The sequence below is a fragment of the Apteryx mantelli genome, chromosome 3 (assembly GCF_036417845.1).
Source record: "Apteryx mantelli isolate bAptMan1 chromosome 3, bAptMan1.hap1, whole genome shotgun sequence".
Lineage (NCBI taxonomy): Eukaryota > Metazoa > Chordata > Aves > Apterygiformes > Apterygidae > Apteryx > Apteryx mantelli.
The window spans coordinates 29,367,721-29,646,664 of NC_089980.1; the positions used below are offsets into that span (position 1 = coordinate 29,367,721).

The following is a 278,944-nucleotide window of genomic DNA, read 5'->3' on the forward strand; positions in this document are numbered from 1 at the left end:
AAAATTAATTAAAACAACCACTTTTCAGCTACATGGCTGCCACAGTTTTGAAGAAGAGAAATCATCATCTTCTAGTCAGGACAGTCTGTCCTCCTTTTTCCCTCTTGGTGGAAGCCTCAGATTGAATTCTAAACTGGGAATGTATTCAGAGAACTATACCTGAACCGCGCTTTCCATACCCTGATAAGTGGAATGAGAACAAGAAAGTCAAACACTCATTAACCATGGGAATTAAGCATATGTTGGGTGGGAGGAGTTTCTTTTAGATTGATAAAAATAATCTATTAATCCATCTGTTATGCATAGAAAATCTGTTCTATTTTAGGGATCTGTTCTGTATGAGGAAGATTAACGGTAAAGAAAGGAAGGTCTACAATTGATCTCTGTTCCTGTAAAATACTGTTTTAGTTGTTTTTTTCACTTCACTGTGTTTTCCTTATCATGTTTATGATTGATGACTATGCAAAGAATGGACTTTAAACATAGAAGGCCTTTAGGAATATACTCTTGTAATAAACAGTTTGCAAGTATGATAAAATGTTGCCATTTATTTGTGAATCTTTTGATTTTCTACCTTGACTAATCACAGGTGGCTAAGTAAATATAGAAACTTTAATCACAGAGAGTTGGAGCAAACTTTAGTTCCTTTCATTCCAAGAAAACTGGAGGTGCTCAGCATCTTAGGACATCAGGCTGTGCTAAATGATTTACATTGAGTATCGAATTTTTGGAAAAAACAGAAATCAGCTGTCCTGGCTCTACAGCTCTACCTGTGCACTGAACAACAGAGGCCACATCCTGACAAGGAGAGGCACTAGAGCTCTCAACACAGAAGCTTATGGGACCACTACTTTTGGATCAGCTTGCTTTCCAGTGTCCTTGTATCAAGAAGAAACTTTGGCTCATATGTTTTGAGGTCAAGCAGAATATAACTCAGGTAAGAAAGCGCAATATTCTCAGTGCAGCATATGGTAACATTAAGACTTGATTTGTGCCCCAGCTACATGCATGCAGTCCCTTTTTTCTCAGTGAGGCTGGAATTTGGCTTCTTGAGTCTCACTCCTTGTCTCATGATAAACTCCCCATGGGAAGACACCCAGACACCAATGTCGTAGTACAGCTCTCAGTTCCTCACACAACCAGCCAAAACAAGTTTATTTGCACACTAAGCTGATTTAGTCTTTGGGCTGAAGGAGAACACAGATATGTAAGGAACAGCAGTACAGCCCTTCCTATTTTAATAATTGATGTTAGGATTAAGGCTGGTGTATGTCTGGCTCCTGTCTGTCGGAGCCAGCCAGAAAGCTGCCTGAAGATATTTAGCATTTGTCAATTGTGTTTGGATTATCCTAGTTCTCACACCATCACAATGTATTGCCTGTGGTGCACTTCATTTTATTATTCATTTTACTTCTCCCTAAGTAGCTTGGGTTTGCAAGCTCATTAGTGACCTTGCCAGCAAGTTCCAACCTTGATTTCATTAATCTTGGTGGCTCAGTTGTCCTATGGAGCTCTGACAGAACTGAAGTCTGTTTTTTAGCACTTAATATATGTGAACTCTACTGCTGTAAATGCTTTTTTCTTTTCCTTTTTTCTTCTTCTTCTTCTTTTTTTTTTTTTTTTTTTTGAGTAGCTTGATAGCCATATATTCTCCCCTACTCCTCCCATTTACTTAACCGGAAGCTGAGCTGTTGCAAAGCAGAAGCTAGTGTGTAGCTGTAAGCACATCAGTAACTATTGAACCATAAGGGAAAATACAGCAGAGTAAGGATGCCATTTGGGCTGATTTGCCAGCCTTTCCCAACCCCAAGCAGCTCCTTTTTTGCAAAGGTAAGTTAGGGAAGAGAGCAGGGCAACAGAGATTTCTAATATAGGTAGTTATGTGCTACAGAGCTGCCACAAGTTAGAGCTGCCCCAAAAGTTTCCACAAAGGTAATTTAAATGGTACAGAAGTGCAGCCTGAAGCCTGTTCACTGTCCCTAGCAGAAGTTCACTCCCAAAAAGAGAGAAAGCAAACCAAATGTATTTCAGTAGGTAGTATGTGCTAGTTATCTAATCTTGTATTTACTTATTCTTTTTCTTAGAAATTAAGAAAAAAAATCTTAGCATCTGCCAAAAAAATGTAAAACAAAAAAAAAGCAAGACAAAAACAAAGTAAACAACTATTATTGTTACCTTGATGTTGTGGTAATAGATAAAGCTCACCTTCTTCCCAGCATCACTGCAGGGTTGTCCCAGTAGAGTCTCTTGCAGCGTCCCTTCAGAGACCATGCAAAAATTATAAGCTAGGAACATTGTTTCCACACCTGAAGAAATTTCTGAAGGTCTATAAATTCCAAGGTCTACAGAAAATATTAACACTCATCCAAACTTCAGTATTTCAAGCTTTTTTGCCTGATTTATGGAAAAGAAAGGTCTGAAGTGTTGATGCAGTTGTTCACTTACATTTAAATGACCGTCAACTCTGGTGGGGGGAGCAGGGAATGATAGGCCTTAAAGTCTAATTTTAAAAATCCCTTTCCTGGGATTTTTATTTTATTTTTTATTTTATTTTAATTGTTTTTTTTCTCCTCCATTTAAAATATACCATGGAAATGACTATATTAGCACATGTTCTTCACATTAGGTAGTAATCATTTTTCAGCACATAAGGATAGTGTAGCTTGCCAATTTTAATTCATTAGTTTGCAAGGCATATGAAACTAATGCTTCACAAAGAAATGCTGAAGTATTTTTCACCTTCCTTAAGGATCTCAGGTAACTTCATCAATGGGACATGACCATGCTTTCTGTGATAGAACTTGCTTTAGTAATAGCAATATCATTCTGATATGTCCCTTGTTCCACAGTCTGTCCCATGCAAATGGACACTTATACCAGCACAGCATCTCACTGAAGTCCAGATTAGCAAACAGATTTATAATGAATAACCCTCAGAATAAATAGGTAACATCTGCAAGTCCTTTATATACCATAAATAATGTGAATGATGCTTTGGAGCATTTGTCCAATCCTAGATGTCAAATGAAATTGACAACTTTTGTTGTATTTTACTACCCAGAACATAAACAATAGCCATAATGACATGGGTGACAGTTCTTTGAATTAACCGTAAGATTGAAAGCTGATGATGTGTAGTAAAAAAATCATGTTCCCCCTAATTTAATGTGTTCTAGATCAGTGTAGTTTTTGATTAAAGAAGATTTAGCATCTTTTTTTTTAGAGATAATCTTAGTGCTTTTATTTCTTCTGCACAGACTAATTCTTGGTTAAACACAAGTAGTTTGCATCTACCTCACTGAGCTTAATTCAATTTTCTGTAATTTAATACATGCATATCACAACATGCATGTATTTTCAAAACTTCATTTTCTTCCTTATCAAACTATAAACAAATATTTTTTCTTTAAATAAAGGATAGGAAAGCATAGTCTCTATATGCTGAAAAGTAAAACATTAGCCACAAGTTGACTTAACTCACTGAGCAAAATCCTGCAGAAGGGACAATGCTTTAATTCATTTTTGCACTTAATGCCTTTTATGAGGTCTAAATAACAGAACAATCCATTTTGTGGAATTATTCATTTTAACTTGTAATTGCTTGGGTTATTATATCTCTCACTGAAATACCAGAGGAAAAACCCTTCTCTCCTTCAAGTACTTTTTTTTTTGCTAGCATTATAATAATTTTTTAACAATTTTGTCTGATTCATTTGGTACGATATGAATGAACATAGTTAAGGCTGAGTTCAGTTTCTTCACCTTTCACTGAACTCCTTAACTTTGTACGAAGAACACAATGCATCTTCTCCAGCTACAACAGGTAACATGCAATGCAAAAAGCTGAGACTGTCTTCTCAGCTGTGGTGACTTGGCATAGCTGTGCCTGTATTTAGCAGCTCTCTCATGTGTGGTCAGGCCCTAGATGAGGAATCAGTTTTCAGTGCTTGAGGTTTTATAATGATGTTTGCTACCTTACTGCTGTGTGTAACTCAGCCCATGTTGTCTAGCATTTTTCTCTAGCCTTGTGATGGCAATATAATGAATATTCTGGTTCTAGTGGATTATTGCTTTTTGTTTCAAAGGACATTAAACAAGATTAAAGTACAAATAAGGTAAGTGAGGCATGAAACAAAATCACAGTGTAGTACAGTAAATGCTTTAGTGTAAGGGACAAAGAATGAGAATAAGAGAAATGTATTACAATGTATAGGAATTAAATGCAAAAAGTATAGAGTTCTTGCTCCTAATTCAGCTTGTGCCCTTTGCTGTTCTGCACTTGAACACCAGCCTCGTGGGGATGAGATGAATTATAGCATGCACTAATGCTCTAGGAGCAAATCTAGATTAGCTGTGCGCACCACTGCATGACGTGTGAGCTGCTCGCTCTAGCCAAGGCAGCCACGTAGCTGGGGGAAGCCCATGTGATCACATCTGCAGTGTGTCATAACGCAGCCTGCAGTGCGCACCCCGTCAGCAGCCGCCCACCGGGGGACAGGCTGTGCCACCCAGGCGCAGTGCCCCAGCGCATTCCCAGCACACACGGCCACAACACTTACAGTGGTCTACTTTGTGATAAAATATTGACCTATTCTGTAAATTTGAAATGAAAAACTTGGTGCGTAATGCATGGTTCATAATGAACCCTTCTTTGCTTTTTAAGCTCAGCATGCTGATTAGCCTGGTGACTGTGAACATCACATCTATTGTACAGTTTAATTGCATCCATTGTTCTATATTTGAATGTATCATTTAAATTATATATTAAAATCAGGAATTTCACATAATAATCTTTAACTGTTGCTTGATGTGCTGTGGTGGTCATTATATTATAAATGTAGAAATTATCTGGGTTTAATACGAATTTTGTTATTAGTTTCTTATTAATACTGCTTTTATTTTATTCCCACACCTAGCTGAGAAAAAATTTCCATTTTTCACAGAGTACCAGCATTATCCATCAGAGGTCACCCTATCCGGTGATAGTCTTAGCTACCACAGCTCCAGTATCACCTGAACAATCGAGTATTATTTGTGTGCTCACCTAATGGTCTTCAATGTAAATTGGCTATTCGTATCTAACAAGGTTAGATTCTGTACACTTGAGGCTTATGGAAATGGAGAAAAAAGATTGATGATGATTATTCACATGAATCCCTATTTTTTTAAATGGCCGTTCAATATAATACAGTACATATAATACAGGAGGAAAATGTATTTCAAGCATGGTCCAAAATAAACTTTTTTCATATTTTTACCTTTTCTTTATATTTTTACACTAGAAATAAATTGAAAGTTTGTACTAGTTTCAAAGAGGGCAGAGAAAGCATCTTGGAAAACTAGGCAAAAAACATTTAAAATTTCCTTGTTTTTTAATACAAAAAAAATTGAATTCCATCATAAATTGCAAGTCCATGCCTTGGAGACCACTGGCATGCTCAAATCACGGTGAAATAGAAATATGCTCAAAAATGGACTTTGAATCAGGCCATGTTTGTGAAATTCAAAAAGCTTTGAGGTAGTAAACAGCTTTGTTACAAGGATCTAGAATGACAGAAGTCTGTTGCATCATTTTTCACATTTGATAATTCTAGTTTATTCAATGCTTTACATAAAGCAGGTGAAATTATTCTCATGGAAGATATTTGCACCTATAATCATTGCAATTTAGAACACTTCAAGCAAGGTCAAACACTGGCAAATCACCTAGTCCAGGAAAGAGGAGGTATGCCCAATAGAATTTTATTTTTTAGATCTTAACATACAGCAAAACAGAAGCAAACTTTCTGTGATGTTGGTGAGTCAGAGGTGACAACCAGTGACACTAAGCAGAGAACCTAGATCCCCTAAGTAAAGTGTGTAATGCACGAAGTTCACGTTCCTTCCCTTTCAGCTGACACTCCTCCTGCTACCTCAATACTGCATGTAGAGCATTAAAGAAGAAAGTTGTGAGCAAAAACCCTGCTGTTCATTTCTGCTTGTTCATTTCCTTATTTTAAAGCATAGAAGTAATGGGGAAAGAGGGCCAAAATTGTACAATGCTTGTTGTGGGACAGATGGAAGAATCAAAGGAAATATATACTGTATTTTCTCTGGTTCTACAGACCAAATATGACCTGGAACCAGACCATATTATCTTTTCCACAGATACTGTTGTCTTTGAAGCCCAGTCATTCTTTCCATACCCTCATGGCCAACAAAAGGCAAGGTAAACTATCCTAGCAATTGTCTTCTGAATAAAACTGTGGGAAAAGCTTGCAAAAGATAATTCTCAAGAGAATGAAGAGCTGCATGAAAGTTCTCTTAACTTGGAAAAGAAAACTCAGATTTTTAAAACAATTATGTAAAATTGTGGCAAGATTTAGACATGTTTAGGGTGAAACATCATAGGAAGGAAGCTGAGTCAAGTATGGTAGCCAGGATACTTGACTGAAAGATGAGGGACACCATCATCCTTGCTGGGACAGGGAAAAATGAGAGGAGTAGTTTCTGAGAGAAGATCAAGATTTCTGTAATGGTGGGTGTTCACTGAATAGCCATGAAGAAACAGCCCTAAAGGTATGCCTGGATAAAGGCAGGCAGTAACCCTCTAGAGATCACCTGGAAATCACAGGCTCATTGGGAGAGCCTTGAGGTGCGAGGTGAAAGAGCGCGTGACAGTGTTTCAGCAATGCAGAGGCCCCGCAGCTGCGGTTTGCTCACCCGGGCGGCTCCAGCAGCTCCGTGGGGCTCCAAGGACCACCCTGGTCAGTCTAGTCCATGCTTCTGGGGCCCGAGGAGTGCCAAGCACAGCAGTCTGTAACAGATGACTTTTATTGATCAGGTCTATGTGGTGGACTATGTCCTGGCCTGCATTTACACATGTAGCAAAACAAATATATTATGGATGGTCAGAAGGACTATCTCTCCAGGTTAGGATTTGAAAGAATGTGGTATGTCTGATGTTTCAGAAATGAGCTTGCTTCACATTTGAGAGTGGAAAAGACTGCTTTTTTTTTTCTTTTTCTAGTGCTATCTCAGGCCAGATCCTAGGCTCAGCATTTAATCAATGCAAATCAGTATTTCCACCCATAAGGAATAAGAGCTTAGAGCCAATTCCCCCATTATTATTTTGTAGTTAAATTGTAAAATCATTGAGATGCATCAATCAGGTTTGGATTAATGTAATGCCAGGCAACAAAAAAACAAACTAGATCACAATTCTTGCCTTTGATCCCTCCCCAGCTCCCAATCCCCAAGTTCTCATGGGTTTTATATACTTTTAAAAATTATTTACAGCTCTAATAAATATTACTCATTTTGAAAGACCAATTAATAAGCATTCTCAGTGCTTCTGCTGTACATTCATCCATAAAAATATGAGTTATAAAATGGTGTTTTGTGTGGCAAAGATCTAGGACACAACACAGATGTTTCTGGGAGGGAAAACCTCAGTGTTCATTGTTAATCACAGCTCTTTTAGATATGTATAGAGTGGGCAGAATATATCACAGAGATGGGAGTTAATTTGAGAAGTGGTGCTTTTTAGTATCTCCTGTACAAGACATGCTTTAAAAAAAGAAACAAGCAACAGTGAATGGTCACTTTGGCAGATGATGAATATGATGTATGTCATTCAGGTAATATACAGGATGCTACATTAGTCATGTTTTATCTAATAATGACAACGAAACAGAGACAGGAATAAATAAAAAAAATCAGCTGGCTGAGCAAGATATAAGCACAATCTCTCATAGGAGTTAAAACTTGGAAAATATTCACATGCAAAAGTTGGTGGCTGGTTGTGTGTCTGTGTTTGTGCATGCTTGCTCTTAACTGTGGTCTTTAGACCTTGGAAAATATTAACAAAAGACAAACAGCAAAATCCCTCTTCTAATGTTGTGGCTTATGTAGCCTTTCTCATGAGCATCTAGCTCCTCCACATGTATGTGGGCAAAGCTTCTCTCAGACAGCTTATATTTTCTCGTTTTAATGCCAGCACAGAGGCATTTAAAAATTAGGAACAAAAGGATCTACAAATTAAATCCAATATTGTAAATATGTTTATGTTATTTGCACTTTCTAATTGTTGTTGCCTATGTCCGGTTGGAATAGATAATACTATATAGATTACAAAAAACAAAACAAAACACATTTTTCTTAAATGTGGATGCAGCGCCCAAGCCACAGGTCTAAAAAGGGGCCAAAGATTTTCTCATTACCATCATGGCTTATTCTTGTTTACTTCATGCAAGCAACATGCACAGTAGTAAAACTCCATGATATTCAGGATCACTGTAACTGGATTCTTACAGCTCCCTGTTTCTACATCCTACCACTAAAATCATTCATCTAATTTACACTGGAAATAAATCGTGCCGCCCAGTAAACAGGACCCCATTCTTGCATCTGTGTAGAAAACACAGACACCTTAGCTGAGCCCCTCCCTTTCTGCCAAGCACTCAGCCAGGCCTGTGTGCTGGAGTCCCTGGAGCTGCTCACGTTTCCAACTGACACCATTTTTCTGCAGCTAAACTGAAGGCTCAGCAGCCCCGCTGAATCCAGTTCTGGCAATACTTACTTGACCTATTGGGGTGTGCTGGCTAAGGGCTGTTGTCCCATCTGAATAAGGGACTTGGCCGCCTTCTCTCTCCTGTCCACTGCAGACATTGGCAACACAAGGAGCTGCTGAATCTGGGCATCCTTCACTTTGCCTTCCTGGAAATCCTGCAAGAAGAAAGTGAAAGGTTGGATTAAATGCTTAACTGGCTATTGGCTAGGCAAAGCCAATAAATAAAATATTGCTTTCTTAAGCATTTATTAAGATTGTAACACTTCGGAGTAGCAAAGGCATCTATTATTTGAAAAGTAATACCTGACCCCTGATGCCACACAAATAGTTTTTTACATTTGAAGGGAAAAGTACCTATCATGGGGTATATGCCCCAGGGTAGGCTAACAGGCTCCTTGCCCCAAATGAGGAGGAAAAATGGTGTTGCTATTACAAAATATTATATATCTTTTCATTATGTTCTTAAATATATTTCAAAGTATTACTTTGATGAGAGTTAAGTTGGAAATACATTCAGATCACTCTTTTTGAACATGAATGCCCCTTTTTACTGAGGTTCCTGCTCTGTCTTGGTTTGTATTTCTCCCTCCCAGCCTTCCTCATATTTGTGACACTGGAAATTCCAAAACTCCATGTGTGTTCATTATAGTTGCTAGCCTAAAATAAAGCTTTTTTTTATTAGGCCTCTATATCAAAAATTACATTGTTAGATTTTTACAGTATTAATAATAAAGAGAAAACATGAAAGCATCAGTGATATTTAATGTTGTACTGACAATGAACAGTAGGTTGCAGTATTGAGGAAGATTTTCAGCAACATGACATATCCTAATAGAAAGTGAATAATATTCTTTTTTTTAAACCAAAAATAATCGTCATCATGAAAAGATAATTTATTCACCACCAAAAATGTTTTCCACCAAGTCTTTGTAAACACAGATTCTAGAAAAATAGGTGAGACTGAACTTGTAGTTTCACATGTTTTGCTTTAAGGTTTTCTTACTGTTGTTTGGGATGTTGGTTTATGACTAGTGTACTTAGTTGCTACAGTAATAATACGATTTATAATGAGTCATCTTTTTTAAAGTGAGGGTACATTGTTTAGTAAAACAATGTGTATTGCTTAATGCCCCCACACTTTGCCAATATTAAATATCACAAGAAAAGAACATGCCAACATTTTACTGCAGGATGAAATACAAAGTTCAGCTTGGCCACTGTTACTCACAGGAAGGTGACAGCCATGCAACCAGAGACCTGAAATAATTATTTTATTTTTTGTTTGTCCTTGCTGAGTAGGTAGAGGGCCTACTTTTCATTGACAGAGCTCTATAGTTACATGTAGTACAGCTTTTGGGAGACCAATGAGTAGAAAGACTTAGGATTGGTAATTGTCAAGCACAAGTTAAGTGACTTAGAGAAAGAAAACCAGTACTAAAGCATACAAGGTAAGTTTCTCGAAGCAATGTTAGAAGAAAATGTGGGTAGATGTATCCCCACTGCCAATGAAAGCACCTCAAAAGCACCACATGAAGCAGTATAACTGTATTAATGTAGTATGACCAGTCTGTGTGGTGATTTTTGCTTTTAGATTCTGTTCTTTGTAAGAATAATTAAATAATTTTATTTTGGCATTACAAAAGTTATTTTGCAAATACAAAGATATTGATGATAACTATCATTTTAAAAGAAGCAAATGGATAAAATATGATTAAAGGAGAAGTTACAAATATTACTTCAAAGGCTAAAGACTGGTAATTTAAATGAATGGAAAGTGAAAATGAATCCATCATAGTTCTACACATAAGAACAATATGAAGATGTAAAATAGCTTCTGCTAAGTAATTTATCATAGAAAAACATCTTTGGGTATGAAACAGCAACTAAAATTAAGTGCTTCTTCAGACAGCCCTTTGCAGTAAGCAATTTCCTTTGCATTTAGATAGAACTGTGGCGAGCTTTTCAGAGACTCATAGACAAAAAAATAATGAATACATGGATATACTATGCATCTAAGACAGTGCAAGTAAATTGCTTACACATATGAGAATTTGGTTTAACATTTTTACATCAATGATATAATGCCACAGAACATTTCTTAAAGAGAAAGCTGAGATCACATGGAAGTTATTCCATTGGATAACTGAGATGAGAAATGATGAAGACACCAAATATTCCAGGTTAATGATTAGAACAGATATGAGATTAGAATGTGAACTCAACATGAAAAACACTTTCGTAATATATTTTTACTGGATTAAGAGAAGGCTGAATTGAAAACAAGTATAGGTTCAAATTTAAGTGTGATACAGATAATCAAGTCAGATGATTCTTTAACTGTGTTATTTATACATCACCAAAACAAAATAAACAAAACAAATCCAGAAAACTGTTCATTCATGATATATAGACAAGAATGGGCCACTTGAAACCTAGATGTCCAACTGTAATTATTCTGATTTATGTGACAGGCTAGGTGGTAGCAAACCATAGGTTGGGTATGTTCTATCTCACTCTCACGTGATGTCTCCAGTAGCCAATTATTTCTGTTACCTGAGATACTTTTTTAAATTTATAGTGTTATATATGATAAATTGGAAAGACAGAAAAATACATTGTGTATAAGTACTAGTTACAATCCCTTTAACTATGTGTGAATCCCCTAGAGGCTCCTTGTTTGTTTCATATTTGGGAACCATACAGAGAAGCACCAAGTCATGCTTTGAAAAGATAACCTGCAGCTAAACTAAAGCATGGCTTGAGGACTGCTAGGGAATTCACAATTCATTGGAAGTCTTACTAGAGACCCACAGCCACTAGTTAACAAAATTTTTCCACATTCTCACATTTCAGAGCAGACAAAAATAAAGTAATGAGATTAAAATTGTTTCTGCATAGCTGCATAAAGATCTTTCACCCAGGCTTCCAGTACAAGTGGATTTGCATGTCTGTGGGTAAAGTAACACATGGCTTCTTGAAAGCTATTCTTCCCTCTGCCCTCATGAAGCTGCATAAAGAGTATGAATGTGAGAGGTTATACCAAATTTCTCTTCTAGAAGGCAAAGGTCCTGCCTGCATGTGACTCACTGTGGCAGCATCATCAGTGGGATGACCTAAATCCAGTACGTGACCTGTTGGGGAAAGGAGAGCAGAGTAAAGGCAGACAAAATGCTAGTATATTTTATTAGCATTTTCTTGATGTTAGAAGTAAAATAACAATAAGAAAATAGTATAAATAACTACTCACATGCTGGGTAGATAAAACTACATATCTAATTATGTAAGATAAATGATGAAGTTCTGAATCATATCTTGATCACTTCTATCGCTAAGTGAGATTTGCAGGATATGTGTGAACCCAAACTTCATCATGTCTTCTATTTATTGTTATTCCATTTATGTTCTCTGCAACTGGACCAGTAACATATTCTTCTACATAACATCATTATATACATTAGAGAATGAGGAATTAGGATTATACAGCACATAACTGATGTGTTCATTTTTTGCAGATTTGTGTTTATCAAAGATGTAACAACACTCAGCACTTAAATACACAGTGTTTAAGAACAGAAGAATAATGGACAATGCCATAGGTAACAAAATATTACACTGAATTTAAAACTGTTTTCTTGAACTACTTATCTAAAGTGCAAATACTATTTCCTAATTACAATGCAGCTAAAACCTTTTGACATTCAGCGATAGTATATCACTTTATTATTAATGCTACTAATCCTAGAAATCTTTCAGGACAAGCATTATTGCACCAGAACTGGTGCTCAGTATTAAACTGTTTGCTCCTAAAACAAGAAGCATAGCTTGTCTATTCAGGGACAGCAAAAGGCACTTCTGAAAACAAATGCTGTAACAATAAAATATAAGAAAATGAAGTATCTTAAATCCTTAGGAGTTTCTTTGTGTTAAAAATTAAATAAAAATTTAATTATTTTATACACATTTTCTATACAGCTACCTTAGGGAGTGAGGGGGTGGAGAGTTGATTTAACAATTATATATTTCTTAAAAAGTACTAAGGGTCTACTGGAATTTTCAAAGTCCCTAAGTTGATTTAACTAAATGAGTGGGAGGCAGAAACAAAGGCACTCATGAAAATACTACACTCTATCTGTATTTGAAATACTTCAAATAGCTTTTAAAAGCATTCAAATTACATGCAGAATGGACGTGAACAAGGGTTAAAGTATAGCGTAAATAACTGTTAAAAGTCTTTGCAAGTACATTCCTCAAGGACCATTGAAACAGAGGATATTTTACACAGTTCTATCATACATGCAGTCCTGAAGATCTGGCATATTACCAAAGGGAAATTAATTCCAAAGACAAAGGACTTGTGCTATGCAAGCTCTGTTGCTTTTTCTGGAAAGTTCAGTCTTAGCAACCAGAAGCAAGAGTCCCAACAGATTTTAGACTGCAAAGATCAGTATACAGAGGTAACTGACTTTTTAGCCAGTCAGTGCGTTAGTTACATATCAGTTTATCCACAGTCTCAAAGCTCGTTGAAAAGTATGCTTCAGAAATCCCAAATGAGGTAGCTTTACAGCATTTCTCTTCAAGTGTCTTTTTTCCCACAAATTTTAGCTGCCAGCAAAAATATATTTGCTGTTGTCTATTTTCAGTTATCATTCCTTTTGAAATAGGCTTTTGCAGTAACTGATTGAGTGCTTGGCAACAACAAACAGTCATTTTAATGGCTGTATACATTTGGACAAAGCAAGATGTGTATTTTGGTGTGTGACTGCTGAAATGATTTGACAGGTAACTGCTGGAAACAAAACTGAATGCAGTACAAGGGGTGACTGTGAAGAAATGATCAGCTAACATAGCCCTATTTTCATTTTTCTGAATTATCAGGAAAATTTTGGATATGACAGTGAACTGGAGAAGCAGAAACATGATTTTTATTATGTGAATTTTTTTTGAAAGAAATGTTCCTCCTTCCTGAAATAAAGCAGCCGTTCTTGAATCCTGACCATCCCTGTTTTCCTCCCTGCAGCCCCTTCTCCGACCATCTTAGGTGATGGTATGCTGACAGTTACTCCGTGCTCCTGGCTCCTCAAAGATTTGGGGCTAACCCCGGGGCAAAGATCTGCACAGAGCTACAAAGCCCCTGAATTTCTGGTCTCTGTAAGAAGCAAGTATGGAAGCCCTCTTTCTGGGCTATTTAAATCACATAGCACTGGCGCAGCAAGCCACTATAACATCTGAGGGAAGGATGGTATGTTCCAGGGCTGGGTGAACTTGTATTAAATGTCTCTTTTTCAGATTGCTGAATATTTATCTTACATGAATAAGATAACCCACAATAGGATTATAAAAGTAAAAACAAGACAGCTCCATCCACAATACACAGCAAATTACTGGAGAAAATTGTGAATATTCTACATTTCATACAAACATAATATTAAACATGAATATTATGCAGTAATTTATATATTTCTGGATATGTAGTCTTTCTAATCTCTGTCATAACTCAGAAATTGTATCTAGACATATTCTTGCTCCTTCTCTCTGTTCACTTTAGTTTATGTCTGTACAAGACAAGGTTTCCATACGGACATACCACCTAACATGGCAAACACCTGAAGCTACCAGCGTAGAACTTCCTAGAAACTTGGATGTCTGTTTATTGTTGATTTTCAGACCTAATCCTGGCAGAGAGAGAAATGATTGCATTAATTTGTAAGAATAAAGACTGGAATTCACCGTCTCTTCTCCTTAAACTGTGGTTTTTGAAGAAAAAAGAAACTGACTTAAGCATGTAACTCAAAGGGAGGCTCAACGATTAAATCCTGAACGGATAAAAATGCCCATTTCCTGCAAGGCCTCTTTGCATTTTCTGCTGGTTTGCTAGCTGCATAGCTGCTAGTGGGTGGCCAGTTCTCCTCCGTTATTGTACCAGAGTCCACGTCCACCTCACAAGGCACCCACGCACCTCTCACGGGTCTAGAAAACACCCGGTGGAGCATCATGGCTGTTGCCAGCCACCAAGACTTTACCCACGCCGGCAGTAGTTTCGCCGTTCCCCTCTCCCCCCCGTTTGAACTCCTGCGGTCGGGGAGCGCCCGGCTCCCTCCCCTCCCCTCCCCTCCCTCCCCCCGGGCCGCGAGGCGCCTGAGGGCGAGCCACGGCCCCGCCGCCAACGGGCGGGAAGCGCCGCCGGCGGCCGTTGGGCCGCGCGCGCCCGCCTTCCCCGCTACGGCGCCGGCGGGGGTGGGGGGAGGGGGCACCGCGGGGCTGCCCGCGTGCCGGGCGCGCGCTCCCCGCCGCGGCCGTTGCACCACCGCCCCAGCCCCCGCCCGCGCCGCAGAGCCGTCCCCACGGCAACCGCCCGCCGCGGCGCCGCACGGCACCCTGGGAGTTGTAGTCGCCTCCTGCCCGCCTCCGGCAGGCTGCGCAGTGGGGCGCGGGCCCCGCCGGAACTCGCCTCCCCATGAGCCGCCGCGGGGGCGGGGGCGGGGGCGCTGAGGGATGGGCGACGCGGTTGCCAACCAAGCCCGGGCAAGTCTCCGAAGGCGGCGGCGCCGCCCCTCGCTCGCCCCCACGCCGAGCGGGGCCCGAGCGGCCTCGGGAGCGCGCCCGGCCGTGCGTGCGGGAGCCCCGGCGGCGGCGGCGGGGGGGAGCGCGCCATTCCCCCCGCGCTGCCGCTCGCCTCCGGTGCGCACGGGCGCGGCGGAGGGGGAGCCGCTGCTCCGGCCGAGCGGCCGCCGTCCCCGCCGTCCCCCGCAGGCAGGCGGCGCTGCGAGCGGGACGCCCGGCGCGTGTGCGCGGCCCCGGCGCCGCCGGGCGGCGGGTCAGCTCTGCCCCGGTGGGCTGGCCGGCGCCGCGGCCCCCCTGCCGCGGCGGGGCTGCTCCGCCCGTGCCGGGCGGCTCCCCTGGCTGCGAGAGGGACTGCTGGCCGGGGGGCGATGAGCGATGATATTCCCTCTGGAGACTGTTGCTCTGGGTGTGATGCCAGGCTTTCCTCTAAGGTTTGGTTTGCTTCAAGCGTGGAGCGTAATTCATTGCGAGCGGGTTGTATCGCTTGCGGGTTATATTGCCTGTGTTCCGGGTACCCCGGGGAGCAGTGCTGGCGCTGTGCAGTTTATGTAACCCGATATCAACACGCTGCTTTTCAGTTTGGGCAGGTAACGAATATAAGACATATTCTGTGGGGAAAGGTAAATCTCTTAGTCTGGTCGTGGGTAGTTTATTTCCTCCGTCTCTTCCATCTGGTACTCCACTGTGTTGTCTCTAAGAACGACTCTGACTTTCTCCTCGGATTCAGTAGTCTCTTCCCTGCGTCTGTGGCCGAGATCTTTGCAGGGTTGGATCTGGTCTCTTGTTGAGTGACACTATAAAGTGGTGGATGTCTTATCACAAACAACACACGGTAACCATTCTTGACTGATGATAATACAAATCACGCTTCAGAAAAAGGAGGAGAGAAATAAGGAAATATATTCCTTGGGGATGTCATTCCAAAGGATGACTGTGAATAAAAAATAAATAAATACAAGCTCCTCAACCTTATAGGAAATTGGAGTGTTTTGTGATCACAAAAAGGGAACAAAACATTGTTCGAATTAAATAGTTGCACTAGATTCCCCAAACAGGAAGTTTTGGGTTCTGGGGAATAAGGAAAGATGGGGTAATTTTACCAGATTTATATTGGATGTTGTATATGAATCCCCTCTCTCTCAATAGCATCTCATATGATGACTGACAATTGCACTGGATCTTGCTGGAAAGGCTTGGAAGACTTAGACCACTGAGAACTGTCACAGCACAGATTCAGACAGTGCTGGGACACCCTCCATGTTCCACTCCCCCCCCCCCCCCAGTCAAAGTAGTCACTTTGCATTTTAAATATGCATGCATTCGGCAATTCAAATACATGTTTGTTTGTTTTTCTTTCAGTTTTGACTCAATGACAAATATCTTGGAAAGCAGAACATTCCTTTTTGCAAGGAGACAAGAAGGTGCAGTGCAGGGCATACAGCAGGGAGTCTTTGGCAGGTGGTGGTGACGCACAGAAGTTACTTTGCCTTTGGAGAAAAAAAAGGCCTGTCTGCTATTTATGTAGGTGTGTTTTTGTTAACTCCCTTCAACCCCAAGAAGTTGTCTGGGCTGCACAGCAGCGGGGAAACAGCAGCTGTTCATCCTGGGCAGCAGAAGATTATGGTGGCAGCACAGCAGTAAGAGCGGCAGTGGCGGCAGCGGCAGCAATAGCAGACCTGATCTGCGAATGTGTTTTCCGTTTAAGACCATCACTGGAAAGTGCAACCTGAAGATTCGGCAGCTGGGCAGAGATTGCTAATGTTTTAAAGGGGAAAACCTTTAAGGGGGAAGGAGTTAAGGGAAGGAGGGGCAACACTGGATTTTGTGTGTGCTAGTGGGGAGAGGGGATTGGTTATCATGGCGGATCGGACAGCTCCTAGATGTCAGCTCCGTCTGGAGTGGGTTTACGGGTACAGGGGTCACCAGTGCCGCAACAACCTGTACTACACAGCAGGCAAAGAGGTGGTTTACTTCGTGGCTGGAGTCGGAGTGGTTTATAACACCAGAGAACACAGCCAGAAATTCTTCCTGGGACACAACGATGATATTATCAGGTAAGGGGGCAGACTTTTCTTGTGGTGGGGTGGGGTGGGATTTAAAGGGAAAGGAGGAGAATGTAGAGCTGCTAAAATATCCCCTCCTTGCTTCAAACAGCTCAGCTGGTAGCTGTCATTTTAAAGAAGCACAGATTTATTTTCAAGGGTCTGTGTTAAAGCTGGATATCTAGATCTTGTTGATTATTATTATTTTTGTAGCAAAGCTTCAGAATGTTTTAATGTTAAGATAGAAGACAGGTTTTTCTTTTGCAGCTGCACCAGTAGCAAAACAGTCAGCTACGCTACAGAAATGCATGGGGAAGATCTTAATGCAACAGTGCTGCAAAATTGTGGATCCAGCACCTTAATCTTGTCAGTGCTGGGACCCAAGTTCATTGATACTGATGCCTAAAAGAAGGCAATTGTAGCTCTCCTTACACCCAACAAATCCCAGCACAAGAGCACCATAAATCTGGCACATAGTTCAAGCCAATCTTTTCTATACAATCCTGAAAATTTCACTTAAAATCAAGTTTAGCTGTTTGTACTCCAACCAGAAATTACAAGCGTGCTGGTGCAAGATGGCTACAGAAGCACAGGTTTTGCTCCTGCTCTGTCCAGTTTTTTGGTCCCTGTCTTTTAAATTCTATCTAAGGAGTTCAATCACTGTTATTGTACTACAGAAATACTGATTCTACTATACCCAGTGTGATAACATTACAGAAATATGGTTACTGACTTTAGCTAGCCTTTTAAGAATTCTGTCCAAAATTCAGAAATTACATCAGTAAAACAGAAAATTAATGTTGGCTCTGCTATTTTATGGCAGAAATCTGAACCTAGAATATCCTGGTAAAGAAAGTTGCATGGTAATGACACTCGTCTCAGGCGAGCTAACTGCTGCCCTCCCTATTCACCTGAATTCAGAATGAATGAAGTGTTTTCATGGTGATGTGAAATCAGAATAGTCCCAGGTGAATCAGGTTGCTGCAGTACTGTGGAAACATCTGCTGAAGTCAGTAAGTATTTTGACAGTAACAAAATCGTATAGTTGTCATATAATCATTCTGGAGTCTTGTTTACAGAAAAACACCTACTTTTCCCAGAGAGAGCTTTTGGCTGCTATGTATACTAGTAGCTTTATTCTCCTCCCCTTTATAATCTGTGTTAAAGCAATAGCATTTCATGAATACAGTGGGGGCACATAGAAGTTTATTCTGGTTTCAGAGTTATTAGCAGTTGAAGAAGGATATTTAAATAGACACTTGGCTGCTCAGATCCCTAAAAGCAGATTGAGTGTATTAGATGCATCCACAATATCTCAGGAAATGTGATCTTCGTGTATTGCATGGATGGTAAGTTTTGATACTTTATGGGGTGGAAGATGTAGTATGTATATCAATTTGTATATTTGTCAGCTTATATGTGAATTCTCACTCAAAAATAGCAAGATAGTTTGTCAAGACACATTTACATATATCTACTGGTTTTTTTTTTTTTTGGTTGGACACTGATGCTTTGATTTATTTATTTATTTTTAATGTTCCATCTGCTGAGGAAAAAGTGTCCTGATTATTATACTTGACAATACCTCCCCCCAAAACCCATCCATATTGTATAACTTCTGTACCTTGTCCTTTAAGGAGTATCTCGTGTTAGGAGATTGCTTTTGGCAATGTCATATTTAAAATATAAATTGGGAATAGAAGGAATATGCATGTTTGATATATGTACCTTGACACCATCTATGCTTGTTTCTACTCTTTTAAGAAAACTAGCAGTCACCTGTTCAAATTAGCAGGTGTTTTGATGGCCGGCTATGTTCCACTCATGTTCAACTAATACTTCTGAAAGATGAATTCCATTTCTGATCTGTAACAAGCTCAGAGTTCTGTAGATTGAACATAGGTTCAACAGTGGATGAAACATTTTCGCCCAGAAAGCATTAACAGGGCCCAAGTAGGAGTTTCTTTCAGCTCTTAGTGGACAAGAAAAGTTGCTGTTATATGGTGATTAAGGAAGGAGAGATCTTGTGTTTAAGAGTTTCCAAAATGTTGCTAGAATATTCTATTGTTTGCATTTGTTAATGGTTGATGCTTTTATGCCTTTGGTGCATTTGGTAGCCCTTACTGATGGAATCACTTTAATGATTTTAAACTAGATGATTCCTTGTATGATTATCACTGATGTGGCTAACAGGTGTTTAAGTTGTTATATTTTAGGCATAACGGCTAGCACCTAACACCGGCTCCTTCTGTATAGAAGGCTTTCAGTGAGTACTACTTTGTGGAAAAAAACTGATGAACCCATGACTCAGAGGGTTGAGAGCCTGTAAATTACCCTGAAGTGTTTGTTAAAATCATGGATGTAGCGATTTTTCCTTGGATAAAAGGTCATGCGTTTAAAAATACTTTTCCTGTTTTCTCAAGTTTAATGGTCCTGCCTCTTGCTTTGTATCAAGATAATGCAATTAGACACAACCTAGTTTTGGCTATAGTAGACTGTATTGGATTAACGGTGAATGAAATTTTTTCAAGATTCATACCTGAAAAATAAGTGCCATTTGTACAAGGAACTTAACCTATTGCATTCAGCTAATAAGGTAGATGTTCAAAGTGTGAGCAAGTGTGTTAAGCGTGTTGTTTTCTGTGTGAGGAAACTAAAAGGTGCTGTATTTCCAAGCTCTGTCTCCTTTTAACTTGATAGTGAGATGAGACCCTGAACTGCCTCATCTAACTTTGAAGGTAGCCCTGCTTTGTTCAGGGGGCTGGACTATGTGACCTCCAGAGCTCCTCTTCCAACAGAAAGTATTCCAAGTTTGTTGGTTTTTTTTTTTTTTTGAGGGTCACTTCCAGTTACATAATACAGTTGTTTTTACATGTTATTTAATTGTAGAATAGTTAAAACTATATCCAATAGCTGATTATCAAATGTTAGTATTGATTATCAAGTGTTGTTATTGTAAAACAGAATCAACACATAGCTGAAATTAATAGAGTTGGTTCTGGTCTTTCAAGACTACTGATGCATTTTATCTGGAGATTAAGAAGACGTGTCATTTATAAAGTTTTCCTTACAGTAAAAGAGCATGAGATACACCCTATTTTTTTCCCTTTCTCTCCCCTCCCCCCCCCTTTTTAATGAAAGCTTTGATTATTGAGCACAATATAGCAGCTCAGGGGTGGTGAAGGTCAGAATATTCCTCTTTTCTCTCCCTAAACGCTAAACCCTAAAGTATGTCTATATTGCAGACCACAAAGCAACCACAAATTGGCTTGCCTGTTAGCTCTATGGTGTGCTTGATTGTTCTTGAAATGTGGTCTAGCTAAGGTAAAGTTAGCACAGCTATTATAACATTTTAGTGTAGAAAGCGTAGATATATCCTTATGCATGTGACTTATTCTCTTTGAATTCAGTCATCTGTGCTTTGCAGGATTAGGCCTCAGAAGCTGTAATAATAACATCTGGGGATGGTTTTCCTTCTTGACTAATTTAAAAGTGGGCATTTGCAGCAGCTCATTATATTGGCTGTAAGTTAATGTATTAATGAAAATCTTGCAATTCATGCAGTGCCAGTGATTTCAATGAAATTTGTGTAAATGTAGAATTTGTTTAGTATAACCACTTGCAGTACTGCATCATTAGTTTTGACAGTAATTGAACAATTTAAAAAGTACAGAAGTGGGGAAAAACCCGACAGGTTTCCTGACTCTTACACTGTATGTTACTTATGTAACAGCAAGCAATTGGATCACTTCCCTTTCTCTCTCAATGAAATGTTGAACGAGGGGCAGTTCTTTCCTGTAATTTTTCTGCAGTTTATGCACATGAAGGCCAAAAATAGCTTGCCACAGGAAATACAAATATAATCAGTGGACATATTTCTCATTATGATTTAAAATGCAATTGATTTCATTTTTTTTATTTTTTTTAAACAAATTTGTAAACACAGGTTCCTAATCTTGAGAAATGTTTGCAATAGTGGTAACAGTTATTGCTTTTCCCTGTTGTTCTATTTCCAAGAATTTCTGCAGTATTGATCGTTTTTCCTGACTATGTCAAAACTTACTCAGAGAATATCTTTGACATTTTATCAAACTTCATCTGCACATTTCATATTCTGCATAACATGTGATTTCTGAATTTACCTTGTCAGATACGTTTAAGTATCTGATGTATTGTAATATTATGCATTTACAAAAGCATGTTTTGTATTCCAGCTGGCTTAAAATAAATTGCCTGTGAGGCAGGGTACCACAAAAGATTGCCCAGTTTCTCTGCAGTCTTTGCTGCCTAGGGATGTTAACCAGAAAGAAAGGCTGTAATCTGTGTATACTAAAGCATGTTATTTATGTAAGTCTGGTTACAATGTAATAATAATGTAGGATTTATCAGAATATCACTTAAGTATGTTGGTGTGTGTGTGTTCTACTGTGCTGACAGACTGAGATTACAAAATGTGGATGTGCTGGTGGTGGTGGGATTTCCTGGGTTGAGTGAGTGACTAGCAGCCTGGTTTGTTCTTTAGACTGATCGTTTCAGGAGATAGGATGTATATTAGGACATGACTACATGTTTTCTTGTCTTCATGCAGTTCTGGAAAAAGAAGTGTGATGCTTGAAGCAATGTATAAATTGTGGAGTATAGAAAATGTAATTCTGGAATAAATAAATTGATGGCAGAGGGATACAAATCAGAAACCCAGTGTTTAAAATACCTAAATTTTACTTAATACATATCATATATTTACGTTGAAGGGATCTAAGATACTATAAACTTATGTATAGTTGCTACTTTTTAATGGTAAATGCAAGTACTTGTTTGCTATAGACTGATATACAAGATACTGTGGTTATTTTCCTCTGATGGGGAAAAAAAAAAATTGTACATGCAGAACTGCTGAAATTTAGCGACTTAAGAGATAGAAAAGTAGCAATCAAGCCATACAGGATTTTCAGCAACAGAAATCCCAGCCCTGTTCCCCGTGGGATGGCTGGCAAGGCCAAAGCCATTAACATTTGAAAGACATGACTTTGGAACAGCTAGGGTGAAGCAGAATGTTTTAAAGTGTATTTTCTGTCTCTCTTGTTTCTTTTTTTTAATGTGCTTCTCTTAACTTGATATTCAAGTTGACGTTTTTATTTCACACAACTTTTAATATCTCATTTTAATTTGATACTTCAAGCTCACTTCACAAACTATATTAACTTTTTAATAAATAAAGTATTTAGATAGAGTTCATTTGAGCAACTTCTGTCTAAATTCTTTTGAAGTATCAACTGAATAGATCAATCAATTTACTACTCTGATACTTGTGTAGGGTTGCTAAACATGGTTACACTTCTGCTGTATTTCATTCCATGTTTACAGGCTAAATTTTACTGGTGGATGAAGTATTTCCTCAGCATAAATTTTGTCAAAGCATATGTGAGCTTCCTTGGTTAAACATGGTACATCAGAATACAGTTTTATCTGTTACTGAAATGAGAATGGACTAAACATTGAAGAGATGAAATAAAAAATTAGATATATGCAGAAATGTGTTGGATAATCGAATACTTTTTCTATATAACTTTTAATGCAGTAACTGAGATCTGTATATACTTGCATGCTTTGGGAAGTTTTTTGAGACAGTAGTTAGTTAAGAGTTTCATATTAAAGAAATTATTTCCCATTAAAAATTTCCCTAATCAGCTTATTGCATCTCTTGCTTTCAATCTCAAGAAACAAGTGAAAATGGCATTTATTTCATGAATTTCTGATGGTCACTCTTATTTGCTCTGCTTGATTGTTGTGCTGAATTTAGGTTTGAAATCTTTACTGAGACATGAGTTGCCATAAATACTAGTTCTTAAATACCCAGATTAATGCCTCAGACATGCTGGAATATATAGTTACAGTATCCTATCAAACATATTTTTAAAATGCATAGATCAGTTAAAAATGCAGAAAACCTTAGGAGACATTTGTGGCAATACATCTGTGTCATTTGACTACATTATTTGAACAGACTAATGCTCATACATCCCAATGATATGTCAGATACAGTAGTAGTTGTAAGTAAGATTTATTGCTTGTACAATCACAGCTTGCTTATTTGTTAGGAAAAGTGAAAAGATGGTTATTAAAATCCCAAGTACATTTTTGAGCATTTAAATCATCAGTTTGACTTAATTCCATATCAAAACAAAAATCTTATCTAACAAAATGGAAGACATTTGTATTTCTCTATAGAAATTACTTGGATCTTTATCGTGTTTTTGTCTTGCCAGAATTCAAAAATGGCACGCATTTAAGCCTGTATCAGCTAGTATATTAAATTTTTATTAGATTCATGTGAAGCAGCTCATTATTGCCCAGAACTGGATATCTTGCTTATTAAATATCAAGGTTTTGATATTCTTGCATTAGAATCTTGCAGTTAGAGATCTCTGTCATATTATTTTATCTTTTTTTTACCATTGCTTACAATATCTTGAATTTTAAAATTTAAGCTTAATTTTTAAAATTAAATCTGCCCTGCATTAACTCTTTGCAGCTCATTAACTTGATTTGCATTTTTTAATTTCAATTTGACTTAAGATGACTAAATCAGTCAAAGTGAAGAATATTTTGCTACAGTAGGTTTAATGATAATCATATAGAAGACTGTAGTATATATTTTAAATACTATGTGTATATATAATACATTCATTACACACACACATACACACACACACACACACACACATTCCCCCCACATTATGTGAATAAACACCATAAAATTTTGTGCTTTTTGTAACATTCACTATAAAATATTTGTAAATACATATTGGCCCAGAATCCCTCCACTTTTACAGTAATTAGTAGTGTTTGTTATACCCAGGAAAGAGATGAAATTAGTTTTTGTCAGAAGAGAGTTAATTGTGTTGCAATGAGTCACAAAAATATTATATTATCACTTGATTCCAGAGAATGCTGTTGCTTAATAAATAAGAATTTATTTGTCTCCTAACCATATATAATAATAATATCATGGTTAGTTATGATATCAACATACATAGATATTTCTTCTTTTTAATAGGATAAATAATTTTATTTAGGTTGGCAACTGTTTCAGTTTAATTGGCTAATTCCCAGGAAATCCTCAAAGTTACATTGGTGTAAAACCAGGGTAAGAGGGGAATAACAATCTTGGGTATTATGGGAGACTCATTTACAGCTTCTGAAAAATCTGTGTAGCCATTTGAACCTGGAAAAAAGGTAGCATCCTGTGATTCTTTTAAAGACGGTTACTTTTTTCTAGAGAAACTAATTTGGTCAAAAAATAATAAAGTTACACATGTTAAGAAATATTCTTCATTGTATCTTCTGAGTATTCTCTTCCATGTGCCATTTATCATCTTGGATGTGTCCGCCATTGTGGTTTGAACGGTGACTCTTCTTGTACTACGTATTAAAACATTTATGCTCTCTCTGGGTTTTCTAAGTGTTCTCTGGGCAAGGCCAGAAAACGGTCGATGTTATCCACCGCCTGTGTTCCTTCAGCTCGAGCAGTAGGTGGATGTGAAATTCTATAGGTCCTCTGGATCCACACCTTATTTGCATTTTAATCTAGTGTAATTTTTTTTTTCTTTTCTTTCAGTAGCTTGTCTTAGATTATGTTGGTTAGTTTGCATGTATCTTTTTTATATAAGGCCATAAATTCTTTTGTATGCTTTCATAGTTCCATGATAGATTTGAAGATAAAATGATTTAAAAAGTGGGCATCATGTCCAGCAGTAGTCCCAGCATCTGATAATCACAGAAGATGCCTTACGTATCCTGGGGAAAAGATGCTTATTGCCTGTGTGGCCACTCTGTAACACTTTTACTTTACAGGCACTCAGACAGTAAAAGAAACTCCATCGAGCTTTGGTTACTTTTAAATGATGGGAGCTGAAAGAAGGGAGGCTAGCATGCACTTTTGAAGATGCCAAGTTTCAGCCCGCATGACAGAAAACAATGTCCATAATGAAAGTTTGAGCTCCAAATCACTTCTGCTCTACATGTCTAAGCTGTTGGATCTACTTAGGGAAATTTGTATCTTTGATAAAGCAGTCAAAGTTTGAGAAAGGTTAGGGGTCCTGGCTTTCTTGGTTCTGAGGAAGGACAGGCTGAAGCAAAAGAAGTCACTGAGTATCCGAGGCAAAGTTGCATACTAGAAAATCATACTAGAGCGCAGCTAACAGAGGCAGCGAACAGACGCAGCAGTTTGTGCAGCAGTTCACGCAGAAGGGTGCACGAAGGAACCTTTGTTTCTGTTCCCTGTGGTGTACGTTTCCTCAAGTACGGTTGTGACACGCCGCACAGCGCGTTCCCCAGTGGCTGTTGGAGTTGCTGTGTCAGAGGCTGGGACCCAGACTGACCCTCTGACAGTAGATGCAGCTCTACAGGTCTCAGGCTGCAGGGAGTGCTTGGGGCCTCTCCGGGAGGCCTGGGCTGGCAGCCAGCTCTCCTGCAGGAGGTGTGCCGCTGTTGGCGAGTTGTGTCGTCAGGTAAGGGAGTTACAGGAGGAAGTCAGTAGGCTGCGCAGCATCTGAGAAGCAGAGCAAGAGATAGACAGGGTATTCTCGGAGACTGTGCAGCTTCGGGAGTCCCAACCCCCCACAGCAGTGGAGTTGCCAGAGGGCTCTGTGCCGTGTGAAACGGTACCTCATAACATCGTAGAAGAAGGCTGGAAACTGGTCACTGCTCATGGGAGGAGAAAGGCTCCTACTCCTCCCGGAGACTTGCAGCTGAAGAACAGGTTTAGTGCCCTCCAGGATGAGGAGGAGATGGGCATGGCTGCAAGGGAAGTACCTGGGACAACAGACCCTGTGCCCTACCGGAACACCCGGAAAAAGCGGCGGGTGATTGTTGTGGGGGACTCCCTGCTGCAGGGGACGGAGGCATCTATCTGCCGACCTGACCTCTTGTCTAGAGAGGTTTGTGGCCTGCCGGGGGCTCGTGTGAGAGATGTCATGGAAAGACTGCCAAGGCTTGTCCACGCTTCGGACTATTACCCGCTGCTGCTCTTCCATGTGGGCGCCAATGACACCAAGGGCAAACTGGAGACCATCAAGCAGGATTTCAGAGCTGTGGGGATGGTGGTCAAGGGTCTGGGAGCCCAGGTCATCTTCTCCTCAATCCTGCCAGTGAGGGGGATGGATGAGAGGAGGAGGAGACAGACTTTCCAAGTTAACGACTGGCTGTGCTGCTGGTGTTGGCAACAGGGTTTTGGTTTCTACGACCATGGGACCCTGTTTGAAGATTGACAACTGATGGCGAGAGATGGGATCCACCTCACGAGGCGGGGCACGTGGGTCTTTGCCAACAGGTTGGCCAATCTAGTAAGGAGGGCTTTAAACTAGGAAAGATGGAGGAAGGGGAGAGTTATAGTGCCAGGGTAGCTGGCAAAAGACAGTTCAAGTCAGGATGCCTCCAGCAGGTGAATGCAGCCAGGGAAGTGCGCATGGGATGTGGCTATGGAGGATCCTCTTGTACCCCTCCTGGGAAACCTGCATGCTCGATCACCTCTCTGAAATGCCTGTACACCAATGCACGCAGCACGGGGAACAAACAGGAAGAACTAGAGATGTGTGTGCGGTTGCAGGGCCGTGATCTCATTGCCATTACAGAGACATGGTGGGATAGCTCGCATGACTGGAGTGCTGTCATGGATGGCTACGTGCTTTTTAGGAAAGACAGGCCAGGAAAGCGAGGTGGTGGAGTTGCTCTTTATGTGAGAGAGCAACTGGAATGTATCGAGCTGTGCCTAGGGGTGGATGAAGAGCGAGTCGAGAGCTTATGGGTAAGGATTAAAGGGCAGGCTAGCATGGGTGACACTGTGGGTGTTTACTACAGGCCACCTGATCAGGAAGAGGAAGTCGATGAGGCCTTCTACAGACAGCTGGAAGTAGCCTCACGATCACAGGCCCTGGTTCTCATGGGGGACTTCAACCACCCTGATATCTGCTGGAAAGACAACACAGCTAGGCACAAACAGTCCTGGAGGTTCCTGCAGAACACTGGTGACAACTTCTTGACCCAGGTGGTGGAGGAGCCAACAAGGAGAGGTGTGCTGCTGGACCTCGTACTAACAAACAAAGAAGGACTGGTTGAGGATGTGAAGGTCGGGGGCAGCCTTGGCTGCAGCGACCATGAGATGGTGGAGTTCAGGATCCTGCGAGGAGGCAGCAGGGCACTAAGTAGGATCGCAACCCTGGACTTCAGGAGAGCAAACTTTGTCCTCTTCAGGGACCTACTTGGAGGAATCCCATGGGTTAGGGCCCTAGAAGGAAGGGGCGTTCAAGAGAGCTGGTTAATATTCAAACATCACCTCCTCCAGGCTCAAGAGCGGTGCATCCCTATGAGTAGGAAGTCAAGCAAAGGAGGCAGGAGACCTGCATGGATGAGCAAGGAGCTCCTGGCAAAACTCAACCAGAAGAAGGAAGTCTACAGAAAGTGGAAAGGGGGACAGGCCACTTGGGAGGAATATAGGAACGTTGTCAGAGTATGCAGGGATGTGATGAGGAAGGCTAAGGCCTGTTTGGGATTCAATCTGGCGAGAGATGTCAAGGACAACAAGAAGGGCTTCTTCAGATACATGAGTAGCAAGAGGAAGACTAGGGAAAATGTGGGCCCTTTGCTGACTGGGGTGGGTGCCCTGGTGACGAAGGATGCAGAGAAGGCAGAGTTACTGAATGCCTTCTTTGCTTCAGTCTTTACTGCTCAGGCCAGCCCTCAGGACCCCCAGACCCTGGAGGCAAGAGAGAAAGTCTGGAGAAAGGAAGACTTTCCCTTGGTGGAGGAGGAGTGGGTTAGAGATCATTTAAGCAAACTTGACACCCACAAATCCATGGGCCCTGATGGGATGCACCCACGAGTGCTGAGGGAGCTGGTGGATGTCATTGCTAAGCCACTCTCCATCATCTTTGAAAGGTCATGGAGAACAGGAGAGGTGCCTGAAGACTGGAAGAAAGCCAATGTCACCCCAGTCTTCAAAAAGGGCAAGAAGGAGGACCCAGGGAACTACAGGCCAGTCAGCCTCACCTGCATCCCTGGAAAGGTGATGGAGCAGCTCATCCTGGAGGCCATCTCCAAGCATGTGGAGGAAAAGAAGGTGATCAGGAGTAGTCAGCATGGCTTCACCAAGGGGAAATCATGCCTAACCAATCTCATAGCCTTCTATGATGGAATGACTGGCAGGATAGACGAGGGGAGAGCAGTGGATGTTGTCTACCTAGACTTCAGCAAGGCTTTTGACACTGTCTCCCATAACATCCTCATAGACAAGCTCAGGAAGTGTGGGCTGGATGAGTGGACAGTGAGGTGGATTGAGAACTGGCTGAATGGCAGAGCTCCGAGGGTTGTGATCAGCAGTGCAGAGTCTAGTTGGAGGCCTGTAGCTAGCGGTGTCCCCCAGGGGTCAGTACTGGGTCCAGTCTTGTTCAACTTCTTCATCAATGACCTGGATGAAGGCACAGAGTGCACCCTCAGCAAGTTTGCTGACGATACAAAACTGGGAGGAGTGGCCGATACACCACAGGGCTGTGCTGCCATTCAGAGAGACCTGGACAGGCTGGAGAGCTGGGCGGAGAGGAACCTCATGAAGTTCAACAAAGGCAAGTGCAGGGTCCTGCACCTGGGGAGGAATAACCCCATGCACCAGGACAGGTTGGGGGCTGACCTGCTGGAAAGCAGCTCTGCCGAGAAGGACCTGGGAGTGCTGGTGGACACCAAGTTAAGCATGAGGCAGCAATGTGCCCTTGTGGCCAAGAAGGCCAATGGTATCCTGGGGTGCATCAGGAAGAGTGTTGCCAGCAGGTCGAGGGAGGTGATCCTCCCCCTCTACTCAGCCCTGGTGAGGCCACATCTGGAGTACTGCATCCAGTTCTGGGCTCCCCAGTACAAGAGGGATGTGGCACTACTGGAGCAAGTCCAGCGAAGGGCTACAAAGATGATTAGGGGACTGGAACATCTCTCTTATGAGGAAAGGCTGAGAGAGCTGGGCCTGTTTAGCTTGGAGAAAAGAAGGCTGAGAGGAGATCTTATCAATGTGTACAAGTATCTGAAGGGAGGGTGTCAAGAGGATGGGACCAGACTCTTTTCAGTGGTGCCGAGCGACAGGACGTGAGGCAACGGGCACAAACTGAAACACAGACAATTCCATCTGAACATGAGGAAAAACTTTTTCACTGTGAGGGTGACAGAGCACTGGAACAGGTTGCCCAGAGAGGTTGTGGAGTCTCCTTCTCTGGAGATAATCAAAACACACCTGGACGCAATCCTGTGCAATGTGCTCTAGGTGACCCTGCTTGAGCAGGGGGGTTGGACTAGATGATCTCCAGAGGTCCCTTCCAACCTCAGCGATTCTGTGATTTTGTGATCAGGTATTGGAGAGTAATTGGTGTTTAACAGGATGAAAATTCACAGAAAATGCTTTGAAATGAGTCATACTTTGTTTTAAAATTATCTTCTTAATTCAGAAGATGGGGGAGAAGTTGTGGAACAGTTTTGTGTTACCAATTTCTGTTGTAAAACTTCTTGCAAAAGTGTACAAATTCTAATTTTCATACAGATTTATAAACTGCATTTTGTAGGACGGAAGAGGTCAACTTCCATGAATAGTTCTTCCCATCTTTCTTCATTGACTAAATGGACGTCAGATTTATCTAGGCAATTTTCAGATATTTCTTATCTTCTAAGTCTTGATAAGGCTTTTCCAGGAAAAATCACATCATCTTTTAACACGCAATGGAAAATAGGAATGTGTATTTCAGCAATTAGTACAAACTAGTGGTGTAGTAAAAATTCATACTTTTGCCCATGATAAACTTGTTTATAACTCCATGTCTTAAGAAAAAGTTATATTTGACTGCAACTACAAATGTCCCTCCAACATTTTCATCACAAGAACTGGCAAGTGAGACTTTTCAGATGAGAAGATACAAATTGCTGCTGTCCATGCTTTAGTCTCTTTCTCAGGGACATGTCGATTGTATCTTTACACTTCCTTATGGAAGAAATATCTTATTTTTTGCACTGCCTTGCAGAAGAAAGCATCTCTGGTTTAGTAACTCCTTGACAGTAGGTTAAGGGTTTTCAGTTTGAGGGAGATTATTTAAAAAAAAAGGGGGGTGAAGGGGAAGACAAGGACTGTGGTCTGGAGCAATATTTGTAGCTCTATTATCTCTGTAGAAGAACAAACTGCTGCAACAGTTTTCTGGTACCGTAATTAGTTTTATGAAGTATACTTAATGGCTAATGTGTTTTGAAAATGTGGCGTATAATACTTGAGTCTTTTAAAGAATGCTCAGTTCTCTTGCATACTGCTCAGTTTCTTAAGAATCTTGGTAAAAAGCAAAAATGTCTACATTTTTTCTGCTTAAAGACTTTTCTTTGGAATAGCAGCTCAATTTTTTGTGAGATACCTGAATGTTTTTGGAGTAGAGTCTGAAGTTTCTGTCTTCCAAACATACTGAATTTAAATTCCTCTTCGGTGATGTAATGAGACCTCTGAAGCTTTAGGTAGCCTTGAACTTCATGCCAAATACAGACCATGTGTTCATGTCTGTCTTAGATGATGGACTAACCCAAGAGATCTCAAAAGTGAGTATCATTCAACCCTGCTGGACCTTCAGTGGCAATCAGTGGGATGCATCCAGGGAAGAACATCGCATGGTGCGTTTCTCTGGGGCCGTTGGTGTTGCGGAGAAAGGGTTATATACATTTTACAAATACACTGGAAATAAAAGCTACTGTTTTAGTTTTCACATCACTTCTACTTTACATTCTGAACAAAATGGTTCAAATACTTAAGAACAACCTAACAAAGCTGTATAATTCAAACCAAACAAGGATGTGCTGTTATTTGTCTGATTTTGCACAGTGATGATGTCCTGGGTTGTGTATTTGCTCTTGCAATAGCTTGAGGTTTTTGCATTTATCGGACAAGGCTAACATCATAGCATCAACTCAGCAGTCAGAGACCAACTTGGTGATTCAAGCTTTTGAGAAGCGTGTTGTGCTGTACACATTCAGTTTTTAGTATTGTTGAGACACTTTACATGTAGTAATATGATTTAATATGAAATACATTGAGCTTCTTTAATTATAAAACTGGTACTTTGGTACATCGTATCTTTTTGATAAGATTTCTCTTGACACTCGTATTGAAGTCTGTTCTTTCTTTTGTGATAGATTGTCTTCACCTGAGAATGGAATATACTGAAACAATGACAATAAAAACAGATTAGGAAATAAACTGTACTCTGAAAACTGAGAGTGCTATAGCAACCCTTTTATTTTGGTTGCCTAACACTTCTTGTTATAAAAGACTTTTCTGAATTTTTATTGGAAACTTTGAATGCCTTCATTATTTTTAGCATACTTTACTTTTTTAGCATACTCTAGTCCTGAACACTCATCAAGGGAACACTCTAACACAAAAATTGCTGATTAGTAATACACTATTTCCCTCTTTTTTAAAAAAGAAATGTGCTTTATTCTAGGAAAAAACATCTGGAACTCATAATTTTTCAAAAGAGGAGTGTTTTCCATCATTGATCTGGCTCTATAAGAAGGTAATTTCTTCAGAAAAAAATGATTTAGTGATTGAACTGACTTCCAAACATAAAAAATTGCCCTTTTCTTATTAGGATATCCAAATTTTCTTTTACAACTAAATTAGTCACCACAATAAAAAATATTACTGTGTTACTGTACCTACCTGTTTCTGTTACTTAGAAAGGAGTAGTCATGGGCTGTGATAATAATATGGTGTTGAGCCAGTAGTCAGAGATCCTTAAGTGCTCTACAGCTGCTCAGAGCTTTCCATGTGAAATTTTGTGAACTAGAGTGTAAGCTAACATTTTTGTTCACAAACTGTTCTGGTAGGAACATGAGTAGGCAACCGTAACTGTTTCACTGACTTTCCCCAGTCTCTGTGTGGGTAAATCCTTAAGACCATTAGCCAGTGGATATCTTGTGATTTCAGCTTTAAAAAGTACGTTCTGTTCACTACCTTGGACTTCACTGGGTAAAATTAGGACTTTTTGAAGCTGGGCTGTTTATGTTAATACTTGGCTTTAACTATCCATTAACAATGTGCCCCAGAAGATTTGGACCGTGTGGTCAGCACAAGAGAAGATTAGAAATGATTGCTCTGATATTGCTAATGTCCAGATGAGTAGATGTATTCAGTTTCTGGTGCCCTACTAAAATCAGAAATAGTAATACTGCTTTCTCAGATGCATGATAGCTTACCATAACACCATAGGTTTGGCAGCTAAATATCATCAATTAGGTGAAGAAGAAATAATTCATTAAATATTAACAAAAATGAAAAATATAAAACTTTCTTACAGGTAGTAGATGCACATAATCCATAAGTGCTATGTTTTCACAACAGATTTTTCCCACAGTGTGTTCAGGTGATGTTGTATAAGGGAATTTGGTAGATATATCTGCTTGAATAGAGAAGAAATAGAAGTGAATTACGCACTAAATTTTAACACAGACATGACATTTATAGTGGTTGAAAGCCGGCTTATCTAAAAGTTTATTTAGAGCCTTCCCTGGATATTTTTAGAAGATCAAGATTATTGGACAAAGGCTAATATCAGAATATTAAACATTTTTGCTTTTTGAGACTTGACAAGCTTTTTTACCTGCTTAATGTTGTTACATAATGTTAAAGAAATGCCATTATACTTTTCTTCTATTATGTGTGGCACTTTCCTCCCCATTTGCATTTTCCATGCTTCTCTATTTAAAAAATTGCCTTCTGTACCACATGGAATGCCATTCAGAATTTAATTAAACTTACTGGGGGGTTTTTTGGCTTCTTTAGAATCTGTGATTCTTCTGCATATAGACTTTTGGATATAAATTGCATCACAGATTTCAAGTGAAAGTATTTATTTAAAATAAATCTCAAATGAAAATGTCATATTTGATATTGTGACTGTAGTAAAGAAGAACAAAAGGTATTAACAAAGAATAAATTCAGCTTAGGAAGGTTAATTCTCTTCATTCCCTCTCTCTTCAGTAGAGAGAGAACAGCTTTTTCAAAATTTTGAGCATTTTTCTTCCTACTTCTTCAGAGGAGCCTCTTTCTCTGCCAAAGAGGAGCTTTGAGATGGTTAAGGCTCATTAGACCAAAGTAGGCCTTTGTGAATATTGCTGGAATCTGATGTTAGCTAAAAGAGCTTTTGGCTTCCTTCTTTCTTCTTTGTATATATACTAAAAATTTTGCAATGATAATTTAAGAAATGAGTCATGGTGAAGTCTGAGAAGGCTGATGATCCATGTGAGCAAATGGGGGGAAAAAAGCAGTTTGTATGACATACTGTTTGAGACATGACCACTACGTAAGTGATGTTGGGATAAATGGAAAATGGGCTAGGAGCACTGAAGTTTTGCCAGAGATTTGTTATGGGGCTAAGCAAGTAGCAAAGTGACTGTCGACCAGTTTGTATCCATTTTGTGTTCATCAACCTGTAATATTTTATTTCTGGATATTGTTAAATTGAACTAATAGCCAATAAACAGGCACTAATACCCTAGTGCATTTATAAAAACTTTTGATGATTGAGATGAAGATGACAAAAAGTGATTTGGGATTAAGGCTTATGTGTTAGCCTTAATTAGTTGCTACATTTTGTTATGTTCTGAACAGTACACAAGATCCCTTGACTTTTTCTGAGTTGAAGAATATTATACCACTGTTATTTTGCCCTAGATGAAAGGTACTTAATTTGTCCAATTCCTGGGGCATTGATAACAGTTCAGAAGAGTTACAGCTGCTCTTCTAAGAAGCAGCTGTGTTGGTGCTAGGTACTTTGTCTCAAATTGGAAACCTGTAAGCAAACTGCTTGCAGGTCATACGTACACTTCTCTTTTTGTCTTGGTGTGAAGTTGGTACAATCAAGACATTGACAGTGAAAGAAGATGTGTGAGAAAGAGGCAGCAGCTGCAAAGTGTGTTAAAGACCAGACTTCTGGCAAAAGAGCTTTGGAAAACCTGATTTAGCTGTAATTGCCACCTTTAAAAAATACATTATTTTGTAACCTGAAACTAGCAGAAGCGCATGTGTAAAGATGCATGAACTTGATATGTGTAGTTATCGACTGTTACTTTGAATTGAGCTAAATGTATGGAAGCTTTTACGTTTCTTCTATAAAATGTTTTAAGTAATAGATAAAAACAAAGGTAGTATAGTGTTATTCACAATATCTAACTGCTTTTGTACAGTACTGGTTCCATTAATTGTATTTTGGCTGCAGATGAACTGCTAATGAAAGCACCTTGAATACTAGAACATTTCTCTCATGACTAATGTCCCAGTCTGCATAGCAGCCTAAAATGACTTGTATCCTTTCTAAATTTTTTTTATAATCTTTTAAATTATCCTCCTATCCTTTCTTAAGTAATCTTTCATAAATTTATTTCCTCACTTTCCTCATTTTAAGCAAAAGAGCAATTCTATAAATAATTATGTTGAGAAAATAGGTACAAAGTATTTTCTTTTTGAGATAGGACTTGTCTAAGAACTTAGAGAGTTTTGAGGGGGTTGCATTTTGTGTTGTTTTCATATTTATTTTTCTCTTGGCTTATATCAAATTTACAGATTTACTGATTTCATCATTTTTTTCCTTGTAAATAAATGCATTTCTTGGTGAGAGAAGTAAGATACTGCATGAAAGTATATTATAGTAGTTTAATATAGTTTGCAGAGCGAGTGGAGTGTGGAGATACTAGCTTTGCAAATAGACGTCTAATACATATTGATTTTTGGCAGCTTGCCTCTAAGACATCACTGTTGCATTACAAAGCCAGGAAGGCAGCAATAAAGTGTTAAAAGAATTGTTATAAGTAATCAGCAGTATCATAGTAGATTCAAAGGAAAATAATTCCTCTTTTCATGCAGCAGCAAACACAAAAATTTCTAATGTTGGTGCTTTCTTAAGGCTCTTAGCAGTATATGACCTATTTTTTTAACATCTGCTCTGTAGATATAGAGAAGAATTCTTAAAATAATACCTCTTAAAAGAAAATATGGCAAAAGGCCACAGTTTTCAACTCTTGCACCAAACTAGTTACTTCAGTGTATATTTTAACAATTTTTATCATAGTGTAGTTTATTGCCAGAGAAATTATAAATAATATACGTTGTACAGAAAATGTATGGCTTGCATTAAAAGAAATGCCAAGAATGGGGTAAGTCTTGGAGAGGTCCTCTGTTGTTTTTTTAGGGTAGGTTTATACTGAAAAAATAGGTATGGTGCTTCTTTTTATAATATATGTCTAGCATAGATGCAGTTCCATTGTCATACTTTCATGGAAAGAGGATTTTTTTTTCAGAAAACTTATATTAACTATAGTCATAGGGAGAGAGAATAGGAGAGTGAATATGTATCTGAACTGCACTTTATACAAGGCAGATACCTCTGAGATGTTCCGGGTTCGGTTCCAGACCACCCCAATAAAGCAAATATTGCAATAAAGCAAGTCACATAAATTTTTTGGTTTCCCAGTGCATATAAAAGTTATGTTTACACTATACTGTAGTCTATTAAGTGTACAATAACATTATGTCTAAAAAAATAATGTACATACCTTAATTAAAAATTACTTAATTGCTAAAAAGTGCTAACCATCATCTGAGCCTTCAGAGAGTTGTAATCTTTTTGCTGATGGAGGGTCTTGCCTCGATGTTGATGGCTGCTGACTGATCAGGGTGGTGGTTGCTGAAGGTTTGGGTGGCTGTGGCAATTTCTTAAAATAAGACAGCAATGAAGTTTGCCGCATCGATTGACTCTTTCTTTCATGAAGGATTTCTCTGTAGCATGCAATGCTGTTTGACAGCATTTTACCCACAAGAGAACTTCTTTCAAAATTGGAGTCAGTCCTCTCCAACCCTGCCGCTGCTTTATCAACTAAGTTTATGTCGTATTCTAAATCCTTTGTTGTCATTTTAACAATGTTCACAGCATCTTCACCAGGAGTAGATTCCATCTCAAGAAACCACTTTCTTTGCTCATCCATGAAAAGCAACTCCTCATCCGTTCAAGTTTTATCATGAGATTGCAGCAATTCAGTCACAGCTTCAGGCTCCACTTCTAATTCTAGTTCTCTTGCTATCTCCACCACATCTGCAGTTACTTCCCCCACTGAAGTCTTGAAGCCCTCAAAGTCATCCATGAGGGTTGGAATCAACTTCTTCCAAACTCCTGTTAATGTTGATATTTTGACTTCCTCCCATGAATCACAAATGTTCTTAATGGCATCTAGATTGGTGAATCCTTTCCAGAAGGTTTTCAATTTACTTTGCCCAGATCCATCAGAGGAAGCACTATCTATGGCAGCTATAGCCTTACAAAATGTATTGCTTAAATAATAAGACTTGAAAGTCGAAATTACTCCTTGATGCTTGGGCTGCAGAATGGATGTTGTGTTAGCAGGCATGAAAACAACATTAATCTCGTTGTACATCTCCATCAGAGCTCTTGGGTGACCAGGTCAATGAGCGGTAATATTTTGAAAGGAATCTTTTTTCCTGAGCAGTAGGTCTCAACAGTGGGCTTAAAATATTCAGTAAACCATGTGGTAAACAGATGTGCTGTCATCCAGGCTTTGTTGTTCCATTTACAGAGCACAGGCAGAGTAGATTGAGCATAATTCTTAAGGGCCCTAGGATTTTCGGAGTGGTAGATGAGCATTGGCTTCAACTTAAAGTCACTAGCTGCATTAGCTGCTAACAGGAGAGTCAGCCTGTCCTTTGAAGCTTTGAAGCCAGGCACTGACTTCTCCTCTCTAGCTATGAAAGTCCTAGATGGCATCTTCTTCCAATATAAGGCTGTTTCATCTACATTGAAAATCTGTTGTTTAGTGTAGCCACCTTCATCAGTTATCTTAGCTAGATGTTCTGGATAACTTGCTGCAGCTTCTGCATCAGCACTTGCTGCTTCACCTTGCACTTTTATGTTATGGAGACGGCTTCTTTCCTGAAACCTCATGAACCAACCTCTGCTAGCTTCAAACTTTTCTTCTGCAGCTTCCTCACCCCTCTCAGCCTTCATAGAATTGAAGAGAGTTAGGGCCTTGCTCTGGATTAGGCTTTGGCTTACAACAATGTTGTGGCTGGTTTGATCTTCTATCCAGACCACTCAAACTTTCTCCATATCAGCAATAAGGCTATTTTGCTTTCTTATCATTCGTGTGTTCACTGGAGTAGCACTTTGAATTTCCTTCAAGAACTTTTCCTTTGCATTCACAACTTGGCTACCTGTTTGGCGCCAGAGGCCTTGCTTTCGGCCTCTCTCAGCTTTCGACATGCCTTCCTCACTAAGCTTCATCATTTCTAGCTTTTGATTTAAAGTGAGAGATGTGCGACTCTTCCTTTCACTTGAACACTTAGAGGCCATTGTAGGGTTATTAATTAATTGCCCTAATTTCAATATTGTTGTGTCTCAGGGAATAGGGAAGCCCGAGGAGAGGGAGAGAGACAGGGGAACGGCTGGTCAGTGGAGCAGTCACAACACACACATTTATCGATTCAGTTCGCCATCTTACATGGGTGCGGTTCGTGGCGCCCCAAAACAATTACCATAGTAACATCAAAGATCACAGATCACCATAACAGATATGATAATAATGAAAAAGTTTGAAATATTGCGAGAATTACCAAAATGTGACACAGAGACACGAAGTGAGCACATGCTGTTGGAAAATGGCACCGATAGACTTGCTCAACGCAGGGTTGCCACAAACCTTCAATTTGTAAAAAACGCAATATCTGCGAAGCGCAATAAAGTGAAGCGCAATAAAACAAGGTATGCCTGTACATGAATCTTCTTTAAAAGCCCTTTTTTTTTCATGCTCTGAAACTAATTAATATCTTAAATCAGTAAAGCAGAGGCCTGTATATTTAGGGCCCTTGCACACAATTAAATCCATTCCTACTTCGCACTCCAGGTATAACCTAGCTCTCTCATCATATTGTTAAATTTGGAAGCCTGCCAAACTGAATGCAGATGATTAGCTCAGTTTATTGAAATGGGAGCCCCATGCTTTTAAATTGCGTTTATGCTTAAATATCCTGTTCGATTGGAGCCCCCAACTATCATATGAACTATTAGCAAAAGCCACTCCTCCGTGTAAGGGGAGAGTATAAAACTTTGTCTATTGAAATAGAAGTAGATAGAAAAGATGGTATGAAGAGGAAAATATATAGTCTTCTTCATAGGAACCTGGCAGTTGTGGAATGAAGCCTAATTTTCTCTCCTGCTGTAATGCAGAAGGCAAAAAAACCTATACCATCCATAATACCATAAGCCAGAGAGAAAATAGAGTATCAGAAAATGCCATGCAGTGAAACACAATATAACTGGCTGAACCTACATGCTGCTATGCAGTAACATAAGTGTGTGAAACTCTTCAGCCCCACTATAATACAAAACCCTAAAATATAGCAAGAAGGTCTCAGCTGAGGTTATGACAACTGCTCTCTGAGATTTCATAAAAGGCAGAATTCCAGATTCAGAATCTTTGCTTTGAACAGTTTGCTAAGAAATCAAGAGAAAAACAAAGAAGAATCATAATAGGCAAAAGAATGAGTCATAGAGGTTACCTGAAACCATAAAAAGTCATAACTTCATGTTTGTTTATATAACTCCTGGTATTACAGTCTTGCAAAAATGTTTAAAAGGTGTTCTTTGGGTAACTAGCATTTCCTTCATTTTGTTAGGGTAGTAAGTTTACAAGTGTTGCTCTTTGATATTTATGCTTATGACTGGCTGCATATCCAATAAAACACAAGTAAAATTAATAACTATATGGATAATAGCTGTATGTTGCATATAAAAGAAATGTGTTTTGAATAATAGGGAGGTCTTATATTATGATGATGCACTCAGTGTAGCTAGTTCTATTGAAGAAGAAAATAAGCTGTGGCAGTTTGTGAATATCATTTCGAAATGTGTGCTCAGTCATTCACCAGAACATGAAGATTAATGATCATTAAAAACAGCTGCCTGAGACTTAAGTTCTTGAAGCTGGATTGGAAAAATGCATGAAATAAATACAATAATGCAAAATAGAACTTCCTATTTATGTCTATATTGTGGAGCTGTTTTTTTTATTATTGCAAATACAAAGGTACTTAAATAGATTCAGTTACAAAATATATTTCATTGAAAACATTACGTGTTTAGAAGCCTCGATTCTGTTGGATTCCAATTAAACTCTGGTTCCTCAGAAATTTAATAATGCAAATTTTATCTGCTGTTATTATGTATTTTCCACAAAAGCTCACTGATGTAAAGCACCTCATCTTTAATGCTGTCTTTGGGCTTGGGAAGAAGAATGCACTTCATAATATCAAGGACAAACTCCAGCAAAAGGCTATATAAATAACCAAAGAAGAGGAATATTTTTTGAAAAGTCCCTAAATGAGTTTGATTCACTTGAATCCTATTAATTTATTTGAATTCAATTCAAGTTAGAGCAGAGGTTAGTGAAGATTTAGAGGCAAAGATGAGCAGGACAAGGCCAATGTAAGATACATCCTGTCCTCTCTCGTGGACATAAAATAAGGGGAGGCTAAAGAGAGCAACAGAATTGATCCCTGAATGGATTGATACACCTGTGAAAAAATTTGCAGTACAGTATGTCAAGCTTCACTGGTCCTTGCTTGTCTTAAGCATTCCACAAGTCCAAGGCAATGGTATAGCAAGTAGCCTGGTCCTAGCACCTGGTACATAAACTACCCCTGAAATAGATGTGGGGAATTTATTTTCCAGTATGCACTGAGGTTTGCCAGGACCACAATTGCTTGAGTAGCCTGTAAGTCTTTTCTTCTCCATCAGGACTGTTCAGAAGAGTAAAAACAGAATTTTATTAACATGCTCAAGAGGCAATGCTTTGACTTTGGAAAGTAAATTTCAGAAGTGACTTTAGGCACCTAGAACCAGGTTTCTTAAGATGTTCTGATGCAAGAATAAACTTTTGGGAGATTTTCAAAAGAATGTGATTCCCACTGAAATCAGTGGGAGTTAATCACTTCCAAACTACCTCAAGCCCCAGCTGCCCAAGTTACTTTTGAAACTGGAGTTTGTTCTTCAAAGTCACTTAAAGTGTTTTTGAGAGTTAATTCTTTGTTAATATTTCATATAAAGAGCAAATCTGTGATAATTCAAAATTCAAAGGAAATGTATCAGAATGTATTTTATTCATAAGGGTAATTTTATTTGAAGTTATTTCAGCTGAAACAATTTGAATAGAACTAAGTACTTGAAGGTGTTCATTCAGTGACTTGAGGGAAGAAAAAGCTAAGTGATGAGTCTGCAAGGGAGAAGGTATATAGTAACATAAAACACTACTCCAGCACAGAGAAATACAAACAGATCTAGAGACTTGAAGGTAAAACTTGGCAAATCCAAACTGACCAAAGTATAATTTTTTAATAATGAGGGTAATTAGAATAACTTGTCCAGGGATGTGTTATCTTTTCTATCAATCACTTTAAATTCATATTTAAAGCTGAATATTTTATGGAAGATGGATACTTTTTCAACCACAAATTAATAGCTATGAACCATCAATCACTGAGTGAAGTTTGGTGTGCATTGTATTGGGCTAGCTGATCATAATGGTCATTTCAAACCTTAAAGAAGATGGGAAATGCTAATTCAGTTATATGGGATTGCTTTTTATTTGAAACTTACTGTATTTATATTGTATAACAATTTATTTTTAAGCAACTGGTTCACAGTCTTGTCGGCATTGCCTACCTCAAGATAGGTTATCATCAACTCAGATTGTGCACATAGCCTGTGGACTTTGAACAGCTTGTTAGTAATTACATAGTTTCTTTCAGATATCTAACTTAGGTGCTACTCAGGAAACCGAAGTCAGGAGCCTAAGTTCAGTAGCTGTCAAAGGAGAACTTTTCCAGGAAGGCAATTCATGCCTTTTCCAAGTTAATTGCCTAAAATAACCTTAAGTAGAGGTACTGAATTATTTCACTTTATATGTTTTTTCCAACTATCCATTTTGTAGCCAGCACAGAAGGAGGGTTATCTGATTCAAAGGGCTTGCTAAATTTACAAACTGTCTTCATTTTTTGCTATTTTTCTTATCTTTCTGAAGAGTTATCAGAGACGGTATTTGCTTTTCAGCCATCACTGTGGCTCTGTAGGCACTGCCTTATGTGCTAACAAATGAATTACTCTGTTAACACAGATGGATCATTTTAAAAGTTTAGAAGTAAGTTAACCTTCAACTTGTATAATTTCTAGAAATACTTTAATTTATAGAGCTTATCTGTATGTTGTGATTAGTCATGATGTTAAGGGAACTAAGACATAGATCTTTAAATGTAAAATGTAAAATATTTAACTGTGAAATCTGAAAACCCTTTACACTTTTTCAAAATCTTTACAGTTTATTAATGTAACTCTGCTGAAACTTTATTTAAATTTCTGTGATTCATTGGACATTGAACCTAACTCTGCATTGCATATGATTTTCATACTAACAATGGAGCTCATCTATTAGCATTAGATGTCATTCAAATTAGACTGTCAGTGCTGAAAATATGATTGTGAAAGATGCTGAAGAATCCTGGTGTGTGTAAAGATTTCTGTTTTAACTGTGTGTATGTTATATAGCTCTTCATGTGTGTGTGTGTTAGCAATGATAGCACTGACTGAATAATCTAAAGAATGTATCTGGCTGGAATTTATAGCATTGGCGGAATGAAAAAATCTCCCATATTGGGAAAAATACAGGACAAAGATTTATGCCTCCTCCACTGTTCCCAGAGTAGACTAGTTGGACTCAGTTCAAAACAAGTGAAAAAGACTTCAAACTGTATAAATCTAAATACTAGATTTTGGAGGAGAGGAAGAGATTGACCTTCCAAAAACTGGTGAACTCATGACTGTGGCTAATTATGTGACACAACCTGAGATCTACCCAGAAGTTGTATGACCACTATTTAATTTTGAAAAAAGCCTATTAAAACAGTATTTTAAATGTGAGTAAATAGTATTTTGTCTCTAAGAGAGCTGGCATAATGTGAGATACAATATGATTTTTCTCTGAGAGAGGAAGAGAGTAGCGTCCAATTATCTGAGCAAGGAATGTTTTGGCAAGCTTTATCAGAATATCTTTATAAGTGCTTGGGTCTACAATAGTATAATTTTAGAATTATATTTCAGTTAGCTATTAGATATGGGGATGGGTCATAGAATAATTTAAATTATGAATAACCACGGTATATTGTTTTTCAACAGCAGACATAGATTAAATCAAGTATGAATATACTGCTGCTAAAGAAGACAGCTCTTTAGAATACACAATTTCTTGCTTTATTAATTATTTGATGGAATTATTCTTAATGTGCTCTGTACAGTGGATTGCATTCACATTTTCCCTGTGGTATCCTTTATTTTCCCTTCTGAAACTGTGGGACTCCCCACTGTCTAGAGGTAAATGTTCTTTTACCTTATCAGTTAGTTTGGAGTGAATAACTTTATACATGATGACAGTTAAGTGGACTGCCCAAGTTCTTTTTGCCTTCGCTCTCCCTATTCGATATAACTATTTAATCAGCCTAACCCTCTGAAAACTAAGCATTTTCTGCAGCTGTCACAGTTTATTACCAGTTGAGCTATACTTATACTCAAGCTTATACTTATAACTCAGCTGGAACACTGATCGATCTTATTCTTTTGTCAGGATTCTGCTGTTCTACATACGTATGTACATATGTGCGTGTGTGTGTGTGTGTGTGTATACATGGTTTTTGAATGAAATGTTTTGACTAAACTTTTTACATAAATACTTAATATTAAATAGCTCTATTCCATGTTTCAGCAATCTACATGCTTTGGCTTTCTGGATAATTGACCTAATTACAGTCATGGTCTATGCAATTATGTATTATTTCTAGATAAGCAGGAATGTGACTCTCCTAGAAATATATCTGTTCATAAAGCAATGAATTTGACTGGGAACCTACTCTTATTTTCTGAGCCTCCCTTCAGCTTGTGATTTACTCACTTCCCAAAAGCCTATTTCACCATAATTTCAGATCACTAGTATCAGAATTCTTGACAACAAAATTCCATTCTCTGTCTTCTCTTCTCCCACTGTCTTGTTTCCATTCAGGGAAACTTTTCATGACAGAAACTTAGTCGTTAAACACAGTCCCTCCTTATCTTTAGCAAGCAGTTACTGTGTCAGTAAAAGGTAAGAAATACATCTTATTCTACATTTCTGAATCTTTATGGCAGTAAGACCAACTTCATTGCAGTATCTCTATTACTTCATTGCAGTACCTCTATCAAATATCATTACTAGATCTGAAAGACTGGTATGTTTTTCTTCTCGATTCATATCTCCTTTTACCTTGTCCATAGATCCTTTCTGAGATCAAAACAGTAACAGCAATCATCAGTGTCAGGCCCCTTGCATCTTTTAGATTCTGCAGCTCCAAGTATGTTCTCAAAGTGCCAGTTTGTAATAGCTGCCTATCTCAGTAGAAAGGGTATCTGCTTCTGTCCTTGAATGACTGGGTAATACAAGCCAATGAGGTCACTGGGAAAAGCAATTGTACAAAAATCTCAGTCATCACTATGTTTCTTAGGCCTAGTAGTAAAGGAGAAAAAGGCAATTTTAAACCTTGTGCATATTGTTGTGCAGAGGCTATTCTGAACCCTGCTGCTTGAAAGGATTATTCTGCTTCCTTATAAGTCCAGCCTTTCCCGAACGTATGTTCCTACCTACAAATTCACGAAATTATTACTGGAAAAGTATCCAATAGGCTTCATGGCATCATATGCTTTTGTCAGCTGGAAAGACTTTGTATTCACTGCTTGCCTGATTATCAAAGCAGTCCTCCTGCACAAATGTGCACCCTACCAAAAGACCATCACAGTGTATGCAAGGGTTTTCAGTTCAGTCTTGTTTCACCATCTAATATCACATCTGTAATATATACTTCTAAGGCTGGTAAAGAATTGAAAGATTAAACTGTCATTTTCTGTAAATAGAAGGACCTTTTTGCATTAATGTTCATAACTACAATAGATATGATTCTGGTTGAATTTTTTGCCTTCATTTACTATGACCTGAAAATGACCGAATGCAGTTTCTGCTCCACTAAGAAATTTCAGCCTCTTTCCACTGGCACTGTTATTCTAAGTATTTCTTCCAGATCACTATTAATGCCAAGCTTGCTTAAGTGAATATTTGGCCCCCTGCAGTCTCAAGATTTCTCGTCTATATGTCACAAAAAAGCCATTCCATCATCAATTGCTATGCTTCATAACAAATTAAGACGCTTCAATGTAGACTTTTTAATATATTTCTAAACCTAGCCTATGATATTTATCAAGCTGGTGCACTTTGTAATGGCAAATCTTGAACTGGAAGCGTTTCATGTGTATTCTTTCCTGGATATTTGACTTAAGAAGGTGAGTAAAATATTTTCCACAAAATCAGTGATAATAGATCTAGTATCTATAGAACACTTTGAAGATTATGATCTAACTATGAAGATTATATTCTAATAATTGGAAGTAAATATATGTTCTAAACCTGTCCACTCCCAGAATGCGTATCAAAGCATTTATGTTTTAATTTTAGTGAAGTGCGTGTGGAAAAAGTGGTCAACAAAAATATTGATGTCATTTTAGCTGTATTTTAAGGAAGGTTTCAGGAGAAACATTATGCTATGAGAAAGCTTTGTGTGGACTTATCAGAAGTTGTCCATAGTTTTACTATACTTTAGTAATGAAGATTTTATTTTTAGTTCAATCTGAGTTACAAACTGGATTTACAGTCAATTTATGTAATGTCTATCCTACTGTTAGGTGATAGAAGAGTATTTTACATGAAATAATACTGGATAAATACATAAACATTTCTTAGTACAGGGACAGGAACTCACATCCTGGGTGAGTATTCTGACTGACAGTCTAAAGAATTGTGCTCATGTTGATTATCATGTTCTCTTCTCTTTGGACCAGTGTATTTTAAAAGAAGGAACTGATCATGGCTGTGCCTGAATAACTCCTTTATCCTCTGGGCACTTTCTCTTCTATCCTGATGGTAGTAGTGATGGGTTATGCTGTCCCTTCATTCAGTTTATGAATGTACTAGGCTCAAAGCTTAAGTTGCTAAGCAGTTGGAACAAAATAGAGGTGTTCAGTACTGGAAAATCTGAGATTTTTCTGAATGGTGACAGAGTAGAATTTTAGGCTCCTAGGAATCATTACAAGTTAAAAAAAAAAGTCTCTTGGACTGTGACAGGAAGGATTTTTTCCCCTGTTATGTGACAGAAAAAAATTACCAGGTAGGGGGGGAGAAAGTGATAGTCACAGCCATGACTTGTTCTTTGTGATTTGGTTTATTGGCTTTATAACAACCTGTCCAAATCAAGTTTAATGGTAGTAGTATTCATCCTTTCTAAATCACAAATAGAACAGCTTCACAGCATAAAACATTACATTTTGCTCAGAAGATCATGGGCATTTCCTGCTCCTCAGTTTTTTCCAAAGAAAGACTATGGCATTTCACATGGCATTTCCAGTAATAGCTGCTGTAGTGATTATTCCTCTGGGAATGTTAGCATCCTCTTTCCGATATGTTACATTTCAGTTGTTCTTCTGGCTCCCTTGAATCAATTAGGCAGTAGTTTGCAGTTACTTTTTGGAATACACCAAACCAAACAGAATAGCTTAGATGGAACTAAAAGCAAAGCATGTATGTCTCTTTCCAATTTTGTCCTTGGAATGATCACTGATGTGGGACTTTCCAGCTCAATTGTTCATAAAATATGCCAATATAGGTTCACTTATCTTGTTTTGAAAATTTTAGCATATGCCTTTGTTCAGCTGATTCAGAATCCAGTAAGAAAACCCTGAGGTACTTTGTAGAAAAATCTGGCACCAGATCATAACAGGTTTTAAACATCATTCATTGTGAGATATTTAATCTTTATGTTTCTTAATTAGAATTATCACATTTTAAAGAATAATTCTTGTCTTGATTTCAACATTTTTCTTTTTTTTTTTCTCCAATTTATTGTGCTTACAGTTTAACTGCTTACATTGCTGTAAAAAGAAAGCTCAGCTGACACAGTGAATAAAAATGAGTGTTTTTGCCTAGCCTTTAGGGAGATGACTTCATAGTTATCAATCAAACTCCCACACAGTTGCAACAGTCTGCTCTGACTGATGACCCCATAGTCACCCCCCTAAAGGCTGGCTAGAGGTCTCTTCTCTCTATACTAACTCAAGAGACATTCTCTGCCTAATATATGGAAACTTTTCTTACTTCTTATTTTCTCTTAATTCTGTTCAACTTGCTGTTGTAGTTTCTTCCAATCAACATAAAATAATATCCCTTGGATAAAACAATCACTTGGTATGAATCCACATTGTTCCACCAAATCCGTAAAAGTCAGATGCTGATTTGCATAGCTAAATATGTATATTTCTTTAAAATGAAATGTGGTTGATTGTAGCCTTTCAATGTGAGGAAAGTACCATTGTGCCAAGAGATTACTGACTACTTCTTTACTACTAAATAAAACAATAAAGGCACTGTTCTCCAACCTTGAGACCAAGTGGCACAGCACAGGTTGCATCTACACACTGGCATGGTTTTCTTCCCCAAAAGAGGGTGACAGCATCCAAGCTACAGGAACTGTCCCTGCCACGTCTTGTCTTCCAAACCTTGTCCAGGCATTGTCTGGAAAAGTACTACATAGCATGGGTCCAAACTGCTACTGATTAAATAGAATGGATGATAGCGGGCCAGTGTTGAGTTTGTCTTGGCAGTCCATGCCCTATTAACATAGTGCTCTGTGGGGTTGGCAATTAAATATCCAAGTAGAAATAAACAAAGCCAGTCAGGGAAGCGCTAACAAACATATTTGAGAATTTAGAAGACCCTCCCTTGTTGGAATGCTAGGATGATAATGGATTAATATCAGGCTACAGTACCAGAAATCCTGGAGTTACTGCAAGCCACTCCCACAACAGGTTTAGTTGAAATAGTAGTTAAAATAAAGCCCACTGGAGGGAAAAACTTCACATTTTCTTCTTCTGTGTTCTCATATGAGATTTGAACTTAATCACAGAATGGTTGAGGTTGGAAGGGACCTCCGGAGATCATCTAGTCCAACCTCCCCGCTCAAGCGGGGTCACCTAGAACACGTTGCACAGGATCACGTGCAGGTGGGTTTTGAATATCTCCAGAGAAGGAGACTGCACAGCCTCTCTGCGCAACCTGTTCTTGACATCCTCCCTTCAGATATTTGTATACATTGATAATGTCCCCCCCTCAAGTCTTCTCTTCTCCAGGCTAAACAGGCCCAGCTCTCTCAGCCTTTCCTCATAGGGGAGATGCTCCAGTCCCCTAATCATCTTCATAGCCCTCCGCTGGACTCTCTCCAGTAGTGCCATGTCTCTCTTGTACTGGGGAGCCCAGAAATGGATGCAGTACTCCAGGTGTGGCCTCACCAGGGCTGAGTAGAGGGGGAGAATCACCTCCCTCGACCTGCTGGCAACACTCTTCCTGATGCACCCCAGGATACCATTGGCCTTCTTGGCCACAAGGGCACATTGCTGCCTCATGCTTAACTTGGTGTCCACCAGCACTCCCAGGTCCTTCTCGGCAGAGCTGCTTTCCAGCAGGTCAGCCCCCAACCTGTCCTGGTGCATGGGGTTATTCCTCCCCAGGTGCAGGACCCTGCACTTGCCTTTGTTGAACTTCATGAGGTTCCTCTCCGCCCAGCTCTCCAGCCTGTCCAGGTCTCTCTGAATGGCAGCACAGCCCTCTGGTGTATCAGCCACTCCTCCCAGTTTTGTATCGTCAGCAAACTTGCTGAGAGTGCGCTCTGTCCCTTCATCCAGGTCATTGATGAAGAAGTTGAACAGGGCTGGACCCACTACTGTATATATGACTCCCTATATGTAGCAAGCTGCTTCCTTCTGTCTGGGAGGAACTCAAATGTGTATATTATCTTAAAGCAATAATATCTTAAACAGATCGAATGAAAATATATAAAAAGGTTCCCTTCCTAACATCTTACCATATAGATCTAGGTAAATTTAAACTGAAGAATTGTTGGAAAGTATATGGCAAACTTTTTTTTTTTTTTTTGGGGGGGGGGGGGTTGGCCTAATACAGTTGAGCTGCCCCTGAAGGCATATCTAGGTTTGTTCATAATATGTATAAGGTAACTGAATATATAGATCTGTTCTGTTTTGATTGTGGAACCAAAGAGAGGAGATGCTCTGCATTCCTCATACAAACAAGGAAGAGCTGCTTGGGGATGTGAAGGTTGGGGCAGCCTTGGCTGCAGTAGACATGAGGTGGTGGAGTTCATGATCCTGAGAGACAGGAGCAAGGCATTAAACAGGATCACAACTCTGGACTTCAGGAGAGCAGCCTTTGACTTCTTCAGGGATCTGCTTGGAAGAATCCCATGGGATACTGTCTTGGGAAGAAGAGGAGTCTGGGAGAGCTGGCTGGTTTTCAAGGATCACCTCCTCCAAGCTCAAGAACAGTCCATCCCAGCGAACTGGAAATCAAGCAAAGGCAGCAGGAGGCCTGTACGGATGAACAAGGAGCTCTTGACAAACGTATAAAGGAAGCATGCAAGAAATGAAAGCAGGGTCAGGTGACCCAGGAGGAATATAGCGAAGCTGTACGAGCATGCAGGAGTGGGGTGTGAATCTGGCAAGGGACATGGAAAGCAACAGGAAGGGCTTCTGCAACAACAGCAGCAAAAGGAAGACTAGAGAAAATGTGAGCCTGCTGCTGAATGGGGTAGAGGCCCTGGAGACAAAAGAAAAAAGCAGGGGTATTTGATGCTTTCTTTGCTTTGGTCTTTACTGGTAGGGCTAGCCTTCAGGAATCCCAGGTTCCCGTCACCAGTGGGAAAGTCCAGAGCAAGGAAGACTTATCCTTGATGGAGAAGGATCAGGTTAGGGAACACTTAAACTGGACATACAGGAGTCCATGGGATCTGATGAGATGCAGCCACAAGTACTGAGGGAGCTGGCCAATGTCACTGCAAGGCCATTCTTTGAAAGGTCCTGGCAATTTGGGGAGTTTTCTGAGCACTGGAAGAAAGCAAATATCACCCTGGAAGAAAGAAAATATCACCCTGTCTTCAGGAAGGGCAAGAAAGAGGACCCAGGGAACTACAGACTGGTCAGTTTTGCCTTGATTGCTGGGAAGGTGATGGAGCAAATAATCCTGGGAACTGTTTCCAAATACATTAAGGGCAAGGAGGAGATTGGGAGTAGTCAGCATGGAGGTACATGGGGAAATCATGCCTGACCAAATCTGATTGCCTTCTACTATGAAATGACAAGGTCATTGGATGAGTGGAGAGTAGTGGATGTGGTTTAGTAATGCTTTCAGCACTGTCTCCCATAACATCCTCAAAGACAAAATGATGAAGTATGTGACTAGCTAAATGGACAGTGAGGTGAACTGAAAACTGGCTGAACTACCAAGCTTAAAGGGTTGTGATCAGTGGCATGAAGTCCAGCTGGAGGCCAGTCAGCAGTGGCATATCCCAGGGGTTACTACTGGGGCCAACAGTGTTTAACATCTTCACTATTGACCTGGATGATGGGACCCTCAGAGTTCACCCTCAGAAATTTTGCAGATGATACAAAATTGGGAGGAGTGGATGATACTCCAGATGGTTTGCTGCTGTTCAGAGGTACCTCATCAGGCTGAAGAAATGGGCAGAAAGGAACCCTCAAGAGGTTCAACAAAGAGCAATGTCAAGTCAAGCACCTGGGCAGGAACAACCATTTACCAGAACACACTGGGGACTGACCAGCTGGAGAGCAGTTTTGCAGAGAAGGACCTGGGGGTCCTGGTGGACAAGTTGACTATGAGTCAGCAATGCACCCTTGTGGCAAAGAAAGCCAACAGCATCCTGGGCTGTGTGAGGAAGAACATTGCCAGCAGGTCAAAGGAGGTGATCCTTCCCCTCTGCTCAGCCCTGGTGAGACCACACCTGGAGTGCTGTGCCCAGGTGTGGGCACAGACATGCAGTGTAGGGCCACAAAGATGATTAAGGGACTGGAGCATTTGTCATATAAGGAGAGCCTGAGAGAGCTGGGACTGTTTAACCTGGAGAAGAGAAGGCTTGGGGGGATCTGATCAATGTACATAAATACCTGATGGGGAGGCAGGAGGAAGGCAGAGCCAGACTCTTCTCAGTGGTGCCCAGTGACAGGATGAGAGGCAATGGGCACAAATTAGAATACAGGAAATTCCATTTAAACATAAGAAAAAAACTTTCACTGTGAGGGTGGTCAAACCTTGGAACAAGTTGCCCAGAAAGGTTGTGGAATCTCCATCCTTGGAGATGTGCAATACCTGACTGGACACAGTCCTGAGCAACCTGCTTTAGGTGACCCTGCTTTGAGCAGGTCAGGTGGGTTGGACTAGATGATCTCTGGAGGTCCCTTCCAACCTCAGCGATGCTCTGGTTCTATGAAAACTTTTGACTGACACTCAAAAAATAGGACTAAATCATTCATGTTCATGTATTAGCCTTTAATAGCTAATAATAGCTTTAATGGGTAGCTTTCATTAGTCTATCTATTAAAGATTAATGAAACTAAAAGCATATGCTTCAAACTTTTCTTAAATGTGGAGCACCTACTTGCTTTAATGTTGAGAGGCCATCATGTGCAGTTAAAAAAAAAATCAGGTTAGTCATATTTTCAGGCATGATTATTAAACTGAAATGCAATCATCTTAGTCATTTCCCAATTAAATAAAAAATATGATTATCTAATGTAATGTCAAATGTCAAATCAGTCTTAATTTTGGAAGGTGTATTCCAGACAGGCTATGAAGCTCATTACAAAGAAAAAATAAAAACATCTATAAATAGATTCATGAATTCATTAGGGCATCATAGGAACAGAAGTATATAATTTTACAATTTTAATATTTAAATCATGAATATGGAATAATTTTCAAAATTTTTTAATTCTGAGAGGATTAAAGATCTTTTTTACTTATTCAAGATGCCTGCATAATACCAAATAAAAGCAAGCTCTTGCAAAATACTTTGCACAAATTACCATCTATTAAAATTCTAGCTGTTTCTCAACACACTAAGTCTGATATTTTTGCAAGAGAGAGAAAAGAAGAGTGTGAGTAATATGGTACATCTATCAATTGGACATATTAATCTTTTCCTTTCAAAAATAAAGGTATAATCAGAATATATTGATTGCTGCATTTTTGGCCGAACTGCACGTATATTAGTAGTGCAGATTATGATGTTCCTGGAGATATTTTAAATTAGCTAGCTTAGGTACCACTACAGGTGCAGTCTAGCTGCGCTAGCACAGAGCTCAAAAAGGGGCAAACTTATCCTTATTTTTAACTTTCTTCCTTCTTGTTCACTTTCCATAGCAAATCTGGGAATTCCTCTAATGCACAGTTACTTAAAATATGTCTGCGTCCCAGTTTATCTGTTTGCTTCTACTGAGAGCATAGCAGGAGATGTGAATACCCAACCTTGCCAAGAAGCTGTTTTGCCACAAAAAATTAAAAAAGCTAAGGAGAAATCATCATTCAATACACCCTGTAAATACAGCAATCTGAATCGGGACAATTTATTGTTTTCAAAGCTCAAATTATATTTTAATACAGATTTTAAAACATTCTGATTGTGTAAACATTATTGTGAAAACAGCCTTTTGATATATTTAATTTTTAGTAGTTTTATTTGTTTTCATATACTTCTGTGTTGAAGACATAGCTAATTAAGAATGAAATCTATATATAGCTTTTTTCCTTTATGGAATCTCACATTTATGAATGCAGTTCCAAGTAATACATTAGGCTTAATTCTTTGACAGGATACACTGGGCAGCCTCATCCTGTTCCTTCACTGCTTTTGGTAAAACATAGCAGTCCACAGGACATAATTTCTAATGACTTAAAATTCACAACGTTCATGTTACAAAGTGGACAAGTTTAAAGCTCCTCAAACTACAGTTAATTAGCATTAAGAGGTTTCAGAATCTGTATTTTTAAGAATGTCTATCAATTTTATTTGCCTCAGTTTTTATATAGCCTGCTTGGTACGTCTTAAAGAAGGTTTTCTAAAGCAGATACTTAAAGCTAAGCTTCTATATCAGTAACTCTGAAGCTATGTAAAAGCAATTTTGAAAAGTTTTGTTCCTGCAGTAGCTTCTTGTCATCTTAGTATAAGGTTGTAGTCCCTAAGATTTAAAAAATCAGGCTTTTTAAGAATCTTATTTGAGATGTCTTTTTTTTTTTGGAAAATGCAATCTGAGCCTTATGTTGAGAGGTGTGTGACTGTTTTTCCCAAGTTGATTTGTATTAGTTTGGAGCCATTTAGTTTGGCTCAGAGTATGCTTTTGAAGCAAATCTCCCAATCATCCCCTCTTAATCATGCATTGGTTCACAGCACAGAGTATGTATCCCTTTGGATGAAATGCAGCTTCATACTCTCTGACTTTTATTGCTTGTCAGCCGCTAGTGGGTGGTGAGTCCATGGGAACAGACTAAAGTTAATGCAAAGTAAAACGCATCTAGTGTGGACATCAGGCTGCCAACACTAACAACTGTTTCATTTTACAGATCTGCTTCTGGTACACTGCTCTGTATAGCAGCTGATACCAGACCAGATCATTCACTGGTAGCATAATGGTTTGTTTAAAGGGATAATTCTTGGCCCTTAATTATGGCTGAAATTTTTAACACTTCTGTGCTGTGTGCTGTCAGGCTGTATTAAACCTAAACAGAAGATGACACTTATGTATTGTTCTGATTTTAGTAATAAAGTAAGTTTAACGCATAACTTCTGCTGAAATTAGTCTGTCACTTCTTGAAGTAATTTCAGAGTGACTAAACACAGATGAACCTTCTAAGTTTTAACTGCACTTTATTTCATTTCAACCTAATAGTATAATAATGTAATAGTATAATAAAATACTCATTGGGACAGAGTTTAATGGTACATAAACTGAATTTAATATTTAAGACAGGACCTTTCACAGTTCCTCAAGGGAGAAGTTCCCTGGTTTTATTTGTAAGCAAAACAAGGTGGGGTCATGTTTTACCTTTTGCAACTTATTTGAACACCCAAACTGCAAGTCCCACGAGGTTCTCTTTATAGTCAGTGGTGAGAAAGAATTTCTTCCAGAGGGAGATTTGGAGCAGGCATCATGTAGGTCTCCCTTTGACTCTTTTTGGCATGGTAGAAATTACTTCTCTAAAGATTTTTGTGAAGATAAGCTTGTAATAATATTGATGAGGTACTGTATTCACAGATCGGATGAGTTCATCATCAGGCTTCTGTTTCCTGCTGCTCCTCACAGCTTAAAATGCCCATTCTTCATTGACACTGTTAGCATCCACAAAATACCGTGCAATCTTCATCAATGCTACTCTGCTATTGGTTGTGCTAATCTTACAACAGGACTAAAATAAGAAATAGAATCATTTAAAAGAGATTGTTTAATTGTTTAATGTTTTGTGCCCATCTCTATATTTAGAGAATGGGAAAGAACCCTTTTTTGTAGTATTTGGTTCTTGGAAGCCATCAAAACTTTGCAGAATTTTAACTGTGATTAAGGTAGTCAGTTTGAGCTTCTTTGAACTTTCTTATCTATCCTTTCTATTACTTTAGCACTATTAATTTGAGATGCCTCCCTCTGTAGGAGAGAGAGATTTGGGAGAAGTAGCAGCAGAGGAGCTGGTGACTCTCAATATCAGAACAGAAACTGATGCACTTGCATCTTGCCTTTTATACAATCCCCAGCATACACACCATGGGTTTTCTTAGATATAGATGGAGCTCTAGCTTATATGTGTATACTCTTTACATTGTGTATATATGATAATGCACATATATATGTTCTTAATATGGTCTCAAACAATTCTCACATAGATTAAATCAAGTCCATGCATATTTCTTAAATAGCAAGAAAATAGTAAGTTGCTATTTACATCCTGATTTTTTGAATAATCTCAAGAGCAAGATTTTATATTACATAAGTCTAAAATGTTATTTGATTTTCTAGTCCTGATTAGCTACAGTGTTTCTAATTAGAAAGTGCTGCTGGTGCCCACATTAGCCTGAAAGATAAATTTTTAGAGTTTATACTGTGAATTTATACTGTGTTTGTTCTGTGAGATTCTAAGAGACAAAAACAAAAAAATATTTTACTTTGGCTTGTGTGATTAATATTAACAATTTTGAAACTGCTTCTTTCTTTTACTTTGTTAGACAGCGGGGTTGATGGAGTAACATAATTGACTTTCTGATGGAGAACTCCTCAGGCAATCTGCCATTGAATGGACCACTGCACTAGGGTCAACTTGATGTACTGAGGAGCTAACAAAGCCATTTACTACTTTTTTTATTTGTTTCATTCATTTTTTTAAGTGAAGCATAAAAACCACTTACATAACACTGCAGTAAATGACTTAGAGGAAACATTCACTAGTATCAGAGGAAAAGGTTAAGGGTTCAAAAGAAATTAAGAAATAGACTAATTAAAACACTTCTTTGAGTGACTAAAGTTTATTTGAATATTAATCATTATACTATTATTCTAATGCACAAAAATGATCAGTGAACAAAGAGATTAAAATCTTAAAAGAAACCTTTCCTCATTACAGTTTGTATGTATAGTTAAGTTTTAAAATGACCAATATGAATGTCTGTCTCACCAGATGTAGGTGAAAGAAATTTCTTCAATTCATACAGTTTTGTGGTTTTATATCTCTATGGCATAAGGAAGGATACATGAAACTAAATACTACATACTTCATCGGTGATTTCTGTGAAGATAAACTGGAGAATATTTGTATGTGTTGAGTGAAGGAAGATTTTTAAGTGCTGTCAACCTATGTAGTTCTTAGTATTTTTAGAAATTTTAGTAGGAAATGTAGGTCTCTGAGTGAATATTTAGGATTGCTTTTGTTATCCAGTATTCTAAAATACAGCAATTACAAAACCTTGGCAGAATTTGACTCGAATAATGTTGGAAGAATAACTGTTTATTGAAATACTTTGAGTAATTTTTTCAAATTGACAAAGGCCACAGGATATATTACATAGATATAGTCACAGTTTACTTACAGTTTGTGAAGGCGTAACTTTAGTTTTCCTTTCATGGGTATATCTGGTACCTGCCATTGTTTGTAGTGGAAATATTTATATAAACTGTCCTTTGGAAGAATATGTACTTCCTTTATTGTCATGATAAAGAGGGAGGCCCTAAGCCAACTGTACATATGTTATTATCTTTTAGTTAGTTTTTAATAGGCCTTTAAAATTTGTGGTACCTTAGTAAATAACAGCTGGAGGGAGGAGAGTAAAGTGCTTTGCTAATAAACTTCCAGCTATTTGATAGCAGTAATGTGAAGTTGGACAAATTTTGGGTTCATTTTCAAGTTTTGAGAATAAAAGAGCCTTGGCAGTCTCAAAGATTTCTGTTCCTGCTATAACCAAGAAATCTGTTGTCTTTAGACATTTTTACTTCCAGTCTCCATGTTATCAGTTCTGAGTTCCATGAAATAGTTGGAGATAGAAAAGCAATTGTAGCTGAAGTCCTGGTGCCTGCATATAGAACCTTCACAGCATCTCACAAGCAAGCAAATATGTAATGATGGTGGTTTTTCTCAGGCACATGAGTTGGCCAAATTTGGGCATATTTTGACAGGTGTAACAAAATGTATATCATCCTGAGGTAGCAATCTCAGAAAATTTCAGCTTGAACAACTGAGTTTTGGAAACATTTTAAACATCTACAAGCAGTGTCACAAACCAGATTTCCAGTAAAACTGTGTCTCTTGATTACTTTTGATTAATAAAGATTTTAATTAAGTGTAAGGCTTCAAAGTGAGCTCTCTCTTACTTGACATCTGAAAATTTCCACTACACAACAGCGAAGTGAATACCTTAGCTACATGAGAAGCTTATGGTAATGTCTGTGTCTTAGACACTAGAGATTCCACAGGGGAGAAGACCTTGACTATAGAATGAATTCTGTGATATTGAATTGAGGCCAACATCAATTTTAGCTTTTTATGATAAAAACAGCTCTGTCCTGTGGGGATTTTCTGACATCTAACAGCAATTGAGCGCGCATTTTTCCTCACAGGAGTCTTTTACCTCTACAAATCTGCCAAATTTGAAAAAATCTGAATGCAGAGAATCAGAAATTGTTTCTGAATGCAGAAATTCAGAAATCAGCAGCTGTAAATAGGAATGGGCAATTAAAATACCTGCACCTGGACCTGCAATGTTTGTCAATCTGTAACCAGTCTGTATCAGCTGGAAGAGGGAGTGGAAAGAAGTTCTGGGTGAGATACAGAGTTCCATTGCTAATTTGGAGTCAGAGAAGCAGCTCTAGAATGTTTCAGTCTTGACTCAAGAGACTCAGAAAACATTAATGCTTATTTATGCTTTTCCAAGCAAAAATAAAACCTAAAATATTTTCCAATTTTGTTTGGTGCAGAAATTGAAAAATCATTCCTCAAAACTTTCAGTTTTTTTTTTTATTAAAAGGTAGGTCTTTCCCTACTTAGTAGTTCTAATTTAGCATGATTAAATTGTAATTAAAGAAAACATTCTACTTTGTTTCAAATCAGAAGTAATTAAAATCAGCTGAGTTGCAATGACTAACAAAACCTGTGGTAGAAAGGAGAAAAGATTAAAGATAAGCAGTGGAAAATGCTGATCAGCACTAATTTCTAAATGTGTTTCTTTGGTATTTTACTGCTTACACTTCGGGATTTTATGTATATAGTATTAATGCATTTCTGGTGAACAAATCTGTTGGCTGCATAAATTCATCACCAGAAGTATAGCAGAGTATGGTGAAATCATGTTTTTCTGTTTAGTAATTAATTAATGTTCTATTTCGGTACAAATTTCTTTGTTTGTAATAATACTGAGGCAGCTGCTTTTTGTTCATTAATATGCTATATCTGGATGACATACCTTTCATATAAGGCAGCTAGAATAGGCTCTATGAAACTGGATGAATTCCGTTACATAAGAAGTTTAGCTTGTAAGTCTACTGCAAGATATGCTCTAGCAGCGTCTTGTCACAGTATAATCTCTCCTGTACGCAATAGACATCTGATACTTTTAATCTCCAGCTTGTGTCAGGCAACATAAAACAAGCTAGCAGCCGTGACACTTATATTAGTAACTGCATTTCAAAAATAAAATTGTTTTATGGTAGTATTGTATAGAAACTTTTTATATTTGCATTGGTAGAAAAATGGAAAATGGAATTATAATGTCTCTGTTAAGACAATCTCTGCCATTATTTGCTTCAGCATTCCTTCCAGGGAACCGGATTTCCATACAGTCATTCTGTTCTGTTCCTGCTACTTTTCAACCTCCAAAATACGATTAGGCACAAAGAAAGGTAATTACTTCAAGAACCAAAGAGAGCATGAGCTTTCAACTAACTACTTCTGCCACATTAATAATTTTGTCCTCTTTGCAGTTCTTATGGAGCAAGGTGCCTTAGCTTAGACCAGGCGGAAACAGAACCCAGAATTTTTATAGTGCATAGGCCATCTCAGACACTTAACTAGACTGGCTTAAAAGAGGTTGACAAAATTTTATTACTGCTTAGCTGGAGTCCTAAAACTGGGCTACATCCACAAATGTAACCAATGCTTCACTGCATTATGTGTCCTCCCCTACTGGATGACCAACAAAGATTAACTGCTTTTTGCAGCAATTGGCTAATGTAAAAATTTCAAATTGCCATGTACTGTGCAAATTTTGCCCTTAATTATATTCAGAAGTCTGTTAGTATCTGGAGATGTAACTGGCAGCGGAATATGGTCTGTGGGCATTCAGAAAGTACAAAATAAGCCTGAATCTAATCACTCTTCCATCACAGAAAATTTCTTTTATCTCCCTCAGTGAGATCTGAGGATCATTCCATGTACAATACCTTATTTTTTAGAAATAACAAGATTGCTGGTTTTGGCTTTGTATTTCTGTGAGATAATGAGAAATGCCAGCTGACAGCATTCAAAGGAGAATAAAAGCATTCTCAGTAGCACTGAAAACTCTACATAGTCTAGGGTGTCTAAAAATTAATGTTTTTTTCCAGCCACATTTAGAATTACCACATTTATCATTTCTGTAGACATCTATTTGAGACTCCTTTCTGCATAAAAAAAGTTATCACCTGCTTCTGACAGCTCAAATGCAGCTCAGGATCTGTTGATTTGATACATTATTGAATCAAGCTCTTATTCTTCCCTACTTCTTTCCATTAAAGTGCTTAAACACAAAATGTTTAATGATAGGCTAATCATGAGAGTAATATCTGAGGGGGATACAGCTATAACATCATGCTTTCATCACACTTACAATAAGAACTTTTCTTACGTGTAGAAGCTCTATCTCTGCTAATCAGTTGAAGGCAAAAATATGCAAAAAATATTATTAACCCAATGTGAATTTTTAAACAATAACCTTTGAGTTTTCTCAGATCATATGACTTGTCATAGATGTGAATATACCTAGGAATTTTCAACAGGATGAGGTGAAATCTCTTCAACTAATAATTAAAATAGGAATGATCCAGAAAAGTTATGATAAGGGTTGTTTTTTTTCCTTGTTCTGTACAGTATCTCTTGTTTCTCCTTGAGTCTTGTTCTCTGTTCTTTTTGATTCTTTTTATCATGTCTTCTCCTATGTTTTATTCATTTTTTTATCTCTCTCTTGATCCCATTTTTTGTTAGCTCTATCTATTGTCTTTCCTGTTTCCAAGATTTTATTCCTATTTCTTCTCTTTCTCAGATGTATCTGCAAATGTTTTGACTCACATTGTGTCTTGAATGATCTGCATAGTTATATTCGCTGCTGACTGTTAACTACAAAAAGAGTAGATCCAGGAAATCCCAAGGCAGTTAATTACCGAATCAGCCTGAGGAAGGAATGCCTTTGGCTGTGCTGTCAAGCGTAGAGCATCTGCAGCCATTGTAGTGCGGCTTGATTGACATCATCATGCTGTGGGCAATTAATTAGTGCACAGATATTCGTTGTTCCTTGTGACCACCAGCTTTAGATCTGATTGGCTTAATCTTTGCCTGAATTACACTCACGTTGAAACATTTGGGAGAAAAAGCACCGCTACATTTAGTCCATTTTTGTTTGTTTTAGCTCCAGAGTGTGATGAAATCAGAAAAATAGACAGTTTGATTACTAGCAGCAATACACAGTTGGTGTTATCTGTTTCAGCTGCACTTTGAATCCAGTATTTCGGCTAGTCGAGAGTCTAACTAAAATAAAATGAACACAGAAAAGAATGAAGCTACAATATGTGATAGTGGACATGATTTCTTAACTTAAGGATTGTATCTTATGTCTGCAGTCAATAGAAACATAGTTCTGATGTAGAAATTGCATTTGCAGCCAGAGTGTTCATACTGACCTTAAAATTATTTATGCCATCTGAATGTTGAAAGTTTAGTTTCCACTAGGCAACACTAAATTTACACCCTTGTATAATTTGTATTCCATGTATTGAAAAATCAGCAAATTAAGCCAATATCATTCCTCTGTCACTGTTTTTACCGCAGCATCATGTACCAAATATATCCTTGATATTTTATTATTAATTTTATTTTAAAACATTTTACATTGGCCATGTAACTATGATAAACATAAAATAGAGATGGATGGAGTGGTAAATGTAATGCTGAACTAAACTTATCTCTTTCCTGTCCCTCTGTTTTCAGTCTCCAACTCTTGTACGTTTTTCTTAACAACTGATTGATTCCAGTCTGTCTTACGGATTTTGCCAAATTGCAATGCTTATATCAAGATGTAATAGACACCATGTGTATCTGTCCTGGGTATCTATTTACATATGTTTTAGCCAAAGTCGTTACAGTCTTAGTCTGTTACCTCTCTTTTTTTTTAGTAGATGCTATCATTTTCAGATTTACATATCCATAATTTTCAAGCAGAGCAAAGAATGAGACAACACAGCAAGAGGTTATCCAGAAATCCTGCAGGTATCTGAAAAACCTCTTCCCTCTCATTTCTGATTTGTGATTTTGGTAGCTTGCTGCTCTGTTTCTACACAAAGAATAAACACATTTTAATTCAGACCAGAAAAGTACTATAGCTGTTTTGACTAAATCACACATATGTATGAAACCATATCCAACTCATGTTTGTCTAGCAACATCTCCCAACTTCTCTCAGCATGGACCAAGGCCCTCTCTTTCCAGTATATCTTTGGCTCTTTCCTGAAAATGTAGTATCACCATGTTGCATATGAAAAGCTGTGCTGCTTCCCTCTACATTTATCATTTTTCTCTTCTTACGTACCATACTTTTATATTTGTGTCATTACTGGGATTATTTCAAATATTTGCAGCATGCTGAAATCATCAGCATGAATGCAACTATAATTATACTCAGATGGAAACTCTGTACATGTCTGTGAAAGATGAAGGGGAAAACTAGTATATGGTAGTCTAATTTGAGAATTACACAGCAGTGTGTGTTTGGTCTGGTTCAGCTAATAGGAAAGACCACATGTTTTTCCCCAACCGCTTGGTGTTCAAAACAGTTCATTCATGAGGATATTGACAGCTGTTTATACTTAACTCTCTGTATCATTCAATGTTCTTTAGATACTTTAGTCCTTTTTCTTCTCCTTCTTCTTTTCTCTGGCAGAAGCTCAGGGTTGCAAAATATCTGAGATATGTGTAAGAGATAGATAGACGTGAGATAAAAATATTTTATCAGAAAACTGTGTGACCTTTGTGTTACTGAAGCCATGTGTGGCAAGGAACCAGGACTAGGACTATACTGCAGTGCCATTCTCTTGCATTAAATCTGCCAAAATTTTCTCTGTGTATGAATGCCTGTGAGTGTAAATCACAGCTGGCCACAATTAAAGTGCAGAACATTTTTACTCAAAATACCACATTTTAAGAATTTTTTGTCTTGTTTCTTTTCCCTTCTGTTATTGTGGGAATAATATTGTGGGAATTTTAATCACTTGATCAAAACCAATTTAGCCCTTAAATCTGGTCTGACTCTGTGTCCCCTCTGTAACTCAGCAATGCTACTGCAAATTCCCTGTTCTGCTAGGTTACTTATGCAGCCTTATGGGCCTGATCTGTCAGGACTTCTAAAAAAGATGAGCAGCTAGACAAACTTTACTGAAATGTGATGGGGTGACTCCATAGGCTTGAATAACAAATACTGGCACAGAGGGCATGGCAGCAGAAATTCTCAAAGGACAAAGAGGAGTGGCAGGAATGGCTGTAACTTTGCATGCTGCTGCCACCATTATACCCCACGTTAGTTCAGGAGAAGAGACAGAGATAAAATTGCTGTAAAAATGCCTCTTGCATTCCCAGGACACTTTCAGTATGCTTCAGTATAAAAAGAGCTATTAATGTGCGTGCTTCAAGGAACTTTACTATGTTCAATTTAGCTGCATATACATTTTAAAAATGATTAAACTTAGATTCAGTTCTTGGCCAAAATGAGTTATGAGTGCCAAGCCTAACACAGTGATTTTCAGTCACGGTCTGCATCGACTTCATTCAGAACTGTAGGTGTTTACTTCCTCTGACAACCAGATGGTAGCTGTCTGATGCAGGCCATCAAATTCAGAAATCGCTGTTGAGAAAGCTAGCCTGCAATAACTTGCTGTATGTAGGAAGCCAGTGCAGAGTTATGAATAAATCCTAGAACCTCTAACTGTATCACATCTCTTCCTACACATGGAATGTGTAGGGGGAAAGCAAGCAGTAAAATAGTAAGAACTTAGACCTAAAAAATGCCTTACTTCCCAAATGATTTTAAGTGTGTATCTCTCTCTATGCGTCTGCTGTTCTGTGTTCTGAATGAGCAAGATTCTGTAGGGTTTTTCAGGTTCGACGAGGCTTCTTAGGATTTTCTGTGAACTCCCATCCAGGGCATCATGTGATTTCCATTCCATTTCAGTAGGAGAAGTGTCTTGATTCTTTGTTTTTCTCTCATGGAGCTTTTCTGCAGAAGGAGGAAAAAGTCTTGGGATTCCTTCATATGTGATTTCTCATATTGCTGTAAGTCGCTTTTTTCAGGTTTTGGAGTTAAAACATTAATAGATAAAGATGTTCTGATTGGAGATAGTAACTTCTTAGTGTGTGTCTGTACTTCTTACATAGTCAGCTGCTGAGTTATGTGGACTCTCAGTTCTTTAAATACCTCTACCGACTGGTAATAGATTTTGAAATTAAAGGGAGGATTTATGCTATACCTGTTAAGTGAAGTCTTTATGTCTAAAACAAAAGGAGGATTAGTCCAGTTGTAGTGCTTTGTAGAGAAGGAGGTGAAGAAGAGAGCATGGTAAATAAATTTTAGATTTTACAAATATAGTACATAGATACATACACTATGAAGAGTAGTTGCTTTCTCCACCAGTGAAATACAGCTACATGTGAGATGAAATGAACCAGCTTTGGACAGTTCACAGCACTTTTTTTCCTTAAGAAAAACGTTCACAACTATAAAATTTATGTATGGCAGGGTGAAGTAAAATTGAGTAGTTTTGCTTACAGACCCACTCTGTACTTGTTTCTCTAAGATATTTTCCATGTATCCTATAAAAAGTACTGTTTGAAAATCTTTTGGGGAAGACATATATACATATACATACATACATACATACATACATATATACACACCATTGTAGTTGGAGGGGAAGATAACTTACAGCTGTAGATCAAGCCCATATTCAAATCAGAGAAATATAGAATTAAGAAATCATAATACATTTGTAACTAAACAAAGTTACATTCATAATTGGTGCAGAATTTAGCCCACTAGAACTGAAAGAATTTTAACTCTGTTCCAGTAAAGAGATTCTTGTATTTCTTATATGTGGTAGAAAATGACAGCTGGAGGATGACTTCTCCTTGAGTCAGTGCTGGATCTGCCATGTTCTGATAGTTAGGCCCACATTCAACCTTTCTTCAGTATTCTTTGGTTTTAGAAGACTGTTTCCCTTTTAATTCTACAGAAATTATATGAAAATTATTATGTTGCTGATATGCCTATCTTAGAAATATATTTGTTATATTTGATATTAATGCTATGCTTTTTATTATAGTGATTTGTGTAAAACATCTTAGAAAACGGTATTTTAATTAATTTCCACACTGCTTTATCTTTAGACTGAAGATACTGTGCTCACTTTGTTTATGGCTGACTTGTTTCAAAACACTACTATATAAAAATCAAGCCAATTAAAATTTTTTCATTGTTCTTACCCAGTGGTTCTTTCACAAACATTTATATTCTTATTTTTCAGGACAAATGTGTTCTGTACTCGAGCTGTTTGCAATAAGTGGGTGACATTATTTTGTATATTTAAAAGAATTAATTATACATTCACATGTGTAAAAAGTAATTAAATTGTATGAGTTTGTGCGTTAATTATATGACATATCTGTATAGTCTCATGTATCAGAGCTACCAGATCTCTGTTGTGTCTGTTCTCCCAGTGAGACTTGTTTCATGTGCTTGCACTCGCGTAGCCGTGCACTCACTTGCACTGTGGTACAAGCCAGAGAGAGTAGGCTGCTGTGGTGTGTGATCTGCCAGCCAGCTCTGCATGGCATGTGGGGGGCATGGGACTTGCCCTGGAAGAGAAGAAATTTGAGCTGCGCATGCACATGAGTAGCAATATCTTTCATTGTCAAGAGATTGATTTTCATCAAATGATAGTTGCGTTGTTCACGATTCAGAAGTAATTTGGGAGGAGAATAAACCCTTCAAATTCCTGATAAATTTTCTTCCTACTGTTCCTCTCCCTTTCTACAGTCTGATCTGGTAGGGTTTGTGCAGTTTGCCGTGTTCTTCCCTTGCTCCGCTTCTTTTTTCCCAGATGACATTCCTAGCTCCCCTTTCCTTCCTGTTGTGCCCTCACTCCTTCAGGTCCCCACATTTGTTTCCATTTAACTGCTTGTCATTTTGTTCTTCCATTTCTGTATTTCTTTGCTCCTCTTAATTAGGTAGGGCTATTTTTTATTTTTTGTTTTCTATTCAGAGATGGATGTCAGGCTGCCTCTTGCCTTTTTTTCTGATATTATTGATCTGTCTGTCCAGTGAGTTACAGTCTTTCCTTTTGATCCCCCAGCTGAGGAGAAAAAATCATTTTGCTCTGTGAAATGAGGAATTCCTAAAAGCATGTTCATTTTCTTTGCTGTCACATAAAGACAGCTCTGTCCTTAGTACTGTGTGAGCAGCAAAATGAAGCTGAAAGGATCCCCAGTCTTCAAACATGCCTGCTGGCCTGTCCAGATCTTGAAAGTGTCACTTCATTCTGCACTGAGAACTAATAGTGCACAGCAGCAGGAAGCAACCAACAAAAAAACACCTACTGGGATGTAGTGGCCTATTTCAGTACAGGCTTGGAGCTTCTTGAAGCATTTTGAAAATATATTTTTTTTTCGGAGATATTTTTGCTACAGAGCGAAAGTCTAAGAAAAAACATAGTAGTTTTATTTATCTGCCCATCTTTCAAGCTGATGATGAACTGCAATGTCAAGAGATGGATGACAATTCTAACCATCTTTCAAAAAGCAATTGTTTGTCAGGTGGGACGTTCTGTAAACTAGTTTTGGTTTGTATGAAAAGTGTATTTGCTTGATTCAAACATGTTCATCAAAATATTGTTAATAGAATTTTAATAGTTTCTATTGATATCTGTATAAATAATTTTCATTGTTTAAAACCCTTTTTAGATGAGCAGATAATTCATGGATCTTACAGATGTTACAGTAACCTACTCTTCTAGCAGCACTGATTCTGATATAGACATTATCTGACTGGTTTATATTGAATTCATGTTTGGAAAGTTTTGCCAGGATAAATTTATTCCTAACAGGAAATCAGATGCTTGTAAATGGACCATAAACAAAAATTAGTTTATTTGGAAAATAAGTGAAAATAAGTAATAATAATTAGTTTATTTGTGAGATATCTGAGTATTTAGGACTCTGTTTCATACCTACTTACCGATACTGTTGTGTAGACTAAATTTTTGTAAGAATACTATTTGATCTGTGTTTGAATTAAAGTCCCGATTAGATTTCTCCCACAGTACTGTAAAATGTCCCATGCTTCTTAGATAAGACAACAAGCTTGTGTGGGGTCATTAAACCATGAATAGGTGTGATGGAGCCTTATACAACTGACAGTGCTCTTTGGAGGGAAGGCAAGGTTTATTGCACAGCCCAAACATCATCTTTTCAGATCCATCTGTTGTCATCTTATGTGTAATTTCTGGCCTCTGTACAATACTGAGGATGAACTGAACTGCAAACTTTAGCTAGTAAGATATGCCTTTTTGTGCTGGTATAGCCCTATGGCTGGTTCATGCCTGGAAAATGTTTACCATGAATCTAGCCTGCTGAATGAGCCTGTGGTCATAGTAAATGCATAGTAAACAGTATAGGAGGAGCTGGAGGAGCTGCTACGTAAGCAAGTGCAGAGAGGAGCCCCTGCCTCATTCCCTCCCCTTCTTGCGTGTTCTGTGGCTCTGCTTTCTGACCTTCCCATTCATTTTTTCCCCCACTCTCCCCCACCCCACCCCAAAAACCTATTGTTGAGGAGCCCTCGTGTATGATTTATAAAAATGACAACAGACTTAATAACAATGCGACAACCCAGAAGTAGTTTGTGTAGCACAGATTCTTCCTGGATAATGCTTGGATGAGTACTTAGTGCTGTCTTTTACATTAGTTCCTTTACATCAGACAAGGAGGAGAGGCATGCGTCAAGTGAAGCTGTTCCCTAACCTGTAAACAAAACCGTGATTGTGAATTCACACTCAATCTACTCCTCTGTTGCAACAAGTCAGACAGTGTTAGATTTGCTTTTTCACAGACATGTGGAACTGGTAGGTAAGGACATTTCTGAATTAAGACTGGAGAGGGGAAGGAGTAAGATGCTAAGATCTGCTTTTGAGCCAGTAATGTAGAGTTTTCTTAGAAGATGTACCCAGGGAGAAATTTTGGTTCTCTGAAGTGGCATCCACTGACTGGAAATGGTTCATCCATAGCAGATGCAGTCTGTGTCCCTTTGTTAGCAGCAAGAGTGGAGAAAACAGGACGGGCAGACAACCTACAACTTTAAGGATACTAATACAGATGACAATAGGTTGTCTTTTACTCCACTTCTGTGTTAAGGTTAATGTCTTTTTCCCCTCCAGAAATATAGCACTTCACAGACATTTCTGTGGTTTCAGGTACTCTGGAGGGTTCAAGTAATTTTGATGAAATGGTCAATGAATCAGCTTGAAACCTGAAATGATCAGATAGTTGGTTACAGAAAGATTTAATTTATTATAACATTCATAAATAGAAAATATACCTTGAAAGATGATACATGCAGTTATAAAAGCAAATGTTCAGCCTTTGGTTGTTGCAATGAAAAAGTGTTTTGGTTACCTGATGAGGTAATAATATGATGTAATAATAAGTCAAAATACTCAGGACAGTGAGTCTCAGAGTTCTGTCTTTTGTCTAATACATCCACTTCAGCATCTCACTGAGCCATCAATTCCCTATCTACAATTAAAGATAACAGCAGTTGCTTTCTTTTTGTGGCATCAAGGATTAATTAGCTAATGCAAATAAATTGCTGTGAGCCAAAATGCATTTTTTACTTCGATTACTTTAGGCTTTCTTCAGTATTTAGAATCATAGAAAAGTCAAGGTTGGAAGGTGCCTCTGGAGATCATCTGGTCCAACTATCTGTTGAGAGCAGGGCCTTAGATTAGATTATCCAGGGACCTGTCAAGCCAAGCCTTGAATACTTCCAATGAGGGGAATTCCACCGCTTCTCTGGGAAGCCTATCCCAGTGTTTAATTCTTCTCACAGTGAAGAATGTCTTTCTTATATCCAGACAGAATTTCCCATAAAGCGACTTGTGCCTGTTGCCTTGTCCTCTCACCAGGATATTACTTCTTGTGAAAAGAGTACTGTCACCTTCTCTATAACTACCTTTCAATTTCTGGATGACTGTCATGAGATCCACCCTGAGCTTTCTCTTCTCGAGGTGAAGAAACCCAGTTCCTTCATATGCCAAATTCTCTCACCCTCTAATCATCTCAGTGGCCCTCTGTTGAACCCTCTGCAATTTTTCAGAGTGTCTCTTGAACAGGGCGGACCAAAACTGGACACAGTGCCAAGTAGAGTGGGATATCCCTTGATCCACAGGCTCTGCTCTTGCTGATGGAGCCCAGGACACAGTTTGCCTCCACTGCTGCCAGGGTGCACCGCTGGCTCATGTTCAGCTCACTGCCCATCAGGACCCCAGGGCCTGTGCTGCTGCTTGCAGTTATTTTGTGGCAGGTGCAGGTTTTTACATTTATCTTTTTTAACCCTCATGCGGTTCTTGTTGGCCCAGTCTTCTGGCTTGCGGAGGTCTTGCTGCATGGTGGCTCTTCCTTCCAGTGAATCTATCTCTCCTCCCAGTTTGGTGTCATCTACAAACCTGGTGAGGATACATTTAATCTCATTACCCAGATCATTTATAAAGGTATTTAATAGTATTGGAGTCAGCATAAAACCCTGTGGAACTCCACTCATTACTAGCTGCCAATTTGATTTTGAGCCGTTAACCACCCTCTGAGCTCAGCAGTTTAGTCAGTTTTCCACTCATCTTGTGTTCCATCTGTCCAGGCCATATCTTACCAGTTTGTCAACAAGGATGTTATGAATTTCTTACTATGATGTAGAAATCATGGACATATTCTATGAAGATGTAATAGTCAGAAAATATTTGGAAGAAGACATTTTAAATAGTAAAAGATACCTTTCCAATAAAAATAATTTAAAGGTAATTATTTTTATATATTGAAAATGTCTTCTATTGAATACATTTTCAGGGAGTTACACTAAGAACCACACGCAAAACAGAATATTTCCTTTATAGCTTCTCAGATGTCTCTGCAATCCACTGATACAGCTTCTGGAACAGCTGTTTTCTGACATGTCAACAGTAGGGAGATGCCATTCAGATTCTCCAAAGAAATAAGCTATGCACAAGAAAAGGAAAGATTCTTGCTAATCTCCTACTGTTCTAATAAATGTTCATAATTTCTTTTTGTTTCCGTAGGTTATTTAGTTGTTAGTAGAACTTTCAGACTACAATTGAACATATGTATTTAAAGAAGCTGATGAATCTTTCCTTACTCACATAAGTAGCCCTTGAAAATCTCCTGTTGAAATGAATGGAGACAATTCTAAAAGGATGTGGTTCTAAGCAGCTAAATATATTTGATAGGTTAGTATTTTCTTTACATTTATGGCCTTTTCAAACTAATAATATGGTTGTGATTTGTAATTACTCACTTGTAAATATCCAGTTTAACAAAGTTAATGATTTTAACCATTGTTTAAAAAAGCATCAGCAGAGGGTGGTAATGGTAAAGGGTAATGGGGTATGACCCAGTAAATGTAATAGAAAAGTGAAGTTCTGAGTGGGAGATTTCAGGGTAGAATCCTTCTTCCACTGCTTTTCAAGAATCTCGGATCCTGACTGGAAATAGGAAGGAATGGTGAGGAGGATAGACTTGGCCATACAAAAGAAAGAATGCAGGTGGATTTAACATTAGAAAAAGAGTATTTCACACACCAAGCTGAAACATGTAGTCAGGAGCAGGGAGCCTCTTCAGCCTGAATTACCAGGAATGCTGTCCTCTCATCATGGTTTTCAAGGTCCTAATCTTGAAAGAAAAGGGAGAATAAATTCTGGCCTCTGTCTACTCCTCCTTCATTCCCTTTTAAGGGGAGGGTATAGATGCTCAGTTTGTGAATATAACCAGGAGAGATTCTGTTTGATGCTGCTAGGGAGGAGTTGGGAATAAAAGAAAACCTCTAGGAAGAGAGCATATTAAGAAGTTGACCCTTCCGAAAGCAACAAGTTCTTTCTCCTCCTTGTTCTGTCAGTACTGTCCTTGCACTTGAAAAAGACAAAAATTCTCACAAGGGAACCAAGTTTCTGGGGAAAGGTGAATGTTAAATCCAGCAGTCTCAAACACTGATCCTCAGTCCTGATGCCTGTCATAGGCGGGGAAAAAACCAAACAAAAAACCCAAATTATACTAAATGCTTGATTAAACTGTGTATATACTATATGTTTATATGGCAGGAAATGACTTTAAAAATCTGGCCATTCTTCTTCAATGAAAGTTCATCTATACCTGTGTTCTTAGCAGCTTTTTTTATAGCCTATTGTTAAAGTCTTCTAACAATGACCCTGCAATCTCAAACAGGCAGTCTAGTTCAGTACCTTCAGAATTGTAGTTTATGTCTGTAATTCCTTATTGTATGCACCATCAACATGATTATTCCAATCCTTTGGCAACACTCTTTGGATTTCTGAAGATTGTTTTATACCTCCCCTTAGACTTCTGCAAGCTAAAAAAACTCCAGTTTGTGGAAACTTTCTTTGTAGGTTGCTTTTTCTAGACTAGGATCATTCTGAGTTGTTCTCTTCTGTACTCTCATCTCATTTGTTCTCGTCTTTCTCCAAGTGCAAGACCCCAAAGTAGATAAAATCTTCTGGACCAGTGCTTACTAAATCAGAGGCATTACTTCAATACATTCAAATGCATTGCAGGGTCTTACAGTGTAGGGCTTGGGGAAGTAGGAAGACATCTTTGTTGGAAGGAGGAGAAAGTAAGAGAGAGATTTCTGTATCACTCACTGAAAAACTTAAATCTTGCCCAGCCCTGTGAACCCCACCCTTGTGAACATCCTCCCTGCCCCTCACTTCCAGAGCTCCTGCTTGTATAGCCTGTGTGGCAAGAATTATTTAAATGCGAAAAAGTCAAAATAAAATTCATGGATATTCTTTTTGTCAGATTTGATCCAATCAAAGATAACTTTTAAATTTTTGATTTAGAATATAAAGACTGTGGCTGGTATGGATGGGAATCATCTGCTTTTTGTGCTGACAGTTCATAGAGTATGAAATTTGGGCATAAAGTGCAGCAAGAAAGATTTTAATTGTTGAGAAAGACTTTGCAACTATTTATTTATTTATTTATTTTGAAGTGCTTACAAAAATGAATGGATTATAATTCCATCTGTTTATTTTTTGCTTGATGTAGCCAATGAAGCTGTTCTTTTCTTGTTGTACTGATAATCGAGGTGAAATACATGCTATAGAGTTTCTTTCACTGTTGCCTGGGAGAAATCGATTAGTCGGTGGCTGGGAATCAGTTTTGCACTCAGAATTATGGTGGCCAACTTTCTCAAGTTTCTCTTCCTGAACCATGATAAATTCACTCATGCCTTTTTTGTTCTTATCAGTCATTCATTGTCTGTAATTCTCTGGTTCCTTGACTGTATGCTGTATGAAGAAAAAAATAGTTTATTTGCAGTTTGTGAATAATTTAAATATACAAATTGAACAATTTAATACTCAGTGTAAAGATGTTGTTGAGTAGCTTGCATTCCAAATCTAAACTATTTAATTTAGTTCTATCTCAGTTTTAAACTTGAGATTTGTATTTATACATATATAGATGTATATAAACTGTTACAGAAAACCAAAAAAAACAGTATAGACAAGAAATAAATACTTTCAGTCCCTTGAAATTCTAATGTAGTTATAAAAGAAAAGAGATTCTTGGAGCAGGATATTACTGCAACAGAAATTGCGGGGGTAGTAAGAATTTACCATCTGGCAAGGCCCCCAGACCAGATGGATTCACTAATGACTTTTATAAAGTGTTTCATCAGACTCTACCGGAACACATGACTGGCATGCTTAATTATCCTAAATTAACAGGGTTCCAGCCTTGGATGCTAGATCCATAACTGTTGATCAGGGAAGGAAAAGAAAATGTTCCCTGAAATGTCTTTTTCCAAACAGTTCCTTTTATTAGTAAAATGAAATGTTAAAATATTACCTGAAGTTTAGGATTTCATCTTAAATGGATTGGTTTTTTTAAAAAAGTGCCTGTCAAACACTTTTATTAATGACATTTTTTGGAAACATGTCTGAGTGCTTTTGGAATTCACAGCTTTATGCATCCACAAAAGTACTCAGAAGAGCAGACGGCCAGAAATCTCCGTGCTTCTTTTGCCTTCCTGGAAGGAAAGGAACAGCGCACGCTTCCCAAACCATTGATCCCTGCCCTGTACCTTACACGTGCATCTGCTCCTGTTATTGTTGCCACAGAGAGAAGGTTAAGATGTGTGGGAAAGTGATTGCCACTACCAGCAAGCGGTACCAGCAGCAGTAGTTGCTACTTTTAGGCTGTTTTCTACCCCAACTCTTTAGCAAGGCATTGTCCACTTCCTTTTCCCACAAACCTGGGAGGTATGGAAAAAAATTTCTTGGGTAATTTCCTCTTCCCACCCTGCTCAGATCCTGTGAGACTGCACCGTGGTCAATGAGGGCACTGCCTATGCCATGGTCATCCTTGGCTCATCTTCCCTTGTGGAGCAATTCTTTGCTCTCGCTGCTCCCTCGTAGCAAAGCCTTTCCTAGTACAGTTTGTATAGTGTGCTTGTGGGACAAACATAGGAATTACCTGCATTAATTTTAAGAGAAGTGTCTGTGATTTTAAGAGAAATGTCTTATTTTTCATACTTTCTTTGTTAGGTGCTGGAACTGTTATGTACACTTAGTTCTGAGAGTAAGTCTGCAAATGTACATCCAGTGAAAGGAGTGTGCAAACTCTTCTGGGTGAGCAGAGCAAGGGAGGATCAGCTTAGGGAGGTGAAGTTGTCTGGTAGGAGGTGTGCGAGTGAAGAAAATCATGATTTGCTCAGAGCTGATAAGTCTGCAGTGGTCCAGCCATACACTTTAGTTGAACAGCTCTGACTTATGCTACTGAATCTCAAGCAGATATCCACAGGCCGGTTGCCAGTGATTTGCAGAAAATTGTCTGGTTGCATAATAAAGACTTTTGTATTTCTAGCTGTTCTTCTTATTGAAAAGAACAGAAAATAATTCCCTAATAATGTTTCTTCTATATCATATATTGCTGTGATTTGAATATATAGTCTATTCTAATCACATTTTCATGTTACACTGATTATCATAGTATTTCAGTACTTTCTGGTAATGCAGTTAGTGATATGGTAGCATCGCAAAAGGTTTAGATACAGGATAGGATATGTGCTTAGAAGGGTTGAAGAAATGCACTTAAGATTTAGAAACAGAAGCAGTGAAGGATATACTGATTTTTAGAAGCTGGGGAAGGGCACAGAACTTGCACCAGCAGGAAATCAGATACTCTGAAGACATAGACATATTGGGTATGGGTATGTCACCCATAGTGGAAAGATGTTGTATAGTTGCACATATGATTTTTATATTTTGATTAACAACAGACATGGAGACCATATATACAGATATTCAAATAATTACTAGCATTAGTTCTTGAAATTAGACTCCATTTCCTCACTCTATTCTGCCTGCCAAAAATAAATACTTGGTTATCTAACAGCCAGACTGAACGTAGGCAGTTAGATTGAATTTTAAAGGCTGCTAAAGGGAGCTGAATGTGCTTAGAAGTTCTGAAAAAATCAGACTACTTATTTAGATGCCAAAAATTGATAATAGTTCCTAATTTTAGATGCCCCATTATTTAAGTTCATGTTTCAAAAAAGGGTAAAACAAACAAGAGATACGTTCGGTATAGACACATTTATGTTGTAAGAAATGTGTTCTTGTTCTTAATCAGGAATGAATAGGAAATGTAGGATAGGAGGTTCTAGTATATGAAACCAAACTGTACAAAACAGTCGTAAATGTAACTAAGCTGCAATCCCCATTCATTCTAGTGATATATATTAACTCAGCTAATCTTTTCCATCTGTTTTCTATATTCTTACTATCGAAGAAAAGTGTTCTAATGTAATTATGGGTATCACAGATTAAGTACGGTGGAGTCACCCTTTATTCCCCTTAAAGGTTTAGAATTGAGGTGAACTATCTGAGCCACAGTAAAAAGTTGAATCCAAGCCTATGAAGGAAGGAAAAGACATGAGCAAGTGCAGAAGCACAGTTTTAGTTTTCTGTGTCCATGCTTAGATCTTGTTCTTACAAACATTTAAGTAGTACAATCCTTTGAAGCTACACTGTTGTGTAGACTAAATAAATGTGGGAAATAATGACAATTAAAAATTTGATTAATCAAAAGAAAAATTTTAAAATTACAAAACATTTTAAAATTGCTTAATGTTTATTTCATAGGAATTGATAAGCTAGTCATTTATCCAATGTACATTTTTTCTAGTAATTGAGATAGAATGGTATTATTGGGCATTGTGTTATAATTGTTCTTTTTGCCTGAGTTGTTCTTTAATATGAAAAAAATTGAATACTTATGTTTTTAAGACTTCATTAAGTTTATTGATGAGTTCGATGAATTTTTCTTAATAATTAGTATTATCTATTTCTGGGATAGAGGAAACATGCAGCTGCTGTAAGTCGTCTGTTGAATGTCAATTTATTAATAGGATATTTTTCCTTATTCCATCTGTAGCTCACATATTCAGGCAGTGCTCTAATTTGTTTCCTGGATAACACCATAAAGCTGTCTTTGTATTCATATTACCTTAGGGAGGGTTTTTTATTATTAACATCCCCAGACTAGATTTTCAAGCGAGATCCTCTGGCTTCTGTCAGAAAGAATGCCTCCAGTGTTGAAGGACAGCTTGACAATAGCTCAGGACTAGTGCAAAGAGCAGTTTCTGGTACTGTCGCTACTGACAGCCTGCGCTACTCTTTTGCAAATGTGGGATGAAGTTTGCTAAATGGTGGCTTTTTGTCTTTTTTGTGTTATAATAAAAATCTATTATATGAGATGAGCAAAATATAAAGTATTTTTTAAATGACATCGCTGCTTAGTTCCAGAAAATGTTTGACACCTAAGAGGAATGCTCCCAACATTACAAAATGGAAGCAAAGATTAAGTGTTCAAACCTACGCAGGCATGAGAGAGAGAGAGAGATACTGTGCCCGGTGGAGGCTTCCATATCAGAAGGATTGTGAACAGAAATATATTTTGGAAAAAATAGAAATAAAGCTCAAAATATAAAGCTTTAAGATTGAATTTAACTTTTACAGTAAATAATAGGAAAGACTCCTCACACAAAATAAAAATGGTTAGGAGTGAGACTTAAAGAGTTTAAGGCAGTAAAGATAAAGCCAGATAGCAAATGAGAGGCCCCATTATCTCTAGTGTGTAGATTGATCAAATGTGGGTACTGTGTGTGTTCTCTGTACAAATAGTACAGAGAAGAAGAATATTGAGTGGTGTATGTTTAATAAATATATAATAGAGATGGTCAAAGCAAGTGTTCTGAACACTAATGGAGTTAACCACTGAAAACCAGCAAAACAGTTTTTGAAATATTGCTACCTTTCTTGGATTTAAGTAGTAGAAATAGTTTCATGTGACAGTTGTGCAAAGTACAATCTCTAATTGGCCGTTAGAGAAAATTAGGTAAACTAACACAGGTACAGTAAATTTTACTTCTCCTTCAGAAGGAGGAGTAACTAAGAGTAAATCTGTAAATACATATATCACTGTTTTTCAAATATAGGAGGAGGAGTTTGGTTCTTTTCTCCTCTGAGGTCACCATTTTTAAACATATAATGATGAGAGAATTTCTGCATGTAGTTTTTATTAATTGAGAAAAATATACTTTACTCAGGCACTGGTCTGTATTTTCAGAATGCTGATTCAGAATATTGATGGTTGATGTGTAAAAGAGGAATAAATTGTTGAAAATTAGCCTCTGATGTTAAAAAGCTATGAAAGATTAGGGTAAAAGTCCATGTGATCTTTTGGCTTATCAATCAAACAAAAATATCTAAAAATTCTCTGGTTATGTTTTCCTTACATTCTCTAGTTAAATCTTATTATGTGATAAATTGTATTCTGCACTGATCATGTATATCTCAGTTGAACATATTACTTTACATTGGAGGTAAATAATGCGATAGACTGAATTTTGAACGTAGTTGGTATGATCAGTCCAATAAATCTAAAAGAGCTGAAGTTTTTGAAAACTGAAAAATAATTAAATTAATATTGTTTCATTTCTACCTCTTAGACTGTTTTACTGATTCAGAAAGTGAATTGCAATTTAAACTGTGTTCTATTTCAGCCTTGCAGTTCACCCGGATAAAACTTTAGTAGCTACAGGGCAGGTTGGGAAGGACCCTTACATTTGCATCTGGGATTCCTACCATGTACAGACTGTTTCTGTTCTTAAGGATGCGCATACACATGGAGTTGCCTGCTTAGCTTTTGATTCAGATGGCCAGGTTTGTATATCTTCTTTTTCTGTGTTTTGAATTTAGTTTGTTTCCTGACTCTAGGAGATTTACACATTAAAGTATTCTATATGTTTAGGTAGCTATATGGCTGTAGTATTGAAACTCCTGTTACAGTTAAATTTTTAATGCAAGGATAGATTTTAAATACTGCAAATATATCTCTTTCAAATAAAATATTTTTGAGTCCAAAATCACAGTCTAACATTCAAGTCAAGTAGAGTCACTGGGTATTGGACAAATATCCATAGCAGAAATGGCCCTTCATGGCTCAAATATAATAGCTTCACCATCTACTTACCACCTGCTGTTCAAAGAGATCGGTTCCTGGCAGAGTCCTCGCAATCCTGTTGCTTCTTTGGCCGAGGGACTCCAGTAATCTCATTGCTAAGAGAATCTCATTGGCTAGGGTGCACAGTCAATTTAATTGAATAAGGGGGTTAGCAAACAGACTGTTTGGCTTTGTACAATATGATTATATGATATTTTGAGACAGAATGAAAATAGGAATAAATGGTGGACTATTCACATCTAACCACATCATTGAATTTTTTTCTAGAGGAGAACTAGTAGAGTAAAAACATTTGAATGTGAATGAAGTAGGAGGAAAATATATAAAGAGAAACATAAAAGAGAAACATTTCACATTCATAGTTCTATGAAAATTAATTGTGCAATGTTGTCATTATTGATGTCTGAATGTGTATTCTGATATAACACTGTGGTCATACTTTACAGTTGGTTGTAAAATATTTTTAAGAACACTCATAAGATTAGCTGATTCTTACACAGGTTCTTCACAAAACAGTGTAGTTCTCTTCCTGATTCTTGTATGTCTTTGTGTACCTCAGAATTAAATCCCTATGGGGCAGAACTGCATTTAGATGATTTGCTTAAAATCGTGCAGTGGACAGTTATCTGTGCTTCTGTTGGGAAGCACTTTACCGTCATATGCCTAGGTGCACTTCCATTGACCAAAGGGTGATTATATTACACTTTCTGAGATCAGAATTGGATATATGATGTATAAAATATATTCTCACATGAAACAGAAGTACTTTTGATTGTGCATTAGCTTGTGTATATTCAGTTTAAATATTAGTCTGAAAGGAAGGACACTAACATGAGCAATTCCCTTTAACATGTTTAACAAGCATTGGATAGCCTGAATTACTAAGCAGCACTATGGATTATATTTCCTCATTAAAAATTGGAAACAGCTTTCTATTTTAAGCCTAGTTTTCAACCATCTCCCTCTACTTTTCTTAAAGAAAAAACAATTCCTTTGAAATCTCATGTGCCACTTCTAATTAAAGAAAAAGGTGTTCCTGGGAAGTGTAGAGTGGAAAATCAAATGAGAAAACCCCCAAATCAACAGACCAGAATTTCTAATGCTATATTTTAAGAAGTTGTTCATTCAGAAATACCTGCTTTTAAATTTTTCTCTCAATTTTAATTTTAAAAGACCTATGGATAGACTTTTTAAACCTATTTAAGTACCAAATGAGAATAAAGAGTCACCAAAGAGCCCAGTTGTATGAGGTAAAGGTGCAGGCTCTTCTAAAAATCCTGGTAAGTACCTAGCTGTAGTTAAAAATTGAACTTATTGCTGTGTTGACTTTACAGAACAGTGACATTCTGTTTATGGACATGTTGGAGAAGTTGCAGTTTACTTTGGAAATGAAAAGTTGCACAGGACACTTTTATATCTGGAGAAAGGCCAATGCTGGAAAATATAAATATTGATAATGTACGTTGACTTTTTGCTGCTCTTACTGGCTTTGCAGGAGAAGCTGCTGTGCTGAGCCAAAATTGAAGGGCATGGTAGAGAAGATGCCAGCAGGGATGTGGACTTTGAGTATGTGGAGTTCAAAGCTTCTAGTAGCTCCACTTTATTTAGCCAGCACAGTCACCCTAGGGAACTGACATCTTGTAGTAGGACTAAACAGACTTCACATACATTGCTCGCACCTTTCATTCAAATGCATACTTTTCATGCTTTTGTGTTGAATATCTATCAATATCCAAGAAAGCAATTTATCTGAGTTCCAAAGCACAAATAAATTCAACAAAAATGTATCATATAGATGCATTAGGAAATACATTGTCTCTGTCTTACCTTTGCCAGCTATCTACTTTCTAAGTTAATAGGGACTGAGGAAAAGCCCAAGTAATTCTACTACTTCTTGACCTGAGCTGGAGTGCCATAAAGTCAACTTGACTTCCTCCCACTCTACTATGTACAGCTTCTGCTTCCAAGGAGAGCTGCTATGTTGAGAGCTGCACAGATCCATTGTGTGGATTTAGTGTGGGTCCCAAAATAGCAGAGCTGCATTTATATTTTAGCTAAGTTAATTAGTTCTCCTTGTACCACCAACTCTGGGGTGTCTGTTTCAGACATCCAAGTGAATTTGTTCTGAATTGTTATGCCCTGCTGGACATTAGCTTAGCACTGCATGGAGACAATTTAGGTGTCTTTGCAGTGCTTCCCTGGCATAATTTACCACAGACTGGGTAATGGAGAGTAAACTGAAGAGTAAAAATGGAAAGTAATCAATAGGTATTTGCTATCATTTATAGTATACAGAGAAGATCAACATGCAACTTAAATCTGGGGATAGCTTACATGCATCCTTTATTTTATGTAATAAGGCTTTGAAATTCAGAGACCAATATATTTTGAATAAAATTCCAGTTAACATTATCGGTAATTAATACCATATTCTAAAAATACTGATGGGAGCTGAATGTCTGGCACACCTGTCAGCACTGTTGATATTTTAAAAATATATATTTTAGTTTGTGGGCTTTTTCTTTATGATCAGGAGATGACATTTGGCAAGGGGGAAAATGAATGTTGTTCAAATGTTTAATGAAGAGCTGTCAGCTTGCATATATTTAAATATGTCTTTTGTTGAACCAGGAATTAACTGCAGTTTCTCCATAAAAGTACTAAAATCTGCCCTTCACAGAATTACCTACAAAGCTGATGTTTTTCATACGGAAGTATTTCACCAGTACTATACAGTTCAGTTTATGTTCCGAGCTGTTTCAGAAGGACTCTTTGTGTGCTTTTTTTTAAAAAAAGAAATGAAGTAAGGAGGGCACTGCAATAATACATACATACATTTCTAAATTTTCCATTAAGTAGCAGTAGGCTACTTTAGCCAAATCGTCTAAATCAGTGTAGATTTAACAATAATTGTTTAATTATGTGCGTTAACTACTTGGCAGGTGTTTTCTTCTGGTAGTTCTGTGAACAGAATTCTGTCAGATTTAATAAGAGGAGCATTTTAATAAAATAATAAAAGGTGTATTAAAAGTTTTAAGCATTTGAACCAAAAAGGAAGTTCAGCATTTATCACTTTTCTTTCCTGCCAGCAGGACAACTACCTCAGTAAGCCTAAGTTAAAAGAAAATATAAAGTATTTCTTAATTTTCTCTAGTACTTCCACTGTCCATCTACTCCGCTAGTGATAATTTCCTGACTGGGAGTTACAGTTCAGGCTTGTTAAAATGATAAATTTGAAAGATACTGTAAGTATTGCCATGGTTTCCATGGTGAAAAGAACAGTATAGAAGAGGTGAAAAAAAGGTTAGAATCAGTGAAGGTTCCATGAAAAATATCTTATGTTCTCATCAGTACATACAAAACCATGGGTAGGCATAGATTGCTCAATGGCAAATAAATTTTTGCTACAATAATAGTCCTTTCTGAATGAAATGAAATACTTTGATTTTGGCAACTGGCATAAACATTTTTCCTCCCATATCTGATTTTATTTTCCCTTCATTATCATAGGTTTAATAACAAAGTACGTTGTCCTAAGTTAAATGTGCATATTTAGTACACATCTGAGGTACATACAGTTGAAATAATGACAGAACTCAAAATTTTAAACCTTTCTTTATCTACCATTTCAGAGACTCCTATATAGAGACTCTCCCAAGAGATTTTGATGTGATGTATCATCATAAAGTCTTGAATACTTGGTGTCTTGCAAGTTTCTGCATTAGCTTCTCACAGTTTGGTTTAAGAAGGCCCCAGGTATTTTTATTTCAGCAAAAGACAATATAAGAAATTGTCTGTTTTCGGAAAAACAGTATAAGTCTGTAAATAGTTATATTATTTTCTTCATTAATACAATATTGCTTAGTACACCTACTGCAGGATATTGCTTGGGTTATGCCCTTTCATTAGGCAGAGTTCAGCTGTTGTATTAGGCATAACACATGTTGTTTGAACTACTGAGAAACCAAAGTTAAAAAGGATCTGTTTCATTGCTCTTAAATAGAAGAATTGCAACAATTAAGAAGCCAGTGGAGGGTACGTGTGTACCTACTGCATTTAAAGCAGAAGCTTTTGATAGCAGTTCTCTTAAGGAAATTGCATTTGTATTTTTATTGCATTGTATTTTTATGCTTATAAATGGCATGAAAAGGCATAGAGTACTTTGTCTCTGATTTATTTTGCTACAGAGTGAAAACTGGAGCCTTTTGTTACTTTTTGAATAATGGTTTCCTCTCGTAGTTATCTAGCAATTAGTACTTTTTCTAATATAGCATTTTAAGAGAAATCTTTGGTATTTACACTTACTTTCTTTCCTGGATCAATTCTTTTGTAATTACACAAAAGTCTCCAAACTTTTAACAGGTTGCCTACTGAAAAGCTGAGATGACAAAAACCGGTGGATATCTAATCAAGGGAAGCTTGCAGTACAGGGATTCAGTTGCTAGTCTTACCTCCTTTACGCAGGTCTTCAAGGAAAAGGTCTGGTCAGTGTTGTATCTGAAATATAAGTCCATTTGAACCTGATGTTTCATCTGCTAATCTTCATCTCTGAGACCAAAAGAAAGGTTTCATTTATTGCATGTTCCTGCAGTGCGGGCTTTCTTATGACAGAGCAAGATGCTTAGGAGCTTCAGCTGGACTCATTATTACTTTATGGTAACACAACAGATATGACTGTTTTTAAGAAACTTTATCACTGAGCTACCAGATCATTTCCTATCATCTTCTCATGGTGCAAGTTACTCGAGCATATTCATATTACTGACATAAATTGGACTCATGCATCATATCCATTATATAAAGTTAGAGTATATTCGGCACTAGTTTAGTCTTCACATTGGTACAAATGACAGCACCCAATTCTACAGTCTCTGGTTTTGACAGTCAAAGATTTCTCACCTAATATAAAAACCTGTTGGAAATCACCTACTGTTGGACATAATGGGCACAGTCATTGGGGAGGGAAAAATCTCCACAACCTCCACAACCTTCTGGACATGTTGTGGATGTATACAGTCCACCTTTTTTCCCACTTCCCTACTTATTCAAGTAGTCATCATCAACACTGGTGCAATCAGAGCCTACCTGGCATATTTACTGTCTAATAAATTCAGCATAGACTGATTTTCCCTTCCATTTCATTTTGTTGCTTTTCTTTCCTGCACTATTGAGATTTTAAAGAATTACAATTATTATTTTAACTGGTGATTTGATAGGCTGAGTTATGTAAAAGAATTATTAAAAGTATATTCGATTTGGTAAAATTATTAAAAGTATATCCAATTTGGAAAAGGTGAGTGCTTTTATTTCACATTCACTCTTATTATCAGGTTAATAGTTGAAAGTTCTAGAGTGCTGTGCACCTGAAAGAAGCACCTCAGTTCTTTTCATGGTAAAAATTGTGTTTGAAACATTAGTAACCTGAAATTAATAACCTGAGTCTTTAGAAAAAGTTAGACATTTCAATGCTTACTCTAATGAACAAATGATTAACATGAATATCTTGATGGTGCCTTTAGCAATGTAGTTCAAACACAAGTCACATGTAATAAACTGAACTGCAGTAAACTGATTTTTGAGTGGATTTTCTGTTAACTGGATTATTGTTGTTTTTTCTTAGCGTTTAGCTTCAGTGGGACTGGATGCCAAAAATACAGTGTGTATTTGGGACTGGAAGAAAGGAAAACTACTGGCAACAGCTACAGGCCATTCAGACAGGGTAATTGTATAAAGGGTCTATCTCAATTTTGTCTGGGAGTTATAAAAGTATTTTTAAAATAATTTTTGTTTATATCAAGTTAAAACAAAGATAATTTGATCATTCTACCTAGCTTTTAAAATATTGAACAAGCTATTTTTTTAATAATGCCAGACATAGCAGAAAGCACTGTGTTAGTAAATGAGACACATGATGGATTCTTGAACTGTCTGTCTAGCAAGCCTAGGGAGGAAATACTTTGTAATTACACACTGATTAGGATGATTTATAGCTCTTTATATGAGATGTGAAATGCTAGCTCACTGGACAAAGATAATGTTCTTTTTGAATATGTCAAAAGGACATTTTATCCTCAAGGAAAGCTTAATTACCTCCCTTTTATTTTTTCTTAAGATAGTTACCTGTAGGAGAAATATAATTAGGAAAAATATTCCTTTTATATCAATTATCTTCAAGTAAAGAATCCTAATAAACAAAATAAACATGAGAACTGGGCAGGTCTGGGTTTAGAATACTACTCGGGATTAGGAAATGTTTAAACAATTTTAGCATAAACAACAAACTCCACACCATATATAAGCACAAACATGCATACATTAAAATATATTATGAACACAATCTGACAACTCTTTTCCTGTGCATATTATCATATTATAATATACTATAATGTTATTAAAATATTGTAATATTTCATGACATATGTTGGAGGATTTATGGATGATATAACATGCATAAGTAGAGCAGCAGACTAAACCTTTCCTTATGGTATGTTTGAACATACAGTCTATCTGCATTTTATGTATCATCTGGGTAAATCTGGTAGGTCATTTTTACTTACAAAGTTCACAACCCAACAGAATCTTAGTCCTTACTCAAATGTCTTCTTTCAGAACTGATTCACTTCTCAATTACGTCAGTGGAAGTTTTGCTACTGACCTCAGTAGGTACAAGATCAGGTTTAGCAGAAAACACCAAGATAGGCAAGAAGTACTCAAATTTTAATCTCATTAGACTTTCACAACCAGAAACACAAGACTTTGCATTGAAGAGGGAGTGGGAAAGAATCCTTATCTCATTAGGTCACAAATTCTGGTGATTAAGTGAGCAGGTATCATAAGGCATTTCCAAAGGTAGACCGTCATGTATATCCTAATAAAATTGAAATAAAAATAGTACATACACTACTATAAATCATGATTTTTATAATGAAGATTAATATTTTGTAGGAAAGCAGTGCTCTCTAACATATCAAATGAATGATGGGTTTGTTTAAGATAATAAGTTCCCTTAAGTTGATTTAAATTGTTTGGTGATTTATACTTAGCAGCTAAAGAGCTAAAAGCAGAAAATACTCCCATTGTCTTTATTTGCAGTTGTACAAATCAAAAGTAACTAATGATTGTGGTAACCTCTTTGGTTCTCAGCTGAGACATCATAAAGGCCTAAATGTCAGCGGTGAAAAGTCTAAAAATGATGTGCTGTTGAAAATCTGGCCCTAATTACAAATTTTTTATTTCCAAGCTTTATACAATATTTTTCATTTGGCATAATCCCCTAGTTAGAGAATTCACTGTAAGTTTGTTCTGGTAAGGTATATGGGATCTGATACTCAATTTTGAAGCATCCTTATATGCTGTTATAAATGTAAATGTAACATTAAGGAAAATGAAGAATACAATTTTAACTCTGTAAATTAGTTTAGATGGATGATATTCACCCATCAGGTCACTGAGGTCTTTTTGTATTCCAATTAAATTAGATACGGTACCTTTTACCTAACATGATGAATAAAGATAAATGTAGAAGTGTTTCATTTCTAAACTTGAGGAACATTAGCTCATGCCATAACTCCCATTTTATTTGAGACAGTAAATATTATTTGTTCAAAAATTGCTTGGCAGTCTGAAGTTAGGAATGAAATGTGCTAGTAGAACTATATGAGGAAGTCTGCATATTTGCCTTAATTCATTATCTTTGTTCACGAAGAGAGTTCCACATTTACCTAAATATTGCGCTTTCATTTTTAGTAATTTACTATGCAACATAAATGATGCCTAAAGATGGGTAAAAGCAAACTGAGTCTAGATGCAGTTACTATATAATTAAAGATATCAGCTTACTATATTTCTTAACAGATATTTGATATATCCTGGGATCAATATCAGCCAAACAGAGTCGTTAGCTGTGGAGTAAAACACATAAAGGTAAATAGCTTTTACTGCTTTTTTGTTATAAAGAAAATAAATGTCTTGAAAGTAATTTGTCCTCTTTTACAAGAGGGCTTTAAATATAAGAAGGTTTGTATTTTTCTTTGTTTAATCTGTGAACATTTTATCAGAACTTTTTGTTTGCAGCCAGTTCAGACATTCAGCGGTGACTGAGGTGCAGAACAACTTAACAAGCAAAGTTGGAAGGTCTTTTGGTTCAACTCTTGTCATTACATACACCTAATTTGGGGGTTCTACCCTCTCCACTCCACCAAAATTGTCTCTGAAAGCCTTTAGTGATTTCTCTCTTCGAGCCTCACAAAGGGACACTGAATAGTTACAGCAGAAACTGTAGAAGTTAAAAGTATGAGTTGTATCAGCTTCTGTTCGGCCTATAATGCTCCCGGTGTTTATAGAAATACCCCAGAGAAGGTATGCAATACCTGTAGAATCAAGATGAACAGGTGAAATCTCCAGGGCCCCACTGTTTGCTCCCTCTAAGTGCTTTTCTGGGGTGACTTAAGTATAAACTTGGATACGTACTGCAAGTTTAGGATAAAACATTCTCATGCCTGTGAAACGCTTAGAGAGAAATACTTCTGTTTGCCAATATTCCCTGCAGGTTTCTATTTTCCTCCTGCTTTAATCAAAAATATTCCTAACAGATGGCAGTTATTTCACATGACTGGGGTGGGATGAGCTTTAACTAGAAGTTTAGGAAACGAGTTAATATCTCTAGTTCTGGTTGCTGAGAAGCTTGTGCCCTTAAAACCACCACTGCTTTCAAACTGTGGGTGGTTTTGGCAGAAGTGATACCATCTGCTGTATTCCACAAGCTGTTTTTCAAAACCTGTCTTTGTTTGGCACCTGTGTTATGTTTAAAATGGCCATAATTACCCTGAGTGTGCATAATGCCAGGCAAACTGGTATATACATATAGATAAAGGCATGCCTTTAGATAGATAGATAAATGGATAAAGGCATGCCCCCTCCTAGAGGAGGGTGAGTTGGAATGCTTCATGGTTAGATATTCCCCTGCAGTGGTGCTCAAGCAATAGTCTACATACTTGCCTTTCATTATAAGGCTGTGGGAATGTCACAATCACTTTAACTTACAAATAAGGAAAAGAACAGCTTCTGCCCTAAATTAACTGTATGGCTTTGAGAATTGGGACCAATACTCAGAAATAGTGCAGTTATTCCTTTAACATTTGGGTCCTTCTATTGGCTCATTTGGCTGAGCAGATATTAGAAGCTGTGGGAAAGCCTGGGAGCTAAGGAGTCTCAGACTGAGCTTAGAATCCTCCCTTCCCCCGCTTCCGAACTCTGCTGCCTGCTCTCTTGCTCTTTTACAGCTAACCAGAGGTGAGGAGAGTGTGTGTTTTACTCACAGTAAGAAATCCTTGGGAAATATTCCCTCTCCCTTCTCATAAATTGGCTTATGTTAAGAGGCAATGAGAAAATTTAATAGAATTATAAATAGGGAAGGGTCTGAAATAAAAATCCTTGATCCAAGGATTTTCTGGAAATTCAGTTTTGCAGGAATATTACAGGAGTAAGTACAGGAGAAAAAGACCTCAAATTGGGCTTATAGCCACCACAAGATGTAGGCTCATGAAGTGAGAATGAGATAGATATTAAATACCTGTATCAGGTACTTCAATATTCCTGTCCAACCTCTGAAAGTAACTCACTATTGTGAAATGGACCACAGAGCGCAGATACCTCAACTGGTAAAGACCTGATCTGGCAAGTCCATTCAGGACTGTGCTGTGCCACATGGACTTAAAGTTCTGTTTCTGCATGTGTCCAGAACATCCTTGTCCTGACAGGGCTGGGTATTTCAGCATTTCTCTCACACATCTAATTGTGATCCTCATTACTTTGCCTTCTCTGGAAGATCTGATCCTTAAGGGGAAGCTCAGTGCACACTAACTGCTCTTTTCTTGGTAAAATTGTGTGTATAAAAAAAATTTCATTCAGAATTCACTGGTTCCCAAAGAAGCAGTGTGATTTTTCTAGCCCAGCACTAGTGACACTCTTCTAAGACAAAGGAGATCTGTTTTCTAGTCTTTGCTTCCTGATCTATTTATTTATTTATTCTGGTGTACAGTTTGGAGCCTAGATCTCTCAGCTCTCAAATAAGAACTCTGATGACTGCACAGGAGAATCATGCTCCATCTTGTTCCTTTTCTCGTGCCCAGTCAATCTTATATTCTTCTTTGCAGAATGTTACTGTGTCTGAGTAGAAGTGAAGAAAGTTGCCAGAGCATCCTATTGCTTGGTAGTCAGAGCAAGTTCAGGCTGTGGAAGGCATGGAAGTTAGGTCTGAGATGGAGAAGGTGCTATTGCGTAAAGCAGAGAGCCAGAGAGCCACCATCATCATGTTTTCAGTATGAGTCCGGGAGGGGATTCCAAGTGGAGACAGAGCTGAATCTGTGCTGTCCAGAGTTAGGCACCCTAGCTTCCAAGACAGGTGGGATTTGAATTTTTTGTTCTTCCCCACATACAAGTGTATGCTTCTCTCCATCCAACAGGTGGTTTCTCAGTGAATGTAGCTTTGAGGGACGTATCTCTTCCAGTGCATTGGAAAAAGGTAGAAGTGTCTACTCAGCTCCTCCAGGCACTTAAGTTCTTTTAAAATCCAGTATTTTATTACGCCAGAACTGTAGCTGTATTTGAAATTTTGCAGACAAGTAAAATGGGACGTTCCTGGCTTTAAGTGTGTATTCTATTAGACATCACACAGCAAAACATGATAAAATGTGGTGAGACAATGAGAAGGGGGAGTGTATGAACAGTGAATCAGAATCGTGCCTCACTTTCACGCACAATTTGATCATTTTGCTTTGTGCTTAAATGCACTGCATCTGCCTTGGGATTTCCCATTCTCCATAAGCAGGCATGTTTTATAATAAAGGGCAATCTGATAGGAGTGCAGGAGTCATTTATGTGTCTGTTTGGACATATAAGGATGTGAGGATGTACATCTGTGAGATCTGCACACTAATACAAAGAAACAGAAATGCTGCAGAAATATTTTCTAATATGCCATTTACATTTCACAGTTTTGGACACTGTGTGGAAATGCGCTGACAGCAAAAAGAGGAATATTTGGTAAAACAGGCGATCTCCAAACTATCCTTTGTTTAGCATGTGCAAAAGAAGATATCACATACTCTGGTGCTTTAAATGGAGACATCTATGTTTGGAAAGGGCTAAACTTGGTCCGCACAATTCAAGGAGCACATAGTGTAAGTTGTGTTTTTAATGGCAGTTTCTGAAACTAACTGTTCATTGAATTGAAAAACATCTTGAAGGAGTATCTATGTAGATTTTGTTCTGTTTCAGATTGTAAGAATGGCTAAGAGTGTTCAGCAATTGCGAACTTATATGTAATTTTACACTCTGTTTACATGTTGTGGACAGATGCTAGATGCTGAGCTGATATTGACAGAACTGTTGATGTTCATTTATGGCACTGATTTTACCAAGCAGGCTAAATCTAAAGTATCATTTTCACACATTAAGTAGCTTCAGTTATGAACTTAGACATCATTGGTAACCAGATGATCTTATTTAAAATAGAATTTCTCTACTAAAATTCCCAATGTTCAAGAGTGATTCTTCATCAAAGCCTCAGTGTGGAGTAAGCCTGTTTTATCTCTGAATTACACTCTGACTCTCATATGTATTCTGAACATAATTAACTCCAGTTAGCTTCCAGCATGGGTCTTTGGACAAAGGGAAATAAGAGTTTTTTCCTTCAGGGAGTGATATGAAAGAGTTATCTCAATAGTTTTTTTCTAGAACCTTACCAGAAACAACACTACAAACTTAACTGTTTTTGCTGACCTGCCAGAATTTGTTATATTGGCAGTGCATCAAGAATCACAGTAACTCTTCAAATTAGATCTGAGTGTCTGGGAGAGTAATCCCTAGTTTGTGGAAGCAGTCAAATTGAAGTCAGTGGGACTTATTGCTTGCAGAACTACAGTGTCATGGCCAAGTTGCGATTATGTGCAACTGCAATAACATAGAAGTCTCTGGGGCAAACAATAAACCCCGGTAGCTTTTCTGCATAATTTTATTTAGATTCATTAGAATGATTAAATTCAAGCTCTTACAATACAATGCACTGTAATGTATCCATCTAAATTGTGGCATTTTGCCATGGCTAATATGGTTTCTCCTGCCCAGTTTCCTATCTCTATTTAATTATTTATTAGAAATGTTAATTTATGAAGACTTTGAACAAGGCCACTTTGAAAACAGGGGTTTTATTTTCATTGTATTAATTTCCATACAGTTCAACTTGTCTCTTAACTGAGAAGTCTTCCTCATAATAAAATACTGAATCAGCAGGCATTTCATGAGATATTCCAATGTGGTACATCCCAGTCATCCACAATGAGGTACTGTCAAAAGTGAGGAAGAAATTCAAACTGTAACAGAAACTTTTCTTTCAACAAAGAGAATGAATTGACAATCTTTCAGTTCCTGTCAGATTCCAAATGAGGCCTGAACTGAATTCATGAAACAATGTCTGAGTCATCTCCGTACCTGTAAGAATATTCATATTGCTTGTTTACTTGTTTTTGTTTATTCTGGGTAACTATTTATTTTAAGTGTTCTATTATTTACTTAGTAGTCCTTGTAATAACATTAACTAAACAAAATTTAAATCACGCCAATAGGCTGTATCACTGATGTTTGTACAAAACTTCCTGTATAAATCACTACAACTGAGAGCACTTCAAATAAAAGTGTCCCCCCAGTTTGTTTGTTTGCTTTCTGGATGGACAACATTTTTCTGCCTAGCGGTTTCTAGCCTTTAACAAGAGTCTGTTCAAAAACATTTGCTGTGTGTTTTTAAATCAATTGTAAAGAACTTTAAAACTTGTTATACTATTGGTTAACAGGCTGGAATTTTTAGTATGTATGCTTGTGAGGAAGGTTTTGCCACTGGAGGGAGAGACGGTTGTATTCGGTTATGGGACACCGATTTCAAACCAATTACTAAAATTGATCTCAGGGAGACTGAACAAGGATATAAAGGTAATGAGCTTATTACTTTAATAGGTTTTGACATGACTAGATAATGGATTATGGCACTATTTTATTTAAAGTGTAAATGTATCTGCATATTGCTGGCATTTTACTTAATGACTGTATTTACATTTAAGATCTGCATTCCTTTTTTCTCTGACAGTGATGTAGCCTGATATAGCCTGAAGAATTTTTGATGTTTCAGAGTATAAACAGACATGCTTTTACTTGCTGTTCCACACCATGCAAATACAAGATGATAAGTAAATCACAAAAAGATAGGTGAATTAAGTTAAGCATGCTTTAATTAAATTAATTAATCGCAATTCATTTAATTAATCGAGATTTCTGGAACCTGATACTCAAAGATGCTGAGCATCTGAGCACTCCATTAGGTTCATTTGGAATGGTAGCACTTGGCGTATTTAATAGAGGTTAATATTAAATCTTGCCCATCCTATTTGTCGAACCTAATCAGATTTCCTATAGGCTTAGTTATCACTTTATTTCATGATTCCACTTTCAAACCACTTGTAATCTCCGTAGAGATTACCTCTATCAAGCTCTATTAACATTTTAGTCTTTTAGGAGTTCTGCAGACAAGTTGGATTGAGAGTGTAGCAGTCTGTTTGCTGGCCTGAAGTAGGCTTTATATGCTTTTGGCAGCAGGCTTTGTTGTGGTTAATCTTAATTTCCCATGCTTCTTAACATATATTTATAGACAGTTTTCATATTAAAATTACCATTGGAATAGTCAGCAGACCACTAAGAAGGATTTTTTTTTCCCTCAATTACTTGTATTCTGGCCTGTAATCTGGTAACAAGATCATGTTTATTTTTTTCATCCTACTTAAAACAGATAGGCTGATAATTCTAATACTAGCAAAACGCGTAGGTTTACAATATATAGGCACATCCAACAAGCAAACTGCCAGCAGCCTTAGCCAAACAGTTCCTCTAGCAGTTTGCCTATAGCAGTTTGCCTGAGTGTTGACTGTCAGAACTGGAATTTAGCCCTCAAAAAATTGTCAAATACACCCAGCTAGTAGCCCACTCACTGTGTAATTCTGGCTTAATGTATTTTTTTGCAGCCAGTGTTGTAATGTTTAATATTTATTTCTAGAGAAAACAGCAGTAGTTGCTTATGAGCATTTGCAGCAGTTTTGATGAGTTTAGAAATAACTGCTAAAAATTTTGAAGAAATAAGTTTGTGCATGTGGGACAGACAGATCCTGACTCTCTGAAACTCATGAGGCCAAGTTCGGCCACAAAAAAAGGAAACAATCACTGATGTAAATGAAACAAGACTGTAAAAATCATGGTTAAAGATAACTGTATTCTGGCTAAGATGAGTCCTGTAGACAGTCTGTTTGTAATAAAAGTCAGAGTAATTTATATGCAGGACTGTACAAAGAAAGCAGTGCTAGAACAGAAAACTTATGCATATTCAACCTCCTTGGTTCCTTGTGAAGTGGTTCTGGGAGGGAACTTTATACCACGTATTTGTGAGACCAGAGGAGGAGCAGTTTTGTGCTCTAACTGCTTCCTGGAATATGTCCACACTCAGTGCAAAACTGATCTTAGCTGACTTCACTTAGTTCTAACTGACTTCCGTTATCAGAACTTTGATGGAAAATTATTGCTTCAAAATAATGACTTACATTACAAAGCCATAATTTAGTCATAAAGGTCATCTGCTCCTAGCACACTTTCTGCAAAGAGCGTGTAGCTATTCTTCTACAGGTTATCTAAAGAAAGAATTGTGATCTTGATTGAAGTTAAGTTAAATGAAGGAAGTGCTAAATGAAAGAAAATTCTCATTAGAGATGCTACTGAGTGAGAAGAGACAGAAACTTTGATGAGAGCAGCTAAGTTCAGAACCAGACACCATAACAGCAGCTATACAGCTGAGAGACGGGCAGTACTGGTTCTTACTGCCTGACTTGCTGTCTATCTTGCTATCATGGCAAAAGTAGTTCTTTTGCAGAAAGTGAATTGAGTTGTCATTTAAATTTGTATGCAAATTATAACAATTAAAAAAAAATACATTAACTGATTTCTAAAATCTAAAATTTGAACACTGTCCAAATCTGGTCTTGAAAGATTTTAAATCCTTCCGGTGAATATTTGTCAAAATAAAATCATTGTCTGCATTAATGGCAAAAATCTGATTTAAGCAAGACTGCAAAATTATATCAAAGCTTATTCAAAGATGGTCTGAGCATAATCATTTAGACTAAGTAAAAAGACATTATGATGTGTTTGTGAAAACTGCTCTATAACTGCTGGTTTGACTGCAACAACAAAAATTTAGGACCTTGGGGATGACTGCAGTTCATAAAATTTGAGCTACCTTATATACCTGTCAACCTCTTTTTTTACTGTCTATGTTCTTTTGTTCTTTTTCCTCTTTGGATTTTTTTTCTCTCGCTGTGTTCTTTTAACGTGATACTCCTCTTACCTGCCTGATATATTCCTATTATGCCTTTATTCTTTTCTGCTGTCATGAGTGTCATGCGCTAGTGATCACTTCCATTTAGTGCTTGGAGTTAACAGATTGTGGAAATTTTGTTTCATCTTCAGTTATATCAATGGCACTGATTAGTTTAAGCATATATTTAGCTTCAAGCAATGGGGGTAGCCCTAATTGCTTACCTATGGCTTTCTGTCCCTCCATTCCAATTACTTATTTCCAAAGCAGTTGGCAAGGGCAGCAGCTTTCAAACTCATAACTCCTTTCTGGGGTGCTATGAAGGGTTTTTTTTCTGTAAATACTAATTCATTGGTCATCTTTACTGAGGAATATAAGAAGAGTTTTAAAAATACATCCATCACCAGGAACAATCTGATCATAGACATAGCATTTAGAGTTAAATATACATGCATATTAGCAAAAATCTGATAATGGAATATCTTTCCATGTGTGCAGTACTTCATAGAAAACATTAGAAGATATATTTTGTATGCTGAGACTTACCACTACCCGTTTTCTACTTAAGAACTTCACTCCTTATGTGGCCTTTGGCGTTTTTCAAAAGAAGACCTAAGTCAAAACTTCAGTAGAAATTTAGATAAGTCACAAAATGGCATTTTCAAAATTAAATGGTACTGGAAGTTAGCAAGACAGTAAATGAAGTTTAATTTATCCTTCTCAAGAGACAATGCTTACAATATATTTTATTTATGTGACCAAGAGTTAATTGCATTGTCTTCTGTTCCAAAAGATGTTAAAAGCATGACATGGTTGACCTTGACTACATGACAAATGGATTTTTTATTCATTCATTTTTCACAACATCTAGACCCATTATCCAAAGTTAGAAATGTTGATATACTGAAACAGAAAACACAAACACTGCAGGCAGTCAACCAGAGAATGCTATCAAATCATTACTGTTTTACTTAAAAGTGTTCTTCCTTGTCTAGAATAAATAAACCGTATTCAGTCTTAGATCCACTGAAGCATGTTTCTGCTTGAGAGTTCCTCCCTACATATCTGCTAATAGACTTGTCTCCTTTGAAAGAAATTTTGGAATAAACACTAGTTTTCAAATGTAGGCACCCATGCTGAGATACTCAGTTTTGTATGTTATTGCTTGGCCTCTTAAGAGGACACTTTGAACCTTATGGTTAGTAAAATTCCAACTGCAAAATTATGATCAGTTTTGTGGAATAAGATCGAGCTCTCTAAAAGGTATACAAAACAAAATCCCAATTTTGATTTTTTTATAATAATCAGTTTGGACAACAGCAGAAAAGTGTTATCAGTGATGATAACATGGGCCAAAACTTAGCAGTTAATAATACTTTGAATTTAGACTCACTGAGCAAGAGGATCAGATGTGCCTCTGAATAATCAAAGAATCAAAGTGACATTTTCAGAATTGTATTGACACTTAAGTGTCTGGGTTTTAAAGAAAGACAGGTGCTTGAGTTATCTAGACACTATTTAACATTTTAACTCTACAGATGATTACTGTAAACAACTGAACATCATTTAATTTTACTTATAATGCAGCCTCAGAAAGTGGTGCATACAGTTAAAGCGATACAGAAACTTGCAGAACAAAGGCAGAACAAACAAATTAGAGACTAACTACATTTTGATCAGTTTATTTCTTGAATATGTACATCTGTTTTTATGGTGGAAGATATTTCCTTTGTTGAAACAGATGCAAACCTGGCCTGCAATAATTAGTGTCTAGCTTTCTTTTATATGCACTTTATTAACGCACCCAATGTTAGCATTCTAGAGATACAAATGATTATTCATTTTGTATATCAAAGATGACTCCTTTCTTATAATTCTTGATTTAAACAAAATCATTTTTTTTTAATTTGTGACCCATACTTGTGGTGAAAAGGACATTGACTTCACTAATTAGCAAAAATATTGCACATTGAAAAGGACTCATGAAAACTCATTATGATTTTGTTTTAAACGAAAACAATAAAAGAATCAAAATAGCCCTGAATTAGTTCTATAGAAAATTATGAATGAATTATAGAAAACTATAAATATAATGTAAATATACCTCTCAGCCTTATAAAATGCAAACATCACCTGATCATCTCTTTCCTCATACAAGTTTTACAGCATTATAATACCACTGAGTTCAGGGCAGTTATCTCTACTTTATACTGGTGTAGATAAGGCTTCAAGATCAATACTACTGAAATAACAGATTTTTCTGGAATTGATTTAGTTTTGATAATGTCTTCTATTCCTTTATTTGTGGTTGAACACCTATGATTAAATAATTTGTAATAAAACTAAAATCTCAGCAGTCATAGGAGGGAGGAGTTAGGTTTTTTGTTACTGATAGCCTTGTGTTAAAACTCTGAGGATGGTACATAGAAATAGATGGCAGAACTTAAGAATGGTAAATAGAAAACTGCATTTGAGTCAGCTTCTATCATAAATGTCCTGTGCATTCTAGTAAGCTGATTAGTAACTTTTTTTCTTGTCAATATGTAGCTTGAGCTATTTCTAGTGGTAGAACCACTGAAATTTGAAATGCATTTAAGATTGCAAGAGCTGTTTTATTTAAATATGCTAAAGAAGTAAAGTACTATAAAAAGGAGTAAAAGCAACCTCAGTCACAGAAACCTTGTGTAATCTAAAATTTAGACTATCTTTAAATCATGTCAAATTAAATTGTTTTTTAAAGTAATTCCCAAGTTGTAGGTAAAGCACAAGAACTTGATCCCTTGAGATACTGAACGCTGTAGCCTGTATGCCAGGCAACAGGAATGGTGGACACTCAGCATTTTCCCAGGATTGAGCCTTCTGTCTCTTGACATCTCTTTTCCTGTAGAATGGAGATAATTCAACAGAACCATTTTGAGCTTAAATCAGCTGTAATGTATTCTAGAACTTTAAATTCAAAATGTAACAGTTGTTATGAATTAACTCAAGATCATTATGACCTTCACTGTATTGAGTATCACTTTGTCTCATCATTGCCATTAATCTAAGATTATTCTGTCCCCTGTCAGGTTTGTCCATCCGAAGTGTCTGTTGGAAAGCGGACAGACTTTTAGCAGGGACACAGGACAGTGAAATATTTGAGGTGCTAGTAAGAGAGAGAGATAAACCCATGCTGATTATGCAGGGTCATTGTGAAGGGGAGCTCTGGGCCCTGGCGGTCCATCCAAAGAAGCCTTTAGCTGTCACAGGCAGTGATGATCGATCTGTACGGTAAGGCTAGAACTTGTTTGTTTTTGTATATTCATTGATGTATGCAACATTTTAACCAATACCAATTTGACATATTTGAAAACAGGTGTCATGGTGAATAAGAATTTGCAGAAATTTTGTAACAAATTTTCTCACCTTCTGTTAAGACTCCATTAAGACAATGCTTTTTTCTGTGTATTCCTTAGCATCATCGGCCTTCTGATCCGTGCTCCCCACGTCATATAAAACTAAGCAGAATTTGTGTTCAAATACTTAGGTTTAAAACATGCTGAATTTCTATACTCCACTTTAAGTACTTATTCATTACTGTTCTGAACAGCAAGTGTAGGTATTTAAATGGAGGATGGTACTTCTCTTCATTAGCACTATGCAACAAATCTAAAACCTAAACACCTTTGGCCGAAGTTTTACACAGCAGGTACCTGACTCAGCCAGAAGTGTTTAGAAATTTTGATCAAAAACCAATTCAATTAAAGTGCCAGGAAATGAGATTAATGAAAATACACTGTTTTGCCACTATAAAAGAAGATCTTCTGGATGTTTAGTTGTAGGACTTGCATCTCCAGCCTTTGCAGCAGAGATTTGAATTTTGTATGTGTGTTTGCAGAGGTTATCACAGTGGTTGCATGCTGCTGTTTGCAGCACATGCATACAGTGGGGTTCATGACAGCTTGGTTTCCCAAGCAGTATTTCCCTTAATGTGCTCCTTAAGGGTTTCTTCTGAGTGTTATCCTGTTCTCTAACCCCTCTATCAGCTTTTTCTTCCACCCTGCACCAGGTAGATGATGATTGTTTTTCTCTTCATCTTATGTAGATGATTTGACAACATATTTTTTAACATCAACCCCAGGCAGTTAGCGGACAATTTTTCAGTTTTTACTGAGACTACTAGTCAACTTATCCTAGAAACATACCTGTGGTTTCTACCATTTGGCCATATTGCAATGGAGAAATCAGTCTCCTAGCACACATACTACTTCTAATTTATCCTTCTTCAAATTCCATGTTATAATTCTCATCTGCCTTGAAGCCTGCTGGTCAACTGGAATTTCCCTCTTTCCCTTTCCTTTCTGCCTTTTCACTTGTACTAGTTTCCTATTCCTGCCATTGCTCATCTCTTTCTAACCATAATTAAAATCCAAAACGTGAAACTAATAAAACTCTGCCAGTTGTTCACAGCTGTCATGTTACCTCCCTGTCTCCTTCACATTACTATTATTTTTTTCAGTTTGTGAACCCTTCAGGGCAGGGATGGTCTCTTCTCTTTGGGTTTATCTGCACATTCTTACAGGCAGACACAAATTCATGCTGCCTGCGTTCTGGTAGGAGGTGAACCAAAGGCTGCAAAGCTACAATGAACTTGCTAGTGCCCTCAAGGTAATAAGCCATTCTAAGGGTTTGGACTTATTATCATGGACTCATCTCTTGGCTAGCATGGTAATACAGCTCTGGTTTGGAGCTGGATAATGTCCTGCTGGACAAAGAATGCTTGGAACAAACTTGTGCTCATCTACAAAAGACATGCTGTTTGTGCACGTAAAGCATTAATGAGTAGAAATCTTTTTTTTATTTTTATTGTTGTTGTTATTACTAGAGCCTTTAATATTGTGAATCAATAAAATGTTCATTTATTAATATTACAGATATTGTACTGCAGATCAACACATATGCATTTAGATGTTTAGGCATTTGGGAATGTGGGATTTGAATTCTAGTTCAGACCATGCTATCCTTTCATATACCAATACTTCATGTGAGGAATTCCAGTGGAATGTATAAGTACTTGTGTATTTTAAATAAGATAAAAAATATACAAAAGAATTTTCCTAGTTTTTTTTTATTATTATTTGTTTATTTTAAGGAGTTCAAGACTACAGGTTTAGGTCAATTGTGCAGACTTAGCCACATATACAAGGAGTTAGATTAATGATTTTGGGACTGAAAGTTAATTATATTAATAAAAAGGATTTTCCACAATAGAGAGGGAATCTCTAGTAGTTCCCAGTCCATAGAATGTAGACGTACATTGCCAACAGAACTGGAGAATGTTGGCATGTTATCACAAGTGTCAGGGAAACTAAGCATCTTGAGTTTGTTTGCAACTCCATGCATCCCTAACGTTATGAGATACACTTTAATAATAAAATTGAATTGACAGGAATGTTTCTATATTGTCTTTTTTCTTTATTGTGTGGGATTTTTTTGGTATTTGGTTAACACATTCTTTTGATAGAATAGCTAGAGTATACATTTAAATTGTTTTACAAATAAAATTATTTAGTGGGCCAGATTATGTTCTTATATCTAAGTGTGTAAATGCAAAATACTTCTGTAGATTTAAGGGGATTTACTCTAGATTTACCTTAGCATAGCTTAGGGAAGACTCCAGCCCAATATATTACCTTTGTTCTATGGATGTCATACATTTCTCTTTGTAATGTAGTGGTACATTGTCTAGCTGCAGGACCACTGAGTAGCTGCTGTTCTGGCAGAATGTCTCTGCTATACTTTTCTGTCTTTCTTGAACAATCTGTGTTTCTGTATCCCTGCATTCATAAGATTGATATAGAATCCTATTTTTGTATGAATCAATTTGAATATTTATAGCTCTGATTTTTTTGTGCAGCATTGTTGTGCCAGTGAGCAAAATAAGCCAGCAGTAAAGTTTCTGTCATCAGCTCTGGCTTTTTCCACGTATGAAGTGGTTGCTAAATAAGTCTCCTGGGAGGCTGGAATCAGTATGTGCTCCAATAAATAAAATCCTCTGCCAGGTGTATGACAGAAAAGACTGGAATATTTACTAAGAAAATGATGTTTTATGAGTCTATTGGTATTTTTTAAACTGAATCATTTGAACAAATGCATAAGAAAATTGCCAAAGAATGGTAAAAATAGTCTTTGCCTTATTAGAAAATGCACGCCCTTTTTATACAATAAGTTTATTAATCTAGCTTTTTCAAAAACAATGTGCAGAAGAATTGCCAGAAAAGATACCTTTCCACTTTTCATAAGCAAAACCAAGCTTACAGTTGTGCATCAGTTTTGTGCACAAATGCCTGCAAGTGTGCAAAATGTGTTTTTTTGGTGCAAAATGTAAAGCTGCTGTTTGGAGTTATCCTTCCATTAATTCAAAACTGTTTATTTTAGATGACTGAATTATTCAGCTCACGCTTCCATGTATAGAAGTTACTCTTTGACATATTGGACAATGTGATCCATGTGGAAGCAACTGTTTTGGAGGCAAACTTTAGCCTGACATTTCCTTTGACATATTTCCAAATTCTTTCTGGTTCATTCCCTATTGTACCGGGCACCCCTAGCCTCTCTGTTGCAAGGCTGCTAAGAATCTTGAATCTGAGCCCTCCTTATGTTTTGTCTTTGAAAACAGTTCTAGCATCCCACTTCTGTTTTTTTCACTTCAACCGTTTTTCACAGAGATGCCTTTTCCGAGTCATTTCTGATCCTTGAGTTCTCTCAGCCGAAGAGGAAGCCAGCATCTTACAGGGCTTTTGATTCTAGACTGGTCCTAATAATATGATCCTGCCAAGTCCCAAAGGGATTCTGCTTGAAAAGAAGTTCCTAGGTCATGGAGTACCATCCTTTTTCAATACAGGCGATCAAATAACATAATCCTTTTACTAAATTTATCGAACTCTGTCTTTTCATACTTGAAGGCTGTATCAAAATGTTACTCCTGCAGCGTCAGAAACCTCCTTCTTCTTTTCTGGCTATATTCGTGTTCTGTTTATGCTATTTGTTCTAGTGCTAGCATGGTTCTTCAGTATAACTTGTTCCCCTTCTCTGATGATTATCCTACTGATGTATTTTGGATGCAATATTATCCTTTCCCAGCCTTTATTTCACTAAGGTATAAAAGTTAAACTGTTTCGGTCTTTAATATTATATAATCTTCATTCTCTTGATCATCATAGTAATCTCTCCCTGTATCTGTTCCTGTTTTTATTCAGTTTTCTTGAGAGAATTTGTAAAGAGCATGCCGGATGAGGTCTCACTTTGTGTTGTGCTATTGTTTTTGCGTATTTCCTGAAATATCACCCAGGATATATTTTAGGATCAAATTTCCTTTTTCCTGTCTGCAACTCATTCATAGTCATTCTGTGATGGAAAGACAGTGTGAGATCTTATTTCTTTTTGCCGGTTGCACTTGTGGTACCTCAAACTTCCAGCACAGTTCTAGATATAAGGATCTGAAATAATGTACTTTGGATGGTTAAATTTCATTCCATGTCTATTTGTTTCATCCTCAAGAAATATCTGTTTCTTCCAATATGATAAATCCACCTCTGGGCTCCCAGCTTGCTGTCAACAGCAAATTTCATGAGCATTCTCATCTTTTGTGCCAGTGTCTTTAGTGAAAATATTAAATGTTATTCTAAACCTTGTACCTAGAAATCTCAGTAGTATCTTCCGTCCAGCCTAATTGTTCCTTTCTGTAAAGCTTGCTATAAAACATTATCCTGCACTATGTTACAGTTCTGGTACTAATCATTTTCTTGAATTTAACTAATAATCACATATGCTACTATTCAAATATTTTATCCATTGTTTTATTGGTTATTGCTGACTTAACTTTTCCACCCCAAGTGGCATGTCTTCCATACTTTCAATTATTCTTTTCTTAAAAATTTCTTCTAAGTCTTGCATATTGCTGAGATGTGACTAACCAGCCTGTAGTGATCTGGGAAACTCCCTCCACTCCTTCTTAAAATATAGGTAAAATATTTGCTTTTCCCCATTTTTGGCATGTTTTTATTGTTTTTTTTATTTAAAATGTTGCAAATGAGCATGCAATATTGTCTACTAGTTCATTCCTGATTGTGACAAGAAAATTTTCCCCATGATTTAAATGTTTATGCTCTTTGAGTATTGCTTTCATTTCCAGTGAAAATTTCAGACCGATCTGCCTTGACCCTCTTTGTCTACAGAAACTGCATTTTTAAATTATGCACCTAGGGGAATTATATCAGATAAGTAGAGTCTGGAGATAATACAAAATCATTATGTCATTTAGCTTGAGGCTCTTCCTTCACGGTGTCTTCTCTTCTCCTATCTCGGATATGTGTTCAGGTCTGAGGTTCCATCCCTTCTAGAACTGGGAGCAGTAAATACTCCTCTATTTTGAAAGAAATTTGAATCTGGAACTTCATCTGAAGGTGTCTGAAAGCTTCATTCAGTATTACATGCCGGGAAGTTCAGTGCCACTGTCAGAAAATTCTGTCTCTATATATTGATTCAGGCAGGCATTGTACACCCTCTTTCTTTCCTAGATTGATAAGCAGTTTTCAGTTTTTGAAAGTATGTTTCTGTATGTCATGGATTTCTCAATAGTGTTGCACATTTCATTTTTACTCTCAATGATACTGAAATATTGTGCAGTCAGGAAAAATCTGCTACTGCTCTCAATTTCCTTTGATGCAGATTATGGAGTCTTGCTGACCATGCCTTGATAGCTCGTTGTAATATGGAAGAAGCCGTGCGCAGTGTGTCTTTCAGTCCTGATGGATCACAGTTAGCACTTGGAATGAAAGATGGCTCCTTCATTGTTCTTAGAGTAAGGTAAGAGGAGAGAACTTGAACCTCATACAAGTAGCTTGTTTTTCCAAGTAGCTCAAGACTACATTTATAAAGTCTTTTATTCCTATAAAAATCATTAGGTATTTTATCTGAAAAATTATTGAGTAAAAATTGAGCATATGCTTCAAAAATATCACTTGGTATTTTAAGAGGTGGTAGTTTGGCAGTGAGTAGCAAACCTATGTTTTATTTAGATTCAAAATATTAGCTTTTAGTAATAATGTTGATAAAGTTTAAGATTTTCAAGTTTGACTTTTTTCTTCTATTCTGAAATTATACAAATACTTTGTGAAAAGAATTGTGCATGATAGACACAACACAGTTTTGAGAGGTATCTCCTTGATCATATAGTTCATTTCCCACCTTATATAAGAATGACTACTATGCAAAATAATACCTTCAGTGACTGAAAGACATTTTTTAAACATTTGCAAGATATTTGCAAATTCTGCTTCCCATATTATACGACAAACCTTTTTTTCATGAGTACATCTTATACAGTGGGCATTTTCTGTTTGCAATACTGTTATGGAAGACCTGCAAAGGCAGGTGAAACATAAAACTGGACAGGGAGGTGAAAGAACCAACCGAATTGCATAATTTCAAAGCACATAAACTGTTTTAGTTGATACTTGGAAGAGATTACCGCTTCTTTAACTTTATTTCATATCTTTGGTAAACATATACCTGAAATACTTTAAACTACTCGTTGATAGGAGGGAAAAGCCTGTAACCAATGGAAGATCTGTGAAAACTGCTGTAATGCATTGACATGAATCTTTCTGATCTCACTCTTTTGAGTTCTTGGCCATGAAGGATCTGAATCTAAGGAAGAGTCCAGAGAAAGGACCATTGTTCTCTGTAGCAATGTTTACCACTATGGAATGGTAGTGTTATTAGTGTTTAATTGTAACAGAGAGCTAAGGGATCCTATTATTGCCAAAACACTTTTTAAAGAAAAAAATGGCTATGAATAAATAATTTTCCCAACAAAATTTCTATTCTCATTGACATTTTAGAGTTCCTATGTAAGCAAATGTGACCAGGTCTTTTAATTTGTAACTAATGTCCACAACTTGAAGGGAAATTTCTAACAAATTTTTTTTGTTCATTTTTTATAAGATCCTGAGCAGCTGTTTTATTAACCTTTGCATTCGTGCCACCATGTCCCAGAAATCTCTCTCTTTCTTCAGTTGTTGATAATTCTCCTTTCCGGACTCTGTTTTTACAGTTCTATGTATCAGCATTTTTAAGAAATCTTAACAAAATATCTTATTATTATAAATTATATATGTATTATTTTTATGAATTTGAGTATTTTCATAAATTTGATGCCACTAGCAGTAATTAATTAAAGCGGAAGCCAAGAAAAATATTTAAAAAGATTAAAATGGAGTGTAACAGAAGTATGACACCTGTGGGAAACTCTTTTTCTCAAAATCTCCTTACATCCCAAACATATAATCTGGTGTGGTTTGTCTTTATAAATGCAGAATTAATGCTGTTGGGAATTGGCTCATCATTCAGTCAATTCATCCAGAAGATATTTTTTAATTTTAATTATTACCTCAAAGCCAAAGAATTTGGGGAAGTCTACAGCCAAAATTCTCTCTGTGTTCACTAGAATTGCAGGGGTTTGTTCCTTGATAGAATAGGGGTTTATATCAACTATAATTTGGGTAGAGAAGAATTGAATATTTTTCAGAAAGCTAGACTGTATAGCTATCTTGATTTTTTTCAAAGGCACATTTGAAACAAGGTGACAATACAAGGTATTGTCACTCCTCTGTTTTTCCACTAGGAAGAAAAAAAAACAAGAAAAATGTAGCTCATTGTTCATGGCATGTGGAATTAAGTTTATCTGACTTTATCTGCCTAATTGTTAGCTTCCAGTCTAAACTGTTTGTCTGTGTCCCCAAAAGAGTCAACATGGAGAAATAGCTCTCTAAAAGGCCATTTTAACAGGGTGTTGTGAGACATAGGGTAACCGCTCTTTAGATGGAACTCTTTTTCCATTGCCCATGTAAAATAATTAAAGTCTAGTCTAGTTTGTAGTAGACAGCTAAGTATTTTACAGCTAAAATTGGATGACTAGAATGAAGATAATCATTGACAGGTACAATTTTTTTCTATCTTTTGCTTTAAACATATGTTTATAACCAATGAGAAGAGTAGGAGTTTTTCATAAAAAGTTTTTTTTCTGAAATCTGTTTTTTCTTGTACAAAGTATTCAGTGTATCTGTCTTCATATTTGTCTTAAATATTTGTGGATTATATGTTCTCAAGTCTACAGTTGACATTTTCACTATTGGTTCTTGCAGAGACATGACAGAGGTAGTTCATATTAAAGACCGAAAAGAAGTAATCCATGAAATGAAATTTTCGCCAGACGGGTCTTACCTTGCTGTGGGTTCTAATGATGGCCCAGTGGATATCTATGCAGTTGCTCAGCGGTACAAAAAAATTGGAGAATGCAACAAATCCTCTAGTTTCATCACTCATATTGACTGGTCTGTGGATAGTAAATTCTTGCAAACCAATGATGGTGCAGGAGAAAGACTGTTCTACAAGATGCCTTGTAAGTTTGCAAGTAGCTCATGTTATGAACAAGTGAACTTCGGTGTTGATTTAAGAGAACAAGTCTGATATAAATAGTAAATCCAAAAGCAGAGTTTCTTGACTGGAACTTACATAAATATCTACTGTTCATTTTTAAAATCTGTATTCACAGTATATACCCACCTTCAGCTTTGGTTAAGTAAAAGCTCCTTCTGCATTTGTATCCATTTAAAATTGTATGTTTTTACATACCAATGAACTCTTTTATAGATTGGCTCACTTAAGAACTAAATTTTGGTTCATACATAACTACCAAAGCATGTCTGTCCCAGTAGCATTTCCTTCAAATGATGAATAATTCCAGAGTTAGCAATTAAAACATTTTTGAAGAATTTAATAACTGGAAATGGGAGAATGGTTTAGGTTAACTTAAAGTGTTGATAAAATGTTAGTGTTTTCAATGTTAAAGTTTACTCATAGAAACAACATTCCAAACTGATACTGCTAAACTCTGACAGACCAAATGAAAGGCCTGAAAGCCCTTACCAATATGCAGCTCAAACTGGTGAGTGTGCAACACAAGTCCAGAACTCTATTGGCCACGGCTGTGACTGCAGCAGCACAGCCAAAACTGCAGTAAAGGATTTAGAAGGATTTAAATGAGTTAGAGATGCCACAGTGTGGTATCATCCGTGTTACCCCAATACCTTTTCCGTTATTGGAACAAGACTCATAGCTGTAAGAAGCTATAACAGTTTGTGATGGCAGTGTAGGATGGGATTAGAATGAAAGTATAAAATTCATATTCACTTGTGATCTGAGGCAAGATTTATTTTCACATCACCAAGGTAAAAAAAAAACAATAAATTAATCTGTACCAAATGTATAATGAAGATTTTTCCATATATATTTGAATGGGTACATTTTTCATATGACATTATGGACCGCAACTGCAGTAATATATATATGCCCTGTACTTACCACAATGTGCTTGCAATCCTGCTTATCTCCTCTGAGGAATACAGTCCTGTAAAAACATTTTTAATTCATCTGTAACAGCATGATAAATAATTGATTTATTCTTATCCTTAATTGAGAATGCCTTTTAGTATTTATGTCAGAGAAAGGAAGAGAATTTTAGGAATAAGATTTTGTTCTCATTTAAGCTATTTCGGCAACCTCCTTAATGTGGGGTATCAGGACTGTATTTTTCTTATCCAAACTAGAGGTTAATTATGAAATCAGCTGACTGGCTGCATCTTGTCTCTTTGAAAGGCAGCTGCTTCTGGCTTTCAGCATGTACTCAGTTTAATTCAAAATCTGAATTTCCACTGACCCTGGACTGAAATAATATCTTCATCGGAAGTAAAGTACAAGTGATTGAAACCTTTCTTCACTGTCATTACAGTGTTAATTTAAATGTGAACAGTTCAAGTTCAACTGGATTCACTTAAGTTTTCCAAACTCTTATCTTCCCTATTCTTTTTTCTCTATAAGAAACAAGAATAGTCAGAGAATACATGGTCTTTAAGAAATGATGGTGGTTTTGATAACTGTTAATAAGTAGTGCATAGAAGAAATCCAAGGCACATTAAATTAAGCAAATCCATCACATATTTAGAGTGAGAAGCATTAGTTGTGTTTGAGTAACATTTATATTAAAAGCCTGGAATAGTCTATCAACCGAGAAATCCACTGGGCTGCATATCACTGATAACTTTATATCATTCTAGAATGAAAGTTTAAAGATTCTGTCTGTATTTAGCAGTTTTGAAAACAAAAGAAGTGTTAGTATGAGTTAATTTCAAATAGTCCCTGTAAGCTTCCTCTAGCTAGATGAGCTTAAATCAAAATACTGAATCTAATACCTGACCCAGTTCAGATTTCATTGCAGCTTAGTTAAATTTTAAAATGAGATTGTATTTTCTTTTTAGTTGACATCTTGTGAAATGTTTAAAATGTATCTGTATGGAGCATTCAATCTGGTTTGTCCTGTAGAATTGCTAAATTGATAATTCAACATTTTTCATAGGAATGCTTATTCTTGTGTAGTATTTCACTTTAAACATGATTTTGTGATCGCTTCCTGTTATTTGTGTCACTGATATATATTAATACTGCTAATAGCATTACTTTTGTCATGAAACAAATAAAAATGTTCATTAGCTAATTCTTTTCCTGTTATATTCATTCTCCTGGTATATACAAAACATTAAAAATATTTGCTTACATAAAGAGCACTCAGGTTTATCACAAAGTCATAGTATATCCAGTTAATGAAAAGTACCACAGACTCATTGGTTCAACAAATATTCAAATTTCAGTGACATTGTATAAACAGGACTAACAATTGCTACTAACACATTTAGCGTTATTTCAAAATTTGCATTAGTGAATATTATTAATCTTATAGCACTTAAAGGTGTTCTAGGAATTCATAGTACATAAGTGTACTTTTTACTGAAAATGTTTCTTTGGTAGAAGTGATGGGGAAGCATAATTTTTTTCCCATTTCATATATTTTTAGCATTTTTACATGCAGTAGTGTTATAACTGTTAACGTGTGATATGCTCAAATACCACAAATATGAGATTATACTCATAAAATTTTGAATCATCTCTTTTATGTATTGAAACTAAAAAAAACTAATCCCTAGAAAAATATACAAATAACTGTGAAGAAAGGAAAGGGGGTTTACTGAAAAACAAATGTTGAAACAGTATATTCGCTTGCATATTTTTAGCTGGGAAGCACCTAACTAGCAAAGATGAGACCAAAGGAATTCACTGGACCTCATGGACCTGTGTGATAGGATCTGAGGTGAATGGAATTTGGCCAAAGTATACAAACATTACAGATGTCAACTCTGTGGATGGAAATTACAACAGCTCAGTGCTAGTGACTGGAGATGATTTTGGACTGGTTAAATTATTCAGATTTCCGTGCCTCAAGAAAGGTAAGACAATGGTTTGTATTTCTGAAGACTGCAATGGTAAGTCTCCTGTTATATGTATCTATTGCACAAATATTATGCTAATATAATAATGTAGACTCTAATGAATTTCCTAAAGATACCTATTCACAGCTTTGGTAAAAGCTAATGAAAGTTAAATGTACGTTACTGTGAGACTAAGTTTTGCTGGTTCTAAAACGATTATTTGGTGTGTGTGATGTTTCCATGGAGTGGCTAGTTTTGTGTTTTTATAACACTTGTTATAGATCAGTTTTTAATATGATAATACTTGCCACTTTTCAATGCAATTTGCTTGCTTTCCTTTATTTATTTTTAGACTTTTATACTTAGTGGAATATCCATGTTTTACCATCTGGAAAATATCTGCTATTACAAATGGGCTATTACTCTTGTATAATATCTTTCTAAAAATGTCCTACCAGAAATAATCCCAGGGCAAGGTTAATGTGTGTAATTTTTTTGATAAGAGAAGTTGAATTCTCTCCTTTGGTATTTCTAAAAATTTTTTATTTTGTCATATTAACATACAAGAATTCAGTTCTAAGCCCTGATTATTTTGTGTGTTAATATGTTTTTACCTTTAAAAATACAGAGTAGGTCTTCATTTATCTAAACACTTGTAGTTTTCTTAAATTGGTAATATGCAATCATTGTTTGTATATAATGCTGTAATTTCAAGACAGTGTCACTGAAAAATGACTCTTGGCTATAGCCTGTACTTTTTATATTCTTTTATTTCCTAACTATATGATTTATTCTGTAAAGCTTGGCAGCACTTTTTAATGTGAAAGAAATACACAAATAAGCTTATATTAGTTCTTATCTATAAAATAATTGAAAAATTTTATCTAATCTAAAAGAGTTCATAGATTGCAAACATAGGTATATGCATGTCCGTAAATTATATGTGTAAAATACATATGTATCTTTTAATTTTTCAAATTTATGTTCTACTTTGCTTTATGTGTTACTATAACAAAATAATATAGGCCATATAAAAAATGCTCTGCATGTGTTTCCCAAAATTAGAAAGCCTGTCCTTTCAAACATATTTTGTCTGCATATAAATTGCCATTTTCAGTGGTACCATTCACTGCAGCAAATAATTGGATCGGGTAATGTTGAATTTCTCTTGAAATATTTCTAGCAGAGATCACTGATACGCAATCATCTATTTTCTTCTTTTACAAAATATTGAAAATATGTATTAGAACAGAATCAGAGATTCTGTTGTAACTGTAAATTAAATAGAAATTCTGCTTTTCTTTCTTTAGAGGAATCACTCAATAGGAGCAGTGAGCGCTCCTAATCAGTGCAGACCACATTGTTATAGGCAATAGTTAGGTGGCATAATGGTATTTATGTTAACGCAAATAGAGTGGTGTTTACAGTCAGCTTTTGAATCCGTATTCTTGTTGAATAGCATACGTGATAAGCCGTAAGACAGCTGAGCATAAAGCACGTCATTCTTTCTTAAGACTTTCATCTGTGCAGGAACACTGACTCCTCTTCATTATGCTCGGACTGAAGGCAGACTGTATTTCCCATGCTTCCTGACTACGCTCATTATAACGGACTTTTTTTAGTAACCACTGCCTGCGGAGCAGTTGCATGGAGCGGGCAGGATGGGGAAGCACACTTCATTCAAAGGCGTCACTACAGGATCCTTAGAAAGGCCTATAGCATGCCAGGAGAAGGAGATGAAATGTTTGTATGGTGGCTTAGAGCAAAATTATGATGATATACATTCATCTTGAAAAATACTCAAGATAAGCAGATGTTTCAGAAAACTTACCCTATATTTAGAAGGGAAGAACCAGTAATGTTATTCAACAAGATGCTGTTTCACACTGACATAAAGGCTAACCCCTGGGTAGGAGCAGTTAGTGTGACTGACAGCAGGTGCAGCAAGGCAGTAGTCAAACAGTAAGGGATAGTGTTTAAAACTTTCAGGAGTCTGCAGGAGATGAGGAAAAGAGCTGCAAAAAGCTTAGCCAACTGACTTAATAAAAAAGCCATGTAAGTAGACAATTAGAACAGTCAGTTATAGTGTGACAACAAGGTGAAATATTATCTGCAAGGTGGTCTGGTACAATGTCAGATCATTAGGCAGCTCTAATCACAAAATGCCACCCAGGTACATCATTACACCATGAACATTTTGGTTATTAGTAAGTTCTTCCTCTCTACTTTGAGAACTGAAGAAATGACCCTGTTGTAAGATGACTTAGTTCCATAAAATCTAGAGGATTGACAAGGATGGAAATAATTCTAAACCTTTTTAGGAGCAAGGTTTTACATTTTCAAAGAAAAAGCATAGATCATATGGCCTTCATAGAACATACAGTGAAAAGCAGTTGGTCAGAGCCTCAGTACAGTAACCTGCATGTTGCAAAAGAGCGGAAAAGCCTGGAGAAAACAGAGCGGTATGTAACCCTCTGTGCTACTGGTGATCTGAATGGAATTTTACAACATTATTATGCGGTTTAACTAAGAGTGACTTTGATGACCCTCAGGTGAATGCTGTTTTAATACATTCTTTTGGATAGAGAAATGACAACAAATGCTTGAATCCATGAAAGAAATATTCTAAATCATAGTCTGCTTGAATTCCTGGGTACATCCTATCTATGTGGTAACCTGTGATGTCTGAAAGGTTTATGTTGAACTTTCCCTGGCAAAAGTGGTGGAATAGGCACAGACCTTTTGCTTTCCAATTCAGTGAGAGAGAAAGCAAGTTACAGAGCTGAAATGTCCACCCCTTTTCATTCTTCATTCCTGAATCAAGCTTTGTTTAATGGCCTGAACGTTCATCACTTCTTGACATACCCATCATGAAGCTTTCCTAATATACTTAAAACTTTTTATTTGTATCCATCATGGTACCATCTGGTTCTTCTGCATTTGACAGTGTTTTTGACAATGTTTTAGAACTATTCCTATTGTATCTTTTGGTAATTGTTGGCCAAATTGCTGTTCACCTTTTCCCAAAAACACTCCCTTTGCATAAATTCTCCTAAATCAGTTTCCCAATCCAATTCTATTTGTATTTCCTCCTCCCTACTTGGCTGTCTTTTCCCTGTGTCTCATTTACCCTTCATTTTCCCAGTCCCCTTTCTGATGTTTCCCCCTTTTCTTCTCTTCCCTCTTAAGAAAGTAAATGAGCATTAAAAGAAAAAATTTCCTTCTTCTATATACATATCCTTTAAAACAGGGGCCCCCAATTTTCCATCCTCTTTCAAGAAGTGTCACATTGATTACTGTATTGCTTCACTGCAAGCAAGTAGACAGAGAGACCTGTACAACATGCTGTACCTTCCCCCCCCAGTTCTCTCTGCAAAACTAGGACTCAAAACTTACGTCCCCATCTCTTCCAACCTTCTGTTATTAGCTTTCCTCATTCCTCAGTGATACTTCCCAGTGCCACATGTGCATATACGGTGACTCACTAACCTTGAGTTCCATAATTCAGCTTGCCTTGAGCCTGTGCCCAGACCCTGAGCTAGAAGTGCAAGGTCCAGCACTTTGCACAGAGCAAACCTGGGATTGTCTCAACTGGTTAGAGGTAATTCCTTCCTTAGGATAGCGTATCTGCTGCCTAACACCACTTGGAAATAGTGCTGTTGCTCTAAAGAAAAGGGAAAGCTACTCCCATTCTGCCCTTTCTGCTTATTTAAAGTGCTAATTCTGTGTGTGAGGAAGGCATAGCTGCTAAATGACTGGAGTGCTATTGTGTATTTATGCAAAGTCTGGGAGCATGCCATGGGCCATAGGCATTTCATCTAAGCCCACACAGTGATGTGTAGCAGCTATCAGCAGGCTGGAGTCCTGTATTGTTGGGAAGTCTTGTGGAGCTTGTTTAAAATACGCAACATGAACATACCTGGGTGAACATTCCTCAGACTGGCTTTCTGTATTGTACTTCAGGCTTCGTTTGTAGCCAGCAGCACTCCTTTATTGGATAAGTAAAACTAAATAAACAATTAGGCTTACCACAGTCTTCAGTGATTTCCTTGATATCTATCAGTGTATTTTCAAATAGGGAGTTTCAGTTTATGTGTATAATTCAAATTAGTGTGTGCACATTTTGCATTAGTATTAGTGGACATAAAGATGAGAAATTAACCCTATATATATATAGTTCCTTCCTGCCAACATACGTGTACTTGTATGAAAACTGTTGTGAATGTATAGTTTAACATATGCTATTCAGATATTACATTTTCAGAAACGACTTCAATAAGACTTTACATCATACCAAAATTGCATCAACACCAGAGGCACTACTGTAAATCAGCAAAATTTATACCAGTAACAGTTTCAGAAACTTCAGTGGAGTTTCACTATTTGTTAGTGTGTGTGAATTAGCTTTGTGTGAACTATTTAGTTCATATCATATGAGGCTGTTCAGCTCTTTTAGCATAGATTTTTTCCTCAGTATTTGCACTGTAATATGCATAAAGCCAGCAAAACTAAATAAAACAACCTTTTGGCTTACCATGATCTTCAGTGTTTAAGCTGATATCATATCAGTATATTTTCTGATAGTGAGTTTGAATTTATGTGTAAATACATACTTGCATGTGTATAGTTCACATTAGCATTCATGGCCATAAAGAGAAAAATTTAACCCTATGTGTGTATAGTCCTTCCTGCCAATAGTTAAGTACTTTTTTGAAAACTGAAGGGAACATATAGTTCATATTATTTCATGCCATTTATTTGTATATTATAATCACTAGTAATATCAGAATATCGAAACAATTTTTCAGGCATTTAAATATTTTTATAACTTTGTTTTCAGTTTTTGTAAGAGTGTTTAGACTATTTCCATTAAAAGCCTAACTTTATAAGCTACAATGTTAATTTTTTTCTTCTTGCATACTGACAGTTCTATTTCTGTACTTTAGGAGCTAAATTTAGAAAGTATGTTGGTCATTCAGCACATGTAACCAATGTCCGTTGGTCCCATGATTTTCAGTGGGTTTTAAGTACAGGAGGTGCTGATCACTCTGTTTTTCAGTGGAGATTTATTCCAGAAGGGATAACAAATGGCATCCTCGAAACAGCTCCACAGGGTAAAAATGATTTCTTCTGGATATTTGTTTACAGTATTTATTAAAAAAAATCAAGAAAGAATGCAGCACTGATGTTTATTGAGTGAATGGAAAATGCTTTTATTATAAATCCCTGAAGTGACATATACTTAACATGTTTGAGACCCTTCATCTTTTATAGATGATCATTTGTTTCAGGCAGGGTTCATTAAAAACTCTTTTGCGGGCTGCACTATTGCATGTTTAGGAATATGCTGGTAGTATTTGTCGAAGCTTGTCAAAAAAAGACATTTGAGGGGAGATTACTAGATCAAGTCAGTTTTCAAAAGTAGCCATCTAACTTGTCTTCAGAAGTCTGACTGCAAATGTTGAGTTGTTTAATTACCTTTTAATTGCAAATTCACACATATATGATAGCTGTACTTTAGAATTTTTTTTATAATATTCATGATCGTTAGAATATTCTATAAAAGCCATACAAACTATATAATGTCAGTTGCTGAAAATTGGATTCCCTTCAGCAAAAGGGCAAAAATTCACTCAGAATCTTCAGAATTTTGTCATAAACCTATATTATGGCAAATGTTTTGAAAAAAAAGACCGTGGTCGCACTACAAGTTTTTATTTAACATTTCCTTATGTTTTCACTCCAAAGCCTACATACAGAAAACAGTATCCTCCCAGATGATGGAAATGGACTAGTAACTACTTGGTTCTTCTCCTTCCCCCTGCCCCCCTCCTGCCCCAGGCATTGAAACAGGAGAAACAGGAATGAAAGCTGACACATTCAGTCAGCCCATATGATTTTTACAAGCTACTTAAGCTTCTGAAGTTGTTGCATACTGTTTTGCATATAGTCTATATTATATGAAAATATCACATACTATTTTCTTGTGAATAGATATCTATTTGGCTTTTTTTTTTGTGCAGAGGGTAGTATTGATTCCTACAGTGAAGAATCAGATTCTGATTTATCTGATGTGCCAGAACTAGATTCTGACATCGAGCAGGAAGCTCAAATCAACTATGATCGTCAGGTGAGTACAAATTACTATACAGTGATGTAAATCCAATTGTCAGATGATTTATCATGACTATTCAGTAAAGATAAGTAAGAGAGGTCTGCAGCTAATTCATCAACCTAGTTTAAGATGATTATTTTGACAGTATTCAGCTGATGATGCAATATACATAAAAGCAGAGTTTACTTTAGCTGCAGATGAGAATTTGGAAGGGTTTGAAGAAGTGTTGGTGAATATACAACCATATATCAGAATACAGAATGTATGTGAAAGAGCACAACTTTTAAACACAATTTCTTGAGAGCTCATTGCTATTCCTATTCCCATGAGAGGTGTTGGAGAAGACTTTTCAGTCCCATCAATTTCAGAAACCTAATTTGCAAAACAGAGTTTTTGTATGCCAACTTCAGCACATTCAAAGTATTCAATTCTCTTAATGAGTATGAAACCAGTACAATATATTCTTTGGTGACAGATTCTTTTTAATTTCCAAGGACAACAGTGTCCAAAAATTAACATCTCGCTAGTCTATGGGAACCAGATAAAACTGATCTCTAAAAATCACTTAAAATACTTAATATATTTTTCAATTTTCAGTACAACTGTGTTCTCAGATAAGTTAAAATAGATTGTTTCCATGTAAGAAGAAAACAAATTGAATGAGGCTTCTTTTGATTTCTTGAGGCATAGTATTATGCTATTCCATGCTATAAGCTGATCTCTTAATATTGATTTATGACCATTATTGTATTATTTTGATTAAAGTAAACACCTAATGAGTATTCATTAGCTTTTGATTTTAAAGTATTTGAAATTCTGTTTAATTTTAATTGAACTTAACAGAATGGTTCAGCCTGGCTTATAGTCTGTCTGAGCATAACACTGATTCTGCTTTGGCCAATAAGGTTAGACTTTACTGAGAATTTGTTGGTTGCTTCTGTAAATAGGAAAAATTGATAATGGTTTGGAATTAACTGGTTTAATTCCATTTATTTACAAAGAATTATATAAAATCCTATTTTTCTAACGTAGTTGGAGTTGAGCAAGAGATGTAATGTCTTTACTTCAAATTTCAAGTCCTACTTAGTGAGCTCTTAGCGCCCCCCCCCCCAAAAAAAAAAACCTAACTCACTGTTATCTTTTGCTCGTGATCATACTGCAGATGCTTCTCTTACTTTCTCTTTGGATTTCTGGTGGTTTCTCTCCCGGTACCTTGTGTACATCTGCATGTGCCTTTAGTCATCTTTTCCACTTGGACCCTTATCTTCACAAAAAACCCTTCCATTACATAGCTTAGGTTCTGTCTGGTTTTGTGTGAGCTCCATGTTTTGAATAGTGGCCTTTATTTCTTCAAAATATCTGAACAACTTGTATTAATCTTAACTAAATGGCATCCCTCATACCCTTCAGCTTTTTTGAAGTGTCAGGGCCTGAGCACAGTTCCCCCGCTTCTAGACATTCAGCTGGTTGCCCAAGGTGAGCTCCCTGGTATAAGCTGTCTTGAAGAAAGAGTTAGAAAGATGTCACGGTGGAGGCCTCCCCCAATTTGCTTCACAGCTGCTTTTAAACTAAAGCTCTCACCCTTGGCCTCCCGTGAGCTGCACTGCAGCTTCATTGCAGCCTTGCTTGTGCCTGACCATGTACCCCATGGATTTGGACCCACGGCCTGACTTTCTGGCTTGACCTCGGACCTGCCTGGTCATGATGGCCAGTGCCTGGCAATCACTGAACTGTGGGTAGTGATTGCCAGGCACTGTCCAGCAATGACTGGCCACAGTCCAGAGACAGTAACCAGGGACCAGTAACTGTCCCTGAATACTGTCTCTGGACTGGATCCTGAATTGCTGACTTGACTTCCCAACATCATGCTGGACCTGCTTAATCACTGTGGGCTTGTCTGGTGACCTGGACTCCTGGCTGAACATGGTTACTGTCACCGGACCTGTTGTGCCCACGTCACTCAGGTGCTGTGGCACTGCACCCTTGTCAGTGAGGCTACTCTCTCAGCTGGCCTTGTCATCATGCTCAGCTCCTGCCTCCCTTTCTTTCATGAAACAGGTTTGCCTTGCTGCTCCTTGACATGAGGTTTCACCCAACCTGCATCATAACATTACACTCACACTACTATATTAAAAAACATTATTCAAGTCACAAAGTTACATAAAGTTTAGAAAATGCCATAATAAATCATAGTTTAGCTCTTTTCAGGTGCATGGATTTTGATTACATACTCCTTTTCTGCAGGACTTCTACCTCATTTGGTATACGGGATCTTTAGTTCTTACCTAACAAGAAGATACTCAATCCTTTTTTATTCATCAGTCAGTTTCTGGCCTTCTTTGCTGTGCACTACTCAAACATGTCTCTCTGAAGACAGAATTATTACTTTCCTCATGGATCTAACCATTCTATTCATTATGCTGAATGCTTCGCAAACATTGATCTTTATAACAGTCTATGATACAGAAAGATGGTATTATCCTTGTTTTGAAGGCAAGGAAACAGGAAACATTGGTATTTATTCTGCTGTCTCTCTTCTTATTTTGGCTTTGATTTTAAAATACCTGGGACCTGATTTTCAGGAGCCACTGTCACTGTAAGTAGAACATGACTTGTCAGCTTGAGCTGTTCCTTTATCCATTGCAATGGTGAAAGGTCAGAACTTCTGCAAACCAGAAGTGGGATCCCATACTGAGCACTTAGAACATGAAAAATACACTATAAGCTTGGTTCAAATTGGTTTGAGTGACAATGGCCAACATGGAGAAGCTTTCTAGAACACTCAAGGATCATATCTAATGTTTCATGCCTTAGCCAAGGACTATCCTTTTTCTTTTTTGCCTCATGTCCTAGATTCTGCAATAAATGAGGGAGGTCCTTCAGACAACAGCTTATTTTACCTCCTTATTCCAGAGATATGTTGTGTTTGCTGAATGAAGCAGAGGTTTTGTCAAATTTTCTCCTCACCTTCTCCTATACTCCAAGTCTCACTGGAATGCTTGTCCTGGCCTCCCCCTTTTCCTCTCCTTCTCCTGAATTTTCTTCTGCATTCAAATCAGACAGTATCCTCCTACACACTGTCTATGTGCCAAAAAGGACATCTGGAATTAAAAACTAAAATGAAAAAATAGCTATAGGAAGTTACACAGCAATATTTCAGGCAGGTTAATGCATGACAAAGTAAGCAACTTAAAATAGGAACTTTTACAGGAGGTGTGAGACAACCTTAATCGTAGGTTGCACTTTGTATTTTATTAGAGGAAATAATTTACAAATGCACATGGAGACTTAAAAACATGAATCTTATTTTGAAAAGTGGTGTTTCTTTTTTTTTTTTTTTTAACTTTTAATAGCTGAAGTAGTACAAAGGTTTCTAGTCATTTAGACGCATTAGAAGATGTTAATCCTAATACTGTGTTTCATGAGTAACATCCACTGAGGAGCAAGGGTAAATGGATGAAAACACTCAGAACAGAGTACAATACATACGAGTGACAGACAAAATATGTCAAGGCTGTACTGACCTACCATTTCAAAAGTTCATCTCAAATTATGTGAATATCTGTCTAGTGAAAATCCAGTACTCCATCTCTGCAGTCAGATAGATTTATGTGGGATCCTGTGGGAATAGCAATTTCATTGTCCTTTTGCAAAAAACAAATGTAGATACAGAACATAAATAATTTAAAGCTGCATTTCAGTGTTATAATGGATTTTGTTTGATGCCACAGCCAGCTGAAGTGGCTTCAAACATCTTTAGCATCGCCACCGAGTTTCAGCATTATTAAAAGATTTAAATGTACAATATTTTATATCTTTAGTATATTTATAAAGCTGTGATTCTACTTCAGGATTCTGGATACATTTGCAAATCACTTATGTGCTGTTGATTACTGTATATTTCACCATAAACTCTAGATATAATTAACTTATTACATTCAGCTTTGAGTATGTATACTGAAGCACCGTATGAAGTTAAAAGGATGCTTAAAGATCCAGCCAATACTTAAAATCCTTTTTACTAAGTGACACTGGAATCTTCTAGAATAAGTACACTCTTCCACTGATGCTCCAGAATACTGTTCTGGGCCACTCACATGTGAGGGGACTTCACTATCTGGAAAAGATTTATTATTAAGTTCTATAGGTGGGGGATAGTGGCTTATACTGTGTTGTATCTACTGAACATCACATTAACATACATTAAATTCTGATGCTCAAAAGAAAGTCACTGTTTCATGTGCATATACAAATATGTAGAAAACTTGAGATATGTGATTAACTTCAACAATTATTCTTTAGGTTTACAAAGAAGACCTACCTCAGCTGAAACAACAAAGTAAAGAGAAAAACCATGCTGTACCCTTCCTTAAAAGAGAGCGAGCACCTGAGGACAGTTTAAAATTGCAGTTTATACATGGGTATAGTAATATTAGATAATACTTTTTTTGTTTTTTGTCATTGGTAAAGCATCCTAGCAATTTTAATCCATTCATGTTAGAGTGTTCAGCAGAGCATTTTTCACTGCTTACCCACAAATTAATATAGTTTGTATTTGTAATTTTTGGAATATCAGCCATAGATTTTCTTTTCTTTCAGTGGTTGTTTTTTAAGGAAAAAGAGAAGGTTATAATAGTGTAGCAATGTAATAAATAATACCACAGTATTGCATTTTATAAAATTACCTTTTAAACTAATTGTTGACTACAACTTATGTTTTCTGGAGCAAAGATTTTCTGTTAAGTTGATCATGATTGCTATAATTTGTAAAAATGCTTGACAGATTTGTACTGGAACCCAAGTTCCTGTGAAACTTATTTGGATATAAGTCTATGTGAATTTCATGTGCTTTCAATGAAATCTGTACTAATTTAGGAGTTTGGTGCAAAGGAAACCATGAAGATTCACAAATGCCTGCTCTTAGTGGAAGTAATTTCTCTGCCTATGTGCTATGATATTTTCGGGACAGCAAGGCTGACACCCCAACTGTACTCTTTTCAAGTCAATGCCCAAATTATTTGCACAATTTGTTACACAAAGTACCAGAATATTTTTGAAACAGTATTTAACTTGTTTTGTATTTACTTCAGTTATAGAGGCTATGACTGTCGAAATAACTTGTTCTACACACAAACTGGCGAAGTAGTTTATCATATTGCTGCTGTAGCTGTTGTATATAATAGGCAACAACACACCCAAAGGCTGTATCTTGGTCACGATGATGACATCCTCAGTCTAACCATTCACCCAGTGAAAGACTACGTTGCTACTGGTCAGGTGGGTATTAGAAATGATGATCTTGGCAAAACACAGAAATAAATTTCCTCTACAAATTATAATCAAGAAAAATGCAGTTCTCTTTGATCTTTAGTGGGACATTTCCTACTAAGTATGGGTAAACTACATATCATTTCCTGTGTCCCTGCCAAACTGTTTGGAAATGCAGGACTGGAAGCAGTTTGCCATCGCTATTAAATTATTCCTATATAACAGAAACACTGGCAGTCTAATGCTGTGGCCTTGCAAAAGTCTTTTATTCATTTTGAATCACTGCTTTCAAATATAAAATGCAGGAGTTATATATTATATCTACATCCTATGAATTTTTCAGGTTTCATTAATCAATCTCAATATTTTTGTACTGTAGCAGCATTCAGAGAGATAAAGGCTTCTTTATGTTGGGCACTCTACTGATGATATCCAGTAGACTTTCCTGACTTAAAGAGCCTGTATTTTTAAGTGAAGACACAGGGATGACAAGTTAGTCAAGCAAGAGTGAGGGAAGTTAGACAACAGTAAAAATTATTAGGGAGTGCAATTTGTCAGAATAGCAAATGTGTTAGTAACAGCAATATTAGAAGGCTGTTTAGAGGCATCAAAACACAGGTGGATCTTAAAGAGATATTTTGAAAATGAGCTCTTGGAAATTATAAAGGCAAATTTTCTACATAATAAGGAGTGGCAGGGGAAAGTGCCTGGAAGTATTTAAGCAGAGCAGGCCAGTAGCTGTTTAAGAATAGTTTGAGAATAGTGGAGGAACAAATACCAGTGGTCTTCAACATGAATTAGCATGTCAACAAAGCAGGGCTAAATCATGAAGGTCCTTAAAAACAGGAAGTGAAAGTTCAAAAGAAGCCACTAGGGAGACCTAAAAAGAAGATTTATTTGGTCAGAATGATGAAGTGGCAGTTTGAATGGAAAAGTATCAGTACTGGAAGCCAGCACTGCAGTTGTTATTAATCAAGATAATGGCCTAGCTGGTGATGTCACTGCGGAGAATAATCAGATGCTGCACATTTCCTATACAAAGAAGTGGTGAGATTTGGATTTAGACTCAGCATAGCTGTGTGAAAGTGAATGGTGGGCAGCTGAATAAAAGGTGATGCTCGCAATCTGAATGACTAAGAGGCTAAAATTGCTCACATTGATGAGAATTAAAGATGGAAGGATGGAGAAGCTAAAAGAGTTCAGTTTAGGGATGTTGAATTTAAATTGATGGCTGGAGTTCCGTTAAGAAATATCAGAAGGAAAGAAGATTGTTTTTGTTCAGAGGGAGACAAGCCTGGAGTTGATAGGGAGATCTCTTGATCTCTTGATACACCAACATAAAAGGGAATTCAACCATTTATGTACATAATCCTTCCAAGACAGAGTGTAGATGGAGAAAAACAGAGTAAAAAGGACAGTCCTTTCACATGATTAGTCAGGAGGAAAATGAGCAGGACGTGGAAACTGAAATTATCCTAGATGTGTGAGAAAATGTTGTTATGAAAACTACGGGAGGATGACATTTCAAGGTTGGTAGGCTAGGTGGCCTTTGGGATGAGAGAATATGACCATTCTTTTGTAGCTTTGAAGGAAGCCAGTAGGTCAAGAAGGATGAGAATATAGCCCTGTGAGCAAGACACTTCCACTTTTTGTGGGAAGGTAGAAATCAGTTTGGAATGAATATAAATGTGAGAGTCCAGACACTTTCAGAAGTTTGAAGAATGTGAAATATAGGAATATGGAAATATTCCTGGGAAGAGAAAGACTTTCCCTCAGACAGAGGGAAAGCTGAGGTCAAATGTTTGTGTTGGTTCCTTTGGTGTCAGGGAAATAAAGAAACCTCATGAAACAGGATATGAGGAAGATTAGGATTATACCCCCTACTGATGGGTATAAGCACAAGGAAACCTTTCAGTGTCAGTGACTGGGGAAAAATGTGAGAAAGAGTGCTGTATGTATAGATGCATAGAGCGAGGGGGAGAGAAAAAAAGAAGACAAGGGAGAAAGTTATGTCAGCTTTTGTTCTAAGTAAACTAGGGATCCCTGAGGGAAAAAGATGAAAGGACAGGTGAGGGAGGGTCAAGGAGTAAGTCAGCAAGAGTGTTTTCTTTTGGAAAACTATCTTTAACCTAGAACACTTCTGTGATCCAGTATACAACATAGAGTCAGGAATGTTTGTTACCACAACTAAGGGAGTAGTGAACTTTGCAGAGTGTTCTTCATGTGCTTTGCCAAGAACACAGTTCATCGAAGATCTACACTCTGATGTGCCTAAAATGAGGAGTTGTGAGTATTCAGCATGGCATCTGTTGGGGAAATTATCAGTGAAAAAATTAAAGAGAAGACTGAAACTGAAGAGAGAAACTCTTCTTATCTTGAAGAAGATAAAATAGGGCAAGTGGAAAAGTAGTTACTTCTGGAGTGTTTTGAAGCTGTGAAAGTGCTAATTACTGCTGTTGGTGTGCTTTGAACTTTTATAAGCAAATATTCTGACTAGCCCTCTCATTTAGGTTGGAAGAGATGCTGCTATTCATGTTTGGGATACACAGACACTGAAGTGTTTATCACTGCTCAAAGGCCAGCATCAAAGAGGAGTGTGTGCACTGGATTTTTCAGGTAAGCAACAACCTACATTTATCTAAATGATTAATTAAAAAGAAATCTTCAGAATGAAATTTTAATTTGAATAGCTATGACTGTAGCTTTGTTCTTCATATAAAAGGACCTTTTTACAACTGAAACAAAATTTACATAAGAGCCTGCCGACAGCTTTGAGGAAAACAGTTTGTGTAGCAAAATCAATCATGGGGCCTTTTCTCAGTCGATCAATAACTGATTTTTGTGGGGTCTACTACATAATACCAAGTGTAATACATAATACCAAGTGTACATCTGAGACTCAATTGTCTGCGTACATGGTGGTATAATAATTTAAAAGCAGACAAAATGATCACTTGAAGTGTATAAATGAGATGGCACCGGATCTGTAGACTTGTGCAGTTTTTCAAGTTTGCTAACAATACCCACATTCTTCAGTGAGTTTGCAGAAGAAGTAAATATGACAGTTGTCTGCTGTTTCTCCTAAATGCCTTTCTGAGACGGATGACCTAAGTTGTCTCAGTTCTCAAAGGGTAATTCCTGTATTAAGCACTGAAAAGCATCATCCATATGGTGGTAACTTACGTACTTTCACATCTTTGTAAAAGTGCTTACAAATTCATCCCCCCTTTTTGTCTAAAAAATGGAGATTTTATTTTTTTAAGTGTAGGGTAGATGGTTTCCCATCCTGCAGTGTTGTACCATTTATGGTACAATGGTCCAACCTTTCTACCATTATACATTAAGACATAGACCCTTTTATATCATAGTAGGGCAAAACCATAGCCATCAGATGGATAGATATCATATCTATCTATTTGTCTATTAATCTATCTCTCTCTAGTATATGAATCAGAGAGAAGAAAAGGAATATCAGTAAAGAATCTGCCCTTCACTGCTTGCAGTCTCACTAGGAGGCTAAATTCCATTTTCAAAGGTGACTTAGTCTCAGCAGAGCATAACTTACTTTTGAAACCAGCATAAAAGTTACTTTGACGTTTTGAAAATTTTTGCCCATAGCCACTATATTCTCACAAAAGAGCCACATCTAACACAGGATTTAAGCAGAGACTGCAGTGCTTCTTTTTACCCACCTGGACATCCAGTAAATTTGGAGACTACCTGTACGGTACCTGGAATGCTACATACTATTAGATTAAATCTTTATGGAAGATTAAGTGAATCTATCCCTAATTCCTGCATGCTGCTAATCATGATAGGTTCTGAACTGCTCAGTTTGATGAGAATAGGGCACAACTGGAAATGCACGGAGATACAACCATAGTCACTTGAACACTTCAAAGTGTTCAATCACTTCTTTCCTTTAGAAATGTCGTAAGAATTCATTATGTTCTTGATCGCATTTATGAGACAGGACTATATGGAAAAAGTTTTACTTCCACAAAGTCTATGGAACTGACTCATATAGCAGTATCAGAATAGGAGTCTTGGTGTTCATCCAAGAACTGGAATTCAAATTTGAAATTGCTGATCCACTGTCTGTGGTGTGTAACCTAGCCCTGAAAGTAGATTTGGTACCAGAAGAAGGGAAAATGGATAAGGATGATCTGATTGATATAGCATACGTAGATGTTCAAAAAATTTTTCATTAAGATCACTAGTCGAACAAATGTTCATATATTTAGAACATACTTTATGTTTTACATTTTCAACAAAAAATAGATTCCTCTACAGATAGTTACGCTCTGTGTATTAGAATCCATGTACCTCTATAAAAGCTTAAAGCATAAGCTGGACATATATTCTATGGACATAGATTTGTATAAACATTTTAAAACTCTTTTTTTTAAGTAACAATCATTGGCATCATTATGGCATTGCTTTAGGCCCTGATCCTGAGAATATGCATACTGAAGTGCATTACTTTTCCGTTTCCTAGGTAACTGGCTTTAGTTATGGTCCTTGACTCTGACAGGAACAGATAGGTGTGCCACTGTGCACCTAACTACAGGATCAGAGTGCTAGTTTGGTCCTATGTAGAACAGATATTTCTAAATTAGTTTCAGATCCCACTGCCTGAAGCTTAAAAAAGAAAACCCAAAACCACAGATACCTTCTTTGGCTGAGAAAGTCCTTGATCCATATACTGGTGGCTAACTCAGTGCTACCTTTTCTTTCTGCTCTTTTTCACTTTCCAAAGCATCTGCTATTGCCAACTACTGAAGACAGCATACCAGGCTGGATCACTTTTGTAGGACCATTCTGATGATCTTATAGTTCTAAGCTTATAATTGCATTCATGTGATGTTTGGTTGTGCCCTCTGGTGGCTAATTTAACATCTGTAATTTTGGATATTAATCAGAATGTTTAGCACGTAATAGTGCATAAAATCACTGTTTCAAGTGAACAAAGTTTAAATTGTATTGTTATCAAAAAATTTGTCAACCATGTTCCCTTTTCCATAATTGATTTACCCTTGGAAATAATTATTGTTGACAAAATATACAAATATATCTCCTTAAAGAAATAATACATATTACCACATATTTATCTTTCATATCAGCTATCTATTTTATTCTACTACAACTACCATAGAGTAGTATATTCTTACTGTCTCCTTTTATTTTCTTTCTTTTCTCATTAACTTTTTATGTCTCGTTTGTGTCTTTATTTTCATTATTTTTCTATAAACTCAGTTTTAGTTTTCTATCTTGTATTTAGACTTGATCTTTCCCTGCCTACTTTTACTCCTTCCATCTAGACCTGTTTCATTCAGCTCCAAACTCCTTTCCTCTCTCTGCTGCCTGAAGTCCCCATTTTCCTTCTTGACTTGCTTTTCTTAGAACTCAGTCCTGTAAGATGCTATATACTGTGATCCCAGTCCAGCTATAACTGTGAGGACCTATTCAGCCTTAAGAACTCTGAAGTAGTCCCAATGGAGTCATTTATGCCAGTGGCATACTTTCTGTTCCTGGAGTTAAATATGCTTAAGCATGGAGCCCTCAACGTCTATTAACTGCTGCAAGATGTAATATTCAAAATCATTGCTTTCATTCACATCTTTGGCTATGTCCCCAGCTCTCTGTTTCCTCCACCTTTATCTTTTCTTCAGTAAAAAAATCAGGAAATCAGCTCCTGCTACAATTTATAAAGTTCAAATCTCTTATCACATACTTCGGCAATTATAGTATAGTTTTTATAAAAATTTCATGAAAGTAATTTGTCTCTTAAAGATTGTTAACAGTGGTCTTGTTTATCCTCATTCCACACACAGAGCAAGGACTCCAAAATATGTTCAAATTCTGTATGAAATTTTGTTCTTGCTATTTTTCCTCTTATTATCAGTGTTGCTGTTTCTTTCCTGCAGTAGAAGAGATGATGGCAGTTAATTTTAGCCTTATAACATTCCATCTTATTTATAGATTCATTACATTTACTATTAACTTTAACCCTTCATATCATTATCCAATAATTAATTCTTTTCACCATTTCAAAAGAAATCATCTGATAATAAATATTTCAAATAAAGTGTAACATGATTTTGGAGTACTTGGACCTTATGAAATTGACTTTCATTGTCTTGTTTAATCAGATATATGCCTACATACAGGAATCTTTTGTGTCTGCCTTTGGGAAAGGTCAATTGTTTGATAAGGAATAAGAATATAACCAAAACTTAAATAGGTCAGATATACAAGCGTAATGCAAGATGATGAAGTCAAAAGAACGCATTTTCTAGACAAGAACAGCATGTCTGGTAATGATCTAGTTATAAAATTAAGCAAAACATCTTGTTACTATCTATACAAAACCCGTTCTGTCGATGATAAATGCAATGCAATGTTTAGAGTCATTTCAGTTAAAAAGAGGAAACCTAGGTCATGGATAAGAACAGTGCTCTGTTAGTGAGACCTCTTGATTCCAATCTGAAAGGTCATCACTTAGCAAGTATACATCTTGGTGCTAAGTACTGCAATATGAATCCTGCTTGTGGATAAAACCTTCAGCATGTATAGACTTCAGTCATCTTAAGAGGTTAGGCGGGCTGATTGTGTTTCTCAGTTCAGGTGTCTAATTCTGTCTGCGGTCTACTTTAGGAACTGAAGGCCATCAGTGAATCTGAATCCTAATCTCTCAGAGTAGTTGTTCCTTTTCTGGCAAATGTTCTGTCTCAGCAGATGAATCATTAGTCTAAAAATGCATGAAGAATTGTATGTGAGGAATATTTGACTCCCATGAAAATGTGGTTGAGATAGTTATATATGTATTGGTTAGAATATATTTTTAAATATAATCTATTTTTCTAGTCTAATTATGGCTAGCTGTATCAGCAAATATAGCTTGTGGAAGAAGACTTTGCCAATGGCTAGATAGAGGGGAGTGCACAGGAATTTTACTGTCAGAAAATCAGTTTGGTTTTTGCAACTTAAGCACATTCATTACTATGGGTCAAATTCAGTAAACAACTTGAGTCTACACCAGCTCCTGCCTGTTTTTTAGTCACCAAGCCAAAACTCAGGTTTTTGTACGGTTGTATTGAGAAAAACAAAGATGAAATCATTAACGGTTTGTTGCCCAGCATTAAGACTCACATTGCCGTGAACATCTCTGCTTTGCCCCAGATTCATCAAGCTGCTCGTTGGTCTCTCTAACTGGTTTAGTCCTGCTTCTGTGCGTTCTTTTCAGTGAATTCATCCTCAATATGTTTCATCTCCATCTTTAGGTCCCTCTTAAACATTCATGTTTGCCATGTTACTTGGAGTAAAATTAACAGATTAATACAATGAAAGCCTTTAATTTCTTAGTCCTGAACTTTGTTCATTTTGTTGTTCATCTGCCTTTGAACTTCCCTTTAAGGCACATGGAAAACTTTCTGCACATCCTGTGTGGTATCAATAAATAAATAATAAAAATAATAAACTTCAAAACAATTGAATGTTACAATGGATGTGGGAGCAGTCAAATGCTCTAGGTGGTTTGTTCCACAAATCTTTCTTTCATGGGAAAAAAGTGATTGTCATATGCTTTCCTGACAATATTTTTAGTTTTATTTCAAAGGTTTATTTCTATATATTGCATGTGTACCCATATAGCTTTGCAGATAGGATTTATTCTCTGGTTTGCACTATTTTATTTACACAGTTTATATTTCCAGATAACATGGGTACTATTTGTAAAGTTCTGTTTTGCATTTGCCACAGGGATATCAACAAAGATCTAGTGTAAGGCAACATTTTTCTCTTACTACTGAGATATATTGGAAACAAATGCATTTCCCAGATCACAGTCTGATAACAGAATGTATGTATAGGAGTTCTAGATAGCCAAGGAAGTTGAATTTTCCTCCATATCTGCAGAACATTATTGGAAATATTACATATCACTTAGATCAGCTGACCCATTAAGTAGTCCTGCATTTAATATGCTGTGAAATCTGTCTTCTGTGGTCAAAAGACTGAATCCTCTGTTTAGGCATATGGCTTTGCATGTTTCCCAAAAGGCACCCTCAGCCTCGACACAATATAACTACACTTTTTCTACATTCAGCTCCCCCCCACCACTGTAGATGAAGAATCACTTTTCGGTGTATAGGTACTATGTCTCTTTCACATTCTAAAATATCCAGCTTCATTTATAATGAATCATTTGAAATTCAGTGTACAGTATGTTTGTTGTGTTCATTATCTGTTATATTTTCAGTTACAGCTCTAACACTTTTAACATTAAGTATTGCTTTTGTACAGCTGATGGGAAATGTTTGGCATCTGTTGGGTTAGATGATAATCATGTCATTGTGTTTTGGGATTGGAAAAAAGGAGAAAAGCTAGCAACAACCAGGTAAGAATACAGCTCGGTATGGATGTGCCCTGTGATTACATTTTTCTGAATAACATCATCCGCATATATTACTTTGTTTATAGGAATAAACAGAAGACATATCTGAAAACAGTACAGTGTTTCAGAGCTATAGATCCAAATTAAAAATCTTGGGATCTATTGCTAATTATTTGGATCCTGTGAACTATTTCTACCAGGAGTTCCCTAGCCTTTCTGATGGGATAACTACATTGATATTATTTCTCACTTAACAATTTTAAAGCTCAGTTAACACTTTCTCCCACTTTTATTTCCTGATTCAGGGTGTAAGTCATCAGAGATGTCATATTTTCCCTTATGCACTCGATGATATGCTGGGTTACATCAGTGTACATCTGCTTACTCTTCTAAAAAGAAAAAAATACTCCCTCTAATATAAATAGATTCTTTGAGATCTATTGATTTTGCCTTCCTTCTAAATCAGCTTTTTCTGAGATATTTCCTCTTGCATTTACTAACAGAAAGCTTGACTATTAACCCAGTAGTGCTGAAGGAGCTTTTGCTTTTGCTTTTTGCAATTGCTTGAAGAGATCAGTGTTGGGAATATGACTGGGTTGTAGTTTGCATGTTTGACTTTTTTTTCTTCTAAAATACTGAATTGCAGCAGTTTATTTGTATTAAACTAGTTGTACCTGCGAGAAGATTCAGACTGGGAATCTGGTTTGTGTCTTACTCTCAGACAAATCAAAAGTAACTCTCAGATCAAGATACTTAAATTGTGTAGAACCAATGTAGGCATGGCCTTATGTACCAAAGAGGCAAGAAGTTCATTTCATCTACTGTCTGCAACTATGTAACATTTAGCATTTGTCAGCTAGAAATTATTAATATAACAACAAAAAGTGTCTGCAAAGAATAATTTACTTTTAGTGTTGCATGGTGACATGTTCCAGAAGAAATAACAAAATTTTCTACTGGCAGCACTGTCTGTCAGTAGTATACCATTATTGAAAAAATAATGGTTTTAATTCAAGTGTGTGTACCCTAAGCTGTATTCATTATATAATGTTGTCTCAGACATCCTTAAAATTGGCCAGCAAGATTTAAATCTTGTTCAAAATTTGCGGTGTAGGTCTTCCTTAGCAACACTCTTGTCTGTGTTGGAAAACATGACATTTTAATTTGCTTTGCAGTCCTAGCCTTACTGTCTCTAGACAGATGGTGCTGCAGACTCACGAGCAGAGAAATACCTTATATATTCCCATGGAGAACTTCTAAGCTTTTAAAAACAATATAAGGATGGGCTGTAGAGGCTACCTGTCTCATGTTGCTCCTGGGGGAGATATAAAATTAAATACTCTTTTTTTTCAGTGTATAATAATATACATACTAAATGATTCTACTGTTATTGCTAATCTCTAATTTTCAAAATATGCAGCATGCTTGCAGAGAGCATAAAATAATAGTTTATCATCTAAAATGTTCCGATTTATATTATTATTTATTTTTAGGTAGTGCCTATAGGCTAGTCCCCCATTCTGGTAAGCACAATAGAATATATATAATAGACAAAAAAAAGAGCATGAGAGTTTACACCTAAATTTTAGACATTACCCACAAGAAGAATTTATCTAGAGGATGAAATCTGAAAAATGAAGCATACATTCACTGTGTACAAGTATTATGTTTATTTTGTAGCTATTTGATAGTTATTTTTTGTGAATATTCTTTTTGCTTAATGTTCTTAGGGTGAATTACTTCAGCATGATGTCTTAGTTTCCCTTTCTTGTCTCAGTCTTCAGAATGTATTTTCATTTATTTCTTTCAATTCTTCACTAGATAAATCATACATCTTAGCTTTATAAACATCTGTCTAGTTTCATTAAAGTCCTTATTGAGTAAGCATCTGCTGTTAGAATCAAAACACATCTGAGTTTCATTTGCTGTCTTTTCATGCCTTCCACGCTGATACAGTGCTGGTCCTACTTGATCCTAGTGTTTTGTCCTAGTGGACAGCAATCCCTAGGGGAGCTGAGGAGGGTATTGTCAAATTTATTTACGATCTAAATCAGTGAACATCATGCTGTTCTACTTTCTTCATTTGGTAAGAGCAAATGTTCTGTGTCAGTCCCTCAAAACACAAAAACTATACAGGCTTGCTGTTATCGGGGATATATTTTTCAGTCTTACCATAATGGGAAATTGGGGTGCGAGTGTATGCCATACGATGTAGATCTCATGCCTCAGCACTGTTCAAGCCCCTCAGCAAATCCATACTAGCTTCTCTGAAGGGTCTCAGGCATGGTCAAGCAGCAGGTTGAAGGCAAGACACGCTGTTTGTCAGCCTGTAACCTCCTCCTACCCCCCTTTCTCCCCACAGCCCAAACCTCTCCCTGTCCCATGGCCGAACATGGAATCACAGATCTGAAATGAAGGTGTCCTGTATCAGAGGTGGCAGAGGTGCTTCTAGCTGTGTCTCAGTGCCCTGCCTCAGATGACCAGAGCTGCTTACTCATCCTGGAGCACGGGCAGATGTACTCTTGCTGTTTTACAAGGAACACCTGCACCAGGATGCCATTAACTTGATTTTGGACTCCTGACAGGCACATTATGCTTGTGTGATAGAGGCAGTATGCCCTGCCTGAACTGAAAGGCTGAGCATCATTGTAGTAAAGTAGAACAGGCAAAGGAGGAATAGCAAAAACCTGTACTTCAGATGTCAAAGGTATAAGGTGCTGTTTTTTAGCTAGACAGATTCACAAAAAGAGAACAATAAAACCAAGGGGATTATCAGAATCATGTGGTTTTTCAGATCTGCTAAATCTGTCAGGTAAAAGTGACATGATCACACTATAAAACCTGAGAATTCCAGATTTACAATGTTGACAGAAAAGGTAGTAATTTTTACTTTTGATTTTTAATAAAACACTGAAATAGAAATAATTGCTACTTTGTATCTGAGAATGTTTTTTGCAATAGTGAAACTTGAACTTACAAATTCCCATAAAGACATACTCTAAGTATAACTTTGATTACCTGAGAAGTAAATTTGAAGGTGCATATGCTACTGAACAGTTTTCTAAATTATCATTTTAAAATTCATTATTTTAATTATCCTTTTAAAGCACAGTTGCTTAGAGCCTTCACAGTTTTTCCTGACAGAGTATTTTAAATATTTATAAATGGAGTTCTTATATATTTAAATATTTATTTTGCCCTTTATACCTTGCCTTAATTGCGTTGACCTTTGCTGCCTTCCTCTTCAGGATGGCTTAACTGAACTGAAATTCAGTGGGAAACAATTTTTATTCACCACTTTTCTGTAGTCTAATTCATGTATTATGTATGCTCAAGTACGTTCTGCCAACTCTGTGGGCCGAACTCCCAAGGCTAAACTCTTTCAGATTAGAAATATGGCTCAGCCTCTTTTTGTTGGATGAGGTAATGATGACAGAGGTAATGTAGGCATAGCCTCTGTGACTGGTCTGCCAATCCTCATATTGTTATAGAGCCATAGAGAGCCATATTTGCACCAGGAATATGACAGATGCTGCCATTAGGTTCTCATTGTTAATGTTATACCCAAAAGAGTGTGTCTGATAAGTCCAATACCATGGCATGCCTATTTAAAAAAAACGTTTTAAATGTTAAGTCATCCCTTACCATGTTTTTTAATTATTATTTTTTTTACAGGGGTCATAAAGATAAAATATTTGTAGTGAAGTGTAATCCACATCATATAGACAAACTAGTCACAGTTGGGATGAAGCACATCAAATTTTGGCAGCAAACAGGTACTGTACTGAGTATTTTCTATTTAATCTATTTGAGGATTTATCTCTCTCTAATACATGGACATCATGTTCTCAGTTTAAAAACTTGTTTTATTTGTAAAGGAATTTTCTAGTTATCAGAATACTAAAAGGGTCAAAACCTATTTTTCATTCGGCAAATGTCACTATATTCCTTTCTCTTTGGAAGTCATTTCCAAAGAACTGTTTTACTTGCTAGCTGTAGTCATAATGCTCAGGATTTCCCCTGAATAAGCATCCTTGGCTCTCAGAAAACGTGCATTCCTGTGACTCATTCAAACAGATTATGACCCTTATTGTGAAAAAGCAAGCTAAGAATTTTAGGGGCCACTGGCAGAAGTGCTAAAAAAGGTAGTGCTTGAGGTACTTCAGGTACTGATACAACACTTCAGTAATCCGTTGATTTTCAATATAGAGCTTTTTTAGTCATCACAGAGATATGGAAGCACATGGTTCAAGCTGATAGAATGGAAAGATGGGTTTGAAAACAGACCTTAAAATACTTGCTTGAACAAAACAAAAAAGAAATAAAGGACCAGATATTTTGCAGAAATTCAGTTACAGTAATTTTTCTGATGGGCTAAAACTCATGATGTGAGATCACAAGAATCAAGATACTAAGATTTTCATATGACAGCGGAATTTCCATTTCTAAATAATTAAAAATGAAATGTGTATTTTCCATTATTTAAGAACAATTTAAGGTTCTGAAAACTACTAAGCAAAATGTTCAGAATGAGAAGGTGGCTGTAAGTCTAGACTGTTCTGTCATACTGAGAAAAATAGCAGTGCTGGTTTCTGACTATGTTTTTTCTTCAGGATTGGATTTTTTTGTTCTTCATGACTGTTAATCCCATATGCACTACAGGAATACTGGATAAGAAGGTCTCAGAAAGCATCTTGTGTGTAAAATTCAGCAAAGGTAGTCAGTACAGGGGCAGCTAAAAATAAAACTCAAGACAACTCATAATTAGATAGTTTTAAGCAGTTCCCGTACTTACACTGTACTTTACTGGGTTCAAGTGGTTCAGATACCCTCAGATTAAAAAGTACAGTTTTTTTCTGCATTTTTAAATTATGTTCAGGGTATTTTTATTGTAATTAAATATACTTGCATTGCTGTTTGCCAAATTCTCTTACACTCATTTGCATTAAGCGGTAGCTCACTCCAAGAATAATCTCTTTGCAAAGGGATATATTTTGATATAAGTTTTGCTCAGTAGAATTGAGAATGTAAGTCTGGTGTAAATATGATATGTGATGACTGAAGTAAAAAGACCACTTTTTATATTATTTTGGTACTGGAATTCATATTTCTGTCTAAATGTATTCAATTTAATGTGCACACATGGCTACTTCCTGTTTTCCGCACCAAAGCAAATCAAGTGGGTCTGGCCCAGTATGGTTCTCTGGCAATCCAAATAGCATCAAATCCTGCCATTCATTCTGCAAAACTGCTGTCAAGTTGTCACGTTGACAATGGACAACTAATACAAACCTCTGATACCTTTTGTGTAGTTGTGGTCACTTCTGAAGAGAAAAAGGGAGGTTGGCAGGCTGTTCTATGCAGAAAATGTTCTGCCAGACGTTGTGTTAGTTCTTCTATACAGTTCCTCACCAAAATTCATCAGCTGCTTGGAAATAATAATCTGAAAAATACAGCCTGTGCTGCTCTAAGACTGTCATTACTAGATTGACTTTCCTATATTATGTTTTTCCCTTGTGCACTATATTTTCACTATTTCTGTTATCTGCTGCATCTTAGGAAATAACAAGAGATGATAGGGTCAAGATATTTGTCTTTTAAAGCATTGTGCCTACAAACTGACATTTAAAAGTGCTTACTTTTGTTTATATTGCAGGTGGAGGCTTTACATCAAAGCGAGGAACATTTGGAAATACTGGAAAATTGGAAACTATGATGAGTGTCTCATATGGGCGAATAGAAGATCTAGTTTTCTCTGGAGCTGCTACTGGAGACATTTATATCTGGAAGGATACTCTGTTGCTTAAGACAGTGAAAGCCCATGATGGACCTGTATTTGCAATGCATGCATTGGATAAGGTATTTATCATCTTATGTGATCCATTCATCTTCATTATTTTTGTTGAAATATTGGGTTTTAAAAGTGGATAGCCATATCATGAATCTCCCAGTTAAGTTATTCAGGTTTTGTACATGTGCATGTAAGCAATACATTGTTCTACATTACACTAACATTGGAAGTCCATTAGTAAACAAGACTGTAACAGAAAAACAAGGTGCACTGAATGTAACTGAATGCGACTAAAAACACAAAATCAACATTAATGAGTTGTGATATTTTCTAAGTATGTATTCCTAAGCACCAGATTATATGTATTTGTTATGTGACCAGTAGCTTTGTAACTTCTAAATATGTAGAATCTGTTTCTCACTGTGCTCATGCATTTCATTTTCATATTTGTAAAACACAGGAGAGTAACAGGTAACATTGCCTCTTCAACCTGATTCCACAAAATGTTTACACATTATGAATTTCCACAATATGAACCATGGATTTTTTTTTTAATATACTATCACTAGATCTTATTTTCACATACGAGACTGAGGCTAAGTTCTTCCACTGGAAATGCACTGGCAATTTGAAGATGATGATAATGGAATATCAGTTTCAACTTTAAAGCTATAGCTTGAGAAGAAGAATATTAGCTATAAACATTAAGATTGGATCCCTCTGGCTCTATCCGTTCTGACTCTGATTGCTCCTAGTTTTTCAGTCAAATTTTCTATGTGATCTTGGCACTCCATTTTCTAAACATCCTCCTCACTTATATTATGTTGGCCTATGATTTATGCTGTGTTTTGCACTCACTTGGCACTGATAAAAAGAATCTACCAAGGGAATTAATCAAAGAATCAGTCCCAATCTGTTATCAGAGCTAAGTTTAAAACATCTGTTAAGTTAGTTGAATTTGGAATATCTGCAGAAGCTAACTATTGTCACTTCTAAGGATGATGCATGTACTTTTCCATAGCTTATTTCCATATGCAGAAAAATGTTGTGGTCCAACATTACTATTTACAGTAGTATGCACTCTATTTGGTTATAGATCTTTATAAGATAGAACCCTACAAAAACAACTTTCTAAATCTTTCCCCTTATAATTTCGCATCATAGGAATAGGCTCCAATATTTTGAATTGGACACATGAGCAAAGTGTGCAGAGGAATTTATGCTGCATTTGGACATATCTTTTTGTATATTATCTTGAGAGTGCTGGTGTTTATATATGTTTTTCATACTATGATCATACAGGGTTTTGTAACTGGTGGAAAAGATGGAATTGTGGCACTTTGGGATGATATGTTTGAAAGATGTCTGAAGACCTACGCTATTAAAAGAGCAGCACTATCTGCTAGTTCTAAAGGTATTATTTTTTCAGTATGTTTTAATTAGGACTATATGAATAAAGGTTGGTAAAGTGGCACTAGTAGGTGTCAAAATCTTACCAAAACACAAAGGGAACAGTACTGTATTATTTATTACTCTGTGCTGGAATTGTTCTGCTTTGATTGATATAACTTGTATTTCACACATTCTTTATCATTTTATGGTTTGTTCTGCTATTTCCTTCTCTATTCCCTGACATTTGGCTTTGTTTTCACTAAAGAAATGGTTTTATAAAGAAATGTCACAAGCCTGTTAGTTTGGCTGTTCCAAAATCTGTTCGTTTTTAGCCACTAGCTTCCTCAAGAGGCCAAATTTCATGCAGTAAGAGTAGGGTCCCTATGAGTTGGAAAGACCTGTTAAATTGTACTTCCTCTGTAGTGGGTTATTAGCAGGCATCAGTGTGGAAGTTTGTAAAGCAATATTCACAGATAATAACAGAATTAATATGAACATTATGCATCTGAACCCCTTACACACAGTCACTCTTAAAATAGTAAAATACCAACCTTTGCATTTCCACAGTCCAGAATAGCACAAGCTCCACTCCTTTGAGCTATTAATTAAATCCAGCTAGCAGTTTTATTAGGCATATATATCTCATGTTACACAGTTAATCTTAAAAGATTTTAATCATAGTCGATATAAGATGTGTAAGTTACAGGTGATATGAGGCTCTGTTTGGTTTTGCAATAAAACTTAAATATCTTTGTGTTCTTCAGGTTTACTTCTAGAAGACAATCCTTCTATTCGAGCCATCAGTCTAGGACATGGGCACATACTAGTGGGAACTAAAAATGGAGAGATACTTGAAATTGATAAAAGTGGTCCTATGACTCTACTTGTTCAGGTACAATACTGATCTTCTGAATCAAAGTATTCCCTGTAGGAGTACAAGGCATTCTAAGATTTCCCCAGTCGTTTTCTTTCGGTTTTCATTAATCCTGTTGGCCACTGTTCCTTTGCCTGCTCAGACAGAAGTTGGTGCTTTTTTATAAAAATGTCTTTGAGATTCACTGTGGCTTATGGAATTCTGGAGGTAAAACGAAGAGTCCACTGAGCTCAAATGCTATTCAGACTTTTTATGAACTTTTTAGTTTAGGAGCCAGTATAAGAATGAAAAATAAAGAGTAGAGCTAATGCAATTTGTTTATTTTATTTCAACAGTGTGGTTCCATTTATTTGCTTTTGCTGAAACAATATAGCATAGTCTGAAGGATCCTGTATTTTTCTTTGTGAAAAATCATTTTAGAGTTGTGACACTTTTCTTTAGTGACATGCAATTGGCATTGCATGTGTTGCACAGCATAGAGAGATCTCTGTTTGCAACACATGAAGGATTTTGTGAAGTTTGGTTAGCAAAATTCTCATGTGTATGCCCACTGATATATTTGATGTTGCTTTGTTTTAGTATCTTTAATAACCCTGCTGTCTGTATGTAGAATATAGTATGTATCTTTCACTGAGTTATAATTTGTTACATTTCTACTTTTCATTTTCTGTAACTGACTAAATTAACATTAATTGTTTTATAGAAAAATATTGTGTCTTATCTTTGATATTATTGTTTCCAATCAGTTCTAATCACAAAAAGTAATCATCTTTCAGATTTGTATTGCTTCCATGGTAGCCATAGTAACCTAAGATGTGAAAAGATGTGTTCTGTATTTTATTTTTAACTTGGTAACTACCTTGGAATTGCAATCTCATCCTCATATATTTCCCTTCACATGAGTAGTGAGGCAGTGTGATAGTAAAATTACCTTAAAATTACCTGATTGCTGTGAGTATTCTGATAATGAGGAGATGGGAGGTACCGGCTTCTGCATAATGCAGTTATGTACAGAGTTTTGTAATTGTCAGCCAGATTAAATTACATGCTTGCATGCATCAACTTGGGAAAAAATAGAAAATATCTAAGTTGTAAACAGGATGACCTGACAGTTCCCTCTTTTTTGTTTTAATGGAATTTTTCCATCTCAAAAATAGATGCCAGTCACCAAACTGGAATCCAAAATTCAAAATGAGTTAACCTTGAAATGCAATGCCAACAAGCTGTAGGAAAGTGAAGGGAATCTAGAGACAGTAGCAAGAGTAATAAAAAACCTTGAAAACTGAGTTCTGAGGAAACATTAAAAGAACTAAATATAATAAATAAATAAAAAAAAGAACCTTGGCCAAACAAGTTCTCCAGAATGTAAAAAACTGTTTAAACCTTGCAGACAGATTAGCCCATGTTAGGACTTCAGGATAAGGTCCTGGCTTGGATGTAACTGTTTCCTGTACATTCATTTCAAGTCTGGGAGAGAGACCATGTGTATAACAGGGATTACAGCTAGTATTAGTGGATGAAACTAAGAAAAAGTGTATTTCAGATGGTTACTAGAGGAAACACACAAGATGTTCAGGTCTCTTTGAATGTGGAAGTCTTTGAGAGAAGATGGTGAAGGCTTTATTGCCTGAGATTTGTAAAAGGAAATAGGGCAAGTGCTAGAATACATTATATAAAGCAAAATACATTACTTTCTCCTACATTAAATTCTTTCCTTTAGGGACATATGGAAGGAGAAGTCTGGGGTTTGGCAGCTCATCCTCTCTTGCCTGTCTGTGCAACAGTGAGTGATGATAAAACACTACGAATCTGGGAACTTTCTGCCCAGCACCGCATGCTGGCAGTGAGGAAACTCAAAAAAGGTAATCCTCATTTGGCCGTCTACTGTGATAGTCATGGTACTACTCTCTCTAACAGTTCCAGCTTTGCTCTCAGTGCACGTCAGAAGCATTAATTAGGTAGGAAGGGGACATACTCACTAAGAAACTGGAGGCATAGGAAGTAAATTGTCCTTGGCATGTGTCAAGTCTATGACAAGGGTGGAAAAAAATAAGATTGTAATCCATTGTAATGAATAATGATAAAATGAACTTTAATCTATTTTCCTGTGACTCCAAGGGGAATGATTTTACTTCAGAATCATTTTCCATCCTAAGAATATTTAAAGCCAGCATATTTGTTGCTGACATTGAAAAGTTTCCTTACAAAGACAAAAGTAAACTTTTCTACTTGTTAAGTAAAGTTAGCATTCAGTGGCAATATGAACATTATGTGTTATACCAACTTCTCTGAAAATGACCAGTTGTCCTCCCTTCTCTTCTGTGTAAAAGTAGATGAGCTATGTTGAAATGTTGCCTTCTCAAAATTACTCTTATTTCAGTTACTTGTTCATATTCTTAAGGAAATTTTATGGTGTAAATTCAATATGCTTCATTATCAGTGACAGATCCAGAGCACAGGAGCTCTAACTGGCTGAGGAAAAACAGAGTCAAATGTTTTGGAGAGGTGAACTCAGGGATGGATGAGAATAGCACCATGAGAGGGTGTAGTCAGAAATATTGTTGGGCAAAAAAGTAAGTGGAGGAAGTGTAGTACCTGTCTGTGTTAAACATACTTCACCTGAAAGGAACCATTATTCTGTAATATAACAAAGGAGCTTTCAGTCATACAGTGTAGTATCCCTTAAATACATATAGTTATGCTGCTTATGATGGGTCTTTGAATTTTTCAGCTGGACTCCCTTTCTTTATTTTTTTTTGATGTTTCTATGATTGTTGTATTTACAATGTAGTTGGAAGGTGGTATTTGTGCCTAGACCCACTTCAAGATGGATCAAATCACCATTGTCATCTCAAGAACAGCCAGAGAGTACATTCCTATTTAAATCGAGTAAAATATTATCCATAGCCTTTCTGTCACATAATGTATTTGTTTTAATAAATAACAAATCTATTTTTAAAAGTATATATTTGATGCAAAAACCTTTCAGTTGCAGTTTCTTGATGGTTTTCTTGATCCCAAGTTCATAAACTGTAGGTATTCCTTTTCATGTTCTTTTGTAGGTGGAAGATGCTGTGCCTTTTCTCCTGATGGGAAAGCCTTGGCTGTAGGGTTGAATGATGGAAGTTTTCTAGTGGTAAATGCTGACACTGTCGAAGATATGGTCTCTTTCCACCACAGAAAGGAAATGATCTCAGATATAAAGTTTTCACGAGGTATAATCAGATAATAAAATGAAAGGGCAATGTTTATCTTGAAATTTGTTTTTCTCCTCTAGACATAAGATTGAATGTTCGGAAGATAGTTTGGTTTTGTGTGTGCGCCATGGCTTTATAGTTTATACAGTTTTCAGTTCTGTATGGCTGTATACAGCCTAGTATAATGAGGCCTACCCCTCATTGGGGCCTCAGGGTTATTATAGTAATAAAAATGCATAATAATAATATGTACAGTTTTGATAACCTCAATGTCTCTTCTTTACAGAATCAGGAAAATACCTGGCTGTGGCATCCCATGATAATTTTGTAGATATTTACAATGTGCTTACCAGCAAAAGAGTTGGCATTTGTAAAGGTGCATCTAGCTATATCACACACATTGACTGGGACTCAAGAGGTAAAATGTTTGACCAGATGTACAAATTTAAAATGCCTATAAAAGGAAATATCAGATAACTTTTCTTGCACCAGTTATTAGGAAAAACTGCAAATACTAATGTAAGTGCTTCTTCAACATCAAGCACTATATGGGTTCAGTGCAATTACATTTGTTGGTGGAATTCATCCTCCCTTGTAGCATTTGTACCAGAGTACATGGTACTTCACTGTGACAACACATGGCTAAAATGTCACTTATGGGCATAATGCTGCTTTTCTTTGCCCTGTTCTTTTGTAGTTTTGTAGTATGTGGCACATTTTTCTTTTCCACCTTTTATGTCCAATTTCCTTTCTTCTTTGCTGAGCATTACATGGCAATCACTGCAATGAAGGTAGAGTCACAATTAATTAAATTTGACAGGATTGATGGTGAGCTCATGCAAATAAGCCTTCCTGGACCTAATGCAATTCTGTATGGAACCACCTGTGTGTCTGAGCATCACTTCCCCTGTTATGCTAGTCCCAAAGTGCAGTGCAAGCTCACTTGTAGTAGCTGAACTGCTTTCAGAATCTGTTCAGCTTTGGGTGCCATTCCTGAGCTAGTAAGTCATGTTGAAATTGAGCTGGCACCATGTGCTTGCTTAAAACCTTGATAATCCAACTACTGATAGTTGCACACATAATAATAGTAATTTGTCTGATAAGACTTATACATCTGTAGTAGCCATCTCTTAGATATGTTACATGTACAGATACAAAGTACAAGAAAACTGAAAATTCTTTGTGTCCTTAAGGATATTTATTGTAATGATATTTAATTTAATATTTAATGATATTTATTACATTTGGAAAGGATATGTCTGTTAAGATTTTTCATAAAAAGTGACAACTGCTTTTCCATTGTCATTACTTTATTTTATTCCCCATTTTCTGATAGTTCTTAGAAGATGAGGACAATATTCCTTCCCTTTATACTGTTTGCATTTTTTTCTGGGATACATGTTCATTTCTTCCCTTCACCTCTGTCTTAGTAATAGCCATAAAGGCAGCAGACTCTATAGAAAATACTTTCTGTAGAGTAACTGGTTGTTTTTCTTCTCTACAAAAAAATAGCGTACTGTAAATAGTAGATAATAATGGAATAGATCGATGAGCATCACAGTTATTGGTGGTGCTCTGAAACTCTTGAAACTACAGTAAATAAACTTCTAATGTAACGGATTAATGGATTAACTTGTATGACCTGTGTTATACAAGTCAGATAGGAAGGCCATTTTACTCCTGTAGTCCCATATTGCATTCTTGGTCCTCAGTGATTCCCACAGACTGAATATAGCTCACAGAACAAAAGGCCAGATGCCCAGCCAAAATAAAGCAGCGGGAACTGCACTAATTCATAGCAATTGGTAATCTAATCTAGTGTTTCACAGTAAATGAATACTTTCCCTGTAGTTATACAGTTCAGATATTGCAGCACTGATCCTATAATAAATCCCAAAACTATTTCTTAAACTAGTATAGCTGTTGTTACAATTTGAAAAATTCAGAAAATACCTTTAATTTTTGGTGAGATTTATAAAGAAGGGATTTATATCAAATATTGCAAAACTGAATTTGACAGCATTTTTTGCTTCTTCACTTCGTGCACAAATACTTGCTAACATACCATCAATCCTATACAAAGTTATCTATTTGCTATCACAGTATTTGTATTGGACTATTAAAGTTCATATTCAAAGATAGTTTATTGTACAGCTCCCTAGCTGTATACTAGTTAGGCAGTGCCAAAGAGACGGCAACCTATGATATTTTCAACTTATTGCAGACCTGGCTTGCAAAATTGTCATGAAAATGAATAGTGCAGGTGTGAAATCTGTTTTAATTTCATTATCACAATCATGAAAACACAAACAAAGTATTACTCATCAAAAGAAGTTATTTGCTGCCAGACAGTCATTTTTCAAGAATGTTGGATGGTATGTAAAATATTACTTCTGCAGTGAGTCAAGGATATAGGATTCTCAAGAGAGTGATTCTGAGCATCTGTCTGCTTTTGCTCTAAATAACTCTCTGTATGATAATTTCTTAGCTTACCCCCATGAATCTCTTCATTCAATTAAGAGAAAGTTCATAATATTCGTAATAATGAATAAGATTCATAATAAACTCTTATTTCATATCCAGGAAAGTTATTGCAAGTCAATTCTGGTGCCAAAGAACAACTATTTTTTGAAGCACCAAGGGGGAAAAGGCATATTATAAGAATTGCTGAGGTACGAATTATGCTTACTGGATTTTTTTATTGTAAAAGTTATTTTCCTATTTTGTTGGAAATTAGCATATTCTGTCTTCAAATGGTATTTTTTCCTTTAAAATATTATCTTTACAGTGGTGAGAATTAGAATTATTTAGTCATTCTGTATAGTGTCTTTCCTAGCACTTGTAAATGGAAGCCCTTGTAAGCTTCTGTTAGTATCTGTAAGCTCATTTTTGTATGTTTAATAGCAGTCATTTCCCATAATCTTTCCCTGAACAGTCACCTGTTTTCTGTGTAGTCAATGTGCATACAGTTTATAAACCGTCTTTAAAGAATGTGAACTGGCTTTTAACGATGTTGATTATTTGTAACACATAATGATTCTACAAAAGTTGCCAATGTTTAGCACCTCAGAAAATCTTTAAGGAGTTTTGTATCCAAATCATGCTCTACCTTGGGAAAACAGGAATGTTTTAAATGACTTTTCAGAGTTTTGATGAAGAAGATGTGCAATTTTTATTAATTAGCTGGAAGTAGTAAACACTTTCTAACAAAAGTAAAATATTTTATGTTAATATCAGAGACAGAAAAATATAAGCATTAAAGCAGTTCATACTGGCTATGTGTTAAGATGATTTCATTTGGTGATATTTTGATTGCAGATAGAGAAGATTGAGTGGGACACCTGGACATGTGTTCTTGGTCCTACTTGTGAAGGAATTTGGCCCATGCACAGTGATGTCACCGTTGTAAATGCAGCTAGTCTTACCAAAGATGGAACACTATTAGCTACAGGAGATGATTTTGGTTTTGTGAAGCTTTTTTCATATCCAGTAAAGGTAATAAGTGGTGTTTATTTCTCTGATTAGAAACTGTACTAGAAAGGCAATTAGGGAAGACACTGTTGACAGTATGTCAGACTGCTAATATGTGAATTCTTTGTGCTACAGGGCCAACATGCAAAATTCAAGAAGTATGTGGGTCACAGCGCACAGGTAACCAATGTTCGGTGGTTGCATAATGATTCTGTGCTGCTGACTGTAGGTGGTGCTGATACAGCTTTGATGATCTGGACCAGAGAATTTTTGGGCATTCAGGAGAGTAAGCTGGTTGATAGTGAAGAATCAGACACAGATGCAGAAGAAGATGGAGGTAAAAAGGGTTGTATAAAACACGTCTTTAATTTAGTCTTCGTTCCCCAGAGACTCATGTTTAGCTTGAAGTGGGTGAGAAACCTTCATGTTTCACTGCAACTCTTCATTTGCTATGCTAAAGTTCAGTATAGGGAGAGGTCGGTTTCCTTCCTTCTATTGCTGTAGATCTTGTTTTCTACTCTTCCACTATGAAACATGGGTACTTTGTTTTATTTTATGTTTTATTTTTCTAAGGTTATGATAGCGATGTTGCAAGAGAAAAAGCAATTGACTATACCACTAAGATCTATGCAGTAAGCATCCGAGAAATGGAAGGGACAAAACCGCATCAACAGTTGAAGGAGGTTTCAGTAGAAGAAAGGTATGTCGCACAAAGGCATTCATTTCCAAATGAATTCTGCAGTGAATTTCTACATTGCATTCCTTTGAATTGCTTTTCATTGAACTAAAACTAGTTCTTAGAAACATTAACAAGACAGGAACTTTAAAATTCACAAGACAACATTTAGAATAGTGTTCATAAGGTACAACATGTGTTAATGTGATGGATAAAAATGTATATATGTAAATAAAACACCTTGTTAGCGCTGTGTTCTTTTCTGTTGTTCACATAAGTAGTTATATTGTTTCTTAAATAGTACGTGTAGCTGTGCATGTATTCGTGGCAAGGCATTTGTGATAGGATGAGTTCATAAATGCTATATGGTTAAGGCTTTTGGTGATATCTTCATTGAAAATTTGTTTTCAGCTGCTCATATTTTTATCCAGATTTTACTGTTAAAGCTGAAATTTCCCATGGCATGTGCTGGCCTAAGCTGAACTATTCTGAAAAAAATAAGGTGTTTTTAAGAACAAATATAGGAAAGGAAATACCTTGATCATGAAAAGTTCCATCTGATTCATAAAGAACCTCCATGCTGTGGACATGAGATTTGGTAAGAGGCTCACCATGGTGTCAGGCATTCTCATCTTCTTTTGCCTGAGTGTGAACTTTCAAAAGATCTCAGTTTGTGCATGCTGAGTAGGGACTTGCTGGAGTTTAACACCTAAACTTTTAAAAAAATGACATCTGTATTGAGCATATTCTAGCTCTGTTCCTGGGAGTGAGCAGAACTTTTATTGCAATTGCAGTCTCAGCTGCTGGAAATTCTTGTGATGCCATGCTCTGGAATTAAGGTCTGGGAAGCTGCTTCTTTTGTGTTCATAATTTCAAGGTATGAGGTTGGATAGGGGAAGCTAGAAGGTGGATCAGTGCTGGAGATGAGAGAGAGGACAGTAAGGGAAAGAAAAGAGGTAAGAGCTTAGGCATAGAGGGCTGAGGGCCAGTGGAACATATACCAAGGGTAGTAGGTGAGTAAAAAGTGTAACTGGGACAGGACTGCTGGGAGAGAGGAGGAGGATCTGATCTATAACCAGTAAAGTCCATTCCCCTCATGATCTGGTACTGGATCTAGGTTCTTTATGTCTCTATGAGATATCCTCTGCATTAATATAGTTGTGAAATAGCTGTGACATTTATTGGTAACATGGGTGTCTTACTCCCTTTTGGGAATGGAGCTTTATGAAGGATAAGTCTGTGAATGCTGGCAGTGACTGTAGGAGCTCAGATGAATAGAAGCCTATATAGTAGGTCTACACGCGTGAATCCAACTGATGACTCAAACTGTGAATCCATGTAGTTTCTTTTGATGGAATTTCTTTTTATCGGTGGTCATTCTTTTATTTTAATTTTTTTCATTTAAATTTAGAGAATTACAGTAAGAAAAATTAAAGTTGTAAAAAGTTAAACGTTAGGAAGTGCCAGAAGTAAGATGCCCATGATACCTTAATTCAGCCCCTTTATGCATTTGTATTTAGAAACTGCATTCACACTGTTCACTCTGTTTGCTTCACCCTATGTTTCTCTCATCTGAATTGTAAGATCTTTGAACATGTATACTGTCCACAGGTTGTAGCAAAGTGCCTAGTGTAATGAGAGGGGAGGAGCTGGGGTCCTTCCTTGGTTGGTCCTTTAACTCTGCTGTGATGAACAGTTGCTACTAGTGGCTTTTTTTTCTTAAATGCTTTTTCTCCACATAAGTAGGGAATGAAGATGCTTGTCACAGAAAAGATTTCTCAGTTAGATCCTAAGACACAAAGCCTTCCTAACTTACAGGCAAACAACTCAGCTGAGTCATACTATACTGGAAGACATTACCCAACATTTTAGATAATCTAGGAGTTCTCTATTCCCCAGTCTTTCTTATCTGCCTCAATAATATCTCCAAATATGCTGTAGTTGCCCAGCATATTTATTGATTATTCTACTTCCAAATTAAGGCAATATTATCATGTTTTCTAATTAGTTTTATTTTAACGAATTTCTTTACTAATTTGCATTAAAAAGATGGTTATCTTTTCTGGTCTTTGAAATACCCAGGGAAATAAAGCCTTCCAGATTATAAATTTGCCTCCTGACAATAACAAAAACATACTCTGCTGTAACAAACATTCAGAAGTTCATTAAGGAGTCTGTTATTTCTGTTTACTTGTTGCAAAGGCTGCTGAGTAGAGTAGGTGAGATTAAGCCCATACTGGTAGCTTAAGAAGTTTAACATAGTTGTACTACTAATAATCTAATGTAAGACCATACAGCATTTAAATAATGTAATGCATTAAATATTTCCAAATGTAGTCTGGATGTTTAAAATGAAACTTCAGCTTACATCTATGCTTAGTGTTTAACTGTTCAACGTATGTCAACATGGTGTGTGAGCAGAAAGAATTTAAAGTGTGATTGTTTCTCCTCAATTTACCAGAACACATGACTAAATATAATACCAGCAGAGTGATGGCACACTATTCTCCCCGCAGGAATCCTGCCCTTGTTAGAGCACAGCAGCTACAGTCCTCAGGGAGTACAGTGGGCTTGGAAGCAAGCGACGGTGCTCTGCAGGTTCCCTGCTGCAGCTGTTGCAGAAGCAGAGCTGCGCGTAGGGAGAGAGCAGGGTGGCAGGAGGAGAGCGCTCTGGAGCCTGCAGGCAACTGCCTTCTTGCTGTTCCTGCTTCTGCCACAGAGCTCCTTGCTGATGCTTGGCAAATAAAATATTTTTATGGGCAGCCTCTAATTTTGCCCACCTCATTTCCTCTTGTCAGCTGTGAGGCATGTAAGGCTGAATTTGTAGAAACATTGCGTGGTCACAGTTGCAAGTGAAGATAATTTAAGCAGTTCTTTGAACAGCCATGTAACACATAATTACATTAAGCAAATTAAGGTCTAAGTTTTTTTACTTGACTACCCAAAATGTGTGTCTACTTTTGAGATTTTTGGCTTAAAATATCTTTGTTCTCCTGATTTTCAAGATATAAAATGGGGTTAGTAATACTTCCTAATCTCATGTACACCTTTTAGAAAATAGTTTATGTTTGTAAAGCTCTTAAAGACTGCAGTGCTGAACCTCTTTAGCAGATATTAATAATAATTAATAACTTTGTATTCAGTGATTGCATAATATGAAAACAAATACTGAGTATGAAAGATTATAAGAAATACTCAGTAGTTACATTTCCTTTAAACAAAGGCTCCTGCCACATTTTTAAATGTCATCTGGTAATTACACATTGTATCAAAATGCATTCACAAAAGCAGACTACATCTGGATTGTGTAGGAAACCATGATTAAGTCATTTCTTAGCTTCTGAATCTTAACATCTTTTTATATAAAGTATATAGTCATGAATAAAAGCAAGCAAACTAGTTACATGAAAATGTAATTCATATATATGTGTGTGTAAGCATACACACACGTTTCAGAATATGACTATTTAGTTTCCACTTAATTATATAAGAAAAAATATACATAAAACACTGTAATCCTCTTTGCATCTCTTATTCTCACACTTTCTCTCCTATTTTTATATATTTGTAAGTGCTACAGAAAACTAAACAGATCTTTTCTGAGAATACAAAGGAATGCAACAACTAATGAATTATCTGACCATATTCTAAAGCTTCCTGAAAACACTGGACTGGCTTCTTGTTGCACCTGCAAGGGTCCAGAGAAGCAGTTGAACAAGCCAGACAAAATTAAAAACCTACAAATATTCTACTGTCAGTGTCCAGGGAAGCCTAAGTTCTAAATATTGAAGCCAGTTTGCAAAGGATTACATTTTCTGCAAAGGCACTGGCAAAGTAGCCTCTCCCAGTCCCTTCAGATATGAAGAAGGGAACCAAGAGGATGTATTCCCTTCTCTTTCAGGCAGGTATGTGGGAAAACCTGGTAGTCTTCTGAGGGGAAAGATGGTTTGGAGAAAACACTCTGAATCCCAAATTTTTCTTCTTTGTAATTGTATCATGTGTCTCTTTGAAGAACTCAGATTGAACTGGGGACTGTTCCTCTGATGGGATTTGTGTACTGTGAATACTCTGAGATTGATAAAATATTGTGTAAATTTTGAAAATTACATTAAAAGCTGGAAGGCCATTTATGTTAGAAGGAGTGAGTTAATTGTGAGATCCTTCAGAACTGCAGGGTCACTTCACCGCAAAATGCAGTGAAGATCTAAGAAGAAAGAAATGTCCCATTGCTGTATTTTTGTTATGTATCTGAGAAAGTGGAAGGGAAAACTATGAGTTGTCATAGGCATACTGGGTAGAAATCGAGAACTGAACGAAGTAAGTTTAAATTAAAAAGAGGAGAAAAGGAAGAGTTTCCGGCTTAAACAAGAGAGTGTGGTGGCTGGGGCTGTTGCTCTGAGCAGCTTCTTGTGGGTAAGGACTTGGCCCTCAGCTTTAAGCTAGTTTTGTGTCTTTCTTTAAGCAGTAATACTTAGAAGGAGAATTATCACTGAACAAGTTGTTTCCCCTGCTTATAAAGCACAAATATGCTTCAAAGGTCCTATGTGACACCTAGGAGACAGTTTGGGTTCAAGAAGATTTGTGTTTTATTTTCCTCTTTATTATAGCTCGATTTCCATCTTTATAATAGAGAAATTAACCTTTTGGTTTGCTAGAATAAGCTTACAGGACTTTAAGCTTCTGTGATAATAAGAATGGTGAATCTGAAAAACTCAAAGTACATTATTTCTCTAGAAGTAACAAACCTCAAGAGGAGTTTGAGAATCTCAAGAGCTATGATGTGTCTCCTGACAAGATGCAAGTATATGGTTGAGAGCTATGTAGGCAGTGCTGGGGAAAGCTTTGCAGACAAACACTGCTCTCCTGGAAAAGAGTTACCAGTTCACACATGACTCCTCCCAAAGTAATACAAAGACCTATTCCACTGTCTTTTTGTCAAAAGAGAGGACCTAGCAATTTTTGTCCCTTCTCTACCTCATCATGGGAAAGAGAGTCAGAGGACAAATTTGGTGTAATGTGGGATACAAGATAACTGTGACTTTGAGCAGCTCCTCTTTTACTACACAGCATGTGGTGTGTGCTTAGCCAGCACAGCACAAACTAACAAGATGGAAAGCAAATCCCCTATATTACACTGGCCTTCTCCAGATCTCCAAAATATTGGGCCCCTAAGCAAACTGGGAACAGAAATTTAGTGGTTATAAAGGGCAACAAACTCATTTGTAGACAAACTGGGGGATAATATTAAGGTGTCGCCTTAGAAGAGAAAACAAAAGCTCTTTGTCATATGTACTTTTCCTGACTCATTTAGTTGCATAATGAAAATAATGGTGATTCTGCAAATGTCATGGAGGAATATAGAAGTTATATGACAGATTTTACTTGCAGGGTTTGAAATAAATCATGGTCCAGGGCAGGCACTTCTTGAACCCAGCAGCAGTATTTTTGTGGGGGACCCAAGGTGTAATGTAACAGCAGTTACAGCTTTAGTGTAAAAGAGCTTTGATGGCTTTTTGTTGTGTAGATTGTAGTCCATGAGAGATTGAAAAAGTGTTGTTTATAATATGGCTTATATTTTGTTATGCATGGGAAGGACGCTAACACATCTACTGCTTACGATACTACCTTCAGCCCAAACGTTGTCCGTATATTTCCAATTCAGTATTAGAATGGGAGAGATGAGGCTGAGAAACAATTTTTAAATGTCTTGGTGGTTTTAGTAGTTGGTGCATTTAGTTAAGATAATTAACTGCTTGTTGTTTCTCTCTCCTCCCCCGACCTTCTTCTTTTTCTTCTTCCCCCTTTCCATGTCTGTCCTCCTATTCTCCCCCCCCCCTTATTTTTCTCTTCCTTTTTGCTCCTCTAATTGGCATCCTCTTCCTTGCTCTGCCTATATAATGTAGAAGTAGGGTGCCAATCAGAGGTGCTGCAGGAGCAGTCTCACAGTGTGGGAGCTCGAAGAGCAGTGCTCTCACACCACGAGACCACTTGGTCAATGGTGGGACTGCCCTGGACAATCCCAGACAATTGTAAGCCATACTGTGCGTTATGTAGGAATTGTGCTTTCTTTAAGAAAAGGCCTAACTTTTGAACTGGGACCATTTTAACTGGCAGAGAATTTATATGATAAGAAGTAAAACAAGCTTGTGTGAAGACTGTATGTTACTAATATGAAAGGCAAAGTTATATTTGCATTTTGCATTCTACTAACCGCTAATGTATATCCTGTGTTTGCAGCTTTCATTAGTTTGATTTGCATGACTCTACATAAACTGAAAACTCTTGTAATATATATGGTGGTGGAAAATCCTTTTAAGCCAGTTGAATGTGTAGAAAACAAAAGCAACATTAGCATGTTTGTCTAGTTTTCTGTTTTCTTAACATACTGGCTTGTCTCACTTCCTGCAAGTTATCTGTCTCAGAGCCTGTTCTCAACTGTGTTGTATTATACATCATCTGTAATCATATGCTCTGATAAGAGGTAAAGAAGTTGGATTTTCTCTCTTCAAATATTATTCTTTTGTTGATTATTTATTTTTGTACAATAACATGAGCTGAACTGTCAGTTCTTTCCAAAATAGCACCCACAAGCTTTTGTACTGTAAAATGAATTATTAGACATATGGTTACAAAATTGGTTCATGCAGTTTTACATGCACACTTTTGTGGGTGCAGTGTAAAAGTTTTGAATGTGAATCCCATTTGTATTTATGTGTAGGTGGGAACTGTTCCAAATGTATATGGAGAAGCACATCTTTGGGGTTCAGAAAATAACTTTTGGATTATTTCAACAGCAGACTATTGTTTGAGAATGAGTAGCATCTTTTGGAACATTCACTGTTACTTTTCTCAACAGCATTATGTCAAGTTAATGCATCCTAAATGTATTTGGCACCACACTGGTTTCATCACAGTTGTCCACAAGGATGGAACACATTGTGACTGATATTTTTACAGTCGCTGCAAAACTCCTGAACTCAGAGTCCATCTCACCTCTCCCACGGGTCAGCATACAGCTGGCCCGAAGGTCTTTTTTGTTTGTGTGACACTTAGTGGGCATGGAATTGAGGGATGCCAATATTGTCACAGTGCACAAAACATTACCAACACTTCTCAGAAATTTAGATTTTGCCTAGAGGTATGTTACAGTGTGTTCCTTGAAGCTAGTCTTGTCAAAAAGGTGGGGACTGAGTGGTCTTCCAAATAGCCCCCTCAGTGCAGTACATTATGTAGGACAGATCTATGTGCAATAGGGACAGCCTTATTCAAAATAGTTATTTAGACTATCAGCTTCCCACAATGTTTTGAACAATGAGCTTGTTTAAAAATAGAGTCCTTTAGATTTTATTCAGAACTGATTATACTTTATTTTAATCTGCTTTTCTGCTTGCTTCACATTTGGAGACTGAACTAGAATGACATGTGAATGCAGTGACTAGCTTCCCTTCTTACAAAATATGAAAAGGGCTATCACCACCATACATTCTGCAATACCTTTTTTTTCTTAAAGAGTGCATCAGCATACATGTGAAATCATAAATACTATAACCATGCTAAAGCTTTTTCAGTGCAATGCTTTTTAAAAATAACTTAGGTTACAGTTGATGTTTCCCCTCTAGCCTTGTTTCAGTTTTGCTTTGATCCATTGTATTGAAGAGTAGGATATTTTCATATTGCATAGTATTCTTTTTTCATGTCTCCTGTTATCCACAAAACATAAATGAAAAGTAATAGTAAGAAAAGCTGTACGTAATACACTTATGTATGTCCATTGGGATGGGGAAATCTAAAGAAGGCTTAGAATTTACAAAATCTTTTAATCACTTCTTAAAGCACTAGGAGTTTTACAACAGTTTTAGAAACTTTGAGAGTGCCTTCCCTGTCAACTAGTGGAAATATATTTTTAAAAACTACTTTTACATTTGTCTGAAATGAACAGTACATTTTTTTAAATCTCTGATTTTTAATTCTCTGTACAAACCTACCAAGACTGGATCATCTTACCTGTGTCTGACCTTTGCTTTCTCTTCCTGGGAGCAGTCTCTTGCACATTTTTATTTTTGTGTAATATCAAAATGTGTTCTCTCTCCAGTTAGCAGCCAACTACGTGCACACTTTAGTCTCCCATTTGGACTCTTCTCAACCTCTACCCATTTCTGCTGGGCCGGGTCTGTCACCTTCTCAGTATCAGGACATTTTTGTCCATCTGTCTGTGCTCCAAACTTCATTGTTTGTAGCTTTAATGCAAAATCGTTTCCGAAGATCCAGTTCTGTTCCCATTAGCCGCACTGGGAACAGAATATTTGTGTCCTTGCCAGTTTATTACAAATGCAGATGGTGGCTCTCATCAGACAGCAATTATGCCATGTGCTCTGAAAACATGAAGTGGTTTTCTCTGTCTCATAGAATTTACTGTAACACTTTTTGTAATCTGCTTTTTCACTCCTTTTTTTCCTGTCTAAATGAATTGGCCTCTTTTACTTTGGCACCCTGTTCTCTAAGATCACACCTCTTTTCTTCCTCAAGGTGCCTCACTCTTCCAAAACCCCATTGCCTCTTCCCCTCTGCCCCAGCTCTTGATCTGCTGTTCTCCATCCTATTGCTGCCAGTTCACCCCTGCTCATGGTTTAGGCTCCTCTTTCTATTCCTAAGTCTTGGCCATTTCAGATAGGCATATGGGTAGGTGAGAGTGAATGAACTGTCACTTGCACCTTTTTACATTTCTACAATAAGACCCATAAAGACAGTGGATCAGATTTTTGTCGGTTTAAATCTGGAGTTGGTTCATTCAGTTATAATCGTACATACTGATGTAAGCATGTAATCAAGATAGTCATTAGTAACAGAAGTTTTATTTTCTGTATTCACAGTATCTAAAGAGCTGCAAGCCCTCTGTCTGTGTCTTATCTTTCCTGGAACTCATTCATCCCATAAGTTAACATAAGCACATTTATTTTAAATTACTGGAAAGAAACCGTTAATACTTGTATTATGTTTTAACTTGCTTTCCTTTGGAGGCAGGGAATTGTCAAGTAAGTACTAACAACACACAGCACAGAAAAAGCACAGTTTGCTGTGAATGTGCAATACAGATTGCAAAGGTTACAAAGGGCAAATATATGTAATTTGCTACAGTAAAAATTTCCTGTCTTGATACTGCCATCTGATGCATCAAAATAAATTAGCTATAATCACAGACTTGTTAAAAATGGAAGTGAATTTGATGCTGCTTTACATTTCTTTTATTAAGATGATAATAAGGCACTGAATGCATACATGTGTGTATATATACATGTATATGTATATATAAATGCGTTTGTGTGTAATGTGAATAGATATATATATAAAAGTATATGTGTGTATGTGTATGTTTCCAAATTAAATCTCATGGTTACTATCTAGAAATTAGCAATCATATCATAGTGATAGTGTTCTCTTGCTTTCATCAAAATTTTTGGCTTGCTCTTGTCATAAACTTTAACCTAGGTCAAGAAATGATCCTTTTAAAAATTACACTAAAACAGAAAAAAGAGCAGGAAACATATAGAAGAAAACTTATTTTCATAAGTGCTGATTCAAAGGCCTTAGTAAATCTGGGCTGAAATGGCTTTTGCTGTTCTAGCTTCACTTAATGGTTTTACTTCATAAGAGAATTACGTTTTTTATTAATTTCCTCCATCCCTTCTCTAATGGTGATTGCACCACGATTTGGTTCAGTTACCACTGATGATTATATAACATGTCTTGATTGACCAGTTTCAGAGAAAATAAAGGTACTTGTTTCCCTGTGAACAAAAAGTACAGGTTGTCCCCATACATAAGTTGGCCTAGCAACGAACAATTATTAGGCTAAATTACGAGCTGAAATAGGCTGGCAAACAAGCATCCGTTGTGTGAAACTCTCAACAGTGCTTATGAGACTGTTAAGTTTCTACCAGTTACCATCCCTGTCAGGCACTTGAAAATGAGTAAGTACATGGAGTCACATTCTCAGTTCAGTAGAAAGTGCGTGGGAAGCATTGATACAGCTTCCCGTTTTTCCTCCCTGTCCTGTTGGATCTTTAGTACAGAGTATACCAAAGGATGTCAGGGTATGATCTTCTGAATTTGTAGACTGGTGCACTCTTTAATTTCTGTTTTAGTTTTTGCTGGCATGCTTGAATAGCATGTTTTGTGCCACAAAGGAATGACTGGTCAACTCTAAAAATGCTTGTGCATGAGTGAAGTGGTCAGAAACACACCTAAACTGTATTAAGTTTCTTACTTGGCTTTGTTTGCTGCTTACAAGGGGATCAAGGTAACTCTTTCACTCTTTTAATGTCACAAGATCACCTGCTAATGTACTTTGCTAGTACTTAGTGAGTTTGTTTGTTTGTTTGTTTGCTTCAGAAGTGGGTTAGTTTGTTTACTTGCAGCTTTGTTCTGTCTTTTTAGAGTTCAGATTTTTCATGCTACATACTGTTGTAAGAAGTATTCTAGTTGTGTAGTGATACATGTTCTAGCTGTGTATTTTAATTGTTGCCTTTTATACCTCTCATAAAAAATATAATTCCAGAAAAATCAGCTCCTATGAAGCAAAAAGGATTTCATTCTGCAATTAATTTTTGCTAAACAAGAATTAATCATAGTTACTGTATAAGGGTTAGACTGCAAGTACAGTGGTGGAAGATGCAAACCCCTGTGGCCCCTTTGCTTTTGCACAAGCTAGTTTTCACAGCATATATAGTGTATATCTACTTCTTATATTTTTGAAATCTTAACCTGTGTAAATACATGCCAGATTCAAGTGCTAATTAAGTGAATTGAGGCCAAGCATTTCCTTTTTTTTACTTACAGAACCCCACTGTTCTTTCACTCTGTCTCCAGAATCTGCAATGGGAGTTTAAAGGCATGAAATGTAGTTTTTTTATATTATTAACACAAACCTTCAAGTGATATTTTGGAGCCTGCATTTAATCATATATCTTTTTTTCATTCTTTCACCATCACCATTTCTACCCCAAACTCCTAGCAAGATCCATCTTCTAAGTCAAAGATGATCAAATAAGATAAAGAATCTGGGCCAAATTTCTGCAGGCTAATTTCTGTAATAACACAGTGCAATTTTTATGGGTCCGTTGTTAACAGGGTTAAATTTTGGCCTCCTGAATATGTGTTATCAAAAAGGGAGAATCATTACATGCAAATTAACACAATGGTTATGTAAAATGGTGGCTGCGCAGGCAGCACTGGATTTTGTAAAGCGATGAACCTGCAGAGGCTGAGCACCCTCTGCTCCTCTTAGGTTTATGCCTCTTCTTTTTTCATGGAAGGATCAAGTCAATATTCCCTTTGCTGCCTTACATATAATCATTTCTATGTTAATTATAGCCTGTTGCCTTCCAGTTGCTGTTTTTCATAGCAATAAAGATTATGTGTCTTTAAAAACCATATACACGAATAGAATTTTGTTTTGTTCTGTGTTCTACATTTGTCTTTTTATTTACCTTTAGCAACTGTAATTATATAAAGATGCTTTGCAGGCCTTAGTCTCTGTTAAATTCACACTAATGAATGAGTTATACAGTTTAAAATGTAATGATTTTATCTATAATGAAGCATCATTCAATGAACAGATTCCAATAATCTCTAATAGGATTTTGAGCAGGTTTTAATCAAGTTAAGTCAAGGTTTTGTGATGGGGTTTCCTCAGAAGAAGGATGTTGGGGAAAAGCCAGTTCTAGGAAGTCTTTAGATCATTTCCAAAAGTAACCATTTATTATCACTTAGTATTCAAGGATTTTCCCACAGATTTAAACCAGTATGATTTTAAAATTCTTTTGATGTAACATGGTCTGTTCTGCCTCTCATCCACACAATGTGCATCAATGTTATTTCTGCTCTTTCTACTAAAATGCGTATGATTGTAGTCTGTTTATTGTAAAACTCCGAAAAATTCTGGGCATTGAGTTCATATAGTTTCAGTTGGCCATTTCCTGTTCATATACAAAATATGTGTTATCATTTTGAAAGTTTTATTTTGCTTTCAAACATCCTGATTGTCTTTTTTCTAAAATATGTTTGTTTCAGGCCACCAGTTAGCAGAGCTGCTCCTCAACCTGAAAAACTGCAAAAGAACAATATCAACAAAAAAAAGAAACTGGTTGAGGTCAGGCTTAATATTTTTCATTTGCTCTAGAAGTAATACATGCTGGGTGAAATTCACCCATATTTTGAGGGCTGCTAAAGTCACATTTAGGTCTTCTGCTAGGCATCTGTCATCCTTTGCTTTCACTGACAGTAACTGTGTGTAGTCATATAAATAACCAGCTACAAGTATGACATCATTCTGCTTTGAGGATGTTTGTGTGGGTCTCAAAATAGATGCATATGTACCCCATGCACACAAGCCTGAAGTCTTTTGAATGGTCACGTCTTTGGAGCCATGGCCTGGACTTCATCATGTTACCATGTGAGGACAGAGGAGAAGTGAAAGAAATTTCTAGAAAGTGCTTTCAGCACTGATGACAAACATTAGAAAGCATGATAGACATCAACTTCTGGCAGAAAGAATCTCAGATTCAGGGTTTTGAAGCTTATTTATAATTTTAGATCTCTCCAAACTCAAGATTTGTCTCTTAATTTGGAGAACGCTCTAATTCCACCTTGTCTTGGCTCAAAGCACTTCAGTTTTCTAGTGGAACCTGAACTGTTTCAATATAATTACTGTCTCTTGGGTTCTGCACAACACAGGAAGTCTTCATAAAGTGTCTTAGCAATGTGGTGACTGCCAGGGCCAGCTGCTCCCTAAGGGAAGGTGAGCTGGGAGCCAAGGATGATAACATGGCCAGTAGGGCAGGGGCTTCACCGGCAAGGACCCAGTCCCACAGTATCCAACTGAGGCAAGTGGGGCAGACCCAAGGGTGTTGACCAGGTCCAACCAAGAGTCTGGATCATAAAACAATATCATGGTGAGGAGGCAGGTCCGAGGTCAAGCTGGGAAGTCAATCCACAGGTCAGGGCTAGGATCAGGTCCAGGAATTGCCAGGCAGGTCCATACTGAAAAAGCAGGACCACAGTCAAGGTGGGAAATCAGTCCATGGATTGGGGTCTGGATCAGACCATGGCCAGGAGTGGGCATAACAGGCTAGACCTGGCCTGACCTGCCCACGGCCAGGAGCAGATATGTGTGGCAGAACTGAAGAGTAGCACTCCTCCAGCATAGCTGGGACAGGGACTGAAGGCCCTGGGCTGAGCTTAAATAGAGTTCCAGGGCCCATGGACAAGCGGGAGTGGATGGAGGTCCAGGGGAGGCTGGTCAGGGCCATTAAGGCCTGTTAGTGCCCTCATGGGCCTGGCAGTGACATAAGTAAAGAAAAAGGTCACTCATTTATCTCTTTGCAAATAACTGGCTGAGCAGTCATATCTTACAGGGAAACTGTCTTGAGCCTCAGTTCTTTGTGTCCATTCAGGTGGGCTTATTGGTGAAAGACAAAAATCTGTGCTCTCAGGTGATGTAACACGTAAGAGCCAAGATAACTTCTATGGCAACAAACATGCATTTACCTAAGGACAGATTCCTTTCACTTACATCATTAATAAGGAAGTTGTCTTTCAAATTTGGCTTTCATGACAGAAATTTACCTTGCAAGGCTTGGCCAGAAGCTTACAAGCAAGTTGATAGACTTCTCCTGAGGCCTCTTTAGCTCTAAATCAGGCTAATGTATTCTCATGTGGAGCATCAGTTGAGCAAAATGGTTCCAGCTCTCTTTTGTGCATGGCCTAGAAGAGCACAGACTTAATACTGGCTGTTTTGGACCTCTTGATTTAGTTGTGAACTGTACGCTCCTCTACTGGTGACACTGACTATTATTATCCAATGCAGGGGGGCAGTTCAGGTGCCTAAACATAGGGACCTAGTGCCTGTCTAGATGGCCTAAGTTATGCTTTTTGATCACCAGGAAGGGCTGTGGTTTCCAATAGGTCCAGCCCCACGCAGAAGTCTGAGCTATCCTAGAGCATCTAATATGGTACCAAATGTCTGTGTTTAGATTATGGAATCTTACACCATGTTTTAATTCACCATAATAAAATATATTAAGGGACTAAAGAATATTTCCCTGCTTACTGCAGATGACAAGATCACTGACAGAACTAAGTACTTTTTGTATGTTCCTGTGTAGCTGACTGCCCTAAAAGTAAGGCTGTTTCATCTCAAAAAACTCTAAATGAACCCCATAAATATTAGAGCGTGCTACCAGCTGTGCTATATACCTTCCCTATCAAATGGAATATCAAAGCTTGTATTACTTGCCCTTTATTCGACTTCTAAAACATGCCAGTATCAGAAGACTGCAAGCTTATTGTGTTGATTGATCTGCTAACATTACGAACTGGATTCAATTTCTTGACCCATAATAGAATTCCGGTTGTTGTTTGATCATTTAAGGTGACACACCTTTAGCCTACTGTCCTGTAGAAGGTGTTGCTTACCAGTCACCACTGACACCTGCTCAAAGAAGAGAAGAATGCATATTTACCTGCAGGAAAGATGTTTCTCAGAGCTGTTGTGGTTAGTGTGTGTTTGGGTTGTGACAAAGGGCACAGCAGCTCCTGCCTCCAGGCAGGGGAACCACTCAGGGCACCACAGCTTCTGCGCTTGCACACCTGAGAAGTATGTGCATCTGCAGTGGGACCCACACTCACTATATACCCTCAATGGAAATGCAGTCAGAAACTGTTCTTTTGCACATGCAAAATCATGCACATGATTTTGAATGATGAACTTTGCTTATTTATTTTGGAGCATACTTTTTTCCCAAAATTGTAGGCCCTTCCTCTCCCTTCATGTTTTTGGAATCTCCATGTAACACACTGAAAAAGGAATATTCGGTGGTCTCTATGGACAATTAGCAACAATTGCTTGGTCTGTCAATGTCATTCAAATTTTTCAAAGCAAACTGTAATTGTGTTTGGGACAGATTCATTAAGTCTGTCTTCTGGGCTATAAAAGCAACTTCAGCAACAATCCATGAGCCATCACTGTTTTTCGGGAGGAAATTTCCTTGGCAATTGATCATTGTAAGCTGAAATGTCCAAGACACCTCTCATTAATGCTTTACTTCTACAGTTGTTTATAGCCTGTCTTTGCTTCTTATAAAGATTTTAAGGTCAGAATTTGACAGTTATGAGAACTATTTGTGAAGACTTTTAAAGCAGAAGTACAGGTATTTGCAAATAGCTGATACCTTATAATGATGTTAAACTATGATGGGAAATTTAATAAAATTGGACTTGGCTATATTTTGAATGGAAATTGAAAGAACCAAAATATTTACAGCTGATTGATATATTAAAGAAATAATAATGTAAATGTAGTGCCTTACTTAACTGATTATAGCTTTGTAGATGGTCTGTGAGAATGTCATGCCTCAGTGAAGTAGCAGAAGAACGGGGATAACTGATTAATTATTGTTTAATTATTCTGTTGTCTCTGTAAAATATTTGTGGCTTGTGTAACTATTTAGGACTTCAGTTACGTGATCCAAACTCTGTAATCCCCTTGTTTGTTCTTTTACTTCACTGTCTTATTTTTTCTTTTTGTTTTACTTGATTAGGAGCTGGCTTTAGACCATGTTTTTGGATACAGAGGATTTGATTGTCGCAACAACCTTCATTACCTAAATGATGGTGCTGATATTATTTTCCACACAGCTGCTGCAGGCATAGTTCAAAATCTTTCTACTGGTAATTCAAGATGAAACAATATTTTGAAATAAAAAATACTGTACAATTAAAACATTTCTTTTTGACAGGCATAACTTTGTAACATTCCTGTAACTTTTTCACATTTTACATCTTGATAAATAATGCAAAACAATTAGATGATTATTATACCAGACTGACAAAGGTCTCTTGTTGAGGTCGTTCTGTAGAGCCATCCTATTCCTTTCAACAGTTATGAGATTCTGCTAGGAGGTATAATAAAAATCTGTTTATTCCTGCACTTGCACCTTGTTAAAATTCCCTCTGAAGACATAGGAGTGGCTTTCTGAGAGGAGAAAGCCTAGAATCTGAAATGTCTGCTAATCCCCAAAATTTTAGGAGCAGTAACATCCATTGTTTCATTTTGAATTATTTTAGCAAAGGCAGATTCCAGGGAAGCATACATTTTGATGCAATGCAGTGTGAATAAATTGCTCTTTGGAAGGGGGTCGAAATACTTCCTACCTTTTGGATAATTAATAGAAAAAACACCAAAAACTTGTCTGGCCATGAGCTGTTGCACCAACCATATTCTCCAGCTATCTCAAGAAACAGGCCAGGAATTAAAGGAATTCTGGCTTTATTTTATTCCCTCTTGGTGCCACAATGAACCAAATGGTGACAGCAGTGCACTGAGCAGCTCTGCTGCTGTGGAGAGGCAGAGGCAGAAAAGCTGTCACATCTGCTGACCTTTGGGGCTTCCTGTCCTAGCACAGCTGCCTCTGACCGGGGGAGCTAGGAAGCACTGTCCCACCTGCACTCTTTGGCTCCTTTCCTTTGAGGGGACAATATAGAGCGTGAACTTCACAGGGCTTCACTCTCTGCTCACTCTGCTTCCCTCTGACTTTTTCAGTTAAGCAGGAGACCTGGGCCTTGCATGTCCAGTTTTGTCTTTTTTCTGCAGTTACAGGTAGCCGCAGGATGATTCTTGGACTGATTTCTGGTTCTCTGGGCATAGCTAGTTGATCAAATATACTTTTTATATATGCATGCTAATGTATATGCTCATTGCACATTGGTACTGGTGTCTGGGAATGAGAGCAAAATAGCTCCCTACCTATGTATTGCCCTACTCCCATCCATCCCACTAGGGAATACGGCACAAGTATGAGAGTGGAAACAAGCTGTTTTTGCAATACTCTTTGCTTCAGTGGTGGTTCTTTCTTTGATACTGTTGTGAATAAAAACATGTTTGAATTTTATTAGGTAGCCAGAGTTTCTACCTGGAACATACTGATGACATTCTCTGCCTCACTGTGAATCAGCACCCAAAGTATAAAAATATTGTGGCTACCAGCCAGATCGGTAGGTTACTCTCCATATTAACAAAGTTTTACTCAAAAAATTATCAGGGGTTCTGATTTATTTTGGGCTTTTCTGTGTAGGAATTTTAACAGGATTTGCCAGTGTTACTGTCCTCAAATTTTTCCTTTAATTTTAAAGAGATAATCAAGCTTCAGAATTTTCTTATGATTTCAGTCTGCCTGCTAGTTTCATCTCTGATTGCGAGTCATTGTATTTTAGCATGTGAGTTAATTGTAATATAATCATACTTCAGAAAGCAAATTTTCATAAACTGCACTACATCATCTCATTTACTTGTGATGATAAGATCTCTAGAATTCCCCTTTTCCTTCTTGTATCCAAGGCACTGCTTAGCAGTAAAATGTTCAGCAGTGAAAACACTATAATGAAAATTTCCTATGCAGAAATACAAAAGCTATACAGAATAGGAAAAAAATAGAGCTCAACAGCAGTTATAACACATGTAAGGGCTGATTCTGAAATCATATGTATTTATACATTTATTATTTACCTGAAGAATTACTAATACCTTTTGCAGGAGTCAACACAGTATGGAAAATGCAGGATCATTTGTCACAAACCTGGGGAGGGATCTGTTGCTTTTCACTTAAACCTGGAATAATTAACTTTGTTAAAAATAAGGAAGTCATTCTAATTCATATCACTCTGAGAGGAGACTCAAGTCCCTAACTTCTATAAGTAACTTAACAATGAGGCAGAAAAATGGTAGTAGATAAAAACCTTGACAAACTCTCTTCCCCACCTGTGCTGAGTGCTGTCATTTGAATATGAATGTTGAGTAAGCACAAAATCTGTATGTATAGTCAGAGTTCCAGAATTGAGCTATTTGTTAACTTTTTGAAATGCAAGTTCAAAATATTGATTTCCATGACGTGGAAAAGGTGATTGTTACAGCCCCCTTTTTCTATTCTGCCAAAGTTCAATAAGAGCCCAGGAAATCAGTGTTTCTGATTGTTGGTTGATCCTTTGTATAGCTATTCATTTTAGTTTTAAATTTAGTAAATTTTAAAAACTGCATGTCTTTAACTTTTCTTTCAAATACCATTTTTAAAACTGAAAAGTGCTAAATATTGTTGTTATATTTGTGTATAAAAGACACTATACCCAAAACAGTTCAACAATATTCCTGCTTTTTTGTTTTGTTGATTTAATCCATATCCATTTTCAAATTTTTAATTTTGTTTCCTTCTGGTCCTGATGCTGGCACTTCAGCATTAGAAACATGACTTATTTCAGCTATTGTTTTCCCTTGGTGCTTCCTCATTTGCCATTGCTCTCACAATGCAGGTGATATGACAGAATTTTCAGGTAAGGCTGATTCGTTTGTGAATTTTAGTCAGCAGAGTTATGTAAAAGTTTCATGTTACCTCATTGTATCTGTGTGAATCGCGGATACAAGCGAAACATCTACGGACAGTTTCTTTTGCATGACATTCTTCATAAATGTTATGTTGTTCTTTTAGTATTTGTCTTATTTCATGAAATACAGTAATTTCCCCCTATGTTTCGCAAGCTGTTTTGATTTTTTTTGAGTAATGTTAATCTTAAAGAAAAATTGTTTTGAGTGTCTGTTTAGGTGACATGTTCTTGAAAAATGAATATTTTGCATTGAAGCTTTCCAGATGCTGAATTAATTCTCTTTTAATACCTCTTTTTGCATTTAGGTACAACTCCCACAATTCATATATGGGATGCTATGAGTAAGCAAACCATTTCAATGCTACGTTGCTTCCATACCAAAGGAGTCAACTATGTTAACTTCAGTGCAACTGGCAAACTTCTCGTTTCAGTGGGAGTTGATCCAGAACATACTATCACAGTGTGGAGGTGGCAAGAAGGTAACTCTGGAAAATACTTTTTCCTTCAGCCTAACAAACCTGTGTACAATTATTCACTTTTCCTTTCAAGACCTTGGGATAGATTTGTGTTCTTATTCTGAGTAACATGACTACCTAAAAGTCACAAAATCAGTTGAAGAAGATAGCAACATGTTAGGAGTGGCTTAAGAAAATATGATTTCTTGTGAATAGAAATAAGGGGAGAATGTTATTTAACATAAAAATCCATAAAATTAAGGAAAGTATTTTCTTTTTATTCTTAATACACTTGAACTTGAAATTCTACCCAATAGTTAGGCCTTTGGGAAGTCATTTCAAGACAAGAATTAGCACCTTCAGAAAAGCTGGGAAACAGTGGAAGAGGCCCGGGAAAGGATTTAGGTTCCTAAAACAGGATTTAGGCAGAACTGAACAGCCTACAAAATGCCTGTTGAGCTGTGCTGTAGTGGTGGAGGGGAGAGGGGAAGCATCTCAGTTCACTAGATGTTTCTCTGCTTGACTTCAACACCTCCCAGATTTTTAGAGTTCTCTCTGCAGACACCTGTGTTCAGTGCCAGGCTCCTGCCGCCCCCACTTCAGGAGTAGGTGTACATCTTCCTAATTGCCTTGGGTGATTATATCCAAAAGATGTGTTTGCAGAGTATCTGACATCCCTGTACAGAGTAAGTCACTGCTGCTGTGCTTTTAAAGGTTAGAGCAGTGGTGGCAATGCTCATCTTTTGTATAATGGTCTGGCCACCCTGGGAATGGAAAACTGGATTTAGTTCCCAGCTTTGCCAGTGTGGCATTCAAACACACATCTCCAGAAGCATGCCTTTACCAGTGGCTGTTGGCCTGAGTGTATGACCTGACTGGCCAGCATGCAGATGCCTGGGTGTTTTCAGAGAGACAGAGACAGTAACTCTTGAGTGTCAGCTGCCCTGTGCATTTTAGCAGATGGTAGCTCAATGTGCCATTGATGTTAGTCAAAGGTTCTGTGTTGTTGGTTATTTCACTGCCCATTAAGCAATGTAGTAAGAAGATGAATTATGCTATGAAGATCTAAATCTGCATTTTCTAACACTATTGGATGCAATGCAATAGCCATGGGCAAGGGGTCTTGCAGGTTTCATGAATTCAGAAGTTTGATACACTGAATAATGTTGGGATTTGCTTAGTTTTCCACATCTGGGACACAATTCTCTAATCCAATACTAGGTCAATTTATTTTATAAAATCATATCAGAGCTTAATTTTTTCAGGTAAATTTAACTTTATTTTTATCCTTTCCTAATTAAAACAGGGGCTAAAGTTGCTAGCAGGGGAGGACACCTGGAGAGGATATTCGTTGTAGAGTTCCGCCCAGATTCAGACACGCAGTTTGTGTCTGTTGGGGTAAAACACATGAAGTTCTGGACATTAGCTGGCAGTGCTTTGCTTTATAAGAAAGGAGTCATTGGTTCCATGGAAGATGCCAAAATGCAAACCATGCTTTCTGTTGCCTTCGGAGCAGTGAGTTCAAATTACTTGCTACAGAACTTTATAATACATTTTTATTAAAACTGCAAGTGTCAATTTCCTTTTGTTGAAATCCAGTACAGTATGGACAGTGCAAGGCCATGAAGCTCTTGCTTAATACTTGAACTTGTAATTTGAGACTTATACACCTTTAGACCCTTATGTAAGTTTTCTGAAGTGGGTTAGGTTTCTCTGTCAGTGAACATGTTTTATTAATGTCCGTGCATACCTACAAGCATCAGCTGCTGTGGTTTTTATTTTTGTACTTTGCTAGTTACTTAGCACTTCAGCAATTAACTTAAAAAACTTAATAATGTGATTTTATGTATAACTTTTTTTGTATAAAAGGCTTTGCAACCTTTTTTTCGCTGACAGTATTTGTATGACATATGCTAGTGGTACAACTAATGATGAAACTCTATAATACTCTCCTGTATGTTCATTAAAGAACCATATCACCATGCTTGAGACTTCATAGTTTAAGGAAGAGGATACATATTAGCAGTAAAAAAGGCAGTGTTACTATGATACTGGGGTCTGAAATAGCTTCTGCTTCATCCAGAAACCCTATAGAAATTACCTTTGCAAAGGCTACGCCTAAGTCATATAAATTACCAATTTTAAGAACAGACTTGCTCCTAAACATCCACCCTGGACGATAGTACTAATGTATGAAATGTGGGTGTATGAAGTTAGGCTCCCAAATCCTCATTCTTGTGCCCAGACAAGTGATTTTGTTGTCAAAAATTGCTGAATATCCAACAATTCTTTCTATTTTGATGTCATTACTTCAGTGTAAAATTGGAGCAATGCAATGGACACGAGAAACCTCAAAAGTGATTTTAAAAACTAAGCAGAATGTAACATTAGAAGAGGAACAAATCACTTTGTCCATATTTCCCAAGTAGAAGTAGTCCAAGTGACACTTTATTTTCTAAAATAATAAGACTAATGTCCTGTAAGGGGCACCTTCAAAATCAGTAGATGAACTGTATGCCATTAGCATATGTCATTCATTCAGGACAGTTTTTTTCTTCCTCAAGTATGTGTCATTGAATCCCATGGGAAGTATAACTCCATGTCACAGGAGAATAGGTAGATTGTTCTTAACAGAGTAGGGGCTATGCACACACCGTCTGCCTCTTCATGCATCCATGGACCTCACTCATTTTTATTTTACTTCCCAGCAAGGTAGAATCCAGCAGATGTTTGACCTGCTACTTCTTTTATAAGGGTCAGCTCTATCAAAATCTTCTGAGAATTTCCAAAAGCACTTCTAGCATCCTCTTCTGACCACTGAATCACCTTCACTGACACACTCTGTAGTTCACCTTTACTACTCATTCACTTGTACGGAGTCTTTTTAATGGCAGCATAAAACATGCAGGCTTCAAAATTCACCCTTCCTATGGTTGATTAATATTCCTTATAGGGAGAAATACAGTAGAAGACTGATGTGCCTGGGACAATTCTATATTCCAAGCAGGAGCTCGGAAAATTAATCGTTCTTTCAAAGAATTTGCATGTCATGAGGTGCAAAGAGAAGTTCTATCTTCTGCAGTAGAGAGTTAAAGTTGGAGTAGACAAAAAAGCTCTAAAAACTTCCTGACAAATGACCGTGCATTGTCCTAGTGCTGTATCAAGCAGATAAGCAATTCCTATGATCTAAGGCTGAATTTGGCATCAAGGTTAATATTGATGATAAAGCCAAAGCATAACCTTGATGCTAGGGTGTTTGGGTTTTGAATAGCTCCCTTTCCTCCTCAATTTGGACTCAGTTGACTACTAATACCGAAGGTCTTTGATGCAAAATTTGGGAATACAATTTAAACAAGGTCCATTTAATGCTACAGTCAACATTTCAGGCTGGGATACAGCCACGTTCAATTTTTATCTCAAAGGATAACCAGCTCAATCAGGGGACTCTTTCCCCCATTTCTTTCAAGAGACACCATTACTTTTTGTTGCAGGACCTGGAACTTCCCTTTGAACCCCCATCAAAAGGCTTTCCTTGCCATTTTTACTGATAACTATCATTTCAGTTCAGAGTCAGTGAACTTCAAGTTGCCATGGTCAGACCATCTTTAGTTTCTTCCACAGTCGTGACATGGCAGCTGAGAACATTCTCTATATTTCCTGTCAAAGGCAAGAAGAGATGACATGCTCTTCATTTATGAATTCATAATGATATATTTATGAATATATCTAGATATGAATATATCTAGTTCTTTAGATATAGCTAAGTCTTTTCACCTCTTTACAGTAATTTCTGAATTGTTTAAAAGCCAGATGATCTTTCTGCAGAGTCTCTCCAGATGGATCACAACTGTGCATTTCCGCCTGTGATCAAGCAGCAGGCAAGCTTTTCCACTTAAGAGAGGCCACTCCAAAAGGGCATTTGCAATGCGGGGCATTCACTACGCTTCTCCATTCCTCAGGGAGCCCCAGGCCCCTGAGCAGTCCACTACATGCAGCAAACCATGGCTTATATGAGAAATTATGCCATTGCTATGGTGCCTAAAGTAGACATCAGGTTGAGTAAAATAGTTCTCCAGTTAAACTCATACACTTTGTTTTCACCGTCTTGAAGAAGATACTGCTTACCAGTCACCTGCAGTGGGATTCCCATTGACACATACTCAAAGAAGAAAGAAATGTCACTTAAACATCAATAATGGTGCTTCTTTGTAGATCATGTAACCTGACCTCCGTCTCTCCAGCAGGAGACACGACTGAGCACATGCAAAGCTTAAGATATATGTGTATCTGAAAGATCCCAAGATGAGATGCATGAGGTGAATGTGCCCTATACCAGGTCCCATAACAATTATAACATCTCAAAGAAACACCATTAGAGTGCAGTCATTAAACGTTCTTCTCAGAGCAGATGCTTCTAATTTCTACGTTCATTGCATAGTTGACTTTTCTCAGAAAACTCTAACTAAAGTTTTAATTCAAGCTGAACAAAAATGTTAAAAGATGTTTATTATATCAGAGGTCATTGCTATTTGTTACAGAATAACCTTACATTTACTGGTGCCATAAATGGAGATGTCTACGTCTGGAAGGATCATTTTCTGATTAGGCTTGTGGCAAAAGCTCACACAGGGCCAGTGTTTACAATGTACACAACTCTTCGAGATGGACTCATTGTTACAGGAGGAAAGGAGAGACCGTAAGACATATATCTTCCTAAAGTGCACACCTTTTGTCTGTCTCGTGGTTGTTGCTATTTATGCAATATCCTGGACACATGCAACATTTCCCAGAGACATACAGTATCTATCTGCAGTGTAAAAGTTTCAATATAACTAACACCAATTGTGCCTAGGAGTATTAGTAAGTAAAGGACTAATGAACAGGACACTCATGGGTCACAGTAATGCACATAGACGCAAAGGAAATATTAAACCTTAAATTAACAACCACTGTGAATACCTGTATGATCTCCCTGTTGCCTCCGCTCCTGCCAGCCTGGCAGAAGTGTTTTTTCTTAATTTTTAAATCCTGTCAAACTGCAGACTCTCCCTCTTATGACAGAGACTCACTGATTAGTAAGTTTTCATCTATTTACCAGAAGTAAGAACATATTTGCAGAGCTTACGTCAGTGACAGTGATTTGAGATTAAGCGGCAAGAGAACTATTATTTGCTTTTTTGCAAATTAGATATGATGGTGTTTAAAACATGAAGTGTGATAGCATTAGCTACCACATTTTTATTATCTCCTTCCATTACAGAGTAATCAGATGTCTTTAAACACAGGATAAGGTGATTCAATGTATGTTTTATTATTTAAGTAATCAGAAAAATCCTGATGGGATTTACAAATGAGATTTGTTGTAGCCCATGCAGAAGGAGGCATCTGTGTAACACAGCATGCTTCTTTTCAGCACTAAAGAAGGGGGAGCTGTAAAGCTATGGGATCAAGAGATGAAACGGTGCCGAGCATTTCAGCTTGAGACAGGCCAGCTCATTGAGTGTGTGCGCTCCGTCTGCAGAGGGAAGGTACGTGAGCCGACTTGGCAGATTTTACACGTTGGTACACATGACCTCATATTGTTCTTGGTGAAGGTAGGATAGAGGACATACAGCAGACTTTGCTGAAGTTATAGGAAGAAGCACTGGCTGCCTACCTAGTGAAATTTCCTTACTTGTCTTCAAACTGCACGGGGATCACATTTCTGACAGTTAGTGCCCACCTTTCCTTTACTGCCGGCAGGGAGAGGAAAGTGCCTTTGAAAGCCCCTAAAGGACAATGCTAAGTATAGGCACGTACTTCACCAGGATAAGACCCTGTCTCCTGTCTTCCTTTTCCAAAAGCAATTTAGGTATCTATCTACTAGCTTTTTTTTTTTTTAATCACAAAACAAGTTGCCACTGAGAATTACTAATTGACTTTAAATCTTGGTAAAATGGAAAACAATAAAAATGACTGACTAACTTGAGGTGCTAACTGCACATGTTTAAATTGTACTTGTAAATGTTGTCACTGATGGAAGGCAGGTGTGATGATGGAGAAATGTTACCTCGTATGGTGGGTATCTGTTCAACCTAACACTTCATGAAATGGTCTCTATTTAGCTTTGAATATCAGGCCTCAGCAATTTTGCATGGTCTTTGATAATAACAACACTGAGGAGTGTTGTTTTGCATTTCTAATTAAGGAGCCATTAACAACTCCAAACTGTATCTATTTATGCTTTTTTCCAAGTTTTTGCTGAGAAAGCTGTTCCAGTTTAGGCTGTGACAGTTTGGCTAGAATAGATGTAAGGTGCTCAGACACAGTCTGACGAAGCCTAAAACCCTGTTTTGATTTTTTTATTATTGCCCAAAAGTGATAGTAAGTCACTTCAGAGGCATGAGAATCATGCTCTACCAAGTTGTATGTAAACACTATGATCTGGACAAAAATACTTAATGACAAGATTGAAGTCCACCACAATTGCTCAGCAGTAGCACCAGAACATGATATCACCAGATGTGAAAGTGTAAGTAAGTGTTTTACTGGCCTGTTTGTAAGATGCTGCATGAACAAGCGATATAAATCACAATGAGTATCTCTGTCACAAGTATCTCTGCAATACATCTGTATTTCACTGCTACTGATATTACATCCATTATATTGGCAACATGTATCTCATCCTTTTTTTTTGGTCTACAAACAGGGGAAAATTTTAGTGGGAACAAAAGATGGGGAAATCCTTGAAGTAGGAGAAAAAAATGCTGCTTCAAACTTGTTGATTGACTGTCACATGGAAGGGGAGATCTGGGGCTTAGCAACTCACCCCTCAAAAGACATATTTATCTCTGCGAGTAATGACGGAACAGCAAGAATCTGGGACCTGTGTGACAAGGTGAGTATCACTAAATTGAAGCGTGTGATTATAAGCAATAATTTTATATAACCAAGCATTTTCCAGCTGTAAGATATGCTCTCCTCCAGCCACATATGCACCTCTGAGCATAGAGCAGTGTGGTAAGAGCAGTGTTTATCCTGTGTTTTGATACTGTTCTCTTCTTAATATGTTGCCATGCAAAAAGGTAAGTCAATGAGATAGCCTGCTGCTCTTTCCAAAAGCAAGCTATTTATTTGCAGAGAAATGCAATGATTTGAAATCACACATGCTGACAGAGTGCCTTTAGTCATGTATTGCTTATCAAACATTCTAAAAAACTGAAGTTTTGATGTAAAATTGTAGAATGGCATGTATTAAGGAAGCATTTTAATTAGATGCTAGTTGTTACTGTTAATTGTAAATGTTAATTAGATGCTGGGTAACACAGATTGTCCTGTCGCTGGCCAATTCACAGACCCCAACAGTAAATCTGCCTTATTGGCAAATATTACTCCTTCCTTTTTAGAGCCTTTTTTAGAGTCTTGTCTATATAATTCAGGATTTTTTTCCAATGTCTAATTGAATTGATCCACAATGAATTTTAAAAAATAAGAAAAATTTTCTAGGCTATATAAATCTTTTCAAAAGCTAATACGGATAACTTTTAATATGAAAAAATAGTATAATATAAATACAATCAGGTAGAGTGAAAATGCAAGAGCATTTTGCTATATTTTTACATTGCAAATCAAATAAAAAAAAACAAACTGTTCATATCAGTAGTTACAGAAACTATCAAAAATCAGCTTTTAAGCTCAATGGGAAACTAATTTTGACACCAGAAAGAATACAATTTATCAGAAAGGCTGAAAAATCAAAGTCAGTCTGCAACATGATAGATGCAAACATGAAACTGCCATTTGAATTAGATGTATATCTAATCTATAGATCTGTAGATCTATTTTTGGAAGCCTATTTTGCAACATACACACAGGTGGGATGTGATTGTTTTATGTGAAATTTCAGATTTAGAGGAAACTATATGCAGTTTGTTTTTAATAATTGGCTTTTATACTTTGTGTTTGGAAGCTTTCCGTTTACTTCATAGTTTTCTACAGGGGAAGTAAAAAACTATTGCTTTTGTCAATACAGAAACTGCTGAACAAAGTGAATCTAGGTCATCCAGCAAGATGTGCTGCATATAGTCCTGATGGTGAAATGGTTGCTATTGGCATGAAGAATGGAGAATTTGTTATTTTGCTTGTAAACAGCCTTAAAGTTTGGGGCAAAAAGCGAGATCGGAAGTCTGCAATTCAGGATATCAGGTGTGTCGAAAATGTCGGTTGAAATTCTTCAAATGAACAGCCCTTCCTTAGGAAAAAGTCCATCAAGTTCTAAGTTGATTTCCAGATGTTTGTAACTCCAAATTTGTTGAAACCTGCATGAAATCATGAAATGCATTTACTGGTTGACTGATACATGGCTTTGCCTATACCTTAAGCTTATCTACCTTATATACCACACTCTTTTCCTGTGATTAATTCAGTTATATCCACTTGAATATAGCTAGTAATTTGGGCATTGTGGAGCTATGATCCTGGGAATTAATTTTATAGTGCAATTAAAATCATTAGTGCAATTAAAATTGCAGGTCCTGTTGCTTCCTCACAGAGGACTGGTGATACTCTGTGCAGTGTGCTGTGCACTTTTTGCAAATGTGATATTAACATCTGCTAACTACGGATGATATCCTCAGCCTTTCTGATATGCCTGCTGAGCATCGAGGTTTGGTTTGGATTGAATCTTGCAGTTGATACAAGATTATGATTGTTTTCCATTAAAAGAAAATTGAATTTGTTCACCTGAAACAGTAAATTATATCCCCATCTCATGTTTTATTGCCTAGAATCAGCCCAGATAACAGATTTTTGGCAGTGGGTTCCCAAGAACATACTGTAGATTTTTATGATCTCACTCAAGGCACGACACTAAACCGGATAGGCTACTGCAAAGACATTGCGAGTTTTGTCATACAGATGGATTTTTCTGCAGACAGCAGGTACATTCAGGTATGTTGGGAGCAGGCCCACATTTGTTTGTTATTCCTGTGACTTGTTATCAGGCATAATAAGAAGACGGAGGTCAGAGTGGTTGAGGGAGGCTTCCAAAGTGATTCTGAACTGCACTTCAAGGGGCTCCTAAGTCTTTCACTGTAGATTAGATAGATAGTGCAGATAGGGTTTGGCACACTAAAAGCCTTGGAAGGGAACTGAGCTATGTTGCTGCTGTCGGAGATGCAGAAGCCAGGGGAAAACCCAACAGAGAGAAAGAGAGGACTTTAAATACAGTTCCATGAACATCATGTAAGGAAGGGGGGGGTGGTGCACCACTACAAATGAAGTTGTGGACTGTAACCTCAATATGGAAACAGTTGTCTTCCTTTTCCTGAGTTTGGATGCATATGATACCTGAACTCATGGGAGGTTTCCTTCGGAAATTTTTCTGCTGCTATAGACTTAGTAAGATTGGGTTGAGATAAACCAGATGATAGTATACAAATGAAAGGAAATTTATCAGCTATGGAGTATATGACCATCTCATTCAATTGCCATCTGTAACATTATTCTGATTACTTTCTATTGCATATAATGAATTATAGCTAATTAGAAAAAAACAGAAATCTTATGGTAGATGTTTAATTCATGATAAAACCTGTTGAGAATTTTACCGCTGGGAATTTTATAAATAATAATAATAATTAAAAAAAAATGTTATTTATGACCAAGTTACTTGCTTTTTCCTTTTCAACTTGCAGGTATCGACGGGTGCCTATAAGCGTCAAGTTCATGAGGTACCACTGGGAAAGCAAATAACAGATCCCGCATTAATAGAAAAGATCACCTGGGCCACATGGACAAGGTGAAAGCCCTAAAGAACAATGTTCTGCCTAACTGGGGTTGACTGTAATGCAGAGCTAGGCTGCACGGGCTCATACTGTGTAAAACAAATGCATGCAACCTCCACGGGGTTCGGCTGTTACTTATTAGCAAACCTGTGACAGAAAGCACACGCAGTCTCCTTCCCCAAAGCTCTCTCTTACACACCTTTAAACAAACTTGTAGCTGGTTGGTGCCCTGCTGTCTCGATGGACCATTAATACCGAGGGCGGTCATATCTCCACATGGGTTAGCTGCCGTTCCACGCCACGAGGTGCATTGCCCCCCGTGCTGCTCCGAGCCCCTCGGTGCACGGGCTTGCTGTCGTTGGCACTCTGGGTGCTACCTTTTCCCCTAGCTGTTAGTCAGCATAGTAGAGAGGGGAAACACAAGCTGAATTTATTAAAAGAAAGGAGTTGTGGGCACCACTGAAATATGTTTATTGGAATAGATTTATATGCAATCCTCCCAATGTGATTACAAAACTAGGGCTGTGCCCTTACTGTGGAAACTGGAACTGGAGAAAAGTGATTCTGACACTAAACAGTGAGATGATGATACAAGCAGTTTTCTAGGAGCAAAGACATGCGAGTCCTCCCACTCCTGCTGCTCTGTTATCAAGCAAGGCGAAGAATCTGCCCCGAGTTACTCATTTTGAAAGACTCTTGACAGAGTGTGGGAGAGGGGCAGCTACATCTGACAGTAAATATGAATAATTACAAAGAAACACTTCAACTAAGGATAAGAAAGACAGCTATTTTGGGAAATATTCTAGAGCCGAACAAGCACCCCCTCACTCAAGAACTTAGGCCTAAGAGAAGAGAACATTGCTGTAAAAATTTGTTTGAGGGTGGGTGCATGCCCGTGAGGAAAGACCAAGACTTGCTGCGCAAGCTGCTTGTCTAAAATGGTGGGAGTGGTTTCACAGGCGGTAAGCCTGCACACTTATGGGTGGAGATGGTTTAGGAGTCGTGCAAAAAAAGAAATACTCTTGTGATGCTCTCCCTTATGAGATAGCATTGCATACAAAAACTTAGAGGGAAAAGCCACTTTATTAATGCTGGTTTGTGTGGCCTCACCATGCTCTGGAAAAGAGCAGCAGCAAATAATTCTTCTGAGCTAATAGTTTTCTTTTAACCTCACTTTGGAACAGCATTCTTGGAGACGAAGTCATTGGAATTTGGCCACGAAATGCAGATAAAGCAGATGTCAATTGTGCATGTGTGACCCATGCTGGCTTAAATATAGTCACAGGAGATGATTTTGGTCTGGTGAAACTTTTTGATTTTCCATGCACAGAAAAATTTGTAAGTGGCTATTTTATTTTAATCTAAGCTGTTTGCTACTCCCTGTGTTCAAATTCCTTGTCACCTAGTTTTTAAGGAGGCCCAACAGGTCATTGCCAGGCAGCGTTGGCTGCGGCAGCGAGGGAGCGCGTTCGTTCGTTTGTTTGTGCGGCACAAGGGTTGTCCCGGGGGCAGCGCGCAGGGGATGGTAGCTGTCTTGCAGCAACCAGGGAAAACTGGCTGTGGAGGGAGGTCCCAAAGCACAGAAGCAGCTGCTGAGCTGGGATTATTATGGGCTGGAAGACACCAGTATGAGCGGGGATACTTATTATTTAGATGTTCACAAGGCAACTTAGTCACTTTACACTGTGCTGGTGTATTGATTTCCTGAACATTTCTTCTTTTTCCAACAGGCCAAACACAAGCGGTATTTTGGGCATTCTGCACATGTTACCAACATACGCTTTTCTCATGATGACAAGTACGTTGTAAGTACAGGAGGAGATGACTGCAGGTAACTTCTTTTTATTTTTGTGATGATCAGAAATGCTTCATGTACCCTTCCATGCCAAGGCCAGAGCAATGCATTTAACACCTTTCTGAGCCCATTCTTAAGGGTTATTGAAGCCTGCTTTTTTGAAGCGTGATAGCTTATTTTGCTTTTCTTATTCTCAAATCACTGTATTTTTATGGTCACTTGCATATAATTTGCTCTAGCCACCTTGGCCCCATCCACAACATGTCATCTCAGGCAGAGATGACTCCTGGGTAAAAGAACTTGCAGTCAGGTTTCGGCGCCTTCAGTGTATGTATGTCACCAGCGTATCGGCCTTCTGCTTAGCACCTTGCCTTCCCCCTCGGTGCAAAGGCAAAGCAGGCAGCCCTTGCCCAGTGCCACGTGAGCCAGCGCGGATCTCACCAGCCCGCCTCTGTGCTCCTTGTGGGGTGGTGAGAGCTGCTGCACAAGTGGCCCCGCGTGGCCCGTGAAGCAGCAGGAGCCGGCCCATGCGGACTCCGGAGCTGAAGCGTGGGCACCGGCTGCATGTCTGCAGGTCAGCGCAGGCTGAGTGCTCCCGCTCCTGCCAGAGCCCTGGCTGCTCTTGTTGAGCACCTGGAGCCCCCCAGGTCCGTGCACTGTGGCAGCGCCCAGGTCCCTGTCCCGCCACAGCCTTTTAAGGGAAGAAAAGAAATGTGCAAAAACAAAAGAAAGAAAATCTCCCACCCTACCTAGAAGGTGCTGCTCTGTGCTGCAGCGCAGCACATCATAAACACATAGAGCCCAGCTAGGGCAGGGGAGGTCCCTGAACAGGGTAAGTGCAACGAGCATGTCAGCTCATAGACGCTCCTGTTAAAGCACTGCTGCTCCCCAGCACAGCATTGCAAGCAGATCTTCTGCTTTACATACTTGGTCCATCTGTGTATATATTTTCCAGCATGTGCTGCACTGTTTCATTTCTTTAGATTGTCTTCATCTTTCTGCAACTGAGTACATTAAACCCAGTGTGTTTAGAAAAAATAAAACCTGATCTCAGCTGACAGGGTGAAACAGTGATTTTTATTTTTATTTTTTGAGTCAAGAGACAGGGGCAGCTGGTGCACTAGCCCTCTGCTCTAGCAGGACATTACAGTCAGTGGGACTGATAGGTGCCCATGGACATAGCACAACTGACAGGATACGAGAGAAAAAGAAATCTGAACTATAAATGAATTAAATACTGGAACTAATTACCTTGGCATGGTAAGCCTTTTTTTTTGAAAATGGGGTTATTGCACCCCTGACGATTCTGCTGTAGCTGTAGCTGATGCTCACTCAGAGCAGGGGATGGACTGTGGTATCTAGAATTGCTGAATTCATTTTTTTGTAATGCTTTCAATAACTAGCTTTCTGACTTCAAGTTTATATGCCTGCCTATGCTAACAAACCTTGCCTGCTGCCATCCCCATAAAAGGTGTCACCAAAAAAAAAAAAAAAAGGCCAAAAAAAAATTATTCTGAGAGCCTCTCTGAAACAGGAGGCTTTCCCTAAGTGACAGCTGTTGCGGCATTGCTAATTGTGCGCCTGGGAAGCTGCGGCAGCAAGCGGGGCCACCAGCTGCCCAGGCCGTGGTGCTGCCGGGCGCCACGCGCCGCTGGGGCCCAGCGGCTGGTGCAGGAAGCCTGCGCCGCAGGTTCCAGCGCAGGCAAAGACAGCTGCTGGGGCCGTCACTCACCCAGAAATAACTGGCCAGCGCCCTCAGTGCAAAGGGTAGTGCAGGAATTCGGCTGAACAGGAGGCCAGACGGATTTAGAAAGAGACATTTCAAGTAACAGGAGGCAGCTCAAAAGGCTCCTGAAGAAAGAGAAGAGGAAGAGGAAGAGGAAGAGGAAGAGGAAGAGGAAGAGGAAGAGGAAGAGGAAGAGGAAGAGGAGAGGAGAGGAGAGGAGAGGAGAGGAGAGGAGAGGAGAGGAGAGGAGAGGAGAGGAGAGGAGAGGAGAGGAGAGAAGAGAAGAGAAGAGAAGAGAAGAGAAGAGAAGAGAAGAGAGAAGAGACGAGAAAAAGCAAAGCTGGGGGGGGTGAGCAAGCACATGTGTGTACCCCCCTCAATTTGAGCCTCCACTCATGCTCAGTAAAGACAGGACTATTATCAAGCATAGCAGGGAGCAGAGAGGAGAGGAACAAAACTGCATGTGGTTAAACAGCAAGTTCACGCAATCTTTTTAAACAGCTAAACGCAGAAATAGAACCGCAACAAGGTAGGAAATAAAAGGGCACAGGCACTAACAGCAACAAATGAGATCAGGAAAAAGCTTCCAAGCATCAGGTAGTCACACTTGCCTAAGAGGAAAATACGAGCCCGTACCTTGACCTAAATCAGAGTCTGCAGGCTTGAGTCATTTTGTCAGTGATCAAGACTATGCATCGTTTCGTGATCCACAAAACTAAATACTGATTTGTGTAGCATGACACTAAGCAGCACTCAGCAAGCCTGAAGGTTAGCCACTGGCGTTATTTTAGGGCCATAAAGAAGTTGGTGATTTTTGCTCAACACCCTGCAATGAGTTTAACTCACCTCCCGTTGCACTAGACAAGTTGTTTTTCAAAGAAGCTGTCACACACAATCATTTGTGCAATGATGGTAGAACTAAAGGAACCCCAGAAATTAGATGTTTTCTTTTTCCTGCTTGAAAAAAAAATGAAATGTTTTTCTCTGAAAAGGCATCACACAGGGAGTGATCAGGAAGCACTGACAGTCGAAGTTGTGTGGGAACAAAAGGACATATTTACCTCCATTCTCATCCTGCAGTCTGGAGGTTCATATATGAAGTCAGAGAAGTTTATCAATCAGCTTAATTCTGACAATATTGTTCTGATGACAATTTATTGAGCCAAATTTTAACTATACAGAGTAAAGTAAGTTTTTCCAAATTTCAGTCCTTCACTGACTGACAACACACATATGGAATTAGTGGGCAAAACAGGTATATTGATTAAGTTTCTTATGAGAAAAGGAAAGTGCATTGCAGTGCTGGTATTTGACCATTAACTCCATGACTTGGTAAATGTAGATTTAATAGGAAGACTCTAGTTAAAGCAAAATTAAGAGCTACAAGTATTTGAAGCATCCTGATTGCTACTTCCCTAACCCCATTTCTCTTACTAATAGTATGTTGAAGTTTATCAGCAAGTTACTTTGAAATAACTTTACTATCAATTTCTTTGTAGTGTATTTGTATGGCGATGTCTTTGAAAGCCAAATCTTGCTGCTGTTACTGCCACCACCAAGTGACTGCTCTGGACTGGACAGCCATGAATGCCTCTAACCCCTCGGCTGCTGTGATTTCCATACAATGCTGCATGGACTGCACATTTTCAGATTACTGATGTGGCCATACTGAAAGAGAATATGATCTTGCATTTGAAACACCAACATCCTTGAGAAGGAAGCTGAAGTTCAAAAGGGAACAGTTTTGTAACCTGCGTAAGGCCTAACAATCACTAAGCTGCTTTTGCCTAATACTGTGTTATTCAAACTATCTGCAAAGGTAGCACACCAAGAAAATGCTGGGCCCTTTAATTTGCATAATTTCAAAATTAAAGGCTTGAACATTTGTTCAAGAAAGCTGGTGTTTTTACCACACCTGCTTAAAACTCAAATTTAAAATTTGGTGCATTGAGTAAACTACAAGCTTTTTATGAGTGTGCTGGATTCATACTTCAGCTTTCAGTAATCAAAGGAGAAAAGTATCATTTTTGAAGTCCATTTTATTTTTAAATATATTTATTTGGCAGAATTTTCTATCCATGAAGTGCCTTTGAACGATTTTCCAGTAGTATGGGCTACAACTTTGTCTCCCACCAATGTCTGCTTTCAACATATGGTGCTATAACTTTCACAGAGGAGGGCTACCCATTAACACCTTTTCCAGATGTGTACTTACATCACCCATTTTTTCTGCTTCTGTTGTTACTATGTTCACAAATGAATCCCAGAATGTTTCCAAGAGCGAGAACAAATGCACTGTTGCAAGGCCAAGGTCCCGAGTAGGTTACACCTCTTGATAAGCTGCCTGCCTTTGGTTCGTGACAGTAGATTGCAGCCAGAATTTGAAGCTCAACTCTGAAGGTGAGTAAGGGGAAAGGGACGTGGAGAGATTTGTTTCAGGGAGCTTAAACACAAATAGCGAGGCAGCAGTTCTCTGAGTGTTTCTGTATTCTCCCCATTTAACTGCTTTCACAGGCACTAATTACTTAGCCTTTAAAAATAGTGTTTTGAAGGCTTCCAAGAATCACTCTTTCCCACACTGCCCTCAGGCTGGACTTCCTGAAGACATCCCAAGTGAACTTCACAAAGGGCTGCTACATCAGTCCTCAAAACTGCCCGCCCTTCCGCTGGCGGCTAGGCCCATGCCACCTAGAAGTAGAAAATAAATCATGCTGGTAACACCCACCAGGGAGAAAAGCATCGTCTTTGCTAACGCTGGACTCCTCTCCCCATCGCTGCTGCTCTCGCACCCGTGTAGGTGCCACCCCCACCCAAGCTACCAAGGGGCTGAGGCAGCGCAAGGCCAGGGAGAGTCTCCCCCACCTGATGGTGGAGACCATGAGACCATCTACAGCTGGTCACAAAAAGCAATTAGCGCTGTTCAACCTTTGTTAAGAAACATTTTGTCAAAACCAAAGCTACCAGGAGGATGGAACTGGAGAGAGAGAGAGAGAAAAAAAGAGAAGAAGAAGAAACTTGGTTGTTGGGGGTTTGGGGTTTTTTTGTGTTTTTTTTTTTTTTTTTTTAAATAGTTTAGAAAGGAACACACAATATGGGCAACATCAAAGCAGATTTTTGACAAATCTGGCATGGAACACATCCATGTTTTGAAAAGATCTTTCTTTTAAAAAGACTATTTTTTAACCTAAAGTAGTAAAGGCTAAAATAAAACATTTTGACTTAAAGATAGTGTTTGAAAGGAAGTGTTAAATACTGCTTTAATTCCAGTTCAGAAAAATTAAGTTTTGAACTAGGAAACTGAGTTTTAGGAAGAAGGTAGCTGCTGGATACAGAATATCATACAAATGACAGATGCAAGGAATATCCAATTAAAGGAGTGGATTAATGTATATTTAACACACAAAAGTGCTTCAGCAACCTCAAAGAATCACCTTTTTTTAAAATGGAATTTATTAATGCCTTATATTACTATACAGAAGATCAGTCTGTCAGATACACAATAAGAGTCCCTATGCAGTTTTTTTTTTTTTAAATGAAACCTTGATCATATTATGTAATCATGTTACGTGGTGATGTTAGTGAACACCTTTTTTGCCTATGTTGTAATGTTTGCCTTTCACATTGATTGTATCCTGAATAAAACCAGTTGTGCAGCAGAATGAATTAATTAATAAATGGTGATGTGAAAAATATCTAACAGCAATGGTGTCCGTCAGGAAAACACTTAAAACAATTTGTATGTTTATATGGTTTGGTTTTATGTATAAAATGTTCAGAAGTGATGATGTATTATATTGTAAATTAAAGTATTAATGCATGAATTTATTTTTAAATGGTCAAAATGCTATTAATTCAAAATCTGTGTCTCAAATAAATTTGAATATAAGTTTTCATTGTCCAGCTCTCTTTAAATCATCAGACTTGAGTTGATCTGAAACATTATTGGACTTGTATCATAATTTCCCTCAAATTAGAACATCGTATACATCGCGGTCTCCAAAATAAAAGAAACCAAGGATCATTACTTCTTTTAGCATAAACAACCTCAAATTTCATCTTTCACAATTTTCAATAACTGACTCACAACACGAAACTGGAGTTGCGCAGTCACCCTGGTCGCTGAGCTGCCTGTGCAGCTGGCGGCGGTAGTGACGGAGGCTCAGCAGTCAGCGCAGAGGCCTCCTCGCTGCAGGCCCGGATCTGCGCTACACGAACTACAGGCCAAACTGGGCATCGCCGGCCGACACACAGCTATTCAGGACATCAAATATACCTAGACCTCAACAACTCAACAAACTGCTTCACACTGCACATACGAAAAGATACGAAAAATCCACCTAGCCACATTGCTATAAATCTGAAAAACTATTTCCACCACCAGGTACAATGGATATTTAATCACTTGATGAATTTAAACAAAATAAACACAAATATATTAAACTTGCCTCAAGAAAGCAGAATACCGATATTATTTTATGTCTATAAGCTTTATTGATACTTGGGGTTTTTGGGTTTTTTTGGTTGGTGTTTTTTTTTTGTTTTTTGTTTTTTTTACATTTCACAATGCATTCCACAGACTTAGTTCAATACAGCTTAAACTGCAAGTGTATAAATTTTCATTTATAATTTCTTGCATAACAAGGGTTTAAGTTTCCAAACAACAATTGCAGCCTTAGATATTCGGTCCACAGATTATCAGAGTTTGAGACTGTGTAAGTATTTACTTAAAATCAACTACTGTATGCTTATGCTTGTGCAAAGTGTATGCTGTAATTTATTTATTTCTTTAAACTTAAGTGGAAGTTCCTTGTTCCTTTCTGTTTCTTTTAAACAGATGATAGTGTTTACAGAGACATTTTAATTTTTCAAGCTTGTGTGCTATGGAGCTAGTCCAGAAATCAGTCAATTCTCTGAAGTATGAAGCACTGTGGAGCAGCTGAAAGATCTAAGCTTTGTGAAACACATATATATATATATATAGGCAATTGATAAAACAATAAAATCACAATACAGCTATACTCATACCAAAAAGGCAAGATTTTTCAAAACTTGCTAAAATGGTATATTCTTCTAAAACATCTCATTTTAGAAAATCTGCAATCAATCTACACAGACCATACACAGTGCACAAACTGGGAAGTGTTACCCTCCAATCCACCCGCACTACCTCTTCTTGAACGCAGCAGGGACTACCTCAGATGAAGCAAAATGTACAGCTTTCTCAAATCTTTTGTATTAGCCAGCGCTGCACACAGGATAAAGAAAGATGATTAGTTTTAAATCCATACATAGCAGCTTACAATACTTAAGATGATGAAACACATGGCAGTCAAAACAGTTATTTTTTCCTCAAACACTGCGTTGCTAAAAAATAAAGATCTGTGAAATTGCACTGCAATGTCAAGGGTTTTGCTATTCCCTGACCCTCCCCATGTAAATCCAGATGAGTATTTTCCCCCTTAAAAGATGAATTTCCTATCGATAAGTTGCTTCAGACTTTTTACTCAGTTTTGCGCTTCAACCCAGGGATCTTTGCTTGGATCCTGTAACAAGAAGAAAACAGCATTTCAGTAAGGAGAAAAAAATGTAGGTATGAATAAAAAACACCAATCTGAAGATAATTATCATGGCAACACAAAACTAGCAATCACACTAAGAAACTGCTAAAACCGCTAAATTCCTCTTCATTCATCCCTCACCTAATGGTTTCAAATATATCAATTTTTATTAGAAATGAGCGACTCAAGTTTCATCCAATATTAACAACTACATCAGCAAGAAAGGAGCTGATTTCATAACCATCCTACTATTTAAACAATAAAGGACTTCCCCCCCATGACTAATGTGCACAATGTATTTGTTATACACACAAATAGCACACACACATCAAGAACTCTTAAGCGTTATTTAAAAGGTGAAACAAAAAAAAACTCACTTAGCCATCGCATCTTTGACATTCTTGTTCACTAGTCCCAAATAATGATCAATTTGGGCCTGAAATTTAAGACAACAGATGTTAGCTTTTAGATTGACTCCTCTAAAGAGTTACTTTGCTGCCTGGTAGTCAAAAATACACCACACTGAGGCGTGCTTTACAGGAAAAAAGCGTGACAGAAAGTCAGGAGCTTGTGTGCGTTCATTCCCCAGTTCGATGTCACGCCAGGTTACGCAGCCCAGCTCCTCTCAGTCGGTTTCCAGTATGAGACTCCCTCAATTGCGACTGGTGACCGACAAAAGGCAAGAGCCTCCCAGGACTAAGGCACACGCCGGGGCCTCTGTTTCGAGGAGCAGCCCGGGGCTGCCCTGCCCGCCCAAGCCCTGTGCAGGAGTTCCTGTTGCTTCAGCCATGGCCGGCACTAGCGTTTGCCTTTGGGAGCGCACGCAGCCACATAGATGAGTGGTAAGTACCCAGATAAATCCATCCCTGGCTTCTGCATGTTTCATCAAACTAGTTGCTAGTGTTTCACCTCCACCTCGTGTCCAGGCTGCTCCAACACGAGGGCACACAACCGAGGCCCTCAGTGAGAAGCAATCGGCTCCTCCACGTCCCCTCAGCACCACAGAGAACCAAGCTTCTTAGGTGAGCTGGGCATGTGAAACGGCTCACACCTTTGACAGCAGCATTCAGCTTGTCAAGAGGATTGAGGGCCAGGGTTAAGCCACACAAATTGTCCATCATCATCCCTCAGGGCTACAGATTTCCCTTCACTTCAGAAAATTTTATTCTTTTCTTGGGTCATACAGGAGCTTGGAGAGGAGCCCAAGAGGCTCCACCATCTGCTCAGTGCCTTTCTTTCTCCTTTCCTGAGTCCCAGACTGGCCTCCGTGAAGAGGGGTTGTTTGTGAAAGAGGAGAAGGAACTGTTAAGCCAGAGCTGACTTACCCCCTCCTGTGCCACGTCATGCCAGAGACGGTTTCTTGCTCAGCTCTGCTATAACTTAATAGTACTCATTTTATTTTGGCTCCTTATCTCCTTCCTTCACACTAGTCTATCCACCAAAGCAGCACTGGACTATGCTGAGCATCTCCCACCAGTGTTTTAGCCAGGGCTACAAAATCCATGGGGTTTCAGGATACGAATCCTGAATCCTGAACACCAGCTCTGAAGTGGTTACTTTAGAAATTGTTTAGAAAGTACTGCATCAGGATTAACATATCCTGCCTATTACTGCTTTAGTCCTGTCCACATCTGGATCAGAGGGACAGAAGGCAAAACCAGGTTAAGCAGGCCTTTTTTATAATTGTTTGCTTGGGAAGCCTTCTCACACTTCCACCAAAAAGGAGGGGAAAGCACTTGCAGTCTGGACTTTCAAAGTGAACTTGCTTCTCTTGCCCTTGCACTGACTCAGGGTTAAAGACCTATGTTTTAAAAACTTAAAGACTTTTGAAGATTGAAGCAGAAACACGAGAATTAAAAATAAACCAAAACTCACTTCAACAGAGCTAATTTTTATGGTGTATTTAATAATCATACTAAACACTTACCTGATGTCTCTCATAAATAACAGGAACACTGAAGAGTGAAATCAAAGCTGGAAAACAACAGACCAAAGGTGTAAGTATGGACAAAAGGAATAGTGTCCATATAGAACGGAGTAGTTTTCAGAGCTTGACTTTTTTATTTTTTAAGATACAAGAAAAAGAAATAACTAAACCACATACAAAAATTGTTGGCAAGTAATTTAAACAGTTCCTATGAGGAAAAGGTGTGCTATTCTCTAGGTCTTGTTAACAGTACAGCGGGTCTGATCACAGCTCACATTCTCACTGCAGGTTTTGCAAATTCTTCAAACACTTAGGCTTGTGGCTATGCCAGTCTGTGTATCCGACGCCTCAAGTCAGCCGGCTCTAGGATACCAGAAGTGTAAACTTTATCTTCAGTGGGGCGTGACCAAGCCAGCTCTGTACCTCCTCAAAGTTACAACACAGCAATAATATTAAAGTAAGGCTAACCCTGAAAGGGATAAGCACAAACGAACATGCTTTTTTAAATGATGTTACATTGTCTGGAGAATCAGCAACCCCAAGGAGCTCAACAACACAATTCAAAACTTCAGTTCTGCACTGATATCAATGTCCTAGAAAAAGGACACACAATTATATCATCCTGATATACTCTTAAGTAACATAGGAATGGCCTCACAGTATCGAGCTGACTTCAGTACTTTTCCAGGATTGTTATTTTGCATGCTAGGTATTTAACACTATTTAAAACACTTACCCAGTATCAGTAATGTCAGACCATTAAACAAGGCACCAACATAAGTGAATACCCACATCAACACTGCAAACTAAAAGGAAAAAAGCATGTTAGCCCACAATCAGTCTTATAAGAATGTATAAATTAGACCATTAAGCGAGATAACTTCTCTAAGCACACACATGAAGCTAAAAAATCTCAGACTCTACTTCATACTTGTACATCAAATATAATTATAGATGAATGACTAAATGGCCGAAGGGTTTAGTAATAGGATATGGCCTCTTGCTTCTAGGTCATCTGGCTGAATTCGGCCCAAGTCAGCAGTGACCAAAAACTGTTAGTACTTAGTGGCTGCTCAAGGCACTCTGCATTTGTACAGCACTTCCAATCCAGCATTTAATCACGATGGGCAAACACCACTCGTACCTCCCACCCTTCACAGAGACGAGACAAGACACGCAAGTGAGAGGTTAAAGGGATGGCGCATGACACAGCACGCAGTGACAGAGCCAGAAACAAGCATGTTGTTTGCTTGGTGGCAGCCCAGCAGCCAGCCCAGGAGCTCATCCGCTCCCAGGTGTGGCTCAAGCCCAAACTATCTCAACTGCACTTCAGCTCAGCAGAGGTTTCAATGAACCGTGGACTAGATCAGGCAGGTGCTTCTGTCACGTCAAGGTGAAAGACCCATCTGGAAGGTAACATGGCAAGGTTGGCTTGTTTGGCTTTTTACCCAAAGGCTTTGGGTACTAAAATATTCAGGAAAGTAGTCAACAGTGCCTTAAAATGGAAAAAAGCTTTAAGTCTTTCTGTTAACAGACACCTAAATCATCACACGACTCTGATTTCTGGCTTCATACCCTAACTCATACCTAGATGTTGTTCCTCCCCCACTGTCACCCTGCTGACACTGCACTCGGACAAATCCGCTGTTGTGCACAGTCTCTGCTCCGCTTTGTTAGTTTTATGCAAAGATCTATAGAAGTCAAAAATCTTCAGTTGTCTGCCAGGTGGAGTGTGCTGGCCCACAGCCTGTCCCAAGCATACCTCTGACCTATGCTGGGGCGAGAGGGGGGCTGAAGGCTGCCAGCTCTATTTCTGTGTAGGATTCCTCCACAAGGAAAACTAGCTGGTTTCTTCTAGTGTTGCACAGTCCATCAGCAACTGAGCAGAAGCCAGATTTGGATGTCAGATATAGTGGATTTAGATGTGCTTATTACTTGCTAAGCCCTGAATTATGCTTCATATTGTGCAGAGCACAGATGAGATCTCTAATCAACTAAGCATGTCTGGTTATTTTCTGAGAAAGACACCACAAAATGCCAGAGCAGCCATACAGACACAGTGCAGAGGCTGCAGCGGGCATCAGTGAGAGAAGATCTAGGCACAGACAGCAACTGAAGGTGTAGCACTCCAACAAGCAGGACATGCACAGAACTACAAGATGGGTACAAAGCACTGGAGGGAGGCGGGGAAGGATGTTGAAGTACTGCGGGTACGGAATGAAACAGAAAGAGGGCAAAGATCTAGACTACAGCAGAATTACTCAAAAATTATGGATCCAAACATCCATTTTTAGTTTCTCTTAAATGTAAACATCCAAATTGGGGGGGGGGGGGGGAAATCAACAGCCAACAGTAAGGTAAGGGCATGAGAATTAATTCAAGTTTAATTGCATGAGCCCTGTAATGAAATAAAGAGCTAGTACTTCAGGATCTTTGGTCGATCCAGGCCCATTCAAAATTAACTAGGACTAATTGCAAATGAGGCAGTTCTTTATCTGTCTGTTCCTTCTAGATGTGACGTATGTAGCGCTAGCGGCATGAAGTTAAGCGTGAGACAAGACTGCAACATTATCATCAACTGCACTCCTACTGAAGGAGTTCAGCAGGTTTATCAGGAAAACTAAAGCAGATTTCTCTGGACTCCCTCATGATTCATTCAAACCTTGGCCCAGTTCTGCTCTCTGCAATGCCAGGGCAAGAGCTGGCTGCCAGCCACTTTGCACAACACACTTTAACGGGGCATTCAGACGTTCTGCTTTCCGAGCAAGTCTGTATGTGCAGCACATCCCCTTCCCAGCAAAGGGAGAAAAGTCTGAAACTTTTAATACAGCATAGAAAACCCAAGTTTATGATCATTCTGAACACAGACTTCTCTTACACTCTGCACATTCAGTAAAACAAATGTGCTTACTTCAAGCATGCACAGAAAAGCATCTTGACAGCTATCCAAAATATCCTCTGCATGAATATAATTACAAAAGTGAAGCACCAGTCTAGTCAGGTAAACATTTAGTAACTTTACTAAAGACTAAGTCAGAAAACTTGAGGTCATCTAAGCAGAGGGGTAACAGACATGAATCAATCCAGAAGACCAAAAATTGTTAGAACTATCACCAAAATATTCAATCCAAATAAGCAAGCACTGAATTTATGGCCAAATAAAAATAAAATCCAGGAACTGACATTTGACCAACACAGGCTTTGCTCTTCCTAAAGTCCATTCAAAGCAGTGGCAGGGTCCCAGGGATCTGGGCTGTGTGTGCAGTTTTTATCCACTTCATTTATTCATATTGGATGGGAAGAGGAACCACTGATGCCACCGAAACCAGCCACCTCTCTTTGCTGCCTTCTGCTGACTGCAAATCTTCAGTAAGGGATGGCTCCTGTTTCAAAAGCTGTGGCCACCAAAGCAAATGAAGTTCAGCAAGAAACACAGAGCCGCGTCCCGCAACAGCTTCTCTCTTCACACGCTTCCAACAATTAACATGCAGGGAAGACTCCAGGGATTAAGCAGAGTTGATCTCAACTCTGATTTATGTATTTGTCCTTTTCTTTTCCTCCCTTCTTCTTAGAAACGAGACAAAGTCAGAGAACTTTCCAGTGCAGAGAAGGCTTACCGTAAATATGTTTAAACACTTTAAGCTCTAAGATGGAAAATAAGCAGAAGGCAACCCAGGACTGACCTACAAAGATAATTCTGCTCTTCCCACACACTCAATACAGGACAGAAGGAAAAGCAAGGGCCCAAGTTCACTGTCTGCACATTGCAATGATATGAAAAGAGGAAACCGATATATCTGATGGATTGAACTGAATTTTTCCTACCTTATTCTAATGACTAATGACTCTCCAGTAACCCAAAGCATCAACCAATTTAATGACAAATCAAGAATGCCCATGTAGCAGTTTCTTTACTATAAAATAGTTCAAATATGGCAAAAAGCTCTATTTCCAAAACATCAGCTGAGCAACGACAAATTGAAAGCAACTTGCCCCAGTGTCAGAACAGAAACCCTACTGATGGCGCAGCGCAGGATGAATCACCAGACCGCTGCATATCAGGACGCAGGGCAGTTTTTCCTAGGACTCTCTGGCAAGGGCTCTTTTGGAATTTCAGCTGAAAAGCTGCAGGGAACTTTTCCTTGGGCAGCATAAATATTTAGAATCCATTTTAACTTTCACGACTGAAGCATTGTTCAATAAAAAAGAAAAAACCTTAACAGTTCTAGCTGTAAAATCTGTGTTACATACAATAAACTAGCCTGCAGACAGATTCTACGTTAAAGCTCTCTAACTTTAATTATATACAAACATGCTGTTTCCTACAGCGAAGATGTTTAAACTACATGAGCCAAGGTGTTTTTTTTTTTTCCTCCCCCCAAACCAGGGCCATTATGTTACGTAAAACCTCAGCATCTTAATGTTCTCCTCAAGCACAAACTCTTCAAGTCAGTAAACCTGTAAACTGTCCTGACACTCACTGGTTTCATATAAGGGTTGCTCCCAACTATAAATTAGACTAATTAACCTATATAAAATGTTTCAAATGCCAGAAAATGAGAGGGAAAATGAATTAGTTCAGCTGAATAAACATCTCTTTCCTATATACCATACCATTTTAAAAGCAATTAGAGTGCCTTGAAGACATTCTGTCTGGAGCAAATTCTGCTTCTCACATAATTTGCCTTAACGGCGTTCCTCTGAAAGACAGTGTTACTGAAAGAGCAGTTCACTGCTGTTCACTGCTTACCTTTCCTTCACTATAAAAATGGTGTGGAAATCCTCACAACTGATATGAAGCAATGTATCAAAAAGGGTTTCATAATTATTAAAGAAATACAAAACCCCCTTTGTGACTGTAAGTTTTCCTATGATACAACCAGTTTTAATCAGATCCAAAGAAGACTTCAAGCAAAATAACCTTTCTTTGAACACTGAAACTTAATGCTATTAAAAACACAATAAACAAAGAATATGTTCTTTTCCTCTCCTACACGCCAAATTTAAATGATCAAAAATGTAACTCTGGTCAAGCAACAATAATTCTCTTGGTCAAGGCCACAATGCTGTAGAGATGAATCCTCAGTGACTGAGTCACTGAAGCATGGAGGTGACACAGCTTCCCACAGATCGCTAGGGTGACGGTGAGAGGATCACCACCAAAACGCAACCCCTCTGTGGAAACACCAGCAAGGCACAGGCAGCAACTGGCCCATTTAAGGCATTTTGCCATAAAATGATTGTAGCGGTGTCAATTGTGTACAAAATCACAGCCTGAAAATAAGCCCCCCCAGAAGCAGGAAGATTAAGGCATGAAGCCCCGGGGCACTATCCCGTCTCCTCTCCGCTCTCCCTTTGTGGAACGGGGCCTGTACCACGAGCAGCACACCCCCGGTACCAGCCGGAGCACCTGACAATCTCGCCCTTCTCCGGGGGAAAGGGCTCGTCCTGCGGGAGACTTGCACGGCAGCAGCTGCCACATTCACATCCACAGCGGCAGCAGCACAAACCCTGCGCTGTGAGAAGCACGAGCACAATGAGGAACTGGGTTCAGAAGCTGTGGGCAGCATTCACAGCTCTGCCTCCAATTTCCACGGCAAAATACAACAGAGGCTTTTACAGGAGCCTTCCTATTATATTGTAAGCTTCACTAAGCAGCCTTTCTCCCAGTCCCCACTACAACTCCAACAACTTTACTAAGCCCTTTCTAAATAAGAGATTTTCTGGAATATAAATGCAACTTCATTTCAAGATTAAATAAACTGAAAAAACAGCAGACAAGTTGAACTCAGTAAGCAATTACTCAAAAAACAAAGACAATAAGACTGAGAGAAGAGAATGTAATTGTCGCAGAACAAAACTGAAATATCTTGGACCTTCTCCCCCTCCCCCCCATTTCTTCACTGTTAATTTTGCTCTGCTACAACATTCAGTAAAGCATATTAAATACTACTTGAACATATTGAGATGCCAGTTAGTCAGTATTGCATGTTTTAGGCAAAGTAACTTGCAAAAAAACCAAGAAGAAACAGCTATTCACATCCAGATTTCCCTCCAAGACAGCAAACCAATGAACCCCTAGGACTGAAATAAAGTGTGAACCTTCCTAGCAAAATAAGGGGCATCATTCAGTCCCCATTCTTCCTCTTCATCAAAAGCAACCAGCAAAGAAGAGGGCATAAGAACTTCTGCTGTTTAAGGGAAGTAACTGTCGCCAGCCACTTACTAGTCTCAGTACAGAAAACAAAAACAAACCCAACAAACTGTGCCAATCTACCCTAAATACAGATTTTTAAGTGGAAGAGATGCATTGTGGTGGCACATTTCTTAGGGCCCTACTGAAGCAGTGTCTTGTTTTCTTAAAAGCCTTTTGCTTTTAAGCACCAGCAAGGAGGCGTACCAGCCAGCCTGGAGGCAGCCAGAGCTTATTTCAGTTTTCCATTCTAAAGTGCAAATAAAGTTATTCACACTATTACTGCATGCAGAACTTTACAGGGTTCTCTTAAACACATTAAGAAATGAATATACGCCTCAAAAGCCAAGGCCAAAATGCTCAGTACTTCCAACAGACAAAACTCAGTATTTATTTATACAGAGACAAAGATGTTATTGTTCATTCACATTTACAGTAAATAACAAGCTTTGCTAGCCTTCTAGGTTAGCAAGGAATATATTAAAACAGCAGCACAAGGCTCTAATCTCTACAGCTAAAGTAAACTTACCTTCAGAGAATCAACTAAATCATCAACTAGGAAGAGGCGTCTCAGCTCTTTGACTGTGCCATTAATGTGACCAAGCACAACATTACTATATTTCTGAATAAGCTCTTCAGACACAGCTACGTCAGATTCCAGGTAAGCCCTGAAAAGAGAAGGGGGGGGGGGGGAGAAAAAAAAAAAGTATGAAACCTCACTACAAAGTTCTGCCAAAACAACAGTATCACCACACAGTAAGCTGTTATAAAGAGAAAAACCTCACAGTATGAGGAGTGCTAAAAAGATAGAATAGACCTAGCCTAAGTTATTCTTAGGTGGCAAAAGTGAACCTCCAAAAGAGAAAAAATGCAACTTTTTAAAAGAAATAATATCATCTTTCATTCTCACTGCTATATTGTGCTACTCTATTTATCAAGTCACATGCAGAGTCTTATCTAGATCACGAAGAAAAAAAAAAAAGATGCACTGGCTAACATATGCTAGAGAGCACAGACTACAAGGCTTGCGAGCGGCCAAAACAGTGTCCAGCACCACTGACGCACACGCTGTTTGGCCTGCATAAGTCTCTTACTACTTCTCAGCACATACTGGCATCTATTACAGCAATAAGGTCAGTGTATTAAAAAAAAAAAAAAAAAAGAGAGAGAGAGAGAGAGAGAGAGAGAGAGAGAGAGAGAGAATATCATTCTATGGTTTTTGCTACTGTATTAGAAAAAAAGCCCTTAAGACAGTCGAATATTCTACCAGCTTATTCTATATTTCTCAGACAAACATAAAACGTCCTACAAGCTTGTTGGCTTTTTTAAATAGAAAAAATGCATAGTGGAGGCTTCTGCCTATATCCTTTAAGGGAAAGCTAAATACGGTGCTGTAATAAGTCCCGAAACACATTCAAATACTTTAAATGGCAACTGCGCAGGGCAGCCACTCCAAGGCTGCCTAGCGGTGTTCTGCTCTCCACACTTAGCCTGAACCAACCCACCCTTCTTAGCTCATCAGTCAGATATTCAGCATCTGAACCAAAAAGTAAACTGATCACATGGCTGCACAATTCACTGTCAAACTGAATTCACCTATCAACATCCTTCTTGCAGCTGAAGCTATACACGTGAAAGGTAAACAACAGGTATATTGGACAAGGATGTCTAGAACCTTCTTAGGAATATCAGTAGTCTTAGAAATAAAAGGTAGAACAAGTTTTGTTTGCTCTTCTTAAGACAGAACTTACTGGTCAACTTGGAAATGCTGTTTGGCTACTAAAGAGGGCTACTGGGTAGAGAGAGCAAACAAGATTTCAAGGGGGAATGCTTCACCCTAATAAGGAACAAAGGAGTGCCACAAAAAGCCTTGATGGTGAAAAATAGGAACTGAGTTTACAAAAGGTAGATATCTAACATTGCTATACTGAATGTCGTTGCCAATTGTTCAGATACATTCTCGTACCAGAACAAAAACTTGAAAGCAAATACTACTTTTCTCCAGAGTTTTGTCCTGCACCTGTTTTAGGTTGAGGTTGGCTTCTACTGGGTAAATGACCCACTACATACAGTCAGAGGGGAATGGAGGTAAACTTGAGAAACCCTTTTATTACTTTGACTCGTTGAAGATGAGAAAAAGAGAATAATTGGCAACATCACCAAATTAGTAAAAGAGTTGTTAATTGGGTGGAGGGGAGGGCAAAGTTTCTGTAAGGTGCAAGGGAAGTTGAGACTGAACCACATCACTCATTAGAAAGGGAGAGAAGCAAGTATGGGCAGTGTGGGACAGAGCTGCTACTGAAATAGGAAACACGCGCTCTTAGTAATTACTCTAACAGATTACTATGTTTTTATTGCTCTTAAAATGCAACTCTGCAATAGCAGGTACTACCGTACTCTACACAGGAAAGACTATGAATATCAAAGATACCCATATTCCCACATTGCAGGGAAATACATACACGGTATGCCTCAAGGACTTAGCTTATCTCTTAAAACAACTGAGGTTCTCAAAAAGACGAAGCTGTTGAATTTAGTATTTCAACCCTTCAACTTTCCTCAAAGTCCAAGTTTCCGGATTTCTTATTTGGGCAGGCTGCAATGAACCAGGATTCCAAATCTAAACAGCTGATTATAAGGCAGCTTTACACATGAAGAACATGGTTGTGCTCTTATACACCCAAAGGTAAATGTTAAAAATACTCTTAAAAAAATTCCCCAAAGAATCTTTTTGGACGTGGTTAAAGCATCCCCTGCTGCATTTATTCTCATTTTTGCTAAATAAACTGCACTGGAAGTTTATAATCTCATGGATGTTCTTCAAATTTTGCACACCATCTGTCACTGGTTCACATTTTGAAGGCTATAAAATTTTAAAATGTGCATATTATTCCATTACATTGAAGTACATAAGTTTTTTATGCAACTTGACTTCGTCTTGCCTTCCCAGGGAAATCCCCTGTACCAAGTCCTCAATGCATTTTGCTGAGCATTTTGTATGCCTATTGAGAAAAACTGAATAGGGGCGGGGGGGAGTAGTCATAGTCTGGATAACAGGTTTTTCAGTACAGAGGATGTTTACATTACTATGCAATATTATGGCATACATCATCAAATGCTTTTAATAAGACCAATAGTGCTGTTCCCCAAAGCAAAACGCTTTTTTATTAAAAAGAAAAACCTCACCTAAATGGATGGCCTTCATCAGACTTTTGGATCGCCTGGATAACTCCCTTGTATATCCTAAAGCTGATCGTCACAGACAGCAGGGCCAAGGCAATGTAAGCTGTCACACTCACGATGCTGAACACTGTTAATGAAAGCAGCAGGAACAAGCTGGCACCAAACACCACTCCTGTCTTCTTAATGTCTCGCCAGTAAAGGAGGTCAACAACTAAAAGTTAAAAAGATAAGATATTAGAACAAGATACCTCTTTCATCCATAGGACAACAGTAAATGTGATTCACCCGAATGCTGAGAGTTTTAAGAATAGAACTCGAGATTGCACTGTCAAACCAGAGCTGGAATTACAACTAAAAATAAGTGATTTTAGCACTGATTTTTCATTGCACTTCAGATTTTTAGGATTATTACTAGGATTACCTCAAATGCAATTGCTAAAATTTAAGAACGATTCTGCCCTAAAGCAACATCAAAATTAATCTCTTCAACTACTCTTTTCCACACTGGAACCACAGCAGTTTGTGCTTCACCTCATTTTATTCTTGTGGATTTTGCAGAAGTTGTTCACTGAAGAGATTGAATATGTTTCCCTTTTAGGATATGTAACATAAACCCTAAACCATGACACCTTTGCAGGTCCGATGGAGGCCTGGAGTTAGACACCAAGAGGGAATCATCTCACTGAATTTTCAATTAAGGCTAAATCTGCAGCACTACAGTGCAAAAATATTTCATTTGTAAACAAAGCTTATTTCTTTCTAAGTGATACTCATCAAGACACAAGCAAGGACATAGTATGATGCTATTTTTAGTATCATTCTCTAGAGTAAACCATACTCTTGCATAAGTCATAGGCAATGGCTTAGTATGTCCATTGCACTTTCACCTTTTCGAGGTGCTGTTGCATCAGGTTGATTACCTCTTTGGATTTACAATATCTGGCAAACAACATTCTCCACTGCTGAGCACATAACTGTGCAGGGGCATCTAGCCTGGTTCAGTTTTATATTTATTGTGAAATATTCAATAAAACTCACTCTTTAATGTTTTCTACTTCCACAGCTGATTAGATTTTTCACAAAAATAAATTCCTTTTCCACATCAAACCTGCTTAGTATTAGTGATAATGCAAGAGCTGTTAGATATAGAACTCAAGATAAATCACAGAAAAATTATTAGAATCACAAAGAAGTTACAAAAGCTTAGTAAGCCTACCTCATCCTAGCCATCACAGAAATCAACTGTAAAACAGCATATCACAATTCAGAGCAGATTCTTATTCTGAATGACTGTACAAGAAGCAATTTGAAAATAATATTTGACTATTAGTTCTTATAGGATGGAAATGTGAACACAATATTAAGTACTCATTAGTCATTGCAGAGCAAATCTGCATAATTCTTTTGTGGAGGTTTAACATGAAAATGCTACTGGTGCTATGATGCAATTCCACAGTGTTTCAGAAGCTCAGGTCCTTTCCTAGCTATTTCAGTAGGGAAACTGAACAGCAAGCACTGGAGACACAAGAACTCTAGTCTTAAACAGCCACTTTCATAATGCAAAATATTTTATTCAAATATTTAATTCAGGTTTTAAGTAGAAATTTTCAAAAACTCTACAGGTTACAGATTCATGAACACTTTAATTATCATAAACTAAAACTGCTGCTGAAACAGTCTCACTCTTCCACCACCGCTCAATCCTGTTCCCTTCCTTGATTCTCATATTTGGATGACTAATAGTGCAGCAAATACAATAAAAAACTAAGCAGTCAGAGCAGATTCCTGATGTAGTTCACCATGGGACTCCACAGACACGAGGGGTGAGACGAAGAGCAGCCAGCTAGAGGAGGCGACACCACTGCTCTCAGAAAACCATCAATTTAAAGGGCCTGTCAAATTGCAGCGCAACCCCTCCACTCCCAAGTGTTTCCACACACTCTGCTGACCTGTTATTGCTCTGGGTCTCTTCACGTTACATTGAAGCTGCATTTCTATTTTCCTCAACAAGCAAATGAAGCTCTAAGCCAAAGCAAGTACCACTCTTTAGAATTTATTAAAAACAAAAACAAAAACAAATGAAAGTAACCAAACTATAGTACAACTTCTTTTGCATGAACTGTAACCCCGAAATTTAAGGATGTTTTCTTTGGTTTCTCTGGCTTTGCTTCTGATTACAAAAGTGTCTACTAGTATCTTGGTAACAAATTATGTTAGCAAGTTCACTGTGTAAAAAAGGTGGTTATAGAGAAATCTGTGGGCTTGACCTATAAATGACTATAAACTGAAGACTCCTCTCAAGTTGAGCTTGAACATCCATAATACCTAGGTGCAATCTGCAAAAACAATCTTACCAAAAAAAGTTGGCAGATCTTTTGCTCCTAGATCTTGTAAGAATTATTCAAAAATCTCATTACTTTTTTTTTTCCCCAGACACTTAAATCACATTTATTTTAAATATTGCAATTTGAGCACCCAAGATTTGGGTGATGCTTCCACATCATGCAACACACTAAGAATTGCCCTACTCCTCTCCTTTTGCGGAGGGCATTACTTCTTTTAAGGAGATTCTCCCTCCTCTTTAACAAAGTTTTAAATCTGCACTGATAGTGGGTTCTCACCACTTTATAGGAAAATCACTTATTGCAAGTGGTAACACACTGTACCTGAACTCAGTTATAAGCAATATAAAGATAAAAATTCAGCTGTATGACAGTTTCCAAAATATGTGAAAGAAAGGCAAATTTCTGAAATTAAAGTATGCTACCAGTGCCAAAAGGTAACTATCTTCAGGTCTTTTGTTCTCAGTAATCAGTAACTGAAGTCACTAAGTTCGGAGCTCCCAGACCAAAGGTAAGCTGCACATAAACATTTTTCCTCACTTTGTCTCTACTCCCTTTGGACAACTACCAAAAAAGCCTCAGCATAGCTACACATATATCTTGTTTCATTGCAAATTCTTCAAAGAGAAATTCAGTGTTGTAAAAGTCACCAGAAAAACTGATTTGTAATTCTTAGTCCAGGAGAGTAAATGAGGCAATCGATTTACATTCTCTGACTGATCAAAAACAGGTGTTTACATTTCTGTCTAAAGTTAAAAAATATATATATATATTACTAGAACCAGCTTTCTGGCTTTAACTTGAATGCAACATATTCACAGCAAAAAAAAAAACAAAAAAAAAAAAACCCCACAACCAATTCTCAGGAATAGCACAGCAAAGCAGTATCTTTCCTTATGGAAAATGTCTTAGCTTAATTTTATACAATCTCATGCATTTAATGTAAGTATTCCAGGCCTATTCTAAAGCAAGAACAGCTGCCTACATTTGGTAAGCATGAACTGTCACTTGGCATATCTAAAAATAGTACTGCTAGCATCCGTGCCTTACATGCAGAACTCATCCAATTACATTTTACTTTTAAAGCAAGTGCCATGATAGGCAGTTTAATCACTGTATTTTCTGAAGTCTCTTCTTTCTCTCACAGCCATTTAAATTAAAGCTGAACAATTTCATATTGTTTTGTATGACAAAAACAAGTGCTTAAATATATTTAACCTGAAAAGCATCTTTTAAAAAATTTTGAATCAAATGACCCTTTTTTTTTTTTTGCAAAGGGAAATTAAAAGCCTCGAGATTTACAAGAGTTCTAAATTCATACGCATTAAATAAAATTAAAAAAAAAAAGAAAAAAAGAGCGAGAGAGACTAACCAATTTTGGCATCCATCTTGAGTTTGCTTGCATGCACCCCGCTCTTGCACAGCTGACTAGCTGGAGCCTTTTCACTTCCTGCTAGGGCACTCGGAGGTCAGCAGAGCTACGCAACTGCCTGCGAGCGAGCGAGCGAGCGAGCACCTCGCAGCCCCCAGCCAAGAGCCGCCCCCCGGGCAGCCCTCCCGACGCCGCGCCGCGGAGTCACGTTTGCGAGGGAACCGCGCTAGTGGCTACGCTGCAGCTAGCAGGTGAAAAAAACAACCAAAAGGACTGCAGCACCACATAAACACGATGTTAGTATGAAGAGAGAAGGAAGATGAAAATAACAGGAATGGCTTACAATTTACAAACATTATAACCATTTCCATGAACCATGCTCTAATCCAAAAGGTAGGCAAAAATTCTTTATGTTAGCTTCATTCAAATAACAGCAAAAATCGTTTAGAACCACAAATAAATACCTTTTCTGGGTCAATTTTAGAACGCACCGTGTTGTACTAAGTATCATAAATGAGGAGCTTTCAATGTACCTGTGGTGCAGAATATCAGCTGTCCCCATGGCTAGGAAGGTATTACTACCACACGGAGGTTAAATCGCTATTAATTCTCCCCACGGAGAACCCCTGGGGAGGGGCGAGAGGAGCCAGCCCAGCACCCTTCTTTCCCACACTGGCTTTACAAGACTCTGCAGAGCATCTGGGTCGCAAAGAGCTAAGGCTCAAACCTGCAGGCACCACGAGAAAACGGTGATTAATTTTGAGGACGACCAGAAAAGAAACGGGCCTGAAAGGAAAGCCCTCATTTCAGCTTCATTCAGAGTTTAATCGCAGGAAGGCAACGAGGCAGAACCGAAATGCTGGCGATGGAGCCGCAGGAACGCTCCCTTGAAAGCGCCTTCCAACCGCCGCACAGTCCAAGCGAGCTGTGTTATATCCAGGTAAACAAATCACAGCACATCCTTGATCTTACAGTCCTGCCAAGATTTGCCTGTATGCCCCAAGGAGCCTCATTTCAATGAAATTCCAGTCATACAACAGACAAGGTTTTAAACAAGTCTCATTAAGTGAACAAAGTCTTCCAAGCACAAACAGCATTAGCAGACTTGCTTTTAATGTTTTCAGGGCTTCCTACGTCATAGCAACAGCGTGACTTTTTTTAAAGCATGGCTTGACATAGCAAACATGAGGAGGAGCAGGTACAGACTGGGCCATAAAATTCCTGAGTCACTTTGCCCTGATCAGGTGTGTTGGAAGCTGGTTTGGTCCTCGACTGCAAGTCAGTAACAGCAAAACAAGCCTAGGCTGGTGAAACAGCATGGTTATATCACCACTGCACATGGTGCAAAGTATATGCAGCTGACTTCAACCAACAGAGGCTTCCCTGCCCTAGGGATCTCTGCTGCTTTGCAGCACCGGCGGGTCCAGTGGGACTGGCAGGCTTGTCTAACTGCACCCCAAAGGCCAGAAAACAAGTCTGGATCACATGTGCTTCATCTTGGCACATCTGCCCCAAATCCCCAGCAATAAAAATAATGCAGATTGCAAAAGTACATGCTAGAAAGAAAATGAAGTCCAGCACTACCAGGCTGTCCCAAAAAAGTGGAAAGCAAATACCATCTATTATCAGTGAGCCAATGTGGTAGTTCTGTCTCATTTCTACTTGTCCATATATATGCACACATGTGTGCACACACAAATACATGAACTGAGGAAACCATTCTAAAGCTGATTACTTACAATAAAGTTTTTAAAAAAATAGTGACTACAAAAGCCTGTGCAACTTTTTTCCACCATTTTACTAACCTGAAACAGAATTCAGAGTTGTTTTCAGTACATTATTTCAAAAAAAAATAAAAATAAAAATAAACCCAAAAACAAAAAACAAACAAACAAAAAGTGTTGTATAATCTTGGAATACAGATGTGGCATTCATCCTACCATTACCATTATTCAGCATAAAAACAGAAGTCAAATCTGATTATTCACAGACATAATTGGGGGGGGAGGGGAGAAAATCAATTTTAGATCATCTGTTATTGATTACTCCATGGGGGCCTGACTAGGTACTGCTTCAACACTTTAGAACATGCTATAAATGTAGGTCATGCCATCTCCAGGGTAAATGTATTTCATTCTGCTTACCTAACTGACTGATACCACATATAGAGATTTTTACCACTTCTACAATATTGCTTTCTCAACTAGCATGGCTGTAGCAGAGAAAACATGCAGACCAAAATTAAGTTCAGGACGACTTTAATTAGAAAGTATTGCTTCAAGCAGAAAAATCTAACTACAAACCATACTTTTGGCTCTTCTCTAGTTTTAGATTTAATTCTAAAAATTTTAAGTTCATTTTTGAGCAAGGAAAGAGACACAGAATTATGTTGTAATATTTGCTTCTATATTTACTTTGGGGCACGATGAGTAGCGTAATCAGTCCCTGAACTTTACCCATCATTTTCCAGGCCCCCAGAGCCTGATACAACAAAGGAAGAAAATATGACACCTGGCTTCTTCATCTCTTTATAAAGAAATGCTCTCAAAAACCATACTAGAACAGGCTTCAAAAGGAGAGGAACCATACTGTTCTGCTTCCTCAGAATACTTTTGCTTGCTCTGCTTCAATTTTTTTTTCTAGGCCCTAGGTCTACAAAGTTACATTACAATTAAACCTCAAGACAGCTGGGGACTTCCTTGGAGGGAGAAGGGAGAAACGGGTACTAAAATAGCTTCATCTGCTTGAGAGAACGCCCCTATATGAGAACAGGGGGCTGGGGGAAGAGGAATTTAAGCCACCGCTAGTTATACCAGCACAAAATATACACATAGGGCGGGTTCAGGTAAGCTTTGCTCGTTTGATACCATGTCCATTACACGCTAGTCGTGCCTACATTTTGCAACGAACCCAGGTTTGCAGAATCAAAGTTACTGGCCTCCAAGCTAGTGCTAGACACCCAAGAAAGTCACAGCAGTATGGCCCTGCACTGACTGCCGCACCTGTGCTCCTTTGGGTCCTAAAGCAGCATCTCCACACAGCACTGCTCTCCTCCGTGTAGCCATAACGACACGGGCTGCACTGATTTGGATATTCCCGTAACTGCCCTCCTAAGCAGTACGGGCATGTCCATGATGGGCAATGCATTACTTTTAGTCTGAGAGAGACTCCATTAGCCTCAGGGCCTCAAATTCCAGGCTAGAAAATGTCTGCTTTCAGCTGCGGTGAGGGACAGACCATTGCTAATCCTGCTCAGGGGGTTTCAAAAGAAAACCTGAAAATGGGGCCTGAATACCCAAAGGTAACTTGCCTTTTGATTTTTACAGAAATCTTCCATCTCCATCCTCCTTTTTTTTAAGTTCATGAATTGGCCCTGCCATACAGCGCGCTGCACACTGCAAACAGTCACACGTTAAGAACATTCTACTAAACACTGCAGGAGAATTTTTCCTAATATTTCCTAATAGAGCTCTTTAATGAAAGCTTAGAACTTGAAAATCTGTCTTCCAAACAAAGATTTTTTCCACTCTAGCACTTTTTTGCTACATATACAGGTCCTTTATGGATTTTACAGGACTTTATGGATTCTAGACAACCACCAATTTTGTCCAAAAGGAAAAAAATAGAAATTTGAAACAAGTTATAAAAAGGAGGAAAGCTTCGGAAGTGTGAGTACCAAGTGTGACAGGACCCCTTTAAGAAGTTATTTAAGTATCCAGAGATGATTAAAATTTTTTTAAAGCTTGTCTTGTTGATAAACTTTGAAGATTACGTATTCAAGTAAGGCTTAAACTCTTACACACTGAGTACTAATAATGCTCCCCAGAGATTTAAAATGGTGATCTCCCATTGGCGCTTTCAGGGACAAAGGTCAGAGCCACACTAATTTAAGGCTAGCTACTTATTTACCTAAAACAATTTTTTATTATGCCCGTAAATTCTGGAAGTTAGACACAGTTTTATCTACAATCCAACAGAATTATGAAAAATCCTAGGCAAAAAAACATTTTTAAGGGTAGAAAAGAAAAAGTCTGCCATATTTGCATCCAATTTCTTCTCATAAAATTAACGAAGCTACATGAAATGCAGACACTAAATTATCTTTGGAGTTAATGATTAGTATTATTAAATTATTAATAATTTAGGTATTTCAATGGAACATCAACTAAATTCAGATTACACTAATATTTGTGCAGCAAAACATGCTGTTCTTTAATATGCTCCGTAGGACTGAAAAAGATCTGCAGACTGTCATGCAAGCTATTTTATCTGTATAATTTATTCTTCTGCATTGCTCAGATTTACCCATTTTAACCTCCAGCTTTTGCAGTTTTTCCACGCAGTACAAGCAGATCTTACAGCTTTAGTGACATTCCGCAATCAAACACACACAAGTACCATTTGCTAAAAACAAACCGCAGCATCTTTAGCTTAAAAAAGGAAGGGAAAAAAGGTGAAAGAAAGAACAAATACCCTTATCCTTCCAACTGCTCGGCTGACTGTCCATCTCTCCACAACCGATCTACCCTCCAGCTGTGAGTATCAATTATGCATACCAATAGGACAGCTGCAAGAGGAGAAATCTACGGGCTGGGCTGGGAAACATGGGCTTCCCCGCGGCGCTCTGCAGTGGGCTGCGCTGCACTGGTGCGGCAGGCACCGGTCAGCTGACAGCGCCGGGGTGTGGAGCGCCACTGACGCAGTGCCAGCCGTAACCAGGCTGCTAACGCTCCAGCATGAAATCGCAAACACAACCTCCTTAGCAGCGCAGCCATTTGCTTCCTACCGGCTCCATGCAGAACCAAAAGGATGCCAGGCAGGGAAAGAAACTACCAGCACAAAGGTGGGCAGCTTTCCCTGCAAGGCACCTACGGTGCATTTGAAACGCCAGTGCGGCAAGGCTCAGCGCAGGCTAACAGAAGCTGACCAGCCATAAGCTGCTTTTCACAACAGTGTGAAGCTAGAAGTAGTAATTCATCAGATGAGCTTTAAACAGATTGCTTCTCAAACCAGGGTTAAAACACAATCCGCAAAATACAGGCTCTTTCCTCACTTCTGTTTTTGTTACGCAAATGTCCGCCTGCCTGTGCGACTAACAGAGACATCTTTGTAACTCATTTCTTGTCAACAATACACCTCTCCCCCCCCCCAAAAAAAAATCTTGAACAAAAATAGAATAGGACCCTTTCTATGGCTATAATAAAAGTAAGAGGCTTGTGATGAATACAAGAAGCCTCTGTGCCAGTATCCTTAGCCCTCATGACCTGCTCAGACATATTTATTCATCTTAATGCAGCAGAGCTTGAGAACAGTTACCTCACCCTCTAATTCCCACAACCAAACGCCTCCCCTTTTTTGTTTAAATTAGCATCCTATGTTGTCAGCTACCAGAATTACAGATTTGAGGGCATTTTTTTCCATTTTCATTTAAATAAAACAACCCACAATATACATATGTATTGTACAGACATAAAGCAAGCCTAAACTGGAATCTCATAATCTGAAAGAGGAGCTTAGAAAAAGGTGTTGTCATTCTATTTTCCACCCCCTTCAAAAATGTACGATTTCTAGTCTGGAATCACTCTTTAACATTTGGGGCTGACAACGAAAGGCTAAAAACCTCCCCAGCATTGCTCTAAAACCTGTTACATATTTGACATACCATGTTCTAAACAACTAGAAAAAGGCAAGCACATGCTTCCGTGAAAATACTGCAGAATGGCTGGGATGGAGATTCCAATTCAGTTTTTAAATAGTCAGCTTCACTTTTCATTACCACAGGCAGTCTTAAATGGAGAAAGATTACCACAAAGTTACCTGAAAGCCCAGTATCCATCTGTTACTTCAACTGCTGCATACATTTAAGGCCTCCTTTCACAGCAGGACTTGGCAACATATTTTTAATGGATATAAAGATGTGCATTTCATTCACTATTTCAACAGACAAATCAAAAGATATACTACAGGAGGGAAATGGATACAACAGTATATTCAAACAGTATAGTGCAATTGTTCGAGTTTTCTTGCACTATATTAAGAAAAGTACAAAACGTCTCAAAAATCTGCTTCGGTCTTTGAGCTGAAATTCTCAAGATTAGTGAGAAAGCACCAAACCTTGTGTTCCCCCCCTGCCCTTCCGTTCCATGGCTTCAGCTGGGAAAAAAAAAAAAAGAAAGAAAAGGAAAAAAAAAAAAAGGAAGAAAATACCTGTAAAAAGCTGGCTTGTACAAATATGAGTCACCTCCCCACACTCACCAAATTCTGCTCAAAACTCTTGATTGGATTAATTCCCCAAAGATTATATTTAGTATCCCATTTAAAATATTTTGCTATTACATAAGAGCTAACCACCAAAATAATCCGTCTTACACATAAGGCTGCACTTCAGTTGCTGGTCCACACAACTGCTTTCAAGTACCAATGGTAATAATATATAGTAGCTTTTTTCATTTGTCATTACATTAATTAAAAGCTTCAGAAAGCTATTTCCACTAGTTGACAAATTCCTAAAAGTACACAAAGTCTCTCCATTGCTTCTTGATATTCTTTATATTACATACTTAAAATAGTACATTTATGCAAATACACATTTTTGCTGTAGCCATAGTAAATCAGCAGTAGCCCGAGCACCGACAAACACATGGCCAAGTCGTACGCTTTTGTGAAAGGGCTGCGCTACACTTGAGAACGGCTGTATTACAAGTCCCTATCCTCTGCTCTCAAAGAAGCCATGAACTCCCTGCGCAGAAGTTTCTCCCTGTCCTTAAGATTCTTGTCTTTACTCTTTGCATATGCAACATTCATTCCTACCGCTCCATACAAGCGATACCTAGAAAGAAAAGTGCATCCCTCTGTATTCACGTACCTTACTGCAGGAGAGACACACCCATGTAATGCTATTCTACATGTAAACTCCCTTAGCACGGACACTGTGTCAACAAACTTCTGTATAAGCTTTACTGTTTCATTAGGGAAATTACATGCATGTTTCTGCACCAACATTTAAACCAAAACTTCCCAACCAACACACTGCCACGTAACAGACAACTAAAACAGATGCAGTTGAGTTCTGAGCCTGTTCCCCTGCTGGAGGCCCCTACACCCTTGCAGCCATGCATGCTCTTCAAAGAGCTCCTTACCCACAGTGCAGCCACCAAACCACCCTGAAGAGCTGGACTGACAACAGCATTTTTGCATTGAAAAGAATTCCCGACTTCTTGCACAGGAGAATATTTCATGTTACTACCTAACACTGCTCTCACCTGAAGGCTCATTCAACGCTGGCCACTGTGCTTCTGGGAAAGTTGGTTACTTACCATAAGCCCTCCTTTTTCTCTGTAATTCTACCACTCCGCAATTAACTTTCAAAAGGCCTGGCTCTGTTAGCAGTCTTAACTAGACTAGCCTTTGCCTCTCAACAGGTGGGACCTGAAGAACTCTAATGAAATGCAGTGGCTCTAGTCTGAAGAATTTCTTTCCTTAAGGGAAGTTTCACTCAAGGTTTTTCTCCTACTTCCTCCTACTCTTTCGCCAGATTCTCCACCCCAGAACAGAAGTCTCCATTTATCATTTACCTGGTAGAATAAAAAAAAAGACCTGAACAACCAAGCTATGTAGGAACACAAACAGGTGAAATTAAATCAAGATTTTATGTTGAATTAAATGATACTTTTCAAATAAACTGCTCTTGAAGGAAACTTCAGAGGAACTCCAGGGGTTTCCCCCACCCCGTGGTGGGGGGGAACACTTCCCTGCTGCTGAATTGCCCTCTGTATTTAACTGTAATACAAATACTGAAATTAATAGGAATGAACCAAACAGACAGTGCTAGTGTTACACAGCATTTCTAACTTCTTTCAAGCTTCATATAATTGTTATGACCTGGTTTGCAGTTACAGAATTACAAGAACTACTTTATTTGTGCCCCCGTGATTTGGGAGTAAAGCTTCATCATTATTTGCACTCAAGCCACACTCTTGCAGTGCCTTTGTACTTGGACTTGACCTTTGGATTTTACCCCTCTAGAAGGGCTGAGAAAAGTAAGGTATTACTACCGGAGCTGTACTTCCGTAACTGAATTACAGAATGCCCTACAGCATGTAGGGAACGAGATCCATAAGCCTGTAAGATTTAATTTGAAGAGCAAACTCCAGCACATTCAGCAACAAATGTCTGCAAAGCCCGATCTTCAGAAGCATCATGAATCAAGCAAGGGTTTCCTATGAAATTGCCTACCCTAATATTCAAGATTTCAAAGCCATTTTTAACCAACGTAACGTTTAGCATGAATGTACTGGGGAACTTCTGCTCCCATTGCGGTTACACTCTGTTAGACAGGCTTCTGTCATGGTCAAAGGTTTAGATTTGGGGGATTTCTAAAACATACTTTCTGTTTCTAACTTGCTAACATAAAATCCTCCAAGCCCCAGATACCATTAAAACGAAAAAATTTTTTTGAAGGAAATACTATTAAAACAAAAAGATTTTTTGAAGGAAAGCATGGTTTTATAGCCTATTTGAGAGTATTAATGAGCTGTATCCAGAAATAAGGCACTACCAGTGAAGGAAGTCTGTACAACAGAAGTGCCAAGATATGCATTAGATATATTTAGTTTTCAACTCTGAGAATATTAAAGTGAACTTCAGCAGTTAGGAATTTTTTAAAACCTTGGATGCAAGCCTTTGAAGGAAATATTGTACTTAAGTTATAGTTCATAGTACAGTTCTAGTGGTACAGCCACTAGATGGCACAGCCACTAGATGGCACCAAAGCCCTTTTTTAGGAATACATCTTAAAGCACCACAGGCATACCTCGTTTTATCGCACTTCACACATATTGCCCCCCCCCCTTTTTTTTTTAAACAAACTGAAGGTTTGTGGCATGTGCTCACTTTCTGTCCCTGTGTCACATTTTGTGTATTGTTTTTTTAGACATAATGCTACTGCACACTTAATAGACTACAGTATAGTATAAACATAACTTTTATATGCACTGGGAAACCAAAAAATTCGTGTGACTCACTTTATTGTGATACTCGCTTTATGGCGGTGGTCTGGAACCGAACCCACAATATCTCTGAGCTATGCCTGTACCTACAGTCAGGGCTGCAGCACTGTAGTTTCTTTTACACAGCCTCGCCAGGAAAAGCCCCAAAGGGCCCAGGGCCTGCCCTTGCTGCTGTTCGGCAGCATCCGAACAATACGCAAATATCCACTGAAATGAATCTTGATACACTGTTTTTATGAAGATCAGAAATACATAAAGTCTGGTCAGCATGAGAGTGAAGTGGCAAGGTTATCTATTTAGCAAGCTAAACACAGCATGCATTGAGAAATTAAAATATATATATCACTTAGGGTTTACTCTAACAGTGCTCCTTGCTGTTTAAGGTTTTTATACATGAGAGTTTTAGTTGGTGGAATTTTTTTGTTGTTGTTGGGTTTTTTTTGTTTCTTTAAACAAGCAGAGGGATTTCTTTATAGTTAACTAAGGCTACAGTTCTGAATTGGTTATATACAATATACTTTTTTTAAAAAAAAATCTGCAGTCATGAAATATAAGGTCCCTATGGCAAATACAGCTGGCTACCCAGTTCCACCAGTGAGGCCATTCAAAGCTTTAAGTTGGCTTTATCAGTGGTGGAGTTTCACAAAAATTCTGCAGAGTTGTAAGAGCTCCAGTTAGTTTGCTGCAGTCCACTGGCACTGTCAGAAGTATTATTTTATAGATATACACAGATATGCTGGCACTTAGGTTAGCTTTCAACAAAAAACATTGGTAAGTAAATAATCAAGAATATGAATTCAGGTATACCAGTAAGATAGTTCAGCTAAATGTTTTACCACGTATCAGTCATAAGCCAACTAACTTTCAGAACAGCTTGAGGCACAGTTCCATCTGCTTCAGTTACATTGACGGGATGATAGAAAAATAGCACAGTAATACTAAGACTCAGCAGGCCAAACACATGCGTGGATCCACTTCTTGGCTTTGTGAAGAATTATCCTTCCTTTTTGAGAGTGTGCAAGACCAGTGTACATATTAGTGGTTTGTCTTACTATTCCATCCACTACTTTGAAGTTGTGTTTAGGTAGTTTGGTATTAAAAGCTGACAACTGATTTAGTTGATGGCTATTCACCAGAATCTTCAGGCAGGTAATGGAAGTCCAATTCTATATTCTAAAATACAGCAAGAGTTAGTAAAAAAAAGTGCACAACACATTGGGGGGGGGGGGGAATCAAAAAAAAATGGACAGCACATGTTTTTGAATTCATATTCTCATTAATTTGGCTTTAAGAAAACATTCCTCCAGAGTAAGGCAAAGAATATTTTCTTCCCAAATAATGCAGCATGTGAAAAGGTCAAATTACAACTGCTTTAGAGAGCGAACACAACATTGAGAAAGAGACCAGGGACAGGAATCAAGAACTCTGCAGACAAATTCGAAAGTGCCACAGTCACAGCCAAGCAGCTCCCTGAAGCACACTGCTGTTGCCAATTGGCTGCTGGAGTCCACTCTAGTTCCCCAGTTCCCCACACGCCCAGCCTGACCCTGGGCCTGGCTCAGCTCCCGCCCCTGATGCTGGACAGATGTGTGCCCGAGCTCAAGAAAGGGCCACTAGCTGGGAGAACACACACAGCCTTCCACTCCTTCCCCTCCTGCTGCAGCGCGTGGTTTTATTTGCAGCTTCTCCACAGAGTTTTCTATAGACAGAGCAGCAAGAATCTCTCTGCGCAAGGAAATGACCTGCCACCGCCATCAGCCTGTTATGCCCATGCAACAACTCAAGACAGCCCTGCAAACACTTTCTGTTAAAAGAACAAAAGAGCTACCATGTTAAGTATAATGTTCAGGCTTTTTTAAAGTAATCCTGTCTCTGAACAGTTAACCCTTGTGGGATGAAGCCTGCGATACACAGCAGCTGTTCTCAGCCAGTACTATATACTAGAGAAGTCACACAGTGCAAGGAGTGAAGTCTTGCAAAAAAACAGTTTTAACAACACAGGTATCATTGAAATCTCATCAGAAGGGAAAAGGGAAAATCTCTCTCTCCTTTCTCTCTATACGCAGGTATAGAACAGGTGGAACCAGAAAATGGCAACAATCATACAAAGCTAAACATAAAAAACTGTCTTCACCTTATTTTCCAAATCCTATTTCAGTTGTACAAACAACCTGACCTTCCCTTCTCCATATACCTGTTATTCCCTTTCAAGGGGCAATCCATGCAGATAATATACCTCATGCATGCAGTACTTCTCGAGCTGCAGATGGCAGCTACTGCATAAACTATATTGCTGAGTCAAACTAGCATTTAGTTTTCCATTGAAACAGACTAATTGTGCCAGAAGCATTCCCACTAAAACCAGCTACTGCAGAAATCGTAAGACTCTCTTGAAAACCAGCAGAGCACTGTGGTATCAAAAAGCAAAGTACTTCCCTATTCTACAAAGGGCTGGAACTCCATGAGGCATTTATTTCAGAGAACAGAACACAAGGGAAAAAAAAGTGACACCAGTCTCATCCTTTACCTTTCTGCTACTTTATACTACCACATTACTAGAAGAAAAATTTACTACACTGAAGTGAAGTCCCACCTCAAAAAAAATAAATAAATAAAAGGAAAGCCAGTATCTGTGTTGTGTACAAACCAATTTTAATGTTTACAGGATACTGAGCTTCTTAATGGTCACTTCTGTAGTAATCTAAATACTAAGCTCCCCCATGGGTATTACTTATTCTAAGCCTTGATATTTACTCTAAGCTTTGACAATAGTGCAAGCTGCGAGTCATGTGAGTGGAGATGGACAGGTTCTCTTCCAGATTCCAGACACAAGTTGTACATACAGCAGCAGCAGGGGTGTTTTTCTGAGTTTCAAAGTCTGAAGTCTAATTGAACTCTGTACAAAAAGAAAGATACATCTCTGAATCATAGACACACAGCAGACTGAGAAACTGGCCTTGGCTTACTACTATGTAGTAAGAGCAAGTCTGGAAGGCCACCTAATGCCCAGCCTGTAGACAATCACGGAACAGCTTGTAACAAGCAATGACTCATTTCTGTATCCACAGATCAGCAGCAGAAGAACTGAAGGAGAAAACTGAAGACAGCCAGTCCATCCCTGATAAACAGATTAAAAAAAAAAAAAAAAGAAAAAGAAAAAAAAAGTACTAAAGCAATCAAAATATTAAAAAGTTAAAAGCACAGACACTAACATTTTGTTACCCTTGGTTTACACAGTGAAATCTTTGGGGGAGAGGAACAACAACAACAAAAAAAGACGGACAAGTCACGGCATGCTTAAGTTTAGCTAAAGAATTATTCTGATTAGTGAAGTGCAAGACAGCATACACAGATTACCTGAAGATTTATTCAGCTTTGCTGAAAATACAGCAGTAGATTTTTCCTTTTCCTTAATAGAAGCAGTTTCTCTCTCAGCTTCCTTCTCAAAAGCTTCTGGTTTTACTACACTGACTATCTCTTTTTCAGTAGGTGAAGATGAGACATCTGCGGCCAGTAAGGGCACCATGGATACTTCAGGCACTTTGTCCACAGCCTCCAAGGACTTTTTCAAGAAATTAGTATCTTCTTCAGATTTTACTTCTACATTCTTTATAGACAGATCACAAGGTAGCTCTGGGCAAGGCATCTGCCTCTTCTCATCTTCAATCACATTACTGATCTCTTCACGTTCATCTTTGTGCATTATTTCTCTGTCAGGGGTTTCCGCCACAAACTCAGGAACAGTTTTAGGATCAGCTAACATCACAAAGTCTTCTGTCACTAGGACTGGGGAAGAATCCATGGGTGAGAGACTCTTGCCATCTCCTGGTTTTGGTTCCTTAGCAACAGATATATCAGCTGAATAGGCCACAGTATTAAGCTCTTCCATTTGAAGAGGAAACTTCTCTGCCTTGGCTATTTTTATAGGCGTTGGCTCAGATGGTAAAGTGGCAGTAATTCTGGAAGAGTCCAGTTCAGGTTGGAAAGACTCAAGATAAGGCTTGCCAGTGGCAGTTACTGAATCCATCAGTTCTTCCTCACGTTCATCATCGGTTACAATATCCTCAGCTGATTTATTTTTTAAGATGAGAGATGGATCTTCACTTTCTTTCTGAGGAAAGTCAGGTATCACCTGGCTATTAAACAAGTCAGATTTTCCAAACTGGGGAGACAGTTTTTCAACAAATTCTTTGTGTTCTGGCACATTCTGAGAAACACATTCTGTTATCAGTGTCTTTGAATAATCTGTAAAGGATGGAGAAGCAGATTCACCAGAGACCTTTGTTTCTTTAATTAAGTCACATGCAATAGATATATAAGGAGTCTCTATATCTTCAGGACTAGCACTACTCTCATGATCAGTTTTTTTAAATATTACTTCCTCCTTAGCTTCTTGTGTCTGCATCAATGGTACATTCACTGCCTCTTGGTATAAGGGAGGTTTATTGGTCTCCTGTTTTACATTCTCATAATTAGCAGTAGGAATAAATGTTTCTAATGGGGAAGCTTCAAGCTGCACAGCAGATGCTTCTGCACCAGCAGTCGCAGTGTTTAATGGGGCTTCCATAACAATATCAGGCAATATGGGTGATGGGGCAGCTTCAGACCCTTCAAATGAGGGACAGAGTTGTGTCACGGGTTTCAGAGTTTCTTGTACTGACTCAGAGGTTTGAACTAAGTCAATCTTTGTTTCATAAGCAAGTTTTGTACATGCTGCATCATGCATTTCACTTTCATAGGCTTCTTGCACTAGATCAGGAGTAAGACCTTCAGGCATATTTGCTGCAGTGTCAGATGGCACTGTTGATAAACTATCTGTTTTAGCATAGTCAGCTTCCCGTCCTTGCTGCTTGCCAACTGCTTGAGCGCTAAAATCACCTTGTTCTGTGCTGGTCTGAGCTTTCATTTCTGCAATTTTTTTCTCATCGTCAGTTTGATTTTCTGAAGTGCCTTCCTCTAGCGGAGAAAGAGATTTGATTTTGTTACCATCAGGAGTTACAGGGGATTCAAATTTATTACAAGTGATGTAAGCCTGCGAGGAATCTTTTATAGCTTCTGGGGTACTTGGGAAAGAGTGATCTTCAGCGCTGCCTTCACTCTCTTTTTCATAATCCTTCTGTACAGACATCTTATCTACACCATATTTCTCATCTAAACTGCTTTCTAACTTGCCATCTGTCTTACTTCCAACATCCTCTTTCAAGCTGCTAAGTCCACGACTAGCACCTTTTACTTCCCATATCGGCTCAAACGGTTTGAAGTCTACATATTCTTCCCTTCTAAGAGTGTCTTCTTTCAATGCCCCTTTTTCACCATCATCACCACCTCCATATTTCTCTTTCTTATAACAGGTATCTTCCTCATTTTTTTCAAACAAATCTTCAGGAGTTTCTGGAGACATATCCAGTTGCTGTGCAGGCATTTTCTCTAGATTAGGTAATTCTTTAGGGCCCTCTAGCTGTATTTCTTCTTTAGCTTGAGATAAAATGGCTGCTTCTGCTTTAGCAAACGGGGATTCCATTTCTGAGTATTTCACCTCTGAAACGTCTTTTTCATTTCTCTCTGTGAGAAACGGATTTTTTGCATTTTCTGTAGTTTCTTTATAAACCTCACTTGCATTTTCTTTGTAAATGCCTCTTGCAGGTAATCCATCTGAGAGTGTATCAAAGGTTGTGTGCTCTTTAAAGGGATCAGTTGAGAGAGAAGAGAGGGAAGGAAGAGTAGCAGCAGTGACAAGCGGGACTGCAGTAAAATCCTCTTGACCAAGTGACTTAGTGCTACCTGGCTGCTCCTGCAAGTCCAGAACTTTTTCTGTGACCATGGACAGAAAGGAAAGTTAGAGAATGCAAGTGCAATGCAAACTTTCATGACAGGTTCACATATTGTTAGCTGTTAAGAAATTCTTCCAAGTACTATCATAAACACCACTAGACATTAAAAGAAAGTATGGGTTAAAAAAAATGCTATTCTATTTCACCTCTTCTAGTAAAAAAGTATGAAAGAGGCTAGAGAAGCAGCAACTTTATGCAGCGCAAAGATCACAGTAAAGCTGAAGATGCCAGACAAGTACAGAGCACCCAGGCAGAGCAGGCAATATTAACAAAAGGGGCGGGGGAGAGATAGGAAACAGAGCATGTATGTGTGTGTGTTTGTGCATAAATATATGCATAAACGTGCATGCCAATAAAGCAAGAGTCTTGGTTTTTTGCCACTTTTTTGTAATGGGGATTTGGTGGACAATGTAGCTAAAGAAAAACCACTGAATAAATACTACAGGCACAAATTTTACTTATATAAAATACTGCAGAAAGCTACTATGGATTTAATCTTTCTGCTAAATCAGTAAAAGCAACTATGCTTTAACATGTTAACAGTATCAACTTTTCTCTTCCATCAAGGGTCCAAGAATTCACAGGTGGCTCTGGCTTGTTCATAAAATACTGTTTACAGTGAAATTAAAGCATATGAAAATCTTGAACAGATCAACTGAAAATTTAAAACTGAAAAAATAGAGGCTATTCTTGGACCCATGTTGACTTTTAGTAAATGCAGACTAATTGGAAGGAGTTAATGAGATCAGATCAGAAATGCAGGACATATTCAGACAAAGGCGAGCAGAAAGAACTTGCCTGCAGAGGAGTGCATCAGAGGCGCAGATGTAGCAGGAAGAGCAAAAAGGGTCTCATCTGAAAAACAAACAAATAACCTCAGCAGAAATAAAGGCTAAGTAGTTTGAAAAAGGAAGAGAGCAAGCAAGTAGTAAGTTTCCAGTTGATTTACTGGGAATAATATATAAATAACCAACATCTAGTTCTGTGGTTCTTTGTGGGCGTAGATATAAGCCAGGTAATTTAGGGGAGCCAGTGTTCAGAATTCTCCATTTACAACGGGTTCTTTATTAAAGTAGCTGAGGCCTCTATACCCTTTGAGCCAGGGACTGATTTTAAGATAAGACATGCCACATTAACTAGTCTATTTTCTTTCTCTGAGCTTCCACACTACTAAGAAGCTTTAGTATCTCTAACAGTCCAAAACACACACACCTGCCATTGACACTGACACACTGTCCTTAATCAGCTTCTTTTGTCAGAGGGTCTCCAACTCCTACTAATTTGCATTAAAAGAGCAGTAACAAGGAGAATCTTTCAACAAAAAATTCTGGAAAGTTAAATTGCATAAAGTAAGTTCTGAAACCGTCCATAAACAGAAAGCTGACCAAGCATGCCAATGCTGACCAAATGGGTAGCAATAAATGACTGTACTCTTTATTATTATTTGCATTATGTTATAATGTAGACAAACTGCCAAATGAAGGTACTATTTTAAATTGCTCTTTGGCATGACCTATGGAGCATATTTTGCTTTTCTGATTTTGTGTTGACCTTAACAGTCTACACAAGAAAATCCCAGATTTCCAATTTCCACCCAAAGAGCTAAATAAATATAAGGAAGGGAACCTTTCTACTAAACTAACGAAGTTACTCCACAGCACAAATGCACTACATTAATATAAAAATAGTAATGGTTAGATAAAAATATTTCATTCTGGAGAGTACACAAGGTTTTCAAACTAATGCTGTTGAAGACTAATTACAGTTTACATTAATTGTCCAGTTCCTTAATCATCCACAGAAGCACTGTTGATGGCATTGTGGGAGTGATCTATCTGGTACATTGAAGAAAACCTCATGAGAGAGACACAGATGGGATAGGAGTGGTCTTGGTGTGCAAACATTCCTTGGGCTGTATGGACCTCCCTGCTTTCCTCTGTCCCCGCTCCTCCTAGCCTGCCCCAACTTTTCCTTTGTGTAGTTGCCTGCTGCGATTGCAGCATGCTGAAAAGAGACTTGAGACTGCAGTGCCACGCTCTAGGAGCAAGGAATGTTCTAACACTGGTGCTTCCACCTCCAGAGTTTCATATTGCAGGCTACCTGTAATAAATGCATACAACTAAAACATTTTTACAAAACTGCATGAAACATTTAATGAAAACCCAATTTAAAAGCAGATTTTTTTTTTTTTTTACTGTAAACAATGCCAGCCGCCATTATGAACCAGACAGATCAGAATGAGTCCTCCTCTGTATTTCTGCATCAGCTGCAGTATTTTTACCTGACTCGCTGTGGCTTGTTGCCATTACTTTAATATAAAAATAGTAATGGTTAGATAAAAATATTTCATTCTTGAGAGTACACAAGGTTTTCAAACTAATGCTGTTGAAGACTAATTACAGTTTACATTAATTGTTTTAGCAGAATCCAAAATGATGTTAAAGCATTAAAATTAGATTTTGAATTTCCATTACAGACAACATCAATCATTTTTAGTTTGCTGTTTGCCTGGACAAAACACTAGGAAAGTTAAGAACTTAAGGACCTAAGTGCTCACTCTGTGCACATTCAGCATTTTTTTTTTAATTTCTTTATTGTCATAGCGTAAAGAAGCTACTGTTTTTAAAAGATGAAAGGCCAAAAATGAGAAATCCTTTAGGCCCAGCAGCACACACCTAATGATCCAGTAAGGTAATTTTTGTTTCTGCATTGAACCAAGACCTTCTGTAAAAACTATGCCACTTCAAGATACTCATGACCTGCCTGGCTTACCCAAATTATTCCCAAGAGCAGTTTTCCAAACATCAAAAGTCTCCTCACAGCCTACATTTCCTGTTACAACGTACAGTTATTTTTGTTTCAAGAATTGCATAACATTGTTCATCCTCAACTGATGCTTATAATCCACAAAATATGGCAAGATATGAGAAAACAGAGTAATAAAGTTGGAATGTAGGACTCGACATTTAGAAGCTTCCTCAGCTCCTGACAGGCTAAAAGGACCTCTCCTCATTTTTCTAGAAATTGCTTTTTCCTATTAAGGACCACACAAAGAAAACCTCAACCCCAAATTTAGAACATGTTAAAACAGCGTTCAGTTAAATGGTGGCAAAAGCTTTCAAGGATAGAAACCACAATGGATGACAACTGATCAATATGTGAAACTTGAGGTCGCAGAGAACTACAGTGCTCATCAATACATTGCCAAGTATCACTGTATATCCTTTATTCCAGAAGACGCTCAACTCTGTGTACCCTCGCTCATGGGAATCTCTACTACCAGATGCTGCTCCTGCAAACAGACGGGTAGTGCGGGGCCCATGGGCCCACAGAAAAGTTAGCAAGTCACCTGATTTGTAGATCTAGAGAGGGGATTTTCACTGAGAAGTCAGCTTGAGACCAATCAGTCCAGAGAGCTGTTCTGCCTTCTTCATAACATTGCTGTTAAGAGCATCATTTTATGTTTTTCTTTCTCCATGTATCTGCCAACTTCAGTTTCTAGTGTAACCAGCAGGTCAAGGACCAGTGTTCTGCTTTAGATGTCAGGCTAGCAAGCCTTAGGCTTTGCACCAAAAGTGCCACATTTTCCTTTTTCCTCAATGTTTTCCCTAAGCAGACCAAGCAAGCAGCATCTCCTGACCATACACACAGAGCTGCATTCAGGCAGCAGATGCTGATGGTGCTGAAATAGCTAATCACTTGATGGTTAAGCGCAGTTGTAGTATCCTCACACTCCATTCTTGAGCCAGTGTCAATCTATCACCCAATCTCTTACCTGCCTGTGGCACACTCCTCTTGGAGCACTGCACCCCTTCCTGTCAAGGTCCAAAGCCTCAAAGCACCTGCACTGCGGCAGCTCACCAGGGAGCCAATAACACCAGAGAATAATCCTCCGCCTGTTCCCTCCCCAAAACCACACAGTCCCATCTCCTCCAGACTATGCTGGAGCAGCATAACCTTTATTTGCTGAAAGGAGTCTCTGCTTGACAGCAGAGGATAGAGGGGCAAGAAGCAGGATGGACCTGATGAGACTGGGATGCACAGCATGAAGAGACTTCAGATCCCCCTGGCAGAAACAGGCAGGGAGAGAATAGTTCTCATTGCTGGAAAAAAAAGGAAAACCAAGCACAAGTCAATGATAAAAATATAAAAATTAAAAGAAGGGACAAAGAAGGAAGAGAGGTCGCTGGATAAGGAGATGGAGAGGGAAACATGCAACAAGACCTCAAAGGTACAGTACACTTGCCTCCAAAAGCCAACTGCAACCTCTACCAAAAGTTTTAGCCTTAAAATCCTTTAAATGCTTCACAATCCTAGAGAGAGGTTTCTGTTTCTGTTGAGGAACACTGATTTTAGGAGTGCTAGCACTGATTTTTGGGGCGGTTCATGAAAACAGCACATTGCAGGAACTCTTTTTTTCACATTTGGCTTCAATTTACTCAACACAGAAACATACAATAGCCATCCCAGTCACTGAATTCCCAGATTCTCATAGTATAAGGATATTATGCCCACACCCAAACTGTACTCTCCATGCATAGGAGGAGTGTGAAAAGCCATTACATAAAAGTGATATTTCCCAAGCAGCTGAGGAGAACCACCCACTTTCCCCTCCACCCACTTCAGAGTTGCATTTTTCTTGCTGAAAGGAAGAAGATACAAGGACTTTCCTGCTTCTGGCCCTGCTAATCACTCTAGGGGAGTCGGGAGAACAAAGCAGAACCTTTACAGCTCCCACATCAGTAAAGTTGCTATCTGAGAGCACATGAACCACCCCTTCAGTCTGTAATTCAAATGACACTTAATTGAAGTGACAGAGTGAAGGGAATGGTATTTTTTCCAAGAAATGACATTTGCACTGATGAATCTTTACTGCTGATGTAAGAGTTGGAGGTAGAAACTTCTGGGAAACAGAACTGTGTGCCCTTTGGTAGATAAAGGGGAAAAAATGCAGTATCAATCATACTTCAGTCTGGCATAGAGCAAGACTGCCCAGACTCACAGGCATACCACAAGCAGTAAGCAGGCCACTTCAGAGTGGTATGCAAGTGCTGGCTGAAGAGCCGACCACCCCTTCCTGCCTTTTGCATGAGAGCAGCAACACTCCAAACAGTGGCAAGCACTAGCCATCCTCACAGAAAGCCTGCTGAACTCTGGTCTTTTGCAACACATGAAAGCATTTGGGGAATGTCACACAGGTATAAATTCATGACAAGCCATTCATTTTGAGGGAGCAGTGGAGGCTTCTGTGGTTACACGTCAAACAGACATTATTGCAGATCCCCCAGTATATTTGCTCTGTTCTAGCACCACAGGCTCAGTTCAGTGAAAAGAACAACTATTATCTAGATTTCAATTTAACAAACCCATAAGGTTTATTTTTAAGTACAATTAAAAAAAAAATCAGATTGGAACCACATTTTAAAAGTTTTCCCTTCGCATGATCCATTATCATAGCTAGCAATTAAGTAATAATCTGAGTGTAATGGGAAAGCTATAAGTTAAGAGTGACATTTTACAGGTCAAACCAAAGATTCAAAGATAGTATTATACAGTGTGTGCACATATCCTGCCAGGGATCTATACAATTTTAGTTATGGTCTCATACAAGCTTCAATGTAAAAAGTTTTGACAATTTGTCATAAACTAGTATTTTTAGCAGATTTTAACATTTTTATTTGTAAAAGAACTGTAAGTAGGATGTATTGTAGGATGGATCACTGAGGGTGGCCTTTTTGTATTTGCACATCAAGGGCAGAAATTAAGTGATCTAAACTAAAAAAAAAAAAAAAAAAAGGCACACAACTACTAAAATTAATTTTCGCCAAGTAAAAAAATATATATATTTTTTCAGAATATCTCAAGCTCTAAAACTTTTTTTCAAGAAAGTTTCATATTCAAAATACCTTTCTGAACATAAGCAGAAGTGGGGCTTTGCTACAGCAAAACTTCACTCAAAGACAAAAATTATGATTAAGTAAAAACTGAAGACTTGTTACAAGAAAGAAAGAATTCAGTAGAATGAACTGTCGGATTACTGTTTTCATCAAAAGAGAGACTTTGTTTCATGAAATACAGCAGAATAGTTCAGGAGAACTTTTAGGCAGACAGGTGATCTTTTCATAGCATTCAGTAGAATATTAATATTTTATTCAAACATGAACACCCACACATCAACAAGCCAATGAGTGCTGTTTGCCTCATCAGAGAGAAAACTAACAGTTTTGCTCACTAGCACACTCCTCTGGATTTTTTTTTTTTCCCCTTTACACCCACATATGTGAACATACATCCCCAATGTGAAAGGAAAAGCATTTAAGGAATGTCAGAACACATCCATACACAAAGCAATTCATATTGATTGCACTCCTATCTTACCCAATATAAAAAAATACTCTGCAAATTTTATTTGGACTTTAAATACTCCCTCAGAAGAAACCTGTAGCTTCTCCTTTAATTGGCATGCACGCTTGTGCTTTAAAACTTTGTATTATGGTTTCAGCTAAAACTAAATTCCACCAACAAGAAACAGATTCCAGTTTTGTTTAAAAATAAAAATCCACCAGACACCTGTATGACAAAGAGTGTCATTTTAAAACCCATTTTAATTGTTGCTGGTTTCCCCACTAACCAGCATTGTTACAAGAAACTGATTTTACCAGCATGAATTTAAAATCATTTCACAGAATATTTCATATCAACGCTTTGGATAAAAAGTAGAAAAAATTGAGAGATTTCCTAGACAACTAACAAAGAGAAAGATTAGCTGCAAAAACTTCCAGAGAAAAAGAAAAGAAAGTTCAAAATGGGGCAGGGAGGGCGGGAGGAGAGGAAGGTATACTGGCAGCTCCAAGAAAAGCAACTTATGAATGGTGGAGGGGAAGGGGGGGAAAAAAGGCTTTTCAATACATCCTTGCCAAAAGAAACCAGAAGGCAGAGGGCTCTTCTGTCTAGTCACAGAATATAAGAACTTAGAAAGAATGTGTTCTGTCCCTCACAGCTGGATTTTTGGTAACTGATGCACCCTTCCATCTGCTCTCATGGGTGACTTTACAGGAGTTAATACTGCTGACACCAAGTGTCAGCAGCAGGTTTGTTGATCTCATACTCTCCTCATTTTTATACAAGAACTTAGTATTGAAAAAAGTCAAAGTAATCTGTTTTCTACATATAAACATAAGTAGTAAACTTCATCCTGATGCATGCATTAGCTTTAGTAGGGGAGTGTCTTAGGGAATAACTAGCTAATGCTAGATGGCAGTTTCAGTCTTCCAAAAATAAAATCAATTTCCTGGATTAATTTATTGGAGAATGCATGTTGTTCTTAAAACAAACAACAAAAAACAGTTAGCAAGAATAAAGGTTTTAAGAATCCAGTTCACCTTTTCTTTGTTTAGAAGAAAAGAAGAATGCCTACTAACAAAAAGGGCAGGGACTGCTCTTTTCTTACAGACCTACCACAATGGAGCTCTGATTCTGAGTGGCCTTTCATGTTAACACAAATATTTAACAGTAGAAGAATGCATGGCAAAGTCAGTTTACTCAAGGGAACAACACCTGTGATATTACTCAAATGTAACGTAAAAGTTACACTTGCAGCAATCCTTCTGGGGCTGATAGAAGAAAGAAATTGTCTGTCTGCTTCTTCAGTGCAGCTAGTTGTTCGTTTGTCCACAATGAAGACTGCCCCCAGCAGCGTTTCTGATCTCAAACTATTAGCTAAGCAAAGCATAGATATGGAGTACTATCATGAAGTTTTACTCTTCTAAAGATTCTAGAACTACAAAAGCCTTGAAGCTCTTTCAGACTGATTCAATACCCTCACCCTTCATAACCATAGGGAGGAACTGCCACCCCCCGCATGTGCTGGTGTCAAATGATTATTATATTCAGAGTAAGTTGTCACCTCTTGCTGTAAAGTTTCAAAGATAACTTACATGGCCATTTGAGAAAGTAAATTTAAATAAATTCAAGGAGAGTCAAGTTCTTAGATGGCTATTCCCCTACTGAAAAGGGAACAAGGGCACACAGCTTCACAAGAATTTCATAAGGAAAGCAGTTGCCTACTCAAACTCAATTTAAATGGTCTCCTGTTATGATGTAAATGCTCCAACTGACATATTTTACCAAATATTTAATGAATTCAAGATAAAGAACATTCAACTACTAGTAGCACCTTTTCACATCATTAGATCTGTCTGCAGAGCCACAGCAAATAATTAGGTTTTCCTATTAGGCTCGGTTTAGTTATATGTATAAAAAGATGATTCCAGTTTAGGAGACAAAAACCTAAACTACTTTGAAATTTTTGAGGAATGTAGTTATATGCAAGCTGTTACAGAGGATGGAAATTGCTGAAGTGTTAAATGAAAACAGGAGCTCTGTTTCTAACATCTTGAAGGCATCAGAGCTAGGATCTTGAAAAGATCCATCAACTTTGATAATTAACAAAGACCAAGTGGAGAAAAGATATCAGGAATCTCTTACAAAACTGTAGGTCTTCTCAGATCTTCATGGAAATTACTGCAAAGTGATATGATGCATCATTTGCAAAATGAGTTGCACTACGCTGCATGGAGATTTCTGATTTCATGTTATTTGAAATAGGTAAGACAGTGAAGAAGAACAGGTAGTTAAAACAAGCATTTTGAACAATGCTTGCTGATTTAAATAAGTCTTTACCTCAATTGATAGAAATATAATTATCTAGGCAGAAGTAAACATTTTCCTGTGTTTTAAGCAGAGACCTACAACTAAATTGGCTTAAGCAGATTTTCTTCAATATCATAGTTGCATTGTCCAACTTAGAGCAATTATTTGTCATTTCTAAAGCAACTTTTCCTCTTTTGGAAAAGTGACAATTGAGGTGAATTGCTCAGCACTGCAGATACTGTAAAGTGTACAGTGACAGTGGTAATGTATGCTATTTCATCAGGCTTTTTACTTTATAGCTCAGCAAAAGAGGAAGAACTATCCTCCTGCACTACCCAGCTGCAAACCAAAGCAAGAACGGATGGACAAGCAAGGTGCGTTAACTGGCCCCTTGAGCCTTCTCTCCCTTACAGTTCTCAGACTGCCAAAACAAGCGCCCATTACAAGGACATTTCTAAAAAGACTATTAAATGCTTCAGGCGTGACTGCGAACCTCAGCTCACTCTTGCAACCATTTTGATCAATAACACTATGGACAGGATCCAAGCAGCATTTCAGAGGATGGGTCTATATGCCACTTCCTATTACCAGTCCCTCATCAATACCAGTGCCACTGTATCTCTTCTGTCAGGCATGTTTTGTTATTCAAAGTGCAAGAAAGAAAAAAAAAGAAAGAAAGAAAAAAAAAGAAAAAAGGTCACATAGGTCAGTTCCAGAGAAATTCCGCTATCCTTATGCCAAGTATAACACAAGAGAACAAGGAATTCTCAGAAAGAGAAGGACACATGCAACAGCAATCCACAGTGGCTTGCTATGAGGAAAGTTAAATCCTTTGAAAGATGAAGATAAACTATTTGGCTTTTGGACAAAAATTAAATTATGTAAGAGTAAGTGACACACAACAAAACCATCACTTGCATTAATTGTGCCCTGAAGGTTTGTGTCCTCTCCCCCAACTGTATCAACTGGTCTAATCACATAAATTCTGTCTTTCTACAGACTCAGTATTAAGTAGTGGGTAAACAACTCCCTTTATTACAGTCAGGTGGCAAAAATAATCAACTGTTACTTCACAGCTTCACCTTTGGTGGCTTGAAATACCACTTCACTATCACAACTAAAACCAGATATTTAGTAGTGAGGCTTGGAATGAAACTAGAGATCTAAAATAACAGCAGACATTCACAAACTCAACATTTATATTTACTAATTTAGATTTTTTTAATATCTGAATGAAAAGGAGGATGGAACAGAGAAATAGTCAAGCCAACTGCCAACCCATGTGTCCAGCTGCAACACTACACATGGTTTTGAAGATAAGTACTCACTCTTCGGCAATGTTTGTTACCAAAAATACCAAATCATTCCACTAAAAACATTAAATAACTCTTCCTTAAGACCCAAACTCTTCAACAATATCTTGAAGTAAGAGACAAGTTTGGGTTCTGGTACTGCCACAAAGCAGAAAGGTAGAACAACATCATCCGCACTTTTTCAAAAGCAGGTGATCTACAAAGCCATGAAATCCTACCATTATGCTAACATAATCCAATTTAATTTCAGAGGTGGTACCAATCACAAGATTTCCTTTTCTTGATTTGTACAGATTAAGTTTTTCCCTGCTTTTCCCACAATCAAAGAATTTAATATTTAGATTAACTAAATTATGATTGGAGAATATATTTATTAGCTAAATTAATCTCTGAAGGATAGAGAAGAGATGCTACTGATTTCTTTTAGCATCTATTCCCAACACATTACCTTGTGTGACAAGCCTCTGACCTAAGAATGCATAACCTGTAAAATAAAAACAAATTGATGTTTCAGATACATTCATCTCAAAAAAGGAAAAAAACACAGATATTTGAGGATTCATTAGAGGCACCAACATTCATATAAAAATATCTTTCAAAGAATGGATGAAACTGTGAACATTACACACACACTGTCCTGATGGCTTCCTCTTCAACAAAGATGCTCAGGCATAAGTAGCACTGCACTATTGGGCTGCAACAGATTTTTGTCAATACAGGTTTAAACTATCCACTTTAAGTTTCTTCTGTCACTTAGACACAACTTGCATACATGGGAAAATTGATTTTCCTATCATAAAGCTGAGGCCTTTTTTAAAAGAGTGTGTGCCTTGCTTCTTTAAAACACTAGAAATTGATACACTTGTCCCTTGAACAGCATTTCTCAAACTGAAGACATTAATACATACCAAGGAAGAAACAACCTTTCTTCCATCACCACTACAAGCCACTTCTTCCTGCCTCTGCCAGATCTTGCTTGTTTTCTGTTCCTCACAGCTCTCATGCTACAGCCTGCTTTCTGGAGGCCTTACACATGCTCTTTCATCTGTTTTACATGGTATTTCCTTATCACACACAGAGGTCAGAGGTGCAAAGGCGTTACATAATTTTTATCTTCCGTCAGAAGAGGGGGGATAGCAGAGTTCAAGAAAAACTGTCATGAAACACTAATCACTGGATAAGCAGTAAGATTTTGACATCAGACAAACAGAAGCTTAGGCTGAGAGCATTTTTATTTGGAAACAGAAAAGTTTATATTTATCTCAGTCTTGTGTCTTATTTAAAGATATCTTAATGACCATATTCTTCCTAACTGATGAAGGTCTACGTGATTGCTCCATTCATTAAAAAGCTGCCAGACAAAGTTTACAGTACACTCCTAAGATAAAAAGCAAGCCTTGCAGCAAAACCAGGGAAGGCCAAACTGGTATTCCTAACATTACCACAGAGAAAAAAGAAAAGGGTCAGTTAAAAAAAAAGAAAGAAAATGTATGCCTTCTTTACACATTAGAAAGCAACACAGAGGAAAAAAAGCCACTAAAAAAAAGGGGGGGGAGATAAAGTCAGATATGAAAATAATAGCATGAAAACATACTTGACTGTTCTACTTCGAGTAAGTCTCACAGTCCATTATTTTTCACTTGGTAATGAGAGCCTTTTTCTTTCATTTCTAATGCAGCTTGATAGTTAAATGACTTCTTTTCCTACTTTGCACTTAAGCATTTCTGAATATCTCAGAACAGGAATTTATCTGTAGGCTGCACATGTTGCTTTATGCTTTCTAGCCAGCAAAAGAGCAAGGAGTATCTCCTTGCTTATGAAAGATCCAGAACCTAAGGGAGATTTTCAGATAAGTGAACTAAGCATTGCTAATTTTTGTATCTAAATTTGATGGTTACTATAGTAACATGCTAGCTCAAAAGAAAAAAAGGCAAGAAATAGGCTTATTTCATTCAAAATACTCTGTTTTAACAGAAAACAAAGAAGCATATAACTCAAGTACACTAAGATATGCCTCAAGTTGTAGGTTAACTGGTCTTTGTTTTTCTAATACCTTCTCTGCACTCTAAGGTCAAACTAATCTGATGGGAACAACCAAGCAGCAGGGTGCGGCCAAGCAGGCGGTGAGACAGGCAGATGAGACTGCTAACCTCTGCCAAAGTCTGGTGGCAAGCAGCTGGGAACCATAACTACCTTGGGCAGGATCCACAACCAGGAGAACAGATCACATAACTGTGATCTAGTATTACTTGTGCTAAACAGCCTCCCAGAGGTGTAATTTAAACATCCATTGTGAAACTGAGCATTTCTCTAGACAAAAACCTGAAGAGAGGAACATGAAACAGTAAATAAATCATCCTACATTTGAAGACTAGAATTAGCAGGAATGTTTCACACTGCTTGTGCTTACACTAGCAAAGGACAGTTTGTGATGTTGCAACCTTAAAAAACAAACAAAAAAAAACAACAAAAAACCCACACTGTGGAAGCCAGCACAGCACATACAAACTTCTGCCTTGAGTAATTATAGTTTGTCTGCAAGAGGAGTTTCAGTGAAGAAATTTATCACAGGCTTTTGGAAACTGGACACAGCCAGGAGCAGCTGCAGCAGCCAGATAGATACAAACACCTACAGCACTCTTGCATCTCCTTTTGTCTTGCCAGTATCACGCATATCATCCAAGCATGCTACCACTGGATGCCAACAGTATGGAAAAATTGGTCAGCAGAGTTAAGCGCATGAGGACTGCACAATTTCCACTAAGTTGCCAGGCTCTCAGACTGAATGCTCTCCAAAACCTGCATCCTCCCCACACTGGGCACTGGAGGAGGAGGAAGGAAAACTGTGAAAATTAATTTCTCACAATACACCAACCCAAAAGTTATACTAGGAAAACACATGGCAAGTTACTGAAATACAAATTGCAACTGTGAGCTGCTCAGAAATCAGATTTTTCAGTACCAGTTCTACTTTAAGATTTTTCTTTTCCCCACCAGGCCAGTTGTTAACCATCACAGCATATTTCTCTCCCCTGAGCTGCAAAGTTTGAGTCTCGTGACCACAGGCCTTTATATTCCAACCACCAGTCCTTTCTCAGCCATCTGTAGATCAACTGTTGCAAAAGAACTTGACCCTTTCCTAGCAACTTTCTACTATCCAGTAGGGGAACACTGCTGACCAGGAGTCTTGAACGTTGCCCCTGACTCATGTAAAAGAGTCACAGTGGTCATCGAACAAGGTAACAGAGGTTCAGCGTTCATCAGCAGTTATGTAACAGTGCGGCCAAGAGAGTTGTCACTTTGTAGACATGCTGCAAACTTCCTTTCTTAAATAAAGACAGTGGAGGAAGAGAAAAAAAGTAAACAACCAGTAGTTCTTTGCTGCCTCCAAATTTGTGGCTTGTAGGATTTCTTCTCCAAGGGGAAAACTCCCAATGCAATTCAAAACTTCCCTGAGGGCTACATTATTATATGGTAGGTGCAAGTTGTGTGGTTTCATCCTGGAAAGCGAATCATGGAATACGCACCAAGCACATGTACTGTTGAACTTGGTAGGACTATCCTCAGTGGTAATATTCTAGGACAGCCACATATTTTCAAATCATGCTGCATTCTGTCCTTACAATCCACTCATCTTCTCTATATGATTCTGTGTATTCCTGGCAGCACACAGGAAACTCAGCAAGACAGAAAAACTGAATGATATATATTATTGTGTGTTCCTGGTATAGCTTGGAGCTACTAATGGCATTCCTGCTGACCTTTGCTTGACACTTTCTTAAACAAACCATTTATGAAATCTCTCCTGCATATTGATGAATTAATACTGTGCGCTATAAAACTAAAAGCCTTCAGAACCTTTGTGTACATACTGAACTGTGGCTGGGTTATAGGCAACTGACACATAAGGAGACATCTCCATTCATTGCATATGCTAGTCTGTCACTCTCCACGGCCAGCCTGTTTGGTTGCAAGTTGCATGGCTTAATTTCAGATTGCAAGAGCTTCTTTGAATAAAATGGTATAAGACCTGCCTTTACAAGCAGTAGTATGTGTTGCTAGGATCTAAGCCTTTAAAGATGGAGAATAGTATCTTCTCATTATAGTTTACTGGTTAGTATTACTTTGCACAGCTAGAAAAAAAAAAAAAAAGTGTTCATTATTTTTACCATGTACAACTACCTCGAATATACTTTTCTTTGCACCTCATGTAAATTAAAAATATCAAAAGATTTTTAAACAGTAAACTCTCAAGAAGAAAGAAAAATTCAATTTCAAGTATCATTTCATAAACATTTCTGTAATGTTGCTTCCCATGTAACAGTGAGCAGCCAAAAAAAGTATTCAAAAGAGCAGAAGTTTTACTGCAGTCATCTTGCTTGTTTTCTTCTCCTGCAAATATTTATATTAGCCCTTAAGAAGGTAGCCTGCTGATACACAGCCACAGACTTGCGTAGCGTATAATTATGTCACAGTCTCTTGTAACAGTGATGCTGAATATTTATAAATTTCTAGTTGATCCTCAGTTAGAAATATGTAGGTTTTAAAACACCACCATATATATAAATCGCACATATCAACGGGACATGAGCCAGCTCATATATTTTCTGTATTGTTGCACTACTAAAAAAGCAGCACCATGACCTATTGTTGCAGATAAAAGAATCCTTGCTATTGTTCACATACTCGCTATAGGCAATACTACTTTCTCCATCTCTTTGAAATACAGTTTCCAAGTTATTTAGAGAAACCTCACTAGATCAAAGTCTGAAATTCTAAGTATGAAGAAAATATTTTCTAAATTATGAACTAAAATTCTTCACTCATACCTAAATCCATATAACCAAGCTGAAAGTAAATGAAGCAATAACCCTCCCTAAGACAGGGAAGCATCACAGATGACTGGCTGTTCTGTAGCCACCCCGCCACAAGCCCCAGACATCAATTTAATTTTGTCACTTTCACAGGAATACTGGAATTGAACTAGTTTGAAGTCAAATTAAATATTTTGATTGAGATGGTTTTACACCTAGGTAGTTGGTGTTGAAACTATTTCAGGAATTATTCTGCTCCTTGCCTTCCCTTTCTGGGGGCAGGGAGTAGGAAAACAAACAAACAAACAAACAAACAAAAAACAGCTCTAAAAATCATGCCTTTATCCCTACTTTTCAAAGCAACAGCAAGATTTGGTTGATCCCATTCCTTCCATTCCGTTCTGCTCAAACTTTCCACAGCTCCACCCAAACAACTTATCCAGAAAAACTTCTATTCACCTATCATGTATTATCCCTCCTCGTAAATCTTTTGCAAGTTTGTGCGATTATCTGCCCTCCAAAGGTGGAAATGAAAGAATTCTCCTCAGCATACTGTTACACTGAGAGCTAGCAAAAAAACAAAACTGCAACATCTAGACTTCCTGAAAGAAAACAGCACAACCATGGAGTCCTCTCACATGCACAAATTAAATGCATTGTGAAAACTCCCAGAAAACAAAATTTAATTCATGTTTAACGAAGACTTTTTATTGTGTTCCAGGCTTTTTTAACTAAACCATGAGTATCACTTTTATTAATATCTTAATATCAAGTCATTATGGAAATCCTGCATCTTTAAAACATATGCAATGCACCAGTAAGACAATAGCAATTAAGATAAGAAACTACTTTCGTCATAAGAAAGCACCTCGATTTGCTCATTGTCATTGTTTTAATCACCTCAAGTTAGTTCTTGTATTTCAAACTAACTGCAAGCGGAGCCAAGGTACAATTGCAATCAGCATGCCACACATTAGTCATCCCTCGTCAGCCCCTGGATTTAGAGACCTTGCAAGGACAGCTTTGGCATTTTAGCAGTGCTGGCAATTGCTCAGTGGGCAACACACCTTCCAGTACAGCAGCCTTGAAGCAGGGAGCACCCCAACACTAAGGGGACATCTGTTAGCAGAGGTACTCTCCTCGCACAAGTCCCAAGCCACAGCTGTGGCCATCTGCGACTGTCCAGGAGCTCGAGCTGAGGGCATATGCCTGATGTGAGGCTGTCATTTTTTCCAGTACTACCGCACCTACAGCAACACGCCTTCTGTGCTTGCATACATACTTCACCAGTTTACACTTTCTTTCCGTGGCATTTAAGACTCATTGTGTGAGGCAGAGGAGCGTTCCCACAAAGGACTATTCACGAAAGGGCTGCACGCTATGCCAAGGCCGCACGGAGGGCCGCCCATCGAGTCACCTTCTGTCTGGCTGCATGCCTTCCTGAGGCAGGTTTAAGGAAAGAGCGCTGTTCCTTAATCCCTCTCCCTCACCCCTCCCAGGAAGGTGATTTATTCGAGATGACTCAGATGAAAAGCACTTGCATCTCCCCCCCTCCCCAAAGCGATTCGCGGGGCCGCAGCACGTCCACGCCACCGCCACAGGGCGGTTCAGCGCCCCACCCGCCCGGGGGCGGGCGCCCATCTCGCCGCCGCAGACCGCCCTGCCGCCGCACGCTGCCATTAAGGCGTCCCCGACGCAGAGGGCACAACACGACGGGGAGACGGGGGCGCGGCGGCGGCGCCGAAGACGCCCTGCGCGCGCGACGGAAGGGGCCGCCGCGAGAGGGGCGGTTACGGCCGTTACGTCGGGGCCGGCCGCCGCCCACCCCCAGCGGCGCGGCGGCCCCGCGCGACGCGGCCGTTGCCAGGCGGCGGCGGGGCGGGGCAGGGCGGGGCGGGCGCTGCGGCCTCGCCCCCGGGCGGAACATGTGCGAGGCGCGGCGGCCAGCGGGAGGCGGCAGCCGGGGCGGCGCTTTCCCCCTCCCGCCATTAACATAAGAAAGAGGAGAGGAGAGGAGGGGAGGGGAAAGGGAGGGAGGGGAAAAGAAGAAAAAAAAAAGGAGAGGAAAAAAAAATATCCCTTTTCCCAGATGAGCCGATCCGAGCGGCGGGGGGGAGCGCGGCCAGCCGGGGAGCGGGGCCGCGCCCCAGCGCGGCGGCGGGCGGAGGCCGCGGGGCGCAGACAAAGGGAGCCCGGCAGCCTCCCGGCGGGAGCGGGCAGACGGGGAGCGCGCCCGGCAGGGCCGGCTGCGAGGACCGCCGCCCCCCGGAGCGGCTGCGCGGCCTTCCCCGGCCCCGGGGCGGAGGCACTCACCAGCCGAGCCGGAGGAGGAACCCCTTCTCCGGGGGGCGGCGGCGGCGGGAGGCTCGGGCTTGGTCGGCAGGGGCTGAGCGGGCCGGGCGGGGGCCGGCGGCTGCTCCTGCGCGGGGGACGGCGTGGCGGCGGCGGAGGAAGAGGAGGAGGAGGAGACGGTCCCCGGGGGGCTCCGGTCCTGCTGCGGCGGCTCCGGGGCGGCGGGGCGGGGCGGCTCGGCTGGGCCGCCGAGGTCCAGCAGCTGCGGCGGCCGCTCGGGCAGGGCGGCGGCGGGAGGCGCGGCGGGCTTCCTTTCCATCACCTCCAACTGCTCGTCGAAGTCTTCGTCCTCCTCTTCCTCTTCTTCTTCCTCCTCCTCCTCGTCTTTCTCGTCGTCCAGCACGAACTGGTACTTGAACTGGGGCTGCTGCGGCCGCACCGGCCCGGAGGAGGAGGAGACCAGGGGGGACTGGTCCAGCTCGTCCATGGTGCCCGGAGCTGGCGCAACAATGAGCGCGCGGCGCTGGGCTGTGCCTGCCGGCTCCGGTGGCTGCCGCGGGGGGAGGGCGAGGGCTGCGCCGCCGCTGCGGGACCAGCCTCCACGCCCTGTTGAGTCACCGCTGGGAGGCGGTGCCGAGCGCGGCCGCGCACCCCGCCCCCGCGCGGGGCCAGCGCCGAGCGGCGGCTCCGCCGGCCAATAGGAGCACGAGGGGAGCCGCGGGCCGCCGGCGCGGGCCGGTGCGGCGCGGCGCCGGGGTGTGGCCGCCTCATGAATATTCAGGGAGGGGGCGGGGCGAAGCGGGCTGCGGCGAAGGGCGGGTGGCGAAGTCGGGTAAAGTTCAGCGCAGAGAATGCGGGGCGGGGCCGCGGCAGGGTGGGGGCGCCGGCCCCGCCCCCTCCCGGCCCCGCCCCCGGGCTGGCGCGGCGCGGCGCGGCGCGGCGGGGCGCGGGGGGGGCGGGGCCGCCGGGGCCCCGGTGCGGGGCTGCGGCACGGCCCGGCCCTGCCCGGCGCCGCCAGCACGTGCCCGGGGCCGGGACTGCCCGCTCGTGAGTCAGCGCTGCCGTCTGCCGGGATGCTCGAATCATTAACGTGGGGCCTTTTTTTCTTTCTTTTTCCCCTACGGCGGCCCGGAAACGGGCGGTTTCGGCCCAGCGGAGGGTGTCGCGGGGACCCCGCGCTGCAGCCCGGCGGCGCCGAGCCACGTTGCGGGTTTTGCCCCGAAGCGGGGCGGGCAGCCCGTCCCCCGCCAGGGCAGGGGGGTTGGGGAATGCACCATGAATTAACCAAAAAGTGATGCAAAAAAACTTGCCTTAAAAAAAAAAAAAGTGTGCTGGCAATGCACTGCCTGTGCAGGAAAGAGACGTTTTCGGGAAGAGGTAAGGTCGTTTGTGCACTCACACCGCGGTGAATCGGCCATAGGAACGGATTTAACCATCTGAAATTTGAATTTAAATTATGCAACTTCTGCAGGAAAAAATTAGCAGCTTGTTCACAAAGCAGAAATTCATGCATCTCTCTGTACATTAGTCCTTTGTTTTCCGCTTGGAGACGGAGCATTGGCCAAAGCCCGCAGGGTAACAATTTAACTAAAATGGCATATAATGGATGTAATTCCCCCCTATACAGCCACGACAATGAGAGCAAAAGGGCATGTCATTCTATATTTATGCTTCTCTGACACTATTATGGATTTTTATCCCACAAGTGATTTATTCTCCCATATGTCTATATATATGTGTGTCTCTATATATAGAAATTAGTTCATGGAAACATTCAGAGCAAGGAAACTGCAAATTCACTGAGATGTAACTTAAGAAAAAGGAACAACAAATCTCTTACCACTGCAGAGGCCTTTCTGCTGGGATGCAACGTATGCATGCAAGTAGTCCCCTTAAGCAAAGTGAATCTTTTCCCATGACTTACTCCTTGCCGCGAGGAGAGCCTCGGGAGGGGTCCCGACCAGCGTATCTCCACGTGTTGGTGTGGTGGAAGCAGCTGCGGTTCAGAGGAAAGGTCCAGGGGAGCCTTCGGCCACGTTCTGGAAAGCCAGACAGGGGAGCGACGCGTGATGAGAGGGGACCCATGGGGTCACGGCATTCATGCCTCTTTTGTCTCAAAAATCCATTTCATATATTTCTTTTCATAAACTGTTCAGACTCCAAATATTTGGGGACAGGGTGGGTTTTCCCTGCTTTTTGTATAGGAAGGATATTCTGAAATCTCAGTTTCTGAACAACAAGAAACCTCCTTCCAACTTCTAGTCTAAATTTCTTCAGGTACTTCCACTACTCACTAACATTGTCCTGTAATTTACATTGTTCTTGTTCCCTGATTATTTTAATCTCTGTTCTGCTTAACAGAACACATTTCTTCCATCCCTTGCTTTCCTAAACTCAACTAGAGAAGCTCCTCTGTCCCCCTGGTCAGGATGGGGTCTCCTTTCCCTTGCTCTCCACGGCTGCCTTCCTCCACGCCTCTTCCAGGCCCAGTGCAGGGCACAGTAAATTCCAGAGGAGGTTTTATCAAGGATGTATACAAAGACATCAATATTCCCTATCTCGATCAGAAATGACTACAGGAAATATGGAAAGTGAAAAGTAATTTTTAAATACAATGAAGGCAACACTGATATCCCTATAGAGATACGAAGTTTCACAGCATGGGAATAAGCAGGTAACAACCTGTAAGGTCTTCAGACTTCATTCTTTTCCCTAGGATTTTTTATTTTTTATTTTCTGTTGACAGTTTATCCATGTATGTTTCAAGTCAGCCCTTTTACAGTGATTTAATAATAAAGCACATTGGCATCAGGATAGATGGATAAAGGCAGCAGGATAGATGGATTAAAATAAATATATTGCTAAATATAAAACACACAAGTCAGTTTTTCCATACAGTAAATAGCTAAATTCTATACCTAGTTTTATTGTTATAGCTCTGTTGCAGTCAATGGACTGCATATACACAAATAAAGACAGAACTGGTGTGGCAGCTCAAATCATCCTTACTGAAATTTATATTACACTATGTAGGACAGAGTATCAACCAATATTTAGCTCAGCAAGCTCAGATTTGAACCTCGAACTTCCCCTAGAATTATGTCAATTATCCCTGAATGGTGTTTTTGACACGGACGACCATATGGAGGATTACAGCCCCAAATCCCTGCTCTAACTCCAGGACTGTAACTCCAGGAATTCCCCTTCACTGTACCAGCAGTGAATTTGGACCATGGCTTAATATATAACTGGACATCTTTAGTCTTCTTTTTACTTATCTACTGATATGTCTACCCAGTGTCTTACACCAGCAGCCACAGTATAAGTACATACAAAGAAAATCTTAGCAATGCTTTCTGTGTTTTGCTACTAGCTAGTAAATTTGCAGAATATATGTGGGGGACAACACTCAGTTTGGGGCAATACAAATTCTCAGATTTTTACGCTTTGAGGGAGCTTAAAATTAATGTAGTAAATTGCATTAAGAAAGTAGTAACAATCCTGTGCTTTTATCTACGCTAAAAAACAGGCCAGATGTAACGACCTTATCAATGAAGACGATTGTGAAATCTTCAGTGGCATTTTACCCCTTTTACCAGTAGATGACTGGGCCTGAAAAGTTTTAATAAAAGCAAAATTCAACTTTTCTATGTATTTGTTTATTACATACCAGGAAAGTAAATATACTTTCATTTTTGTGTTGCAAATCTGCATTCCTTGTACAGCAAATGAAAGTGGTTTGAATAAATTATCATTTCATCTGCAAATCTAAAATTCCCCATCTGTTGGTTAAACAAGAGATTAAAATTTCATTAAAATATAGACAACAAGCTACTTTAAATAATTTGTAAAATTCTGAGTGCAGACACAGTGTTGTAGCTCTAATTTTAACATATCTAATTTAGTGATTTTGGTCATTGAGAATATGAAAATCTACGTATAATTCAGTTGATTTTATCAGAATTCTTGAAAGAGAATCCATCATCAGTTAAAGAGAAATGAAAGGATTTTTTATTTAGAGAAAGGAAGTGACTTAATGTCTTGGAGGGAAACAGGAAGGGAGTTCCAGATAGCCTGAGCAAGTCAAATTAGCAAGCGAGAGGAAACCACAGATCTCCAGTACTGAATATACACTGCAAAACACCCTTTCTTGTTGCTCTTTAGGAGAATATTTTACAATTCTTATAGGAAGATTATCAGCAAGCAGGACTACTTTGCAGATATTCAGCAAGTTAATTTACAAACTTAGTTTTCATGAGAAATTTTCAGATAAAACAAACTTGTGAAGAAAAGCATTGAGCTCATGAAAAAGAAACACTGCTTGGTATGTTTTTGTATTTCTATAGCAATGCTGACAATAGCTATGTATTAGTTGGATTTTCTTCTTCACTGTCCACTGTGACCTTCTGTTTGATCTTACACAGAAGTAACATGATATCATAGCATATCACAGACTATCACTAGGAAAATAATTGTGACATGGCAAATCCAGTATTATGACTTCATAGCAGGGTCAAACAGAAAAAGCATTTGGTCTCAGACGGTAGTTTAAAAACATGGAGTTAAAACTTGCAGTGATAATTGGATTTCTGTCTCTCCTTTGAAGCTCGAAGTACAATCCTTCAAGTTTCAGGCATCATGTCTTTATCTCTGGAAGAAGGAAATTCTGCCAGCCTTTTGCTTTCAGATCATGCCTGTGCTGCAGTGCCTTGGGCATCAAGCATATTTACCTATCAGTTTGGTCTAGGTTTGAATACCTGCTGTACTTCTCTGCAAGATCAGTAGTCGGATACTGTGACAAAATCACTGCTTAGTTTAGTAATACAAATGCAGCGTATGGAGGGGAAAATGTTAAAACCACAGTATGCACAGAGGGATCGCCATCTCTTGATGGTAACTGAGGCAGGTTTAACTTTATCAGAATCTTCTGTGGGGGTTGCATTTCAGCCTGGTCCTCTTAAATCATTAACATTTTCCTGGGAGAAAGTCACTTTTTAAACCTTTTCTTTTGTGTTCTTTTGTGTTCCAGGCACTTCTGATTCTGGAATTGTTTCTAACATCCCATAGCAGTTTGCTGGGGGCTGACTTGGTTTGAGCCAATTTTTCTACTTTGTGATTTTTTCCCCCAAAAAATCATCTTGATAAAACAGTCCGTTTCTACAGTAAATGTACTAGTAACCATGTCAATATACAGTATGCTTACTCAGATGTGTCGCAAACTTTCTTTAAAAGCTTTTTTCAGCCAGCCAGTGGGGTGCTGAGCCAGTCCATCTGCATAAATGAAAGTGGTTTAAGAACAGTTCTAAATTACACCGACTGCCAGGAGCTCAAAGTTGCCATTAGCTGTAGCTGTAAATTCCTAGATCCAGGGAATCTTCTTCCTAGGCCACAACTTGATTTGTTTACACTTTTGTTCAAAGGAACTGAAGCTGATGTATAACTTTAGAAATGATGTTACAACGGTAAACAAGAATGTATTTGCTCACCATAAAATATACCAGCACAAAATATACCACTCTCCAGCAACTGAGACAATGATATTAAGAACACATCTCACTAAAACTTCACAGGAATTCAATTTTAATTGGCTTTTTGTCTGGCTACCCATTCCCTTGCAAAAGAACCATTAAGTCTTAAAAGTCAATGCACAGTTAAGATACCAATTTTGTACACCATAATGTCTTCCAGACATTAGGGAATCCCAAGCAGTGGTGTCCTTCCACACCCAGACAAGAAATTGTTTACACAGAAGACAAGACTTCTATGGAAAAACCTCAAGCACTTCCATAGCACTTCCATTTTCCTGGATAATCTCCTGTCTAAATACTGACCCCAGCTAAGGCTACTTAAATTGTAGGATCTAACAGGGTCCCAAAAGGTAGATGGTGTAGATTTAAAATAAGTATTTTCCTTGAAGTCCTCTTCTCTCTGCCCTGTCAAGGGGGTGAGAGTTGGACAGCTTGAGAGAGCATCCAGTGAATCAAAAGTCTTTAAGTGAAAATAAAGACTAAAGACTTATGCTTCATTATTACAATGATGCAATGTATTAATAGCAAAATCAAATCACTAAATACATCCATTCACACCTTAATAATAGCATATTAGGAAAACAAAGCCATGGAAATACGGCACAATGATATTCACTAATGGTTTTTAAATACCATTTTCAAAATTCACCTATTTACTGTAAAGAATTTAAACATAAAAGAATGTAAAGTCTTCTGAGACTGTGAGCATTCCTAAATTTTCTATGGAATCAAAATGGTGAAAATTTTTCAAGCTATCCAAAATACAGATAATTCATCATTTTAAATTTAAAATCCCTACTCTTCAGTATCTGACACTTTTATGAAATACAATCAAGCTATTCACTTACCAGTTTGGCCATAATGCTTTACACTCTTGAAGAATATAAGGACCAAGCTTCATTAGACCTAGACACAAAAAATTCATTCGCTATTAACATCTATGGCAAACAGATCAAGATTAGTATCATAATTATTTCTTACAATGCACATTCTCCCCTCCTACTTTTCATTTAAACATAAATGCTTAAAATCAACCTCAAGTTTGGATCTCACCATGCCCAAATCTGTACCCACGGACATGTCTATATTTGAACTTTTCAGCCTTCATATATAGGGGTTTTTTAGGCTTTTTATCGTAGTTTTTGTTGTGTTTTATGAGAACTTCCAGCACACTGCAATTAAAGCAGAGAACCAGCAACGCTCGCTCTCTGTGCGCCTGGGGTTCCAATGGAGGGAAGAAAGTCCATGGATGCCCAGCACCTTTCAGGTTCTTTCTGACGTTAAATTCCCAGCCAGTGAGGAAAGAAGGATGTACTCGTTACATCTCAAATTAGAGCACAGACAGAATAGCTTTACAAGTTACAAGTGTAGTTTTAGGACAGGCGCAGAATTTGGATGGTATCTTCCAGGCCTGGGGTATCCAATGCACATACTCAACCTCCGAGTTTTTCACTTGGAATTGTAGCAGTGATTGACTTGAACTAGCTGAACAAACTAATTGTGGAAAATCTTCCCTGCATATCCAAGAGAAGATGCAGTTGGCAAGAGCTGATCTGGCACTCAACCAATCTTACTTCAGGTGCCTAGCTAGTGATTCGATTAGCTCAGTGATGTGAATTTACAACTCCAACAGCAAGAATGCCCTGGTTGAAATTAGGGTTTTATCTAAATTATTCTAATAGCTTTTATAGGTTTAGGAATGCATACAATTTGTAATGATTTGGAATCAAACATCAATTTGGTTTATTTTTTAAAGGAAAAGTGCATATAATCAAAGTTTGAAATCAGTTTTTGCTGTTTTTAAATATTGATATTTATCCACTTGGGAAAGAATTAGTCTGGTAATCAACATTCAGAGTTATTCCCTTGGCTCCCAGATATGCCTCAGGAGTAAAGAGATCAATAGTAGCAACACTGTTGTCATCCTTATTGCAGACAAGAAGATTAATGCCGTTGCTACTGGGACTATCAACCTTAAAGGTACAGACAAAATTTGCACTGGAGACTACAGTCCTGGTTTTGAATGCCTCAGATGGTATCAGCATGCCATCTTCTAGCACTTTGCTCAGTGCTTAATAACTTGGGGCTCATAACTGCTTTTATCCAACTACACCAGCTGGAGTCTTCACTTGAGCAGTGGTAGTGTTTTGGGATCTCAGTGCAGTTTTGACTCCCAGAGATAGAAGGTATAGCACCTTTGGAAGAGAACCCTGAGAATGTGACTCATGCACCTTTTCTTGTGAGTGTTTAGGGAGATCTTCTCCTTTTGTGGATCAGACAAAACAGAAATAGAACAGCTAAAAAAATTTTTGAGAGGGGTACCTTGCTTTCTCAGTACCATATCAAACTGATCATACGCCAAAGCCCTTTATCTCCCTCACCTTTCCCCCCTAAAACACTCACGCTTTGGAACACTTTGGACAATTTCAGCTATGGCAGTGATAGAAGATTCAAGGATATTAAATTCCTGATAGTTTTGTAAAAATCAGCAGCTGGCTAGCTTACAGAGAGCTGATGAGCACTCCCGTGGAGAGGGAGGCCAGGAGAATGCATCGTTATCCAGTCTGCTCTTTGGCAGCGGTCACCTCGTACATCGTTTTTACTAGCAGGTCTGTCTTTCATGGCAGAACAAAAAGGAGGATGAGAGAGATGTGAGAACAACTGAAGATGTTCCAGGATAGAGATATAAACAGTGTAAGACCTGAAGCTACAGGAAACCTGAATTTGCTAGTTCTACTGGTTTTGGAACTAGTTTCTGACTGTTGTAGACAAGGATATATGTGAATCATACTAGTGAAACTGTTGTGAAGGCTACTTAGGTGCAGCCACAGTTTTGGCAAGGACAGAAAAAAAGCAGAAGATAAACCTTGTAGACTGAAATCTCTCTGATATATACTCTGAAAAGGAGTAGAAACAAAAGGAAAAGATCTGGAAAAAACAGCACATGACAAGAGACATGGATCCCCTTTATTTCCTAATTTCCTTCCACAGTGCTAGTATGTGGGATAATATAGTTAAGATGGAAGCTGACCAAGAGCAACTGGATAAAGATTATTGCCTGTATCTTCAGAGAGTAGAGCCTGGATGCAAAGCTTCCAGTTGTCCTTCCCAAAGGAAGCTGTTTCCCAAATCTACTTCTGATAACAAATCTCTATGTGAAACTCTTCCAGTCCAAATTATGCTCTCTTGTATTCAAAATACAAGGTGGACACCACAGTATCTAATATAGATGATGGAACTGGTACATTACTATTTAAACGTCCTTTCTTAATAAAGGTAGCTTTCACTTGAACATGTTCTGGGCAGCAATACCTGGGGTAATAAAAAACATATTTGGTTTGGTTTTAGAGGTAGCTATATGTTATTTTTTCCTCATCCAAATCTTACCCACTTTAACCTTTAGTAAGTAAAATTAGAATTTAGAACTGGCAGTTTTTAAAATATATCCGACTAAACTGGTTCAACTCAGGTCTTGTAAACTTTGCCTCGTGCCATTAGAACGTTGATGAGCTCTATGTGATGGAGCATATTACAACCTTCTTGAGGCTAATACAGATGAACTAAGATGGTAGGCAGAATCTGCCCACAGAAACTTATTTCCTTCTCCATTTCACTTTGCGGGTATTTTTTATTATTACTTAATGCCTGCACACTTAGATTTTTTTGTAAGAGTAATGACTTCACTGATATAACTTCTGTATTATGATCTATCAGTATAGATCATAACCTCAGTATGCTTTAAAACATCTGTTTATGAAGTGGGTAATAAAGATATTTTATCATAATTCCAAACCTAACACATTACCTGCAAGGTTTATAGCTCTTATGATACTAAGAAACCATGTGACCTTACTTATATTAAAGTAAATCATTATATACTTATCCATTTTTTATGTCCCGGATTCAAAATCTCTAATGACTGTTATAACCAACAACAAGCTCTTGGCTAGGCCTCTCAAAATACTTATTAGCTTTTGTATACATCCATAGCCACTAGCACAAAAAGTTTAATATAAACAACAGGGACTTCAATATAGTCCACAGCTTGTAAAACTGAAATCCAAAGGAAATCTGGTATTTTCTGGCAAATTAGTTTCAAAAGACTGCCACTAAAAGAATAAAATCATATAATGCTTCAACTGTGTAGTTTTATGTAAAGCCAACCTCACTGAGTGATTACAAGCAGCTTTTTGACACTGCACCATTAGTAATTTCTTTTACTTAGGGTATAATCTAGAGAAATAACAAGTTAATAAGACCTGCAAATGGGTGCATACTTATATGCTGCCACTGCAGTCACGTCAATTTTATTAATTCTCTCTGCACACAATGTTACTTACAGTATAAAACTGTTTTGTAAGTACTCAAGCAAAAAAGAATGAAATGAAAAAAACATATCACTGACAGCCATTTCAAATAAATCCTTTAGATGATCAAAAGACAGTCTCCTTGTTCCTATTAGTTAAAGCTAAGAATTCCTCCTGTTTTGTTCAAAAGCTCTGTGATGACAAAACATACATGAGCAGTTGCTTCATACTTTGTCATGCACATGTAACTGATGTGCTGGTAAGTTGTAGCTCTGATCATTCAGCAGTTTTCCAAGTGCCAGGCTTAGCTTCTACTCTTGTCTCAGAGGAATCCTGAAATTCAGTCCACTTTTAGACAAATCCCTTCATAACATCATCACGTTCATCCTGCTGCTGCTCATCTGATCTGGTTTAGCCCCTCTTAGAGCTGGAAGTTCATACAGATGTTCAATAGCTCTACAGAGATTTTTCTTTGGAAAAAAGTATTTTTTATTTTTATTCAAGAATATAAAAAAGAAAGACGGTAAAATACCAAGATGTATGTGCATTTTGTATTAACTAAACCTAATAATTCCATCGAGACTTAATCCTGGCTTTTCTGCAAAGTGGGTGATGGTCACTATGTCAGCAGACTGAGCCTCTCTGCCCTGGTCTGAGGCATTTTTCTTTTAATCCATTTCCGTGGTTGCCCCAGGAGGCTGAATTTATAATTATGCATCCCTCTCTGGGATAAGAGGAAAGGCAGTTGGGGCAGACAAAAAGGGATACTAAGATGAACTAGACCTCCAGCTGCTGACCCATGGAACAGAAAAATAAGCAATGGTTACTGGCACAATCTGAAACTACTAACTTTAATCCCTCAGACTAAAACCACCCAGGACTTGTTAATTCTTATTACTTCATATAGCATCCATCCAACTGCAGCCAAATAAAGACAAACACATTATTCCAGAAAATAGTATAGGATATCATCTCCCATATTCTTCAGAAATAGCAAGTATTATTTGAACTGCTTTATAATAAAATTAGGTGTTGCCATACAAATACATAGTATATGATAAAAGGACTCAATTTTAGATCATTTTTATTGCAATTGAATGACATTTAAATTTTTATTGCATTCCTACAAATATATAGTTTTAAAATATTTTTAAATTATATTTTTAAATATATAAATTTTAAATCCCCTAATGTTTAGGGATTTTATTAACCTCTCTTCTTGGAAATTTCAATACAGATTATGGGTATTTCTTCAGCCTAAATATTTATGCATTTATAATTGTGTGTGGTGTATGTATTATATTGATAAATTCATTTTATCAAAACATGAACCAAAAGAGCTAAATACACTGTCAAATGCAGGCAGTTTGGTTTTGGTTTTGTTTAATTAGACTCATTTTAACCCTACATAGCACTTAGGCATCCCAGTCAAGTAAGAAGGCTCACTGTTAGTACAATGTACAGACATATTAAGAAGTCAATTCTTCCTACACACAGTTCACAAGACTCAAGACAACAGGTGGATAAAAACATGTTGTGTGGGGGTGTTTTGGAAAAAATGAGGTAACAACAAATCAAAGAGGTCAGCAGAAAAGCAGCAGTCAGTTTGCCACCCACCTTTATGGTTAGTTGATTCCTCTTGTTTTGGGTTTGAAAGACAGATCTAGAACCAAGCAAGGAAATACATAAACACATCAGGAAAAAAAAGTGTAAAAAACTGATTCTCAGTGAGCTAAGATTGGCATCCCACAATGCTAAGTTTAGATACGTAGGCAGACCAGAATTTAACATATAGCATATATACAGGCATTATCTAGTATATGATAATTAATTGCATACACCTGTGAGTTTTCTTCAGTTGTGAGCTCCTAAGGCGAAGATCACATACACTCCTGTTTACAGAGCCTAATGCAATGAAACTGCAATCCTGATGAGAGCATCTGTATGATATAGCATAGACATTATAGTCATAAATACCTCTTGAAAGGTTGGGGCTTTTTTATTTTTTCAATCAGACTTCTCACAACTCCACAGATAGGTGAAACATGTCAGCTCTAAGCACTGCTGAACCAGTTGCTGGAGAACTAGCTGGGAAACCAGACCAAAAGTTCAGAGGAATCATTATGCCCAGAAAGTGGTTTGTTTTAAAATCTTTTGTGAGTATTGGCAACACACAGATGTGTGGGATGTATGTAGGCAGTGTATGTAGCCATATCACCTGGGGCAATGTCACATGGGATTTGACAAGGCAAGCGGGCTTGGGGTTTGTCAATACTGGGATGGGGAAGCCACAAGATTGCTGCAAGAGCTAATGTTGGGAATTTGTGTTCTCAGCACTGCTGTACAGAAACGCTGAGGCCACCACAAGCTGTGTGGTACTCCCCAAAATAATGGCCAGCTAATATAACAAGGCCAAAGAACAGCTGTCTGTTCCTGTCTATGCGTCTGAATGAGGTCCTTTTCTCAGGAGGAGCAGCGCAATACTGAAGCTAGGAGTTTTGTGGTAGATGTCAGTGGTGCTCATGTGAGGAAGAGTTTGCAATGGCAAATGGAAAAGATGGGAGTCTGTGCACAGAAATGGGGAGTGAGAGCTGAGCAAGTTCACTGTGTTTTGCAGCCTGGAGGGGAGGACAAGCCAAGCAGCATCAGCCAGCAGCAGCTGGAGGAGAAAGAAAATAGGCAGAACAAAGCGTAACCTGTATCCCTAAGTTTCTGAAAAGTGGCCTGTGGCCAGACATGAGATGTTTAGGAGAAAAAGAGTGAAATGTATCATGAGCCCAATATAAAGAGATTGTAAAAAATGAAGAAAGAAAAAAAAAAAAAGGGCAAGAAATCCCCTTTTCTAGCAGAAAAATAGATGAGGCAGAACAATAATGAAAAACCTAATTTCAAGTTACCTTGCTGCACTGAATGTATTAAATATTTGATTCAGTTCTGTTATTTTAAATGAAGAAAGAAAAAAGCAAAGGGCAAGAAATGCCCTTTACTAGCTGAAAAATAGGTGAGGCAGAAAAACAATGACAAAAATCTAATTTCAAGTTACTTTGCTGCACTGAATGTATTAATAGTTTGATTCGGTTCTGTTATTTTATATATACATTTAAGCCTATGGTACTGCTCTGCTCTCCATTGTCATTCAAATCTTATTTCTAAGGACCAGTTTTTCTCTCAGGCATACACACATTACTGTTACTAAAATGAAATGCAGTTGTGTATGGGCATCTGAGGGCAGCAGGACTAAAGCATTACATCTGGTGCAAGATAAATTCAGAGGCAGTTATTACAGTGTTCTTAATATCACGAGGGCTGACTTTACAGCCTAATCTTCCTTTCTGTTCTTTCTCATTTTATAAAGATATTAAAATAGGAAGGGATTACACCAACTTAAACAATATGCCGAAACAGCCACACATTCATTCAATAAATAATAAAAAATCTGCATCTCCACATTTATGTACTCTACTCAGATTAAACTCAAATGACTACTAAGCAAAAAAAACCCTCATAAATAACAGCTGAAAAGATATTTGAATGTATAATAGTAAACAAAACCTTTATTAAGAAGCTAATGAGATGAAAGCATTTTAGAAAGATTTCACCAAGAACCTAGAAAGTATACTAGAGTTTCCAGAAGATAATTCCTCAGTCTTGGGGGGTGAAATCAGAAGCTATTCAAGCTGGGAAATGAACAGTTCAAGAGATGCAGCTGGTTAACTCATGCAATATTACTTTTCCAGCTGAAGTAAGTATGACTTCAATATAGTCACTTGACACAGAGTCTGGTGTGATCAAGTGAGAAACACAAATGAGCTGAACTCGCAAGAGCTTGGGAGTGAGAGAAACATGAACCACAGCGAGCAGGAAAAAAACCCCAGCCACTTAAAGCAAAAAAATTGGCATTGTCCCAACATAAAGTTATCAATACTAAAACAAGCCTCAGTGCTTACGAGGGACTGAAGCACCACATGAAGAGATCCCCAAAGGCTTCCCTTGCTGTAGCAGTCTGTGAAGTGAGCTGGATTGCTAGATGAAGAGCACTTTCAGGGCACACAGCTGCCCCGCAGAAATTCTCTCCCCCACACTTCTCCAGAGGGGGCTTTTCTGCTACACAGCACTGCAGTGCAAGGAGCACAATCGCATTCGAAGACTACCACAGCACTGTGGCAGCTTTACATGTTAGTGACATTTTTAGATATACTATTTTTAAAAGATAACCCTGGAAATGTGTGAAATCATGCAAATGTATATTTACTTCTGGGAAAAGCGAATGGATCCTTAATTTTTACCAATCTAGGTACAAATTAGCTCTAGGGAGTTCATACTACGTATTTAAAAGAATTGCCACTAAATTCACATATGGCCTTCTTATGTAAACAGCTATTGTATTAGAGCCTCAGCTTGCATAGATCCAGGCTGTTTCACTGAAATCAACACACTGTTGGGAATTAATGCTAGCTGAGGATCTGGCTTGTTAAGATTACCTAAATGAAAGGTGGGTTATGTAAAAAACAAAGTACCATAAGATATCTCAGTGCAGAATCATAACACTCCAAGCTGAAGTCCAATACCAGATTCACCATACATCCCAGGAACACGGAAGTGGATGGGACTGCCTGACTCCCAAATTCCACCTTCCTGATGTTTGGTCCAGAGAGGTCACAAGATGATCCTCTCTTCACAAACCCGTACAACACAAACTAGAACATACTTCCCAATACTCTACAACAAACTTTTAGCTCAGAGTAAAGACCAAAAGCTAGAACTTTTTCCTTTTTTTTTTTTCTGAAATGAGTAACAGTAGGTCTCTTCACAGACACACCTAAAAATACTCTATCCCCCAAATTAGCTACATTTTGTTTCCCATTTTTGTCTCTAATGCCCTTTAGTAATCTTCCTCTATATCTGAAAAAGGAAAAACAAAGTGTGAATACTACTATTGTTCTAACTTGAGCCCATATTCCCACTACTCTAGTAATCCAGTTTCTATTTGGGATGGCATGCAACACTGACACCAAAGAAATCACCAGACGGATTTAGTAGAACCATGCTGTGATCTCAGGCTGACATAGAACAAGCCATAAAAGGACTCTGTAAACTCTAAAAATCAAGGAAAAAAAATAAAGCAACTCTTTATAATGTATTTTTTTCAAACTGTATACTAGTTTTTGTGTAAGATATGTATTTTTAATGATATCTGGCTTAACTGTTAACTTGTATCCTTGAAAATAAGCTAATGTTGGCAACCCCTGCATTTTTCAGAAAATAATGGAACGGCATGTACCCATAAAACTCAAACTGCACCCAGTTTCTTGTATTTGTAAATTCCACCTAATCTTTGTACTTGATTCTCAGCTGAAGGTCCTTCTGCGTAAGGTTTGCATATTTCTAAGAAGAGGCAGTTCAGATATTTCTATTCTAGTTATCAACCATACCACAAGAACTGAAATAGCATCAATTAAAATTGTCATTGACCTCTTACAGAGTGCTGATGTAAGTGTCATTCTCCCTGTGTCCCAGCTGCTTTTCATACAACGGGATATTTGATTTCCTCTGAACATTTGATAGAAAGATGAAGCTGTCCAATGTTTCCAATTAAGAACAGTTTGTGTCCTACAGTGGATTTAACCACTTCATTAAATCAGTCATTACGGATCTCCTCACAGCTCTATTTTCAGTTGTAAGTTTTTCACTTACGGAATCTAATAAAATCATCAAGAAGTTTAGATTTCATTCATATGCCAATATCACAGAGATGTAATTAAAAACCGTCACCACTCTTCCATCTGCCACTGCTGCGTGTTGTCAGATCACCTAGCGGGTATGTACTCAGAATGCTAAGAAGTCTCTTGCAAATGAATGCGATCTGAACAGAGCACGTCTCTGTTATCTAGATACCAGCTTCAACTCCATACTTCTTTTACAACTTCTAGTATTGCTCTTTCTCAACGCTAGGAATTTAGCTGCACTCTGGTCCAGCACATAACCAGTGCCTATATGGGAGTGAAATGTTTCCCCTTTCTTTTGGGGAATATTGCCAATACACTTCCTTGCCTCTTTCAGATGTGACTATCCTTCTTCATGTCTCTGTTTTGTTCCGTTTAGACCAGCGTAATGTTAGACCCTTTCTGCTGATGGGTATGCATGCAGAATTAATAGACTTCATCTATTACAAAAAGATGTTGGCAGGATTTTTGTTGGCAGCAGACAGAATAAGCACATAACTCCCTTAGTGGTTCAGTTACCCTGGTTGCCAGTCAGATTCAATATTGGCCTCAAGGTGCTCCCTCTTGGCCCTTAAAGCCCTGGGGAATGCCGATCCAAGCTGCCTGCCCAATGCAGCAATCCCCTCACCTTCCTGAGTGCGAGGGAGGCTCTGCTCAGCCCTCTCTCTCACCAGTACGCATACAAATGGGCCCAGCTAACTAGTGACTTCACTGCATCTAGTACCTCTCTCCTGCAGAAAAGTCCCACCTACTGCGATCACCAAAGCTACACTTTTAGAAGTAGGTGACAGTCATACACCGATCCTCATAATAATTCACATTATCTGATGAAAGGATTAAAAATAGCAAGGTCTCCTTCGTATAAATTAATCCACATAATCTACCTTTATTTCAATCCAGTAAAACTTTCAATAAGTAAATCATGGTTGTATGCAATACACAATTAAAGAAGAACGATTAATTATTCTTTTGACCCTCACACCCATGAATAAAACATAAGCACTCCTATTTGGTTGTATACCGGCTAACAGGTTTTGACTTTGCAAGTGCTTGTATACATGTGTTCATCTTTATAGTCTTAAGCTGCCCTATTCGGTAACTGAAACTGTCTTTAGTAGCAAGGCATTTGCAGGATTTATATAAAAAAAGTTTTTACTTTAAGAAAATTTGATTATATTCTGAAAATAAACACATTTAAAACAAAGTATATCCAGCTTTTTTTTGAAGGGAGGACTAGATGATCTTAACTAAGCAGTGGTTATCTGAATATCCTTCCAACCCTATGACCCTTTTAGGCCTTTGCGGCACTTGCCTCAATATTGCCAGTAGTAATGAAGCATAACGAGTGACAGAGTTTGCCTTTCTAGTAATAAATGCATTTGCAAAACAATTGTATGAAAATACATAGTAACAATTGCATTTCATAATATTATTTTAAAAGCATGAAGATCAAACTAACTGAAAAGACTGTTTAAGCAATAGTCAATAAATATATTTTTATATATATTCGAAAACTTTTTATCTTTGCAGGGAATAGTCACATCAGTCCTCTCACAAAAAAGGTTTTCATGGACAGGAATTTTAAGTTTCCTCTTAAACTTCAGCTTCCCAGTAAAAATTCAGCTTTTCCAAAAATCACCTCTTGGAAAAAGCTTACTGACATTGTTCCCAGAGACACACATCATTATGTTTGAATGGAGGGCACAGCTTGTGTTTTTAAAATCCTTGTTATACTTAACTGCTGATACACCCCTGCATTGCAGGCTTATTTCAGAGCACTAAAAGACAACACAAAATGAGAAAGCTGATCCTGGCCTCATTTTATCTTACTGGAAAGTTTGGCTCAACTCCAAACTTCCCTCAGTTTAGCTCTATGCCGTTAGTTAACAAATTACTTGTCAGTATAAGAAAAAAAAGATTCAGCTACTTTACCTTTCCGAGATCATTTTCCTTGAGGTCTGTTTCCTAGGGTTATTCTGTGTGAGAGAGCTTTCTGTGACAGTCCCATGTCAACACAAAGTGCATGTCGAAAGAACCACAAGCCATACCTTCAGTGTAATTGCTACAGGTACACGGTGATTGCTGCAAATAAGCAATTATTTTTATCATAGGAAAAGGAGGTGTGGTTTACTTTGCATTTGTTAGAGGGTCTGTAGGAGTTTTCACAACAGAGAATCAACAGTGCTTTTATTTTAGCAACAAGAGCTGTTCAACTGATGGTATTTAAGGAATGAGGTCACACATTCAAGCTGTTTAGATACAACAGTGTTCAAAGATGTCAGTCAGGCTCCAAGTAGATAAAAAGTGCATCGGCTTATCAGCCAGGCATTTCTAGTGCTGGTGTGTGGTGCACATTTAATAGCACGAGGCAGGAAGGTGAACTCCCGGCACAGAAGGACGGTTCTCAGGCCCCTTTACACTGTAGTGCAGTTAGAAAATACAAATTGTAAGACCTGATGCCTGAGTCTGTGCATGCCTACATTTGAACGGTTCAAGAAAAAACAGTGCACATATCTTAGTAGGTTTTCTCTGTATCAAGAAAGATCTCAGTAAGACAGATATTGTAGCAGAAAATCCTAGGCAACAGAATACATTTCATTTACTGTATTGGTGAAGGTTTTTCAGTAGTGGAAGCTACTAATCTGACTTTAGAACTTTATCCAGATATATTTGATTAAGATGGAAGATCTGGCCCAAGAATTTCAATGGTAGAATATATTTGAGTGGTCCAGTCCATCCATAGAAAGACCAAAATCTTTAAGTACAGTAAGTAAGCTTTAAGTACACCATTTTGTAAAAATTGGGGCTAACAGCTGACATGGTCTGAAATTAGTTGGTATAAATGTAACTTCAGCAGATATTTTCTTGATCACAGCTAGACTTCAATCTTTTGTAAGAAAAATCCCCAAATTGCTGACAGTTAAGTGGTCCAAATCTGATCTACCATATGCAATTCAACTACAATCAACAGAATTGCAAACACTGATATCAGATTTGATTTGGCCCACAGTCTTTACAATAAATTTATTTAAGTTAAAAAAGTTGTCCCTTTTTCTAAATACAAGTAACATGTTTACATAGACACGTTTATCTGAAAAATGTAAATTATATCTTACAACATATATAAATCAAATGTTTTTATACTGTTTTCAATGAGAAATGATTTATTTCTTGTGCTTGTTTAAATTTCTTTATACTAGTTGGCAAATAAGTGATACGTTCTTTCTCAAAACATACTTTACAAAGACTATTTGCTGCTGAAGTTTTTGTAAGTATATTACTGATATGTTTTAAAATTATTAGTTCTGTTACAATAGAGCCAAAAGTTAGGCAATATAATCCTTTCTCTAAATTTACACAGGCCAAGGCTCCATGCTGAAAATATTTACATGCATGATTTCAATAAAATTGTTCACATTAATAAAATTACTGATGTGTATAAATGTTGCAGAATCCGAAAAGATTACAGCATTTGGTAGAAAAAACACTGCAATTGTTCTTAATATAGGCAGGGTAAACCAGGCTGTCAGGCAGCTATCTGTCTTAAATTATTGTGAAATAGCTTATGCCAAATATATTTCCTCTGACTTTATAAATGCAGTACAATTTATTTCCAGCCCTTACACATTTAACAGATACTTTCATTAGGCTTTAGTAATTTACATCACATGAGGATAACAAGATTGGGTCTTTATACTGGTAATTATTTCAATAAATCTTATTATTATACTTCTAGCTTCCCCTAAATTGTATTTTACTGTTTATGTACTGAAGGAATAAGATTGCAACAGTGATGAGAAAAATTTACAGCTTAGTTTAATTTACACAGTTTCATGTTTACACAGAAGCCAAAGATATCCTACAAGCCTCACTTGCACGTAAGTAATTTTCACTCAAGGGAATGAGCCTGTGTTGCTTAATGGTGATACTAATGTGCATAAAGAATTAGCTCCAAAGCGAGGGCCTGAATTCCAAGAATTAGCTCTGAGAATCTGCTGAAACTCCGCTCCATTATTTCCGTACATCCCCAAGGGACTGCAGAATTAGTCCTAGGATGCCACAAATCCCAGAATAATTACGTGTAACTGAAAGACATTGCAACTTCGAATTTTTCCAGACTTGATCCTGTTTAACATTTGTTATGTTAAAGAGGAACAAAAAAAGACGGATAGGTAAAAATCTTTAATAGGGACTGAATTCCTAAGTCATGCTTACTGCATGGTATAACCCTTCATTTCAAATTATTTTTATATATTATTTTTATATCAAGCAGCAAGCTAAGAAGAAAACTGTAACACTGAATTTCTACTAAGTAAAATTAACAATTCCTCCTACTTCCCCACTTCTTAACCTGGACAGCAGTTATCTTAACTATATGATATTCAAGATTTATCTCTAGAGAGAAAGAAGAAATATGAAATGCCCAACTGTACAAACAATCAGTGGAAAGTGCTGCCATAGAAAGGGAAAGTACTGAATGGAAGAGCCAGCAGGTAAACTGAGACACTTGCAATCAAACATTTTTCGCTTGAAAAAAAATTTCACTCATGTGACAAAAATTATTCTTGTTTGCTCTGCAGTGTATTAGTCATCCTTTTCTTCCTCTCCCCCCACCAACAGTGGGCATAGATAATTCATGTCCTTTCCTTGTTACAAAATCAAATTAATTAAAATCTGCCTGAAAAAGATTGCTTTTTCTTTCTGGAGTTGGGAAGATGTAACCCCTTATTTTTCATCTTGCAATTTTAGCACTCTTTGTCTCCTTTGTTTAGTCCAAGAATAGCCTAAATCTGTTCAAAACCAAAATTTTGATTTAGGCTAAAAAATAATTTATACCTGGTCTTCGTATCCAATGTATCATTTGTTTATATTCATCAAAAAGGAGGGAAACCTGTTGCTGCCCACTGGAAATACCTTTTCCATAGACAACGCTAACTAAGAGATAAGATCCTGGAGAGTCTGCCTGCTCTTCTAAGATTCGCACTGACTATTCTGCCTCCGTGTGAACTCTCCCCACGGCAGAAGCTGATGCAGAGACGCACAGACCTCTTATTAATGAGCATTTGCATTAGCACTGGTTTATGCACAGATTTCACAGAGGTAGGCTAAAGAGAGCGAGCCAGTGCTTCAGTCAACGTAAGCTGTCACAGCCACATCGCCTGTGTTAGTTCACATCTCCTGATGATCCTCCCACTTAGGGCCTGGGCTGAAGCAGACTATTCCTGAACCGTTTTGGTCCTGCTTCTCTCCAGATAGGAAGGCACAGAGCTGGGGCAACACTGGGCATCTCTGGGCCCCAAGTCCCTCACAGGAGAGACTAGAAACACTTTCTGCCAATCCACGTGCCATGGTTTGTATCTCAGCCGACCGCTTAGATTTCCACAGCAGCTTCCAGTCAGGGTTGACCTGAATCCTGATGACGGAAGCATTGGAGCAGGGCAGTAACTAATGACCGTATGTAAAAGAAAAGAGGGCAGGTTTGACCTCCAACAGCTGTTCAATACAATTGTGACATTACACACTGGAACAACTTTGCTGAGATACAACAGGTTAGAGGTGACAAATGCTACAGAACACAGTTTTTAGTGTAATTCAAGCTGTAGCACAGACAATAAGACCTGAGATACTACTTTCTTACATTCACCCAAACTGCTGTTACAATCTTGTAGAATTGCATCAGTGCTGGAAATGTTTTTCAATTCATACTGGACTGCATTATTAAACAGCATCAAGACTACATTAATAAGGATTCCTACGACCATAAATCTCTTTTAAAACTTTTGACCAAAACTCTCTTGTCTATCCAGTACAGTAAAACATCTGAATAGCTTTCCAGACAAATTAAACCTGTATTAAGTTTTCCACTAAGCAGTTTTCAATCAAGGTCATTTACTGCCATTACAACCAATTTGTAGCATACTAAGAACATTTTACCACATTATTATTTCATGATATCAAGCTGCTGGGTGATCCACCTTGTTTCGGGGCTGAACAGCACTGGCACAGTCATTTTACATATATGATTCAGAAAATCTGCTATTGCTTCTTACAGATGGAGTTCAAACAGAAATGAATGACTGGGTCTTTTTCAGTTATTTATCAGACATACTAGCAATTATATTATGAAATAAATAGAGGAGAATGGTTCTAATTTTCTATTATTCAAGGAATATTACCATTCTGTTACACACTGTGCTTACTTTTAGCCAGATCCTCAGCTAGACTAAACCAGCAAACCTCCATTATGTTAATTAATCTATGTCATTTAGTCCAACTGAACACAACTACCTTCATGATTTTTCTGTACTTTTATGCCTGCGCATGTAATATGCTTGTTTCTTGTGGAGAAGTAGAACTACTAAGCATAAACACAAACAGACCAAGGTCCAAACGGCTGAGCTTGAAATGGCCTCACCATTTTTCTACTATTAGTGCACTGACATCACACATCAGCTTTAAAAAGAATTACCCCCAAACTGGCATACGTTGTCATCTCTCAGTCAGCTGTAGTATATGCTATCTCACATATCATTCTTCCTTATGACAGCCACAGCCTGTGACCGAGCCTTCTCCACCAGATCTCTCAAAATGGTTTCAGGGAACCAATTTAGCACAGTCACACAATAATGCTGAGTAACTCTGATCCCCATCAGGCGTCACTGCTGCTGCTGCCGCTGCTTCTGAGTCATTACATTTTCTGAGGAAGAAGTCTTCTTTGCCAGCCCAAACCTTCTTTGCCATACCAATGCTGAGTTCAAAGTACACTTGGCAAATTCCCACAACAAAACAAAATGTCCAAATAAGTTCCTGTAGGGAAGGAATGATAGCCCATCCCTATCCATTACTTGGAAAAACCTTCTGTCTTCTTCCCATTTCTTTTCTTTATACAGGAGTCAAATTCTTTTTATAAGTCATACATCCAAATCTTCAAAATGAAAACTTTCTGAAAAGCAACTTTGGACATCACTTCAGCACTCTCTGCCTTCTTTCCCTTAGGTCTTCATAATTTTCCTTTTTTCCTCTATAGCTATTTTCCTCTTGCTATGCTTGTTTCCTTCAAACAATTTTTAATCCTTTATGGCTTTTAAAAAAAAACATGTTCTCTTTAATTTACTCCCTCAGCACTTTGTCCAATTCTTCTACTCTCCCCACACCAGTTAGGCTTTGGGTAACCTTTCTTACAGGTCTCAAAGTCCCACGTGCTCTCAGTTCATTTCCCTTTGTCAAACGCTGACCCCACAAATCTTCCCTCAGCTCTCCTCCTAGTTGCAGCTTGGGTAGCTTGACTTTGCCATCTTACAGATACATAAAAGGCACTACTCAAAACCATGATGTGTTTTACTGTTATTTCTGCCTTATTTTTAGAGTAGTCAACAGCAGTAGCAATTTTCTATCTATTACTTATTTTGTGAACACAAAATTAATCTCCATACATTACCAAGTTAACCCAAATCAATATATTGTTTATTTTAAGACTGTAGATTTCTTATTCACCACCAAGAGAGATGATAATGAAGAGTCATGCTGCTCTGTATATATAGTCCATTTTTAAGATTACAACAAGTATCAGTGTGTTCTTAATCCATAAGGTCATATTGCAGTTTGGGACAAAGCCAGCATCTGACATACAATCAAAGACAAAAGCCAGACCGCTTTGGGCAACAAGTGCCGACAGCAGATTAAATGCCTTGCTCTGTAAGCCTAAAGATACACAATGTATTCTCTTTCAGTGAGAGACTGATTTAAAACATTTTCATCTAGCAGACTGAGGCCAAGGATGGGAGTTGAAGCTCTGTTCTTTGGCAGAGGGAGGGAATAGGGAATGAGAATGGTGTGTTTAACCTGCCAGATCAGGAAGAAGAGACCCCCTTAGTTAGAGGGAAGCAAGCACTGCGTGATAATAAGAAGGTGTCTGTGTTCTGTACTCCAGGCCGGGTCTGAAGGGCCACTAAAGACACCACCAACAAAAACAATCCAGAAAAGACACACCTTTACAGAAAGGGGAAGGAAGGGAAGAATGATACCTCAAAGATGTCCACATCTTTCCTTCAAGCATGGCACTTTCTACTACACAAACTTTTAAATGTCACTCCTCCTATATACTGGCCTATATAAGGACATAAGTCCTTTATGTATAGACCAATGAAGTCTTCAGACTGTAAGCACTAGCCTCTGAATTCTTTAGAGCAAGGATATCAGCATCAGAAACCCATGTGAGAGGGAACACAAGCCAAGGAAGAAGCAGTCATAAGAAGCTTTTTCAGCTCCGAAAATACCCAGTCATGCTCTGCTGACTGCTGAAATGACTTTTCTTTCTCAACCAGCCTATGTAATGGCTTTGCAATGTTGGCAAACCAACAGATAAGCTTTCTATAGTAGTAGTCCTTTAAAACTTCATACACCTGTGAGAGTCTGAGGGGCTGATCAATACTGAACTGCCTCAAGTTTGTCAGTGGAAATTCCCTCTCACTTGCAGCGTGCTCGGAGTTAATCGCCTCCTTGTGAAACAGCCCGTACTTCTTTGGATTGAGATTCAGGCTGGCAATAAGCTTATCACAGACCATTAACAAATGTAATGGTTTTTGTTAAAAAGTTTTAATACACACCAGCATATCTCGCAGCCCCAAAGAACATGCCATGTAAGATTGTCTCTGAAATACTTCAGATGCACTATCTGAGCAAAAATATAGCTTAAAATGTCTATACACTTGCCCTTCTGTTAAAGTAGGTCTCCCTTTTCCATCCCCTGTTGCCCTTTACATCATTTCACCCGCCAAAGCATATTTTTAAAACCAATGTGGAAGCTGGACTGAATCTGCTGCATGGTCTCTTCGTCCTACTACGCATGAGATCACAATAAGTGCTTGTGATTTTCTAAAATTACTTAATTTAGTTTTCTGTGCAAACAGCATCTGCAAAAATGCTATCATTCTTTTAACCAGTACTATGTGAGACAAAAGGATTGGTTAAAGATTCAGTTATGCCTTCCTGATACATCTGCCATGATGGAAATATTTTTGCCTTCGATAAAACTAGAGATTTTTACAAAACAGGAGATTATCAGGTTATCCAAGCCTCAAACTTCTGCTGAACCAGCATAGTGAAACCAACGTCTTTGTTGATCAGGAAAACAATATCAAATTTCTGCCTGGAAAATTTCTCAGACTACTGTGCTGTGTAGAAAATCCTTCATTTAGTATATAAACATATCTGTGAATGAAAAGATAAGGTAAAGCCTACATATTGGTAATTGATAACTTGTTAAAATCTTTTCCTTGAACTACATTTAAAATATTCCAAAGAACAAATAACCATCATTTCTCTCCAGTATTCCCCTAAACTCATTCTTTACCCCTCCTCAGAAGCCATAATGTCAAGTATCACTACAAAGAAGGAAAATATTACAGAACTTAGACTAGAATATTTTTCCCTGGTGATTTTTTAATAGCATTTTGTATTTGCTGGTTTGTGGTTTGGCTAGCCTTTTCCTCCCCTTCCTAGTTGTACTACACTGACATTTAAAGAGCTTGAGAAAATGAGCGTTCCATATTGTATGAGTGTTTATAAATTGAAAAGACAAAATTTCCATTCACGATCACTCAGAAAGTTAAGATCTAGCTAACACTGCAGTTACAAAGGAGGTAATAACTCAGTCATTGGAAGGGGAAAAAGTCCACCATAAATTCCTGTGCAGACACTACCTCAAAACTGATTCATCACACACAAGTTACTTAGATTACAACAATCTGAGCTCAAGCATGGTTTCACCCTTTCCACAAGTACCCATTCTTGAAAAAGTAAATAAATATATTTTCTAATCCAGAATTGTAGAGTATGTACATCAGAAAATATGTATCCAATTACATGATTTATAAAGTGAAATCAAGCACACCAGATAAAAAGGCTGCAACCACTGTGGAATGACCCCCCCCACTGCCTATCTGAACATCACTGCAGGACACATAGAGTAGACAGATATCTAGGGAAGAAAAACAAGAGCAAGAACAGATCATTAGGAATACCACTTAGCCTGCTAACCGCTTGTGGGTACAAGGTGACGCAGCAGTGGCAAGAGAACGTAACCGTTCACATCGAAGGTCTATCTGGCCCATTGTCTTCAACAGCAGACACTCAGCTGCAAGTAAGAACAGGGCACATACGTGCAGTATTTCCATGTGTACTCACGCAGGCTCTCATTATTTTCAGCTGAGGGAGTTTTCTGAGCCTGCTGTGGCTTTTCTATGGCAACACTGGATCTCCTTTCCGGCTACCAGGACACACAGGGAAGGTGTCCCTTGAAGTTCTCCCTCAGAGCTCCAACCACCCCTTAAATTCTCTTCCAAATTATACTTGTGTGCATCAGGGAGGACAGAAAAATAAGCTATCTCATCCCCATCCTTTGAGCAGGCTCAGAATAAACATACTGCTCCCAAAACAGCAAAGGCAAACTGTACCGGCAGTTTCTTTTTACATTAGTGTACTCAACTGGCTGAATAACCAATTTCTTTATGACTCTTCCATACACACAGTTCATCCACAGTCCAATGGGATTCAGTCATCCAGCCAAATACAAATGTCTATATCTGTATCGTCAATGGCCAGAAACATTTACTTTAAGGCCTGAACATTTTAATCTTGAAGTATATTTAAAATAAAAGTCAGATGAATCAGGCCCTGGAAGTAATCTTTTCTCTCTACTGATTATAAAAGGAGCTTCAGATGATTAGTTCACACACAGATACCTGATTTGAACTAAGACAAACGCCACCCAAAAATATCTTTGGAGTCTTTTTTTCTCCTATTTTTCTTTCAGACTTCTCCTGTCTCTCCACCTGTTCTACAAGCACAGAAAGTAGGTGCAACGTGAGAAGGATTCTCTGTGGAAAACTTAACTCACGCTGACAAGGGGTGTCTCTGATTCACCCCAGGTTCTTTAAAGGCATGTGCCTCATACAGCACATCAGTGTTCCCAGAAGTAAGGACAATACTGTGCTGCTTGGGGCCTCTTGCTTGGAGGAACTAAAGTTTAACACTATTTAAGTAGTCTTTGCATTCTCCCTTTCACCACAGCATAGCAGCATAACCATGCTAGGCTTTTGAAGAAGTTGATGACTGCAGCTGTTTGGGGACTCTACATACTTCAAACAAATCCCATGTCTTCTCAGGACACTCAGCTTCGAAAAAAGCTTGCTTGTATAAACAGGGCTTTCCTTGACTGCCTTATAACCTCCCTGAGGTAAGTAAGGACATGCCAGCAATATGGATAGCAGGCGGAGGGGTTCTACTTAAACTATACATTTGGGTTTTTTTTCCTATATAGGCAGTAATATTCTCAGTTTATGAATTTTTCTCATTCTTTTCAAGACTCCAAAATTTAAATATTACTTCAGCACACTTCCTACAATCACTGTGACACAGCATATTCCAAGCTCTCTGCAAACAGAGTGCAAACAGGGCATATCAGGGGACTCACTCTGAGGATTTTTCCTTGCAGTTGGAATTTGCTTGCCAAGCATGAAGGATGAACTAAAAATTTACATTTCTTAACCTTATTGACAAAAAGGCTGTTTGTTTTTCATATTCTAGAGTTGAATATCTGGAAATCTGAAACCTTCTAAAAATGCAGAGGGTGGGCTAAAACAATGTAGGAACTGTGAGGTTTTGCTGTCTCTTCTCTCTCCATGAAGCTTACATAGCTTATGATTGTGCACCCACAGAGGCAGCTGCTGAACAGGAGTCAGGTAGTCACGAAGGTTGCAGAAACTGAATGCCCAGAGCCAGGCAGGTCACAGGCGATGAAGCTACCCACGTTTTGTTACTGGCTTGGGGATGAGCAGCACTGCAGCAATTTTTTCCCCTAGACACTCCTGTAAGAAATCTCACTTGGTAACTGAAAGGTCTCCTTGTTACTTTTTGGTCTCATACTGTTATAATGCAAGAGCTGAGGACAAACCTAACAGATAATGACTAAGCACCTAAAAAGAGACTGTGGTGATTATCCAGCTGAAATGCAGCAGCTACAGAAAATCCTTTTACAGCCTGTCAGGGATAGGTGAAAGAAAGAAAGAAAGATCACAAAGGAGCTAATTCTGCATCTTTTTTCCTGTTTAGTCATTAGTTAGAGCGCATTAAGCCCAGCTACGAGTCACATATGAAGGACAGAAGACCCCTGCAGATAGAATGGAGCTGTCTAATCTCACAGCAGTCTGTGCGCTGCATCTGCATAGCACAAGCTTACTGTTGACCATGCTTCTGCTTCGTTGTCGTGAATATCTTCGATTAGGGATCTTGAACCAGCTGTGCCCTCTTGGGTTGTGTCTTGCAATGTGTCACCACATCAATACTAATATAGCCAGTCCATTACTCTCATGCTGTCTGACTAAGCAGTTTTTGGCTGAGAAGATACTCTGTTATTTCACCACTGGGACCAAATTTTCATTTCAGATATAACCCTGCAGTCTTAGCGTTTCATAGTTGGGACTACACCTCTAAAATCCAAAGATAGAACTAGCCCTTAATGAGTGAACAGCTTAGGAAGGAATCTGCAACTAAGCCTATTTTTTTCATCCTGAGACTTAAAGGGATGACAGGACAAAACAAATGTACAGAAAACAAAATGTTAAAGATACTACTGGGTCAAGTTCTATTCTCAGTAAAACATTCATATAGCTAGAGAAGTCCTGAAAAACTTACTACAGTGATTCTGGACATAGGACTACTCAGCAAAACAGAACTTTTCTCATTTTGGGGCTCTCTAGTACTAAAACTACTTGTCTTTTCAAGGGTATGGAGAGATATTCAATAACTTTGAGTCAGGTATTCCTGGATAAAAGACTACATAGTATTTTAAACAATAATCCCACATACTGTAATTTTAATATAATAATGACTGAAGCTTTGGACTATAATTCTGGATTGCACTTACACTGGCTTTTTATTTATTATTTAAGAATACAGGAGTCAAGCCTCCAAAAAATTTCCTGACGTAAGAAAATATATTAACTGCTGAAAGGCTGCCTCTTAGGGTGGGAAAGAGAATGGCACAAAGTAACTTTTTGTGTGTATGGAAATAATATGTCAAACTCTTGTATGCTGACTACAGATGTCTCCCTCTTTACATTCTGCACACATTCAGCTCTATACTGCATGAGTTGTTTTTGTTTGCAGATGACAGGGTCTCTCAGCAACGTAACAATGTGAAGCAGAAACAGCATGTGTCAATAAGAACAAAGTAAAAAGTCAATCTTCATTTCCTTTCACTATCTGGTAGTTTTTGTTTCATGCATTTCCCCTGCCATGCTTTTTGCCTGCAAATTACCCAGCAATTTTTCAGAGCTTGTCCTAGGTGCATTCCTGATGCAGAGACAAAAATGCTCAAAAATAAAAGAGGACATAAAGGGCATAAATGTAAGTACACAGATGAAAAGATTCTGCTTCACATGCAACTACGAACTATGCATAAACAGGTCTAGGTCCTATTCTTTATTATGGGACAAACTCAGACCTGAGGTAGCTGTAGATCTATTGGTAAGTAGAATTGCATCTTCTTAGCTTAAAAGTCTAATATTCATCCCATCTGGGTATTATGGTGCTTCAGCATAATCATACTGATTTCATATCTGACCAAGAGTGGATAAGTTAAAAAGGGCTCTAATAATCAGTTTTAGAGTTCTGCAAACATTTATACTAGGAAGTCATTGAAATCATATTTTTTTAAATGGTTATGTCTCAGAGTATAAGCATTGGTCTCTTTGGCCACATTTGTCTCTAAATAACTTTCCTCAGTACAGATGTCACCATATTAATTAGCTTGTGAGTGAAGCCCCCTTACTGCTTCTTCCCTGTCACTGAGATGAATTCTCTTTTGCATCAAGCCTCAGATTGATGGGCAACGAGGTGAACTACAAATAAATGACCCAAAGTAGCCAACACTGAAGTGCTCTCTGTCATTTACAGAGCCCTTCTTCAGCATGGGAAAAGCAAGAGCAACCTTGAGACTCATCTCTTCTGGGAGGGTTCAGCAACCTATCTAACCCCTATATTCACTTCCAGCTCGAGCTTTGTAAATGGAAGCTGAAACCAAGTGGAAAACAGTACCATCAACAACTCCTCACTGCTCAGTTTGGTTTTCCCTCTAGTAGCTTATCTTGGGGAGGGAAAGAGACTTGTTGTTGGACACTCTTCATGCCTTCACAAAAGGAGTACAGGAGAAGGAAGGAAGTCATGGCTCAGTTTCACTAGTCCCAACAGGCTTATGTCCTGCATACTGTCAATCCAGTCCTGAATATTTATATCACTACCAGTCAACAGACTGTGTTCTTTCACAAACTGCCAGCCAAAGTGATTTCTCAGAGCCAAGCAGCTGCTATTCTCCTCTGTCCTTTCCAAGGGCTCAACTTCAATCACCAGATAAAGAAAGATCAGGCAAACCAAGGGGAAGATTTACATGTTGTCTTAAGTCTTGAAACAAGAGAACAGCCAGATTCATCCACAGTTATAAGGATCAAGGGCACAGAAGCAACTAATTTTTTGGATCCAAGATCTCTTGGAAGAGGAGTTATATTAGGAGGCTCTAAAGAAATAATACTAACATTTTTGTAGCTAAGTCTGAAGAGGGTGATTGGAGCACCACAACAGAAACAAAGATGACATCTAGCTGGTCGCATGCCTGCCAACTTGAAGAGATCAAATAATCTGCCTGATAGAGAAGGTGATGAATTTCAAAATAATACAGAAACTCTAACTCAGCACTTCCAACACATTGGATGTCACCCTGATTATTCACTTGTTACACATGTGACTACAGAAACTGTGATGGAAATTCTTTTTGTCAGTGTCATTCTTCTATTCTGTCATCTGTTAAATTGCCATATGACCAGATGGGGTAAGTGTCAAAGTTTCAAATCTGTAACATCTGTCCTACCTTTTCTTAGCAGGAAGTGGAGAATAGGAAAATTTACTTGTAATACTTGAAAATGTTTTCTTGTAAAGAGAGTCACAGACTTATTCCATGGGCTAATTCAGCCTGCTTGCAGCATGGAGCCAGAATCAATTTTTCAGAATGATTTGCTCCACAAAATTCCCTCTAATTGAGGCAATTTACTGATCCAGGTTAGCTCAATTTTATTTTCATAAATTGCCTTCCTAAATTTTTATGGAAAATGCACAACTTCCTCATGGTTTGCAGAAGCAGGATTCTCCTTAATAATACCAATTACAGATCTTTGGATGTTAATTTTTATTTCTATCCTAGGCTGTCCATGTGTTTTTAAGGTGGGTCAGACAAAAGGACATTATCATGCAAAGAAAATACATTTTCAGATAAGCACATATTCATTTTCCTGTTATCATAATCCACAAACTCATGACAATAGTGTTTTCGCAGCAGTGTGACCCTGAAGCGAAAACAGGATCATCTTTCAAAAATGATCATTGAACACATGGAGATTACTATACATATTCTTTATTGTTCCCTGGATATTGAAAAACACATCATTTAGCTAAAACTGAATGACTAATGTGAAGACTTTATTAGACCTATAACATACAGTTCAGAACAGGCTTCCTGTAGTGCCATTGAAAATAAAGAAGAATGAGAAAGATGACTCCTAGGGTCCTAGTATCTTCCTCTGTACCCACCAAGCCTTGCTCCAGCTGGGCACACTGAGTTACCCCTGCAAGCCAGTATTTCCTTCTGCCACAACCAGCTAGACCCCCGTCTTCCAAGATGCAAGAGAAAACTTCACTGAAGAAAGAAGGCTCACGGTCCCTTCTGCAGTAAGTGTCCTAGGACTCAGAGGCCATGTGCCTGCCATTCAAATCATCTCCATGTCTGCTGTAGCGAGCTACAGTCCAGGCACTGACAGATAACAACATAACTATGTTCCATTAGGACTAGAGTTCTGTTCCTGTACAGTGTATATTTAGCTTTTTGGTTATCATCTTTGGTTATGAGACCTAATATCTGCCAGATTTCATCCCCAGCCCAGGCCTGTGATGGACTACTTCCACAGCCTGCATGTGTATTGGTACACATGTGCAGTACATATACACAGGTATGGCCTATGAGCCATATCACTGTATGCACGTTTCAGCTATCTGTCTAGAACAATAATGAGAAAAAATGTTGAGGAAAAGAAAAAAAAAACTATTTTCGTAAGCCAATATCAAGTTAGCTGTCCTGGAATAGGCCCTAGGACCTTGTTTAGATCAGGTATAATCAAAATTAGGAAAAGATAATAGCTACTAACCATAGAACAAAACATGAACCCTGTTCCAAGGTGGTAAAAAGAGAAGTCTAGAAGATAAACCCTACTTTGTTCCTGCTTCTGATGCAAGAGACAGAATGGGAATGAGTTCCAGTCACAGCTAGATGATGCATGACTTCATTTATTCATATTGGAGCATTCCCTGAGGTTGCCAAGACTGAGAGGAGAGAAAACTGTTTCTGCATATTCCAGCACAAGTCCACAGGCTCCACACCAGAACAAAACAGCTCTGCAAAGCCTGAGATTTTTTTATTTGGGAAACACACTGGTGTGTGATGAACAGGTACTATAGAAACTCTCAAATAGACAGGTGGACTGTAACAGAATTGGAAGCTATTTGTTCCAAAGAGTATTGAGGCTGTAAAGATGCTTTAGCAAATTTGGCCAAGTTAACTTCAGAGTGAGTATTTAAAAAACCCCAAAGCAGATTCCAACAATACTGTTTTTCCAGCTCTCAGCATCTTCTAGCATAAGCAGTGGAGCAGTTTCAGGTTGCTGCTTCTTTTATGCAAGGGAAACCTCTGTTATTCTTGCACTACTAAACTGCAGAACAGTTTCTGCAAGCCAAAGAGGAAGAAAGCTGCAGTCACATGCAGAGTCACACAGATGAAGTCATACACTGGCATAACAGCAAGTGTTGTCAGTTGTCAAAGGCCATCTGTAGCCAGCAGACTTAAACTGTCATCCTGGAAAAAGATGCAAACAAGCCTAATGGGAGATTGCATTATCCTCTCCCTGGCACTCAATGAATAAAGCTTGTTCCCTGAACAGACACAGAAAACAAAGGACCACATTCTTTTCTTTTCTTTTTTTTCTTTTTTAAAAGAAAATTATTATTTTTTGACAGTTAATATATTTTCAAAATGACAGGAAAAATAGGAAGAACCAGAGAGAACTCCAGAACTGAGGAGTCACTTGTGAACTGCTGGTTGCGTATACTCCTTTGCTGCTACAGGGAGAGAAGGAGGCTTCACTGTCTGCTCTGCAGTATGGACTCACAGACTCTCGCTTTAAATCATTTAAGGGTTTGCTACGTAAGCCCTTGACACTATATGTGCTTTCTTTCTGTTTTCATTTGTTTTGAGTTTTCCAGCACCAAGCACAGTATGGACACTGCTGGAAAGAGATACTAAATAAGAGATCCATTCCTTGCAGCAAAAAATGGATACACACTTCAAGATGATGCATTAAACATTCCTGAGGGAAAGTACAGTGACGGCTCCCAGTACACTTTGTGCATCTTCCAGGGGGTGTCAGATCTCCAAACCAACCTGTAACTGAAGACAGGAGACCTGGTGGGGGATAGCTATGCATTCCAATGCACGCAGGCCACAATAATGCAAGAAGGGAAATATTCCTATGCTGTACTCTAGGAGGCAATGATAAATGTGTTTGTTTGGCTCTAGTGCAGGCAGGGGCCAAATAAGAGCACTGAAAAATGAGTCTTGGGATCTGTGCCTGGTACTGATGCAAATGAAGGTGAAACTATACAAACAGTAACACAATCAGACCATTCATCATTCCTTCATTAGCAGCTTTTCTTTGCAACACCACCACAAAAAAAAGCCCCTTCCTTCTTCTTATGAACGACTGACTAAGAGGATTTAAAAGAAAGCCTAATTGGTGAGTGTACAGTATGCACACTGTTTGTAAGACTTTGTTATGCAAACAAGATAGCCTTGAATCCATAGGTGATGTTAATGTAATTCAGTTTCTATAACCTAGGTAATAAAGAAACTGAGTAGGTGATACAGAATCTCAACTTATGGCAATACAGTTGCCTGCTATGAACAGAAATGCTTCCAGCCACAATGCTAAGCAGATACAAACTCTACACTCCAGATGAAATCAAAGAACTGTTATCTTGCTTAGATTTGCAGTAAGGGTCAGATTACACATAAAACAGGCAAAACAAATATAGTTGCTAGCCTTTGTTGCTCACATGAACATATTTACTATTAGTGAAAAATGATACAATTGTTACAAATTATTTTGCATTCCATGAGCAGAATGAAGGAGTCTAAATTTAGAGTTCTATTCACCTGGCTGGTCTACCATTAAGGCTGTGTTTATATAAGTGTAATATATGCATGTGACACTCTGGGCTCATAGAATTCCATGTTACTACAGCTGCCTACCACTCCCCATTAAAAAAAAAAACTTAACCTCAGCAGCACATAAGCCTTTGAGCCAAAATTTTCTATGCCATTGGCTGAACATTCTGGAGAATGTTTCAGCAAGAAATGATTCAGCTGTTTCCAAGAAATAAGAGAGAAAAAAAAACCCACAGTCACGATCATATTAAAAAAAACCTAGAGGCTTTTTAATACCTTTTTGTATTAAGGAGCATGTAACTGGTAAGGTGCACATCTTGCTGTCCCTGAAAAGAAATTACTAAATTATAATCCTCAGAAAAATTCTAACTCAGATGTTCTTGGTAGACTTTTTTTTTTTTTTTTTTTTGAATTTGATGCTACTAAATTTCTAAAGATCCCTGTATCTTTTACAGCTCTGTCTGTAACCAGACTGTGCAGGCAGTTTCCCCTTGCAGAAAGTGAGCTCACAAGGACTTCCATCTGTAATTGCTGAACCCAGATGCTAGAAGGCTGGGCACGGAAACTGAAGGCAGGGAGTCCACCTGTCCTGCTCACAATAACCTCTTCCTCAGCGCACAGCATGTAGAAGGCAGCAGTTTCTTTCAAAATGCACAGGGATGCTGGATTGACACAAGGGCGGTATGAGGGAAATAAGCAAAATGGGGTAAGATGTCTTGTCTGCACAGCAACAGATAGCTGCTGCTTCAGTACTCCAAGCGGCTCCACTTGGGGTGGTCTAGGTCAAGCGACAGCAGAAAGAAATAGCCACCCTGCAAGCAACACTTACACGACAGAGTGACTGGAAAAGCAGGGTGGCTGGATTAGTATCTGATGATCTGCAGCCAAACTCCTGTGTCCCTGGTGTATTACAAGTTTTAACTTCAGCAACACTCAGGCTCCAACCTCCATCCACACTGACAGGCCAACTCTAGCAAGCTAAAGATATGTAAAACCTAGACTCTCCAGTTTGAAGTAAGTAGCAGATAGAAGCAAAGTAGAGAAAACCAGAGACAAAAGAGGAAGAAAAAACTGTGACTGGGAGCTGGGAGAGGTTTGGAAGTGACAGGAAGGCAAGCTAAGACCAGTCAAGCAACGAGGCCAGAATTGGTGAAAGAGCTGAAACTGGGATCTTAAGAGGGAAATTAAGTACAAGACCAAACTGAGAATAAGCTATCAGGGGAAAACACAGACTAAGGAGGAACCAAGGAGCTACAGGGAGGCAGGGACTGGCTGGACAAAGAATCAAGGACTAGAAGTACAATGGGAAGGAGAGAAAGAGCAGACAGCATGGAGGTATGGCGAAGAAACTAATCTGACCCCTTCATGCATGTACCTGATGGCACAGACTTCATTCACATGGACACAGACTCTTCTCTCCCTTCCTTGCCCAGCAGGTTCCCAGCTTCCTTCAATACACAGTGTAGATTTTGGGGATGAATGAGGTAAACAAGTAAAGGAGGGAGCTGTTCTGTGACAAAGATAGTATGTAACCTAACGCTTAAAAGACAGGCATGGTAAATAACATGTTTTAAGAGATCAAAGTAATTTAAACAGCAATCTTATTTCTGGAACATCCTTCTTCCAAATCCTTGATTTCGCCCCTTAAACTGGAGTTTTAACATCACTTTTTGTATTTATATAAATATAAATGGCAGGGATCACCTGACTGTTGGCTTGTTTTGTTTTGGTTTTATTGTGGAATCTACATGGGTTTGATGGATCACTTTGGTTATTATACTCCAAATATTCTGGGTTATATTTTTTCCACAGAAAAAGAAGATGACCAGGGACAAACCTGGGGATCAAAATCCCAGCTTGCTGTTTCTCATAAAGCATTGCCAGGTTACCCACAAAGATCACAGATGGGTACTTTAGGTAGCACAGCTTGTTTTTTAATTTCCCTTTTTGTTCCAACCATAATATTTGTAACACTTAGTTTAGGCATCATGCTGACCAAGCTGTTTATCTATGGCATGATGGTGCTAGCAAGATTGCTGTGCTCAGTTTCCGATTTTTAACCACAGGAAGACAAGGAGCAATGCAGAGGTAATGTGTGTTCAGTTCAGGCTCTTTGGAGGACTGCCTTGTATCACATAGGGATACCATCTCTGGACTGACAGGGTAGCACTAATGCAATTCAAAACATGCTCGCATGTCAGCTGAAACAGAGTCCTGCAGAAGTAGGATCAAGTGAAATTAATACTTAGAAAAGAAAGTGCAGAAATACCAATAATCCATCAGTGATGTGAAGGATTGCTCCAGGAGGAATGAAACAACAGCAGAAATATCATTCAAGTCTGTGCAGGCATAAGGAGGAACAAAAGAAACTCAAGATAAAAAGGGATTAAGCCTTTGGAAGCAGACCAACAGTCAAGGATTCTTTGGATTTGAGGTCAACCTAGACATTGGCTGCACTGCAGAAATGGTATCTGAATGGATTAGAATAAATGCAGATTTCAGCCCTGGGGTGTCTGAGTCTGAATACTAGCCAGCCCTGTCCTTGATTTGACCTATGCTTAACCCTAGTCTGAGTCTGAATAGCACTTCTTCAAACCATAGCTGATTAACAATGATCTTTAAAGCATGCACTGCCTTATTATAATAGATACAATTCAGATAACTGACAGTAGGAAACAGATGAATTCAGAGAAGAAAACTGAATTTGAGAATATGATGCATTACTAACTTCCACAATGTGTGCCCGGATCTTACAGACAGCTGGTAATATGGATGAAAATAAGTAGCAAGATATGCTATAAAATCATCTTCTAAGATTGTTCTAATACTGTTTAAGTGAGTGGGATTCATCGCCATAAAAAATACCAACCTCTTTCAAATCTTTTTTTTTCCCTGAGGATGAGGAAATCAGCTGCTGATTAAAATGGATTAAAAACAATTACTGAACATGTAACTTCATGAAAGTTTCCTTCCAATCCCAGACACTGCCCTGAACTAACTTTTCTCTAGAAAAGGAAGATAAAGGAGTACTCTTTGGTCATAAAGGGCTGCCCTTTGTGTGATAAGGAGAGAAGCAGGTAATACACAAACAACTTCCAGAGTTTGCTAGAAATATTACAATAATTATGGACCCGATCCAAAGCCCGCTCATGTGCATGGAAAGATCTCTTTAACAGACTTCACTTTGATCTTGAGGTCAGAACTAAGAAAGAAAGAGTGATCATGAGAGTTTGTGGTTTCTAACTGTCGCTCTTGAGGATAAACAAAATGGTCAAAATAGCATGTACCTAAACTCTTGATACAAAATTTATTTCCAGATAGTACTGTCTGGCAAATCCAGTGGAATTTACTATTTGAAAAATTATTTGGTAACTGTTTTTATCTGAAATAAAATGAATTGGAAGAAACAGCTAATGTCCATAGCATTTTGATCTGAATGCTAAATAATGTCGTTGAGCCTAAATGTAATGAACCCCAGTAACCGCATTCTGCCAGATCTGTATTAAGGTATATGAGTTTCCCAAAATCAAGTACCAGTAAAATAACAAAGGCAGATGGAAGTTTGGTTACAGCTGGAGGTTATCTGAGACATCTGTGCCAAACACAGAAGTAGGAGTGGCTATTTAAAAACAACCAGATCCAAAAATTCACAAGCTGTTCTTCCAGAATAACTTTTCGGCTTGCATGGAATTAATTCCTTTCAGTCAAAAGCTGGGGATCCAAAACAACAGGAATCAAAACTGTAGAATCCAGTTCAGGTAAACCATCCATGATGTTCCTAAGACGTAAACAATTTCAAATGGAAAGTTTTGATTTCTGATTCATCCTAGCTAAAATTATCACAGCTGACATTTGGCAACCTGGATTTATTTCAGACTCCATTTTTAAAACTACCTTTACACAAAGATAACCTGCCTTCAGAACAATTTAAAATGCACAGCTGCTGAACCTGTTTAAGCATGACTCAGAATGAAACATGAACTGCACAGTAGGAAGACACAGTCCTTACTCTGAAATTTTACAGAGTAAGATCTTAATACTTAATTATTCACATATATCCCATTTGATTTCAAGAAGACTATATTTAGGCAATGGCCAAATGTAAGTGACCACACTGGGGCCTAAAAAAAACAAAACAAAAAAAAAAAAACCCACAAAACAAGATCTGGAACAGAACAGGATGGTGAACTTTGGGACAGTTCAGCTCACTTCCTCCATGACTGAAGTCCTTTCAGACTGGAATTATACATGAGGTACAATGTCTCTTTTGCAAAGAGAGGAGACAGGAGAGATATGGACCAGGGGCAGCCTTTAAGCATTATGAGGTGCAATTCTGAGAAGGAGATACTTCTGAGGAACAGTAACCTCCCAGTACAAAACTTCAGATGGGAATGCTGAAAGACTGATGATGGCCTACAGAAAAGTGAGGCAGCTTGTCTGTCTTTGTTCTGAATGTTAGTTTTGATCTTAAAAAAGACAAGCCTTAAGCAAAGAAAATAGGACCCTGCATATTTTTACTGGAGGATCTGTCCACCACCTTGCAAGGTGTGGCACACACACACAGTGACCAAGACTCAACAAAAGCATGTCTTGCTAATTCCATATTTGTTTTTGGATGCAAGTTATTCTCAACTTCAAAAGCTACAAGTCTATTATTTCAAGTCTGCTCTTTTTTTTAAGTGAAACTTGTCCACATTTTGAAGATTATTTACAAACAAGTCTTCACGAGTAAGATAAAAGAGGTCACAAAGAAAACTAGTGAATATTTTTGACAAGCTTTTCAGCAGTAAAGAACATCAACAGAGACATTTGTGAGTGAAGAACACGGCCACATTTACTCTTTGAATTAAGAGGCAGTGCTAAAGCAACAAGCAAACATAACTGGATTTAAAACTGGATGCCTAATTAAAGCCCACAGATTATATCAAGAGAATTAAAAACACTTTTTTCTCATTCAGTGTTCTCAGGAGCTTGATTTAGTAATACTGAATGAGTTACTGCTATTTTCCTGCAGTTTCAACATCTCTTTTAGAAGGAGAATGGATACAAGACGTGATCCTCTGATTTTAGCATGCCTACTTGCTGATATTAGTGCAACCCTTAAAAAATTAAAGGTATTCTATAAAAGCTACTAGCCCCACCTAACATTTGTTATTCACAACTGATAAAGCTTTTCCTACAGCATACATAGCATTATCCCTAGATTAAAAAAGGAAAACCAGAACTAGATCCTTATTGAAGCCTGAGATAAAATATATAGAGACCTAAACTAGTCTTAAATGAGCCTGGCTTATTTGACTGAGACCCAGAAGCACTCTAGCTACAGCAGTTCTGAAGAGAGCCTGCCATGGGCTGATTTTCCCTGTTTCTTGACAATCTAGTTTAGGGACAGGTTGGATACCTCTAAGCAATCTCCAGCGCAGACATGTCCCAAGGGAGAAAATCAGCGACTTGATAAAGCCCATGTATTCAGCCTAGTCATCAGGACCATGTTTAAGAATACATTTGAAGGAATCTACCATCTAGATCAAATTGTTTCTTGATTTATTTTTCCTTTTTAAAACAGTATTTTCAGATGCCGCTGCTCAGAAATGAAACAACAGCAACAGAACTACATCCCACTTTCATCTCCAAAGAAGTATACCACTGACACCCCTCCCCAATATACTATCAATATAAACCAGCATTTTTCAGCATTTTTCAGTTTGTTTACCCCTACAATTTTTCCATTAGAGGTCCCATAACACATCATATATGTGACAGCTCTACAGGCTACGTGAACCACTGCCATAAACCATCTACAACTAGAGATGGCCAAAACAGAAATGTAGCACTCATTCTTAAGCTCTTGGACAAGTTCAGATGCAGACTTCAATGTCAGAATTTGGTTTTACATTTTTCTGCATTTTCTAAATCTATCCTGGTTTTTTTGGTTTATTCCAGGGAAACTAACTGTGGCCAAACATCAGCCATTCTTATCAACAGTTCCTATTTCTATCCTTAAAAATAATAATAATAATAATAAAAACCTTAGCTGTTCTTTAAAAGTCCTTGTGGAAGAACAAATACTGAAAACTGACTGATAATTTTTGTCACTATTACATGCCTGAGGAGCTCCTAGACAGTGGCCAAGAGGATGTATCCACAAAAAAGATCTCCTTTTGACTGGATGCGAGTTTGCAGAAGAAAACTATATTAAGGCAAAGGCATAAGATGACAGTCAAACTGATGTACTGAAAAGGAAGGGAAAAAGAGAGTATTATCTCAGGTGCCTAAGAGCTTGCCATTTGTGTTAGTTACCCAGCACTGCAACAGGAAAGCCTAGTAACTCAGGCACAGCATGAGATATTTCTGGAAACCAAAACGTGTCCATGTATTCACACTGCATCAGAGCTAACAAGTCTAAAGATATCCCCCATTTCCTGGATGAGGAATAGTTTATTATATATAATTCAAAAAAATATGAGCCATAGTCTTTCTATATTCCTGATAGGGGTTTCTATCAAAGGATAAATGGAAACTCCATTAATGGGCAAAGTGAAAGGTTTTCTATTTTGTCAAAAAGCCTGCCGCTAGTGATGTCAAGCCAGAATACATACTGGACATCCAGACTGAAAAGAAAATTCTCCTTAAGTCCAGCCTGGGGAAAATTTAGAACTGGAACAGAACTTCACAAATGAATCTTATAATGGGACTCACACAGACCTTCAAACTTAAACAGTTCCTAAATATGAGGAAAATTAAGATCCAAATTAGAAATTTTCTTTTAGGTCCAACTGTATTGCTGAACGAATTGCTATGCTGTTACATATATAGAATTATCCTCACTTGAAAAGCCATAGTTCAAAAAGAAGCATGATGAACACGTAGGATCACACTCAAATCACTGCTTTTGGCAGGTGAATTCCAGCATCATACAGAGGTAGAATTGCAGCAGCAATTATTGAAAATCGTAACTATTATCCTCACATCCAACTTTTACATTAAATGAAAAACTGCTAATAGTTGATTATATTACTTGTGACTGAAAATGAGAGTAAGCCAAATGAGTACAAAGCAGCAAAATTTCAAATGAATTTCCATTTACAGGTAAAGTCATTTTGGAATTTCAGGTTAAATGAACCATGGGTGCAATTATTTGTGGGCCATATTGCAAATTATGGAAAGACTAGAAGTAAAGAGTCTAGTATCTGCCAGTTCATTTTGAATGAACGTAGTTTGCCAAAAGAAAAGGATGCCATCGTCAACATATGTGCAATGTCAAGCACAACAATGCTTGACCTATCTTACCTAGGTACTCTTAGTCTATCATAATAAAGATTAAGAGATATTTCTATAGGGACCAAAATTATCTCAGCACTAGGGAAAGATTTATTCTTCCAGTTTCTTCTAAGACAGATGAAAGTATTATTCTAATTTTACACAAGGGAAATGGTGACAGAGACAAATCAGGTCACTTAGTTAAGTGCCCATGGAAAACCTGACAGCACAGTCCCAGGTTAAAACTTTGTTCATAAAGCAAATATATTTATTTGGTGTTTGTTTATCTCTGTCTTTATCCTAGGAGACATGAGCAGCTCGACAGGTATGTTTGGAAATTGCTGCTTCTCTTTATTCTAGGCTTCAACAACTGTGAACTGATGCACCCAAATGGGCAAAGCAAAGCCACGGCAATCACAGGTTCCAAAATGTAAATATGTTTTAAACAAGGACGTATCACCAAGTCCACTGGGGCACAGCTTTTTACAGCGGGTCAAAGCAATGTTTATATCCACTGACCTCGGGAGAGACACTTAGCACCTGAGGACATCTTGCCTGTAAACTATGTTTCATTTTCTCTAGCAGCTAAGATTAGTATCTACTTCAGAGAGCTATTGCAAGGATTGCATAATGTTAGCAGAATGCTTTGAGCATGATGTGTGCCTAGTATTATTAAATGTGTGACAGATGTACCTGCAGAGAACTCATTAATTCTAATTTCTATTCCTGTTAGTCTAGAAATATTAGCATATAATTGTCAGTTTCTAAATATTCTGGCAATTTTTTTTTTTTTTTTAACTGAAACACTGTGTCAGCATTTATTTTGGAATATCAGATGAAGTCTGTTCTCCTGTATGCCCCTCAAGTAATGTGTTACAATAACCTCAGTTACCTAACAGGAAAGGTTAGGGCTTCAGCAAGAATGCTTTCTGCAAGCCTTCAGGTAGGAGCTGTGAAATATCTTCTCAGTAAAGCTCAATGAAGAAACCTTCAACGTGATGAGGCAATTCAGAATGAACCATTCTAAAAATGAAAAACAAAATCAATGCATGTGTGTTACACAAACATACTGTATGGCAGCAATAAATGTATTTCAAGATTGTATTGTGGTGGCTATCATGGAACAATAGGCCAAGTAGAGAAACACCCAAGGGGAGGGTACTGTAAATGCACTGTTAGCTGTAACTGCAGTCTGATATATAAAGAAATCCAAAGGAATGTGTGTATCTTCTTTTCCTAAAAAGTATGCTAGTTGAAGAAATGCTGAACTTTCTCTCTTTTGCTGTGTTCTTTTTGCTGGAAGTGTAGCAATCAGTTCATTCTCCATGAAATCAAACCTGGAAGTACTAACAGCCTAACTAGCCGTGTACAAAAGACTTGCAAAAATGAATACATCCATCTCAGAGACAGAAACAGCTCACATGCACAAACACTGCTTCCCTAGTGAGAACAGGAGAAAACCACATGTTGTTCTGTATGATGACATATGGGGACCAGAAATTTATTGTATGTTTCCTCAAACTGTAGCTCATCTGGGGGTAAAATCTTCTATCAGCTTAAATCTCTAACCCTGCCTCTTTAGCATCTGATGACTGGAAAGCCTGACAAAGGAAAACCTTATTTTACCAGAAAGAAATAAAAAGAAGCATGTGCAAATAAAGCACAGCAGTATTCTGCCAATACTGCTTCACAAAAGCCATAAAATAAATGGAAATTATATATACCAATTTTATACTTTCAATCCAACACTGAAACACTCAGCTTCAGTAGAACAGTGATACTGGATTTATACTACATATTAAATATAAATAGATAGTATATTGAATACTACAATACATTGAGGACAACAAGTTTTAAGCAACGTGCGTTCCATGTATCATGCAAGAATATATCGATGGGACTAATGAAGGGTATTCATGCTACTCTGTCACAGTAAAGCTGTTGGCATAAATGAGATCATCTCCTAAGCATCTCCTATGCTGTCACAGATAGCATAATGCTAAAAGGTTTAATAGGCTATTTGGCAGGAGACAGAAAGAACAGATTCAACCGCTAAAATTTGGACACTGACATTTTGCCCTTCGTTACCAAAGCTCTTATCTTTCCCCACAGAAGCATGTGTGTTGGACAGTACATGCTGTCAGTCTATTCATTTCTAGTTATGCTGGCATATAACAGCCCTATTTGACAAATAAATTTATTTCCCAGGAATATCTTAATCTGTTGCTATTAAAGGTTTAATTAAATACATCTTTAGGGCACTAATTAACATACAATAATTATACCTTCTGACTATCCTCCACACCCATCATTTAGAAAATATACCATAATAAAAAAAATGGGTACACAAAGTAAATACCTGTCATGGCCTCACTCTGTGGAAGGTATTCCCATTGAACTCAACAACAAATTTCTGAAATGATCAAGCAGAACATTCTGCCCTAGAAAATAAACTGCTTAAAAGCCAAATTTTGTATCTTGACAAGTTGCAATTACAAAAAAGTTAAAATTCATTTAGTATTAATCTATGGGCCCACGATTCTATTTCCAGTTCTGCTGACACTTTAAGGCACACCGGATATATCAGAGAAAGGACATCTGAATAGAACTGTGAAGACACATTGCATATGCTGACACAGCTGAAAAGAAAGACAGGGAAAAAAAAAGGAATAAGAAAAAGAAGGCCGTCAATCAGATAAAAGCCAACATCAATACTGTGTTTTTACGAAAACTGAGAGAGACCAGACAGTTTTTCAGCATCCTTCACAATTAACAGGGCAGAGCACTATTCCCAGTTCTCCACTCCCCCAAGAACACTTATCTAATCCATTTTTTATTCCTGTGTATGTTTCACCTGAGAGATGAGAACAAGAGAGGAAAGCTCCCACTTCTAGGCATCCCATGTTTTTTCTCTCCAACATTCATGAGAGTAAAAAGATGGCTGAACACGTCTGCAAAATATGACTAAGCAAGAAGATTCATCCTTGACATACCTTCATCATTTTACCCACCCCAGCAACTATTTACTTGCAGTTAACTGGCCTTCTGCAAGGCTTTGTAAGGGTTTTATTTACCATACACATTTGTTTCAAGCAAGTCACCACTTCTGAAGTGAAGCCATATCTGGAACAAGGGATTTTTTCCTCCTGCCATGGGCATTACCTTCTGGAATGCTGAAGTGCTTCTCCTCCCCTGCTACTAGTGCTGCAAAGCCACTTCTTCCTACAAACAATCTCCAGGTGGTTTCAGTTCTCACACATAGCAATGGGTGATTGTCAGTTCGAAGTGTTACTTGTTGTTTTATAAATTCATTTAGGAAAGACCTTCTAGGCCAAGCTTCTTAAGAGCTGCATGTAAGACAGTATTCAGGTAATACACAAAAGCAAATGATACCCAGTCCCACTAACTCTAGACTCCACACTCGATATTCTTGGGCGCCATCTGCCGGCACTTTATTAATTTTTACACCTATAGAGACATTAAATGCCTTGATATGTCAAAGCTGAACGTTTCCCTCTGAGACACTAGTAAACTTTATCTTCTCCCAGAGAAAGAAGTGTGCTCACCCACAACTTCCAGCAAAGGTTAGGAACACAGATCTCTCCAGCCCTTCTCCACCGCCACACACAGCAGCTCCAGGTGGGCCAAGAAAGCCCACTCAGCACAGGTCACAACGCCTCCCGCAGGTGGAGAAATGCTGGGTAGCACCTTGGCCTCCCATTATGACCTGCTGATCTGCAGCCAACCACCCTCTTCCTTGTACCCTTGCACTACGGGACAAAAGTCAGTATTGTCAATCTCCATGTTCAAAAGCTATGATGGACTGCAAAACCCACCAGATGAAAAACAAAACAGAACATGACAGTGTACCTTTTCTGGTTTCTCACTGGGAGTGCCACATGCATACAGGAACTGCAGTGCTACCAACCTATGAAACAGGGAGAATATGTGACCCAGCCATACTGTTTGAAATGCCCCTGAAAAAATGCAAATCAAATTCCCCATTTTTCTGCAGTATAGTATTGTAAAGTGCAGAGCTTCTAACATCTCTGAAGGACAATCAATATTATTGTATTCTACCACCCACTCATCATAACAGTTGCTACCCAGTGGCCATGAATGTATCACACCAGCTCCAACATTAGCTTTGACCTTTTTGGTTTTTGCATGTGTGCTGGCCACAGCAGAGGAGGGTAGTGCAACTGCATCAGGGCCCAGAGCCCACAGAAATCCAGGTTTCAGCTAGCTGAATGAGGGAAGCTGATGATAAGCAGTAGGGGCTGAACTGGAAGCCCCATTTCATTCCTCACATCAGAGTTTAGGACAACTCCACTACAACTACTGTTTCCCTTGTGGCCCTTGGCCAACTCTGCTCCTTCTGGAGCTCCAAGAACTTCAGTGGCCCGCACACAGAGACGGGACGACAGTTGCCATGCAGTCTCTTCTTTATTTGGAGGAAGCTTTAGACATTCTTCACTCTCCAATCCCTAGGCCTGGAGAGAGGAGTAAAAATTCACTTTTCAGAGGAGGAAGCAGAGGAAAATGCGGGCAGAGCTGACAGAGGCTGCTGCTTCTTCTTCCCATCAGAACAATTACCCCAGTTTAGAAAGCAGGAGAAAGTTGCATCCATCACCTACAGATGCTCCAGTTCACATCTCCAGCCTGGCAGCTGGACTGAAGACCTCTACCTTTGCATGCTAACTCTTAAGCATATTCTTCAAATAATATTTACTGTTTTGCATTGCCTTATGCCATTGCTCCAGTGTCTCTCTCAGTCAACCTCACAACCAGGTAATTCTAAGCAATAGCCTGAAGTTTCCTAACACCAACAGCAAGTCATCGCAGCAGCTAAACATGATCTTTAGTCATACTATCAAATACTACAATATACTGTGCCTATTTATACTGCTATTATTAATCTATCACATGTCCAACATATTTAGACAACAGTTGATCCTAAGCCGCAAAGTGCCAGTCTTGACTATGAATATGCATCTAAGTCCGAGGTCATTCCGACCAGCAGTGAAGACTGTGACACACCTTCTTAATAGCAGCTAAAAGCCTATATTGTGCCAAGACCTGGACTCAAAACTATGAATCTCCATTCATCTGCAGCTCAGAAACACATGTATGTGAGATTTCAGTTCATGCCTATTCCTAGTTTAGACATATCCTCCCTTTACATACAATGGGACAATACATTACATTCTGGAGACAAACTGTTCTTTGTACACGTCTCTGCCATTCAAAACCCAACAGAATCAATACCTGTAAGAGTTAGATATTCCCATTAGGCTCAAGAAGAGTAAGGTATTATTTGTCCGTGACAAACAGAATCTAAATTTATAAATTTATGAATCAAGTAGGGAATTTTCATAAGCATTTTAGACATGAGAAGACATGAAAAGCTGTCCCTCTTCAAACAAAACTTCTGCCACAAGTAGGCTCTGGAATGAGGAAGAAATTCAGCTCTAAAATTCTCTGCCAGTGACACAAAACAGTTTGGAACCACTCACTAATGAAAAATATAACCATGTTCCTACAACCACATCTATGAAGACAAATAAGTATACTCACGAGAAGGAAATTAGAAGTATTTTTAATAGCTGGGCTATTAAACTACTGAAGGATTAATACCCTGTCAAACGTGTTTCTTCAGAAGGATCAAACCTAGGAATAATTAAAACCACCACTGTAAGTATCTCAATGGAAAATGGATTTGGACATGTGCAACTATGAGGGATGTGTAAATCCTCATGCATAAACATATTTATGTCCATACTTGGTGCTGAAGGAAAACTCTGAATATAACTTTGCTATTCAGATATCCCATGAGCAGCTGCCAATTCCTGATTGTACTTCAAATCCTAGTCTTGAATACAACTGTTGGGATTCAAATTCATGCAGCATTACTTGTCTGGGAGTCTAATTAAAGATACAGACCTGCCAGAAATGTGGGGAGAGCAATACTGGTTCAGTTGTGCATGACACAGCATGGTGATTGAGCATCACTCATGTTTATTCATATAAAATGCTTAGCAAGTCACCAGTCATCTTTCTAGTCTTCTGTCCAATCCCATTTCAAATATCCCATATGAAAGTTTGTTTTTCACATATGAAAGTTTGGAAGTAATATTAAACTTGCCCCTTCTCTCTCCTCCTTCTTCATTTCCATCTGAGTCTCGTCTTTCAGCTTCTCTTTTTGCATTTTCTTTTCAGTGCAGACATCTTTTTCCTCCTTACATGCAATACATGCTCCCTCTCCCCTCTTCTTGAGCCACCTATTCTGTCAGGAAAAAAAAAAAAAGTGACTGCTTATGTATCTGATTATGTGAAAGTTACTTTTTAATGGAATAATCTCCCACATTTGTTGAAGAAAATTGCAAACTTTCATCAAATATGAGATCTCAGATGCTCTGCCTTAGGACATTAAACACCAAGTAGCAAAAATGCCTTAGATTCCAAGTACAGAATCACCACCCCTTTGGCCAGCCCTTGTCTCCTGCTCTTCCCATAGCACTCTCATTATAGAGTTTCTTTACTCTCCCTTCCGAATAACTTATAACTAACTTTTTTCCCTTCGGCCACCTTTCCACTTACCTTACTGCTTCCTATCCTGATCTAAGGAAATCTATTTACTCCTCTTACAGATGCTGCTAAACTCTACATCTCATTCCAAAGTATCCTCTCTGCTGGGACTGATACTGGAAGAAATTAGCCAACTAACCTTTTCAAGAGATGGACCTCAAATGAGGAGGCAAGATATATTTTGCAGTGTAAAAACTTGAAAGAGTATCAGTTCTGAGGCAATAGCAGACCACTTCCATCAGCATACAGCAGTAGCCTTTAGGAATGCTACACGGCCCAGCCCAAACAGTGTTAACAAGTCTGCCTTCTGTTCCTGCCATCTCTACCTCTTGGAATGGAAAATATAACATACAGGAGGAGGTTATGATTTCTGTTACCATGCTGCACAAGAGCCCCAGTCATGAACGAGACTTTATTTGTACGGCTCTATACATAGAAAAAAAGACAGTCAGTGCTCCAAGGAATTTGCAGTCTAAGATAAGAGACAACATATGGAAACTACAAGGGAAACAAGGAGATAATATTGGCCAACATGACAAGTAGTAATCATACAGTTGTGATGAAGCTTTTTGTAGACACCACTGTAAGAATTCATATCAGAACAACCCAAAAATGACTAGGAAAATAAACAGGTTGATCCAAAAAAATATAATTCATAGCAATTAAGAAGTAAAATGTAAAAGTCAATAGAAACTTTGACTGCAATGTGATTTTTAAAAAATAAAACGTTTCTTTTTCATATGGACTGTGGCAGACATAAAGCTTTTTTGCACAAACCAGCTAACAGAGAACAACAACAAAATACATCTGAAGGAAAAACTGGGTTCTCTATAAGGTGTGATGAAAATAAGAGTTCAGCCAATCAGTATTAATTGACTGTAAATTGTACTTGCAAAGACAAAATGCAATAAAGTCTAACAAAACGTGAATATTATGTACTGATGAAAGAAATAAGTGACAGCGATCAAGACACATGACAATGAAGAGGAAATGTTTAGAACTAGGAAACTTTTTCTCCCCAATAAAGTTAAGTTTAAACAAATTTCAGTAACAAGTCCTCATATTTAACCACTTTGATAATGATATTAATATTGCAAATGCCTCTGTAGAAACAGAGATGCAAAAGGTTAGGGTTTTTTTAATTAATTTATCTGCTCATAAAGGAGAACGGCTTCAGAAAGACATGTGATGATCAGAGACACCATCTTTCCCGACTTGGCGAGCCAGTTACCAAATATAGGGCAAGGGCCCCAAGACATATACCATGACCCTCAGAGCCATGGGGAGAAGATGCCCCCTGAGTACTGACAATGGCTCCTAGAGGTCCTGTTGCTCCCCTGAAGGATGCAAGCGAGAGCGGCCATGCAGCTGGGTCCCAGGGAGACTAGAAATGTTGGCTTCAGCATCTCCTTCTGTTCCCCAAAGCCAGGAATTCTAGTTCCCTCCCAGTCCTTGTGCCAGAACAGCCCTGCCATTGGCACAACCCAAATCTGAGCTTGCATTTGACTAGACGGGATGACTCATGCTAAGTTTACCAGGAAAAGAACCTAAATGACTCCTCAAGAATGCCTTTCCAGTACACAGGAGGACATTAACACTATCCAACACCAGGCACATCATTTACTCTTCTCATCTCCTTCCAAAGCCAAAGGGAAGGAAGGAAGCAACACCAGATATTAAATTTAGAAAGAAACTTAACTGAAGTGCTTTGAAGCAACCTCTGGCAGCTTTTCTTTCCATTGTCTATGCAACAAGAATGGCAAACCAGAAGGCATGTACCAATATTCTCCCTCCTCTTTCCTCCACCCTTTTTATAGCCCCTGGGAACCTCTCTCCTCCCACTCCTTACAGTTCCCTTCTGTGCTTTGCTGTGGATGACTCAATCTGTCACCTGAGCAACTGAAGCTGAGGAGAGGGGAAGAGAAGAGAGATCTAGTCCACTTCATATGCCATTGGCCACAGCACTACATCCTGACCCTGGTATGTGTGATGGCTACGGTGGCAGTCTTGGGAAATTAACCTCACAGTTCAGCAAGCTGGCTGAGTTAGGTGCCTTGAGTCGGATATAAACGCCTTACAAGTTGCTGGGTATTAGCAGCCACCTTACAGTTCTGTTAAAGCACAAACAAAATAACCTAAAGCTCAAGAGTTTCAAACAAGTAGACATTTAGCTCATATGCAAGCCAAATTCACATTCACCAAGCAGGCACCTTTGCTACACTTTCATTCCAGTCCTAATTGAACTTAAAAATACAAAGTAACTGGCAATTAATCTCAAAAATCAAAATGTCCCCCTATAGAAGTTTCAGCTGATTATGATGCATCTTTCTCCCTTGATCTTTTTGTTGTGTGTTTTAGAATTCAGAAAAGTAACCAGAACAAAAGCATCTAGCAATGACCTTTCTAGGTGTGCTTGACTATTTGTGCTTTGCTTTCTTTTTAGCTCAACTGTCTGTCTCTTGGTATTTCTACAATATCTGGTAAAATGAGACTGTAGTAATATGTGGTGCCTCTCAGTGCTACTGCAATATAAAAAAAAAAAAAAATCTTTTCAAGATATCCATCAGAGATTTCTTATCTAATATTGTTTTACGAAAAAAAAATCCTTTTAGAAAAATAGCATTCTTCTAACATTTTATGAAAGAAAAAAAAGCTTTTAGAAAAATAGCATTCTGCTAACGACATTTTGTGGTCCTATAGTATAAGGAACACTAGTGGTTGCCCTCCCCAGATGGTTTACGATCCAAATGATTGTAATTGACTACTTGCTGCCCTGCTGATTACAGGAGGGTCAACTGTGCAGTTGTTCCTGCACTTGAGCTAAGTATTACTTTGAACATACAGGATGGAACCTTCTGCATTGATGCTTTAGAGAAGTTAGGACCAGTCTTGTCGAAGAAAATGAATCAGGGACTGCAGGCTTAAGTGACTGTAGCTGCTATGGCAATTCAGTCTGCTTGCTTGCTTGCTTGGTTGCTTGTTTGTTATTTCATTTAAACTTCTGAAGTAGAAAGACAGTTAGTCAGAGGTTCCAACAACATCAAAGGTTAATGATGAAGTACTGAAAAGTGATTTGACCTTTTACATTTCATATCAATGCAAGTTTCATTCAAATGAACTTACTCCAGCTTATCAAATCTGTCTTCAGCAGCTGTGTGCTTGCTAAGTCTGTCTCCTACACTGTATTTATAGCATTTTTTATTTAGCTTTTTGGACTATGTTTATTTCTGTTGAGCATAAAATTGTAAACAACGGGAGTTCAAGCTTGACAGAACCTGACTACAAAAGCTAGATCATTTTTGTTTGCTTTGTTTTGTAATCTTCCCTCAAGAGATACTTGCACTTGAAGCTATCCAGTAGAACAGCCAGAGTGAATATCACTGGAGCAGAGCACACCAGTCTGGAATCCATAGCTTACTGAATTCAGTGTGCAGCTTTAATTAATGAAGTCTGGAGTGCTGTGAATAGATAGAAGATTTCATCAATTCATTTGGAATAAAATTATCAGGATTTCTTAACGTATCTGGAAGTTTCAAAAGCATCTGCTGAAACAATGCAACACACCTAAGATATAAATAATTGTGCTGGGGAACATTCAGTTCATGGGTCAAGTATATTCACTGATGCCTCTTCAAAGGCTTTTTCTGACTAAGGGCTTCAGCAGTGATGCAAATCAGGTGGTTTTATGCACAGCATTCAGAAAGAGAAGGGAGGCTCTAGAGAAGGACAAGGCATAAGGCCAAACATCCTTAGTGTGACTCATGGATTTCAATGGCATTACAGCAGGATGAAAATAGACCACATTTACCGTATTAGGTCACCATGCTAATATCATTAATCCTGTGTCAGTGAAAGATTGCTCCCTACCATTCTCACATACTTCACATCAGAGATTTATCATTAAACCATGCAAAAAGGCTATCTACCTTTGTGCCTATCTCCTTTTCTCAGTAAAACTTGCTGAAGTACTCCTAGAAAAGACCATCTTATAAAGGGGAAAATGCGACAAAAATAGTATTATCGTTTTTCTAAGCCCCAAAGAAATTTCTTATGGGTTTTGGAGTAAACTATCTTATACATGCCTAGCATAGTTTTATTGGGAAAACTGAGTCCAACCTGCTCATTTCAGGGCTATATTCAGAAAAAACACCACCAGCCAAAGGAAAGGTCTGAAACATGGCATTGCTCACTTCAGCTAAAGCCGAGATGAGCAGATTTCTAGTTATTGCCATTTATTTTGCTCTTTACACAGTGAATATAAAAAGGAGCCACATGGCCATAGTGGGATCAAAATAACTTAGGAATGCAACATCTCATAGCCAGCTCTATAAAAACACTTCTGCTTTGGCAGTTTTCAAGGCCAGATACCAGCAAAAAGTGCAGTAGCAACAACCTCACACTCACAGAAATTCTGAGGCCACCCAACACTTAGAAAAAAATGGTATAGTTTATATTTTACTTTTGATTTGTGACCTTGATGGGGACCATTACCTTTCTCCAAAGCAAGTGCGAGGTTTCAAGGATTGTAACTCTGTTTCAATACATCAGCAGAAAAGAATCATTCCCCCAGTCTGTTCAGAGCGAACACCCTCCCCATTGCAGAGCTGCCATCTAATCACCTCCCCACTCCCTGATCGCCTCTTGACATCCAGCCCCTTGTTTCCCATTCAGGAGGCTCCACTGCTTCCCAGTGTCCTAGAATCATTCAGCTCCACATAACTCCAGAACCGTAACACAACTCTGCCGACAGGCACAGCTTCATCCATGCTGGAAATAGCTAGAGGCAGCAGGTACTCTGGAACCACATTTCTGCAGGCAGAAAACTAGATGGAAATGGTGGCCATGTTATTTTGTTTCAGTCCCAGTAACAAATACTGAAACAGTAGTAATTTTGACTTAGGGACAATTTATAAGCTCTCAGGCTTTCACTGCATTTTCAGAAGAGAGATTAAAACCAACAACCAACTCCATACTGCCAAACTGCAATAGACAGAATTATGAGATCTGGTAGCAGTTAAGATAGTGAGGCTCAGAAATGATTTGAAGGTACTACTCAAACTAACTGATTAGATCAATTCTCATTTGAAAATTTGGCAGAAAACCATTTCCTGAAAATGTGTACTTAAATTACTCTACATCATTGTGAAATCATCATCACCATTTGTTGTATATGACCCAAAGCCTTAAAAACACGTGCTAAAAGGAGGAGGTTATCTTAAACCGACTTATCAGACGATCAAAGATTTGGGGGAGGAGCACTGATTTATAACAGATATTATTTGATGTACTGACAAGTACAGTCAGGATGACTTTTCAGTCTTCTTGATCTGTACATCCCATGTACAGTAAATTTCAGCCTCCTGACAACACTCACTTTTCTTGGTTACCTTTCAGAGTCATGTTAGCAGTTTTAAGTAGACCCTTCTGGGATCTGCTGATCACTGACTAAAAATCACCATTACAGGATGCCAGTTAAGGGTGTCAGACTGTTTTAGGGCAGACACAGTAATTTATTCATTTGACTTATAGCCATCATAAACAAAAAGCAATCACTTCTTTGCTTCATTTAGAATGACAATTTTTCATTAAGCAGAAATGCCTAGTGATACATCTGTTTTTAAGCACACTACCAAAGTTGTGAGATAATAACGAAAAATGGACATGTTGCATTTCCATAAAAAAAAAAAACATAAAATTTACATTTCAGATTTAATTCCCATGGGTTACATCAGCTGGTGTGGCAGCTTAAATTCATGCAGGAC

General features: G+C 38.3%; 2 protein-coding genes across 5 annotated transcripts; one reads left to right on the forward strand and one right to left on the reverse strand.

The window, feature by feature from the left end:
• Positions 1 to 16,969: 16,969 nt before the first annotated feature.
• Positions 16,970 to 174,708, forward strand: EML6 (EMAP like 6). Its single transcript, XM_067294690.1, has 44 exons — positions 16,970 to 17,166; positions 75,392 to 75,551; positions 81,473 to 81,571; positions 83,707 to 83,775; positions 86,847 to 87,032; positions 88,701 to 88,836; positions 94,327 to 94,528; positions 99,968 to 100,105; positions 102,445 to 102,701; positions 105,427 to 105,639; positions 110,568 to 110,735; positions 111,645 to 111,751; positions 116,039 to 116,157; positions 116,827 to 117,013; positions 119,515 to 119,620; positions 125,309 to 125,402; positions 129,075 to 129,175; positions 131,056 to 131,258; positions 132,493 to 132,604; positions 133,347 to 133,474; positions 135,177 to 135,318; positions 136,519 to 136,671; positions 136,940 to 137,071; positions 139,237 to 139,325; positions 139,972 to 140,148; positions 140,260 to 140,461; positions 140,698 to 140,824; positions 149,818 to 149,832; positions 151,089 to 151,097; positions 152,870 to 152,948; positions 156,397 to 156,526; positions 157,751 to 157,849; positions 159,158 to 159,178; positions 159,535 to 159,708; positions 160,991 to 161,199; positions 164,223 to 164,380; positions 165,098 to 165,212; positions 166,373 to 166,561; positions 167,633 to 167,868; positions 168,450 to 168,612; positions 169,359 to 169,462; positions 170,633 to 170,786; positions 171,179 to 171,279; positions 174,469 to 174,708. The coding sequence occupies exons 1-44, from the start codon at positions 16,970 to 16,972 to the stop codon at positions 174,491 to 174,493; spliced, it is 5,985 nt and encodes a 1,994-aa protein (XP_067150791.1). The 3' UTR covers positions 174,494 to 174,708.
• A 1,624-nt stretch (positions 174,709 to 176,332) lies between these two features.
• On the reverse strand, positions 176,333 to 226,067 carry RTN4 (reticulon 4). 4 transcript variants are annotated; one of them, XM_067293012.1, is made up of 10 exons: positions 225,476 to 226,067; positions 218,797 to 218,832; positions 209,182 to 209,238; positions 205,910 to 208,363; positions 189,834 to 190,041; positions 187,177 to 187,315; positions 181,191 to 181,260; positions 180,455 to 180,501; positions 178,905 to 178,963; positions 176,333 to 178,512 (listed from the first exon to the last, which is right to left on the reverse strand). In XM_067293012.1, exons 1-10 carry the CDS (start codon positions 225,939 to 225,941, stop codon positions 178,470 to 178,472), a joined length of 3,579 nt encoding a protein of 1,192 aa, XP_067149113.1. In that variant the 5' UTR covers positions 225,942 to 226,067; the 3' UTR covers positions 176,333 to 178,469. The 4 variants fall into 4 exon arrangements, with proteins under 4 accessions (XP_067149113.1, XP_067149114.1, XP_067149116.1 ...); XM_067293013.1 differs by lacking the exon at positions 218,797 to 218,832; XM_067293015.1 differs by lacking the exons at positions 176,333 to 178,512; positions 178,905 to 178,963; positions 180,455 to 180,501; ... (1 more) ...; positions 187,177 to 187,315; positions 189,834 to 190,041 and adding an exon at positions 205,245 to 205,448.
• Positions 226,068 to 278,944: the final 52,877 nt, after the last annotated feature.

Bases quoted from the DNA above. Each gene is read 5' to 3' on its own strand.
- EML6 (XM_067294690.1), top strand. From the start codon at position 16,970: ATGGCGGATCGGACAGCTCCTAGATGTCAGCTCCGTCTGGAGTGGGTT. The intron at 119,621-125,308 runs GTAAGCAACAAC...GCTTTTGTACAG, and splicing joins GTGTGCACTGGATTTTTCAG to CTGATGGGAAATGTTTGGCA. The intron at 139,326-139,971 runs GTACGAATTATG...TTTTGATTGCAG, and splicing joins ATATTATAAGAATTGCTGAG to ATAGAGAAGATTGAGTGGGA.
- RTN4 (XM_067293012.1), bottom strand. From the start codon at position 225,941: ATGGACGAGCTGGACCAGTCCCCCCTGGTCTCCTCCTCCTCCGGGCCG. The intron at 218,833-225,475 runs GTGAGTGCCTCC...TTTATTTTACAG, and splicing joins TTCCTCCTCCGGCTCGGCTG to GTTATGCATTCTTAGGTCAG. The intron at 178,964-180,454 runs GTAAGTGTTTAG...CTTAAATTTCAG, and splicing joins TTATTTATGAGAGACATCAG to GCCCAAATTGATCATTATTT.